Source organism: Meriones unguiculatus, chromosome 10, assembly GCF_030254825.1.
Source record: "Meriones unguiculatus strain TT.TT164.6M chromosome 10, Bangor_MerUng_6.1, whole genome shotgun sequence".
Taxonomy (NCBI): domain Eukaryota; kingdom Metazoa; phylum Chordata; class Mammalia; order Rodentia; family Muridae; genus Meriones; species Meriones unguiculatus.
In genome coordinates this window covers 23,915,029-24,203,386 of record NC_083358.1, presented here as the reverse complement: position 1 = coordinate 24,203,386, position 288,358 = coordinate 23,915,029, and positions in this window count along the sequence as shown.

Below are 288,358 nucleotides of genomic sequence, written 5' to 3'. Positions count from 1 at the left end.
TCAGAGGCTTCCAGGATGGGGAGGAGAACAGTCAGGGAATACAAAGGCAGCAGAGTACTAGGATCATGGATCTGCCAGCCAGAAATTCTATGCCAGGAGGAGCCCACGACGCCCCCACTAATCTCATGTCGAACACTCTCTGGCAGGTGTATCTTCCTTCCTTCCATCCATCCATCCATCTGCCATGGATCACAGGTTCTAAGTTCTCTACATCCTAGGAGAAGATGCCACAGAGCCCTACCCCTTTCCGTGTTGTGTCCAGGTGTGCTGAGCATGGTTTTGAGATTCCTGAGAAGGGCAGAGCACAAACTAGGAGGACACCAACTGCCTGTAGAGCTTGTTAATATGTAGGTGACTCAGGCAGGTGTACCTGGTGCTGGTGTAAGGGATCTGCAGAGAACTTGAGGATTTGCAGTTCTGTTGAGTTCTAAGATGCTGCAGGATCAGGGACTGTCCTTTGGGAACTTCTGTTCTGTACAATGAAGTCTCCAGATTATTGTGCAATTAACTAACGAGCTCCTGTGATGGTCTCTAATCTCAGGCCCTAAGAATGTGGAAACCTCATAGGCAATGAACAGGCCCATGGCCCCAAAAGGACTCCATCTTTACATAAGCATCCCAGCCTGTTTGGGTGGGAACAGAAACATGCAATTCTTTCTTACTTTTAACTCTCTCTATAAAGCCAAGCTTGGCAGAAGAGGGAAGAGGTACCAGGCTATAACCCTTTGGGGAAAGTGCTTTACCCCCATGCATGTGGACTGGAGTACAGATCCCAGCACCTTGGTGCAAACCCAGTTGCAGTGACTGCCTGCAATCCCAGAGCCAGGGAGGCAGAGATCATCAGAAACAAGAAGATCCATGTGGCTTCCTAGCCAGCCTAGCCAAACCATGAGTCACAGGTTCAGAGAGAGACCTGGTTTCAAAAATTAGCTGTGGAGGAATTCACAGAAACACAGGAAGTCTATCTCTGGCCTCAGCTTGCACGAACACAAACATGAACTGATACATCTGTGCATTCATGCACAGCCACATCCCCCGTCCCCACCCCCACACACCCTAACTCTGAAGTAGCAGAATAACACGGTGGGCAGCAGGTGAAGAGGAGGAGGAGATTGTTAAAGTATAGTGCAAGCATTTTGCAAGCTCAATATCCCAGTAAAATTTCACAAAGCCCTGTTAGCCTCTGATTCTTCACTTAAAAATTGGGGAGCAAGCAGCCTACTTAAAGCAGCATTCCCAGAATGTCACATTGAGGTTTGTGGCCAGTGTTATTTTTTAAAGCATGCTGAACATACCTAAGCTGACTCTCTCACTAGCCTCCACGCTTTGCTATGGCTCCGCTATTGCTTACAAGCTGTGGTAAGGGATAGGATGATTTCAAGTTCAGTGAACTAAATAAGTGTCTTCTGCAGAGTTAATAGATTTTTCTATTGAGCAGAAAAAGAGCACCAAGATTTCATCTGTGTACCCCACTGCCCACCTACACCCTAAGCAGTAAGGACACATGTGTGACTGTTTAACTTGGCTATGCCTAGTCACTGGCATTCTCGTTGATGTATCAGCCTGCACTGCCAGAGAAACACCTGTTTCGATGGAACCTTGCTGTGGAAAGTGTCTTGTTACTTTTGCTGATAAGAACTAAAGCAGTGGGTATTTCTTGGGAATTTCAAAACACAACCTTTGGAAAGGGGATATCAGCTCAAGTTGGCAGAACAAATAGATCCCCAAACAGTTCTATCTGGAAGAGATATAAAGAAGGTTTTGTTTAATCGTGGTGATTTTTCTTTCTCTTATTCACATTGATAGTGGACGCTTCAGGACTGAGTCCCCAAGGACTCTGCTCAGGGAAGTGTTAAAGAGAGGAACATTTGCAGCGTGGAGCTTAGAGCACTTTCTGTCCACTAATTGTCTGACATTGTCTGTGAGCAAGTTAAGCCCTCTGTGTGGTCTTGAAATAATCAAATCAATGGCCAGACACTTCCAAAGTCACCTAGCTGAAGCATCTGTAAGGAGCAAGACAGTTCCCACAGTTCCCAGCTGGGCTCCAAGTCATCCCATTATCCCAAGCAAGAGATTAAAGGTACATTGTGGTCTCCAGCTGCTCAGAAAGTCGAACAAGGGGCTGCTATGTCCAGACCACAACGGCAGAGGTCAATAGACGTGTTAAAGCCTGTGACTAGGATCTGTTCCCACATGATCACCAACAGTAGTTGAGCATGCTGAGAAGAGCTGGGAAGGCCCAGAGCACTTTTTCTAATACCAGGGGAAAAAAATGTCATTTTCCAAAATATGTGTGACCAAGATGAGGTGCTTACAATTAAATGAGGTATTTCTCCCCTCAGTGAAACCAAGGAGCAGTGTGGGGGGTGGGGGGTGGGAAGGTGTCCCAAAAAGGTGGTGTTGTTAACATCTGGAAGGAGCAGTCTCTGTACCAGAGAACCACACTCATACCACAGCAGTGTTAGTTCAATGATGCTCTGTTCCTTTCTCCCCTCAAACACACTTATAGCAAGATGATCCAGAACTTGTCTTTTTGTTCCCATAAGCTAGAGGAAAAAATGTTCCCGGTAGCCTCTGACAAGAGCAAAGCCCACAGTGGGAATCTGCTGCAGTGCTCTGTGTATATTCATGGGTTAGAGCTCCTTCACTTCTAGTTAGACCTTCTTGCCGCCTATGATAATCTGAGTAATGGCCCACAAGTTATCTGTGTCCTCACCCCACGGACTTACCAATGTCTCCTTAAATGGAGAAAATGGTTTTGTAGGTGTGATTGCATTAAAGCTTTTGCAGTGGGAATGTTATCACTTCTAGGTGTGTCCTAGAAGTGATATATCTTTATAAGAGGAAGGTAGAAGAGATAGGAATGAAAAGACAAAAGAAGGCAAATGGTGTGATGACCACAGCCAGATACTGTGCCTTGTAGACCAGGGAACAGTCAGAGCTGGAGCAGGCACACAGCCTGTGCTGGATGCTGGAGAAGGAGAAATCATTTCTCCACTGTAGCCTTCATAAAGAACCAGGTTCTTATCCTTAATTTTAGCTGGACAAACCTGGTTTTGGACTTCTACTTTCTAACTGAAAAAGAATAAATGTGCGTTGTTTGCAGTCATGAAATTTGGAGATACTTGTTATAGCAGAGATATAAAGCTGATACAGTTGGATATTACCCAATTGTCCATGTATTTACCTTTATTCTGCTTTTGGAGTTGTTCCCACTGCAGTTCCCTGACATTACTGGTCTCCGTTACTGACTGATCTGGCCCAAAAGTGACAGCCCCTCATATCAACAGAGCCTGACACTGGGCAGAAAAGGGCTGTATTGCCTATATCCAAGTTTCTAAAGCATAGGAGTTGTACACTACATGACCCTGACCAGGACATTCAGTAACCTAAAGCACAGAAGACATGATCTCAGTGAACATTGACTTGGCACCCACGTTTTTAATGGCAGGACTTTTCATATATTCCAAATGAAGACATTAGAAATTTTGCAGAACTCTGGTAAGCACTAAATGGAATGAATTGTATTAGTACCTAGCAATGGGTAACCTCTATGAGATCAAGATTTCCACATTCATAGACTATGACATGTATTGGTTACTATGTGGTGGAGCACAAAACATCCCAATGCCACTGGTCATGTGTATCAGACACAATGTACAGATAAGAAAACTGAGCTCTAGGAAGGTTTGGAAACTTAGGCAAGGTCACATGGCTGATCTTGGTCTTGCAGGTGGTTGAGATGACATTACAAAAAGGAGAGTCCCTCTCCTTTACTGTCTCATGTCACTGCCCTAAGAACTCTACCATACAATGATCAAAGAAATTACAGTTCCCTTGGATCCAGAGATGATGCAATCTGTCCTGCCTGTTGTTGCTCTATCTGGTACTGTCATTCCCCAGTTTTTAACCACAGAGAGCCATGTCCTTTCAATTTAGAACATGTTAACAAGGGCTATAGCTGGGCATAAGATGTGAATCACCTCCAAGTCCAGTGTTCTAAAATGCAATTGCATAACAAGGTATAGTTTTATTTTAGGTTTTCCTTTGTTTTTTTCATTATGTCTTTGGTAGACATTTATTAAATTCTTTCTACTACATGCTGACTTTTGGGTCTGGAGTTATTAAGAAAAAACAAAACAAAACAAAACAAAAACTTAGTTCTTTCTTTTGGCCCCTTACACTTCAGTTTAAAGCACAAAAGACTCAACTAAGCATGGTACCTCACCCATTTAGTCCCAGATCTTTGGAGGCTGAATTAACAGGATCCAGAGCTTAGAACCACTCTCCACTAAAATACAGAGTTGAGATTAGTCTGAGCTACATACGCTCCTGAAAAAATAAGATGAGCAAAAGGCACATGTAACTTGGGGAACACGGAGCACAGGTCAGGACACGTGACCATCTGGTGCTGGAGTGCAGAGAAGAAATGGCTATATATATGGCTTGGAAAAATTGAGCAAAGATTGAGAGACATTGTAATTCAGCTAAATTGCTAAGGCTTGCCAGAGAGGAAAGAAGGCCCTGGTGAGCAGAGGGAGCCTTTTATACACACAAAGGTTGAAAGTACTAATGAAAATATAAATCTTATCTGTGTTGCTAGAATGTAGCTTTCTGTGTGGTGGGGAGAGTGGGATGAAGAGAAGCTTGGTTTTCTAACCCTAAAGGCAAAAGACGGAACTTCTGTCCCTAATGAAGACTGAGATTATCCACCAGGCTTCTACAGTTAAATCTCAAATGGACTGAGCCTCCAGCCTTTCTTGCCTCTCTCCCCTCCAAACTCTTGAACCTGAACTCTAAAGCATGTCACAGCAAAGCTCCCATGTTAATGAGGGAACGTCAAGGCATCTCATTCATATGCAAACGCTCTGACACAGACGCTATATGAAATGAATTTAGATGGAATATGCCAGGGTGCTTTTTCCCCCTGAAATCCTTTCAGAGAGTTATGATGTTGCTACATAAGTTAATGAGAGGAATGGAAGAGCAAACTCTGCTCTCAAAACCTGTCAACAGTATAACTATTTAGATGGGTATTAAAGCCAGACACTGTCATATAATTTGAGGGTATGGTTGAAGACATCTTAAGAATATTTTGTCTCTGACAATTGAATCATATTTCTAATAGACATCTCAAAAAGAGTAGCAGTAGTAGCAGCCATGTAACGTTTATTTAGAAGCTTGTGAAGATCTTTGATTCAAAGTGCTGGCTGAAATGACAGTACCTGGCTCTTGGAATGTCAGACCTGCCAAAAGGTTTGAATTTTATTATAAGACTAAGTGCTCAAGAAATATCATCTCCATACACAATACTCTGAAGAGTGCTATACATATATCCTTTGTTTAATCCACACAGCAGTTTTTTGAGGCAGTATATTGCAATAATCTCACTTTATAGACATGTAATCTGAGACATAGAGAGAGTCCATAACTTCCCCAAGGCTGCATAGATAATGAGTAATAGAAAGGAGTTTTTACACTTACAGACCTGGCTTAATTCTCTCTCACTGTCTCATAGCAAAGAATTCCTATGAAGGGGATCTGGCCAAACCTTTCATGAATACTTTGAATATATATATTTGCTTGTAACCACCAGAGATCATGGGCTTTCATAAAATCTTACAAAGAGGTAGGGTAGCTGAAATCTGGCTTAGACTCTAGATTTGGGGGTATTCATTAGACATGCTGCCACAGATGAAGGTCTAAACTTTGTTTACCATGGTTTGATCATGGTCATGACAAGGGAACTCTCATCTACTTTATAAAACTGTCCCTGAGAGAAGGCTCCTAAATCTAACTTTATTCAAAGGAGTCTCACTTTCTCTCCAGTTGGCCTCAATGGCTCTCTCTCTCTCTCTCTCTCTCTCTCTCTCTCTCTCTCTCTGCCTCTTACTTGCAGATCAGGGTACAGGATCTTAGCTACTGCTCCACTCCATGCTCTACCTGCCTATTGCTACATTTCCCACCATAGATGGCCATGGGCTCTCCCTCTGAAACTGTAATTCCCCAATAAACTCTTTTTTGTCTGTAAATTTCCTTGGCCATTGTGTCTTATCACAGCAATAGAAAAGCAACTAAGACAGTTAAGGAGAGCCCTGAGAGAAAGGAACTAAAGGCAAGCAAGCAATGAGATCGATTGGTACCTCAATACCAGCCACTCCTGTGGAGAGACCCTCCCAGGCACAAGCCCATGGTGTGCTGCCCACAGCCTAGGCAGTATGGCACTTTGTGCTGCCAGCAGCTTTCTGGGACAGGTTGTATTACTTTTCCTTACACATGATAGAAATTTGGCTTTCAGCACATAAGTATCTTGCCTACACATGGCCAGTAAGCAGGGGATCTGGGATTTGAATAAATCTATCCAGATGCAAAGATTCCTCCTTTGACCAAGACTCTGTTCTTCATTTCCATGGTGGGATGTTTTAGATACTTCTTAATCCTGGGCAAGAGCTGATGGATTATGTTGCTATGTGTGGGAAAGTGTATCAAAGTACCTGAATCTCAGCATGTGGAATTTTAATCATTCACTATCTTGTTAGAACCTACTGGTACATACAAACCAAAAAAGACATTAGAATAACAACTCTCCAGGGTCTGCTCTGACAGCAGTGTGTTGGAATGACTGACCTGCGATGAATACAGTGAATAAATGAATGGAAGCCAAGGACCACTTCTCTATGTTAGTAGAGCCAGCTCGTTGAATTTCATCTTCACAGTAAACTAGGAAGTGACCTTTTAATCTCCATTATTCAGAAGAAAAAGTGAAGTCTAGAGAACTCGAAGTGACTGGCTAAAAGATGCTTAGAACATTGTCTAAGCACCAGACGTTACCAGGTCTATTAATATACACAGAGAAATTTCTGCCAGAATATCAACACCCAAGCCCGCTGCTAAGACAGCAAATCCTCAAAATCATGTCAAGAAGAAGCCTCTCTTTACTTAATAAAGCCCAATGAGCCTTTAAAAATAGTGCAGCAGTTGACTGTATTTCTGGAGTACAGGGCAGCTGAACAGAATATTTAAATGCAATGTTCTGAGGAAGGTGCAGGCTTTCACCAAAATGCAATAGGTAAGCTTTAAGGACAGGCTTGCCTCGGAATGTTTGGACACGTTCATTCTGCTTTCTTCTTTGGAATCTTTCAGTGCTCTGCCCTCTCTGTCTGAGATCAGGGACAGAATACGTGGGGTATGCTGTTTGCTCTGTGGAATTTGCATACCATGGTTGGAAGGATTCACCAATTAATGAAGTCAGAAGTGGTCTAAGTCCCCCTCAGCCAGTCTATCTATTAATTCTGACCCAGTGGGAAGTGCCCTTCCTGACTGCGTCTATCTCTAAGGTCCATCAGCATTCATTGGGTGCCAATGAAAGAGAGGAAAACAATTCCCCTCTAGCTTATCTCTTATTCTTGTGGGCAAGTTATATTCCAGGTCTAGATGAGAAATAACAAAGGAACACACATCAGCTTTAAGAGATCCACAGAGGACCCAGCAGACACAACCTGAAATGGACCTTTTGCCTTTCCCATGACTCTCTCCCCTGTGAACCAATTCCAAGCAGATTCATTCCCCAAAACAAAATGAGCCAGGAATCTGATTACAACATAAAGAACAAAGTTATTTTGGAGCACTTCCCATTGTCTTTACTCTGTTAATTGATCTGTCACAGCTTTACTCCCTTTATATGCTCTTTGGACAATAAAAAATGTCACCACTGACTTTTAATTTGTACAGTATGGCATCCCTCTTGGTTCCATTGGTATTAAAGATGGCTTCTAGAGCCAGAGGTGACTATTAGGGTAGCATTTACTCTCTGTCAAATTCATTATACTCTCTCCCCTTTTCTGCTGCTTGCTCCACTTCCCAAAGCCCCTGGCATGTATCTTCACCTGCTCTCATATTCAGTAATAAAATCCGAGACTTAAGAGAACATGGATTTCAAGGTGCAGCACCTGTAATGCCAGCACTCCAGAGGCAGGAGAATCTAAAGTTGAAGGCCAGTCATGGTGAGATCAAGAGGTATGCAGGGGCCATATTCACTTCCCCAAAGAATTCAACCCCCACCTCTCTCCCTGAAAGAAAAAACTGCAGGGCTCAGGGCTCCACCTTCATTAATTAGGATCAAATCTCAATCCCTGATAACCCAAAGAAACGAAAAGGCAGCCAATCATGCTAAGAGGCTGTAAAAGAACTTCCTCTAATCCTCCCAAAGCACTCAAGAAAAGGCTTTCTGCCAAGTCAGGGTCATTTAATGTAGTCTGCTTTGGAAAAGATATTAAAACAGATTAAGTTCATTAAAAAGGAAAGAAAAGAAACCTCGTCAAAAGCAATGACCTCTGCCCAGCAGCCTTGTTAAAACAAGTACCTTTTCTCAGGATCTGAAATGTGTTGGAAATTTCAACAAAACTATGCAGCAAGGCAGGGCACGCCCTCACCAGGGAGCAGATCTGTCTGCCTAGCAAACTGGCAGAAGCCGGAAGCAAACATTGTTGTAGGTCCAGCGCCAAAGAGGGATGGGGGAAGGGGCAATACAGTCTCAGCTCTCAAATATTGCAGTCTGGACAGAGATGACATTTAAACAGAAAATAAAGCTGCCTGACAACACAGCAAGAGGATCCCCCATAGAATGGACTCCCCTGCTGAACCTTCAGCGAGGAGTCAAGTCTGGAAGAGCACACAGAAGGATCCTCTAGGCAGGAGAGCGTTTGGAGCCAACACACATAATTGACAATGAAGGCAGCACACAGCCCAGTGGGAGGGTGGCAAAAGCAGATTGAATCCTGCAAAGCTTAGACACAAACCAAAGAACTGTGAGCTGATCCTAAACTTCAGTGTGTGTGTGTGTGTTGGTTACTTCAGCTCTTTTCCTGTGACAAAACACTTGGCAGAACTGCTTAAAGACACAGGATTTTGTATTTTGGCTCATGGATTCAGGGGATTCAGGCCATGGTTGAGTGGCTCCATAAGTTTGGGCAGATTGTCGCAGACACAACAGCTTATAGTAAAGGGCCTTTGTTGTGGTGGAAGGGAAGCACAGAGAGGAGGAAAACATAGGAAGACGCCAAGGAAAATGTACCCCATGGAACACAGCCAGAGTCACACAACATCCAAGGAAAATGTACCCCTGGAACACAACCCAAGCATCTCACACCCTCTAACTAAGCTCTGCCTCCCTGTTTTTTGTTCTTGTTGTTTGTTTGATTGATTTTTAATCATCTCCATAATTTTCATCACCTCCCAAGAAAGCCATCACACTCTGAATGAATCAAGAGAGAAACCCATTCATTAGGTCAGTGCTCTTAATAAGATTTAATTCTCTCCGGACACACCCACACCTATACCCCTAGAGGTGTGTCTCATTGATCTCTTAGCCCCTGAATAATATCGTTTCTGCTCATATCCTCAGAACTCACAATCCTCAAGTTTCCATTATGTTATTTCTCTTATTTTTCTTTTATATATTATCTCAAGAAATTATTAGCTAGGGGCAATATCTCACCAACAGAACATTTGAAATCATAAATGCAATTAAGGAACAAAGATGGCCATTATTGGTGGAGGATAAGGACACAGAATTATTTCATTGGTCAAGGAAGAACTTCCTTAGGTCAGTAGGGACCTGCTCCTGCCCTCTGTGAAAATAATTATGACAGTAATAAAACAATAGAAATAAAATAATTTAACAACTCTACGGATAAAAGCTAACCCTTTTTATTCACAGCACAATAACAGTACATATAGCAGTCTGTTGAGGACCTGGTTTCCTCTGGTGACTGAAGGGACCTCAACCATGCCCAGCATCTTCTTGACACTCTAGTGAGTACATTAACCATCAATATAAAAGGCCTTTTAAAAAGTTGGCAATAGACACAAAGGCGAAGCTACTTGTTTCCTTTTCCAGGAGTTTCCAAACCTAATGAAATCCTCATGTAGTCCAAAGAATGAATCATGGTTTTCTGTCATGGCCCAACAAAAAAAAAACAAATGTCCCTCTTACAAGTATGGATGCTGAGGACTGGGCGTACAGCTCAGTAACCAAGCAATTGTGTATCATGCAGGACACCCTGGGTTCAATTGTCAGCCCTGAAAAACCAGTAGATGCCAACATCAAAGACAGAAAATACTTAAGGCATGCTACATTGACCATTATATCTCTCAGAACTTCTGATGGCTTCTGGCACAATGTAGCTGACATTTCCAAAGGAAATCCAAAGAGGAAATTTCCTTTGTTGTGTGTTGTGTAAACATGTGAAAGGCCAGGTTGTTTCTAAAAGAATTTCAGGAAAACTATGGATATTTCATGCAGTTCCTAACAGGAGAATAATATAATTCTACACGAGGCATTTAGATGGAAGGAAACCCTGAAACTATGCTTTCTTTGGTTTTGTGAACGGTTAAAAAAAAAATACTTAGACTTAAGCAATCCTTTCAGACTCTAATCAAGAAAACATAAAATTTTGGCAATATCCCCATGTATGTGCCCACTCAGCATGTACTGCTGAGCATCTACTCTAAGTCGGGATGCCAGGCTTTGTTTACATGCTGTTCCAGAAGACAACTAGGGCTGAGGAAATGACTCGGATTGTATGGTTTGCCATACAATCTTGAATACCTGAGTTTGATCTCCAGAACTCTCATAAAACCCCCAAGCAAAGTCACTCATACCTATTTTCCCATTTCTGGAGGAGGAGAGGCAGGAGGATCCTTGGTGACTGCTCAGACCAGGTAGTGTACCCAAATTAGTGAGTATCAGATTTTGTGAGAAGCTGTATCTCAAACAATAAGGAGGGCAACCAAGGCCAACACATGGGACATTCACAGACCCATGCACACTCACATGCACACATACAAAGAAAGAGAAAAAGATCATGGCTCTTACATTGTTGGTAGGAACCTGCTAAGGATCCTATTGATTTAAATCTGAATCTGAGGCTTCTTTGGGTACCCTCAAAGATTATCATAACTGCATAAGATGGCTAAAATTGAGAACACCCTGCGAGAGAGTTACCAGATTCACTGTACATTCTTTTCACTGGGATTATCACCAGGTACTCAGGTATCCGGCAGTGCAAGTACAGCAAACTACTGTTGGGCTTGCAGTAACTGAAGGGTATCTGGGTCCATGGGGGACATTCCAGGAAAGCTAGCTGCTGTAGGTGGGGAACGCCATTTTTTTGAAAGTGGATAGGGCTAAAGCACACAGAAGTGCAATGCCTGAGCCAGCTCTCTCGTTTTTTGCTTCATTCCAACTTCCATCTCTTCCTGCTTGTTTCTGGCATCTCTGGGCTCCTCTCCATTTATTCTGGTCTGTATCCTTTCAGTTCTGAATGGCCCCCTACATGATTCAATTGGTTTGTTCTCTGAATTTTGAGGTGAGGTGGGTATGTATGCCATGCTGCACGTATGTGTGGTCAGAAGGCAACTTTGTGGAGTTGGTTCTTCCCTTCTACCTTTGCATGATTTCAGGCACTGAACTCAGGTAAGCAGGCTGGCTTCTGTGGCAAGAGTGCGGCACTTTAGCTCTACTCTGTAGATGAAAATTTTCATGGTAGAGATTATAAACTGAGACTTGGGAGACTCAGGGCCTGTGGAACCCATCTCTGGTCCCATGTTAACAAAAGATCCTGGAACCCTGTAACACCTTCCCACCTGGGTCATCATCCTACTCCAATTGAAAAAAAAAAAAAATCTCATAGCAACATCTAAATTCGAGTACTTTTAATTTAACCCAGGTTCTCCTTATAAGCCAAACCAGGTAAATTACCATGTAGTGAAATAGTCAAATAATGTTCATCTGTTTACAGCAACTATATATACATGTTTATATATGTATATGTCCCTTATGGGTGGTCTAAACATTTCTAGCATATTTCTGTGAATGGAGCAACACTTTACCAGAATCTCAATCTCAACCCCCCTGGGAACAACATGGAGAATCACCACCATCTTGTACCAGGCAATCAGAAGTAACATGGTGCAGCCAGTATCTGGGACCTCCTTCTGGAGGACACCCTATAATGAATCCTTATTTTCCACCTTTAACTTTCTTTTTAAGAAAATGAAGTAGAATTGAGGGAAGAGTGTCAGAAAGCCTATGCCCTTCACCCCAGTCATAGCAACGACTGCCTACAAATCAGAAAATGGTTGACAGAGGAAAGTCTCCTGGCAAAGATCCCAAGCTAATTGCGTAAGAACCTGCTGAATTAGCATTTCGATCTCTGATCCAAACTCGTTCTGTCCTTCCTCCTGACAATTCTGCTTATGGAGAGGGTGGAGGATGAAAGACAAGAGAATCAGGGGGTATCTTCAAAACTTCTCCAGTGTCAGCTCTGCCAAGGTCCTCCTCCTGGAAGGCTGCCATGATCTACATTCATTTCACATCAGGGAAATGTGGATTTTGAAAAGCTTCAGTGAAGTGTCTGCTAAGGCTGCTTATGTTCATGGTTGGAAACCTGTGCGTGTAACCATCCAGCCTCCTGGGCATTGGGATTTATGACCAGACTCCACAGATGAATATCTCAACAGTCTGTGAACCCCCTGAGAGACACTGAACACTCTATGCCGAGTCACGAACATTCTTCTAGGAGGGAGTCCATGATTTTCATTAGGTTCTGCAGTTAGTTTCTGACTCAAAACCATATTTGGGGCTACCTCTTTGCAGAAAAAATGTGTTCCTTATAAAGCAAGAATGAATTCTAGTCTTTCAAGTCTCAACAAGCTCTGGACACATGAAATTTTAAGTCATTACTCAGACTGCTCACCAGGCTTGCATTTAAAAGAATGATGTTTCCCTAACTTAATGTAATATTGCTATTGGCAAATAGATCACTTTTAGAGTTATCGAACCTGCCAACTTTTATATCCACCAAGGTATAAACGTTCCCCAGATTTTGTCTTTTCATTTTCTCCTCTGGCTTTAATAGATTTCTGTCTAGGATCAAAAGGTTGGATGAGTACCGGCCATGCATAAAGTTTTGTGGGTTAATTAAGATGATCATTAGCTGCTCGGGTTTGTGCTTAGCTTCATGATTTGTAGGTAGCAAGTTTGCATCCATCAGACATGGTTGCTCCTCCAGGACCTTCATGTGCACGGAGAATGTCGAAGCAGATACAAGACCCTCGCAGCAGACACAGCTTTCTGAACACATTTTGCTACCTGCCACCTGAACTCCTTACTCCTTTCACCACTGTGGCAGGAATTTTTATTTGAACATTTATGAGCAACGCTTGCTTCCACTACTTGGGTGAAGTCCTTATATATTCTCTGTTGGTATATTTCTGTATTATAGACTGGAAGTTGAAGCCATGTATCCATTCTATGTCCTCCTTCTGTGCCTTTTATCCATCATTCAAATGCCCATTGAGCACGTAGTGCATTCTATTCAGACTGCTGGATGTGAAATAAAATAAGATGGAGTATATAGCTTGTGTTCTCACAGCCCAGGGGAAGGGAAAGGGGGAACCGACACAATGTAGCAGCAGATTAAGTGGAGGTAAACTGCCTGCATGAGAAAACTGTTGTTGTACGTTGAAGGACCAGAACAACTGAGAAGGGGGGGTGGAGAATGATTGGTGAAAGAAGCTATCCCAGGCAGGAAGAATGGATCCTGTGAGAGAGCAGGAAGGCAGGCATGCATAGGATGCATTCACAGCAGCTGGAGTCAGTTTTCTGAAGCTCTGCAGGGACAACCATTTCTCTTTTACAGATGTGATCAGTCTCATCAAGGTTAGTTGGCTTTTTGCTGTTTCTCTCTGTCAAATGGGGCAGTCATATGCTGAAATCCTAACTGCAAATGCCACAATTATATTTAGGTAACATCATAAGGATAGTACCCTTGTGATGGGGTTAAAGCTTTCCTAAGAACAAAAAGACACAAGCAACAATAGCATGCACCCTAGAAAAAGCAAGGATCTCTACAAACCAGAAAATCTGCTTCACTGGGAAGTCAAATCTAGGAGTCAAGTCTAGGGAACCTTGATTTTTTACTTTCCATCATGCAGTGTAGTGACCACTAAACACATGCTGTTAAAGCCACCCAGACCCTGCTGCTTCATTATATCAGGCATGCTAAGGAAGAGCTGCTACCTCAGGAAGCCTGAGGACAAATGATGCCTGAGATCCCAAAGCCCATAAGCCTGGTCATGCCTGGAACAGAGCCACTTGGAAGTATCTGAAGCAAGAGAAGGAGAAGGAAAGGAGAAAAGGGCTTCACATGTCATATGGCCATGTCAGATAGCCTCCCTGTGTCCTCTTATTTTGGCAGTGAGAACACAAAGGCTTATCAGAGTGAGAGCCTTATCCAATCTTGCATGGTAATTTATTGGTAAGTCTTTGTACTTTGAAAAGTTTTGTGTTTAGCTCTTTGCTAGCCAAATCGAATGGCAATTCATAGCCACTGCCTATCAAAGAGACCTAAGAACTATCTGCTAAGTTGAACACTCTAGAGACCATCACCATCCACAAACAGAAGCAGAGTCTTAAAAATATAAATAACACGGATCTGGGGGAGACATACTGGTTATCACCATTAACTCCAAGCCAAGTAGGCCTCATACAGTGAGCATGAGATTTCAGAAACAGCACTGTTAGGTTGCTTTTCTTTACAAGAGGCACTGTTGAATGCAAATGCATTACCTGATAAATAACAACCATCCTCAAGTGCTTTGTATGTGTCAGATGCTCTGCTGGGCACTTTGAACACAATGTGTCTAATTATGGCAGTAACCCAGCCAAATTCCTGTCACTTAGCCATCAGACAGAACAGTTCAGGGACAACTCCAAACCTGCAAAATCACACAGTGTGAAAATCAGGGTTGAAAATCTTCAAGGGAAAGTTGATGGGGACAAGAACTATTTTCATCAAATTACACACACACACACACACAGAGAGAGAGAGAAAGAGAGAGAGAGAGAGAGAGAGAGAGAGAGAGAGAAACAACAACAAAACAGTTTAAACAAAAACCCAGTATCCAAAACACCTTAAGCAAATCAAAACAGTGAGATCACAATAACTAGTTCGCTGTTTCTGAGTGTCTAAGTTCAGTTTTGTTGTTGTTTTAATAACCTACACAAAGGTGAGCCATGCAACATGGCCAAGGCGCATGACTTTGAAATGCCCAAAGGTCTCAGAGGGACTTCCCGCTCAATGTAAGCCAGAGGTACTTTTGGTTGTCAGTGTGAATTTAGGCTGCACCGATGGAAGCAGACTGCCACAAGAAAGGGTGTTTTCTTTGGAGACGTTGGGACTGCCCCTTGCTGAGTGAATATGGTAGAGCATGTGGGCTTTCTGAGTCTCTGGAGCTGAGAAAACTACCACAAGTTACAATTCTTTCTGCCTTGAAGTGGAAGCAGTGGCAGGGACAATCATCTGAATGTAAAGAAAGTATAAGATCACAGACGGAGTGCTCAGCCTGGCACTGAGTGACGAAATTGCCTCTTGAAACTAGATCCTTGAGTCTGAAGCACTGTGAGAGGTCTACAGGTAATTGAGTCTCAGCAGAGTCAGATCTGAAATGTTTGTGGAGAATGCTTTGGGTAAAGATTCAGTGTAGACCTATCCTTTGCCCTCTGCAGAAACCCAGGGGTTCTCTTGGATGAGCGGAAGCAATGTGTTAAGAATATGGATAGTGTGAACCTTCAGGTGATGAACAGGACAGAACTTTCATCCATGCTCAAAGTACACTTATGACACCAAGATAAGGAGTTTTGCAAATGCTCAGGGTGATTTTATACTAAGTAAAAGCTTCACTGTGGACCTAAGGGAGATTTACAATCACATCTAATCATCCCCAGAGCTTGAAATATCTTCCCCTCCTGCAGTTCTTCCATAGAATTTAGCTTGTTACAATTGCTCAAGCAGATGTAATGAACTCTGCAACCTAGCAAGACCTTGTCTCAGAATTTAAAATAAATAAAGAGCCAGAGATACCATTTGGTAATAAAGAACTTCTCTAGTATGTATATGGGCTTAGAGTTAATCATAACTACCTCAATAGAAAACAAGCAGAGAAATGGAGGGAAGGTGGGAGGAAGAGAAGAAAAAGAAAGGCAGGGATGGAAGAAGGCAGGCTCCTACCGTATCCAGTGTAGTGGCACTGGATCCATATTCAGTGGCACATGCTCCCAGAAGGGTTCTAGGAGTAACCAACCCTGTTCTCAAGGAGGCTGCCTTCTGGACAGGGAACAGGATACACACTTCTGCACTTGTAAGACACTGTAGGTCAAAGCCATAGTGTAAGGATGATTCTGGAATTTTGAGGGAGAAGTAATAGGGATAAAAGAACAGTTACTTGCTTAGTTATTGGATTTTCAACAAAATAAATTATCTCATCTTAGAAAACCTAAAACGAACAACTGAGAGATATGATAGATTTATACCATGTACAGTTTTGTATACGTGGTAAATCCCCTTCAACTCTTGGCATTTCTCTCAGGAGCTTTCCCTTTAAAATCTTGGGGCAGAAATGGGGGGCCATCAAGAGGCATGGAGTAATTTGTCAGTTTTATTTTTTCTTGGTGTCACTGAATATCATAACAGATTGAATTGTTTGTAAAAGATAAAATTTAATTTGGCATCATGACTGGTGGCTCAAACCTGCAATCCCAAGTACTCCGCAGGCTGGAGCAGGAGGATCACAAGTTCAAAGCCAGCTTTGGTTACAAAGTTTGAGCCCAAATAGAGAATTTAAGGGAAACTATCTAAAAATAAAAGTAGCGGCTTATCGACGCAGTTTAGTCACTGAGCACTTGTCTAGCATATGAAAAGGACGTAAGCTCAACTCTGGTATGCTCATGCCCAAATTTGTTTCTCTTATGTTTCGGAAGGCTAGGAAGCCCAAGTCCACATCTGATGTATTAGTTGTCCTGTTACTGTACGACAAAAGCAGCTTAATGAAGGAAGTATTTGTTTTGGCTCACATGGTTTAAAGCTGAAATACACAATGTTGGAGAAGTCTTGACAGGAACTGGAGACGTCTGATCTGATCACATCCATGTTCTGAAAATGTTAGGAAGCAAGTGCCAGTACTTACCTCAGTTTCTGCTCCTCATTCCTTGGAATCATCCAACCCGCATTTAGGATGTATTTTCCAATGTTAATGAACCTAATCTAGATAATCTCTCACAGATAGGCTCAGAGATTTGTTCCATGGTAATTCCAAATCCCACCAGTTGACAATCCAGATGAACTCTCACAGCTTCACCTCGATCGGATGCCAACATGCATTATTGTTAAGCTATATGGATCTTTGGCCCCTTGCTCCCATAGGCTTGTGGACATCCATATTGTAAAATGCACGAAGTACAATACCCAAAGTTCCTATAGTCTTTAATAATTCCAATATTGTTTAAAGTCTAGGTTTCATCTGAGACACAAGGCAGTCTCTTAGTAGTGATCTCAAAAGAAAAGCGGAAAGACCACATTACATACTTAATTCCAATATACAGTGGTACAAAATAAACATTAACCATTTAAAATGGAAGAATGGAAGCACAGCAAGGAATAGTTGCGCTAAAGCAGCCCAAGCATCAACAAAGTCCCAAACCCAAAGCTCTATATTCATCATCCGAGAATCATGATGGAATCATCTGCATTCTAAAGGGCTTAGGTAGACCCACTCTTCCAGCTCCTCTACCTACAGCACACAGAGCCTTTCTTTTAGTCTGGCTCTATTTCATGCCTAAAGCTTTCCTGATTTAATGTTCCATGGTTCTGGCATCTTCAATTCAACTTTATATAATCACTTAGGCTTCACCCTTACAACTTTGAACTGTGTCTTCTCTGCAGAGATTCTAACCCTCCCACACATTATCTGGCTCTCTGGAAATATGATACAAGACTCCACGACCTCCTCAACCTGCACCCATTTTTAACAGTAAATCTTGCTTCCAAGTGATGCCATCAGCTTGGCTTTCAGCCTGACCCTCACAGGTTACAATTCAGTAGCTTCTGGAGAAACACTTTTCTGGACAACTGCCTTTGAGAAACAAAGAACACTTTCAGTGATATTCTGTGTAGTCTTTCTGGTTTCAAATGAATTTGCATTCTCACCTATGGGGTCTTTAATGAGTAAGGTCTTGCTCTCAAGACATTTTTCCTGGTATCCCAATGCACAGTGTCAAGTTTATCTTTAATGGAACTAATCTCTTCAATAATTACAGTTCCTTTCAAACCTGATTTGTCTGAAAGCTTAAGCTTGTTTACATGCTGTTCCTCTCTAAACTGCACGTTTTAAGGATCTTTCTACTTCACCTTTTTGTTCTTCTTCCCTATAGAGCCTGATGAGAGTAGTAAATAGTAATCATACCACAGCCTCAGTGCTCTCCTATCTTAAAATTACTTTCACCAAACAAATCAGTCCATTCATTATTCCTGTATTCAACTTCACTCAAGTTCTCAAGACATGGGAAGGATGCTGAATGCCACGAGATTCCTTACCAGAATATCACATAAATGCTCTCTGGTACAGTTCCCAACAGAGGACTAGTCCAACACCCCCCCCCCCAAAAAAAAAAAAAAAAAACAGTTAATGAGCTGAACCTCCCTCGAATATATTTTTCTCAAAATTCTGCTCATCCAAATTACTTCCAGAATACACCATGAAGCTCTGTCTACAGCATGCTAGGGTTCTTCTGCCCAAAGTTTCAAACTCTTCCATATCCCTCCCATATTCAGTTACAAATAAGAACCATACAGCCAAGTTTATGGTATTAGTAACCCCACTTCTGGTGCCATTATTTGTCTTGATGCTATAACAAAATTGACAAAAGTCAACTTAAGAAAGATAATTTTTATTTTAGCTCACAGTTTGAGGGTATAGTCAATCATAGTTGTGAGGACAAAAGATTGAGGAGTCTAATCACATTTGATTACTAGGCAAGAAGCAGAGAACATGGATGGTTGTGATCAGCTCACTTTCTTCTTTTTATTCAGTCTTCGACCCCAGCCTACGGAATGGTATTACCCACATTTAATGTGGGACCTCTTATATCAATTAAGTTAACCAGTATAATCACTCACAAACACCATCAGAAATTCGTTTCCATGGTTATGCTAAATCTCATCAAGTTGAAAATGAAGACGAACCCTCACAACTGGTAAGGCTAATCTTGTTAACAGGGACTTTCTGCACCATCCCTAGTTAATGCAAGCCATCCTGTGGTAAGAAAAACACATTCATGAGACAGAGTTAACTTGTCCCTTTGAGAGAGTCACTCTGAAGATAATCCATTAACCTTCTAATCCATGAATCGATCAATACCATCCATGAGGGTAAAACTCTCATGACCTAATCACCTCCTAGAGGTCTTACACAGGCCTCTCTCTTAATCCCCCACAATGGGGATTAAACCTCAGCATGAGTTGTGGTGGGGGGCATTTGAACCATAACTGAAGGCATTGAAGAACACCCTACTCAAATATATTTGCTCTAATGAGCACCCAGGAGAGTCGAAGACCTCCAGTTGAAAACTATTCAACATAGCTATGGCATTTTCTGCAGATTTTTACCTGGGATAAATCTCATAACAGATTCTTTGTATGGCTGTTCTTTCTAATTTTACTGCTATTGTTTTTGTTGCAAAAATATGTAACTCCACAAAAAACAAGGCTTAGAAAACAGCATAAGTTGAGTGCCAAGAGCTAGCTATCCATAGTCACATATTCATTGGTCGAAAAAAGAGGGAATGTGCCTGTGAATAGCTATTATCTTTATGTAATGCATTCCCTCATTTTTATACTTTTTAGAATTTCTAATGAACCCAAATAGAATATTTCATTTTCCTAAGTCAGAAGAAATTGTTTATTGGTGTGCGATCAAATAATGGACTATTTATGGCACCGAGGGACATTCTTTACTCACTGCTGTGCCAGTTGCAGAAACTGAAATTATTCTTCACTAATATTTGTGGGCATTTTTTGAATAGCCTGAAGATGCTGAAATCTGAAAATGGACAATTTGTACACAGACTCTTTTTCTCCCTCCTGTACCAATAGGTTTACAAGTATAATTCCTAGGTCAGTAGCATCACACAAGAGCAGAAATACATTTGCTTTTCTCTGCATGCACATGTACAGACACATGCACATTCACAAACCCCTTACTGAGTAAGAGATCCCCCAGGTAGGGAGTTTTAACAGAACCAGACAGACAGCCAGAAAACTCCTTGTCCAAGACTTGTGAGACTTGTGATTAGGCTCTTAGTGTGAAAGGTTAGGTGGGCAATCCTGGCTTCTTCCTTCTATGTCCTCACCCTGTTGATTTATTCTCTGGGTCAGTAGAGAGCATGGATGCAGCCATATTGTCTAAGGATATTCTTCCAGGGGTCTGTGAAGAGGAAAGAGTTGCCTCATCTTAATCAGCCTTCAGCTTTTGCTGTTTTCATTAGTCAAACTGCATCCATCAGCAAGTGGGTCTTCCAGCTGGATTGCATCAGGCACCAGAGCAATAATGAAGAACCTCCCTATTCTCTCTGACTGGAGCTGTCCTGCTTCCTCTCCTTGTTCATGGGAAACTAGGGCCTTCAGGTGCTGCACTCAGTAAACAGTGGTTCCCTTGGCTACCTTCACTGTATCCTATACCCTATGCCTGTGACACCCACAGAAAGTTGAATGACTTAACTACAGTGTAAGCCAGATATCTCACTTCCTGAACTCCTGAGAAGCATGCGAATGCCACAGAGGAGAAGGGCAGGGAATAGCTCCCATTGTAATTCTGAAGTTCTGCTCTCTATTCTTAGCCCTCTGGACTATTCCCTAATGGAAACAGATAAATTTTTTTATGATTTAAATACACATAGCAAGGAATCAATCACCATCTTGTTATTGCAACAGATATGATGGACATGAGTGGATGTCTGTCCTCTGTCTGTCACTGTTTAAAATGAGCCTACTAGGGAGGACAGATTGCAAATTACACCAAATGGCCCTGGATGATATTCTTTTTCAGAGCTGTTTGAGGAATCCCAATCTGCCCTTTCTCAAATCATCACAATCAGCAACCATTTTGCTTCTGGTCTTTGCAGCCACTGCCAATCCATGATTGAGGCAGTGGGAGGTGCTGAGGGAAGTGACAGGCTTCCAGCAGTCCCCAACCTGCCAGTTTGATCTCAACCTGACCTTGAACACGTTCCTTAAAATTTCAGAACCTCGGGCTCCCTATATTTGAAACACAGGGACTCATAAAGGAACTTCAAGGCACCTGCCATTGATAACCATACATGCAATAAATAATTCCAATTCAATTGGCTTTAGGCAAATAAAGATGTCTCCTGAAAGCCCTTCTGAGAAAAATCATCCCTATTTATTCCTGTACTTACTCACCCCACCAGAGGTTGCCATCCAGAGGTTCCATCTGGTTTGAAGTTTCTGGAAGTTAGACATCTTAACTAATTTTCCCGACTCTACAGTCAGTGAGCAGCCTTGGCAGGCCCATTTGGCATTCTGGTGACATTTGGCCTAACTTTGGATCCAGCAGGCTTTGTCCCAGACTCTGTGCATGTCCATCTTGGATATTCTGAAATTATAGATTAGAAACCTAAATGTTGAAACATCACCATTCCTATCTAGAGAATCTTGAAGATTATTCTGCCATTTACAACACCCAGAAGGGCCTGTCCCCACTTGAGCAGCAGGAGTCAGTCTTAAATTACCTGAAGAGCCCAAGTGCTGGGCCTGGACTCCATTTGTTTACAAAACAGGCACTTTCAAAGGCCCTTTACTAGGGACTGGTAATTCCCAGGTCCCCTGCTATAGGCTGATGCATAATGCATAAGGTGCTGGGAAATGTGTATTCATGAGAGCGGCTTGGCTTTTGTCAAAAAGAACTGTGAAATATTATGATGGAACAATTTTCATTTCTGCCACATTGTTTTTATAGTGCATTCATGACTGGGGATTGAGGGCTTTTTGAGTTTTGTCTGCTGCAGATGTTGCGGCGCGGAGAGCTGCTTCAGACATCCGTATTTTCCAACTTTGTTGCTGACAATTACATGAAACGGGGAGAAGGGGCCTCTCCCATGGAGACAAAGGATGTATGTCCTTAAGTGATCTGGCCCTGATTTATTCAGGAAGGTGGGGAAGAGGAGTCGACGCTGGGAAAAGGGAGAAAGGGCAAAAGGGAGTTACGAAGGTAAGAAGAAAAAAGGAAAACCCACTTCTGTTGCCACACTCTAACTGCCACGCCTGGGCTGTGGCTTCCATCTTAGCCTTGTCTGTCACACATTCCTGATGTTCCTGAGGGACTGTTATATTCACATTACTTAGGAGGAAAGAGAAGTCAGAGGCGTGGCAGGGTAAGCTCCCTGTCTGAAATTACACAGCCAGTGAGTACATTTGAACCTACATGTGTAGAGGCTCATATATGCAGTCTACTGTAGAGCCAGGAGAACTGCAGCCAAGTTGAAGTACTGTCTATAGTCATATGAAATAGTCCTAGACATAGGGGCGAGAGACAGCAAAGTTACTATTGGGGTTCAGAAAGTAAAAAAAAAAAAAAGGGTTGGGACAACAGGTGGGCCCTAGTATCCATTTGCAAGCACTCAGGCACAGTTACCACCGCTGTGTGCACATGTAGAAACACATGCAAACCATGTTACACTACATACAGATACAGTATATCTCAGGAGACTCATAGACTTGCCAAAGGTTCAACAGTTTCTACATTTAAAAAAAAGTGTGTGTGTACATGCATGCAGCTGTGCACTGCCCACAGACACGAGACTGCAGAATGCACGTGGAAGCCAGAGTTTGATTTTGGGTATCTTCCTCACTTACTCTCGCTTTGTTTTATCATCAGCACCGTCATCATCATTATTATCATCATTTTGATATTTTTGAGACAGGGTCTCTTGAGTATGTAGCTCTGGCAGGCCTGGAACTCACTATTTAGACCAGGCTGGCCTCTCACAGTGATCCACCTGCCTCTTTTTCCCTAGTACTGGGATTAAAGGTATGTGCTACCATGCCTGGATGTCTCTGTTTACTAATTTTTTGAGACAGTCTCTCACTAAATCTGGAGCTTAGGAACTGGACTAGCTCCAGGCATCAGACTGAAACAGTTCAGTCTCCTAGGCACTGAGATAGACCCAAGCCACCACCCCTGGCTTTTAGTGATGACACTCCAGCTCAGTTCTACCTGCATAGCAAGCAAGCATTTCCCCAGATAAACAGTCTCCCGGGCCTTTGCTCCTACAACTTTGTACCAGCAGTGTAGCTGAAATAAAATACGTTCATATTAAAAAAAAACCTCTCATGGTGGAAGAGGTGGCATTATACACAAACTAGAAGACAAAGGGAGGAATATGAGACAAAGTTCGAGACAGAAAGAGAACAACACAAAATGGGGAGATGGTATCATGGCCTCATATCTGGAGAAAAACAGTGGTGAGGGCATAAGACCAGAGGCCTCATCAGACCACTTGCATGTTCATTGCATTGAACCACCTAGAGGGAAATGCATGTAACAAAATGGAAACTATGAGAGAAACCTATTTATGAGTAGATGGGTCAGCTTACACTGGCAAAAGCCAGAGCTAGAGTCTAAAAGCCCCAACAGTATGGCTAAAAGGAAAGCCTTGAAGGACACAGAGCCGGGGAGGGTAGGGTCCCAGACGCAATGCCTGAAGATGCTGAAGCAGCACACGTGAACTTAAACACTGTGGCTAGTATCATATACCCATCCTCAGGAAAACCCCTAGGAATATAGTATTTGCCTGGCGCACATGCACACATACATGGGGCCCTTAGCTGCATCCCCAGGCATGCTCATGCACACCTGAAATTCCAATGCTTGACAAGCAGAGACAGGAAAATAAGAAGTTCAAGACCATCTTTGACTACCAAGCAAGATGAAGATCAACTTAAGATACATGAGATGATATGGAAAGAAAAGAAAAGAGGAAGAAAGGAGAAAGGCAGACAGGGAAGGAGGGAGATAAGAAGGGAGGAAAGAGAGGGAAGGGAAGGAAGGGAGAAAGGTGGTCATCTACCTTCTTTCCTAGGCTGGAGGCCCTATTCTGAAAATATGTACGTAGAGTGAAAGCCTGGAATATCTGATGGTCACCACTTATGTTACAGTGGAAAGATCTCTACAATGCATCAGCACCAACACACCCTTCGTTTCCTAAAACAAACCCAAGCTCTGTCTCCTCTGAGGCTCTTCACACTGGCTGTAGCCTTTGCCTGAAGCATCTCTTCACTTCACAGTCACATAGCCCACCTCAGTTTACCCTTCAGGCCTCAGTTTATCTGGCAGTTTCGCCCATTATCTGTCTTCAGTGTGCACAGTTTGCCTCTGTGGCAGCTGTGGTGTTTGTGGTCTTGCTGCTGTGCTGTCTGTCTCATGCTATGAAATCAAATCCAGAGCTGCAGGAGTCAGGGTGTCATCTGTTCACCCTTCTGTCCCCAGTACTGAGTATCATGGCCGGAACATAGACAGGGCTCAGCAAATGTTAGAGAATGAATGAATCTGCTCACAGTGTGATACACAAGAACATTAATAGGGCGTGCCTAAAGGGATTTAAATGCATCATGTTGTGCACAGGACACTTCTGCCTGTCTGGATAAGCTACACTGGCTAAGGGCAAGCAATAAAGCATGAGGGAACAGATCAAAGCTCTCAGCAAACCAGTCCAAGAGGCTTCCCTAGCCTGCCAACCCCTGGGCAATAGGGCAGACTCGTACACAGACTTGGAACAAATACGATTTCAAAACTGCACATTCACAGCCATCAGTGCTGTAGCTCCAGTTTCACCACCAGCAGAGAGGACAGCGAAGCCCTGCTGGCAACATTGCCAAGAATATTTATTGAGTTAGAGGAGTATTTTAAACAGGTGATTTGTTCCTGGGCAATATTGTTGCTGCTGTTGTTACATTTAGAGTAGAGGATTGCTAAGGTCTGCAATACACAGTACGTGAGATAAGGTTCACAAGAAATGCCTCGGATCAGAAAATCGAAAGGGTTGAGGTCCCATAGGTTCTCACCTTCTACCTTATTTGAACCAAGGTATCATGTCTGCACTGTGTATGTTAGGACAGCTAGCCCAGGAGCTTTTGGGATTCTTCAGTCTCTACCTCCCATCTCCCTGTATCAGAGCTGGGGACACAGGCATACTCTACACGGGTTCTGGATATCTGAACCTGGGTCCTCACATTGGTAAGGCAAACATTACTCCCTGATGAAAAAGAAAATGTCAGCATCAAGAAGCCTCCTTTGTACTCTCTCTCTCTCTTTCTCTCTTCCTTCTTTCAGTAGGATCTCACTATGTAGCCCAAGGTGACCTCAGGTTCAGAATTCTCCTACATCATCCCAAGTGTATATGTCACCATGCTCAGCTTCCCTTGCTCTCCTGACTATATGCCGTCCATCTTCCTTCTCATCAGTAAGTTCTTGTACTGTACCAACACCACTTTCATTGCTTCCACAGGGCTTTAAGCCTGCAGCTTCCTCTGGCCATCCACAACTGCAAGAGAACACTCAAGAGACCTTGGTTGACCAAGAGTACAGATCTTTACAGACAGGAGCGCTAATAGATCTAAGTGGGCTGCTGGCTCTTCAATGTTGTCTCTCGCAGAATTAACAACATTGGTATGGTTGAGTGTGCACTCCATGAGTTCCTGAGTGTGGGAGATACTATGTAGAATATGTTACCTATGGTAGGAAATCAAATGTTGTCATTTACACAGAGAGATTGGTAAAGTTCTGAGAAGATGAATCTGAAATCAAATTTTCTTCACAGCGCTGGGGTTTTGTTTGTTAGTTCTTTGAGAGCCAAGCACTCTGCCAAGTGTGATAGGAAGGAAGCCTCTGGCTTCCAAATGATTATTTAGGAAAGGATGATCTTTCTGGTTCATTGTTCTACCCCTACAAGAGTGAGTAGCTCCCCTCTTAGTATCAGATATTCTGTGTGAGTCTTGGTGTATCTGGTATAATTGTCCCTCCGGAGTGCAGATCTGTCACCTTGTGTATATACCAGGTGACTTGGCAAGACTGACATTTTCTGGTTTGTACTGCCTATAGCTTGGAAGATTATGCAGCCATGACAATAATTCTAAAGTAATAGCCACCTATGACCAATGACTATTTTTAAAATATTCAACATTTCTAGTCATTGAGGAAATGCAAATAAAATGATTTTAAGAAACCACCTCCAGCCAGTCAGAATGCCTACTATAAAAACAAAAACAATTTCAACAAGCCAGGCAGTTTTGGTGCACACCTTTAATCCCACCAATTGGAAAGCAGAGGCAGATGGATCTCTATGAGTTCTATGACAGCCTGGTCTACAGAGCTAGTTCCAGGACAGCCAGGGCTACACAGAGAGACCCTGTCTCAATATCAAAATGAAGGAGGAGGAAGAGGATATGAAGAAGAAGAATGGTGGGACTGCAAATTAGTAAAACCATTAAGGAAATCAGATTAAAAGCTCCTTATGACAATAGAAATAGAACAATCATATGATCTGGCTATTCCACTCCTGGGAAAATACCCAAAGAATTCCATATCAGATCACAGAAATATTTGCACATTCATGTTTATTTCTGCTTCATTTACCTTAGAAAGGAAATGGAAATAATAGAGAAATCAATAAGAAAAATGTAGCATTTAAAGCCAAATGCTTCATGGGAAAAATGGGTGGACATAAAAAGTGTAATATTAAGCAAGGTGACCCAAACTCAGAAAGAAATTCACGTTTTTCCTCATCTGTGGACCCTAGCCTATAATGTCTACATGTTAATGCATAAACAGGTATACATGTGTTTACACTGCAATTTAGAAAGGAGACCAAGAAGGGTAACACTGTGTGATGGAACATAAGAGAATACATAGCCTTCTGTTTCTTTCTTTTTCTAGTTGTAGTTCTGTAACAGATGCTTTTGGTAGATTAATGTATATAAATATAATAGGTAGTGAAATTCTAAGATCCTAAGTGAAGCTCCATTGCCTCAAAATGACCGTTTGAACAGCATAGACGCTTGTTCAGGTATACAATATTTGGGCTAGGAAAATGCTTGAGTGGCTCCCTTAAAACAGCTGTATGTAAATACTCATGCACACAAGCACACCAGCTCTTTATATCCCCAGCTATAACTTTATAAAGACTCAATGACACGTTTATAGAAGTAGAGGTGAATGGCAACAAGGAAAACATTACTTTCATCTACTTTGGCCCCTTCAGAACATATCAACCAGGAGCATGTTTTCAAATTGAATTCAAATATAATTCCCATTCAATTGTATCATTAAGCTTCAGAATTTCTCAAGTCCTTCCCCTCCCATCAAAGAAGAGGGAGACCCTCAAATACTGTGTGTCCTCTGGTCCCTCTAGTCAAATACTGTGTGTCCTACCTCAGCTCCATGAAGTCTTGGTTTCAATGAAAGAAAGAACAGTGAAGGAGCACTGTCAGCTTATTCTAAAGATCTTGAAGGTTTGTGCCACCGCCAGCAAACAGAGGTAGTGAGACTCCAACCTTCAGAAGCCAGGACATACAGGGCCAGCTGACAAAGCAGCCAAAAAAATATTTCGTTACAATCATTCAGAGTTTGGGTACCCTCAAAAAGCTAGTCTCGGCTAACTCTGGCTGGACTGTATATGTAATCCCAGAAGGAAGTAAACACATACAGAAGCCATCTCTACAAGGCTGAGTGGCATCAGAGAGGCCAGGGCGCACCAGAAATGGGGCTCCCCATGACTGACCTCTCTTTCCTTCTCTGTGCTTCATTGTCCCCATCTGTGACATGGGGTCAGTCACCTTTTCCTTGCTTGTCTGTGTGGAGACCAGTGGACAGAAGAAATAAAAAAGTGACACACTCAGACACTGAAGAAACCAAAGGATTATCCTTGGCCATTTATAAAAACAATAAAAAAAGCCCTATTATTAATTATTCCAGTGGCCTCCCAGTCTTTCACCAAGTCAACGCCCACCTTTTCACAATCTTTTAGTGCCAAATCACTATGGCTTAAATAGCATGGCACCACCTTAGATTTACTTGTGTGGACCTTCAGTGTTTTCTTATATAGTAAACTAAAATAACAGCAAAGGTTACTGTCCTTTTCTTACAGGTATAGTTTGTTCTCCTATGTACTCAAAGAACACACACACATGTTGAACATATGAATAAGCACAATCTTCATGATGTCGCAAATAAACTGATGTAAACATCCCCCAAACAATCACTCCTGGTATATCACAATGAAGGTGTCCCTAGACTTGAAAACTAACCATTTGCTTCTGGTAGAAGCCATTATCTCTCCCCCAAATCTAGGCGGTTAATAAAGGTGTCCAGTATTTATTGTATTCCTTGGGATGACAGATTTCTTCTTTACCTGTAAATGACTTTTAAACACTGCTCAGCCATCCTGAAGTATTTAGTGGTTTTAATAAGGTTTTCATAAAGAGAAGGAAAGGCTGATTTGTCATCCAGGTCCCAACAACCACATTAATACAAGCAGAACGTAAAATGGGCACTGTTGGGGACATTTTTGCAAGAAATGGAAGCACAGGAAGTTCCATGCCACTTTGTGCTGGAGGCACAGTGCATGGCAATTATTAAACCTTAACGATGGAGAAATCTAAAGATCCTCAAACTTTTAATTAAGAGTCCAGTGGTTTCCAGCTGTTCATTGGAGAAATAGGAAAGTGGTATTTGTGTTCCACTACCACTGATGTTATGACCAACTCTGTTCTCTTTCTCTCTTTCCCTCTCTCTCTCTCTCTCTCTCTCTCACACACACACACACACACACACACACACACATACATTTTGAGAAAACGAATGTTCATAAACTAGTGCTTTTTAAATGAGAGTGTCTTGTTTGTTTATTTTTCCCTCTTTGCTCCAGGCTAAGTGTCCCCTCTTTGCTTTGTGATCTTTGGCCAAGTGCCTCATTAACTTGGTTACACGCCCATTTGGCAGGGGAACAGGTGGGCAGCATAGAGGTAATAGTGCTAGAATGAAGGGAACAGCAACAACTGAATCGCTTAAAGACCCCAGATGATTAAACAATTACTATCCTCATAGTTCATATTTTAGAGCAAATAGAATTTACCCTAGACTGCATCTGTCATCTGGGAAACTCATCTGCCAGGAGTATGTGGGCCCCCTTTCTCCATGATGAAATTCCATCCCCCTGGTACCCTTTTGTGAGCAGAGGCTTCTTGTGTCTGGCCAAATGAAAAAAAAAAAAAAAAAAAAAAAAAGGCTTGAGCGTTCTCCCCCTCATTGTGCATCAGGATCTAATTTCCAAACACAACCTCCTTCTGATAGTCTGCTGCACTGTGTGGCTCCTCCCCACACAACAATTCCAGGGCTAGAACAACTTTGTTTCATAGCATGTACTGAAATAGGGAAGGGTGAGGCACCTCACCTGAAATAGCTTTCCAGTTCTCAGAGATAATTTCTCAGACCCCCATTTAGGTGAGCTCAGGGTTTCCACACTATGGTGGAGAGGCAGAGCACATATGACTGAAGCCATGTCTTCAGTTCCCCTCAGCTGAAAGTGTAATCGTTAAATCCCAGTGTCCATCTTGGGAGCTTCTGAGCTTGCGCTTGTGGATGGAATTGGTTCCCAGGATGCTGAGGTGATCCAGAATAATGAGACGTATCTGTGTTTACATGGATGTAAGAACACTAGCACAAACAAGTGCTTTCGCTGAGATACAAGGAGGAAAGCATGGAAGAGGGTGTTGCTCTTGAAAATGTAAGATGCTGAAAGATTAATGGTCCATATAACTTAAAGGTATCCCTCAAATCTAGCAAATACAGATGGTTAGAATTTGAGAAAGTTCTGCTCCTGAGCCAAGACTTGACTCTGGTATGTAGAAGATTGTGTCTCGCGCTGGTCTGTACTCCGAGCAGCTGTTTTGGTCTCCCGCCAGCTTCTCAGAAGATGCACATGGCTGTTAGGTATGGCAAAGTTGAGTCCGTGAAAGAGAACTGGCATGATGTCAGCTTTACGCAGTGAAACCGATGAGCCAGTAGAAAAGACAGTGTGACCAACAACAGCAGTGTGGCCTGGGACTTAGGAGACACACCGCTTTTACGCTGCCCCATATTTACTGAATCGGAGTTTGGATTCTAAGAAGAATCCCATTTCGAAATCACTGCTCCTGAGTGCATTTCATATTCTGTAACTCATGCCAGAGGATGCTACAGATCCTTTTGGCTCCCTTTAAGGCACTAGAGTGGGGGGCTCTATGAGGCAAAGCCATTATTTTTACCCCAACTTCAATAGGCCCTTGGTAATGTTTCAATGAATATTTTTACACCTGATACTCATGCTTCTTGCAGTGTGTATGCACTAGATGGTCCATCTCTGGCATTAGGAACCACGATTTTAACTTAAAGTGTGCTTATTAATGGGTAACATCTAAGGCCATCCTGTTTATGTCTGTTTGGAGACTAATCTCAAGAATAGTACTATTTTATACCTCTCATAAGAGCTCTGGGATAATTTTCTGCTTTTGCCTCTGCCTTGCATTTGCAATCTTTTGTGACAGTACAGATCACTTCCTGTTTCCTATCAGAAGCCCGGGATGTAAAGCCAACATTCATCTCCTTTAACACTTTTGAGTTGCCCTTGAAAGAGTTTCCCTGGCCTATCTGTAACACTGTTGATCTTCCCCTAACGTAACCATGGTGCAGCCTATGGAGTAGTATTCAATGTACCGCTGAAAATGTGAACCAAGATCTAGGCCATTATCACCTTCTCCCAAATATCAGAGATAATAGAGCACAGCATAAGCACTCTTATTTTCTCATCGTGCTTTTCCAAGTACATTACATCAGCCAGTAGCTAGGACTGTCTTTATTGCAGGACATCATAACATAAACAAACACATTCAAGACATTGGGAGGCAGGCTGAGACTGAAAAGAGTGGGCTAAGGAAAATTTCAGGATTATTTTGCATTTTTTCATATATGGGGTATTTAAGAGCCCCAAAAGGGGAAGATCTGTTGTACTCAAAACTTCTACTTTCCAGTTTACAAAATGAGACAATCACTTAACTCTCCTCTATATTGAGTTGTTTTTAAAGTATAAAAATTTAGTTGCGGGACTATATGAATGGCTCAGTGGTTACTCTTCCAGGGCAGCCATGTTCAATTCCCAGAACTCACAAGGAAGCTCACAACCATCTGTAACACCACATTCATGGGATCCAACTATCCCTCTGGCCTCTGAGGGTACCAGGCCTCAAACATACATGTGGTACTCAAACATACATGCAGGCAAGTCATCCTTCAACAGCACGTAGCACAATGGTTAGTGCCTAACACATGTTCCCAATTCCCTTCAGGAATCTTCACTAATTAAGTTTCTATGGGGATCTTTAGAAATCAGATGTGTCAAGATATAAGGGTGGTAACAGGATTATGGGCCCCCATTTTGCCTCATATCTGAAATTAGACTCAACCCTTTTTCAGTCCTTTCCCTCTCTTATCACAGAAAACTTGCTTGACAACCAGCCAATGGAATCAAAAGCCCAGGAGGGACTATGCTTCCTTAAGGGAGGAAAGTTCCCTTTTTCGAGTCATCTGATAGCTGAATCACTTCAAGTAATTCACTTAACCTTCTGGGCTTTGGTTTCCTCATCCTTACAGTGGAGAGAGCAGTGGCTCCCCTCTGAGTTTGGTAGAGGATGGCACTACTCTGTTAAGGCATCTAAAACAGGACATAAGTGGAAGAGTTCACTGTCTCTCTTGTATTAAAAAAATAGTCAGGGAGGATGACATCACTACCTACTCCTTAAGCAAAAACAGCCACTCCTAAGCCACCAGCTAGGTGATCAGTAGAGTTATTCATTAACATAGATATTTTACAACAATGTCATTTTAATGCTCCCCAAGAGCACCTGTTATCTTTCCCACAAATTGGACCCTCGATGGCATAACTCATCAAGAAGCACTTCCCAGGTAGCTTAAGTGAAGGACCGCCATTCCTACCAATAAAGCAGACACTAAACAAAACAAAACCCACGCTGTGACTTTAATAGTTGATCAATTTGCAGATCAAGAGCTTTAATTCTTCTCAGCTTTGGCCTGACTGCAGGAGGTCAGTTTTCACTCTTAGATATAACTGCTTTGGTAAGAAACAAAAGCTCACACTGGTCCTTTTTTACCCATAGGTTTTACATCCATGGATCCAACAAAACATGGATAAAAATAACTGGGAAAGATGTGTATCAGATATATACAGACTTTTCACATGACTCTCCAAATAGCACAGTATAAACACTATGTATATCATATTTATATTACATTACGTATCACAAGTACTTTAGAGGTGGATTAAACTATGTGGGAGTTACATAGGTTATATGTGAATGTTACTCCTTTTTATGTGAAGAGGTTTGAATATCTGAAGGTTATGGTGACTGTGGGAGCCCTGGAAACAAGCCTTCACATATACTGAGGAATGACCACCAATACATAAGCTGTGGAATATGTATATGAAAGTTAGATCATGATACAAGGCTATATGATTTTTCAAGTTAGTATGGGGCTGTTTCAAACAGGAACATGCGAGCAGAGTGGGGTTGGAAAAGAGAATTTTGTTGCTAGATATTTATCTTCACTCTGCTTATTTGATGCACAGTTGGTGCCTAAGTTCAGCACAGAGCTGGGCATGCACAGTTAGTAAGTGTGCATCAAAGAAGCAGAGTGAAGAAAGCAGGGGGCCTGGGTCTAGGCTCACATTCAGCTGCCTGCCTGCCTGCCTTACTGTCCTTTCTGGAATCTCTTCAGCTGTGCCTTTGTTATGGTTTGAATATAGTTTACTGTGTTTCCTTCAAGGATCCTTTGTATTAAAGTAAAACTGCGAAATGGTAGAACCCTTAATAAATGAGACCATATGTACATCTTATAATTGATGAATTTCGGGTCACTTCTCACTATCTTTCTATTCCTGGACAGCTTACACCTGGAGATAGGAAGGGAGGTGGCATGGTGGTGGTTATAGGTTAAATTGTGTTCTCCACATTCATGTATTAAAGCCCTCAATTCCCAATACTTCAGAATGTAGTGGATTTAGAGATAGAATTTTAAATGAGTCGAGTTATTAAATTATAGTAAGGCACTGGGCAGGGCCTTATCTAACCTGGTGGTATCCTTCTAAGAAGAGGCAGTTAGCATGCTGGCATGCATAGGTGGAAAGGCAGCTGTCTGAGGACAGAGAGGAGCTATGTGCAAACCAAGAATAGATAGCTCACAGGACACCAACCCTACCTACACCTTGACCTCAGGAATTCCAATCTCCAAGACTTTGGAAAGTGTCTTTGCATGAGCCACCCAGGCTGTGGTATTTTGTGATGGCATCCACTCACAGGTGACATGACTTTTACCCCTATTTGCAGTTGACATAATGATATATTTGGGCTTTCCAAATGTTTGTTTTTCTTTGGAAAGACACAGGTCATTTTTCTATAGCTTTGGGATGGTGAAAGTAGGGAATGTTCCTTTATAAAATATTACAACTTGCTATTTTGATAATTTCTCTCTCCCTTGTTTAAAATTAACTCATAAAAAATACTTGCTCATTTGATCTAAGTAGTCAACTTGTCCATTTGAGCCAATGGCTGTTAGTAGTTCTAAATCAAGAAGTTTGCCCTTCAGGGCACTGGGGAACTCCATGAAAATGGCACAGACACATAGTCATGCTTGCTATCATTGAGCTCAGCTGCCTCTGAGAGCTTGGGACCTGTGTGACATCTGTGGTGTGGCTAGGACAATTCCCTGTGTCCCTTTGTAACCTGATACCTATCTCATACTGAAAAGCTCCAGCCAGGAGGAAAGATACTAATTGAAGGCATGCAATTTACAGCCCTTTAGGAGGGGAAGTCTTCAGAGAGCCCTCCCACACCACTGTGCCTCTGTCACTCAATCAACACACAAGTATTGGCAGCCAAGTGTAGAGCAGCAGCAAGAGTGGTTAGAGAGAAATACAGAAATCTGGAGAAACAAACACCCCACAGGCAACATCATTACAAATTAACCAAAAGAAACAAGATCTGGGGAAAAAAGGACCATTCTTTCCAGGCACTCCTACCAGGCAGTTTGGCCTGCAATAATACAACCTTTTTCTCCATAATGAGTTTAGGGTTTCCCCTCATTTAGTCCACAATACTACCTGTATTCTGTGCTTACTTGTTGCTAGGGAGCTGATTCTGGTGGACTCTGCCAGACATTAAACATACACGCATATGGACACACACAGGCATACACGCCTACCTAAAGCTAATTTCCCTGCTGTTGCTATAGTCTCAGGGATTTTCTCTAACCTTCCTTCCAATCTTTTCTTCAATTGCCACAGAGTGTATAGTTGAGAACTTGACATTTCCTTTGAATTAAGACTGTGAGTTAAGTGGACATTTCCTCTTAGATGGATGGCTATTCTGGGCCTCCCCACAGCTAATCACACCATAGCCTTCGATCTCACCTGTTCCTTTCATATGCACAGTCTCTGCTTGAAATTTGCCAGCAGGTCCTCAATAAAGAAATAGCCCTGATTGCTCATTAAAAGCAAGAGAGAAAGCAATTAAAATACAAAAGGCAGAGCAAAGCTTAACACTCAGAAGTTGAAAGTTGACCAAGCATTGTTGAAGGCTGGGAACCAACATAAAATGTGTTTAGGGTGGTAAAAATTGAGGACCCCAGTCAGAGAAACCAAGTGTGCAAACAGACTGGGTATCCCTGTCACAGGAAGAGAAGACCAAGCAGGCACTGGAGCCACAGCAAGCCCGATGCCCAGCATTTAGTTTTTCAATTTCATTTCATTTCAATTCAATTACATTCATTCAGTTCACTGAAGTGAGCTAAACGGGAAGCATTATTTTCTTTAAAAAAAAATGTTTTCTTTTTATTTTTTTTTCTCAGCAAAGCTCATATTTTAGACAGGGCCGGCATTCACAAGGATTTAAACTCTGCAGAGAAACAGAGGTCTGGTTGCAAGGACCCCAAACTTGATCTCAAGTTCTACTATTGCTTTCTTGAAATTAAGAACAAGGGATCCTGCACCTCCATTTTGCAGCAGCCAACACACATTATTGATTATTAGAACACAGACACTCTAGATGCCTCTACCTCACTCCCAGAAATCTTGTCATGAACCCCTTGCATGTGGACTCGCTCTCTCCCTCTCTCCCCTTCTGTCCTTCTGCCTCTCTTTGCCTCTCCCCTTTTGGTACTGAAAAAAAGGGTTGGGGAGCTGTGTTGTGTGGCCTTGTCATCCTTCCCCCTTGCAGATGCAAGGCAAAGCAATAGTCCTACCTGTTCCTGACTTCACTCCCTTTAGTACATAGGCTATGTCAGACTAGATTACTTGGTATGAAACTTGCCCCCTCCTGAAAATCTATAGAAGTCAGCAACTCCCTTAGTTCTCAGAATATAGATGGAAGGCTTTCTCCTCCCCATCACTTCTGCCTGTGGCCATGGTGTTGGTATTTTATCTCTCCTGATAGTCTAGGAACTGTAGTGTCTTTCCCCTTTGCATCTCCATCATGCTGTACATGCTCTTCCTTCAAATACAGCTCCATTTGGACCTGAAGGCCTGCTCACCATCTTCAGGTCCTCACATCCCCACAGAGTTCTTCTGGAGGCAATTAAATGTCAGCTACTTTCTGTGAACCCACATCTTAAGTTACAATATCGAAGATTCTTTCCTTTGGCCAAATTCTGGGCAAATCGCTGAATATTCTCCTAGGTCCATCTTTGAAACTCAGTTTGGGGCCAATAAATTTGCACGGTCAGTTTAGCAAGAACCATTCAACCTTGATATCTGATCATCCTTGATGTCTAGTCAGTCAGGTCTAGACATCCTTGATGTCTCTAAGCCTCTACTACCAAGTAAGCAGTTTAGTGAGACAGCAGAGTAACATTAACATATTAAAGAAGGCAGTTGACCAAAAACACTTGAAACTTTTCACCTGGGCTACCTGTGAAAAACAACAGGAGAGAAGGCAGGCACTGCATGAATGACCTATAAATGACCGTGAGTCTCATGGTTCAGCACATTTGAACACATGCTTTTTACTCAGCTTATCCTCTCACTCCTGTTCTCAGAATGATTTCCTTTTTCTTAATAAATTCTGTTTCTATGCCCAATCATGTATCTTTGGTGCAATCCTTTGCCCTGGGACACAAGAACCCCGGAAACTCCAGCAGATGCTCTTGAAACTTGTGTGGGTGCCTGTAACAGCATCTCTTGGGCAGTGATAATCATCTTGGCCTGTCTTCAGCAGGAATTTTGTTAGGGTAATTTAGCTAGAATCCCTCTGTTAGAGCTAATCTTGTTGACAAACGTCAACTTGACATACGTCAGACTGACCTATGGAAAGGTCTTGGGGGGTACATTATCCTGACTGTTAATTGATGTGGAGGGTACTAACCCACTGTGGGCAGTGGCATCCCTATGCAGGTGGTCTGGGCACTATATGGAAAGTACCCGAACTACTTACTTGGAGGGTGCCAGTAAGTAGTCTTTCTCCTTGATCTCTACTTTAGTTCCTGTCTCTAGTTTCCTGCCTTGACTTCCTGCTCTGGCTTTCCTAGATGATGGGCCTGTAAATCCAAACATTTTCTTCCCCAAGATGATTTTGATCAATGTTTTATCATAACAACAAAGCAAACTAAACCCTCCTCTTTCGCCTGGTATTTCTAATTAGTAATTTTCTACTCATTGACCACTCTATCCCTTGAGCATTACTTCCTTGCTGTCTATGCTGTAGTTTTAGTTGCACCCTGTATCTCTCTCCTATGGTAAAGCCTCACTGTGTGGTCCCTATGCCATTCCAATGGTTCTAAACAGTCTACCTTTCTGGGCTATAACAAACAGCAATGGGCGTATTTTCTTTAATATTCCAGTCTTTCTTGCTATTAGAATCAGTAAACATTCCAACCAAATTCATCCTTTTTATACCTTGTGCCAGAACCCAAGATGGAACAAATGTCCCTTCCCCAGCCCCCTGCAAGGCTCTATTGTTTTCACTTGCCAATCGGATCAGAGTTGGACCAAAAGAACACTCATGGTTGATTATAGGTAAAAATAAAAATCCTAGGTAGAATTTCCGAGGAATATTTGTGGTTGACCCTAAGTATTTGTGTAAAAATCTGTCTCCTTTCAAATTGTTCTGCTCCTGGGTAAGTAGCAAAGAACCACTATTACCACAGAACAATGTACTAAGAAATAAAATTCATCCTAGGTGTTAATTAGCTCAATATTTATCTCATCTAATATGCAAATTAAGACACTGTGGTCTCATTAGCGTCATCTGAATTTCCTTTAAGCAAAACTAAATCAATGCAAGAAACAGAGAAAAAGGAGGGGAAAAAACAAACATCAGTATTTCTCTTTGAAGCTAATGAGGATGCGGTTTGGTTCTTCTTTTGTTATAAGGTAGCAAGCTAGGAAAAACATTATAAATATGGAAAGTGTGGCCTGACCTCATCTATCAGAAGCAAGAGCACAACCTTGATGATGTGTACTTATTAGGCTTTCTGCATCGAACTTGTCTGCTGGGTTGGGGTCTATGAAGCAGATGGTTGAGCTTGCAATGGGGAGATTAACAAAAGAAGGAGATGCTGCCTTGGAGAGCCCACTCAAAGAACAGATGTTACCTCCAAGAGAGAAGCAGGAGAATATTATTTTAATGCTATGAATCTTGAAAATAAGAAACTGTATCTCAAACTCAAAAAGAGCAAAGAGACTTAATTCCTAAATTTTGTTCCTTCTACCCACACCCACCTCCATTTTAGGATTACATAATAATGAATCATCAAATACCCACATTGTATTCAAAAAGGGAGGCTACATGTGCTGGGGAACAAAATGATGATACAAAGTTATAACTCTAGAAGTCTCTCAGCATTCTAAGTCTTGGGCGAGCTATTAAGAATTCCACATTAATCAAGCTCAGGTTATTAACCCAAGATACTGAAACTGGAGTTAAATTTTAGTCTGTTAGAGGTCCTGGGGCCCCACAGGCTGGCCATACTTTGCATCTTCTTTGCCCTTCTACCTGATGTTAGGAGCTAACAGGGAACACATGTTGGGTCCCCAAAGTCTTTCATCCTTTTCCTTGCAGCCTGGGAATCAGACTTAACTTGACCATAGCATCTATTATAGCTTATTGGTTAATTAAAGCCTGTAGCCTCATGGCAAAGAGCCTCTTTTATCCACTGAATACCTGTAAGAAGCAGAACTCAATTTAGTGGTAGAACTTAAATCTCTCCACTCATCCTCTCCTGCTCTATGTTTTCCTCTGTTTTCTTCCTCGTGTTAACAATTCTATCCTGAAAGAGATTCACTTCGGTACCCTTTTCTCTTACCTACCCCCTTACCACTCCATCCCCCAAGCCTAAAATAGGCTGCAGACAAGTTAGTAATAAAGCATCAGAGCTATTCAAAGGACCATCAATTTGAAAAGATAGAGGTTGTTCAACCTCAAATCTGCATATTGAAGGTCTCAGGGCAGGAAAGACCTTTAGTAGGAATGGAAAGAAGAGCAGGGCTTATGCCACTGTTTTGTTTGTTTGTTTGTTTGTTTGTTTTTGACAGGATGAAACATTGCAATGGACCTTCACCTCTTGCAACTGGTTCCTATATTTCCTTAAATCACTTCTCTACTAGCTAAAACCTCAAACTGATTTACAGAATCAAGGTGAGTTACAAAGGCCACAAGGTGTTCTAGGTTTCTTAAAGCTAATGCTTCACAGGTAACATCTTCCTTGGAATCTACGTGCCACCCAATGTCAATCTTGCTAAACAATGAAGAAGAAGTGGCAGGATGCATGGGGGCAGGGTGCAGATAAAAAAATGAAAGTTAACTTCAAAGGCATGCCCTGCCATGATAGGATTATAGGCGACTATCCAAATAGACCTCTGGCATATGGATTATTTGGAGCTGCCATTTTAAAACACTACAGCCACACAAGAGGCCCTGAGAAAATTACTCTGTTGTAAGAGACGTTTATATGTGTAAAGGACATCACTGAAGGGTGCTACCCTCTCTACACTGAAGGGAAGAACTAGATCTCTATAGACCACAATTCTATGAGAAGGTGACAATTCACTTTTGGTAATATTCACTTTTATTTTACAGTGCTTTCCTGGCCATCTTGTCTCAGTCAGGGCTTGTCCTTTCCTTCCCCCAGTGCTTCTAGGAAAGGTACTCAAGCCGAAAGTCTGAAATAACTCCTTAGACTAGAATAGATCCTTAACATCTATTGTAGAGATTTACTCATTTCACTTTGTGATTTCCCATGCACATAGAACACAGTCTTATATTTAAAAATCTATTTTTTCTAATATTAATCTACCTTTTGGTCAAGGAAGTCTCTGCACAGACACAAGTAAGGTGAAGGATGAAATGGCCGTTCTTCCTTTACAATATGCCTCAGCTCTCACTTCCAAACTAGCTCAAGAAGACCTTATTTTATCTGCTTCTCTCTCTCTTTTAGCAGGTGATGACATTTGGTTCAGGGTGGTAGGTCACTAGTCCAAGGTCATGCAGCTCAAACTTTGCCCAGGCAGAACAGGCAGATCAAAGGAATATGGCAGGCCACAGGGGGGCAGTCTAATTAATGAGGCATCCTGAAGGCAGTAACAGAAAGGTTGAAAGGGGATGAGACTCCTCTTCTCTGGCATATACCTTGCAGATCCTCCACTTTCTAAGGCCGCAACCCCCAGGTGGTCCTCTGCTCTCCTCCCATTTCCTGATTTTGACAAGTTACTTAAGAGCCATGTTGTGAGCACAGTCTACTCTCCAGGGCAGGAGGAGACCCTGTCTGCATTCCAACACTCATTGCGCCTGAAAACAGAAAACCGCTTCTGCAGGCAGGCAGAAGCTGATTTCCATAGGTCGCAGGTGGTGTCAAGTGTCACAGGCACTGAACAAGAAGAATTCTCTGCTTTGGTGACCAGGGACCAGCTACAGAAGCAGGAAGATGGCTCTCGGAGGCTTTGAGAGGAAGCAGGAGAAAGAGGCCACAACCTTCCTATGACCTTTGGCTCATAAATGACAGACTCCCCAAAGCACTTCTGTCTAGTCGGAGTCTGTTACCTGTGAGCTCAGCCTTTGCTTAAAGCCAAGCTGCTGAGCAGAAGGCAAGGTAAATGGATGTGTCTAGGTCATAGTGGGGGTCTTGTGACACCACTTCCCTCACTGCCGATGAATCCAGAACCAAGTGAGGGACACATGAACCATCAGGAAGTTCTGTGGACAGAAGTTCTGAAACTGGAACCTTTATATCTCATACTAGAACTTCCAGGATGCTTCTTGTTTTCACATTTAAAAAATGTAATTACATAACTCCCCTCCTTTTCCTTCCTCTAGCATTTCCCTTGCCTCTTCCCTCCAATCCCTATCATGTCCCCCCAACTTCTAAAATTGATAACCTCCTATTGGCTTACTTTTGCTGAATCTATAATGTATTATAGACATAAACAATCATAGAAACACAATCTATTTAATTTATTTTTGTTGTTTGTTTATATAAGGTTTCAGGACTGACAGTTGTGTATTGAATAATCAGTTGGGGAGCTCATCCCTGGGAAAGGCCAATTCTCCTCAACAAGCATCATTAGGCGCCTATAGTTCTTTGTCTGGGGAGGAGATCCCTGAGATTTTCACCCCTCTGAGTCAGCATGTCTATTGACATTGCCATTGTTCAGGTCTTGTTTACACAGCCATTTCCAAGAGAGGCAGTTATATACAAGACTTCATGGTATTTTGAGTCTTACAGTTCTTCAGCCCCCTTCTTCTGCAGTGTTCTAAAGGGGGCTTTCTAAATGGTCTTGACACGTTCTCATCCACTGAGCTCTGCAGCATTATATGTTCAATGGGTGGGAAGCCTGAAGCCCCCAAAGGTAAAAGGGGGGGGGTTGTGAGAGTGGGAGAGCCAAGCAAGCAGGGTGGGAGATCTGTGCCACCACCTTAGCTCTCTGCTTGTGTTTTCAACACTAAATAGTCATTGTTATTCCCATTTTAAGGACTGAGAAACTGAGACTAAGCATGCTAAAAAAGGAAAGAGGATTGGAGCATCTGTTGAGTGCCTCCTGTGGTAGGGCATGGGAGACACAAGTAAGAAGACCCTGAAAAATAGAAACTAATAGGAGAGAAAAGCTGGTGGCTTGGGAATTCCACATACAGAAAGAAACTTAGTGGAGATGATGGGTGCTTCCTCCTCCACAGGCAGAAAAAGTAAACATTACATGATCGTTTGCCTGTCAAAATAATACCCTTATTCCTATCATAGGACTAGAGCTATAGCAGCATTCTGGAAAGACGGCAGAGCTGAATTTAAACTGAACTTATGTCCCTACCAAGGTGGGAGAGGTCATTGCCTGCTCACTTGAGTGTGAATGGAAAGGGTTTTTTGCTGTTGTTGGCTAGCCTTGAACTTGTGGTCATCCTGCCTCATCCTCCCAAGTTCTGGGATTACTGGTGTGCACCAACACTCGTGGCCTGAAAATGGGTTTTGAAGCCTAACGTTGCATGGAGTTTCTGTGTCTTTTGCTGTTTGTGCATCTGCTGATTGATGATGTGTTTGGTTTCTTTTTTTTTTCTCGTTCAATAAACTTGTTAACATCAACTTGCCTTCAGAATGATTGCCTTGGGTCTCTTTAAATTATGTAATAGATTTTACAAAATGAAATATACATAAGGAATAGGCAAGATATAAAACAAAATCATAAAACTCAAGCCCACGTGAAGACCACTTGCCTTGAGAAGGAGATTGTCATTAACATGCTGGACTCTGAATGTTGCTCTCTCAGAATTTGCCTCCCAGCCATGTAGTCCATGCAACTAATTTTAATGAAATTCATTAAAAAATTATACTTCATTGGATGCTGTAGATCTTAGTGATTCATTGACTCCTGTCCCCATTTCACAGGCATAGATGTTAAGCCTGGAGGGATTAAAATAAATCACTCTGTCAGCATGTGTTTAGCAGAGGCAGGATGTGGACTTGTCTCATCCTCCTGCCCCCCGGAAGTGATATACTGTACAATTCCAGGAGCCCCCCTTTTGCTGGCAGGATGTAGATTGGTGCCCTTCTCCCAAGGTCGTGTCCTGTAGGACCCACCAAACCCCTGCTTCTTCTACCTCTTTGCACATCACATAGAATGGAGGCATCTTCAAATGTCTGCCAGGACCCAGTCCCCACGTTTTAGGAAACTTGACACGGCTATTTGTTTTATTTCCCATGATTTTATTTGCCACAGTGAGCCTCCACATACAGGTACCGTCCTGCACAAATTATACTTCGAATTACAGGAAAAATATCTTTTTTTTTTTTTGTCCCAGTACCTGGAACAAAATGTAAGCACTAAATGATACAAGAGTAGGAAGATGATGGTGATGAAGTTGAAATGAGATTTCAGCTGTTAACCAGGGATGCTGTGCGACTGTATTCACTTGAATGGGATTTAAATGCAGCAAGAGTAGGGGAAGGGAGGACTGTGCTCACTGAGTACTGGCAACAAGCCAACGCCCAGAAGAATTTTTTTTTTATGCGGCCCTGGAAGCAGTAGACTTGTAATCCCCACTTTACAGCTGGGCACACTGAGAATTTAAGTATCAAAGGACGCAAGCTGGTCACTTCGTTAGTTCAAGCACTTTTCTTCTGGGCCAAGCTCCTTGGTCTTTCAGAATTATGGATTGATTACTTCTGCCTGCTCAGAGGGGAAACTCATCTAACATCTACTGAGTGTGAAACTTACAGGTGAGAGAAGAATCGGAGTGTGAGGACTTCCTACCCGGGCAAACAGCCAGATCTCCAGAGCACGGGAGGGATGTCAGAGGTCATTGCCCATCTTCCACTGCTTTTCTTCCCTAAGTCCTTAAAAGAAGCAGCATCCGATGAAGAGCCTCACAGGGGCCACTCACTTCCAATGCTGCCCTTCTGAGACAGGCGAACTGTGAAGGGGCGCTCAAGTCTGCACACACATTGCCACGTGACGGTCACAGGCCAATTCTTAAAAGTCTGAATAAATCTTTGGTCTTGGCATACTTGAAATGTACTGAAAATCTGTGGTTATAATTAGGGGAGTTCTCACAGGGCCTGCACCCAGTTTCCCCTAATGCTGCTATGAAAGGTTTGGCAACATGAAAACATTAACATCAGTACATCATGGTGAACTACACTACAGGCTGTATTTGGATATCACCACTTTTTCTACTCACAGTTTTTTTTTTTATTCCAGGATGCAATCTAGATTACTAGATGCTAATTTAATTATTTTAAATTCCCGAACTTTGGAAACATCTCATTCGTCCACTAGCTGGGTAAAGAGATTTTGAAAGGACCCCAGGGAATAAACAGATGGTGCGTGAGCACTAACTATGTGCTATCACTGTTGCTCAGCTGTTTTGAGGGGCTGTCACTGCTCCCTAACCCTAACCCACCTGCACAGTTAGCCTGGTAACTGCTAAACCTTCCTTTGAGTCTGCAGAGCCCAGAGTACAAGGTGGCTTCCTCACTTCTCCCCTGAGTCTTTAGCTGTCTGAAGATGCCTGTGTGAAAACTACAAGACTTAAACTTCAGGAAGTAAGGCTCCATTGCCATGTCCTAGAGAGTAAGTATTAAGGGCCTGTGGGTCCCAATTGATGAAGTCCTTGCTGATGAAGACACCTTCCCCACATTCAGTCCACATTCCAGTCTGTTGTTCAGCTGTATCTTTTCTGTCTCCCAAATCATGGATCATTAAAAACAAACAAACAAAAAAAACATGAAAAGCTTTAGGATAAGTTGGGAAGAGGATCAGCAATAGTAGGAGGAAGATAAGAGAAGTAACAGGAAAGGAATACGATCAAAATATATATAATTTTATATAGATATGAAAATGTTATGATAGATACATCATGGTAATACATTAATTAATAATAAATGTACTTATTTTTTAAAAAACCTTCAAGCTCCTATACTCACTCCCTAAAAGTTCAGTTTTGAGGCAGTGGTCTGTTCTATAGTCTCAAGATTGCCAGCTCTTGAACAAACCTGATTTCTTCCTATCAAACCTGTCTCTTGAATATTGACCTTCAGGTAGCAGATAGTCATATTACTAAGCAACACAGACTTACCAAAAATTTGTGAGAATACATATTTTTAATATATGGGAAAGCCTAAAAATGGTGCCAGTGCCACAGGACCTCCTTCACCCATCCTCTATATACATTTCCACTATCATTATATCAAGAGAATCAACATACAAAGTCACAAGATGCATATTATGGTGTTGTACACACTTATACACTCACGTGTTGTGTGTGTGTGTGTTGTATCCCTCTATACAGAAAACACATACAGTAACATATTCCATTCATTACAAAGGATGTGTTTCAAATCAGCCGAGAGATGCTAGACAATTCAGTGAATGATTGAGAGCCCCTGGCTATTCATTTGACATAACCGATTTGATTACTACCTAGTTTCTACCTAATACCATTCACAAAGTTCCAGAATTATTAAAGTGTCAAATATTGAACAATATATTGAATGGCTAGAAGAAAGAGGAATGTACTTATAATATTGAGTAACAGACCTTTTAAACACAAATACTATGAAAGGAAGGAACAAAATATTGGATTGAAAAATTAAATGAAAAAACACACTCCAAATACATAGCAGTCCAAAGACTGATAATGGGAATACCTAAAAAAAAAAAGCCTGATCAATAAGTAAAGGCCTAAACACAACACACACACACACACACACCAAAACCCTGATGATTCTTTTTTTTTAATTATTCCTTTTTTGTTCTTTTTTTAAACTTTTATTAATTACACTTTATTCACTTTGTATCCCCCCATAAACACCTCCCTCCTCCCCTCCTAGTCCTACCTTCCCTCCCCCTTCTTCACGGATGCCCCTCCCCAAGTCCACTGATAGGGGAGGTCCCCCTCTCCTTCCTTCTGATCTTAGTCTATCAGATCTCTTATTGGCAATTCACACAGACAGAAGCATAGTCAGGGACATTGAAGCATATTTATTTTTCACTGGTTATCAGGACACAAAATTCCAAGCAACCGTGAGATACCATCTTCATTTTGGTTGCCATGGGTCAGATAAATATGAATCAACCTGAGGTTTTTGTGAGGGGTGATGAATAGGGATCTCTGCCTAGCTTTGAAGAGCTTAAATGGACTGAACTATCAGAAAGAATAGCAGCAGAAGCAGGTTGATCCAATGATAACTCTTGTTTCACCATCAAAGGCAAATGCCACATCTGCAGACGACAAACTGTTGGAGTGCCTCCCAGGAGGATCACGTGTAAAGGCTCCAGCTGGAGATATGTGTGGTGGTAGAATCTCCAGAAAGATGGAATTTTGTAGGAGGCCTGTCCTTGAAGAGGATATTAGGACACAAATGCCTCTTTGCTTTCATTTGTTTGTTGTAGGTTTTGTTGTAGTTGTTTTGGTTTGATTTGGTTTGGTTTTGCTAAGTATAAGCTCTGATGTTTTAACTCCACCATGTGCTTTTACATGACATAGTGCTTCCGTCATTCAGGAAGCCTATAGGTAATGCCCCTGCCTGATCTGGAATCAGAACCTTCAAAACTGTGCACCAAAATCAACCTTTTCTCCTTAGTAGCTAATTTTGCGAGTGTGGACTAAAGTAACAGAAATTTGGCACAGCTGTTATGTTTCCGGCCTCTAAGTGTGTGCATGTGGTGCCTGAAACATGGAGGCAGAGCTTTGAGGCTCTTGCTGCTCTGCAAAGCAATTTGTTCTGGACTCTAAAGATCCAGGTCAGACTTGGCAGTGTTAGAAACGAAAGTAACTCAGAAGCTGCAGCCTCAAGTTGGAACTGTCTCTAGAGAACCAATGCTGTTTGATTAAGGAGGAATGAATTAAAAACAGAGGAGGAGCATAGGGATGTTTTCCTGGTGGGTGCCATGTCATTGCGTACACATACTGTATCCAGGTGTTGCTTTCCCATCCTCACTCGCCACCATCCCCATACTGAAGGCAAACCTCCAAAATCAGTGAATGAGAGATTCGATTCAGCGAAGGGCACAAGACTTGCAGCTATAAGCATGGTGAAGCTCTTGCTGTTAGCCTTTCACACTGAGTGTCTGACAATTTATAGTCCAGCCTCAGAGCCTTTGCTGAGAAAAACCTTGTCTCTGCGTTTCTTAGGGCCAGCTGCCAGGTTGCATCCTCAACCTGGAAGTACCTCTAAGGATGCTTTCAGGAAGGACTGCTCTCCCTCACTCTACCAAACCCCTTCCATTCATTACAGGGTCTGAACACCCAGAAGCCCTGACATGGAACCCGCAGCAGCCATACTTTGTCTTCCACAGGAGCCAGTGTTGCCATCCTGGAGAAAGGCCGAGCATTTCAGGCTCCATCAAGGAGCATTGCATGACTTATGAGGTTTATTTAGAGCCTAGGAGTGCCTTCCCTGTGGTGTAGAGAAGCTAGGACTCCTCCTGGCTAAAGGCCTGGACAATTATGTGCTGGAAGATTGGCTGGCAAGAAGCTAGGAGGCTCTCTCCAAACTGCAATGCAATTTGTTTGGAATCCAGAAGTCCAGGCCAGGAGTTGGGGATATTGGGCAAGACAGTACTGAAGACCTTAAAGATATTCATAAAGAAGTTCAAATGCCTTCACATCGGTGCCAAGGGGATCACTCCTAAAGGCGGTGCAAGTAGTGAAGTACATGATCCTTAAATGGTGGTAGCCTACATTAGTCAGAAAGCTTGGAGGCTGAATGTTCAAACCCATTTCGCTGCTAAGAACATTCTGTTGCTGCTGATGCTGAATTCCCTAGAGATACTGTATTCCCTTGTCTGTAGTGACAGTGGGTCTCACTGCCTATACTGTACTGCAATTCTTTATCTGGAGACCTGGTTTAAAAACAGAACAAAATAAAACTACTGCTGGTTTAACCCATGGGACAAGACTTCAAAGGATGCAGCTGTCTGCTGGTTGGTCTGTCAACTTGATTGAGTTGGGAAGTACCTGGGAAGTTAGAAAAACACAACTCTGGGGGTAGGAGAGGGCCTTTCCAGGAATGACTAGGTCCACAGGGCTCTTACCTAAGCAGCCTATGATTGCTTGTAGAAATCATAAGATGGTGGCATTGCCAGGAGGTGGTAGTGGTGCCAGGCAGGAAGTGGTGCCTGGCTGGAAGAAGCTGACCGTTACAGTTGTGTATCCATATCTTGCCCTCCCCAGTTTTTGTATTCCATGTTTTCTGTCTGCCAGGAGTTGAAAAGCCTACTCTACTACATGATTCCACAGTCATGATGTGCTACCCAAGCATATGGGGCCAGCAACCAGGCGTGTCCCATCCCAGGGTAATCTCAGCAATACTCCAGAGTCACTCTGGCTGGGCAGTTGTCTTATGCCAAGAGCTCACTCATTCCCTAAGAACCCCAGCCCACCCTCCCACACTGCAGAGGGAGAAACTTTAGTGCCTGTGCGTTTATTTGTACCATTTCCTCAGGTTCTGACACCAGATAAAACTCAGGTTTTATCCTCTGTAGCTTTAAATCTAACCCATGCCATAGGTCTCCTAGATACATAATACTGTGGGGCCTCAGAGGTACAGTTCAAACACAACCACCTGTTTGGCTGAACTGTTTCTACTGCAAATCAGTCAACTTCTGTGCATGATAGTAACCCTTCATCCTTCATCCTTCTTCAAACTCCATCTCCATTGCTCCTTCCCTGGAGTACTCTGAGCTCACTAACATCTCAGATATATGCTATTGGCATCTCTACTGCAATGAACTACCTATATACCTAGGATGCTATATGTCTCACCACCCTGAGATCCCTGTGTCTGGATGCTTCATAGACTCTGGCTCATACTCAGTGGAAGAAAGAAAAAGAAATCACCAATTTGAGATTTCTAATTCGTTGGACAGCTAAAGACACTGGGAGGTTAAAGAGCTGAACCAAAGATCAAGGTCAGAGCTGCTTTGCAGGTGGGATTTAATGAATGATAGAGAAGAGCTTTTAGGGCCCGGACTACAGGTTGTAAAAGTACATAGAGGAATCTCTCTAGAGTGTGAAAGACTAGATATTGTCTCTCTCTTGGGACTGACAGATTGAAAATGAGAAGCCTGCATATAAAAGCTGGCATTCACAAAGCCACAGGGCTACTCATTCTGCTGCAGTATATCTTAATTAACCATGGAAAAAGAGGGTGAGTGACAGAAAACCTGGGCAGAAGCATCCCAGAAACTTTTCAGGGTCTTAGATGATTTCTACTATGTGTCAACACTGAAACAGACAGCTGGTGCATGGATGGGATTGAGCAGTCTATGGTAGAATCCTGCTCATACCAGTTCTATAGCTTCCCATATGGACCACATGGGCATTGCCTCATATCAGAACCTCACCTAAGCCAGGCAACTGCAAAAACCCCACATCTGGTAGATGCCTCACATCCTACTCCTGGAGCTTTTTGGTCAAATCATGATTCCGCATTTACTTCCTCTTTGGCACAGTGAAGTACTTTGTTCATTTCTTTGTTTAAAAAGGTGTGTGTGTGTGTGTGTGTGTGTGTAGGGGCTCACCCTTCCACTATGATTCCCATATGCTTCTAATTGCCACTACTCAACTGCCTCCAACCATAGAGTTTCACCTGCCCTTCTGGGTTCTGAGATTCACAAGAATAAGAGAGAACTGAATGATGGAAAACAAGAAGTAAGAATTTATTTCCCTTAATGAATTTACTTGGATGTCTCTTCCAAGGTCATTTAAAGGAATGAGAGAGAGAGTTCACATGTTTGTGTGAACTCAACGTCTCAGAGCCTTTAACAAGCAAACACACAGGGTGTATGGGCTGACTGTAAATCACCAGCTCTGGAAGGCTTACCATGTACCGTATTCTAGCCCCTCCTAAACTTGGATCCCCTCATTCTGCTAACAGACATTCTAAGTCCAGGTTTCTATGGAACATGGCTTCAAAAACTGTGGTAGGACAGAAAGCACTCCTAACTCTAGGTTAAATCCATGCTTGCCATATATCATAGGTCTATGGATAAAAATGTAAATGTTAATCATATCTGATTTATCATATTTTTTCTTTCTTACCTTTTTCTGAAATTTCTATAAGAAGCATTTTAATATCCACTCCTTCAGTTTATGAGTCAGGTGCTTACAATGTAAAATGAAACTTTGAAAACTCCTCACCAGTCCCTAGCCTTACCTCTTAAAAATATATAACCTTTGATATTTTCCACGTGAGGACTTTCAAAACACTTCATCAAGTATGATTTGTTTTTAAATCATGGTTTTGAGGACTGCCAGCTCTGGTTGTTGCTGGGAAACAGGTGAAAGTGGCCCTATGCATTAATGGCCCAGCACAGCGCTTGGTATATGACAGGCGCCCCATAAATATTGGTTAAAATTAGCCTCTTGCTTTGGGACTGGCAAGCTTAGGAGGGAGCCCTGTGCCAGTTGCTTCCAGAGATGATGACTTCCAGAAGTTGCTGCTCCATGCAGATTCAGAAAATTTATACCTTCTTGGTTCCTTGGAGCCTCTGAAAGCAAACAACTGCACAGAAGATATGTGTATCGCCACTTGAAGGGATCTCAAGGCTCCCAGGGAGTCCCTTTGCCTGCCAGGGACCAAAGTGCATTCCTGATGGTGATACCAAGAGAAATGTCTCTGCTCAAGGGAGCAACATTTGAACGGGAAGAAGTGAGAAGGATAGTGTCTCCACACCCCACAGGCAAGAGCTGTCTCTTCTTTCAAGCAGTTTCCTCCATCCCAGCCAAGCGCAGAAAGCTCCTCATGGATTTCCATCATGGTCAAATTGCTCATTTACAAAAAGTGCTGCTGCAGATGGGTAAGTCCCTACAAAACCATGCCAGGGACTCTTTAGGGCAGATCCTGCTACTTGGCATAACGAAGCCCTGATTACTACAGCATCGAAGGGTGTCGGTCTTGCCAGAGGCCTGCTTTTAATGAACTTTAACATCCAAAGCTGGCCCAGAGAATACAAGTTGGATTTTGCCCATCAATTGGAATTGATTACTTCTCAAAATTTGGGCCTTAGCTTGCAGGAAACATAGACAAAACACAACCAACTTTTGAGGGTTGGTTTGATTTCTTGGAGAAAAAGGAATTCCTTGCAGTCTGAGAGAATAATGGAAGACATTCTAGTGGACATAGTTTTCTTAAAGGAACTTGGGTGGGTACAAAAAGCTTAAGCAGACTCAGAGCTCGGGTAATGCCTGGAGTGTTTTTCATATATTTATTCTTATCCATCCATCTACCTATCAGAGCTTAGCAGTACCCACTGTGAGTTTCCTAGCACCCAGTGGTAGAAATGCTGACTGGCATGTGGTTTGATCCCTGGAACTACAATAAATAAATAAATACCCCATACCGATAGTTGGTCTCAGTTCAAGTATGAGGCCATGGGATGTCAAAGATGAGACAGCTTCTGTCCAATGAAGGGACCAAGCCACTGACAGTGATCAAAGCTCTTTCTGGAAGGATAGAAAAAGAATGTGTAGGGAGGCTTAAGAAGAGGCTGAGTTTTGAAAGATGAAATTTTGTTCTCTTGGGAGGAAAGGGAAGGAAGAAACATTCTTGACCTCCCCATTAACCCTTGAATGCACCCACCACTTTAACAGGATAATTAAATGCCTCCTTTGGTTTTATAGCTTAAAAGAAAATCTCAGAGTTGGCTGTTGATGGGCACCTGGCACTGTTCTTGGCCCACAGTGTCATGCTTCCCACATCATAGCCCAAACCCCTTGGTATCATCAGTTGTCTTTTGCATGCATGATTTTTGCCAACAGAACAGAACACAGTGCTGGAAGCTTATTGTGTCTTGGTCTTTGAAGAGCATGTAACACCATTTCAGGTGCATAGCAAGTACTCATCAAATGCTCTTTGAATGCAGAGGGAGAGGATGAGTGCAGTGACAAAGGCATGGCCTTGGAAGAATATAAGATTGGGATACATAAGAATGGCATCCACCAATCACCCACAGTATAGATAGATAACTCCTGTGGTTCTCACATGCACCATGGAAGGTTGCAGGGAAAAAAGTCGAGTCCCTGGAGAAGAAAGACAGCAGATTGAAGGGGTGCAGACCACAAATCTAAGCTTCTTGCCCCTTAGCTTCCCTGACTCTCCAATGTGCCATCTTGGGAATAATATGACATCATCAATGCTTCCGGGCTCAACAGATCTCATGAAGAGTTGTGGTGTGTAGGGGAGAAGGTTTGGTTAGTGGCCAACTACAGACCTGCAAGCTTTCTTCAGAGGTGCAAACTGAGAGAGAAGGCAGCAGCTACTACAGGGCTTAGAGATCGCAGCAAGACTGGTCTAAGCTAGGGATTGATATGGGCAGCTTTGGCAGTGATTGCTGAGTGGAACCAGCTGCTCCAAGCAAGTGAGAAACAAACTGGACAGGGACTAGGGGCAGCAATGGCAAAGAAAAGAACAAGCAGAGAAAGATGTGGCAAGAGAGTGGGAAAGTGGAAATAAAGAAGATAGGAAGGGAAAGAAACAAAGAATTGGTTAGAAAAGGAAAAACTTGAATGCAAACAGAGTCAAAAGAGATAAGCAAACAAGGAAGACATAGGCCAGGAGATAAGAGAGACAAAGGCAGAAAAAGAAGGTGACCAGAACCATGAAATAGTCTGAGAAAACTGGACAGTGGCCTCAGCCCTTCCTGGGGCTTTGATACCCACAGCCTTTCTATTTCACTTGGGCTGTCAATGTCTTCATCCTCATAGAGTCAACGTTGTTGAAATCCTCAGATACTCTACTCTCCTATAACACTTCAGGCCACACACAAGGTATGCTAAGTTTGCAGGAAGAAGAGGTTGGATGCAGGGTTCTGGACTTCTGATGACAACCTATTTATTACACCTAAGATCCTAGCCTTCCTTCTCCTCTTGATTGCCCATCGAACACTGAGTGACCAAACACTGGCTGTCCATCTTCAGGTTGGCTCATCCAAGTGTCAAGGCAAATTCCTAGACTGACAGAGGGATCTACAGTCTAGACACTGATGTCAAGCCCAGTTCTTTATTTGTATAAGTGGATTTTTCCTCACAGTCAACAGAATGCGGAGTCCTGTGAACAGTTTAATCCTGACTGGAATCAATGTGCCCTCTCTCTGCCTATCCTTGTCCCCAACAACCCTAGCTAATCATGCCAATAGAATAAGCTGATCCTCACACAGCTAATTTGCAGAATGCCCCTCCCTGACTGTCTCTTTCCCAAAGAGTACACAAAATTGTCCTGAGCAAGATGGCTAGTCTTACTTATATTTCATTTTCTGAATTACTGTTGTCCTAAGCTGGGGGAAGCCTGTCATTGCTCTCCCTTCTGTTTAACCTACAGATATCTATACGGTTTTCTCCAGAGCCTGCCAAAAGAGCCCTGTTTCAATTAACTTACAACTCCTTTTTAATGAGCAGGAGCATGAGGTAATAGTCATGTAAAGTTGGAAGGGGCCTTGGAGATCTTCTAATCCAACCAGAACATTCTATAGCCCAGGAGGGACACCAGGCCCAGACAGACAAGGTCAAAGCTATATAAAGTAGTCTACATTTATAGAGACGCTGGGACAAGAACTTGATTCTCCCTGTCCTTACATTTAGGGTGTTTTAGAAATTCCACTATTGTCTCTTTGCTTGCTTTTTAAAATCATTTATTATGCCATGATTGGCCTTACATTGTGCAGCTTTTGGTTTTAGATTCCTGAGAATTACCCCCTGTTGCTAGGGTTAGCAACTCATTTTATTTTAGAGTTAGCAACTCTTTTTCTACTTTCTGGAGTTCAAGGAAAACCAGCACCCACTGCCCACACCTACTCAGAGAACTGGGATGGAAACACTAGGAGTAGATACTCCAGCATGCACTATCTGATCTTTCCCCACAAAAAATTCTATGTACCCAACTATACCAAGCAGCTTTCTTTAAGACTACCACACAAACCCTTCATTATCACAGGGGATATTTCCTAAGACCTCAGCAGATGCCTGAAACCACATGATACCAAAATCTATAGAAAAGGTGTTTTATCCTCCATATGGTAAAGTTTAATGTGTAGATTAGACACGGTAAAAAATTAACAACAATAAATAATAAAATAGATCTAGGCATGGGGGTGCAAATCTGCTTTTCTAGCATTCAGGGGGATCAATTAGGATGATTATGAATACCAGCCACCCCAGGATACATAGAACTGTCTATATTATTTTTAAAAAGTTTATATGAATGTAGTTTCTCTCAAATATCATAGAGGCTATAGTACCCTTCTGGGGATGATCAGAGATGATCACATGATGAGATGCAGGGAGGTGGATGACATTCATTTGTGATATAATACTTGACTACCATTGACCATCTGCCATATGTCAGAAGGAAGATTATCTGCTTGGGTGGTCCTAGATCATGAAACCATGACAATGCCAGTCAGAAAGCATATATGGTATGTATACACGCAACAAAGCTATGACTCATATGCCAGGTGAGCTGATGAACACATCCCAAGTGAGATGGTATACTCAGAATGGTAGCATGTTAAAACTCATAGATTAGCTGGGTGTGGTGGTACATACCTTTAATGCCAGCATCCAGGAGCCAGAGCAGGCTAGTCACTGTGAATTCAAAGCCAGCCTGGTCTACATATTGTGTTTCAGGAAAGTCAGGTCCATATGGTGAGACCTCGTCTCAAAACAACAGCAACAGCACTACCACCTCCACCACACACAGACACACAGACACACACACACACACACCAAAACCACAAACCGACTCACAGTATTATTTCTGGAAACTTCAGAACTTTGTTTGGTGTCTTTAGATAATGATTGTTGGATAGGGATAATAGAAACTATGAAAAGCAAAGCTGTAGGTAATGTGGCAGGGAGAATCCATATGGGAGAGAGTTGTTCCCCTTGCATTCCAGCTTGCTGAGCCTGAGGATTTGAGTCTCCTCCAGGGCTACCACCTTCCCTTCCCTTAGCCTTTAAAACAGGGCTGTCTGCAGCAGGAAGTCAGAACACAGCAGCTAGTGGAAGCAAGAGAGGGAGTGGAAGAGGGAGAAGGACAGGGACAGGGAAAAATAGGGTTAGGGGAAGGAGGGAGAAGGAGAAGAGAGAGACCTAAGGCTGCAGGTTCAACTCATAGTGCAATGCTTAGCTAGCATGCATGAGGTCCTGGGCTCAATCCCTCCATTTCAGGCAGCTAAGCAATCAATCAGAGAGGCCCATGGGTTGCTTCTGTTACACACCTTCCTTATCATTTCTATTTCCAACCTACAAAGTCTCTCTCATACCCAAAGAGTAGCAGCCATCAAAACAGTGCAGAAGTTTCTTTTCAAAGGAGCCCCCCCCCTTTCAATTTCCCCCTCTCTCTTTTCCTGTTTCTTTTGCTCCTGGATCAATCCCTGCCAAGGGCGGTGGAAGTTTGGAGTCTGAGTCCCCGGGTGATCCGAGGTGACAGGCAAAGGCAGGAAGACTTCTATCTGTATTCCACAGAGCCTCTCAGCAGCATTACTGAAAAGGCATTCCGCAACCTTTCGCTGGCTTTCTTTAAAGGCTTCAGCAATTTTGATATTTTGGTTCAGTGTCACTATAGAAAAGCTTTACAATTCTAGTTCGGGAATTAGAAGATATATTTGTAATAAGAATTGCTAACCACTGTCAGCTGGCAGGCCCATGTCCATGCATGAAAATGATGCCATTAGCTTTCACAATCGTGGGCAAAACATAAAGATCATATAAGAGACCAAGGAGAAAAGTGAAGGGGGAAAACATTACCCAGTTTCAGCCTCAGGGGATTTCTGACAGTCAGGGTGCGTGGCTAACATATGTACATTTAGCCCTTTGATGAGGTGGAAAGGGAAATACTACTTGTCTTTGCAAATACTGACACCCCCTTATTGTATCTAACTGTTTTCTCCAATAATGTTGATGAATCTTGCAATCGCATTTTAATGAGGAGGCTGTAAAGTCCCAGAGACAGTCAGAAGAAATGAAAAGCAAAGAAAGACAGGGAACAGCCATTAGTACCAGGTCCCTTCAGGCCAGTGAGGCCCAGCCAGTTCCTGAGAGGAGAGCAGAGCTACCTACATGCATGCCTGGTGGGAACAGAGGGCAGAACAAGGAAGGCAGGGCTCAGATTCCTGGTCTGTCATTTCCAGGCTGTATGAGCTTTGGCTGGTGGGAGGTAGGCTCAGACCCATTATTTCCGATAAGATCAGTTCCCAGATGGTGAAAGGTGGCATAGTAGTATATCTGCCTATTTCAGGGGTTCAGGGTACTCCAGTGAGTGAAGGGAAAGGCATTCCTATGTTTGTAATCTTTAGATTTTATTAGGAAGAAGACACCAAGAATCCTGATAGCCTGGGCTCCAGTGAAGATCTTATAGGCTAACATTGCCAAAGGGCCAAGAACATATAGGGGTGTTTAACTGATGTTTCTTCTACTCCCCCAAAAGAGAATATTCTCATCAGCATTCTTTCTAGATAAGGAAGTGCAAGTATGTGAGCGACTTGAGGATTTATTGAGGACAGAAACTCTGGAACTTTGAGCTTTTCTGTCCGGTGTTGAGCCAGCATTTTTTCCTATTATCAGCCCCTTTAAAATCACAAGCGGTGTCCAGGGCCAGACCTACAGAAAGGCTGGATGGTTCCTCTCACATGGAGTTATGTGTCAGTGGCTGGGCAAAGCTGGGGAACACTTCCTGACTCATTCTAGATTGTGAGGAAAATTGGACGGACACATATGGAGAGACTGGAGCCTGGGCTGCAGTGCTGGAGACCAACACGGAGCACTTAGCAGAAGCAACACTGGGCAGAGTTAAGGGACCAGGACTTAGAACTGAGGCCTCTCATCTGTTGCCTCAGGGATCAAAATGAGCCTTAGTAACCCTGCTCCTTTTCAGTGCTGGCTTTGTAGGTTACAGTGGTCCCTATGGTAGGCTACTGTAATTCTAACCTGTCACAAATTATCTTCTATTTGAAGAAATTCTTGTTAAACACTAAATGAGGAACTTGTTATAAAAAAAAGTCTTATGCATTAATTCTAAAAGATACCATTCAGAAGACATTTGATGTCCTTGATGGTTTGCAAGGTACTTCTCATAAAACACTCCTAAAATGTTATCTTAGAACCTGGATATAGGGGCTAGAGAGACGGCTCTGTGGCTAAGTGCACTGGCTGCTCTTCCAGAAAACTTGGGTTCAATTTCAAGCACCTACAAGACAGCTCCCAACTATCTGTAATTCCAAATCTGGCATTCTCTTCTGGCCCCCTGGGCACCATGCATGAGCAAATATGTAGACATACATTCAGGAAAAAAAAACGCTTATACACGAAATAAAACTCTCAAAAAACAAAACAGCCAATCCGGGAGTACACAGAAGGAAAAGAATGCAGCTGGAAGAGTGACATGGGTAGAACCTCCCACAGCTGCTTTTTGAAAAGACCAAAATTCAAGCCCAAATTTCTCAACATCAAACCCAGCTGGTTCTGCCACCACAAAGGCCGCCAAGTGGGTGATTCAAACTTGACTAAAGTATGGCCGTGTGCCTTGAACACACAGCCATGATCCAGTGAATACAAACACAGCACTTCTCCAAGTATATTCCTCAGGACATGTACATAGTACCCAGGCTTCCGGGAACTTCTTATAAGGCAATTACCAGATGCCATCCCAGACCTTTTGGATGGAAATCCCTAGGGACAGACACTAGACTATGGTTATTAGTCAACAAGCTTCCCAGAGATCCTTACTGGGGATTCGCTATGGTATGATGGATGTCACTGTTCCTGCCTGCAGTTGACAGGAGAGAAGGGCCACAGAACAACAGCAATTTGCCCATTTTATATAGCTAGCTCTGGTTTATGAATTCAGTTTCTGATCTTTATTATTTACAAACTTGTGAGCCAACTAATAGATTTATGCAGGTAATAATGAAATGCTTCCAGAGGGCCGAGAATGGTTCAGGCTCATATCAATACACCAAGCTGAATTCTATCCCCCTCATTTCCCTAGATTCTAATTAGAATAGGAACCAAAAAAGAAAAAAAAGTTGGGACTGGGGTATAGATAAAGTGCTTATGGAAATGTGTAGCATCTGGAACTGTTAATGGACACAATGGCAGGTATTTCTCAAAAACAATGTACTAAGTTCTATTATCTTGTTTAATCAGCCAGGCAGCTATAAAAAAAAAAGCATTATTATTATGCCCACTTCAGAGAACTGAGTACCTTGATCAGGGAGGTTAAGGGTATGGTCCAGGGACTCACAGTGTGTGAAAGATTAGCAAAGTGTCTAGTGTCTCCTTATTGACCCCTAAGCTGGGAAAGTCCTTTGTCCCCATCTAAACTCCTGAAGCAAGCAGATACCAAGCACCAAGCTACTGGACTTAGTTTCTTCTGCAAGTGTATGTAGTTGATTAACAACATCCCATAAAACAGACAATGTTAATACCTATAAGCTAATGTTATAATGATCATTAGAACAGCGATCAACATCACCTGAACACTTTAATGAATTACTGATGACTTTTCATTGCCTTAAAAGGAAAACACATCTCAACAGCCAATCCCAGGAGGACAGACAAGAGACATGTCATGATCAATAAAGCGATCCATTTAAATGGGTTATTGTGCCCGGGAAAGGTTTAGCACCACACCCTGAGAGCTCAGACTTATTGCAGAAGATCCTGTTCGTGCCAGCCAGGCAGGACATGGGTTTTCAGAGTTGAACCAAGATTTAGATTCAGACCCATCGCCAATCTACTCCTTCCCCCCGCCAAGGCCATTTTTGTCCTCTCTTTTAACAGTAAAAGTCCACCCATAAGACAGAAGTCAGCTTTCCATCTTGGTGACAAAATACCTGAAATACTCACCTTGAAAAGAAAAAAAATGGTTGTATGGATAACAGTCTTGGAATTCCAGTTCACCGTCAACTGGCCTCATTGCTCTGGGCCTGCGGTGGCTCTATGTACCATGGCAGACCACATGGGGAAGGAGGATAACTTATTTTATGGAAACCAGGAAGCCAAGGACAGACAACAATGGGGTAGGGTCACACTATCCCCTTCAAAGTTATGTTTCCAGTTTGCCTAACTTCCTTCCACTGGACTCTTCCTCCTAAAGGATCCATCACATCCCAGCAGCGCCGCAGGCTGGCCTCCAAGCCTTAAGTACGTAGGTCACCAGAGACAGTCAAGATCTGAACTGTGGCACTACTTGTTTGAACAGAGAGGATTAAACACTAGGAACAAAGCCAGAAACACATTGATTCAGCTGCAGAAAGCAGGCACTGCTGCCTCCGCTGGGAAAGAGAGAAGAGGCAGGACCCCAAAGCTTCAGACTGAAGAGGCAATACTCGCCTGCCGGGACAGACATCTCAAGAGGGGCGATGGGAACATTTGTGTAAATACTAAAGAAGTGGCCTGGTGTACAGAACTAATGAGGGAGGAGCTGCTCCATCAGGGGAGAGTACAGCACCCAGGACCAGGAGTTGACAGGGAGCCCAGAGGAAGGGTGGCACTGGAGTCTCTTCTCCAAAAGCTTCTCTATGTTAAATGCTATCTGTCTCTCTGAAAATTGGCAAGGGCATCAGTGAGCACTTGAGGTTTGGGTTTTCTCTGCCCCTCTGCCATGTGCCAAGTCTGAAATCACAAACTAACAATACCGCTTTTGCACATCTGGGTACCCGCTCTATGCTGATGCACCTGTTAACCTCCTTCAGTTTTTCTCAAAGCCCTTGATGGTCATTTTTCACTCTAGGGCAGTCACTCGACTTTCCCCTGAGGGGAAAGATGCTAAAACTGCCTAGAATCACCTGACTCTCCTACCTGTGCTTGAAAATTTCTTCAGGAAGCCCTCACCTCAGTTGATATATGGGTCTCCATAGAAGCTGGCACTTGGCACTCACCAGGGAATATCAACTAGGTGTGTGCTCTAGTGCCACTGGGTTAATTACTTGGCCATGACTGGGTCCAAAACACCTGAAAGAATAACTTAAAGGAAGAAGCATCAGTTCAGCTCACAGATTCAGAGGGTTCAGTTTGTGTTTTCCTGACCCCATATATTTATTGCAGTAAAACACCATAGAACATGTAAAGAAGGCAAGCCCAATACCTCATGACAGATGGAAAGTGGAGAGAGGGAGTTCACTGAATGGTCTGGCTTTCTCCTTCTTCCCTTCTATTCTGTCTAGAGTATCCAGCCTGTCAGATAGTATCATCCACATACAAGGTGGATCTTCTCTCTCTCCTACCTAATGTTCTCTGGAAATGCTCTCACCGACACTCTCAGAATTCTAAATCCAACCAAGCAGTTTTGCAAAACTTGGCTAAAAAGATGGATCGATAGTGAATGGTAGATCCAGAGTTCAGATCTCCAGCACCTCTACAAGTGCTAAGTGTGCTTGGCAGCCCTTGTGAAATCCCAGTGCTCAGGAAATAGACACAAAGGATTTCCAAGAGCAAGCGACCAATCTCAACTAGCAAATCTCCTGGGTCCCAGTGAGAGACCCTGCCTAGATACCTAAGAAGGAGAGTGACTAAAAAAGATATGACATCAATATCTAGTGTCCACAAGGTTATATGCACAAGAACACAGACATGCACCTGCACACACACACATACACACACACACACACACACACACACACACACAAACACACACACACTATTTGAATGCACACACTACATTCATATATAAACACTTTAAAAAACCTCTCAAAATTATCCGTCATACCATGCACATAAAGAAGATAAATATGACACAGAATGCCCTCCTTTCCCTAAACACATTCCAGAGAGCACATGAGACAGCTGTCAAAGTGTGTCCTTGTTGCATGCATCACAGCGAAATGCCCTGAAGCATCTTCCACGGTGATTGGTCTTAAGAGATGCTCCAGGGAAATGTCTTGTCTTGTCACATGCATCTGGGAGATTTACTGACGCCACCCCCTCTTGGAGGGTCACTTAGCAGGTTGTCATAACAAAGGCTCTATGAGAAAAACAATGGCCTGCCATGGAAAAAAATAAAAGTTATTTTATTTGGTTCAGGTAAGTGTTCTGCAAACTTATGCCTCATCTTTTCTCTGCCTACAACATTTGTTAATATTCCATAGACATAGTGTTTTGTATTACACACTTGGAGTTCTTTCCCTGGGGAAGGAGAAGCTTGGGTGGGTCAGAGGAAAGGGCACTGTTGTCCTTCTCTTGAGCAGACAGAGGCCATGATCTCTGAGCTCAAAGGTGGGGGACACTGTGGGGTGCTGGAGATCCTGAAGTTCAGAGGGGAGCACCATCACTGAAGAGGGATGATGTCAACATGTAATTGGATGTCCAGGTCTTAATGGAGAGAACAGAGACAAGGAGACAGGGACAGCACAGCTGGGAAAGGCTCACTAATTATCTCAGACAGCAGCTTTTTAACCTGATGCCCTTTGAAATGCTGGCTGCGTGGCATCTTTGAGTCCCAGTCAATCTGTATAACTGATGAAGAATTAATATGCATATTAAAAAGTCATACAAATCAATAAGAAAAAGAAAAACAGCTAATGCAGCCATGGAACAAGAAAGGAGGGATCAAATCTCAAAGGGGGGGGAGAGTCAACAAACACAAGAAAAATAGAGAATATACTCATCTTGACAATAATCATTAGAGTATAAATTAAAATACTTTTTTTTTTATATTTTCATTGAGTTGTCCAAAAATCTCAATTGGTGAAGGTGAGTCTCTACAGTTAAAGACTGGTTCGATTAAGAAACACCAGAAGATAAGGAAGGTTTACTTCTGCATGTACTTTGTGAGTATGCCCAGAGATGTACTAAAGAGAGAACAACAAATGTGATGAAAAGGAGCTCCATTCCATTGCTCTGGAGATGGGGAGAAGAAACCAGAGAAAAGAGAAAGCCGGACAGTGACTGTCCACCCTCTCTGGTTTCTGGATGCCTAGGATGGGAGTTGCCCAGTCTACCATGCTTTCCACCCAAGAATGAACCAGAAACTCTGAAAACCCTTATGTTGTTCTTCCCAAGGATTTTGTCACAGTGAAAAGTAGTTCTGGCTGGAATTCTATTGAATACTGGTAATGCTATAAACTGGTCTGTGTAGGCATTTGGGAGAATATCATGCTCATTAAAGTGTAAAATGTATAAACCACTTCTGCCCCAACAGTTTCACTTGTTCGGTTCTATCGTAGATAACTGAACAGTGAGATATAAGGCTGTTGATTTAGTTTTGAATCACTGTAACGAAATATTTGAGATAAATCAAATTTAAAGGGAAAAAAAAGAACATTTATTTTGGCTTATATTTTTATAGGTTTCAGTTCATTGTGCTTACTTCTGTTGCCCCTGGGTCCACAATCAAGACGATTAGTTCAGAGACGTCATAGCGAAGCAAGATACTCATCCTAATAGCTGGAAACTGAAGAATGATGGGATAGTGTCAGGGTGCAAATACCTCCTTTAAATACAAACCTCTGGTGGCCTGACTTCTTCTAGGTACCTCCTCCTGAAGAAATCTACCACTTGCTATAGCACTGCACATTGGGACCATGTCTCTAGAATCTGGTACTCTTAGAAACATTAGAGAGTCAAAAAAAAAAAAAAAAAAGTCCCGTTGTTTGTGATTGCCCTGGATGAAAACTGACCCAAAGTTCCCATACTATGAAATGCCAAATGACCATCGAAATGCTTGGATTTCAGGCATGCATATACTAACACGCAGAGGATTGCAATAACACATTACCACGTACAAGACCCAAACGTGTTTACCCACAAAATAATGATTCTGTCAGACCACAAGACCAAGATTGGAGGGAAAGCCTTTACTGTCAGAAACTGCCTCAGGACAGAGCAGCTTTGGAGTTAAGGCATCAAGGAATAGCCACACTTTATCTTTGATACTTGAAGTTCTCTTAGCGAGAACATCTTTGTATGTGCTAAGATGATTTATAAAGCAAAGCAGGTTTAAGTGAAGCAGTAAATCAGTATATGGTGGAGCAGAGTCAGACTTGTCTTTCAGCTGACCCAAAGCACAGAGAGTAGAACACCTGTTCAGGGCTCGTAGGGGTCCTATACTTCCTGTGTAGGACAAGCCACGTCTCCATGTGGAAGGAAAGCTCTTTGGCTAAAATATATGCTCTATACCAGACTCTGTGCAGGAAACAGACACTCTACTGTTTTTCTCTAAGATCTCATGGTTCAGAATCACTCCACTTTGCTGATGAAGAAGCATCGCTTTGTTGAGAAACACATAAACCCCTGGTCTGAAATTCAGGTGGGCTTGGAGCCACATACTAAGGTCCAAAAGCTGCTGGTATACATACATATGTGTGTGTGTGTGTGTGTGTGTGTGCATTTTTCAGTAATATTCTCCTGTAACAAAAAAAAACATGTTTGTATGCAGAAAGTACGAAAAAGACAAAACAATAAAGAGAAGGAGGAACAGCACAATATGGAAATATTCAGGAGAAAAGAGGTAGCAAATCTAAAAAAAAAAAAAGTCAAGAAGCATAAGAAAGCACATTCATCTTAACAGCTATCAGTGGAATGCAAATTTAAGCAAGAAAATTGTTGTTTTCCTTTTATTAGATTAGCCAAAAATAAACTTAGCATGGTGAAACAGAAAGCTGGGAGCGCTGTAAATGGCTTTATCCACTTTGGAGAATAACCTGACATTGATAATTAAATTTTAAAACACACATACTCTCTTTCCTGACCATTTCATTTCTCACAATCGGTTATAAATAGTGAAATTTAAGGCTCCCCGCTCAGGTGCCAACATAACGAACACCTGTCTACTATCTACCACCTCAACTAGTTGAGTTTGTATGACTGATGCTTAATTGGAAGTGGGTTTGTTCCCTTTGGGGATGTTTAGCAATGTCTGGAGACATTCTGGGTCACCTAAACTGAAGGCAGAGGGATACTGCTGGCATCTAGCAGGTAGAGGCCAAATGCTGTTACTATTCTGAAGTGCACAGCACAGGATTTTCCCAGTCTGAACGGTAAAACCTCTGAGAGCGAGATTCCTATGACCAAGCCTACAGGCATTACATGAAATCAGACATCTTCAGGAAGGTCCTGGCAAGGTCAGCATAAAGTACCCAACTTACGTTTGGTCTGTGAACTTAGATTTTCCCAGTTCCCACAGCCAGATAATACAAGCAGTGAAAAATTATCGCTCACTGCCCTTTGGACCAAAGTCGCTCATGTTCTCTCCACAGCTTGTTGGGAAAATAAATAGGAGGTTCAGAAGAGCCTAATCCTGTCGAAGATAATGCTGCTACAGCTGAGGTAATGTTTAAAGAACGCGTGAAAATAGTCTCCTTGATTTTTTTCTTTTACCAGGGAAAAGGCTTATGATAGTCCAAACCCATTAGACTAGGATAGTGCAGGGAATATTAATAAGTAAACATAAATAGCCCGTGTTGTATTTGGAGTTTTTTCTTTTTATCTTTTTTTTTTCTTCTGATCAGATAGCATTTGGATTTGAAGATATGTTTGGATAAATAGTCTTTCAGAGCATTTATCAACTCTCCTTTCAGGATGGATTCTTCTCATTTTCAGCCTTTTAAAGTCTATTTCCACTAGTGAAAAGGTGCCAGCGATAATTAAAGCCTAATTCTATCTCTGCATTCATTGCAGGAGAAAAAAACCCCCACAGAATACAGTCTGTAAAGCTTTCAGAAATAATAGTCTCCATATCTTCCCAGAATAACAGTGATTTCAAATAGATAAGGTACATGGGAGAGATATCCAAAACGGAGTGAAATTAATTGCTGTTTTTAAAGATGCTGTTTAAAATGCAGCCATTAATTGACCTATTGTTGGAGACAGTTTCCACACAGTTACTAGCCACTCATTTTGGAAACAAGAAGACAGGTTTCTAGTATTTGAAACCAGAACCAAGTGATAGAGAGCACCACCAGTTGGATGATGCACGACACAGCCAGACGGGGTTTCGTGAGCTACTATTTAAGCTCCATAAAGGCAGCGAGTGTGTTACCAGTGCTTCAGAGAAGTGTTTCCAGGCTGTCCTGAGCCAGACACATCCCACTGGGTAACAGTAGGTACACTGGACTTTCTCAAGAGATTGATGGCTTTTAGGACGCTCGGTGTTGGGGCCAACTGTTCCTCTTCATTGGTCTAACGAGGCTAGAAGTCAGCATGCAGGTTTTCTCCTGTGTCCCCTCCCACTGACCATCCCTGTGACTGGAAGGTTCATGACCTTGGAAGCTCAAAGTCTTAGCATTTATACAAACTTCCCTGAGACTTCAATATCAATTTATGAAATGCTACCCCCACTGCCAACTCTCTTATTTCTGCTGCCCTTGTGTTGAAAGGTTGACATGTTTAGAGGGCATAGACTCTACTCTTTCAAATTGAAACACATAAAGAGCCAATTTGGGGAAATCTGGATTTTCTTTAGCATAGAGTTGGGAATTGAGCTAAAAAGTCCTCCAAATCCCATCCTAATTTACAGTGCTGGTGCTGTGTATCTAGGCCATAAAACAAGAGTTCCTGTTCTTTAACACACAGTATCAGGCAGATCATCATGGGGCATTGCATAAAAACTTCCCCCCAAAGCAAGACAGAATGTTGTCTTTGCATTCAATTGATGTGGTAAAGACCATGACCAAAAGCAACTCAGGGAGGGAAGGGTTTGTTTCACCTAACAGCTGACAGTCCATCATGAAGGGAAGTCAGAGCAGGAACTCGAGGAACCTAGAGACAGAAACTGTAGTACTTCTTGGACTGTAAAATGTCAAGATACTAGTTCTCCTAGCAGGCCTTGAACCTGGTTTACGGCTTTAGAAAGCAAGTATTTGAAACGTATTGTCACAGAGACTTCCTTATAACTGGAGCCCACGATTTAGCTTCAGATAAGGGCTTCACCTGAATAACTGACATCCTCTACACAAAAGTCATCCTTTCCCTCCCTCCACCATGACAATTCTATAGAAACTAAACTTCTGGCATGCAAAGTACCAAAGAGAGATGCCATGCCTTCAGAACTCATGCAACTGCTTTTGGCTCTAGGAAAAGAAATTCACTAGAAGGTCCAAACACATGCTCTTCTTTACTTGGAGAGCTCTAGGGCATAAGATTCACATTAGCTCCTGATAATTACAAATAAGTGTCTTCTTTTCTCATATCTAGCTCCTCCAACTATCCTTTTAAATGGACCATTAGTTGCTAGGGATTGAAAATAATATTCCCCCCTTTTTCATGATCTGTTCCAGAAGAAACCCAATGGCTTCAGCATATTGGTATTCTACCAAGCACCTCAGAGATGGCTGTGAAAATGTGTCCCTTGGTCGATACTCATTAAGGTGATTTTGCATACAGGAACACTTAAAAAACTCAATCAATCTACTATGTAAAAAGAGAGTGACTGATGATGAAGAAACTGAGAAAAATACCCTTGAGGTATTAGAGTAAGGATTGTCAAGTCTTAACTAATGCTCAAAAAAGAATTCTTCACGGCCTCTGACAGCAGCATTTTTAAAACTTAATATCTGCTCTCAATCATTTTCTATACACTTCCAATAAAATTTGTTGGTTGCTTTTTTTAGTGCATATTATAATATGTACCATCTGAAGCCAGGCTGCTAGGTGGTGCTTTGTATGGAGTACATCCCAATTTTGTATTTGAATCTCTTGCTTTCTAAAATTGTGTAGGCCAGGCTGAAGATCTGATTATGAGACAAACAATTGTTTTCTTTTTACAGTGAAAGAAATAGGAGGTTTCATTGTGGATTTTTCTTTTGTCATTTCAGTTCAGGTTCCTAGGAGGTATAGCTTTAAACAAAACGGCCCTGACTTGTTGCACAGCAAGAGGGGGGTCACGTGTTCGAGCTCTTTCCTTTAGTAACTTTCCGAATCAGATTGGAAGAGCCGTGTTGAAAGGCTAAAGCTTGGAAGGGAAGAAGAGAGGCAGAGCTATCTTAGAGAGAACTCACAGAGGTTAGGGAGTCTAACAGGAAGAAGAGTCTAACAGGAAGGCACACTTTAAGCTTGACACAGGAAGTATGCAGCAGGCTATGTGTACACGGAAGTAGCCTGTACAGGCTTCTAAGGAATCATTATATTGGAGGAGAGAGAAAAAACAAAAACAAAAACAGGGGTTTGGGTATGGATTAAAAGAGGATTTTGAATCATCAACAAAATAAATGTCCCAAATACTCTAGCCAGAAAGGTAGGAAAGAGCCCAAGGCCTTTTTTTGTCTGCTCCCTGCACATCTTTGATCTCATCTCCTGTAATATCTGTTCTGTTCTTTATTGGCTCCAGTGAAAATTCGAAATTCTACTGTGATTTTCCTTAAATATGTCTTCTGTTCTTATACATATTTCAAAGTAGTCTTAAAAAATAATATATTTACCTACGATTTTCCCAGATATTCTTGGTGTTACTTACATTGTCACCATCTCTCTTCCTCTGTGAGCCTCCCTCCCCCATTCTCAGCTAACACCTCCTCATTGAGTGTGTGTAAATGTGTGTGTGTGTGTGTGTGAGAGAGAGAGAGAGAGAGAGAGAGAGAGAGAGAGAGAAAGTTTCTGTACAATTTCCTGCAATAATTATCTTTTTGTCTCTCCTCTAATTATTTTCTATTTCAATTTATTTCTGTTCTTATCTCTACTCTATTTGCATTTATCTGTTCCCCTGAGTTGGTTTTGGGTTCTCAGCCTTAAATTGACTGAACAGTTTACTTTTGGTTCCTCCTAATTAATAAGGCATTGACATGCCTTTCTCCTTGAAGAGCAGCTTAGACAGTATCACACATATCACTAGAAAATTCTCTTGCCTTCATCTTATAGTGAAATGATCAATAATGTAGAGACCATTATTTAAGTCCAGTTTTTTTTTTTTTTTGAGTGAAAATTGTTATGGTCATTGTATTTGCTTTTACTTTTGGTTATTTAACATAGTCAATCTTATAAAATATTTACTTTGAAGAATTTGTATGCAGCTGTGCATGGTGGGGCATGTCTTTAATCCCAGCACTCTGAAGCCAGAGCCAAGCCGATTTCTGAGTTCGAGACCAATCTTGTGTACATAGTGAGCCAGCCAGGAATATACAGAAAAACTTTCAAAACAAACAACCAACATCAAAAAAGAATGTATTATGTTTATTCTGTGATTTAGAATAAGATAGACTTTCCTAACTCTTCTATGGAAGAGTAAAGAGCACTTTTCCTTATATAAACTTAGCTTATTATTTTAGTAAAACACATGTCTGCAATCCCAGCACTTGGGAGGCTGAGGCAAGGATTGTGAAATTGAAGGTAATCTGGGCTACATACTTCGATTTTTATATAGAAAGGAATAAGTAAATAATAGATTGATTCATGTACTAATTACCATTAGTCTCTCTTACCTGCTAGAGTTAAGAGGGTTGTTTTACTCCTAAAATAAACACATTTCTGTAAGTTTCCCCTTTTATTTCTAACATGTCTGGAGTTATATATTTTGATGTAGTACTGTTCAGAACATAAATTTTCATGACTGTTTGATCCTCACTGGGGACTGTAAAATGACATCCTTTGTCTCTTTTAATACTGTTTGGCTTGGAATAAAGTCTGAATTAATTTTTCCAGCCCTGTTTCCTCTGTTTTTTTTTTCATTTCCTTGATAGCATTTATAATTCAGCTTCCTCTGTCCTTTAGTTTTCTTTTGTACTAGTATTTAATACCGAGCATTATACAGAAATCTTGAGATTTTTGGTTGTTAGGAAATACTGTCTGGTTTGAAGGCATAACCTAAAAAGCTCGCATTTTCTGGGACAGTGCCAAATCTGCCTTGGTGGCTTCCTCAGGGTGACAGAGCTTGAACTGCAGCTCTTGGCTTTACATCACTCCTGGTAGAGGGCGAAGGCCTCAGTGAAGACTCCAGCTAGCCCTCAAACTGTGAGGACAAAAGTCCTCTGAAAATGCTAGTGAGAAAGATGTCGTAACTGTGTATGATCTTGGTGCCTGGAATATTGTCTATTACTTGGTTTTCTCTGTTTGTTTGTTTGTTTGTTTTTCTTTCTTTCTTTCAAAGGTAGCTTCAGGACTCTGTATAACAATGCGGCGGGGGGAAGGAGTAACAGGATTTATTGTGAAAAACTGAGAAACCTGTATTACAGATTTTAGAAGCATCCTCTGACGTAGTACAGGTTTACACAGGGACTTTGTGTTCAATGTTGACAATCAATACCACATGTGAACAAATCTGTGCCAAGTACAGGCTATGTCCGTTAACCACATGTGCCTCAGGTTCCCCTTCTATAAATACAGGCTGAGTGAAGTAACAAAGCACATGTGAAAAACTCGCCGGGCGGTGGTGGGCACACACCTTTAATCCCAGCACTGTGGAGACAGGTAGGTGGATCTCTGTGAGTGCGAGGACAGCCTGGTTTACAGAGAGAGTTCCAGGACACCCAGGGCTACACTGAGAAACCCTGTCTTGGAATGGAAGGAAGCAGGGAGGGAGAGAGGGAAGGAAGGAAAAGAAAAGCTATGGATAATCTCTTGACACATAGCTCCCAACACAAGAATTTGTGTAGCTACTGGTTGCCTTGACCATTTCGTTTGACCATTTTCTCTCATAATTATACATTTTTATGTGTTTATTTTCTGATCTACATTTTTTCAGTCATCTGTAAACAACTTAACATTTTTACAAGTTTGACACAGGATTAGTTTTTTATATTGAAATTATTTTCTTACTCTCTTTTTTTAAGACTTTCTATTAACTCCCACCCTTCTAAGATGAGCATTTAGCAGGCTGATTTCATCCCCCATCTCTCATCTCATTTTGTTTCAATTAGCACTGTATGATTGAGAATCCTCTCTTGAGAATTATCTAGGCACTAGCACTGCAATTGGATGAATATTTACCATTTTGGTCCCTGTTTGATTGTCTTGAAAGAACTCCTCATAAAGTACTCTCTCCATTCTCAAGTCACTCATTTAAGTCATTTCTTTATCATAGATAGCTCATAGGAGGTTCTGTTTCTTTCCAATAAGCACTTATGGAAAACGTACTCAGCAAGTGTTTCAAGATGTTGTGTTCATGATGTGTGTGTGTGTGTGTGTGTGTGTGTGTGTTTTACCTAAAAAGACTGTTTGTGTTAGTTGCTTCTCTTATCACTGTGACAAAATATCTGACAAAAGCAAGTTATGGAGCGATTCAAGCTGGCTTTCAGGTTGAGGGGATACAGTCTGTCACAGCAGGGAAAGCACGGAAGCAGGAGCCTGAGGTGCCATCTCCAGTCAAGGAGCAAAGAGAGAGAAAAAGTGCAGTTCAATGATAAAACTCAAGGTCTTCCCAGTAGTGCAATTCCTCCAGCAAGGTTCTTCAGCCTGAAGTTTCCACAACCTTCTAAATCAGTGCAACCGGGGGGGACTCTGTGCTCATCCACAAGAACACCTCTGAAGGACAGAGTCCAATTATAAAAGCAGCAAAGAACAGAGATGGGAAAATTCAATAGCAAAGGTTTATTACCTCACATATCTAAAGCCTACAAGCACAAGTCACATGATGTTGACATCTTCCTACCTCCTGAAGAGCACCTGTTTATGGCACCATGGAGCTCACATGTGAAGACAAAAAGAGACAATATGATCTTCCTTTTTACAACAGAACCAGTCCATTAATAACCCACTAATACCTGAGTGGATTAATCAATTTATAAGGGCGAGTCATCATGACTCACTGAGTTCCCCAAAGCCTCACCTCCAAATATCTTTAATATCTGAACGCTGAAATTAACTTTCCCCAACATAAAATGAGGCTAAGGAAGCGGGGTGGGGTTGGGGGGTCGCATATTCAAACCTTAGTACGGGGGCTTTGGGCTAACTGCAGCATTCCTGGGTCGTCTTCTGTCCACTGAACACATTATTCAGGGCTGTTGCATTTCCCACATCCTCCTATTTGTGAATCTTAAAAAAAAAAAAAAAAAAAATTCAGTTATAATACAGTGACGGTTTTAATCTCCTTATTTAGGTCTTCCTAGCTTTGTACAAGACTAAAGACACTCTCGATAGTGTTTTTCTCCAACTATTTCTTCTTCATCTTCAAGAGGACCTAAAATTAAAGCAGGGCATGGTGGTACATGCCTGTAAATGTAGCCCTCGGTGTACTAAAGCAGAAAGCTTACCCAGAATTTCATACCATCCCAGACTATACAGTGAGTTTCCTTCCAGTTTAGGCTGCAAGCGATTCCTTATGTTTAAAAAATAAATCCAAAATGTAAGTAAATCACATCTCTCCTCTATTTGTCATTCCTTTCTCTAATCCTTTCCTTTGCAACCTTATGACAAATATATTCAGTGCATGTTTCTTGGAATAAAGACAGTAAAGGAGAAAAGAGAAAAGAGGGGAGGGGAAGGAAGAGAAGGGAAGACCATTCAGGACATGCTTTCAAGTTGATCCTGTTCAGCTTGTGGGCTCTCCCGATCATCGATCATCTCTGTTTTCACGGTAGGTAGCTGATCTCCTCATCTTTTACGATTGGTGTTAGTTCCTTGAAGTTTTCCTTATATCACAAAGCTCCCTATTTTTCATATCAGTCCTTTTGGTAGTTGTTGTTTGCAAAGTGTTTTTCATAGTATTTTGGATTCTAGAATCTTGCATCTTACAATGTGCTCTATATGTTCTTTGCCCGCATACTTATTTCAACTCCTCAATAGACATTATCCAGTTGCATAACAAAAAATTGCTAGCTTGTAGCAAGGGGCTTTCCATTCAGACACTGGGAACAAAGCAAGCTTATGTTATGTCTTTATCTGTTCTGTTCTCCCCCTCCCACGTATGTCTTTATCTGTTCTGTTCTCCCCCTCCCACGTTCCATTTTCTTTTTTTTTTTGTGGGGGGGGGCATTTGTTTCTTTATTGTTTCTGTTTGGTTGTTTTTGGGTTTTGCATTGTTTTGAAGACAGGGCTTCACTGTGTAGCTCTGGTTATCATGGAACTCATTATGTAGACCAGACTGGCCTCAAACTTAGAAAAATTTGTCTGACTCTGCCTCCCCAAATCTGGGATTAAAGGTGAGTGCCACTATACCTGGCTCTATTTTGGTCTTTGACATTTCAGATCAATGACATAATAGGAGTACCTTTTATTAAGCACTGATGCCAGCAACTTTACTGTACCTTCCAAAGGTGGCCCTTTGCCTCTGGGGACTGACTCCTGAGACATAGGGGCCCAATCATTACTTGAGTTTATCTCCGAGGAGTAAAAATTCAGAGGATACACAGTGAAATACATGATAGCTGTTCCAGTTTCATCTAATTTGCTGGAATAAAACACCCCAACCAAGAGCAAGTTAAGGGACTAAGAGGTTTATTTTCCCTTATAGGTTGCAGTCCATCACTGACAGAAGATCTTAAAGGCAAGAACTTAAAACAGAAACCATGAAGAAATGCTGCTTTGTGGCTCACTAGGCTCATGCTTATCTAGCATTTTTACAGCACCCCTAGGAGTAGTGCCTTCTATAGTAGGCTACCTACCCCCAAGCTAGGCCTACAAGACAATCCAATCAGGACAACCTCTCAGTTGAGAATACTTTCTCAAATGACTCTAGCTGTGTCAAGTTGACAGCTACCATAAGTGAAGCAATGGGCCAACTGCCCTTTGCAAGAACACAAAATGGAAGGAAATGGGGTGGGTTGAAACTAGAACAAGAAGCAATTTAAATAAATAAACATATATATTTTATGGTTGTTACAGAATCTGGTTGGTTGAGCTAGTATAAACAGAGTTGTTTAAAAAAAATCCTGTATGTAAAAGCTTCACTATCGCATAACTTTTTTTGTCCAGATGCTTTTAAATTAGTATTTATTGATCCTAAAATATACTTATTATCACAGAACATGAATTAAAGATTCAAGATCTCTAGGATAAATACTGTGTGCTTGGCCTGCCAAAGAACATGCACAATTTTGAGGAAATAAATGAGTGATTAAATAAAGCTTTAGATTGCTCAAACCACACACATATTTTGAAACATCAAGGGCAGTCTTCTCTTTGGCATCTATTTATCCTATTTATATTGGTTTGCAAGTCAATTCTTAAGTTTGGAATTTAAAAAAAAACCATTCCTCCCAGCATTCAGCATATGGTGATGTTTTTAATGAGAATTTATTTTTCTACTCCTCATTGTAATTTTTGATATTTTGATTCCTCGTGTGTGGTGTCAAAACTGCTGGAATGAACAGAATTATCTCCTTACATGTTTGGAGTTGAGGTTTGCATACTACTGAGGCTTTTAAAAGGTGCTCTTTTCTTATGGAAATCATTAAAGGACACTTGGAGGGGTATCCCCATAATCCCAAAGCTTCACATAATAGCTATCAGCCACCCCAGCATGTTCCTTTTTTCAAGAGTCTTTTCAGTGTGGATTCTCCAAGGCTATGAGTGTGAAGCCATTTGCCAGCCAAAACCCAGTGTGAAGGCTGGATTGTGAAACTTAGGGAGAGGTGTGGAATCTACAGATGGGTAGCTGAAACGTTATTCTTATTATTTGTGTCTTCCCACTTCAAAAAATAATGGCTGCTAGGCAAACTCCTCCACAGTGCCATATCTCAAGCCATGAAGAAGAAATCTGAACCACTGGAGAGCATAGAAGGCAGACAGCTTCTTGGAGCAAAGCAGAAGAGATGATGTTGCCCAGAGCAGGCTAGATCCAACAGAATGCCTGTTGACTGTGGCTTTGTGTGAATGTTAGTATTCACAGTTTACAAATTTAATGATTCCCTACTAGGAAAAACCTACAAGGCTATTCAACTTATAATCTTGGGCCTGCCCCATGGAAAGTTATCACGGGGTGACTCTCCACATGTCCAGAATTGTATAAGAAGAGGGAAAAATTTGCATGGAAAAATTTCTAGCTAAGTGAAAGCCATTTTCTTGGCAAGTAGAAACTGCACATTTTATCATGTCTTTATTAGAAAGAAAAAAAATGGTAGGTTTTTATTAAGGCTCTGCTTTGTAATATTCAAAGGTTACACGAATTACGGGATGCCAACTGTCTAGAAATCTCCATAAAGTTTTCATTTCGGATTAGGTTCAACCATGCTAAACCACCCTTTGATTACCTTCATTAAATCCTAAATTAGATCCCACCCTTCACCCTCAGCTTCCATAAAATCTGTTCTGTTAATGATGGAACTTGCAGGCTTAACCCAATGAGATACAGGTAGATTTCAGTTATGTGGGTAGAGCAGATGAAGCAACTACCACCCACCATGCATAGAAGAATTCTTCCCCAATGTATTCTTGGGTGACTATGTTAACTTTTAAATGTAATTAGACACAGTGTGATGTGTTTTTCCAGTTTAGTTCTTGCTCATTTTATATAAGTTATAATTACATAACCTATAATAATTCATATTCTTCTCTTACCATGATATGTCCAAATTCACAGATTTGCCTATTATATTAACCAGTCATCATTTAGGGCATTACATGGCACCCTTGCAGTTACAAACCATTGGCATCTATTTCCTCTGTTGTGGTAAATCTAAATTGCGGGTGTCATCTAGAAAAAAATCTCAGAAGTGGAATATTCTGCTTTAAAGTTGAGTTATTCAAACTCTGGCACTGGATGGAAACAGATATCTTCCTTTGAGAAAAAGCATGCACCATGCAGAGTTCTGCTTTTCTGTAGATAGCTCTGGTTTTGGTTTTGCTTTGTTCCCAATCCAACTCTTTGTTCTTCTGTTCTAGTAAGTCCCCATTTACACAGACTCAGGACTCATTTCTACAAGAATCTCCTTTGCATAAAGATGCCAGGGGACTGGGTACTACTTTAGGATGGGATGTGGAATAATAAATAGTTTGGGCCCAGTCAAGTAGTCTCCTTTTGTGGACCCTGGTTCCTGACTCAAGGAACCATGCTCCAGTCTTAGACGCTGATTAGGGGTAGTCAAGCCTCCTGACTGGGGAGAACTTGAACATATTTTAGAAAACAAAAAACAAAGCAAAACAAAACAAAAACACTCCAACTACCAACCAGTAGGCTTTCTGTTTCTAAAGCAACATCAACAGATGAACCTTCTCTACCGTATATAACTTATACGATATTTGGCAATTGTGAACAAAATGACTAAAAATGAAGATGTGTGAAGTCATATGATATATCTTTGGTTAAACTCCTTTCAGAATGGTGAAAAGAGAGAGAAGGGGGTGGACAAAGTGGTCTGTTTTTCTCTAGTTCATAAATTTGAGAAGCAAATTTACCACAGACTGTATTTTCACCACCAGTTTGTTATTACTTTTGCATTCTCTATAGATAGCATCTCAGACCGTACACATTTGGGGAAGACATGTCATATTTCTCCACCATGGCTATGCCACTCACCTTTATGATACAACACCCCTAACAATGTAACATCAGGGGTAATAATTACTGCTCTGATCCCCTCTTCAGGTATGAGACCCTGAAATGCAGATGGTTTAAACAGCAGACATTGGATCACAGTGCAAAAGGGATGTCAGGTTGGAATCTGAATGTAAAGTGTGCCCAGTCAGAAACCTACAGTCTGTAAAACCTATGACTCCAGAGCTGGTGATGGTCTTCACTGAGAGATGGAAGAAGAGTTAGGAGATACATTAAAAGGTACAGACTGTGGCCTCGAAATGTAGCTGCATGGTAGATAGCCTGATTGCCTAGCGTGCAGGGAGCCCTGGGTTTACTCCTCAGTATCACCGAAAGAGAGAGAGAGAGAGAGAGAGAGAGAGAGAGAGAGAGAGCAACAGATCCTTTTAGATTTTTCTTTACCTAAATCTTTCCCTCCCACCTCATTGTATTTTAGCTTTATCAATTAACTTTATTTTATTTTATGTTGCTTACCATCTATTATGGCAACCATTCATGTGTTGAAGCCCTAATCTAAAGTGTCTCAGAATATAATTATATTCAGAGATAGGTCCTTTAAAGAGGTGATTAAAACACAATATGGTTATATGGGTGGACCTAGCCCAGTCTGAATATTACTCTTATGAAAAAGGAAAATTTGACACATTATAGAAGGAGAGAAGACAGTCACATATAAGCCAAGAATGGAAGTCCCCCCTCTCTGACACACACACACACACACACACACACACACACACACACACACACAGAGAGAGAGAGAGAGAGAGAGAGAGAGAGAGAGAGAGAGAGAGAAGAACTAAACTCCATTAACACCTTCGTTCTTATTTCCTCCTTCCAGGGTTATAAGAAAACAAGTTTTCTACTTTAAGCCACCCGGTCAGTGCTCTTTTGGTATGGCAGTGCGAGCAAACTAAACCACAGTCAGACTTGTATGATGATGGCATGCTTGGACACCTGTCCCATGCTGAGTCCTGACAAGCTCAGTTGCTTAGGGCAACCCTGTAACAACAGCTCTTGCCATGTCTTTAGAGTAAATGGAATGGATGGAGAAAGCCCACAGCACTGTTATTTGCACTCAAAGTTGAGGAAAGGCTGGCCCCAGGTGGACATTCCACTGAAAGTCCCTACCCTACCTTTCCCTTTGTCTTTGTCAAGTGGAATTTCCCCCCCTAGAACATTGTAATAAAATGAATCCTGGATGCCTTTGGCAGAGACAAGCTCTCCGTTTGGGAGCTACTGAATCAGGGCCTTAACCAAACATGAAATGACAGAACTGTCTCCAGCAGAGGATTAATTGAGCCAACTCAAGGCAAACACAAAGTATTTTGGCATTACTTTTGACAGATGGAAATAAAACAAACATTAGCGACTGGATTGCAGCTAACAATATGCAAAATTAAAGAAGGTACCTTTTTCACTCTGTCTGGAAGCCCACTGGCTTTGCTTATAAAATCTGAGAAAGAAAAAAGACAGAGCTGTTAATCTCGCTATACAACCAGTTAGCACATGCAAACAAGGGGAATTAAAAGTCTTTGTATTCAGGGGAGGGAATAGATATTTGACACATATATTTATTAAGGAGACTGGACTGGAAAATAGCACTGCTGTATTCATCAGAAATGAGGTAGGAAACATTTAAATAACACAAGAGAGTGTTCTCAGGCAGCCCGAGCTGCTTACAAAGGGAAATCTAAGGTTTAAGTATTTTTTATTTGAAGGTTAAATTTTCAATTAATTTTTTTCAGCCTGTTGCCATCCCTTCCAAGCATCACTGTTAATTGCTATATAAGGATGTCTGTTTGAATTCTAGACATAGAAACCCGAAGCTGTCAGCCATCGTACGGGCATTAGAGTATTGGGGCAGGAATCAAAATTACCATGTAAAAGCTGAGCCAAAAAATGTCAGACTCTGAGAAGCCTGTAGACTGGCTAAAACTCTCCCCACCTCCTTTTTTTTTCTGCTTACTTAGTGTCTTGGTTATTTGTGTTGCTATAAAGAAATGTCTAACTTTGGGTATTTTATAAATGATACCTGTTTACTTCTTAGTGTTTTGGAGGTTGGCAGGTACCAGGTCAAGACACAGGCAAGCCAGATATAGGGTACCTGGTAGGGACCATGTTTCTGTTTGTATACCGGACCTTGAGTGCTATGTTTTCATATATCACAAAGGCAAGGGATGAGCCTCTTCAGAATTAGGCACACCTAATTTCCTCATGACTTGACCATTTTCTAAACCGCTCTGCTCTCACCACTAGAATACCGGGTGGTTCAGTTTCAACATATGAATTTCGAGGACACATTCTGACATAGAAATCAGTGCTTAAAAACTTTTATCCCTAGATTCCAGGTCACAGATGAAACGAGCAAATTGGAGCCAAATAGGCAAGCTTGGGGGAATTGTAGCAGACAGTGGATTCACACAGGAAAAGGACCGCTTGTATTCTTTAAGGTACAACAAGGCCCTGGCTGTGGCCCTGCTTAGCTTGGGTTAACTAGCACTGGGAGCTCTCTTACTCTCTTGGTTCCTTCTTTCCCTCTTCCTGTCTGAACTACAGGAAACAAAACTGAGGACACACTTGGGTGATTAAGCATTGGGGTTGGCACTTACCAGGAGGTAAATTATGCCTGGCATTGTGAATTTAGACAGCGTAGCACACTAAGTTCTGATAGAAATGCTCATCTGTGGACGAATGTGGGGTCATTCACGTTAGCATGTCCAGCCTATCAGTCGCTAAACTCCAAAGAAAGGTGACTCTCCCTCTCCTGGCTGACAGCAGCCCCTCCGTTAGGGGCGGGGCTTCCAAAGACCGGCCTTTCTCCACATTGGATTTTGTTTGAAACTGGTTTGCTCTTGAACAGGTTGCCTGCTGTAAATTTGTGAGTTCGATGGCCATGTCAGACTCAGAGGAGCGTTTCACGGTGCGTTCCCCATTCTCTTATCCCATGCATTGGTTCCTCTCTCTCTCTCTTCACGGATGATCTCTGAGCCTTTGGGAAGCAGGCTGACACAGAGGTTTCATCAAGGCTCAGCACTCTACTCAGTAGTTTAGTCTCAACACTTTGAGCAGTTCTAAGTCTATACAATGACTCACCACAGTAAGACGCTTCTCGAGCCAAAGTGGGGAGAAGTACAAATCTACAGATAATAAACACAAATATTTAGAAAGCAGTTGGACCACGTGGCAGTTAAGCCAAACAACAGCACTGTTTTCCTGGGGACTTTTCCAGCCATAGGCATTGAACACGTTAACGGCACCAGGCATGAATTTGCTTCCATTGAGCACACTGATGTTACTCTTCTGATTGTCATAGTTTGGGAGGGTGGTAAGAAAATGGATGCCCAGGATATCACTTAAACACGCTAAAATGCACAGAACGGCTACCTAATAATTATTTAGCCCCAAACATTAACTGAGCTGACAGTGAAAAACCCTATATTGGATATAGGAGATAGATAGTCAAACAACATTAATTTAGTATTTGATGATTTATTGATAGCTTAGTTAACTGATAGATGGTATGTATTCTGACATGGAGAAGACTAAGCATTTGAAAAACAAAAATGATTCTTTGTGTTAAATATGCCAATATGATTCGCAGCATTGGAGCCAAGATGAAATGAAGAACATTGCTGAAGATGAAATGATCCTGTCATCGATGACAGTGTCCTAACCATCAGGCTAGGTGCTCTGAATGCGGACAACATTAATATTGGAGCATATCCAATTTTAAGAGTATAATTAGTGGTGTTGCTATGAACTGGGCCAGTCAAGGTAGAGTGTTGGGTCAAGTGCACTGGTGCAGCCATGGCCTACTGAAGGTTTGGGGGATGCATGAACAGCCCCACCCGCATTGAACAACCTGTGTAAATTCCTGGAGAAGAGTTGTCCTAACATCTATATCAGAGGATGGACTCACCCACAGCCACTTTCCCAGGCATGTGTAATCAGGCATCTGGAGCACACAGGTAAATGAATCTATCCTGCATTTGGACTCATTTCCACAACAGTAACCTGGGGAAATTTGAGTTTTGTGCAAACAGAGATTGCCAGAGGCAATCTCGTACTACACCAATTCCTTAAAAAGACAGTTGCTTATAAATGTGTAGGGAAGAAAATAAGAAGCATTCGGGGTTTAAGTTGATGTCTCTCTCACTTTAGGATGAGAACACAGGGATTCTGGGAAATAAGGTTCAGGAGTAGGGCCTTTGAGAGATAGCAGGCATATCAATGGCCTGTAGTTTTGGCTTGCAGGAAGGAGGGTCAGCACAATCAAATCAAAATTTCAGCATTACAGATCTATGCTGTCCACAAATAAGAATGAAGACACTAAGAGAACACATAGAACTCTTGGCCGGAGAAAGGCTGCACAAACAGGTCTATCTGCTTGCCACATGGTAAAAGAAGAAAGGCTTGATGCTGTCTCATGTGCGACATCTGGGTCAAGGGTCACCAGATATGGGATGTTGTCAGCAAACTAGTTAATAGTGGGTGTCTGTGGCAATTGGCTGGTTTGAGTGATGAGTGTACGGCACCCCTCACTCACCATCCTTTACTCCATATCTAAAATAAGATCTCTTGATGACATCCCATCTACAGGCATTCACTACAAGAAGAGGAGGCCACAGTAAGTGACATGAATGTTCTTGTTCCTAGGAAGGGAAGGTAGGTTTATTTGGGTAAAATCCAGAGGTAAGATTTGGTTTGAACTTTAGTTTCTTGAGTCTGCTTTTATGTAATTCCTCATGATTTTTTTTTGTATGAATTCTGCAAATAAGTCTGGGTGTGAAAAGAGAGGTCAGTGATTGAATGATAGTCTTATGGGACTTGCTGACCCACCTTAAAAAACAGAAAGAGGACACACAACCACTATTGCATTTTAGAACAGTTCTGTTAGGTCAAGATATACTATGCTTGCTAACAGTTACCTGTCTTTCCTCGCAGGCCCAAGCAACCACCAATCTGTATTCCTATCTGTACAGATTTGCTTTTTCTATGCATTTTATATTAATAGAACAACACACTATATAGTCTTCAGAATCTGACTTATTGTACTTAGCATTTATTTTTAAATTAGCCTTTCTATACCATCTCAATACTCTAGTCCTTTATATGGCCCAGTAATACCCATTATATAGCTACATCAGGTTATGTTTTCCCATTCATCTGTTGATATGTGTTTGTATACATTTTTTTGGTATTTCAAATAGTGCTGTTATAGTGATATTGTGGCCTTCTATATGGATGTTTTTATACAGACCTGGCTTTTAAAATCTCTTGGGTAAATACCTAGGAATGGAATTGCTATATCTCTAGGAGAATTTTTGTTTCTTCTGGAAATGCCTTATCTGGTCATCGATACAGCCTCCTTTTCAGTGTTAGGGTAGCCTAACAATGTGAGAGCCTGAAAGCTACCTACTGTGTGCTTATATCACACACTTACAGGAGATTTAAAACCTTTGCAACAGTGCTCACCATTAAACAGAGCAGAGTCTTTATTGTATACGTGGGCAGTGCTTTCAAAGCAGTAATGCTCTAATATCTGTAAAAGCACCTGACAGAGTTGATAACATGAAAAATGGTCATTCTATTCCAGTCATCTGAGACTTAAAATTATGGGCTTTTGAGTTGTGACTGGTAAGAACAGGAAGGAACTGAGGGCTAGTGAAAACAGCCTTTGCCTTTGACATTTCGTCAGATCACATTTCCAAGGTATGGGAACTTCTGTCATGCAATTTGCCTCCACAAGGGTTAGTTGCTTCATCAAAATAAAGGTCATCAGGAAGCTCATCTCCCAAGGCGGGGTAGCTGAATAAGAATGGCCCCTATAGGCTCATATTATTGAAAGTCTTAGTCACCAGGAAGCAGCACTACTTAAGACTGATTATGCTGTGTAGCCTTCTTGGGGTATATGTGGTCTTGTTGTTTGAAGTGTGTCACTGGGAGTGGGCGTTGGGGTTTCAAAAGCCCAAGCCAGGTCCAGTGTCGTTTTTGTCCTGCTGCCTGTGGATCTGAATGTAGAACTCTCATCCATTTTTCCAGTGCCACGTCTGCCTACCTGCTATCACACTACCCACCATTAGGACAATGGATTAAACTTCTGAAACTGTAAGCCAGCCCCAATTAAATGCTTTCCTTTATAAGAGTCGTTGTGATCATAGTGTCTTTCACAGCAATAGAATACTGACTAAGACACAAAGTGTCCATAAGACTAGTTCAGTCCCTTAGGGCTGGTTGGGTAGTTATGGCCTTTTCAATCTAGAAAGAGTGTAAACTTCAAGAAAGACTTTAAAGTACTAAATATGTTTAAATACAGCATGCTTCATCTTAGTCACTTACTTGTCTTATTGTGCTTGGAATACAAAATTTTGATATATTTCTTTTAAATAGAAATAACAAAATAATAATATAATACACTTATATAGTTTCATTAAAAGACACATTCATAGTGGTATTAATAAACCATTAAGAATTATGACTCTGATCTTATGGCTCATTAAAATCACTTGAGCAGGCTGGAGAGATGGCTCCACACATGAAATGCTTGGGTCTCCAGGCACACACACACCTGCGCTTGCAAACAAACACGCACCCAAATATGTGGGAACACCTATGCATACCACATACAAACATAAACACACACAGAGAGATACATACACTCACACAGGCATGTTTTCTGCTCTCTATAAGAGAGCATCCCCTGTTTAGCACCTGTGAGGCACATCTACACACATGAGTCTGCACATGCACTCTTGTACAGTGTGCTTATGTAGTCCTGGTCCAAAAGAATTGTCTCCTTGTGTGTTTGCAGCTCACAAACTGGGATTCGGGCACAGGATTCAGGCACCGTTTAATAAAATCCCCAGTTACTGGCATGATGCCAATCAAAATGCAAAGCTTTGAGGGACGCTGAAACATGACTAATCAACTAACATAGGTTTCATAAATGGTAATTTATTTTCCTCATTTTAACAGATATGAATATTCATTTCGATGCTATGATACAAAATACTGCACTACAAGTACCTGTATCTCTTTAAAAAAATCTGACTCTCTCTAAGCATGAGGAAAAGGTAACACGGGCACACATGCATGTCCATCCATGTAAATGACCTGAAGAGGTTGGCACAGCTATCTTGTGATTGTCTTATTTCTGTCTCTTTCACATGAGTAACAGGGTCATACAGAGAGGAACTTCGGTCTAAATAACAAGACCTACACTTTACTAGATCTTCAGAAAATAATGGTGAGCTTTTGAAACCAAATGCATGGCCTAATGTAAAACTAAAACTTGGTATTTTGTTTTTGACATTTAGCCATATTTAACTAGAAGCATATGGTATACTGCTTGCCTGCTGCTATAAACAGGGCGACATTTAGAGAGAATCACCTTGATAGTTGAGTCCTCTTTTTTTCTGTTCTTCCTCTTAATCCCATTTAGTGAAACCTCAGTCTTCAGAATCATTCTTAATTAAAATATCCTTTTGAAACCACTCTCCCCTTTGTCAGGAAAAGTAAAACCTTTGAGATTGCTCTGGACACCACAGTGGGCACGATTTCATTTGAAGTCAAAGCTCCCACAAGCCTTCATCCTCTCCCTACCTGGTTCTACCGCATAGGAAACCGGGGATGAAATATTGTTTAATCTTCTACAGACATGACAAAGACAAGAAAAGAAGCCTGTCTCTACCATTTGGCTCTGTCCACACCAACATGCACCTCCTACAGCTCTGCAATATTTCCTCCTGACTAATTATTTGCCTCTTTGATAGTGTTCATGTACATACCCAAATGTGCACATGTCCCTGCCCCCTAATCCTGTGTTGGCCCTTGCCATCAGTAATTGGACTAAGCATCAGGTGAACACTAATTAGTGTCAAGGACTAACCTTTAAAATGTCTTCTTGTCCAATATCATTCTGACACAGAATTTGCAGTTAAATGTGTTTCTGCTAATGACAGGACTTTTACTTCCTTAAAAAATAGGAAATGCCCTATTCTATCACATGCACATCGTGAAACTATGATATGCACTAACTTTTATTATAGTCAATTCATTTATGCCCTTAAGTCTAAGAACAGGGTTGGGGTAGCACCCTCTGTTATTTTCCATGTTTCTGCCTGTTTTCCAGGTCTACTCAGAGAGCCATTTGTATGTTCCTCTTTAAAGAGTGAGGGGCCAATGTGTTTACATTTTGAGATTTAGTATTTCTTCGTCATATGTTAGAAAACTCCTTGTGAAACCAAAGACAAAGCTACAACCATACCTTAGGCATCTCAGCCTCAAGCCAGGAACCAGGACTGCTATATATATGGAAGCAAGAGGCCTTTGGAACATTTAGGTTCTTAAATATGCCACTAATATCTACTAACCAGAATATTAATCATGATAAGAATGTCCTTTTCTGAAAGCAAGATTTCAGTCTTCATACTTAACCTACTCACAGAGAGGAGGTTAAAACTATGCACCTTAATCTGGGTCTATTACAATACCCATAATTAAAATAACTTTTATCTGGAGTGCTCAAGGAAGGTGACATCTTTTTCTTCTGACAATTATAAAAACATAACAAAATGACACTGAAAAATTTGAAAAGATACTAATTCCATCTCTTTAAAAGGGATAGACAGGAAGAGTTTTGACCATGTTTGGAGGATGACCATGTTTGGGAGGCAGAGTTACTTGGAAATTTTACATAAAAAGCAGGTGCAGGGGTCCAACTCACACAATCTGGTCATGATGATTTGGAGTTCACATGCAGGGTTGTACCTTTTCACAACAGCCAGGGTTCCTGGGATGATGTGTCAGGATGTAAAGCTTTGGGAGCATCAGTTTCACTCACTTTTTTATACACAATTCAAAGCTCTATCTTCCAACTCTGCTCCAGGCTCCTGATATCTACTGTATACTTAAATATGCCACACCTATGTCTCATAGCCTGGTGGAATTCACGATATAAGCATTTACATTTCAAGTCTTCTCTTAAATGAATTTACTCAGATAGACTCTTATAACACAATTAATAGGCCAAAGGGTAGAAACATATCTATAGCTTCCACCATGTGTTGCCATATTGCTTTCTTCTAGTATTAAGAAATTTATATTTAAATCATCAGATTAAAAGGACCAATATTTCCCACAATGCCACCAACACAGTGTATTTGAATTTAGTTTTACTTTGTTCTCTAATTTAGTCAGTGTAAGATAATATCTCAAGGTAGATTTAATTTGCACTTTTTGCATCTCTGGTGAAGATTAATATTCCAGCATATTTATTTACTGTTTATAAGTTTCCTAGAGTTACAGTTAAACTTTTAGGACTTTGTGTTTAGGGTAAGGGTTATTGTTCCTATCTTTATTATCAAAACCACTAATAACAAAGATCCAGTGATAAAGGAAGGAACAATGTTTATTACATGTATCAATGATGGTACTCTGGGCCAAACTACCATGGTTTTAAAACAAAAACCTTAACTGTAAACCTCAATGTAAGCTAGAAAAGGTAGCGGAAGAAGGGTATTCCAAGCCAGGTTCTCTAGCAGACAGAGACTGAGTCTGAGCTTTGTATCCACGTAGTTACGGGAGCATCTTTCTTCACATTAAGATCTGGAAGGGCTACATGATGCCAGGACCAATAATGGGAAGAGTTTCACAGTTGCTAACTCAACAACAGACTTGGGTCTCCTTTTGAGGTTAAGTCTCTCTTTCTAAACACATGGAGCAGTCGTTGTATAACTGTTTAAAGGGAGGGATTGTGAAGTTGGATAAGTATACTCTCCTGAGCTGAGAATAGACTTCAATAAGGTACTCCAATGAGAACTTTCAGACTCCACTATTAGTTGTCAACTACTTTTCATCCAGGAGGCTGAAAACTTAGACTCAAAGATGGGACCTGAGTGATAGACCAGTGGGCTTTGTGTGGAAGACTCTTTTTATTCATTGTGACCACATCTTCTTTAGAGGATGCTCTTGATTTAGTTTTCACAAGCCATTTCAAGCAGTAGTGGTGTAAAACAGCAATGACAAGCTGAAGGATGAGCGGAGCACTGTGGAATGCTATCTTCTAAAGATGGCATGGCCTCTGCACTCAGGAACTCGATGGCAGCCATGGTTTCACTGTATAAGACTTAGATACGATCAAGTCAACAAAATTAGTCAACAAACCAAGAGGTATGAAATGGATTCAGTAGGTTATGAAGAAGAGGAAAAGGAAGAATAGGAAGAGGAGGAGGAAAAAGGGAGAGTAGAAATGCAATCAAGACATACTGTTGCAAGAATGAAGTGGTAAAAAAAACATATACAGGATATACTATCTTTAAAAACTCAAGCAATAATAAAAATGTAAATGTCTGTTTTTGAAAGCTGAACTGGGCAGCTCCTTGGCTAGTCTAAATGATGATTCTTTTCCACTTACATTCAGCTAGTGAGTTGGCTGTAGGGCTTGGTTTATCTGAAATGTGATGTGGATGGGTAACAGTTTATCTAGATCCTCAAGTTGGTTGTGTTAAGAAATGCCTAAGACATTAGTGAGGTCCACCTTTGGGTGTGTCTGGGTATTTATAAAGTGGATTGACTAGGAAGGGAAGACCCACCCTGCATTTAGGTGACACCATCACCAGGCTAGTGTCCTAGACTGAGTGGAAAATAAATAGCTAAGCACCTATATTCCCCTTGTCCCCTGTTCTGCCTGGATGTGAGAATTCCCAGCCACCTGCCATCTTCCCTGTACCTTTTTCATGGTGAACTGTTTTTCTCTTAAACTGTGGACCTAAACAAACCTCCCCTTCCTTTAGTTGCTTCCTGCCAGGTAGCCACAGCTAGTAAAATAATTACATAAATAAATTACAGATGTCCTTCTCATGGTCTCTCCAAGAAGCTGAGACTTCTCTCTTCATTTGTCATTTCAACGGAGCATCCTCACTTGAGTTCCTCAGTAAGGCAGCTGGAGATTGTGAACCAGATCTGAGCTCAAGGATTTAAACCAGCTTCCTCCTCTCACCACTATGAAAATTGGAGAATGGGTGATTATGGAGAAGTGGTGGCTTCTAGTCTTCTGCATCACAGAGCACTTAGTGACATCCCTAACCCCCGTTCACTAGCTTCCAGTAGCATTCTTCCAGTAGCAAGAGAAAAACACCTCTTGACCCTGACTCCCTTTGGAGGAGCAACCATTCCCTACTGAGAAATTGCTGCTTTGGAAAATTTATACTTTAGTCTTTTCAAGAGGCACATTCTGTTGATTAAAGCAAATCCTAAACACAGTCCAGTTTTGATGCATATGAGTACCAGGAGGTACAGTTCCTGAGGAACAAACATGTTTCTCTAAGGGTCACACGAACACCCTAATATTATAACGTGGATGGGAAACTTGTTTTGTCTTGTTTTGTTTTTATGGTTAGTCATACAGAAAGTCACAGTACCAACAACCAGTCTCATGCCCGTTTGTCAGCAACTCCCACATTCTCTCTTCTATCTGAGCTGCCTACAACAGGTGCCAAAGGGTTACTTTTAGAAAAGAACTACCCTCCATCTCCTATAAAAACATGCTAGAGAAAAGAGAGAGGCTTTGCTCAGGCTTAGTTACGGTTAATGAAGAAAACATTAATCACTTGAAGTGCTATTTGGAGCTCATGAAACTGAAATGAAGCGCAATATGAAATGTTCATTTATTTCTGAGGGATTTACTTTGTTACATTCAATCACTCAATCCTCTTTCCCTTGAAGTTTGAAGGGTGAAGAACACTCAATTTTAAACAGGAAATTCTTCTCTGAATGATACAAATAAGAGCTTCCTTCTCTTGAGGATACAATGGCTGGGGGTCCTTAGTAGAAGCAGAGTAACCATCTTATTTCTTTTATGGGGCAGAGTTCTGTGAAGAGTCATCAACAACTGTGCTTCCCATAAGAACCGTGGCCTATTATGACTTCTTAAGTCTGTACCTTCTTCCAGAGAAGCACCTGTCCTGACTTAAAGATTAGCTCTATGACTTACCCCTTAAACTATATGGCTATTGAGTAGTCATAAGCTTTCCAGAACTTTGGCCCTGTATCTCTAAGTTGTATGAAATTATGATTACCCTGCAGAAATTGTGTTAAGGCAATGAAATGTGTGTGTACTTGGTCCCTAACTGGTCCTTCCTAAGAGAGACAAGAACTGCATTGGGTGTCATAGACCCAACCAAAAGGACTTTTTAAGTCACAGGTAGATTAACTCTTGTCTTTTATCTTTGTCCCTTAGAGACAGCAGTGTAAAGAAAAAGTTACCAGTGGACTGGAGCACATCCTCCCATCACCATGACTTATAGATCCTGTACCACAAGTTTTGAACATCTCCAATATATCTCCAATTCATTGTTTGTAATTCTTGAAACTGTCCCTCTAATAGCCTTCCTGGGGAAAAGCTAAAGGAAAGGCAGGATTTAGCTCTCCTTTGTGTTTCCCACTGTGATCTCAGAGACACACAGTGACTTTTCTCTGTCATCAGTTGCCCTTGGGCATCTGAAAACACAGAAATAAATTTGAGTTCCCACATCTTTCCTCTCCCATTCCCCAAGCAGACAATGAAGACGAGAGAGAGAGAGAGAGAGAGAGAGAGAGAGAGAGAGAAAGAGAGAGAGAGAACAGAGACAACAAGAATAAAATAAAATCTCGAAGTCAGTCTCTCTCTATCACTAGATAGAGTCTCAGCCTCCAAGTGTTCTGTGAACACACTGTGAATTCTTATCCATATGGTATCCCTTACATTTTTATAGGGAAGACTGTTTTCATCTGAAATGTTTAGGACCTTAATGTGCTGGTTAATTGAATGCTTTATTTAGCAGGAAGACATCAGACACTGCATGCACAGAATTCTAGTTTTCAGCATCGGAATGTGGCAAAGGTTTTTCAAACAAAATTTTAATCAAACATAATTTAATATTTATCTGATAGCTGTAGAGGAATAGTAGTTTTTTTCTATTGCCTCCAAGGCATGATAAGAAACAACCGTTTCCCAAGACTTATAAGGACAAATATGTGGTTTGCTGGAGCTTTCTCATTTAGATAGTGAAAATGACACAGACTGCAGTCTTAGTTCAACAGATCTGGGCTAAATCCTGACTGTAGATGTAGGCACTGGCTACACTCAGGCAAAATAATCTCCACAGCCTTGGATGGTTTTTAATCTGTAAATTTGATATAATAGCTTTGCTTTAAGGTGGTAATCAGATAATCATTGTAAAGCCCTTAGCACACGTCTGCCTGCCTGCCTCAGAGTACATACTTAATCAAGTCAACTCTATTTTCTCCATTCTTTCCTTTCAATTCTACTTCAATTCCATAAAAAATAAATATGCAGAGGACCAGACAAGGAAAATTACGGAATCCCCAGCTGTTCTCACGGAGAAGACCTTTATGGAGCAGGTGTTGGAAGGTTATGCATAAAGGAAGGCAGAGAGAGATGTGTGGGAGATGATCTACAGTTGTGAAATGCACGCTCTGGAGAACCACATCATGGCCTCCCTGTATTCAAGGACACAGGCTGAGTACAGAGGCCAATGCAGGATGCTGGCATCACTTAGCAGCATTATGTCATAAGCCTGTCCTTAGGTAACTGCTCCCCAGAGTTTCTTCTTCTTGCAAAGGTACAATATGAGCCTTTAGCATTTGGGTTCAAGTCCTCACACCGTGCCCCCAAGTAGCCTTACTGCAGTCAGTTCTGAAAAGGCATGTGACGCTCTTGCCTGTGCTTAGTCGTGTGATCCCGGACAAACACTGAGGCTTTTTTCTGTCCTCAGTCACCACTGGCCTCAAAAAGCAAAACTGTTTACTAGAGATGTCACCTCAACTACTAACTACTATTAAGCCAGCTAATTGTTTTCAAATGAGAGTAAGGAACCCACTTTATGTCCTGGCCAATTCTTTATCTCATTCTTAGTGTCTGTCTCTCAGTATCATTTAAGTCAACAAGTAGAAGATCTTGGCTTAGATAGGTAGACCCTCCAGGGATAATCCTCCTTTGCCTGGGTCTCAGCTACATAAAGGTTATTTTGGTTTTCTATGACAATTTGATCATACCAGATGGGGCACCTCTCTAGGGAGACTAGGGAATCAAAATGTTGTCCTGAAGTATAAACAGGAAAGACTGGGAGTTTTCTGTGATCCACGGGACACTGGTGAGAAGTAAGCATATGTCAGGCAGAGCAGAGGACAGCCCCTCTGAATCCTCCTGAAGCTGCACAGGGAAGGAAGGTCAGCCAAACAGGGGACTTCTCAAAAGACAAAATGGAAAAGGCTTCCCCTTTGAAGGAGACTCCCACAGAGACCAATGCTTCCCGTCTCATGCAATTGGTCAGGTTGTAGGATGGTGTTGTGTAAGATGATATTGTTACCTTTGTAATGGAAGGGAGGAGGTGGAAGGGCAGAGAAAACTAAACTTTATGATGCTGGGTTTGACAAATCTGCCGGCAGGCAAGAACGAGATGAAACACAAAAGTCTGTCAAAGTACCTCGCTAGCCTGGGTCGGTGTGCAGTCAGTCCCAACACCCAGCAGGAGGCAGCGGCTAGGCTGCAGCTTTGCAACTCAATGTCCTGGGTTCCATTTTGCCTCTCCCACTATCAATAGTGGAATCAGACATTTCTCTTTCATCACACTGAAGTGTGTGTGTGGGGGGTGTGAAACTACTGATCTTGTAAGGTGATGGAGAGATTAAATGGGACAACATAATTTATCTTTTCCTTTTCCTCATAATTTCCTTTTGTTGGTTCGAATGCTTTGACAAATGGAGGACAACACCCTACTAATGCTCCCCAACCATGACTTTTTCTCCATTAAAAAAAAAAGCTCTTGTTTTATTCATGGCCAACTTAAAGTTTGACTAACCAATGACATCTACTAGCTTGCCTTAAAGATAATAGTGCAGTGAGACTAAAGACATTACTGAGTGAGGCTTTGGGGAAAGCATCCTTCAAAGATTGGCTTTCCCACCTAGGAACAGGGACTTGAGCTCAGTCACAGCTGGCACAAGCTTGGTACCAGTGATGTTTGCTGACTGCACAACAGGAACAATAAAAATAGAGGCAATTAACACTCACAAACATTTGCACCATGGCTGACAACATACTAAGCTTTTAGTTATCTATTTAACCCTCAAAATAATCCAACAATACTTTTTCTGCCATTTATAAGTTAGCAACCTAAGGCCAGGCCACATGAATAAATAGATGCACATTCAGTGAATAAGCTGATGAGGGAATGCATGAATTAAAAGGCCAGTTAGGAATTTAAAGAGAATTGGGGGTTTGGGGAGGCAGGTAAGTACATTAGTTTTATATTACTGTTGCAGTAGCCACAATTATGATCATGGCATGCATTTGTCATCATACAGTTCTATAGGTTAGAAATCCAATATGGATCTTACTTGCCTAAATTAAAGTGAAGCAGGGCTGTGCTTCTTTCTAATGGCTCTAAAGGAGAACCTGATTCTTTCCATTTCTTGCTGAGAGTCTGCCCACTTTCCTTGGTTTAAGCACCTTCCTGCATCTTCAAAGCCAGCAACATTAGACCAAGTCTTTTTAATGTACTGTCCTTCTATCTCTGTTTTCTGCTCTTTTAAGGACCTTCTGGTTATTTTTTAGCCCCTTTCAGACATAATAATAATAATAATAATAATAATAATAATAACAGTAATTTTGGAGTCTCTGTCTCTGTGTGGAGGTGAGACACACACACACTGAGAAAGAGAAAACAACCTCAAGTATCAGACTTCCGTTTTTACCTCATCAGACAAACTTTGTTATTGTTCATTTGTGTGTCTACGAGAGTAGCCAGCCATCAGATTCCTCCTGTCTCTATCTCCTATCTCCCCACAGAAACATACCAGGACAGACTTATGAGCATCTCATATGGGGACTGAGGATTTGAACTCAGGTTGCCAGGCTTGTATAGCAAGTGCTTTACCCACCCTGCCATCTCTTCAGCTCTGGTCCACCCAGATAACACAGAATGACCTTTCTCAAGAGCAGTTGATCAACAGCCTTAGTGCCATCTACAACTGTATTTCCCCCTTGCCACACAGAGTCTCTTAATCATGGATTCCAGAGATAGCAGTGTGGACAACTTTGGGGACCAATATTCTCACCGCAACACATTTCTACAAGAGATTTCCTGTCAGTCATAGGAACATTTTTGCAATAGGAGCAGCTGCAGCATGCCCCTGACTCCATGGCAGAATATCAGGTCTATGATTCAGAATCATAGGAACACGAGCCCACTTGGCTCATCTTCCTGGCATGACATAGTGGGTGCAGCTGCAGTCACACTGTGTCATGCTGCCATCCTTCTGACACACATTTGCAGTCAGCAATTTGAAGGAGCAACAGGAATGATGCTGGCTGGTCACATCTAGTCATAAGTTTTTAAGGTTCTGGAGGTTTCCTAATCTCCAGAAGCCACTTGACCAGGAGGGGTCATTTTCAAAAATTCAGAAGAATAAAAGGAATTTATTTTTTGAGCCAAACTTCATGTCCAATTTTTATATTCCATGTCTTTAATCAGACACGAGGAACAAATTGCAAATTAAAATACTGATGTGCCGAGATGGAGTGTGATTAGCACCAGGTGGCCCACCCACTATGTGACAAAGCAAAAAGTGGAATCCAGGATTGTCTAACCAGCAGATGCTGAGCAAGCCTGATGGTTTACCCATCATCTCCCATGGCAGGACCCTCTTCTGTTTACTGTTTCTCACGACAGAACCTCTCCATGCCCTTCCCTGTACCTTGAGTCTCTTCTACCGTTTAAATCCCTCCTGCCTCCATGGAGCAACCTCCTACCACCTCACCTGAGCAGCCCATATGGATTTCCTGTCTTCCTCATTGTCCTCCTCAGCCCTTCCACAGGGACTGGTGTCTCTGCTATGCCCAGAATGAGTCTCTTTCACTTGGCTTAGCTCAAGAAACTTCCAATCATAGTTGTCCTTTTTTTCTTTGCTCACCACTCCCCCTATTGATGCTATAACATCTTTCCCACTGTCGACAATCTCTAAAGCTTTGCTGCTGCCTCAGACACAACCAGATACTTTGAGTTGACCTTACTCCACAAGTCGTCTCCCTTAACCATTTCCCGTTTGTGCAGGAGTCCCCAAAACAAGTCAGTGATGTATCCCTTCCTATGTTTACCATTTTCTAAATTAACATGTTAAGTCCTACTACGTCCCTGGGCTCAATTTTCTGATAAGGAGAGAAACGCCTCCTTCTCATCAGTTACAAAGCAGAAGACAAATTAATTGGTCTTTGAGTTACCCTTGATGTCTCCACCGGTTGATCTACTTCAGGTAATAACAAACAATCCACGTTTTCGATACTGAAAGGCTGTCTCCTCCAGGCTCTGTCCACTACCAACCCAAGGAGCAGATGGAAGCTTTATGCCCAGCTGAGCATTGCTAAACACTGGTGTTTGAAGAGAAACATCCACATCCACATCTCAGAGATAAACGGAAATTACCGTCAGTCCCTGTTGACTTTCCCCCCACTCCTGCCTAACACACTGGAAATGAACATTGCTCCATTCTAAGGTCCTGCAAGGTGGACAGAGGTTGCCATGACCCCATGGAACTTTCTGGAAAACAGGTCTGAGTCCCCATTTGGGGGATGAAAACACTGGTAACAGATAAGACATATGTTCCAGAGCTGCAGGTGGAGTGGCATCAGAAGCTGTGTCTCTGCAGTCTCGGTGTAGCTGAGTAGAAAGGACAAGATGCTGGTGGTGTGGAGAGCCCAATATTTATCTGAAGGACTTTATCTATCATTTTGTACACTTGATTTTGGGACACTTGCCTTAGCATGTCAGGGGTTTTCCTGGGTGCATTTACATGTCACTTGATCTTCCCACAACCCTGTATGAAAAAAAATCCCATCTTTCAGTGAGCAACGCTCATAGTTAAGGTACTAGAATTTCTTGCTTAAGGCTCCTTCATAAAGACAGAGGCAAAACCCAAATTAGAAAGCAACAGTCTCACTCATTTCGATGTGCTCCTCAGAAAATATCTATTTCAGAATGACCTTGTGCCAGGCACTGTGCCCATTAAGAAGCTGGGCCACTGGGAAAAGTGAGCAGCCCCACAGGGCTGGGCTTTAATGGAATGTCCCAGCCAGACAGGACATGCTGAGTCTCTGGGGCTGAGTCCAAGGAGGAATTGGTGCCCTGGAAAAATCACTTTCATTTTGGCATTATCCTCTTTCCTAGGGTGAAGGTAATTACAGGATCACTAAACATGGTTTTACTAGACCTTCTCTTTCTCTGAAGTCTGGGAAGGATGCCCCGGAACCACAGGCTTCCTCCCTGCCCGTCTCCTTCAGACATTGCCTTCGTAATTCCTTCATTCAGACATGGCCTTCCCCTTCCTGTTTTCTATAAAATTTCAGATTGTCCTTTAAGATCACTTCATGTCACCTACCACAATCACTTCTTCAGTCCCAAGGTCATACTAGATGTCTTTCTCCTCAGTGCACCAGAAACTCTTGTCTCCTTTCTGCAAGTGGACCCTCACAAAACCCATTTTCTTTTACAGTAGAACTGGCAAAACATAGGTAGTTTGCTGGGCTTCAGCTCAGTACTGGGAACACAGTTCAATAGTTGAATAATCGTGTGAAGCAAAAGCATTCTACATGGAAGAGCTGCCATGACCATGGCAGGGCTCAGTTTTCTGTCCTCCATTCTTACATCTTCTCCATCTTTTGGTCTGGAATAGACCAAAAATCTCTTTTTATTTTTTGTTTGTTTTCATTAAAATTTAGTTTATCTTTATATAATCCTGCTTTGAGAGAGAGAGAGATGTTTGACCATCACTCCTTAAATCACACAGAAGGGAAGTACTTCATGGGTCATGATATCTGCTTCCTCAAAGGATTCCAATCACCTGCTCAGCATAGCCAAAGAGGGGCACTCAGTCTCTCAGCTGGCACCAGTAGGGACAGAATCTCACTGAGATAAGCATGCCCATGACTTTGGTAGCAGCAATGGTCACTGTGGCCATTTTGCCTGACTTGTCCATGCACCTTCTCTACATCTGCTTCAGTTTCTGGTTTGGCAAAATGACTTCTGGAAGCTACCTGTGATCATTCCATTTTTTTTCAAGACACAGAAACTAAAGTAAAGTGGTGCTCATGTTATGCTGTCAAAGAGCTGTGATATAACATGTAAAATAAGGAGTTTATACTGCAAGGCAAGCCTACCAGAGACCACCACACAGATATTATTAAAGCCAAAAGGACAGCCTTTATTGCCAGTGGATGACTGCTCAGGAAACTTGTCCAAATCATACATCCCCAAGCTTTACAGCCCTTTTTTTATGCACTAAAACTGCATCCTGGTTGTCACATTTCAGTTAGCAAGAAGCAGAACTACAGAAGCCAAAAAGCAAGGTTAGTGCATTTAGGGACTTTTCTGGAACCATTGACTGGGTCTTTGATGGATTAGGTTTTTGTTCCAGTTTGTCAGGTGTTGAGGACTATGTTCTGAGTTTTAAGGTCATAATGACGTCTCTAACATGGCATCAGTTGTGCTAAGGTCTAGAGGCCTGCTATACTGATAAGTCCAAATACTTGGATCATCTTCACGGCTACTTGCAATGAATTAAGACATATATAAATGTGGTGCTGTCTTGTTTTTATGGTACACAGCTAATCTCCAGTCATGAGTATATTTTTACATATTAGTGGAATGACTGGTGGTCAAGGGCTCCTAGATAATTCCCCCCCAAAAAAAGAACCAATCTGTAGGCATAGGGGGAGAAGTCTGAGTTGATTATTAATGGCCAAGAATTTAATCAGTCCTCAAGGCAAACACAGTCACAAATATCCAGGATGAGCTGGATTCCTCAGTAACACACTGGAACTCATAGCTTCAAGCTCAGCAGGCACCTGACTTGACCAATAGATTCATTGTGGATTCCTGATGGCTGCAGCTACTTGCCTCCCATCTGCTTCAGCCAGCCTACATGACCTCAGCCCCTTGGCTGGACAGATCTGGGGAACTTTCCCTTGCCTGAATGGCACCCTGCCTTAGCTTCCAACACAGATTTCTGACACCCCTCTGTCACCACCATCTCTGCCTAAGATCCCATTAGTCTCTGAAATATGGTCATGATCCAGAATGAGCCATGGCAAGACACAATTAATTAATTAATCAGTTATACTCTATCAGCAAGTGCAGCCTAGGAATGTTAAATAAACAAATTAAAGGCCATGTTTCACTAAAGCTCAGCCCAATGAAATAATAATGAGGCAAAGTTAACTGCTCTGAACAGAAGGGGGATGTTGTAATGGGTTATACTAGGGCAGTCGTATCCTAGCAAAATGCCAAGAGGCTACAGCCACAGAGGAGGCTGCTATTCCTCAGACTCTCTGTCTCTACACCTCTCCTCAGCAGTGACAGGAACCCAGCAAGTCTCAGCAGAAAGAGCCTGTTTCTGCAGCCAGGTAAAACAGTGCCCAAATCTTAGTAGATGTTTATCAGAAAGCATCTAGTCCATCTCTTTTACTTACCGGAAAGTCCTCAACCACCTTGAGCCTATTAAAAGAGGGAGGAGGAGCTCATCACCTTTGTCAACATCCATAGGCCTTTTTTTCAGACAGTCCAATGGGGCTCAGCCATTATCCACTCAGACTGATTCATGGCAGGCAGCTCTAATCTAGATAGGTCATTGTGCTAAGAAGGTATCATCCCTGGACCAGCCATTTCATAGTGATGGGTTCAATATTCTTGATTTTCACCTGCTACGGTTTTAAAAGTAGTTTGTTCCCACCAACACTTGTGCTAAACTTTGGTCTTCAATAGGCAGTATAAGGTGAGGTGGAGCCTAGTAGAAGTTGTTTGGTTGTGGAAGTTGGTCCTTGTAAATGGGCTCATATTTTTCTCTTCTTATGAGCTCTAGTTCTTGAATAGCTGAATAATTAACCTAAGAGTAAGTTGCTATAAAGCGAGGCTGTCCCACCCCTTTGTACATGGCCCGCTTGCCTTTGAGCTTCCCACCATGAGTTTAAAAATCAGAAGAAAAAAAAAAGTCTCAATAGTTGATGCTGCTTGATCATGTACTTCTCAGACTAGAACATGAGTGAACATAGGCTTCTTTACAAATTATCTGGGCCTAGGTAATTTATAATGATAAATAGTATAGTAATTTATAGTTTTGGTTCTATAATCACAATGTGAAATAGACTGAGATGTCACTTTTGAGTGGGGTAGTGTATAAGTCTCTCAGAGGTCCCACTGGGACAGAGCCACTATGCCCAAAGCTTGCTTGCTCATGAAGTTGCCTTCCTCTCCTTGCTTAGCTCATTTCCTATTTCTCAGTGGGGCAGCTCTGATCACATCCTAAATCAGTCCCTTGCATTCAAAACCATACCATGAAAGAATCCAGCCAAAGGAACGGCTCTTAGACAAAGTCTACAAGTTATAGCTGTATGCTCTGACTTTTCCCCTTTTAGCTGCAGTTTCGTCACAGATCATAGTCAATACTGGACTACTCTTCTCCCAGGACTCTATACCCATCTGATCCACTGGTAGCACAACTTAGAAATTGCCTTTGTGACTAACAACACATTTGAAAAGTATTCACAGCAAATCTCTGTGCTGTGCAGGACTGACTGGGGACTGGGGATCCAGCTAGAATCAGCACAGACAGATGTTGCTGTGACTGACACAAGGTGCAAATATCCAACTCAACATGACATTTAAGCAAGGGAAGCCATGTTGCAGCGCAGAACTAGAGGGGAGCTGGAACGTTCATTGCTCTTTGTAGTCCCCTAGGTCAGGGACATCCATGGTGAATTCCTTCACTTCTTCAACTTCAAAGTGAAGATAGGGAAAACACTAGTAAAAAATGATCCAGGAGCCCTGGATCCCCTCAGTCCCTCATCCTTTGAGAAAAACTGATCACTCATTCAATAATTAGTCTCTGGCCAGATCTAGAGAGTTGTTGAAAAAGTATGGTCTCTATTTTCTTCTTCTAGGACCTTCCATTTATATCCTGTTACCACCACCACCACCCCTTCCCAGGTAGGTCTCCTAACCACTTACCTGGCAGAGTGGCATCTCAATTTTCTCCCCATCATGCCATCATGTGGGAACCTGATAGGATTTATCTGAGAATTACGCTCAGAGCCCAAAGCCTGCAGTTTAGCAGAAACAGGCAAAGACTGCTTCTGAAAGTCAAGGGGTTGAGAGAACATTCTATAACTTGGTAGAAAAGAAGCTGTATGATAACTATTTCACAAAGCCTTTTCATGCTTCCCTCTACCCAGAAGACTCTGAGGAGTAAAAAGGAGAACCTTAGTCATGCTTAGATCAAAGAAATGGTAATTATCTCAGGGAAATGCTTACAACAAGGACCTTTCTAATGATAATGGTTTTCCTTGCCAGTAACAGGTGAAGAATTTAGGTGACAAATGATGATGGCTAGTTTATTATATCTTATCAGGGATGCCCCTGGGCAAGAATATCAATGTGCCCACCTGCCCAGCATACCCAAGGACCATGAAACACACATACATGAGCACATGCATGTACACATGTGCACACACATACACAGAATGACGGGTATTCTGGTTTGTATTATTCTACAGACATTTCATATTTTCCCAGTACCTTAGATTCTCAGCACTTTCCACATAGCCATGTAATGATTGAACAGTGGTGTTGAACGACTTTCAGGGTCCCCTGAGCTTCTGCCACTTTCGTGGACATCCTCACAGCCAGGCAGAGGTTCTTCTCAGTTCTTCACAAAGGACTACTGGTAAAGATATTATTTTCTCTCATGTTAAGTGCTCTATGGGCATTCATTCACAGGTCGGCAAACAAAGGACTTCAGCTGCTTCAAGAAGGTTTTATAGGAAAAGCCAGCTATTCATGTATGCATAGTCTATGGCTGATTTAAAGCTGTAATAGCAGAGTATAGTAATTGAAACCGAGGCCATATAACCCACACAGCCTAAAGTACTTTTTTGTCTAGCTTTCTCTAGAAAAAGAAATCTGCTATCACATGAATTAACTCATCCCTTTACAAAAAATCTTGTGGCGTGGGAATCATTGTGTTCATTTTACAAAAAAGAAAAAAACAAAAAAACATAAACTGGAGCACCAGAAGGGTTTGGTATTGACCCAAGCTCATACAGTTTTTGAGGATCAGAGTTGGGACCAAAACTTAGGCCGTAGGAAGCAAGTATTACACTCTGGGTGTTGACCTGTGACTTCTTTTGAAAGTGGATCAGAAATGACCCACAGAGGACTGACTTCCCTGTGGTTTGGAAGCCCTGACCCTCAAGAAGAACAGGATTAGGGGGCCATTGATTAGGAAGATTATTTTACTCAATGCCCCAGAGAAGCAAGATGGATGAGGGTCTGTAAATGTTGTTTGGAATCCGGAGCTGTGTTCCATCCCTGTGACTGCAGGTGTTTTGCATCTGTTAGATTAATAAAGTGCCTTAGCATCATGCAGATCAATTTGTTAGCTGATGTTGTGAGAAAAACAAAACCCTGTTTTTCCTTTTTACAATAGTTTTATAGTTTTTTTATGATATTTTTAATGAGATAGTGTTTCACATATGCCAGGATGCCCTTGCTATGGAGCCGAAGAAGACCCTGATTCTCCTACTTCACTTCCCTTGTTCAATATTAGAGGGATGGGCCACCACAACTCATTTATATGGGGCTGGGGATTGAAGCCAAGGTTGTATGCATGCTAGGCCAGCACTCTTCTGAATGAGCTGTATACCTAGCCCATATTCTCATTGTTTTTAAGTCTCTGCCTCATATTGGCTGGAAAATGAAAGGGACAAATGTATCCTAGACTTGTAACACAATATCACATTAGCAGCTGAGAAGTTGACCTTTCTTTGGGAGAAGTCTCCCAAGAGCATCCGCAACTTACTTCCTCTGTCTTTTTAGATTTGCTCTGGATACCCCCATGGACACCCCTATTGGCACCCTCACATGTTTCTTCCATCCCCTCACAGAACACAATACTTGCACCTAGATCTTCTCCAGCTACCTTCAAAGCCGGAAGAACTTCGTCATCACACGGAAGTCTCAGTTACCCCTAGGCGGTTTGAGTCACCATGTCAGAGGTGCAGCTCAGGGTCCCCCAGGACAAGCACAGCATGAGAACCAAGGGTGTGGTGGGCAAGGTGCCTGCTACATGGGCCTGAGGGCCTGGGCTTAGAGCCCACATGATGCCACACTCTACTGTGCCTGCAATTTGGGCAGATGGGAGGAGGGGAAGGGAGACCCTCTAGAGCTGGGGCAGCTAGTCTGGTGTACGCAGTTGCACTGACAGACGTCGTCCGTGCTTTGTCTGGTTCCTGTTACAAACCAGGTGCTTGGGAGGCTAAGGGTATCTGCAAATGCTGATTTACCCAGAGGCCAACCTGGTATCTGTGGTATCCTCCAGTCAAAGGAATATGAAGTTTCCAGGGCCAGGCAAGCTTCAGATGAGAAATGTCCTCCAGAAAATAATCACAAGTGAACAGGATGATCACACAGGCATTAATTACCAAAATGAAAACCTAGAATTAAATGGACTGGAATTGAAACCTGGTGATGGAATTTCAACAAAGTTTTTTTTTAAATAACGGATTAGGTAAAGCTTGAAGCTGCAGCATGAACCTTGCAGTTAGATCAGGGTTAAAATTCAGGTTTGACAGCTCCTAAATATCTTTGGCAAATCTCCTAATGTCCTCAGTCCCAATGTCAGGTTAGAGAAAAGGAAGATGATGACACTTTGTCTCATACACCCAGATCCCAGAGTGGATAGATAACTTCCGTGTACCTGGTACACGGCTTGAGCTACATGAACATTTACTTGGAATAAGTTAATAACTTTTGCTGAGAAGTTTGCAGATTGATAGGAGAGGAAATTGGCACATACAAATTGTAACCAAAGGAGGGAAAACAAAAACTTGTAGACAGTTGGGAATGTCAGCCGAAAACATACAGGGAGGAAGGGAAGAAGGGAGGGAGTGGCAGAAGAGCTCAGGAAACAGGAAGTAATTGGTTTTTGAGAGGAACGATATCTTGGTGATGGAGGGTAAATATGGTCAGACTGCAGTTATTTAAAAATTGGGAAAATGAATGTGATGAATGTGTAATATGTATGGGCCGAAATGGCACAGTGAAACCCATTTTTGTATTAATATATTTGAAAAAAAATTTAGATTTATTTTTATTTTCTGTGTATATGCACCATCAGTGTCCCTGGTCCCCAAGGAGACCAGAAGAAGATATCAGATGCCCCTGAAACTGGAGTCACAGAGGATGTGAGCTGCCATCTGGATCACAAAAGGGTCTTCTACAAAAGCCGTGCTGTGAACCACTCAGCCATCTCTCCAACTCCTACAATAATATATTTTTAAGACTGGAGAGACACGGAAAGCCTGGTAGAAGAATAATAAATGTGCAGGGTCGGATACATGACAGACCAACCAACTGTACTAACCCTGACTTTTCAGCGATAAATGAGAAAACTGATGGAGTAAGCAAGATGGGTATATTTTTCTCCCACAAGGATACTCAAAGCATCCTAGCAATGGGGGAAGGGGATGCTGAAGGTGATTTTTATGTACAAGTTTGGGTAGAAGTGAACAGAACGACAATGAGCCTCTACTCTGCAGTGAGGAAGCCTACATTGGCAGTGAACTTACGTCTCTTATGAGGAAACTTGAGGTAGGATGATGGGGCTGGGAAAGTAGTCAGGCCCAAGGGCAAGCCTTAGCCAAGAAGACAGCCCAAACAAATGGGAGCTTTAACGACACCAGGCCAGAAAACGCTCAGCAAGGAGACACAACCAGAGCCAGACAACTGGTGTGATACAGAAGGCATTCTATTTTTATACAGGATGAACTATTCCCATCTACCTATGGAAAGAGAAAATTTAAGGGGTTGGAGAATGTTTTTCTTTTTTTTTTTTCTTTAGTTTAGGCTTGCTCAACATTTCCTGGGATGACTTGCTTCAACCTCTGTAACAGGAAACCTTCCTGTCCTTTTGCATGAGGTGGCACTCTTCACCCAGGGAGGCTGCTGAAACCAGCAGGATTCTCAAGGTCAGGGTCCCAAGCTGAACCAAGAAGACCATCAGAACAGTGGAGCTCCACTTCATGGTTTAGCTGCAAGTCACGGAGGTCCAAATCTTTGGAAAAGACTGAGCCACACTTTCATAGTGGTGGTGGGACTTCAGAAAGGCCAAGACACTAACACACTGAGAATCTTCAGAAAAGAGTATGTAGCGCTACACAAGTCCATGTTGCCATGCCTACCATGCTTTTCTCCCTAATCGGAGATTTTTCTCCGAAAGCGTCTTGTAGTGGCTGCCAATGCAATCAAAGCAGTTGTCTCATTACAAAGGAAGATGGGATCCTTGTGAATCCTGGGCAGGTGTTCACACCTACATGCTAGTGACGAAATGGGCCTCCAGGTGTCCTCTTAGACCTTTCTGTTCGTAGCCACCTAGATACTTCTGGAGAACCAATGCTGACAATACCATCCTATGGTAGGTATACGTATATGGTAGGTATACGTAGGCTTCCTTAACCTCTTTAAGCCTTGTGATATTCATTCCTCCGTTAACGATAATGAGATCGTAATTGATGACATCCTGTAGAAAGGGAAATCAAGGCAGGTCAGGGAAGAGTGAGAATACTACCCACCATCTCTTAGCTGTGATTTAAGTTATACCTTCCCATAAAGGGCTGAAAACAGCCTTGTGACAGAAAATACTGAGGGAGAGCATCTCGTGCTTTCTCTGCGATGAAGAGCAGGTGGGAGACTTGCTGGTTGTAGTCATTTGTTACAACAGCAATGGAGACTGATAACACTTGGATTATGAAATCTTGAGCACATCAGTAGACTCTTGCACCCACAGCATTGACAGGCAGTTCATCCTTTGACCTGGGTGTGAAGCCACAGAAAACTGGGGGGTGGGATCTATGACTTCAGTCACATTAAGTGGTCCATGACAACAGCTCTTCCAGATACTTATAAGCAGAGAACAGTTAGGGGAAGAGAGGCTTTATTATCCCACAATGAAGGGTCTCCCTTCATCTGTCCTTGTGTTCCTTTCCTGCTTCTGCCTGGGTAGAAATGAAAACCACCTGGTCCTGAGAAACATTTAAAAGGGATACCTTTGACCCTTCCTTGCTTTACCAAATCCCTTTTTCTAGTCACCTTGCTGATTTGGATATTGTATTTCTTAGATTCTTTGTTTTTTTTTTTTTTTTTTTTTTTTTTTTTTTTTTTTTTTTTTTTTGAGACAGGGTTTCTCTGTGTGGCTCTGGCTGTCCTGGACACACTTTGTACACTAGGATGGCCTCTAACTCACAGAGATCGACCTGCCTCTGCCTTTCAAGTGCTGGGATTACAGTGTGTGCCACCAAACCTGGCTTGGGTATTCTATTTCTTTGTTTGAGCTTCCATACAAAGAGCAACAGACTGAGGAATGGTCCCCCCCAACACGCAAACACACAAAAAGTGTCTAGAAAGTCAAGTAAAGTTGGCAGCAGAGTTGGTTTCTCTAATGGCTGTTGTGGGAGTCGGGGGTAAGGGGAATTTTGCTCCAGACCTTTCTCCTTCACTTGTAGTATCATTGTAGTGTCTGGGCTGCCATAACAAGATGTCAAACATTAGGTGACTTAGGAACAATAGAAATTACCTTTTCACATTTCTAGAGATTAGAAAATTAAGGTGCTCACTACTGCATAGTCTAGCAAATACCTATTTCTTTAGTTTATAACTCATGTCTTCTTCTTCTTCTTCTTCTTCTTCTTCTTCTTCTTCTTCTTCTTCTTCTTCTTCTTCTTCTTTTTACAAGGCAGAAGGACAGACTAGAGATTGGAAGATGGATAGACACTTCAAGTGTAAGCCATGTTTGGACAAGGCACTGTTTTATTCTTTACATGTAAATCCATGAATTCCATTTTAAATGTCTTCCAAAGTTCCATATGTTAAAGACTGCCAACAGCCTATGGACTCTTGGCAGATGGTAGAACGTTCAGGAGGTAGGTTCTAACAGAAGGAAGTTGGGTGACAGGGATATGATTTTAAAAATCGTATTAGAACTCGGGACCCTTCCTCTCTTCCCTTTCTGACCACTGTGAGGGTAACAGCTGTTTGACAGCACACATTTCCTGGATGAGGTTCTATCTCATCACATACCCAACTCAGTGGAACCAAACTACCTGTAATTAAAATTTCTGAAACTGTGGCACAAAATAAGCCTTTCTTCCTTTTAGGTTGATCATCTCAGGTACTATGTGCATTATTTCCATGGCAGAAAGCTGACCAGCAGGTCTGAGAATAAGAGCAGTGTCTTTTAGAATATGAGTGATGTGGTGTGTTGACGCATGTGAAAATGTCTAGCAAACTTCTGGACACTGGGTAACTAGCTTGTTCAGTAAATGTTCATTTTTTGAAACATTCAGTGCCCCCAGAATTTTCAGCCTGCCATTGTAGCATTGTACATGGGAAGCATGCCAACTATTAGGTGCTCTCATAACCTAGATGTCATTCCAAAATTGGTAGATCCCTTAAATTTTTCGTTTAACTGAAGAGACATTTAGAGATTCCCAACTCAAACTCCCTGCATTTTTTATTGCCACTATGATAACTTATCAAAAGTCCATGACCATAAAATAACACAGTTGCATTAGCTTGCAGTCCTAGAAGGTACAAATGCAATGTGGATCTTCCTGTCCAGTGCAGAAGCCTGTTTATTTCAGCTGCACAGCCTGAACTGTCTTCTTCCACCCATGTGTGGGTGCTCTCACAAGCTCCTGTCTTCTGTTTAACTTCCCAAGGTATTAGATCCCAGGTTTGGGGAGGGTGAGGTAGACAGAAGCAACAGTCCTGAGCATCAAGTCTCCAAGGTGAGAAACAAGTGGCTCCATCTCTGTGCCGTGTCCATTTCACATCCAGTGCTGCTCTGTAGAACAGGGCTGCATGTGAGGGCAGCTCCCATGGGAACCTCTATGGCCCCATCACACAGCTTTTGATACAGGGCTCACCAAAGTACATAGCTCCTCATTCTCTATCATATCCAGGATGAACCCGCAGCCCTGCTGGGAGTGAAAATCTACAGTAGGGTGACTTTGCACAGCAGCGGTGCTTTTGGGAGACGCACATCTGTGTATGGAACAGGGATTTCTTTTTTTTTCTTTTAATTTTTTATTAATTCCACTTTATTCGCTTTGTATCCCCCTGTAGCGCCCTCCTCCTCCCCTCCCAATCCCTCTCTTCCTCTGCCTTCTCCACGCATGCCCCTCCCCAAGTCCACTGATAGGGGAGGTCTTCTTTTCCTTCCTTCTGCTCCTAGTCTATTAGGTCTCATCAGGAGGGCTACATTGTCTTCTTCTGTGGCCTGGTAAGGCTGCTCCCCCCTCAGAGGAAGGTGATCAAAGAGCAGGCCAATCAGTTCAGAGCATGACTTTCTTAATCAGCGTTGATCAACATAGAAACCCATACTGTGTCCAGCGAAGCTTTGATCTAGTACATAGTTCAAAAGTGTCACCTGGAGGAAGCTATGTACATGAACTTGGATTCACACAGTAAAGGTAGTTTTCCTATAATCATACCTTTTCACATGTTCTCCTCCTGCCTAGAATGTCTGTCTTTTCCTTCTCATTGTCTGTCTTTTACTCTTACCATCTTTGTTTTGGGATGATTTCAGTAAACCTTTAGGGATATTATATGGCCCTACCTTTGTGCCCCTTGGAATAATGCACATCTTTTTCCTAGTTATTCTCTCTGTTATCCCTGGCCACCTGAGTGCACATATCACACTTTCTCCTGTCCCAATGTCCCCAGCACACTATCCAGGGTCAGAGGCAGAGTAGACACTCAAGAAAAGTTTGACTAATAAATCATCGGATCAATGTGCTGGAACCAGGGAAATGGTGATATCGAGAAGACTCGCTGCAAGTGTTGTATACTTTCTCTTTTATGGAGCGAAATGAGGTAAGTCAAATAGATACTTCACCAAAGAAGATCTGCAGAGGTCAATAAGCACATGGCAAGTTTCTCAACCTCACTAATCGTTAAAGACATGCAAATCAGATTATGATGAGATACTTCATAACTCTGATGATACCTCTCACAAGAAGAGAAAAGTCATCCCAAGGGTTAAAGTTAGAATTACCACTGACCCATTACTACTTCTGGGCATATGTCTTAAGAATTGAAAGCCGGGTATTTGCAAATCTGTGTTCAAAGCAGCAATCTAAATGTCCATTGGCAAAAAAACAGGATGAACAAAGTGGGGTCTATGCAGACAAGAGGGTATAAATCAGCCTTTAAACAGTAATTTTTTAATCTATGCTACAACATGAATTAACTTGGAAGTAAAATAAGCCATGTATAAAAGCACAAATGTTATATGACCTGTTTGCATGTAAGAACAGAGGCAGGAAACAGACCATAGTTACTAGAGCCTTCGAGAGTTAACATTTAGTAGGTGCAGGTTTTCAGCTGTGAAGAAGAAAAGGGTTAGAAGTGGACAGTGGCAATAGTTGCATAGCAGGATGGCTATATTAAGACCTCTGAATGTTAAAAATCTCTCTTTAAGGGGTCAAAATGTTCATTTTTATGTCTGTATATTGTATTCTAATTTACAGAGCAATGAGATACTTTTCTGAGACGATAAATACACTGTGGCCTTCACTGTGGTGACACTTTTGCACAAGTGGATGGTACCCTGGGTTGTCGGCATGATTAGCTACCTGGACACACATGGAAACTGAGGCACTGTACTCACTACAATGTACCAAAGCTAATCATCCGTTAATCTCTGGAACAAACTCTGATCTTCTGGCTTCAAGGTTAAAAGAGTCCATGTTGACATCAGTGAGGATTACAACACTATGCTGCTTCATTCCCAAGGAAGGATTTGGAGCAATATGTACTTATCACCCTCAAAAGAAAGGACTCTAGTGAGGAAATTTATCTCTCTCTGCCCACTCTCTGCCAGGAACCTTCCATTTGATTACACCAAAGATGTTTTTTCCCCCAATTCACACTTAGCAAGACAAATAAGAAATTCCTTTTCCTAAATATTAAATGTTGATGAAGCAGGGAAACCATTCATTCAGAGCAACATGCATTAGCAAGCAGAGGCAGAGAATGCCCTTAGGGAACTCCCTTTGGAGGCAGCCTTCCAATCGGAACTTCCCTTCAACTCAGGGGCCAATGGGAAGTTAGGTGGATGGTCTCAGTGGACATCTTTGGTGGGGGAATGAGGTGACTTTTCTGAAGCAGAGGCCCAGGAGGCTCTGCTCTTGTGGCTGTGACTGCAGCCAGCTCTGAGCCAGCTGGGAGGCCTGGGATTTGCCAGCAGCTGGCTGTGCAGCCGTGCATGGTGGGCAACAAGTTACCAGCCTTGCTGGCATGCACAGTCATGATGAGTGGAGAAAACAAATCCCTGTTGCCACCAGCTCCTTAGAAGAGGAAGAAGCCATCCTGCCCCCCCCCCCGACAACAAAGCCTAGAAGGATGAGAAATCAGTCCTATAAAAATGAAACCTGTAATGTCAGTAGAGAAGTGGTATACAGAGCCATCTGTGTGAAGAACACTACCCTGAGCACCGAACATTTCAGCTCATCCTCTTGTTTTGCTAAATCTTCAAGGATATCAGATGACCCCACCTTTGTGCAGCATTTGGAGCAATCTATATCTTCTTCATAGAAGTTGTCTTTATCTGCTTCACACACACACACACCACCTGAGTGTACTTCCCTTAACCCGATGTCTCCAGCATTCTATACAGATTGTGATACATTCTGACTTATAGTCAGGTTAGAGTGAGAACAGGGCACTGTAGACATCTGCTTAGAGAATGTTAGACTTGAGGCTTACACAAGTGAAGGAGCACATGCAAGGGCACAACATCAGAAAGGAATAGAAGAGGAAGGAGAAATCAGGTCCTCTGAAAGCCTAAGAGCTCCCCTCTTATTCTAGAAGCCAGACTGGGCATCTGATTGAATGTCAGCTGTGGCATTTACTAACATATGATTGGGGGGGGGGGGATTTTATGTTGGTTTTGCATCCTTCTTGTTCTACAAATGGACAAAGTACATCAGCATTTCAGAGCGGTTGCTAGGATGCAAGGTGGTAGTGATCCTGGAGGTGGAAGGAGGAGATATTTATATAAAGGATCCAGACTGTAGTTCTAGCTGGGCTGATACAAGGACTCTTCTAAAAGCAAATGTTTCCTATTCATAGGCTCAGTGTGCATCTGACTCTGAATTTTTGTTTATGTCTTATGACTTTTCGAAGGGAAATGTGAACAGACATTTGGTAATCCCCCAGATAAGGTGCTGATGACAGATCAAAGAAATAATTCCAACCAAATAAAACTTGAGCTACTAAGTCTATTGTGGTTACTCACAGGAGCAAGTATCCTTACTTACTCAAAGGCAGTTGTGTCATCAAAAAACCCACCCCCAGATGGATGTCAACTCAAGAAAGGGGCATCACTCAAGTCCCCTGCAGGTTTTGGGCATCTTCATGACAGGATCTCTACTCTCTCAGCAATCTTTTATGCTTATGTAACTCTAAGAAGGAAAGAAGGACCCTTGCGAATCTTCTAAGATTCACAAACTTCTAGAGTCTCCTGAAACCCCCCCTCATTCTTCCCGATAAGAGGGAATGTTTCAATTCACAGGATGTGGCTGCACAACAGCCTGTGTGTTGTTAAAACTCTTGGATTGTATAATCTCAATGGCACACATTCCCTTTTATCTACAAGGAGCAGACATGAAGTCAGATTTCAAGTCTTCCACCAGGAGGTGTGACATCCAAAGAGACTCAAGGACTCTGTGTATCAGGTGGACTCGGAGATAAAGGCACAGCACCACTGGGAAATCTGGCACAGAGCAGGTGTGTGGCACAAATGGTATGAAAATAGAAATAAATGAAAGGTTGGCATAAGGCTGTGTTTTTATGGAGACAGGTGGCCGGGCTGTTCAATCTCCATTTACCAAACCTTTTAAGGGAAGGTTCTGGAACAGAGGCCAGAGCCTAATTGGGATTTCATTGGATGCATCCAGTCTCTTTTGGCTGGCTCCCTCTGCTGACACAGTCACAGAAGCCAAGTTCGCAGGTCATATAAGTTTAAGCAAAGACAGGCCAATGGCTGTCTTTTTTTTTTTTAATTATTCAACCATAATTGACCAAGAATGGTCATCTCTGTTCTTGAAAGTAAGTATTGCATAGATTCTCCACACTTGCCAGTTCACCTGGGAAACTCCAAATTTAGCTGTAGCTGTAGTCCCTTATCAGTTGATTGGTGGTGGTGGTGGTGGGGTAATGGGGGAGAGTTCTGGCAGAAGCCAGAGTTCTGGAGTGCCCCTTGGTTGGTATTGGATAAGGGATACTTACTAGGAGAGCTGGTGCTTCTAGGTTGGGTATGAAAGCATCCTTTCTTCAGTCGCTTGGTCTCTGGCAGTTTGAGGATGTGAGGCAGGCTTCTTGACATCAGAAAGTTTAGTCCAGAAAGGGTGGTGAGCAGTAAAAAACTTCTTAGCAGTGGAACAGAGAACTAGTTGCATGGAAGGATAGGGGTTCACCCAGTGAGGCAGGCATACAGAATTGGGAGCAAAAGAAAATGTCCAATACTGTGAGAAAAAAAAAGGTGCAAAGAGGGACCATATTATTGGGTAGAAAGGCATAGATGTTCTAGTAGACATTATGAGTTGAGGTAGGTGAGGCCACGTTAGTAAGGACCTTGTTTTCTGTCTCAGGTTTGATATTGTTGCTTTGATTGTCCCTTGTTCATGAAACAGGTTCTTTTTTTTTCTTTTTTTTATTATTTTATTTTTCTTATTAGTTACATTTTGTTAATTCTGTATCCCAGCTGTATCCCACTCCCTCATTCCCTCCCCAATCCCACCCTCCCTCCCTCATCTCCTCCCTGCCCCTTTCCAAGTCCACTGATAGGGGAGGACCTCCTCCCCTTTCATATGACTCCATTTAGTCAGGTATTTTCAGGACTGGCTGCAAAGTCCTCCTCTGTGGCCTAACAGTACTGCTCCTCCCTTGTGGGGTGTGGAGGTCAAAGAGCCAGTCATTGAGTTCCATGAAACAGGTTCTTGCTATGGCAAAAAGGCCTGCCTCAAACTGGCAACCTGTGCAGCGACTTCTTGAGTGCTCTGAAAGCAGGCATATGCCATCCCATGTGAGGTCTTGAGTTTTGTTCTAAATTAATAACTGCCTAAGTATATTGGACCCAATCATTACATGACTGGCCTTTGCCTGACTGAGAAGTCCTTTGGTTTAGAGGCAGAGCAAGAATTCCAGAGAAAGCAGTGGAGGGACTGACATTGTTATGGTATTCAAATCCCCAGTCTTATCCATTCAAATGTACTTATGTACTGTTAATGTTATCCACATGTAGGCAAATGTTCCCTGATAAAATGTTGTAAAATTGTGCCACCCTACAACCCCTGTCACACAGCTTCACACTATTTCTACCTACCCACAGTAGCTCTATCTCTTTCTCTTTCTTTTAAAAACACTGCTGTGTATCCATCAGCCCCCTTGACTTTTCTTTAATACCTTTAAGTGTGTTCATGGACCTCTGTCCTGTTGGTCAAAGTATGGTCCCCACTCCACCTGCATCCTTAGTTTGACATCTCCAAGTGATTTACATTGCTCATCTTCTTGCATTCAAATTCTGCACTGCAACCCGATGCCATGTGGCATCTCTGTTGAATGGTCCACTGACTTACCTAGTCAGTAGTAAAATTCTGTGCCAGCTGCCCATCCCATCCCTCTAAATTGAAATAACTAATTTATACTAAAAGTATTGGTGCCAAGTAATTGTGGTAATGATATTCGCTTTTTTTTAAACCCCAATGCTAGTAAAGTTAGGTATGCCCTGGTTACTCGCATGCCTCACTGGGTACCTGTGCCCATTGATGCCCCTCGCGCTATGACTCTCTTCAGACAGAAAAGGGATCTTGGAACTACAGCCACCATTGTTACTACCATCTCATTGACGGCTGTTGGAGCTACCACCAGGGCATTCTCCATGAGTCATACTGGGCAGACTGCTCAGACCCTGAATAATCATTGAGCCAATGTAGCTCATGCCTTAGTTGTACATAAAGGAATTAATGCTCAACTAAAAGGAAGCTTGATGGTGGTCAATCAGAGGATTGACCTCTTGCAGGAGCAAATTGATACCCTATGGCAAATTGCTCAACCTGGCTGTCAATGAAAGTATGCTGGACTTTGTGTCACTAGCATACAACATGAGAATTTTTCCTGCGCTGCAAATCTGTCTAAACAATTGTCGAGCTATATTTTAGGTAATTGGACTGGAGAATTCGATACTACGATGGAGCAGCTGAGAGTGGCCATTGTCACAGTAAATTCTACCGGAGTGGACGCAGGACTAGCCACAGGATTATCAACATGGATTGCTGCAGCCATGAATCATCTGAAGGAATGGGCGGGCATGGGAGTGTTAGCAGGCCTTCTGGTGTTGGTCTCCTTGGTTTGCCTGTGGTATATATGCAAGATTAGAGTCTCACAACAGTGTGATGAAGCCATGATCATTCAGGCCTTTACAGCCATTGAAGCAAGGCATTCTCCCCAAGCATGGTTGGATACCATAAAAAGCTAAAATGATACGCTCAGGATGCGAGGCTAAGCACTGCACTCAGGGTCAGCCGCTTTGGACCCAGAGAAGAGCATGTCTGATTGCATGCGGGTTGATGCCCCAGGTCCCGCCTCTGAGAAAAAGGTATTGGACGGGTCCGATGCTCTTTGGGTGGATGACACCTAAATGAACATCGGTACAAAGTCCCAATTTATTTCTAATATCAGAGATCAGACCTCTACTCTTGCCTGATGCGTCTAAAACAAAAAGGGGGAACTGTAGAGAGCTGCGGAATGCTATGCCTTAAAGATGGAGCTGGTTTCCGCCTTCCACCTTCCCGATGGTGAGTGCTCTCTGTCAGGAACAACTCCACATTTGGCTAAGGCCGAGGATCTGGCTTGCTTCCATGTATGTGGACCTATCTGCATTGCCCCCGTGGCACGCCTGGGTTGGCTACCCAGAGGCTATTTAAGCTGTGGGCTGGCTTTCCCCGGGGTCCGAGGATTGTTCAATGTTCCTGAATAAACTGCATTGAAAAAAAAAAAAAAAAAATAATTAAATTAAAAACAAAAAAAAAAAAAAAAAAGTATTGGTGAACAGCTTTATAAGTACAGTTAATCTGATTACCTAGAAGATAATAACTTTATGGCTCCTTGCTTTATTTACAGGACCTACTGCCCAAGATATATGCTTTGTTTTGTTTATGAGTTGGGGTCTCACTATGCATCCCTGGTGGTCCTGGAATTCACTATTCAGATCAGGCTAGCCTTCAGCTCATAGATGTCTGCCTGCTTTGGCTGTTGAGTGTGCAAAAGATTTTTAATAAGTGACTGTCTATCAATGCTGTATATCCCCTCTGTGGGCAGAAGAGCGAGAGCACACATAGAAACCTGAGAAGAATCAAAGCCCTTGAGTATGAAGGATAACAGTGATGCTCAGGATAATTCCAGGCTGAGATACAGAAAAGAAGCTTCTAAGCATTTAGGTCAGTTGTTCTGAACCTGTGCATCTTGGAAGCCAAGAGAGAGAGGAGGATAGGTGTCTGTCAGCTCAGCCACATGTCAGCAAACATACTCTATGATTGACCTAGCCATAATGATGGCAATGCTAGGGCAATATTTATTTCTCTGTTTTATGGGTCTTGGGTGAGGGGTTGTCAAAAAGGGGTACCACATAGTTTATTCTATAGAGTGAGCAAATAACTGTAGCACTTGGATAGAAGACTCAGCCAAAGCTGTGAACTGACTTTTAAAGAGAAAAGGACCACAGACATAGTGACAGCTGGAGATCTTGCCAATGTTTCAGTCAGATCCAGAAAGAGGAAATAACTATGGTAAGGGTCCCTGACAGAAGGTGACTGAGATCTGAGGATTTGAAAGACAGCCACCAGAGAGCGCAAGTCCCCAGCAGTTACAGATCCTGAGGGCAGCTGAAAGAGTAAAAATAAGTTACAGATGAGCAGAAGCCTGGGAAACTCCAGCCACAAAGAGAATAAAGAACAAAAGCAACCAACTTTTTCAGAATAAGAAGATCCTCTCAAGGGTGTGGGAGAACCACAGAGATGGATGTCTATCTGGGGGCTCCTCGTCCTATTTGTTATAGGCTCCAGTGTCTCTGGACCCTCTCTCCCCTCTAACTGGTCCTGGCTGGGTATCTTCCCCTGGATATGCTCTTTCCTTGAAATCTTCTGGTGGATGTGTGGGACAATTCCCCCTCATTTTCCTTTAACAAGGAGCAGCCCTTCTTAAAAGGGTTCAGCCATATTTTTCAGGTTGGTCTAAGTTCCACTAACTACGTCCCCTTGTCCCTTTTAATTCTACCCTTAGTTTCACCAATTCTATAACTGAGTTTTCAACTTGGCTTTTAAAAGAGGCCTTCAGGTTCCACTTTTTCTAAACTAACCCTTTGATTTTCTCTCCTAAGCCACCCCTCACACTAAACCATCTTCTCACCACACAAAGCCCTTACCCTCTTATCATCTTTAATAAGACTTCCTCTGCTTCTGAGGCCAATGAGATGGCTCAACAGGTACAAGAACATACTACAAAGACTAGGTTTCCTTCTGGGGCCTGACAGAGTGGAAGGAGGAAACCGACTTTCACAAGTTGTCCTCTTATGTTGGCACACATGTACACAAACATGCACACACAATAAATAAATGTAATTTTATATTAAAAAACTACCTTCTACTAAGTTTACTTGGAACAACAGATCCTGATATTAAATTTTGAGGGATACAAATTCACAAGTTTATTGTGTGACCATGATTCATAAACTATACAAGATCCTCATTCTCCTGGCTGAATCCAAAGGCCTTGGATATCTTCACTAAAAATAAGACTGTTCCATGTGCATTCTACAGCTTGGGTTTTTAGGAGACAAAACTAGAGGCTTTGAACGAGTGTTTTAGAGCCTGAGAAAAGAGTACTGGAGAATGAAATATGGTCCCTTTCATTTCAGTATGTTCCAAAACATCCCTCTAACGAGCTATGATTCCAACAGGTAAATGAAGATTTAGCGGAAATAAGAAGGAAGTGAAGAAAACAGATATGTGACTGAATGGAGAGGCATTTGGCAGCAGTTATGCAGTTTCAAGTTCAGGGTCAGACATCATGCTTATTTCATCTTTGATCACTAAGACATTAGTTTGCTACTGGATGCAACCATTACGGGGGAAAAGCAAAATTCAGTTCACCTGCATTTGTCACCAGAGTATTGTCTGCTACATAAAAGCAGGAGAAATAAAAACGCTACTTATTGAATTTTAATTTTGAGACTATGGAACCAGTTTCTGGGCCTTGCAAATGCAGTGATCCAAAGCGGTATGAGTGCTTAGTGCTTGACATACAGGCTATTTTTATGATACTAAAACACACATTGGCTGCCCAGGCACAGCCACATGCTGGCCACGCCCCTTTCCACATTCATAATCACAAACAGAAGATCATTCATCTATCTTATTTGTGAACCTTTGAGTTATATATTTAAACAGAACAATCTGTAAAGCTGCTAAAGTCTCAGATAAGATATTTTCCCTCATTTACATCATATCAGGAGAGGAAAAGAAAACTTCATAGTTGGCCTTGGGAAAATGCTTCTCCAACATAAGTCTCTATTCGAAATGGTATCCAGGGAGATTTCTTAGTACATCCCTGTTATTAAAACCAGATAGTCTATCAAGTGAGTTTGCTGTAGTACAACAAAGAAAAAGACTGCCCTTTTTTTTTAACCTTACCCTCCTGGAGCAGCACACACTAGTACAAAACAGAACTGCTGGTGGGGGTGAAAAGATAATAAAGAGGCAGGCGTATGCGTGGAAAGTGTTTCTCTTTAGTTTTGTCTTGGGGGGGTCTCAAAAGAAAGAACCCAGAATCAAGGCAGTCTTAACTCAGTCTGCATTCTAATCTTTGAGTCATCTCTGGCTTTCCTTGTGGAACAGTGAACCCATTGTTTTTGCCACCCATACAGTAGGAGTGAGAATAGTTACTGCTCTTGCACAAAGCAGGTTAGGCAGAAAGAGCAAAAGGAAGAAGACTCTCCAGAAACTGGCCAATGCTCATGATCTTGCAGAAAAGGTTCAACGGCTGAAGGCAAGCTGGCTTTTAAAACTTCATTTTTGATTGTCTGTTATTTGAACCCCTGTTCCCTCTGTGTCCTTGGAAAGATAATCTCCCTTCATGTTGCAGAGATGGAATCTCAGGATACATGGTGAAATATCCACATTTCCCCCTTTCGCAGGAGTCACAAATGAAGTATGTCACTGAGGTCTGCCAGTGAGTGTACGGCAGACACTCACTCACACATGTATGAGCAGGAGGTGATGGCATGAAGACTGCACTGGCAGCGGGTAGTAACAGTGGTAGCGCCAAGACTGAGCTCCTGGTGGCCATGGCAGCAGAGGGATCCTAGCACACAGAGTCTAATGGCAGCCAGGGGTCCACTTCGACTTCCTGTGCCCTGACTGTACTGCCACTCTGTTTCCCACCACTTCCTCTTCCTGCCTCTGCCTTAGTTTGTATTTTCTTCCTTCCACCTTTCCTTCCCTTCTTTTTCCTACCTGTGAAGTATTTTCAATGGACCAAGTTGACAATAATATAGTAAGTCCAAGGCACACAACCACACAGCTTCATAAGATATATTTGTATCTTCTTTTTTAGTTCCTTAAGATTTTTTTTTGAAAAATATATTATTGGTAATTTTGAACCCTCTATATCTCTTTCTTAACTCGTTTTCTTTTATATTTTTCAGACCAATGTTCTGTCTTAAATATTCTATTTATTTAAATATAGGTCTAGTTGTTTTAAATATCTGAATAACTTTACATGTGTATGTGTCTATACAAACCAACATACACTTTACAGATTACATGGGTAACTTCTGCTTTAGATAATGTAATGAAAAGCTGGAATGTGCCATTACAAATGTCAGGACAAATCATAGCCCTCTCCTCAGAAGGAAAGACAGATAATTTGTTCTGAGACAAATCTGAGTGACTATGGCCTGGGACCATGGCTTTGTGTAGCCCTGAATAGTATGGTCCAGCATGTAAACAGTTACACACACTGTTACAGTCACAGACAAAGGAGACTCATAAGTCAAGGTGAAGCCTTTTGGTAGAAACATCATGTAGGTGAAGTATAGCCAAGCCAGGAAATCTCTGCTGTGAGTTTCAGATACTACCTAAAGCCATTCTTAGCTAAGCTAATGAACTCCAAGAATCTTAACCTGAGAGGGAAAAGGACACTGGGCCAGACAAAGAGCATAGGTGCTAAATGATTGCTAAGGAAACTAAAGACAGATCGAGCTAATTTTGACTCTGGATCTACAACATTCTGACCTCCTCACAATCACAGAGTTCTCATCGGCCAGTCAACTTTGCAGAATCTTCAACATAGATGTAGCTTTCTTTAGGAAGTTCAGTTCACACAAAGCAGTTACCACACACACACACACACACACACACACACACAGAAATCTCCCCACACCCCATCAACAATCTCGTTTCTAAAAGAAGGAAAGTCATAGAAATTAAAAATAAAATGAAATCAGCAAACAAGAGTGGTCACCATGCTGATATAGAGGCATACGGTATCCTTGAAAGTTCCTGCCCGCAAAGTAAAGGAAGAAAAAGATAGTGAGAAAGCGAATTAGGAGAGGAGACAGAGGAAGGAAAGAGAAGGGTGAGAGCTAGGAGAGGGAAAAGAGGAGACTGAGTAAAAGGAGTGGGGAAGGGGGAATGGGAGTGAAGAGAGTGGAAGATGAGGAGGAGGCAAGGGAAAAGAGGAGGGTGAGGAAGAAAATGGGGACAAAGGAAGGTGAGGAAGAGTGGGAAAGAAGGCAGGAAGGAGGAAATAAGAACTGGTGGCTTTGATCAGACAGAAAATGGATAACTCCACATGAAGTAGAGAGCCCTGAGGTTCTGCACCTTCAGTGAGGGACTGGGGCACAAACTAATCACTTCTGGCAAAGGTAGTGGGGAAGCATTTGCTTTAGGCTGCAGGACCGGGGAAAGAATCACTAAAAAGTCTCCCCCCACTCCTCTGATCGTGTCTCCCTGGGGAAGTATGACTACTTTCCCTATAGAATGTGACGATAGGGTCTGAATGTGCTCTACCTCACAGGTGTATGAAATCCAGGGCTGAGAGATGGTGTCTGAGTTTATCACCTGCCCTGGGGTGGGGGTGGGAGTACCTTGAAGAAGAGAGTGCAAAATTTTTTGAGGAAAGAAGAGGTATTCCCAGTGAGGCCTCTTAGTTGTAAAATTAGGAAGTGCAAACCAAGAGAAAACAGCAAAAATTCAATGGTATCTTGAATGCGAAAGAAAAACTGGGGAAGAAAGTCTGGGTGGAGGGGAGTTGCAGAAATAGTCAATCTTCTCCACATTAAGGCCCCTCGACATTAAAATGATCAAAATAGAATAAATATGTACACATATAAAAGAGACAATATTGAAAGAAATGGAAAATAGGAAATTGAAAACACTTTGGAAAGTAACAAAAGACCAAGCAAACACACAGGCAGGTGTTTAATTGAACTAAATAGAAATTCTAGGATTTGAAATTTACAATTATTGAAATTTAAAACTCAAGGAATCGTATATAACCGTTAAATGAACACACCTGAAGGTAATAAGAACACAGTATGAACATAAAGACAATTTATGGTCCTATTTTCTACATTTTAATTATCATATAAATTATATCATACCACACATATCCTCAGCAACTTGCTTCTCTGCTGTTAAGTGATATTTGGGGAGATTTATTGCACAGCACATATCAATTTTCTGCCATGTACCTTCCTCTTGGTATTTGGGTAGGTATCAACTTTGCCACCATAAATGATGCTGTGGTCTCCTTTCTTGCACCTATATCCTTATTCTAGGCCCATAAATCTGGAAGTAAGACTACAACCTTAAAATATAAGATCCGTGTTCCCAAATCGATCTCAAACATGACTGCACCAAGTTGCATAAGAATTAACAGTACAGCAGGTTTCACACAGAGAGCTCCACTTCATCCTTGCCAATGTTTGCTCTTGATGCTAGTAACTGAAATGTTATCTGCTGGGCATCTTCCCCTGCACTTGAGGATTGTTCTTGAATCCTCTTTTATGAACACTAAGGTAGAGATGTCCTTTGCTCACTTGTACCCAGTTCTTTTATGCTTTTGTTAGGAGTGAGGTTTGCATTGCTCACCTCCCACCCACCCCCCAATCCCTGCACAGCTAGCCAAAAGTTGTGAGACTAGTCTTCACTAGTAGGTAGTCTTCACTAATAGGTAGAAAAGAAATCTTCAATGACTCATTCATCCCTTGTGTCACATGTTTCTTTAGGGAATTATAGGATTTAAAGATCAGTGGTCCTATGGTCTCACCATTGTCTCTCTAATATTATTCTATTCTAAAACATGAATGCCCATTTTCACTAGTAAAAAGAGCACTAGTAGTCCATGGTATGATCAGCAATAGAGATATACAAAATCAGATACTCCTAATCGGCCCAGCGGTGGAAGAGAGGAGACAGTATGGGAGCCTACTGTAGAGGGTCCTCTGAAAGGGTTCACCCAACAGGGGCTCAAAGCTGATGCTGAGACTCAGGGCCAAACTTTGGGCAGAGCACAGGGAGTCTTATGAAGGAAGAGAGGGGTGGGACTAGAAGGACATGGAGGGGACAGGTGTCCCACAAGGAGAACAACAAAACTAAAAGGTCTGAGTCCAGGTGGTCCTGCAGAGAGACTGATGCACTAACAGAGGATCATGCATGGAGAGGACCTAGACCTCATGCTCAGATGTGGACAATTGACAGCTCAGTCTCCTGTGGATCTCTGAGTGAGGGTAGTTGATGACGAGGCCCTGCCAGACCAAAGAGGGAAAGGATCTAGGCAGTCCTGATGAGAATCAAGAAGTTATGAGCAGATGGCAATGGTGGAGAACTTCACCATTTTTCAGTGGCCTAGGGGAAGGGGATGAGGGGAAGAAGAAGGGAGGCTGGGACTGGGGGAGTTGAGTGAGGGGAATTCAATCAGATATATAATGAATAAACTTTAAAAAAATAAAAATTAAAAAAATAAATGCCAGCTGACATTTATTAATAATAAGCTATTTATAATTATAAATAATAATAATTATTTATTAATAATAAGCTAGCGGGCTGTATGCACAATACTTGCAAACATCCTGGCAAACTGATGGACATAATGAAATTGACTTTGTCGCTTCTAATGTCCTTGGACAAAGTAGACCAAAAAAAAAAAAGAGTTCAGAGATTTGAATTTACATCCAAGCATTGAGAACCCTTACTGTCACATACCTGAGAATCCAGGAAAAGCCACAAGAGGAAGAGCTGCAGAGAAGGCACACTGTGTGAGATGAGGGCCGTGAGATGAGGGCCATAGGATGATGGAGCAGAGATTGGATGAGGGTCTGCCGGGTGTTGGTAAAGACCAGAGAGCCAAAATCAGAGCACCCCGACCCTCCCCTTTATTGCTTTGTGTTTTGTTGCTTTATTTTCTGATACTGTCTTAGGGTTTTTATTGCTGTGTTGAAAACATCATGACCAAAATGTAAGTTGGGGAAGAAAGGGTTTATTCTGCTTAAGCTTCCACATCAGTGTTTATCATTGAAGGAAGCCAGAACAAGAATTCAAACAGGGAAGAAACTGGAGGAGAAGCTGATGCAGAGGCCATAGAGGGTGCTGCTTACTGGCTTATTCCCCTGGCTTGATTAGCCAGCTTTCTTTTAGAACCCAGGACCACCAGCCCAGGGATGGCTCCACCCACAATGGGCTAAACCCTCCCATAGCTCACTAACAAAGAAGATGCCCTACAGCTGGATCTTAGGGAGACATTTTCTTTTTTTTTTTTTAAAGATTTATTTATTTTATGTATATGAGTGTTCTATCTGCATTTACACCTGCCAGAAGGGGGAATCAGTTCACATTATAGATGGTTGTGAGCCACCATGTGGTTGCTGGGAATTGAACTCATGACCTTTGGAAGAGCAGACAGTGCTCTTAACCACTGAGACATTTTCTTGATTGTCTTTCCTTTCAGATAACTCTCGTTTGTGTGTCAAGTTGATGTAAGACTAGCCAGCGCAGAGTCTCAAATGAAATTAATTACATAAAATCTTTGGATTTTTGTGTTTGTTTGTTTGTCTGTTTTTCTGATGAAGATGTGGGGTCAGGGAATAAGGGAGAATGAAGTGTTAGGTAGTAAAATTTTTAGCTGAATTAGAAACAGTAATCTTAGCTCCAGGTTGGCAATCTGTTCCATGGAAGTCCCTTTTCTTTTAGGAGAAAACGAATAACACCTTTTGTTGGACTATCATTGTTACAAAGTAAGGTAAACTCTGAGAAGAGCATGCTTAGTGTAAAGGAATGGAAATTAGCAATAAAATAAAACAATCATAGACAGCAGGCCCACAGACATCAACTATTGCTGTCATTTGAGAATGGTTCAGATAAATAATGTAATTCATAGGGATGTGAAACATCCTAAAACATCAGTTAGCAAACCTATAACCACAGGGAACAGCAGGAGAGTGCCGACAGCCCTCCCATGTGTCACCACACCCATGTTCTTGCATTCTGTGGTACACAGACACTAGGCTGGATCAGCTAGAGCCTCTCCAACAAGCTCTGAGGTACACTTCACTCCTAGGGTGAATTCCTGGGTGTCCCTGGTCACTCTGAAGACTCTTGGCTGGTCTGTCTCTGGGGATCTCTCCCCTACATCATCCTCATAACAAGGCTGTGCTTACACTCCATTGTATATTTCTGTTTACAGGCCTGGAATACATTAAAAAGAAGTGGTGTGTGTGTGTGTGTGTGTGTGTGTGTGTGTGTGTGTGTGTGATGACTTCATTTCCCAACATAAAGGCCAGAGTGGAGACAGGACCCAGGACCCAGGTGGCAGGAGATGTGCTCATAAACAGAATGTGGGAGGTCCTATAATAGGGCAAGCTTCATCTCCTGCTACCCAGCTCTCAACTCTAAATCCTTGAAAAGACCAGCAGTGGCTGATTTCTCAAAGTGTAGCAATGTTTTGTCAGTCCTCCTAGCCCAGCCCAACCCAGCCCAGCCCTGCCTGTACTCAAGTGTAGCTGCAAAAGTCTGCAGCCACTGGCCTCCCTGTGTGAAGAAAGCCAGATGTGCTGCTGTGACCTCCAGGAAGTCTCTGCAGATGAGTGTGTGTTTACAGATTTAGAAAGAAAATAGTGATTGCTAGCCAGCCTAGGACCAAATCAACAGCCTTTTTTCCTGGTCCAAGGTCAGTGCTCAATAAATCTTGGTTTTATTGTATCAGTAATGAGCTAGAAGAAGAAGGGTGGGTCATTTCTGTCTAACCTCAGATGGATGAGAACTAACTTTGCCCCATGGGATTTAGATGAAAAAGGCTGTTGATCACATGGCCATGGATAAATCTCTACTCTCCCTACATCTCAGTTTCCGTCAGTGTTGTATGAGTGAACTAGGCCCCTTTCTGCATTCATGCCAAGGATTCCACACAATCACTGTTTTCTTACAATCTAGGTTTGAACCTTGCCTATATACAGACATCCCACATATGCATTTTCAAAGCTAGAGTTAGAGTTTCTACTTCACACTAGAGTGACAAGGGACATCAAATGAAGGTGAAAAGAAACTGGGCACACACGAACTCTGAACCATGTTTTCTTTCTGAGGAAAATGTTGGATCTAATACCATAATAACTTATGGTTGGGCACCCAATATGGCTCCAATACCTTAAATGTACTTGCAGCGCACTGCACTACCACATGGGCTTTATTTCATCATCATCATCATCATCATCATCATTATTATTTACAGTTTATTCACTACAACTTATTTCAGTTGTAGCTCCTCCCCCATCTCCCGGTCCCACCCTCCTTCCCTCCCTCTTCCTCCCTTATCCCTTTTCCCTACTCCACTCATAGGGGATGTCATCCTCCCTTACTGTCTGACCCGAGCCTATCAGATCCCATCAGGACTGTCTGGATCCACTTCCTCTGTGGGCTGACTAGGTCACCCCACCAGGGAGAAGCAGGCAACCAACTTCATGTCAGAGACTATTTCCTCTCCCCTTAGTAGGGAGCCCACATGGAGCCTGAGCTGTCTATATGCTACATCTGAGTAGGAGGTCTAGGTCCTCTCTGTGTATGGTCTTTGGTTGATGCATCAGTCTCTGCAGTTCCTCCTGGGCCCTGCTTTTCATTTGGCTTTGTTGGTCTCCTTGTGTGGTTCCTGTCTCCTCCAAGTCCTCAGAGTAAAGGGCTGGAAAAAGACTACATGGGCTTTTCGAAGGCTTGTTCTAAGTTCTAAGGCCTTCTACAGACTTCCTCAGAGAAGAAAGCTGGGCTGGGCTGTGTAGACCTTACATCAGGACTAGAGAAGCAGTGCTCTCCAGGAAAACACAACCAGAGTCATACTTGTCATTTAAAATGTTCTCACTACTTGCATTTCCCCCCAAACTAAAATAAATAAATAAAGCAAATAAAATTAATATCAATATACACTATTAACCCAATTATCCAAAATATTAAGACTTCAACATGTAGTAAAAATCAGAAACATAACCAAGACGCCCCTTCCATTATCTTTTCCCTCATAAGTTATAGATGCTGGAGCAGAGGGATTTTATAATTACAGACAATCTCAATTCTGGTGATAAACTTACACTGGGAATACTTGATTTATATTTAGATCTCATTTATCTCTCCAACCAATTGATTCAGTGAATTAGAACTCAAGAAACTAGACCCATTCATGATGTACAGTCTATTTTGGTCACCAGATCTCACCCCAACACCTTTGTGCTAAGCTTCCTGCCAGGAGTACCCCACTGCTCATTCTGCCTACTCAGAACTCACATATCTCACCACTAAGCACTTCGTTCTTCTTCTGTTGGGTCTTTGCCCACAGGTGTTAATTCCCCATCTCTCCTGTGTATTATTTACTCAGCCCTCAGAACACCTCAGCTCCTGTTTGCCTCCTTGATGAAACCAGCACCTGTTCAGCGCTTCTGTCTCTCAAAGGACCTACATTTCATATCCTTACTAGGATATCATCTGCACTCACGCCAGAGCAGAAACCCTACTTGAACCTGGGACTAAGGTTCACCCTTTTTGTTTTTCCAAGGAAATTGCTTCCTAGCTGAGTGCCTTGCCCAAAAGAACACAATTATTGATAGCTCATCTTTATAGCATGATGGGGTAGTGGGGGAGGGAACACTTCAATGACAGTTTGGATAATTACCTTTCTGGCAGTTTCAACTCTTGCCCTTCACAGAGAGCTTTTCTCCACCACCACCTGAAGTCCCTCTCCAATGGGCTCTTTTCTCTCACCATGGTTTCTCATTATCTTAGTTTTTGCTTACACATTGTTTTCGAATGCATGGCCTCCTTACTCATTAACTCCTATTATCAATACATATATGTGTATAAACTTATACATATGATTTCCTGAACTAGATCCCACCTCCTAAGATTTCTGTACACTTCCAAAATAATGGCACCAGCTGGGGACCAGGAAGTCACCACCCAGGAGCTTATGGGGGTTATTTCCTATCCTAAACCTCTATAGATAAGTGCAACTTTCTGTCTCTTCCACTCAAATTGAACCCTTGTATTTTTCTTTCTGTGCACTGTGCTCCATCCCCTGTAAGCACCTTGCGCATTAGTGATGAATGAATGAAGTAGCCCATTAATATGCGCTTGCCACAGAGGTAAAAGACTTATCCTAAGTCAGCCCTCTCTGATAGAAATAGAGTGTGAATCATGTCTTTAATTTTAAATCTTCTACTAGATTCATCTTTTAAAAAAGAAAAAAAAAAGAACAGGTGAAATCCATGTTATTTTATTTCATTGAACCCAATGTATTCAAAATAAAATCATTTCAACATTAGTCTAAAAATACAATGTTTTTTTTAACCTTAATTTTATCATCCTCTGCTCTTGAAATCCAGTGTCTTCTCTAATTATGCCATATTTCAGTTATATGGTGACTATTTATCAGAAATACCTGGCCTATATTTAGGCCTCATAAACTGACAGTTGAAGAACTAAGATTCATGACTTCAAGCTGTACCAAACGTAGTTATAAAGTTTTCCAATGAATCAAGTAACGATTTTTAAAATTAAGTTAAATTCAAATGAAATCAAGTTGAAGATTCAGTATCCCACTCTGGTCTCCCCAGTCACATTCCTGTGGACCTGTATGTCAAGCATGGGCAGTGGCACTTAAGATGACACTGCCAAGCTGAATTGGAGCTGGAGAGAACTGTGGATTAATTTTAGTGATTCATCTCCATTCTCAGGGTCTAAATTAGTTACTTTTGCATCACTGTGACCAAAATACTTGACAGAAGAGATGGCCCCATTTCAGTGGCATACATCCATTATGGCAGGAAAACAGGGCCACACCATAGTTGCCAGGAAGCACAGAGAAGAGGAAGGGGCCTTAGATTAAAAACCTCTGAAGACCCACCCCTAGTAATCGACTCACTTTGTCCAGCTAGACTCTACCTCCTTGGGTTTCCATATCCTTCCAAAGAAGTGACACCAGCTTTGAACCAATCAGTCAGTACCCAGGAAACTATCTATGCAGGGTACTTCCCAGCCCAAAATAGGAGGATCAAAGCCTAAGTTTCAACATTGAATGGTCCAAGGGCCTTTCTCATTTGCTGCCTGCCCTTCCTTCATCAACCTGCCTCTCTGCCTCTTACTAACTTCATTGCAGCCATCATCTTAGCCTCCTCGTGATTACTCACACTCTTTAAACTCTTCCACCCTAGAACCTTTGTTTCCACTCAGCCCTCATATCTCTCTGAGTGGTTATTAACCTTATATCTTTCTGGTCTTGGTTCAAATACTATCTCTCCAACACATCCTCTCCCAGAAACTCTACTTTGAAGAATTTATCTTTGTTAGTTTTAAGTGTGTGTGTGTGTGTTTGTGTGTGTGTGTGCGTGTGTTTGCACGTGTACACAGTAGTATAGGTGTCCAAGGAGGCCAGAGGCATTGCATCCCCTAGAGCTAGCATTACAGCTGGTTGTGAGCTATCCAGTGTGGGGTGCTGGGAAGCAAATGCAGGTACTCCAGAGGATCAGTAAGCTCTCTTAACTGCTGAGCCAGCTCTGTTGCCCTCAGCAAGTCTATTTTGATTCAATGGTCCCCCCAAAGGTGCTGACACATCAAATTCTCCTTCTCTGCTCTGTCATGCTCACTAGCCTGGCCACACAGAGGGCTTTTTATTTTCTAAGATGTTTCCTATCTCACTTATTCCTCCTATAAAATGTAAACCCTATGAGAAAAAATACTTGATGGCTGTACACCATTGCAGAAAAATTCCTTGGTGCTTGATTTGTTGACTAGATGAATAAATGAGTAACTGAGGGTACATTGACATAATGTGGTGGTTATATTATTACCTCCAGGGGCTAAGAAGATGAGCCAAAAGGAACACAAATAGAAAACAGTCAAAGGAGGGACTGGAGAGATGGCTTGGTTATTAAAAGCATTGTCTATTTTCCCAAAGGACCAGGGTTCAATTCCCAGCACCCATACAGCACCTCACAATTGTCTGTAACTCTAGTTCCAAGGGTTCTGAAACCTTCACACCAATTCACATAGAATAAAAATTTAAATAAAAGAAAGTAGTCAAATGAACTAGAGAGCCAAAGGGTTTTCATCAAACCCTATTCCGTTTTTATCATGCATGCTGCCTTCACAGGCTTGCGGTTCAACATAGACATTAAGAGAGGGGATTAGAATACTATAGAGCAGTCAAAAGACAAATATTTCAAACATCAGATCATCCAGGCAGCCAATGATTGTGAGGTACTCCCACTGTGTGGCCAGATTCACAGCTGGATTTTGCCTGTGTAAAACACACTGTGTGTCAGGTTTGCTTTGAGGACAACTGGCCTCCGTTCCCAGCCATGTCTACCAGAAGCCCCAACCTGCAAATGGTGGCGACACATTCATACTTGTTAGTCTGTGTGTACACTTTTGTTTTTACAGCAGCAATCATGACATTTTAAAGTGAAATAATGAAATTAGCAAAATGGCTGAGACAGTAAATCCTGACAACCTTAGTTCCATCCCTAGCACTCACATGAGAGAATAAGCAAACGGAGATTCCCCAGCCTGCCCTCTGCACTCCGCACACAGGCTGTGGCACACATACACACAGAGAACTGGATGTAAAAACGATGAAATAATAGCTGCTAATTATTGCTCACATCCTCTTTGTATGTGTACATGTTCTCTTATGTGTATGTGAACACGAGCGTACAGATACATATGTATATACTGACAAGAACATGCAGAGGCAAAAGGTTGACTTTGGGCATCAATCGTTCTTCATCTTATTGTTTTCTTGCAGAGCCCTCTCACTGAGTCCAGAACTCATCAAGTTGCATAGACTAGTGGGCCATCCAGTCCCAGGGGTCCTCCTGTCTCCACCTCTCTAGTACTGGGATTGTTAATCCCTACACCAAGCTTTTGATGTGGGTGGGAATCAGGTCCTTGTGCTCACACTGTAAGCACTTTATTGCTTACAATAAATTGCTCCAACCCTTCATGCAAACTTTACAAATGCTCATCATTAGATGTATGACTAGCCATGTGAATTAAATATTATTATGCCCATTTGACGAATGAGGAAACTAAGACTTGGCTGTGGTCATACCATTGTTACGTGACAGAGTCAGAATTTATCTGTCTGCAATCTCCTCAGAAGTAAACTGTTTCTAATGCCTGCCATAGTTATTTGAAACGCCTTGTCAGAATATCTTCCAGGGCAGGGGGAGATAGAATTAATTCAACAAGCCAAGTTAAAACCCATTCATTTCCCAAATAAATTCACAAGTTCATTTGCAGATATGTAGAATCTTGTAGCAATTACGTTGCCTCGGATTTGCTTAATGGAATGACAACCCAGCAAAGCAGCAGTGGCGCTCAGAGGGCCTTTTATTAACATTTTTTCTCTCTATAAATCCACTCGCGAGTCAAGTTAATGATAACAAATCATTAGTGGGAAAGCACCTTCCTGAAGCTGTACATTTTGGTCTTGACCTTGGGATCCATAAAGTCTGGCATTAAACACATTGCCTTAGCTTCCCCTCACATCAGGTGTGACAATCTGGAAGAGACTAATTCAGCCCAGGCACTATGTTGACAATCATTTGTTTTTAAGTGGCGCACATATTTCATATTCTCAATGTGCAATCGACCTGCTTAAGTATTGTCATTAATATTCACAATGTGGCGGTGACAGAGACGCATACTGAGAGGGCTATCTGCATTTCAAGTTTTCCGAGGAGGAGGAACTAGATGTTGTTCAGTGAAGGCTGCGTGGGTAACACAGAACAAGAACCCCCTCCAACAAGCTGAACTGGAAGTAGAAAGGGAACTGCAACACCAGACTCCTAACTCAAAGGAAGGCAGCGGAGCTGGGCCTCAACCATGCAGAGATGAGAAAACTAAAAGAGCTTAAGAATACAGGCTGCTACATCCCAGCCTCCTTGCTGCCTCACAAATAATCCCAGGCCTTTGTCTTCCTCCTTTTCCCTCCCTACTGCTTCTGTTGCTCCATCTGCTCACACACAGAAGACCACCAGAGCTCTGGAGTTTACTTACTTCCTTTAAAATAACCTTCTGACAACTGTGAAGTCCAAATTATCTGGGAACAAACCAAACTGCAATAGTTTTGCTCATGGAAACTAACATGGTCCCAGGAGCCGGCTTTGCAGGGAACAGCTGTGAGGAAAGGTTAGGAAGGGGGGCACAACGGCTCATGAATGAATGGATGGACAGCTAAGAAGGTATCACCTATTGATGTCATTGCCCTTGAGCTACCCTTCACCCTCATGGCAATCATCCTTAGAAAAGTCACTGTTTCTCATTTCAGCTGGTATCTCAGTTCAGGTTGGATATGAATTCCACAGTGGCTCAGGTGTTGAAGACTTTTTCTCAGCCACTAACAATGCTTCAGGGTTTGTTTGTTTGTTTGTTTGTTTTTAAGTTTCATTTTACTTTTTTTTTTAATTCATTCTCTTTATTATGACTCAATTTTCTGGTTGTTACCAATTTCCTTCTGTAAGATCTTATGTTGTGTTTTTTTGTTTCGTTTTGTTTTGTTTTGTTTTTCAATTTTTATTTGGAGCTTAGGTTTGAGTCCTCAGTAAAGGAAAGGCCTGGGAGCAGAGCCTTAAGAGTACCTTACTCTGGGTGCTGGAGAGATGGCTCAGTGGTTAAGAGCACTGTCTGCTCTTCCAAAGATGATGAGTTCAATTCCCAGCAACCACATAGGTGGCTCACAACCATCTATAATGTGAACTGATTCCCTCTTCTGGCAGGTGTAAATGCAGATAAACACTCCTATACATAAAATAAATAAATCTTTAAAAAAAGAAAAGAGTACCTTACTGCTGGCCCCTCTCAGCCTCTCTCCTGCCACCTGACCGCATGAGATGAAATGCAACTTTGTCTCACACTTCCACTGCTGTAATGCAACTCCTGTGCTCACGAAAACAAGCAACTAAGAACCGAACCGTCTGAAACCACGAGCAAAACTGAATGCTTCTTTCCTTAAGTTGTTTATGTTGGTTATTTTGATATCAGCAAAAAACCCTAACAGATAATAGATGATAGGTAGGTAGATAGATAGATAGATAGATAGATAGATAGATAGATAGATAATATATAGATACAGATAAATGAATACATCTATGTATGACCTCAAAAATCTGAACTCACTAAACTGAAGACTGACATGATGCCACAAGTGAAGAATTCCACAACACTGAGCTTTTAATTACAAACCAAATTATTTAAAATATTATATGAAATTACCTTCAAACTATGTATATGAGGTTTAAATAAAATACGAATGAATTTCATGGCTAGACATGGGTTCCCTCCACAAGGCACATATGCAAATATCATAACATGTGTGCAATATTTCTAAATGCTAGGAAAGGAAATTCCTCTCCATTCTAAACTACTTCCCGTCTGTAGCATTTCAGAAAAGGAATGCTCATCCAAACCGTGCTCATTTGGTCAATAAGCATTGACTAAGTAATTGCTCACCAAGTAACAAGGGCCTGCTCTAAAGGAATAAGCACAATGAATGCAAGGACTAACAAGCAGTTATTAGGACTAGTGAAGCAGCCAGGTGTGGTAGATCACAACTGTAATCCCAGATTTTGGTGGCTGAGCTTTTGGAGATAGGAGTCAAGGCTACATAGAGAAACCTGTGTGTGTGTGTGTGTGTGTGTGTGTGTGTGTGTGTGTGTGTGTTCTGTGATAGTTACTATAATGGCAAATCATGAGCGGTTGAAGAGTGGATGCATAATTCACCCCTCACAGAGTTGGATAGGTCAGGATAGGAGAACAGTTATCATAAAAGTCAAGACTGAATTGAGGTTTCAAAGGTAAATTAAGAATTAAGCAAGCTATAAAAGAGCAGAGCAAGTAAAAATTTTAGGTCCAGGACCAGAGGCATACAAACACTGTGTTATCACAGAGCAAGAATTAGAGAGCAATACAGGAATTGGAGCTGAAAAGATGAGCAGGAGGTCAGAAAACAACTATCCATACCTAAGTGAAGAACTCAGAGGCTCTTCAGCTGTTCTAAACACCAGCACAACAAAGGCAAATGTAGTATCAGCGGCTGACTCCACAGTGTCCCTTTGGAGACCCACACCATGCTTCAACTTATTAAAGCTTCTGAGAAGTCCTGTAACCAATGTGTAAAAACACCTGGTTAAGTGTGCTTAACCAACGGTTTCCCCTTTGTACTAGACGGTGGAGCTCATTCCAGCCTACCTTGTGAAACCTCATTAATTCGCTTTGAGAAATTCCACTGTGCAGCAATGAGGAGCCTGTGAGAGCTTCAAAGAGTGGAATGAAATGACTCAATTTGTACGCTAGAAACGGCTGTAGAGAACGGAAGAGAGGCGTGTAAGCCAAGATGCTAGGAGACTGGTTAGGGGCCGTCGTAATTATTTGAAGAAAGCATGATGAGGGGCTGAACTGAGGCCATGGCGGTGTGGATGTCGATGCTGGGAAAGTCATGGTTGCCTAAGATCCTAATACAGATGGCTGGCCTGTGTCAGGCTCCATTGAGGGAGATAACAAATGAGCATGAGAGTGAACTCTATTGTGAGGGCTCAGAATGGAAGCACTAGCAGGGGGCAGGGCAATTACTAACCCATGGCTGGAACTCTCTGACTTCTAAAGGATCTGTCCTTTTAGTGAGGACAATGGCCACTCTGCCCTGGAACAGCAAGCCTGCCCTCTGGGAAGGCGTCCGGAGTCAGGATCGCTGGCGAGGTTTGCAAATCAATCCGCTTCCTCAGAGATGCTGTCTTGTTGAAGCAGAAGGCTGCAGAGGGCACCTGGATGCCAAAATGGAGTATGCGCAGTCTTCCTCACATGCTTGAAGTAAGTGCTTACTGTACGCTAAATTGTTTGGTACTTAAATGTCCTTCTTGCAGTCTGTGGGACATCAATTGCCATCAAGCAAGTCATCCCACAGCTAGGGTCCTGAAACAGAACTCTTCACAGTCTGGTGGGGTAACGGAGCTCACAGGGGACATGTTCTGTTCTCCTCACGGTGTGAGTCTGTCATCTTTCTCTCACTAACAAATTTCCTCAGTGAATTAATGTCACAGTTTGGAGGTCCAAGACGGGGACAGCAGTGCATCATGGAGGGAGAACATAATGGAGCAAAAGACTCTTGTCAGGCCGAGGAGGCTAAGCAAGAATGCTGGGCTTCCAGGATTTCCTGCAAAGGCATATCCCAGGGACCTGAAGGCATCCTACCTGGTCCTAGCTCTTAAAGGTCCCCACTCCCCTAATGCTTACTCTCTTCTCAAAGTGTGATTGGAGAAAGTACTTACTATTTCCTCATCCACGAAATAGGTGATAAAAGCTGCCTGGCAGAACTATTAAAAGGATTTAAAACACAAAGAAGATTCTGCACATAGGAGATAAATTTAAAACTACCAACATAACAAAGCAAATATACCCACATCTTTCTGTTCCTTACCTCTCTTAATTGGTAAGTAAAGATATCAGTCTCTATCATTTTAGTTGGAATGTGCACAGAATAGTGTTTTTAGCATTATACTTCCCATTTTCCATCACTGAGACTTCCTGCCTAGGCTTTGTCTTTAGCCTTTTTAATTGCTGAGATATTCCATTACATGCCTGCAAGTCATTTACATGAGCCTACTCCCATTTTGCGTTGAAGTTATTTCTTATTTTCAGCTCTTTAAATTACACTGATGCCTACATCTGAATTGCTCCCTTCTAAAAGCCATTCTTTTTTGTAGCAATTCTTCGAACTGTTATTTGGTGGTAAAGGTATGTAAAAATATTTATGACTCTTGGGTGCACTGATAACAGTCTCCCAAAATGTGTGTACCAGTTCCATCACAATGCCACCCACACTGGGTTTTGATAACTTCTTTTGTTTTGTTTTGTTTTGATTTTCCTTGGATAGGAATGAAATATATGCTCTGTCTTCTGTCTATGTCTTAAATTGCCTGCATTATATTGTGCAGCTAACAATTTACGGAGAGCTCACTCCATGTGTATACTATTATAAATATTTTCCAGAGGTGTTCAGAGTTACAAAACAATGCTTTATTTTTCCATTTCTATTTTTAATGACAAAAAAGCAGATACTCGGAGACTTTGAATAGTGAAAGATCTGGGCCAAATTTGGGATATCATTAAAAAAAAATAGTTGTTTACTCTAAGAAGTTAATAATTTTATTCATTCAGGGAAAACATTATAAAAGCCAATAATTTCTAGGCCAGTGAGTTTGGTCATCAGTAAGAAAGAATAAAGCATACAATTGGGCAGAGTGGAATAACATCCACACATCCATATATACACACACACACCAAACATATATTGATACTCTTTGCAGTGCTATTTTAATTATTTTTAATTATATTATTAATTTTATTTTATGTGTATAACTGTTTACTGACACATGTATGTGTTTACCATGTTAACTCTGTCTGATGCTAACAGAGGTCAAACAAAGTGTCAGGTCCCCAGCAACTGATTGAGAACCACCATGTGGGTACTGGGAACCAAACCTGATTCTCTGGGAAAGAAGCAAGTGCCCTTAACCACAGATCTCCTCAGCCCCAGTGTTATTTTAATTCTTCGTAGTATTTCTGAGAACAGACATTAAATATAAGTCACTGTTTCCATGTTGGGTGGATAAAATGTGCTCTTTATCCAAGAGGGTGAGAAGAAAAAAAAAATGTACTATGTACTAAGAACTCACTTTCTAGAGCTCACCCTCAAGGTAATTCCCCATAACAGGGATCAAAGGGCCATGAGCTCACACCCCAATATAGACAATGCTTTGAACTCATGGAGTAAGAGAGCCTTGGGTTGTCCCAGAAACAACAGAAAGGCTCCAGCCTTACAGAGCTGAGGAAGAAGGAAAAATCTTGGGTATTACCTTTGTAAGAAGGTTCTAGCATTTCCATCCCAGAAAAATCCTCCCCCTCCTCCCCCACACATACAAAATGAATCCAATTTTGTGTACTACAGTCAGCAGCCACCCTTAGCCAAACTCTCGAGGCTATTCAACATTAAACACTATAGAGTGGGTCTCTAAGGAGTTTAACTGATGCAGAACTAACTGGAGAAGAAGATAAACTGAGATACAATTAAGTGCTAATTGGGTGGGCCTGAAGCTCAGTCAGCTCTCTCAAAGGAACCAGATGAGAAAAACACCCCTGGAGCATTTATTTTCAAGGACCACTCATCCTTGGAAATCCCCATCTATTTGGTCTAGTGAGAGGTCAGACTCTCAGGAACCATCAGGTAACTCTCATCTTCACTAAGACTACCATGAGGATCTCTTAAGTTAGGGGTTCACAAACTACCATCAGGCCCACCATAATCACCCAGGACCTTCACAAACCATCTATATGTTTGGTCCACACACAGAAATGTTTCCTTACCCAACTCTACCATGCTACTATCAAACAATCCCCTGTTATTGCTCCTATACCTGCCTCCGTGGACCACAGCTCTGAAGGTCAAGTGAGCTTCTGAGGAGCACCACATATACCCAGCAGGCTGGAGGAGGCACAACTGCAAGAGCTTTCGCTCCTTCTCCCAGAGGCAATGACAGTTTCCCCAGGGAATACTGAGTGAAATGGATGTTTAAGCTCTTGTGTGTGCCAGGTGCTCAGGAAGCTCTGGAGATAGGAAGAGGATTCCTGGAAATCACGGGCTTAAGACGGACTTGAGTATGTATTAGGGTTCAATTAAAAGGGAGTACACAGGGCATTCTGGGACATTTAAGAAGTTTGAGCTGAAGAAAAGATCTAGGGTTAGAACTGAAAAAAAAATACGTTTAAGGCCCAAAAAAATGAAGGGGAAATGACTAACGTAGGAAAAATAAAATAAAAGAGGACATATAAGGTCCTAACCAATGATGATGAGGAAGAAAGAGAATGAGAAGGAGAAGAAGGAGGAAGAAAAGCAGGTGGAGGAGGAGGACAAAAATGTGATAGTGGTGGTGGTGGTGATGCCAACAACAACAAAGAATGATGAAGATGATGTGATTTGGTTATGGTAGGGATGCTGATAACGATGATGATATCAATTCTCAAAAACACATAACGTTATAAAGAGCAAACGAGGCCACTAGAAAGCAGCCTGTAGTGTCCTGGCATGCCCTGTGGAGCCCTGCTGTGGATGCTGCAGGTAGAAGTTTTTCCTGTGTACATACAGTACCTGCACTGCAGGCTGCCAAGCTTTGAAGAAATCCATCTGCCTGTGCTGTGCAAGGCAACCTTTCCAAAACGATTCATTTTATTTTTAATTATGTGTGTGTGTGTGTGTGCCGGGGGTGTGTGTGCACAAGTGAGGGAAGATGCCCCGTTAAGTCTAGAAGAGGATGTCATAGCTACAGTTACAGGCAGTTGTGAGCTACTGACATAGACGCTGGGAATGAAACTCACTCCTCTGCATGTTAGAAACGGATCTGGGGTCCAAGAAAATGGCCACATAATCTAAAGTAATTCATCATTTGTGCAAGGATGTGTAACCATGTAAACGAAGCAGGCAGGTGACTCAGCATGGTCCTATGCGTCACTCTGAGCACCGTTGGCTAACTCAAATGCCACAGAGGAAGAGGATATAGGCAGTCCTGGTGAGATTTGATAGGCTAGACTCAATTGGTAGGGGCAGAAATCTACCCCTTCCTGAGGGCTAAGGGGAGGGGATGGAAAAGAGGAAGGGAGAGTAGGACTGGGAGAAGATAAGGGAGAGGCTACAATCAAGATATAAAATGAATCAACTAAAATAAGTAAATAAAATCAATGAAGAATAAAAATGACTTAGCAACGTACAACTTTTGAAAACAGGATACAGCCTGTTTCCTGAGTATATATTTTGATATCAAGAGCTGCTGGTCCAAGAGAAATTTGAACTTCTTCCAAATGGATTCCTTATAGTTGTTTAAGTAAAGTTTTATCTTATTTAGCACTTTGATAGAAAAGACATCGACTTCTATTTATATTTCCCATATATAAAAGCATCGCACATTAACAACAACAACAAAACCATCTCTCAAGCCCCAAGTCCTTTCCCTTCATGGTTTCAGTTCAACATGTCAAGGTGGTTTACCATTCCTGCATGTGCTTTATTCTTCAGGTTTAAATGATGGACAAGTCATACAGTGAAGTCTGGATGCCTTGTCTCCCATGTCGGCTCACCTTCTCCTGCCTTGTACTTGATCTACTTGAGCACGACCCTGTCACTTACTTGGCATTTTCTACTGACCAACTGAACTTTCTCATTTAGCTTCTTCTCCATCAGTTTGAGACCCAGAGAGAACAGGATGTAGATATTCTGTGCTTTCCTCAATGGAGCTAGAAGTAGGAAGGACTTGCTTAGAGGAAATAACTGTATATTGACTGTTCAGAAAGCCAGCTTTAGCATCTGACCTCATAACTTACATCTATTATATTCCAAGCTCCACGAGACAAGGGATTCCCATTGGTTTTGAAACAATGATGGTACAAGCAGCTAAAACAATTCTGGTCATAGAGTTGATAATCAATAAATTTAATGTATCTGCTCCCCTCCACTTTCAACCAAAGTGATCTATCCCTGGGATCTACCAGCACTATTTGCAAAATACATTGTCAGGAACACATTCGGTCAAGTTTGAGAGCAAGAAATAGTGTTTATATTCTAGCTCTCTAACCTGGCAACTGGGAATTACGCCTGTTAATATAACCACAAAGCTCTCACTTCCAACATCCGACATTGTCCCAGAATAAAGCCAATCCAATTATCAGAAATAAGATTTGTGTTCCTCAGTAATGATATTGATCAGAGACAATTAAGGGGTCCAGCCTGTCCTGAATACCTTTTCATTCTGTATTCCATCTTTACCATTCTTAGCTTGGAGAGAGATATGTGGAGGAGGAAAGTTGGGAAATAGGAAGCCTTCAAAAATATTGGCATCTAAGCTAGTGCTCATTCTGGTTTCTTCTCTGAAAAAGAAGGAAGAGACAGGGAGGGAGGAAGAGAGGGGGAGAAATAGGGAGGGGGAGGGGGAGAGAGAGAGAGATTTTGAATGGTCTCTTGCAACTGAAAAGACAAAGAAATTTGAGGTTAATATATACCTAACACTAAGGACCTAGGGATGTCAGGTTTAAAAAAAAAAAACACAAAAAAAAATTCTTTGGTTTCTATAGGGATGATTGCCCACACCTTGTTATATTTTCTACAGCTTGGAAAGGAAAAGAATGTCCTAGGCAATCCTGCCTTGATTGCCTAAATGGTATGGAGGGTGGGCTATGCGTCCTCCTCTCCAGTGTGGTGCGCAGTTACCCATCAGTGTATAAACTGCGTCCTAGCACCCAGGATGGGGACAAAATAAGCAGCTTGGCACAGGGAGAGGAGCACAGCTGTCCCCTAGCCAAGGAAGGAGCCCAGCTGACCTGCTGATCCCCAGGCATTGCTCCAACATAATTCAGTTTCAGGAAGAGGCTGAATCCCTGTCTCAAGACCTAGCAAGGTGAGTATTCAGTACTCACCAAAGAATACCCCGGTAGAACTGAAATAGAATTTTCCTTAAACAGAACATCTAAGGAGAGAGAGAGAGAGAAGCCAGACCTTCAACATGACAACCCAATGCTAGCAGCACAATTCCAAGGTCTCTTCCTGCGGAACACATTATTAAAAGCCCTACTGAGGTGTGAGGCAAAGTGGGACACAGTGGTGTTGCAAATTAGCCATGTATTTCATGTTCTGAAAAGGGCATGTGAACTTCCCCAGCCTGGAGTGCCCTAGAGAGCACTGAATGAGAAATGTACAGGTTCTCCTAGTAAGGAGTGTGTGACCATTCCCAAGGACAGAAGCTAGGCCCTCCCTAAAGGGGAAAACCATTTCCTGGAGCATATTTCCCATTAACACCAGATCTGAGATTTGATGATATGCTCTGGCTGAACTGAGAATTCCACAGCACTGAGGGATTGCCTTGAAGGAGGTGAGTAATTGGAAAAGGCAAAGCATGCCTTGCACAGGCTTGCACCGAGGACCCAGGATGAGTGCCTTGGTGGAGCCTTGGGAAAAGACTATTTCCTGATGATGGAAGCTGAGGCAGTGAGGAAGGCTTGACAGGTGTAGACACAGAAAGATACAGAGGAGAAGGATACAAGATAGAAGAGGGAAAGGAGGGCAAGAAAAGCAAAGAGAAGCATTACTTTCAGGTTAAATGTTTCTTCTTGAGCCCAGATCGTATGGAGAATTTAATTTTAGGTAGAGATAAAGAGGAACTAAAGAAAATATCTCTTTTTTCCAGACTCAGTCATTTATTTAATATGCAACTTCCACTGTATACCTGGCTTTGCATTGATCTTCAGGATGCTCAAGATTTGAATGCAAAAGGCCTATCATAAAATAGATACCAATCCCCAAGTCCTCAGGATGGTGTCTATTGCTTCTGGCCTATAAATTTATCCCTCCATGTGTTGTAACTCCTTTCTGTTCTACAGAAGTCAGAAACCTAAAACCCCTCCGTGATGCTTAATCTTGATTGTCAACTTGACAGAACTTAGAATCACTATGAAACAAATTCTGGGCATGACTATGAGGACTTATCTAGATTAGATTAATTGAGGTGAAAACAACAACCTGAGCATTGCCATTCCTTGGGCTGGAGTCCAAGACTGCACAGAAAGGAGAAAGTGAGCTGAGCACAAGGCTACTTGTCCAGTCCTCTGCTTCCTGACAGTGGATGTATGTGGCCAGTCATCACCAGCTCCTGACACCATAACTGTATTTCTATATGGAGTATACCTATTGGACCTAAAGCAAGACAAACCCTTCTTTCTCAACTTGCTTTGTTTGGTCAAGTATTTTGTTGCAGCAATAAGACAAACAGCTAATATACCATTTTTCTAAGATTCCATTTCAACTGAAGGTTCAGATGTGATGTTATTTTTCCCACGTTTTTTGTGTGTGGAATTAGACCTGTATCAAGCCAGAGAAGAGGCAAGATGCAAAGAATCATCTTCTTTGCTGGTATGGGTCAAGACAGAAGGGGGTATGAAGGCTTCCTTCCTGAATCCATAGGCCACTTTCCAAGTCTGCACTTTCCCAGCAGTGGCCAGAGCAGTGGCATTGTTAGGGCCTTGGTTCTAGAGTACAGAAGGTGCTCTGTCCTTATTTACTGGAAACGACTCATCCAGTGAAGCTGGTATACATTTAATCACTCATCCTTTAACAGGAAATAAAAGCCATAAGATTGTTTACCACTCTCCATGTCTAAATATTCCGCAATGGCTCTGTCCCTATGCATGGCCACATTACATTTTTAAGGAATGAATATATGTTATATAAAAGTTTCCTCTGAGTTGAAATATTCCACTCTAGGAAAAGACTTCTTAACACTCAAGATGTAAACAACTCACAAGTGGCAGGAAATCTTTGAAATTTACCAGACTCACAAGGGCCCTCCTCTCTAAGGTTACATGGGCAGTAAGGACTGCTGACCTAGGGAGCTGCCTGCATGAAGTTCTGTGGAGAGGTACAGAATTACAGCTTTCACTGATCAGGTTCAAGGCCGGGTAGGCATTTCAGTGCTGCAACTGCCCATATGTAACCCTTCACTTATGCTTCTATAAGTCACCCCAATAAATTGTCTCATCAAATTGGACTGCTGTGGAATCATTTCCCTGGTCTATCATCAGTTCCCTAACTGAGGTGCACAGACATTTGCTTACATCTCCCCAGGAAAAGTCTCAAAAAAAGAATTGCTAGGGGACAACAACCACAGGAGCATAGAGCATAACAAAATAGCAAAATAATTAGATGAGATTTGAGGTTTTATTACCTTTGCCTTTTATATCACTTACTTAATTATACGCTTCTAAATGCAATTTTTAGTAATGTGTATGTTTAATAACCAGCTGGCAAAAATTCTTGAAAGGTTGACAGTCAGCTCCTGTGAACTCACGTGAGCCAACTCCAGCAGCATATCATAGACTGGCACGTACTCCGTCGGTCACTGGTCCCGAGGGCCTTAGAGCTCAGTGTCTTCTGTGTCTCTGCTTGGAAGCCTTCCTGGCAACAGCAACCTGAATTGGCCACAGCAATAGCATACTAAAGAAGCCGGGAGTTAATGCCTGAAAAGGTTCTCGGCAATCCAGCATTGAGAGGCAATAAATGAATGCGCACACACACACACACACATACCACACCACACAATGGGACAACTTTGATCCACGTTCCCTCAGCTTTCAGACAACCCTAGAGATTGCATCTAGTTGCTGGTAACAATGACCTCACCGTTAATGCACCCTGCACAGCTGCACATCCTTCTCTGTTCCACATCCTCCCTGTTCATCATGTCTTCCACAGGCAGTCTCCAAGTAAATTCCTCTTGTCTCAGAGTCTGCATTAGGGAATATCCACACTAAGTCAGTGTGACATTCACATTGATAGTGAAGCAAAGCATCTGGAGTTAGGCATAGTGAAAGTGCACACTTCAACATGTTTTAGTATTTCATGTTTAAATATCAATGGGGCCTGGCAATTACTGAGTGCCTGCTGTGAGTTTCAGGTGGGGTGCTGGATAATGTACATTGTTGTTAGGTCGGCATCCCAACAAGACACACACAGGTGGAGCAATGCTCCTGGCACATTCACTAATAACAATCACATCATGTGGGCATTTCAGATGCTATTAGAAGTCTCTTGGCCCAGTTCCTTTATTGGTCAATTAAAGACATGGGAGCGTGAGAAGAGGAAGAGATGCATCAAAGGTCATGTGGGAAACCAGCACCAGCTATGTCACTAGATGCTAGTGTCTTGATGGACAGTAGAGGGTGCTGTCCATTCCAGTCATTGCAATGGCCCAGAGCCCTTTTCCTTGGTAGCATGTGAACAAGCTGGTGGTTGTCTGTGAAAGATTCCCAGGCCCTTCCCAGGACTATGAAGTTGACTCAGGTAAGGGATTTTCTAAGTGAGAGTCACTGAGCACTGGTAGAAATTCTGAAGTTTCAACTACAAGTCATAATAAGACTTGATGGAATAAGATCCCGAGGGATATCTGAATTCATTATAGCCACTCATGCAGTGGCATTGTGTGGTCTCTATAGGAGTGGGGGCTCAATCAAGAAGGGACTACCACCCTCTAAACATTGGCTCTCAAGGAAATCAGATGTCTGGCACCATGATTACACCTCAGTCTGGACACCAGAATAACTCTCCTAACTGTCATCAAAATCTGGGGGACAAGAAAGGGTCATTGGCATTATCACAGCTCTTGGGTGGAAATGTGCTATATACCATGCTGCCAAGAGTTCTCATGAGAGTCTTGTAAAAACCAAGATCATTGAATCCATGTCTATCAGGCTTCTTGAGGATCAAAGCTATTAATTGATATGCCCAAGTTCATGTCTTTTTAGGAGACCTGGGCTTTGATTCCTGATTTTGGAAGGTGAACTTGAAGGATTCTCACTGGCCCATTAAAGAATAGCAGAATGACACTCACTATTAGGCAGGGATGTCAAGTTCATGATGTGTTCAAGATCATGGACTGATCCAGGACTTTAATGTAAGGTACAAGGTCAAGGGCAAAAAGCCTTAAAGGCCAAATGAATTGGTTTTGTTTTGTCATTGGGGAACAATAGAGTTGTATGATTATATGAAATGAACCCCATTTCAAAGTGAGACCAAATCCTATACCCATCAAAAGTAAGAAGAAAGGGTCCAAGGCAAGCAAGGAGAATTTTCCCAACAACTCCAAGATCTTGGAAGTCAAAGCCATTCTATAGGTCAGCACCAGAGACTCGTGTGTTGTGCCCTGTTTAAAACTATTTAATGTATGCTTCTTCTTTTTCTTTCACTTTTTTTCTACCCCCAGTTCCATTTAACACCCCAACACCAGGTAGGACAGAACAGGAAAGTTAGTGTGGAGAGGAGGTACATTTTTCTCAGCTACTTCCTGCTGGGTTATATTGTCGTGGTTCCTTGTGGAAAGTCCAATCTTTGTTTCAGGATATCTCCAACTTCTCATCAATAAAAATCAGAAGCAGCGGCAGAGAGGGAAGCACCAGCAGCCTTCTTCTTTCTCTGAGTCCCCTACACTCTCTCTTGTCTCTGGCCTTTATCCCTCTCCAGAGGGAATTAACTAGCTGCAGCTGGCAAAGAGCCCCTCTCAGAGCCCACATGAGGCAAATAGCTTGCTGCTGTGGACAATCTGAATCAGTCCCATATCCTATACCTGTGATCAAAACAAAAACGTGTTTACATCCAAAACACTCATATGATACTCAAGTTTTATGACTACAGATTAGACATCAAACAATATATGGGAGAGAAAACTGGAGAATGGAAGCCAGTGGGCAGAGCCACTTAGAATGGAGACTACATATCTTTAGACAAACATACTTCTCTTTCATCTGAATAAAATGGCCCTTTCTGATACAGTACTTGCTTTAGTGAACTGCATGACCAGGAAAAGGGGAAGACGCTTCAGTCTCTGTTGCTTCCTTGATCAGGCTTTGAAGGATGAACGGATTAGAGTGGGAAGTGATAGTGGATGGAGGCATGTTAGACTGCTATCATGTGCTGTTTCTTGGATTTCTAGACAGACAAGCCTGGGAAATCTAGCAGGGCTTGGTATGAAAGTAGAGAAGAATGACAGAGGGGGAAAAGAGGGGCGAGTTCAGAAACACACCCGTGGATCGATGGATTGTTACTGGTTTTGATGATCAGCACTCTGTGGTGAGCTTAACAGATGAACAAAACGAACTATGGCAGGGTGGTAGGTTCTTTGGAGGCACACTGGAAGCACACTCCTGAGGACCCCTGAGGACAGGGGCTGGGCAGTGATGGCCTAAGTACTTGGGTATAGTAAGAGCAGGGTGGAAAGCACATGCTACAATCCAATTAAGAAATAAAGTAACCATAGCCTGAAAACCAGTGCTGATACTCTTTCTGTGGAAGTCTGCATGCCCCCGTTCTCATGAAACCGTGGTAATTATTTCACAAAAGCCAGTAGGACAACACCATAGAAAATCCTCTGCTAGATAAAGATTTCAGGTGAAGAGAGAATTGAAACCTATTTTTTTCTAAGTATGTTGCCTGTAGAAAAATGCCTGTCCATCCAAAACTCAATTTCTGTCTTTTTAATTCAAGTGCAAATGGATTGAAGGCTCAGATAACAACATAAAATTGGTTAATCAACTTTCATCCCATATTTATATTGCAACAGGGAGATTTTACAGTTTTCTGCAGCTCAGCCTGCTATTCTGTGAAAGCCAGCCAGCATTTTATGTCCCCTTAAAATTGCAAACCAGAGTCCCCTCTACTGTCAGTGACCCAGTGCTCCCCTGCTAAGCAGTTCTGGCCTGTCTGGACAGGGCCAGTCGGTTCTGTTTTCATTCTGTGTGCGTAAGGCCCTGCAGGAATAGGTTTTATGTTTTACTGGAGGAAGGAAAAAATCATTTTTTGTGCCCATCATCACATCACCACAGAGGCATGCCAGGGAAGTCATAGAATGAGTAAAATTACTGAAAATATTTTAAACTTAATTTTCTGTGTCAGGCAGACCCACACCATGCTCATCACAGGCCTGGTTAAATCTCTCTCTTGGCTTCCTATTGTTCACAGGCTCGGGTTAAAAGCTTACAGCCTGACACACAAGGGCCTCTGGAATGTGCCCCTTCATCGATTTTCCTAGAAACAATTTTTTTTGGAACCTGGGAGGTGCCTGTCATTGCATTGCAACTGAGAATACAACTGTAAAAGGGATATCATTCCTGCTTTCATGGGGTTGAATGAGGAACACAACCCCTCACCCCCACACATACAGCGCCTCCAAGTAATGAGATGGGTAATGAGTGTATAAAATTATATTTAACTATGCAATGACAAAACAAAAGACCCAGAGAACAAGTGGGAGGAGAAGGGATGGAGAAGGGAAAGATGATCCTTTTTCTAAAACTGATGTTGCCAGGCAGCGGGAACAGCATCTGTGAAGGCTTGGAGGAAAGATGAAGCTGAAGGGTTTGAAAACAAAAAGGAAAACAATGGTGTGACAGCAGATTGAGACTGGAAAGCCACTGGCAGGACCCAAGGTCTGGACAGACAGCTGAGGCCAGTCAGGAGGTTCCTTTGTGGATCATGAACGCACAGCGTTAGGTTGATCTGTGGAAAAGGAACTGGAGAAGGTAATAGGAGAACAATGTCAGGCCTCTTTGGCTGAAGTTAGATACATACTGGGAATGGCAGAGTATGTGAATGAGCTGAGAAGCAGTTTGCATCTCCAGCACCCTTTTCTTCCTAACTATGTTCCCCAGCCTCCCATTCCCAGTCATAATTATTTTATAATTTTCACTGACTCAAGTCATCTATCGTTTCTTCCTGGTGAACTCTCTCTTTATCCATTAAAGGGGCGGGGGTAGGGGGAAGGTAGGGAGGAGGCTCACTTGATAAAGTGCCACACACATAAGTGTGAGGAACTGAGTTTCATCCCCAGTGTAATCTATAGGAGAACCAGGCAGGATGGTGAGTACTTGTAATCCCAGCTCTGAAAAAGTGAGACAGACAGACCCCTAGCCTTTCCTGACTTTCCAGTCTAGTCAAATTGGTGAGAGCCAAGCCCCAGTGACTGGTCTTGGGAGCCATTGTCCATGGCTCCCAAGGAACAACACCAGAGACTGACTTCTGGCTTCTTTTTTCTATAGAAGTGTACTCATAACAACACAATTCTATGCACACCTGCGCACACATGCATGCACACACGCCCTGGTGAATATTAATACAAAGACAAAGACATAAACAGATGCAAAGTTTATTGTGTCATTTGCACTTTAGTTTTTAAAAACTGCAAGCACACAAGTACAATTAATATTTAAAACCTAAGTTTTCCCCCATGTGAGTTTAAGATTAATGATATTTGCTTATTATTGGATGATCTGCCTTCAGTAAGTGGCATGAGTAAGGACTACCTCTCGATCTTAATGTATTTATTTTCATAAGCCAAACAGCTATAAACAACATCAAAGGCAATTCTCCAGAATGGTAACAGGTTATTAACTTCTTAAGCCATTCCCTAACGGCTTGTAAATCTCTAAAATACAGAGACTTCTAAAAGGGACATGGAATTCCCTCCAGCCTTGGAAAACCAGTCATTTATTAGGGATCTGAGCGCTTGCAGGGGAGCCAGGCCTGTGTCTTCTCCTGAAGATTCTCTGGGATTGCAGAATGAATTTCTTCCTTCCCCAAGCTCCTTCCATTTTCACTACATTTTCCCACTCCTGTTCCAGGGTAGATATAAACTTAGTCCTCATTACATCATTGATACTTGTGAACAAGAACTAGAATGCCAGATACCCATAACAAGCCCAAAGTCTGTGCCTCCAGCTCCAGATCCCATTGTCTATAACCGAGTCTTAGACACAGCTGGTTCCTCAACATCTTTCAGCCTAAGAACAATATAAGATGTACGATAACCCAACATTCTCCTGGGCAGCATTGTTCTGCCTCCCAGCCATAACCTGTGAAGATGAAAAGGGGCAAAAGAAGAACAGGAGATAGACTGAAGGTGGTTGGTGGAGCGGGGGACAATGCCAGAGGTTTGGCTTCTCCTATGTACAAGTACTCAGTCAGTCAGTCACACAGACAGACAGAGAGGGGCATGGACAAAGACACAGTCACAGACAGACAGAGGGGGGCATGGACAAAGACACAGTCACAGACAGATAGAGAGGGGCATGGACAAAGACACAGTCACAGACAGACAGAGAGGGGCATGGACAAAGACACAGTCACAGACAGACAGAGAGGGGCATGGACAAAGACACAGTCACAGACACACACACACACACACACACACACAGCCTACTTGGTTGACTTTCACCAGAACTTACCAATTTGGTTGGAGTAGATGGCCAAGGAGTCCCAGGGATCGGACTATCTGGACTCCCCAATGGCAGGATCACAAGCATGCACCACCATATCCCAACACTTCACTCAGGGGGCTCTGGAATCACCTGGCTATTGTTGTATTTTGGGTTTTTTTTCCCCCACATCCTACAAATAAATCCTCCTGCCTTTGTGTTTTGTGCATGACTCTTCTTTAACTTTTCAAGTTGTTTGTTGTTTTGTTTGAGTTTTTTTTTGGAATTAAAAAATAATTAGATTTTTTTTCCCCTTCCCCTTCTTCTTTCCAATCTTTCCCAGGAACACCCCACCTTATTCTCTCTCAAAATTCACGGCCTCCACATTTAAAATTGTTGTAACATATGTATGTGTGTATATGTATACATATAGTCCTAAATATATAAATATAACCTTCTCTGTCTGGCAGGTGGTTTTACTTTTTCACACTACCAAAAAAAAAAAATTACAACAGGTGAAGATAATTACAGAAAGCCACAACAGATCAAAATGTAGAGAACAATTGATCATGTGGTGCCCAGTCCAACTGACGCAATACAAAAACTGTACCTAGAGCTCAGGATGTAGCAGAAGAGAAGGCAGAAAGACTGTAAGAACCCGAGGAGGAGAACACTTGCTGTGTATGTCTCTTGCTTTAGACACTTCTCTTCCTTGCTAAAACTTGTTGGGGAGAAAGTTCATTGTCAAAAATAAAAGAAGGGGTTCTGTGTTTTGCAGAGTACGAAGGATGGGGGTTGCTTCTTTTCTGCTTCATTTTTATTTCCTTTTCTGCAAATGCTCTGAGTTCCATCTTTCTAAAAGAGTCTGGTCCTCTTGCCCCCTTTCTCAGTCTGAACACTTCTCTTCCAAAGACGCTTGGCCTTCAAGCCCTGCTTCAGTGTCCTTCCAAAACGGTCTAGGTTAGCTCTTAAGCATGGAAAAATCTAAAATCAAAAGACATATTGTTTTATCAGGTATCTTCGGGACAGGCTGTAAAATCAGATGAAAGGGGAGGGGGTCCTCCCCTATCAGTAGACTAGGAAAGGGGCAGGGAGGAGATGAGGGAGGAAGGGTGGAATTGGGAGGGAATGAGGGAGTAGAATACAGCTGGGATACAGAGTTAATAAAATGTAACTAATAATAAAAATAAAAAATTAGAAAAAATAAAACAAAGATTCACTGAAAAAAAAAAAGACATTGTTAATCCTGAGATTCTCAAGAGAAAAACCAATTGCACAATTCTGAGCTATATATGAAGCAAAATCTAATTAAATACTGACCAGGGTGGATTTTGGTCAGGGTCACTCTCTGGAATACATATAATCTTGAGACTGGCAAACCAAAGAAGAGAGAGAAGTGTGACCTGGGAAGAGCAGTTTAGCTCGTAATTTCCTGTCTGGACTTTCCTTTGACCTCTATGGCTAACCCTCTCCGGAGGCTTTGTCAGGGTGACTGTCCTGGTCCAGACTTTCTGCACCATCTGGGGAACGTGGGACTGAACGTGGTATAGATTCCTGGGCACATGGAAGGGTTGAATACAGGAAATACAGGGACGTGCCATTTCTATCAGCTTCCGGGGCAATTCTGAGATCACCCAATGAGATCCCCTGCTCTAGAGAAAATCGAAGAAGTGGAATTGCTCATGTGGGTTAAAGCAGATATCTGCCTAGTCTCTGGCCTTACAGTCCCTCAGTCTCCTCAGCCACTAGATGCAGACAATGAATCGGTTTTCGAGGACTCTTCCTTGTGTGCATGAACTTAAGTGAGTTAGCAGATTTGTAAGCATTTTGCCCAAGGCCTGGCACAAAACACACATTCACTGATAGAAGCTGCCCTTGAAGAGGAATGTAGCTCCAACCTAAAGCTCCAGGCAGGAACCAGCAGGGTTTCAAGAGCCAATTTCATCCATAATCCACAGAGACAAAAATGAAAGAAAGGGAAGAAAGGCCCCACATTGGGTAGTGATGACCAATCATTTCTAAATAGTGGCATCAGTCTGACTGCGAGGACCCACAGGACTCCCAGGCAGACTGGGAATCATTTTCTTTCCCTGTTTCACATTTTTTTCAAATTGCTTAAAATGTTCCAAATTTGAAGTCCCTACTCAGCAAGGGCACCAGCTGATGGGCAAACGTGTGAGACCAGGGAACCCTCAACACCATGCTGAAGTCAGAGCATGAATGAGGCAGGTGGTCCTTCACTTTTCGCGCTTAGCACATCTCTACAGGTCCTGGTGGAAGAAGCAGGTGATGAAGACAAAACTCTGACTCCTCTCTCAAGCTGCATCTGAGTCCTAGCTCCTGGCTGGGCAGCTCATTCTTAGCAGCCTAGAAAGGTGATGTTTGTGTTGTGATGAAATACTTAAAAAAAAAAAAAAAGCTTAAGGGAGGGGGGTGGACCCACATACGGTTTCAGAGAACATCAGTCAGTCATAGAGGGGAAGGTAAAGTGGGGCAATTCAGTTCATAGTGCATGAGTATCTCATGACAGACCAGGAAGCAGGGTGACAGATCTAGGGCCACACAGTAACTCTGAGTCCTGCTACCAGCTAGACCCTTGTTCTAAAGATTTGACATCCTGTCCTAAATTCCAAGACCAGGTGGACTGGCATAGGATTTCAAAGTATTAGTCTGTGGAAGGCATTTCAGATTCAAATTTTAATAAGAACCATTCAATAACAGATACTGACAAAGTACTTACATGTATAATTTTTGATGTTGTCGTTTTGTTTTTTGAGACATGATCTCTACATAGCCCTGGCTGTCCTGAAACTTACTCTGTAGACCAGACTGGACCTCTCTTGAAGTCACAGAGATCTGCCTGCCTCTGCCTCCCAACTGTTGGGATTAAAGATGTGTGCCACCATGCCTGGCTATGCATAATTTAAACTCTCTATCTCTCTGTTTGTCTGCCTGTCTCTCTAGCATGTGTGTGTGCCCATGCATACTGATGATTCAACAGAGGGCTTTGAACATGCTAGGCATGTGTTCTAATATTGAGTCGTATCTGCAGCCAGATTTAAAGAAAAAGTATTGTGACACTGTTGTCTTTTGAGGGTGAAGGAAAGAAATGTAGTTTCTTAGTCTTTGTTGTGTAAATCTATATGTTAAAACTTCAGGACAATATAGCTACCAAAGGAATTAATTAAATGTATAAGGTATAAACATAAAGGTTAAAAATAAGTAAGTAGAATTTGAGAATGCAAACAGGAAAAGAAAATGAGAGAGAAACAAAGCAATCAGGTAAATGCAAAATGCAAGATAAAATGGGGGAGATGAGTCAATATATGTCACTATTTATGAACACACTATCACTTAAAAAGACAGATGTTCTCGTCTTAGATTGGGGGATATAAGTCATGTGATATTTGTTAAGGTCACACAGAAATTCTGAAAGTAAAAAGAGAAAAAGAAAGCATCATAATAAAATGCAATCAGTTCTCTATACTGATTCCAGTTATGTTTTATAAATTCACCATAATACTAAATTGAAACATTGGTTATGGAAAAATATACGGGTAGGTTTCTTAAGCCTGGAATCTACAATGGTTTCATTAGTCATTAATACATAGCATTGTTTTGTGTGTGTCTGTTTAAAATGTATATTGTTGATTTGTTAATCTTGTACTCACAGCTAGGGGCATTATAACCCAAGAAACAGACTTATCTAACATGTGAGTTTTCTCCATAAGGCACATTTCAGCTTTCTTGATATATAAAATGTTACACAGCACTTTGGCACTGTGCTTGAAGATCATTTTAAATTATAAAATCACCAACAAAAAGCATTAAGATTTTTAACATATTTAAATACAAAGATTCCAGACGGGCTGGTGAGATGGCTCAGTGGGTAAGTCATCTTTAGAACCTGCAATATGGTGGAAGGAGGAAACTAACCACACAATTGTCCTCTGACCTCCATATGTGTCCCATGACTTACACACATGCACACACACACACACACACACACACACACGTGCACACACACACACACACACACATGCACATTTATATAAACAATTATTATAAAGTTGGAAAAAAATAAAAGATTCTAGAAGAGACATTTGTTTATACTATGAGAACTGAAGCGAACAGGCACAGATCATCTTGTTTGACATCAGCTTGGAAAATACTCATCACTTGACTCAAAATTTTCCTTGTTCAGCACATATCTGAAACTGACCACAGTGATACCAGGCGTATTGATTCTAGAGTTACAAATAAATTTTAGTGAGTAGACATTGTCCAAATCCATGAATAACAAGGATCAACTATACATGTGAAAGAAAAATGTAGCTTCTATGTTAGAAAATCAATGAACAGCCAATAAATGAAACTGGGACAATTGACCATCACTATAAGAAGAAAACTAGAACAGAATAAAATTATATCCCAACTTTGTAACATATTCAAAATTAAACCCAGATGGTTTCCAATTAAAAGAAAAAAGTGTGTATGACTATATGTGTGTGCATATATGTTTCTTGAAAAGCTAATTAAAAACTAGAAATATAAAGATTCCAGAAATTGGAAGAAGTAGAAGAAAGGGGAGAATTTGTCTTGCTGGGCCTGAGAGTGATTATAAGCTTGGTTAATTAAGTAGGAATGGTATTCATACAGGAAGAGACAAATAGATTAATGTCACAAAACAAAATACAGAAAAGCGCCCCCCCACACACACACACAGAGAAAGGTTAAGCCGTGACCAAGATGCTACCTACCACTGAATTCTCAGCAAAAGAAAGTCTTTTGGTAAATGGCTAGTGAAGTCTGGATACTCGTGGGGATAGACATGCAACCAACCCCTCTGTGTCCTCAAACCAGAGCAATGGGATGTCTGATAGCAGCCGGATGCAGAAGTGCACTGTGGAATGTCCGTGTAGCAGTTTAACACGGCATCATGAAAACAGACTACACATATCACTTGAACTCGTCTCAACAGGCTGAACACTTGGGAAAATAATGTTGACATGGAAGACTAGTATGTGGTTTGAGAACATCCCTGGAATTCCCATGTGTTGCGTGCTGGTTTTCCCCTGTAGTGTATGAAATAGACCATTACAAGACAACACCTAAGGAGGTGACTGGGTCATTAGAAGCACTGCCTCAGGACCATGCTTAGTTCCTTAAGGGGTGTAATTACAAAAACAAACAAAAAGAACAAGGCCAGCTTTTGTTCACTGTCTTGTTTTCTGTCTTACCTAGTAATCTTCCACCTTACATGCCATTGTGTTGTGATGTCAACTTACCATAAGCAGCGCAGGGGACCCTCATCAGAGACCAAAACACACAAGCCTACCAACTTACACTCTGGCCTCCAAAACTATGAACTAACAACCTCCTTAATTTCTAAGCCACAAAGTCTCAAATATTTTAGTATAGCCATAGGAAGGTGGATTAATGCAGTGTATCACTATAGAATTCTGTTTTTATATAGCTTGAAAAATACAAACAAAACTAAACAATAGAACTTAAGGATATTTAAATAGTAAATATTAATTTTTTTACTCACTTTCAGGCTGTTTGGATACTTAGTAAAAGTATATTTAGAAGCAACAATATGACTGCCATCATAGTTACAATAATGATGAATTTGAGCAAAGCAACCAAGTTGTAATTGATAGCAGGCAAATACAGAGTTTCTCTCACCCTGAGGCTTTATTTCTTGGCATAGAAGCAGTTGCATCATAGAGACTTTATAATAATTAAGTATATGCTTTTCTTTTTTTTTTTTAGTTTAAAAACATTTTAACCTATTTGTATTGTTGAATGAACTGTAAAAAATTAAAGTCCAAATCTCTTTTAAGAAATTATTGGGAGCTGTATTTATGGCCCCGTGAGAAGAGAATTCCTTAAACAAAATATTCAGTGCACAACTATACCATGACAAGACTTATAAATATCCACAAGAGAAAAGGTTCTAAAGCTAATAAAAGATAGCCAAAGATTGAATGAAAACACTTTAATGATATAAGCAAACATGGATCCATACACAGAATGTATAATTTCTACATATAAAAATGTAAGCATATATCAATCTTCTCTATTGATCAGAAAAATATAAAATTCAGTTGCATCGTTATATGCTGTCTGTTGTACAAAAAATTGCATTGTGTGACAAAACCAGTGCTGGAAGGCAGGCTCTGTCATTTTATTAGTGGGAGTCAATGTATGTGCAAACACTTTAGAGAGCAATTTGGGACCATTTACTGAAACTGAAAATACACATTTCTGACATTCAGGTAGTCTACCTTTAGAGGACCCAACTGAGAGAATGCTTACGTATATGTGTTAAAAACTCAGAGGAAGAATGTTTTCTATAACAACCCAAATATCCACCGAAAAGAGAATGAATAAATATACCATAGTGTCTTTGAGCAATAGCACATAATCATTAGCTGAAATTAAAAAAACAAAAACAAAAACAAAAAACTTCATTTCACTTGATCCATAAGGATAAGTGTTGGAAATCTACTGTGTGTTGGCGGGGGGAGGTAAGTTGAGGAACACATATATATTAACTCTGTATGTATATATGCTTGTGTATGCACATGAAAATGTATATGCACATGTGTTTTTAAAATGTTACTATGCATCTAAAAACTGACAGCATAATAGTATAGCCAAGACCCATCTCAACTTTGAAATAGTTGTTTTTTTTTTCCTAGTTTGGAAGAGAGGAAAGAAAGGAGGGAAAAGTGATCCAGTGGGTTTCAAAGATGGATGCATTTCAGCAGCATGGATTCTTAGTTGCTTTATAGAATATCGAATAAAAATGCAGTAGAATAATTCCTTTGTTTAAGTCTTCCTGGTATGTGTACATATGTTTAGCTCCTTTTCTGGATATCTTATATATTTCGGAATTCCTATAAAAGCATAATAAAATGTAAAGGGGGGAGTATGTCATGTCTCACAAAGTGATGCCACAATGTAACAGAACATCTCATACACAACAGAACTTCTGGGATCTTAATCCTTTCGAGTCCCTTGGCTCCACAGAGAACAGGTCTGAGCGAAGGGAACACAGAAGTGCAAGGCTCTCAGGTGGGTCAGCCAGTGGCTGGGCTTCATCTCCAGCGTCCTACCTAGAGGCAAATTTCAGTGTTACACACATATTACACCATGTGGTAATCGCTGTTTATGTGTCTGTCTCCCCCACCAGTCTGGGAGCTCTGAGGTGTGACAGAATCTTGTGACATGCAGGAGGTGACATCACACAGGGGTAAAATTGAAAAATGTCATGCACAGAAGCCCAATGACTTAGGATGTGCCTGTCCTAAGTGAGCTGAGGACTTGGCTTAAGTTATTCTGAATCTCCTGCTTCAGGAGAGCTTGGGGTGCCGTGGGATGAGCTGTTTGTAGTAAATTTCTTCCTATGAGACTGGTGGGCTAGGTTCTTCGAGAAGGATGGAGCACAGGGCAGCCTGTGATCTTGGCCTCTGCTCTCTAACTATATATCATAGTAAATGGTGTGAACACTCAAACAGTGACAAAGCACACATTTACTGATGCTTCTGCACAGGGACCCAGTGGGACCATAGCAGCATTGAAACAGTTGTTGCATCAAATTGAGGAAATTATACCTTTCTACCTATCTTCCCCGCTTTCTGCAATATGGTTTTATTGTTCTAATAAAAACTTATAATGAATATAAAAACTATTTCATCTATTGAGTTGATGGAACAGAATAGTGTCTTAAGGTTTCAGCAGATTTAATCCCCTATCCTTGAAATTTTTCATTGCAAATGACCAATGAATATAGTTGAAATATACATTATATATAGTATATATAAAAACATACAGCATATATTATATATTAGGCTATCTATAAATTTATCTTTTAATGAAATAAATAATGCAGACAACAGTTCCCTATAAAAGACAAATTAAAGGCCAGTTCTGTAAGAGTCTTCAGGGACTAGAAAAATAGCTTAGTGGTTAAGAATACTCACTGCAAATGCTGAAATTAATGCTGTCAATCTTTTTAAAGAAAAAAAATATTGGTTTGTAGTTAAAAAAAAAAAAAAACACTCACTGGTTTTTCAGAGGACAGAGATTCAATTCCCAGCACCCACAGTAAACGGCTCACAATTTTCTTAAGTCCAATTCCCAGGATTCAGTGCCTTTGTTCGGCCTCTGAAGGTACCTGCGTATACACATGGTGCACAAAAATTCAAACACACACACACACACACACACACACACATACACACCACATATACACACACCCCACACGCATATTTTTAAAAGAAAAGTCATCAAGAAGGATTACGAAATAGAATTCAGGGTTTCAGGTAGAGAGACCCCAGTCAAGACCAGGAATCTGCGTGTTGACCAAGCTTTCCAGGAGATTCTAAGCTTTGCTCAGATGGAAAGAGTAGTCAAGCGAAACCAAATGTTAGTTCAGTGTCTACTTAGTAAAAGCAGTGGTCACATAATACCAGCACACAGAACCTGAAAGTCAGAGAACTCAGTCAAGGTAAAGGTATGTGACACGGGGAGTGGTGGTCACCAGCGGGGGTGGGGGAGGCTTGTCTTCAGACTTTCCTGATATAAAGGGATTTACAAACGAAGTGAAGGGGTTTGGCTGACGGGGAATGGGCCCAACCATCAACTGATGAAGGCACAGAGGATAAGCCTACTCCATGTCACCTCTCCAAACCCAGGAAAGCCCCACTATGTCTTCCACTGGTATATATTATGCATCCCACTCTCTACCCTGAAGCATTCCTGTACAAGGCAGCATGGATCTCTGGAAAGGCACTGTGTCCCTTGTTTTCTTAGACCCACGGATTAAGATCTATCCAAACTCACTTATTTTCCAGCATTGGACAAGCTGAACTTCTCTCCAGGAGAATGAGAAACCACTGAACTTCTGGGAGCAAACAAAAGTTCACAAGAGAGGCAGCATTCTGAGTTACCGCAGCGATAATACAGACAACATTACAAGAGAGCAAGAGAATAAGAGACAAAAGATCTTCTAATTTAGATTCCTCAACAAGTTCTTTAGTAATTAGGATGGTTATATGCAAAAGGATCAAAAAGCATTGTTTCTAAAAGAAAATAGATTATTAAAATATACTACTGTGTAAAAGACAGAGTCAGAAGGCCACAAATTGTCCAATGCTGAAAACTCCACTGGGCAAATCGACCCACTTGAAAACTCCTTAATCCTCTCTGCCTCAAGGTGTAAGAAATTTGAAAAAGCAAGGTCCTCAGCGCAGGCTAATTGACCCAAATCCCATTCCGACTATTACACTCTCCTGCTTGGGAATACTGTGTTCTAACTGCCACTCAGGCTCCCCAAAGGTGACACTCAGATGCCTCCTAGGACAGCTTGGCAAAGGCTGTCCAAAAATCAATCAAACTGTCTCTTTGCTATTCCTCAAAGGTAAGATACATTCCTCATTTCTATGAATTTGGCCCCTGATTTACAGAGCTCTCCCTTAAACAGCCTCTCATTTGCCGTTCTCTTATAATGGTTGTAACATTTGTTGAACACTTTCATATGCCAGGTGTTGTTTAAGGAATGGTAAACTGTGTCAATAAGTATGTAAATACATAAGTAAGTATAAGTAAGTATGTCAGCATGTAAGTGCTGGGAGTATGGCATTGACATACAAAACCCAAACCAACCTCCACTTACTAGAGGAGTGACATGTCAGGACATTTGTCTAAGTACTACTGACAAGTTATTGAATGAAACAAATAATATCTTTCATAAGTGTGTGTGTGTGTGTGTGTGTGTGAGAGAGAGAGAGAGAGAGAGAGAGAGAGAGAGAGAGAAATCTTGCCTTTCTTCAAATTCAAAGTTTGAAATCTAAGTCCTTAAAAGTGGATTTGGGCTAGCTGTGGAGGTGCACTCCTTTAACTCAGCACTTGAGAGAAAGGTGTCTCTCTGAACTTGAGACCAGTCTGGTCTACAGAGCAAGTTCCAGGACAGCCAATGCTGCATAAAGAAGCCCTGACTCAATTACCTAAAATATAGCTCGACAATTGTTTAGACAGATTTGCAGCACAGGAAAAATTCTCATGTTATATGCTAGTGACTCAAAGTCCAGCATATTTTCATTGACAGCCAAGTTGAGCGATTTGCCATAGGGTATCAATTTGCTCCTGCACGAGGTCAATCCTTTGATTGAACACCATCAAGCTTCCTTTTAGTTGAGCATTAATTCCTTTATGTACAACTAAGGCATGAGCTACATTGGCTAAATGATTGTTCAGGGTCTGAGCAGTCTGCCCAGTATGACTCATGGCTAATGCCCCGGTGGTAGCTCCAACAGCCGCCAATGAGATGGTAGTAACAATGGTGGCTGTAGTTCCAAGATCCCTTTTCTGTCTGAAGAGAGTCATAGCGTGAGGGGCATCAATGGGCACAGGCACCCAGTGAGGCATGCGAGTAACCAGGGCATACCTAAAATTACTAGCATTCCAGCATTGGGCAAAAAAGCAAGTATCATTACCACAATTACTTGGCTCTATCTGGCTAATAATGAATAAAAATGGGGGTATAGACAAACAGGTGTGGGCTTATAGGAAATATTATGGGAAGCCTTAACCCCCTCGTTGGAACATCCTGCGTCAGTTCTAGAACTAGCAGCGGTGGTGTCCGAGGTCTGAGTAGGTTCAGGAGACCATTAGACTGGAGAATTCGATACTATGATGGAGCAGCTGAGAGTGGCCATTGTCACAGTAAATTCTACCAGAGTGGACGCAGGACTAGCCACAGGATTATTATCATGGATTGCTGCAGCCATGAATCATCTGAAGGAATGGGCGGGCATGGGAGCGTTAGCAGGCCTTCTGATGTCGGTCTCCTTGGTTTGCCTGTGGTATATATGCAAGATTAGAGTCTCACAACAGTGTGATGCAGCCATGATCATTCAGGCCTTTACAGCCATTGAAGCAGGACATTCTCCCCAAGCATGGTTGGATACCATAAAAGGCTAAAATGTTACGCTCAGGATGCGAGACTAAGCACTGCACTCAGGGTCAGCCGCTTTGGACCCAGAGAAGAGCATGTCTGGTTGCATGCGGGTTGATGCCCCAGGTCCCGCCTCTGAGAAAAAGGTATCAGACGGGTCTGATGCTCTTTGGGTGGATGACACCTAAATGAATATCGGTACAAAGTCCCAATTTATTTCTAATATCAGAGATCAGACCTCTACTCTTGCCTGATGCGTCTAAAACAAAAAGGGGGAACTGTAGAGAGCTGCGGAATGCTATGCCTTAAAGATGGAGCTGGTTTCTGCCTTCCACCTTCCCGATGGTGAGTGCTCTCTGTCACGAACAATTCCACATTTGGCTAAGGTTGAGGATCTGGCTTGCTTCCATGTATGTGGACCTATCTGCATTGCCCACGTGGCACGCCTGGGTTGGCTACCCAGAGGCTATTTAAGCTGTGGGCTGGCTTTCCCCAGGGTCCAAGGATTGTTCAAGGTTCCTGAATAAACTGCATTGAAAAAAAAAACAAACAAATTGAAAAACTCAAAATATGGCTATATTTAGAGACTGAGATTTTGAGATGTGTGCTAGTGAGGGTTCTAGAACACCTTAGCCAACAGCAACCTGGGGAGGAAAGGCTTTATTTCCTCTAAGATTCAGGTTATGGTCTATTTTTTTTTACTTTTATTTTATTTTATTAATTACAGTTTATTCACTTTGTATTCCAGCTGTAGCCCCCTCCCCCATTCCTTCCCAATCCCACCCTCCCTCTTCTTCTCCTATGCCCCTCCCCCAGTCCAATAATGGTCCTCCTCCCCTTCCATCGGGCCATAGTCTATCAGGTCTCATCAGGACTGACTTCTTGGTCTTCCTCTGCAGCCTGGCAAGGCTGCTCCCCCCTCAGGAGGAGATGATCCAAGAGCCAGCCCATGAGTTCATGTCAAAGATGGTCCCTGGTTCTATTATTAGGGAACCCTCTTGGATACTGAGCTGTCTTGGGCTACTTCTGTGCAGGGGTTCTAAGTTATCTCCATGCATAGTCCTTGTTTGGAGCATCCGTCTCAGAAAAGAACCCTGTGCCCAGACTTTTTGGTTCTGTTGCTCTCCTTGTGGAGCTCCTGCTCCCTCCAGGTCTTTCTATCTGCCCCTTCTTTCATAAGATTCCCTGCACTCTGCCCAGAGTTTGGCTATGAGTCTCAGCATATGTTTTGATACCCTGCTGGGTAGAGTCTTTCAGAGGCCCTCTATGATAGGCTCCTGTCCTGTTCTCTGTTTTCTCCATCTTCCAATGTCTGTCTCATTTGCCTTTCTGAATGAAGATTGAGCATCTTACGACCAGGGTCCTCCTTCTTGCTTAGCTTCCTTAGGTGTACAGATTCTACTGCGATTATACTCTATTTTATGTCTAATATTGAGGGAAGTCACGGAAGGGACTCAAGTAGGAACCTGGAGGAAGGAACTGGAACAGAGCCATGGAGGAATGCTGCTTACTGCTTTGCTCAGTTCGCTTCCTTATATACCCCAGCACCACCTTTCCATGGAAGCTACTGCGCAAAGTAAGATGGAGCCTTCCACAACACTCATCAATCAAGAAAATTCCGTATGGACTTGTCTATAGGCAATCTGATGGAGGCATTTTCTTAGTTGAGGTTCCTCTTCCCAGACGACTCTAGTTTAGGTCAAATTGAAAGAAAGAAAAATAACACAACGGGATGTAGTTAGGCTTAAATGAGAGTTTACGGGAGGGGTCGGTCTTACTGGAATAGAGTTAGAGACCTTATACAGATGGAAAAGGGAAAAACCTTTCTGTGTCTATACACAGAGGAGAGGTTATAAAAGGATGGTGAGTCAGTAGTCATTTCTACAGTAGGAAGGGGACCATAACCAGTGACCAAACCTTGCCTGTTCTTGACCTTGAACCCTCCCACCTCCAATTAACTGTGCTAAATAAATTTCTATTTGTTCAAGTGTTATTTTGCTATGGAAGCTGAAGTGAACTATAGACAACATATTGAAGAATTCAAGATAAGGGTCCTAGATTGCTAGAAATTGTAAAACTTGAGTCTGGAGAGATGGCTCAACAGTTAAGTGCATTTGCTCTTGCGGAGAACAAGTGTCAGGTGCCCATTTCCCGAACGGTTGTTCACAACTCTCTGTTACTTTCACTCAAGGGGATTCGGTGACCTCTATGGGCATAGGCTCACATGCGATGCACAGACAGGTAAGCAGGCCAACACTCACATCTATAAAAGGAAAATAAACAAGGCTTTTAAAAATTATTTTTAAAATGCTAAGACTTTGAAGTGAGGGCATACTTGGTGGATATGAGGATCACCTGAGAACAGCCAACATGGCTGGCTGGAACAGAACGAGCAGAAGTTTGACATTGGACCAAGTGTTGGTAGACGAGGCGAGGGCATGATAAGACTTCAGTTTTCATGATGGGGCAGAAGAATAACATGACATGCATGGCACACCACAACATAGGGTAGTATGGAAAGCTCACACAGTGTGTCATTTGAAAGGCTGTTCCACAATGAGATAGTGGTTTGGACCAGGGTGAGAATACGAGAGAAAAGTGAGAAATGGTCACTTTTCAGGGTATGTTTTGAAGGTATAACCCACAGAATCAGGCTGTGGAGTTCATCTGGGGTATGAAAGAATAAAGAGCCAAGCCTGGCTGTGGTGTTTCTGTCTTCACTCACCCAGTGATGGAATTGTAAATTACAAGCAGGAGAGACGCTTTTGCAAGAGCAAGAGCGCAAGCTGGTTAGAGAGTCTGGTTGTATGGGCACTGAATTCATAGGGTTGTGAGATGCCCAAGTGAATGCACCTAGGAGACTGCAATGTCCGAGACTAAACCCTAGGAAGCACATCTGAGAGAGGCAATCGGAAAAATGTCTCGGCACCACTGAGCGAGGTCCTCGGTGGACCAGAACCTGAGTAAACTCAGAAAACAAACAAAAAACAATCAGCTGAGAAGTCTCATCCAGGCAGCTGGGAGAAGAAGGATGTCTCTTGGGAGCATGGAAAGAACAGGGGAAGAAAGGACTGATGAGGTTCTAAGTGACTTAAGGTCTGAATGAGGAGCTGATCTTTGGACTCTGGAATCTGGGTCATTAGTACCAGCAGCGGCATAATGAAGGCAATAGCCTGGGTTGGATACAACAGAGGTAAAAAGAGGACAGAAAAGCACACAGGGACAACTTGATTAAAAGTTTGTTTTGAAGAAGGTGTCAAAATTGGTGGTAGATGGTTTCAATAGAGAGGTGCTCTAGGGGAAGCTAATAAACCTGATGGAGATAAGCAAGGCCATCATGCTGGTAAAAGGATGATGACTGCTGAATATTTTGAACACCTTGACAGAGAAGGAGGTGTAGGATCAGGGTTCACATCAGATCTGCCAAATAAAACCAGCATTCTTAATGACTCCTATTAGTTTAGTTCACACCCTCCTTCAACTCCAGCTCAAGATCAAGCTCACCTCTTCTTTCACACTTCTAGAAGTGATATCTGCTTTCTGCCTGTGACCTCTCATACCATGTAATCCTGATGTTTTATTCCAGTTCTTTGTTGCCTATCACCTGCCATATTGCAAATGCCTTGAAGGCATAGAGCATGCATTATAACCCCATTCATCCTTCCCATCTAATAAGATAGGGCCTAGCACAGGATAGGCCCTCTAACAATATTTACAGCAGGCCAGCAGGTGGGGAGGGAGTAGGATGGAAGGGGAGAGAGCTGTGTGTCTGAAAGAAATCTAAAACCTCTAGCAGTTCATAATCCACAGCTTGGGACTGAAAGAGGAAGGAGGGAGGGAAAGAGTGAGAGAGAAGGAAGGGAAAGAGGAGAGGGAAGAAGAGAGAAAAGGAGTGAAGCAGGGAGGAGGGAGGAAGAAAGGGGAAAAGAGGGAGTTCCTTCTTACCAAAGTTCCCTCATAGGACTGACACCTCATACATTATGGTCTTTGTCCTCCCTGACTAGTGGACTGCATTTAATTTAGCACATCCTCCAAGGGGCTATTACCCCTTTACTCTTGTCTCTGCTCTTTCCTGATCCTGTTCTGAACTCACCACATCTTCTTAATAATAAATCAAACATGCAGACACTCTGCAAAAGGGGAAGGCCTTCCAAGCGTACACCTGTTAGGTCAAGAAACACCTGGAGAGGGATTTTACCATCTGCTAAACAGCAGCTGGGAAGAAACTGCAGTAGGGCCTGTGCATTTCAATTCAGGAGCCTAGGTGGGTGGGTCCCTCACTCTGTGCCAGATCCTGTGCTAAGCAGAAAGAATGACAGGAGGACTGCTTTTTACTGTCACCAGGCTCGCTTCTTATTGGATGGGTGGCAGACAGTAGCAGAGCAAGAGTCAGAGTTCTGTGATCATATGTGAACATACATCAATCAGTTGAATTCTTTGAAAATTCTGCTCTGCAGACTCAGGTACTGATTAGGTCCTCAAGAAGCTTGACTTCTTTTATGGTGGATTGATTGGCAGGCACAGAAGTATATAAGAACTGGGTTGTAAGTGTAGCTCTGTTGGCAGCATCGCCTAGCAACCAGGAAGCCCTGGGTTTAGTCTCCATCACCACATAAACCATGGACAGTGGCACGTGTCTAGATGCCAAGCACTGATGAGGTGGAAGCTGGAAGATCCGAAGTCCAAGGGCATCTTTCCATACATAGTAAATCTGGATCAATCAACCTGGGCTACAAGGACACTTGAGAGTGTGCCCTGCATTGCAGATATCACCAGGTCATTGCTGCATCTGAAACCCTCCCACGGTTCCCTGACACCTTGAGGAAAATGTCTTAAGCTTCTTTGGAAGGCCTCAGCCCCTCACCATGCTCTCTTTCAGCCTGATTCTATATCCTTACCCCATTTGGGAAATGTTTTTTGTTTGGTTGGCTGGTTTTGCTTTTTGTTTTGTTTTATTTTCTCACAGGCAGGTGAAGACTAAGCTGATGTTAATGCCTCTCCTTGTAGAGGGAAGCTGTCTTAACTTTTCTGAGTCAGTATCCTTATGCGTAAGTCTCATTCTCCTGGGTGGGGCAGATACTAACCAGTACCAGTCTTATAACTATTAACCAAATACTATGTAGGAAGAAGCCTCACCAAACATGCAACAGAACAAGGAAAGGTCAATAAAACTCACCAGGGAACCTTTCAAAGCATGCCAGAAGTTGGGTCTATTGCAGAAACGCCTGAAACCATCCATCCAGGAGGTGGGTAGAGATTGGGCATTTTGTAAAAGCTTCCTAGTGATTCTAACTTGCAACAAGGGACTAGAACTAATAAAAGAAAATGCAAAATGTTAAAAAATATTTGTTTAATATGAATCTGAAATTTGTGTGTGTGCATGTGTATGCACACACATGTAAGTATATAGATATTTATATAGGTGTTAAATTTATAATATATGTGTAAATATATTATGAAATACATACACGTATATGGATAATGTAGGTAGGAAGGAAGGGGAGAACATTTGAAAACTATTGTGCCACTTTCTCTGGCCTCTCATTAAAAATGAAGACCCCACTGTCCTTCAGTTTATTTTAATAATCTAGCTGTTTTTAAGATTTTGTCATTTTCTTCAGTTTCCAGAACTTTGGGTATGATTGAGGTTAACTATTTGAGTATAAGTATGGTTGAGGATAACTATGTGTTTACTTTTTATTTATTTACTAAATAAGACAACGACTTACCCTGTAATATAGGCAGTCATCCTCCTGCTTCAACATCCTAAGTACTAGGGTTATAGGCATATTTATCATGCCCTATGGGATCTCTTTGAATTTTTCTTTGAGGTCACAAGGCACCTAGTTTTTCTACATTTTGTGTGTTAACTTTGGCAGGTTTTCCATTATTATCTGAGTGGTGCTTCAGACTCACCTTCTTTCTCTTCTCATTCTTGGACTTCAACCACACAAATATTTGACCTTTATAATTCCAGAGGACTCTCCACCCTGCCTCTGCTTTTGGTCTCATTCCCCTCTGTAGTTGTTTTTTTTTTTAATTTTTTTTTTATTTTTAAATAATTTTATACATTCACTTGTATCCCAGCTGTAGTTTTTATCATATAACCATCCCCTTCTTTTTTTTAAGTTTATTATTTTTTTTCTCCCAATACCTCCCTTCTACTACTGAGCCCATAATAAGCTTCTAGTTCAGTTATTTATTCTTTAGTTCTAAAATTTCTACTTCATTCTTTATTATATCTTCCACTACTTTTCAGTGGCTTTTTCCCCCACTTGCTTCAGGTACTTTTGAAATTGTTTGTTGAACGATTTTTATGGTCTCTGTTTTAGAACCTTTACAGGGTAATTGTGCTCTCTGTCGTCTCTATGCTCCTGTCAGTTACCTTTTCTTCCCTTTCAGCTTATGGTACTTTCATTATTGGTACATTAAGTGATTTTTCTATTAAAGCCTGGACACATGTCATGATTATGTAGTGATGCTATGGCTCTTTTGTCAACCTGCTTTATTTTTAAAGTAAATATTAATTTGTTTCCAAACTTGAGTTTCTGTACTTTTTTCACATTGTAATGTCTTTAATTGAAATGTTCATTAAGAATTAAAGTCATAAATTTTTCTTAATGAATTATGTAAGACAAAATATAGTCAAAGTAACAATGGTCTTTATAATGGAAACTTGAGGGTCCAGATATCATTCTAATTCTCATTATATCTCTATAAAAACTTTTTTGTCTTAAGTACTTTTATTAAAGAATAACCTACACACAGTAAAATTTACCCTTTTTAGTATGCATCTTTGTAAGTTTTGACAAATTCCCACCACCATCATGATAAAAACACAGAATAGCTTCAGTTCCTAGATCAAAAAAAATACAAACACTTTAAAGAGTCTTAAAAACCTTCAGGGTGTAGCCTACTTATGATGCAGCCTTTGTCCCAAGAACCTAGAGTTCAAGTGGAAAATAAAAGAAGGTGGTCTAGTCAGCCTTCAGCTTCTCCCGATACAGATTCTCCAGGGTTACTTTCAGGCTCTACTTTAAGGAACACAAAATGATATTTTATGACACCCAGCTACTAAAGACAATGCATGTTCAGAAACAAAGTCACTCCAGGCTCCTTCTGCCACTCCACTCCAGTATTCTAGTTAAGATATATATTAACTAGAATACTGTTATATTATATATATATATATATATATATAAATTTTTAAATTTATTACAATTTATTCACTTTGTATCCCAGCTGTAGCCCCCTCCCTCATCCCCTCCCAATTCCACCCTCCCTCCCCCTTCTCCTCCTATGCCTCTCTACCAGTCCACTGATAGAGGTGGATCTCTTCCCCTTCCATCTGACCCTACACTGTCAGGTCTCATCAAGACTGCTTCATTGTCTTCCTCTGTGGCCAGGAAATGCTGCTCCCCGCTCAGGGGGAGGTGATCAAAGAGCCAGCCACTGAGTTCACATCAGAGACAGCCTCCTGTTCCCCTTACTAGGGACCCACTCGGAGACTGAGCTGCCATGGGCCATATCTGGGCAAGGGTTCTAGGTTATCTCCATGCATGGTCCTTGTTTGGAGTATCAGCCTCAGAAAAGACCCCTGTGCCCAGATTTTTTTGGTTCTGTTGCTCTTCTTGTGGAGCTCCAGTCCCCTCCAGGTTTTTCTATCTCCCCCTTCTTTCATAAGTTTCCCTGTACTCTGCCCAAAGTTTGCTTATGAGTCTCAACATCTGCTTTGATACTCGGCTGGATATTTTGGACAGACCATTTTTCTAAAGAAATCTCAAGACATCTGGGGTTTTCAATAAACCTTCGCTTTTCCAAGATGAAGAAGTTATAGCTCCCCAGTCACTGACCAGCCCAAGGGGGCTTTCATTTGGCACCCTTCCTCTATTTTCCTATTAACAATTCATGTTACACCAAAAACAAGTGTTCTGAATACTTTCTCTTAACAAGAATGTAATACTGCTCCTCTTTTATACACTGAGCTTGACCATAAAGATGAGTAATTAACACAAGCATGGGAATCTAGCACATTTACCTTTACATTTGACTTTGAGTATTTATTGTATGAATGGGGTAATTAAACTTGCTAAACTTCTCTTTCTCATCTGTAATAATGAGTTAGAGGTCTTGCAAAATGCCAGGCACGTGGTACAAGATGCCTTTGATAGAGGCTCCTTCCCTGGCTGAACAAGCAGAGTTCTGACCCAGAAGCAAAGGCACCCACAGCTTTCAGGCCATCAGAGACAGAGGGGATTGTTTTCTTTGTTAAGTTATAACTTGAAGCAGACAGAACCATCCCTGTAAAGTAATTTATTTGTTGCCTCCAGGCCCATATTGGGAAGAGCTCCCTGTCTGTTTTGCAAACATTAACATATGTCAGGAGCTTACACAAAGCCACAGACATAAAACTGCTCTTCACTCTTTAGGAGGAAGAAGAACAAGGGAAAATGGTGTGCAGTGCTAGGAAGAAGTCAGGTAGTAAAGACCGGAATCAAGCAGGGTGGGCTATGGCTTCTGGGTTCAATGAACCATGAGCCCTAGTTGAAAGGTGGAGACAGAGGCTTCCATGGGGGAGTCTGGAGTTTTCCTTAAGAAAATGTTAGCAAGCTCTTTTCAAGGCCCATCTATTATGTGCTACCTTCTTTATAGCCACTCTGTTTATTTTTCTCCACATGAAGTTGGCATTGCCCATTTTGCAAACTATAGGCCTAATACCTATACATAATAAATAATTTGCCCAACTTCATGCAGATAGTATAGGAGAGAAGTGAGATTCAATCACAGGCCCATCTGATTCTAGAAACCATACTCTTTTCCCTGGACCATTTTTCTCTATCAAACAAGTGTTCTTCTTCAACTTGATTATTTATTTATGTATGTACTTATTTATTTAGTTAGTTATCCAGCTATGGAGATTGAATCCAGCGACTGTGTGTATTGCTTAGATATTGCATGGAACACAATGTCTCTGTCACTGGCTTTTTCTCTCATTTTTAACTTTCTGTCAGCAAGCTGAGAAGCTGAGACTCATAGAGATTAAGCAAGCTCCTAGGAGCAAAGCACTGTAAGCAATAGTGACATGACATGGTCTTGTCTAGGGCTCACATACATCTAGGTCTTCAAGTTAGACCTTAGTGAAACTTATGGCTGTCTTTCTGTCCATCACATTGGTCTATCAGCACTAACATCACCACTCCCAGTAACTGATCCTCATGCATCTGGCCTGGCGTTTATCCAGCTGCTTTCTTTCTGCTCGGATCTAGAAGTCAGTATTGTCTTCTGTCTTTCTCTTGGGATCTCACGGCCCATCCTCACTTAGCTAGTTTTCTTCATTCACAACTAAACCTTCTCATTAAGCTTATAGGCACTGTGTGTATTGCTTAGACTATGAGTGTAAATTCCATGCAATTCTTGTTCTCAACGAGCTTGAATTCTATCCTGGGGTGACACAGACACAAGAGGATGATCATAGAGCAAAAGGCTCTGATCAGTTCTCCACATGGCTTCTGCTACAACAATGAACCCTTACTTCCTATGCAGAAAGTGGGGCGTTTGCATTTTCAAAAAGTTTGCTTACTGTGCTGAGGACAATGGATTAGATGGGACACTGAAGGTGCCTATCTGTCAGGCATGGTAGGTGAATTCGTGGATGAAGCAAATGCAGAAATGCAGCAAAGGGAAAATAAAAGCAATGGAGGTAGAAAGCATTAGGAAGGTCTTGTGAAGGGCAGAAAGCCGCTGGTGATTGATTGGTAGGGTGGAAGCGGAGGAGGGTATGGAAGAGACTGGTGGTGGTGACGGGCTTGATTGCAGCACTCAGGTTTAGACCCGGGGCAAAGGAGGTGAGCGGAATTAGATGCAGAGCACAGAGCCCTCTGCAAATGCAAACCTTGAACCAACTAATAGGCGTTTGCTGAAAAGGGCGAGAAATAATTACCAACAAGCTGCGGTTCAATACATCCTGGGCTCACCGCTCTGATTGTCCCGACCTCTGAGATGTGAGGCGCTGTCATTGACTCAAGGAGTAGAGGTTACTGTGGGATGAAGATTCACACACCTGACTGCTTCCGGCTTTTATGAGAAAGAGGGAAAAAAGCAGGACATACTTAACTCAGAATCAAAATTGCACTAAACTTCTCTCATGACTGTGAACGCCATGCATCGCAAAACAGAAGAGCACCCAAAGAGGTGGGAGGAAAGCAAAATTCTGGATGGGCACAGGCTCCCGGAAGTACTCACACCATCCAGTTCTCAGTTTTCCTGCTAGTCGCTGCCCTGGGTCATGTACGTATTAAAGGGATTTTGAAGGCTGTTAGACTGTCCCTTTGTGCAAAAGATGTTGCAGCTTCTTGGAGAAACAGCTCAACTGGTGAGTTTGGATTCCTAGGACCCACACATAAAGGACAGTACGCCTCTGTAATGTGCATACTGCGAGAGGGGGCCAGGCTGACACAGTAGATTCCTGGAGCTTCCCAGCCTGCCAGCCTAGCTGGCTAGATGACCTCCAGGTGACAAATCAAGTATCAAAATCTAAGGAGGAGAGCCACTGAGGAAGACAGCCAACACGTCTGGCCTCGCAGGCACGTACACACGAATACTATGGGACTGCAGTGGACCTCAGATGACTAAAGAAAAAAGAAACCACAGATAAGGAGGTAGCCATGAATATGTAGAATACAATCCTGGACCAGCTGGCATTAAGAAAACATCTAGTGAAATAACAGCATGGATCAGCTCAAGCCAGGAATTAGTCACTACCACTTTTCTATAAAACTGACCCCAGGGCCTAGGAAGAAGTTCCTTACTAAGCCGGGCATTTGATTTACGTAGACCAAGTAAATAGATAGGCTTAAGTGAAAGTTTGGCATATTTATTTCATGAAGTAAATTGACCCTTTTCAAGTGATGATTGCATTGATTTCACAAGATGCTAGCTACTGAATAATCCTTGGTATGACAGGAAAAGGAGGCCAGGCACTTGGATGATGGTGACCAGGGTTTGCTGAGTAACCCTCTTTAGAATGGGTATTTCAAATGGGATGTTTACACACAGGCAAACAGAAAGGGGTCTAGGAACGGTCTCTGTTCACCAGTCAGTGGTGTCAGCTCTACAGCACTCTGATATGACATCATCTTTAAAAGTGAGGATCTGGCTTATTCTAAATTCTAAATGCTAAATTATGTTACAATGGAGTTCTACAGTCTTGTGACCGTGCTTCACCATCCCTAAAGGATCGTACCTGCCAGACAACCCAAGTGTCTTGAGAGTTAATTTCAGATCATCTGCTTGATATTATTTCAGTCAGTATTTGTTCAAAGGCTAGACACACACACACAGTAGGAGATGGGTTGGGCAAAGGGTCGTTGCTAGGAGATTAAGTGTCAAAACCCAGCACTGTACATCAGTGACCAGGAGTTACACTTGAATATTCACTTACTGATGGACTCTCCACATTTTGAAACACAAAAATCATTTAGACTTTAAGGGGTAAAGTGGACGAAGAAGCGGTAGTCAGGAAAAAGGAAATAAAAAGCTGGAGCTTGCATCCCTTTCACTACCAAGGCAGATTCCCTGTGAAACAGGCAGAGTGCCTGGAAGTGGTGGGGGAGTGGTCCCTCTAAAAATCACACAGGCTCAGGCTAACTAACAAAGCCAGGAGAGTAGACCCAGATATCCCCAAGTACAAGAGGGGAGCTTCAGGCTTTGAGTTGCAGACTTTGGGGTGATAGTTATCAGGGGTTCTGTTTAAGTATTTTAGGGCTTCGGGAAATATGCACTTCCAATTTAGTTTTCCAAAGGGTAGATAACTTTCTTCCCTTTCCTTCCTATTAATAACTTCTAAGAGATACTGAGGCTGCTGGTAAAACATTATTCCTGAGTACATCTGCAAAAGTATTTCTGGATAAATTAACAATCGAATCAGTATATAGAATAAAGAAGATGAAACCACAAATTTCAGAGGCCCCACATAAACCACTGAGAATTCAGGGGGCTCTATCTAAACCACCGACAGGTCTATACAGAACCTAAACATGGAAGAAGGACAAATTTGGCCTCTTTTCCTTAAGTTGGGAAATCCATCCTCTCCTCCCTCCAGATGCCAGCCCTCTCGGGTCTTAGACCTTCAGATTTAGTTTGGGGATTACACTTTTGGCTCTCCTCATCCTCAAACTTGTAAGTTTGGGAGTTTTGTTTGTTTGTTTGTTTGTTTTTTCCATGAGGTCTTCTGTGCCCCAAGTTTTCAGACTATGGGATTTCTTGCTCTCATTCACTGTGTAAACTATCCACAATAGATTAGTTTCTACAGATTTCTCTCTATTTAGAACACTTGCTTAATTATCTTCTATCTGACTATCCATCCATCCCCCAGCCAGATGGTTCTATTTCTCTAGAGAAGCCTAACATCCTACTATTTGTCAGCTACTAAGAACAGTAAAACCACCTCACAAGCCATAGATAGTGGCAGTACAGGCCTATAATTCCAGAGACGGAGGCAAAAGGCCACAAGTTCAAGGTCTGCCTTTGCTACAGGGGAAGTTTCAGGCCTGCTTGAATAACTCGGAAAAACTTTGACTCATACGTTAAACAATACTTATACATACATACATACACATATACAAACAATCTGGAGATCCACCTCAATGGTAGGATATAAACTGTATCCAATCATCAGTAATGAAGAAGAAGAAGAAGAAGAAGAAGAAGAACAAGAACAAGAAGAAGAAGAAGAAGAACAAGAACAAGAAGAAGAAGAACAAGAAGAAGAAGAACAAGAAGAAGAAATGATTCACAGAATTGTTATATTAGCTAACACAGTAGATAAAAATTTCAAACATATAGTGAGTATCTAGTTTCACTACTTAATTTTTACTTAGACGTTTAAAAAAAACATAGTTATTGCAATTTTAAAAACAATTAGTATGCAATGTCCTTGAGCTGGAAATAAAGGCTTTGCCCAGACTAGTAACAACAAGTACACCAAAATAAAGTCCAGCTTTTTCTGCCTGAGTAAAAAGATCAGCTATCAATAGTCATTAGTGTTTTAAAATTAAATCACTTATAAAACAATCAGTAGAAGGGTGATAATTTTTCATGCTCAGGAAAGATGACCCGATTGGGACTTCAAAATTAACAGCAAGAAATAGTGTTGTCAATATGACACCAACACAGTCCATAATTAATCAGATCCCAGCCCCTCTGTCTGCTGGGAAATCTCTAGAGGAGTCTGGTCCCAGTGCCTTGAAAGATAAAGGTTGACCTTGCTTTGCTTGCCTAATAATAATTTATAGATGTGTAAACATTTACCACAACAATTACAGGTCAGCCTAATGAAATTCTAGGAACCCAAGTCATGGAAGCCCTGAGTGTGCATTGTGAATCCAGATTCAAGCCACAGGCTGGGATCTGCAAATAAATGATGCCAAGGAAAACCCCCAAGAGCAGGCTTTCTACGGGCTCATGGGGCAGGGGTGGGGATGTTCTGAAGCCATGAAAAGAGCTGGACACACACAGGCCAGGTCTCAGATGCCAGCTAGCTCTTTGGTGTCCTTTACTTGAAATTCACTTAACCTTCCTGGAACTGTTTCCTCATCTGTCAAGTGGGTAGGTAATAATTTAGGACTTCTTTGCATGAAAGATATGAGTGTGAAAATATCCTCATTGGTTTATTGGATAAGTAATTATTTATTATAATCTACATTCCAGAAATCTAATGTTTGAAATAATAATACCCGGCCTCTGAAAGGAAATGGTGGCTATTTTCTTGTATTTGATTTATCATTACCCTTAATAAGCAGTAGTCTTCTAACCAGAAACCTACTGTGTAGAATTTTATAGGGAGCAGGTTTATTGCAGAGAACCGCAGAGAAGTATGATGATGGAAGAGGCAGGAAGTTATCAGGATCTCTCCAAGATCCTGAGGAGACAGGTTTGTGGGCTTCAGCAAAGAGAAGGTAAATTAGGGAACCTGTTTTCTGAGTTCACACTAATGGAAGTGTTTTAAGGGGGAAGAGACTGAAGGTAAACTGAGGGTTTCCCTCACAGTAGCCCTTTGCTGGGACATATTTACACGGAGTCATTTATTCCCTGAGGAGTTCTATTGACTTTGTTATCCTCGTTGGATAAGCAAGGTAATTGAGATTTCAGAAGGTTAGATCCAAAGAATATAGAGAAGTAGCAAAGACTGCTAAATATACACAGATGTGCTGAAGGAAATTTGCAAGCATGCATGACTCGCACTTTCTAATGGCAAAATCTAAAGGGTCTGTCACTCACAATTCCCTGTGCATATGAAGACTTGGAGCTTAGAGCAGCTAAGAACATTCCCATTAAAAAAAAAAATGAAACAACACCACAAACAAAAATAAGACAAGCTAGAGACTGGAGGTGTCGCTCAGCTTGGATAATGCTTGCCCAGCATACAAAAAGTCTTAAGCTCAGTTTTTAGCATCCAGTAACCTGAATGTGGTGGTACTTGCTTATAATCCCTAGCACTAGGGGGCTAAAGGTAGGAGGATCAGAAGTTCAAGGTCCGGTCCTCTTCAGCTACATGACAAGTTTGTGGCCAGGAACAGGAGGTCTTTTCTAAAGAGAAAGGAGAGGAGGGAAGAGGAGGAGTAGAAAGCAGGGCACAGCTAGCACCACTCAAGTTTCTTGGAGAATCCAATGTATGGGATGGGCTTTAAACTCCAAAGCACCCTCTTTCTGTTCCCCCATAGAGCAACTGAAATCATGAGTGAGGATGTTCTGGAAAATGTCATTTCTCCATCACGTCACAGGCCACAATTGTCATCTGCTTTTACCAAAACATGATCCTAGTTTTTAATGCAAATACAAGGCAAGTACCCTGAATGCCATGCCGGAGGAACACTCTGTCTCTGATTAATCCGTAATGTGGCTCTTCAGTGCGTGTTCTATTCTCCTTAAGTATAAACCCCATTTGTGAAGAAAGATTTGTTCCAGTTGATTGCTTGCTTGGCTACAAATCTCATTGCTGATTTTTTTTTCTCCTCTCTTGTTACTTAAAAGAACCAAGCTCAGACCTCTGATTGTTAAGCATAGTTTGAGGTGGAGAATCTTACATTCTGATCAGTGGATACATTCTGAGCAAACCCATATAGGTTTTAACATAAAACCTACCCAGATTTGGGCCATGCTTCAAAAGATGTCTTACCAGGAAAGGCCAATAGCAAACCATCAAGTTCCTGGATGGAGTTCCATCATGGCCACTAGCTTCAAGTCACATACCCTTTCTGTCCTCCATCACTTATATATTGTCAGAATTGTGAGAACTCAAATGAAACATTTATGCACTTAAAACAATGTCCAACCAATGTCTACTAAACTCCCCCCCAAAGGATAGTTAAAATTAACATTTTCTTTGGAAATGGGACAAGGCACTTGTTAAGTTTTGATAGACAGTTGGTGCCTGTCTCTGTGTCCATCTAACCTAGCACATCCCAAGCAAAAGCTGAGAACTTTTAGTTTCAGGAACCCAATTGGAATTTCCCAGCTTCCTCTCTCTCTGATTCCCATATGAAGACACAACAGCATGGTATTGAGAAGGTGGTATAGATCCAGAACCTGAGCCATTCAGTTTGGACACTGTTGATCCACTGAGTTGTTGCTTTCTGAATCCCTATAACCTTCCACTCCTCCTGCTCACCATCCTCTCTAACTCACCTACATGGCACTGGGAAAGATAGGGTGCTGATATCAGGGAGAGCCTCGTGAGTGTAACATGGCTCCAGCCAAGGCACAATATGTCTCAAAGAAACTTGGAGAGGGGGATGATGAGTTCTGGCAAGTCCCCTGATTGTTATCCAAGGTGAGGAAAGAACAAAAGCCAGTAGACAGCAGCCACATCAAACGTACCTGTGCAAACAAGGACATGGAGGGACATACCATTTACATGAAGTTCAAAACCAGGGTAAGCATGATTTTACTGTGGCTGCCAAGGGGAAACAAGGACTGTGGGAAAGGCTTGGAGAAACTTCTTGGAGATGAAAATGTTCCATAACTTGTTGGGGTTTTTGGATACATGATACAGGCATTAGAAGCTATTCAATTGCATTCCATTTAGCAAGTTTTAAAACTCAGTTAGTAAAATGCAGAGTTGACAAGGGTGGAATGGAGCTTACGGTGGGTGGCAGAACGCAAACTGGAAGCTGGGATAAGGTGGGGCAGGGTACAATCAAGGCTACATCCCAGGAGGTTCCTGGTTGAAAAAGCCAGATCTTGTGTGCATTCATCATCTGTTCCTTGCACAGGTATAGTCTATGTTTTGGGCTCTCTAGGATTTATGCTTCTCCATCAGTACTCCCACCTTTCACTCCATGTTCTAATTTCATTCACATCACTTTGACACCCCATCTCCCAGCAAGTGTAAACCCACAGCCTCCACAGAAAGGATCCAGCTCAGATTTCTTGCCAACACTCTAATTCCTTGTCTAGTCACTGGCAGCTCACATCCATGAGAGGGATTCCACTGAAACTGATGCTGGGGAAAAGACAAATGAAGTTGCCAACAGCTCCTACAATCCCCAAACCTAGAAAGCTGTGGCTTTAACTTGGCTTTTATGAGTTTTCTGGTCACACTGTGATAATGTGCTGTTGATGTCAGCCCCAGTCCTCTGTCTTATTTTGAGTAAACAAAAGATTCTATAGAGACCCAAGTTCAAGTCAGTGCCAGACCAGACTTTCTGGTATGTGTATCTTTCTCTCTTTCTCTCTCCTTCCCTTCTTCCCTGTACATGATTATCTGTGTGTTTGTGTCTATGTGTGTTTGTGTCTGTGTGTCTGGGTATCTGGGTGTCTGTGTGTATGGGTTTACAGGTCTATGTACATGTTTTTGACTACACAGTTAGAAGCCAGGAGCTGACATTAAGTGTCTTCCTCAATTGTTCTTGTCCTAGTTTGCTTTTCTCTTGCTGTGATAAACATCGTGCTTAAAAATCACTTGGGGAGTTTTAGTTAAGGTTTCTATTGCCATGAAGAGACACGATGACCATAAAAACTTTTATAAAGGAACACATTTAACTGAGGGTGGCTTACAGGATCAGAGGTTTAGTTCATTGCTGTCATAGCAGGGAAAGTGATAGTATGCAGGAGACATAGTACTGGAGAAGTAGCTGAGAGTTTACATCTGTACTGGCAGGAAGTAGGAAGACAGAGGGACACTGGGCCTGGCTTGAGCTTCTAAAACCTCAAACCTACCACCCAATGGCACACTTCTTCCAACAAGGACACACCTCCTCCAACAAGGCCACACCTCCTAATAATGCTACTGTGTATGGGGCTATGGGGGCCATTTTCATTCGTACCACCACCTGGGGGTATGGGTTTATTTGGCTTACAAGTCACAACCCATCATCAAGGAAAGCCAAGGCAAGAGCTCAAAGCAGGAACCTGGAGACAGGAACCTAGGGGCAGGAACTAAAACAGAGACCATAACGGGGTACTGCTTATTGGCCTGTTTTTCATGGCTCAATCAATTTGCTTCTTAATGCAACCTAGGACCAACTGCCTAAGGGTGGCACCACTCACAGTGGGCTGGGTCCTTCTACATCAACCATTGCTTAAGAAAATGCCCCCATTGGCTGATGGAAGCATCTTTTCAGTTGGGTTTTTCTCTTTCCAGATAACCCCAGTTTGTGTCAAATTGACAAAAAATAACGTGCATAGCTCTTGCCTTAGTTTCTGAGACTGTATCTCTAATGGGAGCTGGAGCTACTCATGATTTTGATAGACTGACTGGCCAATGAGCCCCAGGGATCCACCTATCTCTGCCTCTCTAGCACTGAGATTACAGGCATGCCTAGCTTTGTTACATAAATTCTGGACATCACACAAGGATTCTTAGGTTTGTGTCACAAACACTTTTCAAACTACACTTCCACGAACTTGACTGGCTGTTGAAAAAACCACAGCAACTGGAAGCTCAGCGTTTTTTATTAGAGTTGAACATTTTGTGGGATTGTTATAAACATGTAAGCAAAGAGGCAGGCTTTGTTGTATGCAGTTGTATTAAGGGGACAGGTTTAGCTAATTTCAGTAGGAGCAGTCTCTGTGAAGAAGCAGTCTTCAGGCCCTAAGTCCCCAGGGGGAGAAAGCAATGGTGGACCTATTCTGTACACATTGTCAACACTCAAACTTAGTCTTTTGAGCAGGGCTTTGCCACATCCCTGAGCCTAAGGTTTTGGGGCCTTTGACATTGCTATTCCCATGTCAAACTATTTACATTCATTCAGAACGTCACTTATCCAGGCTTCCTCTGATCTCCACACTAAGTTGTCTTCCCCAAGCCATACCCCAAATACTCTACTCATTTTCTTTGGAATTTAGTGTATTTTGTTAACTCTGAATAGTAACAGTAGCCATTCTTGGAATTACCAAAATATATTAAATCCCATTTGACCTGCATACTTTTATACTTACTCAACTCTTTGCCTGGGATTCATTTTTTTCTTCTTTGAGCAGTTTTCTAATTCTTGAGACTGGGCTGTCCCTACAATTACAAGTGTAATTTATCATCCTGACCCTATTCCCACCTCATAAAACAGGCACCACTGAACACCCACACACCCATCCCTCTCACTAGTCAACAGCTGCTTAACATCAAGAAACATAGATCCTTCATTCTATGTAGGTACTCAACAAATGTTTGCTATGGATAACCCGTATGCAACACCCAACTTCAAGTTAATTGAATAGTGTTTTGCACAGGTACTCCCTTTTAGGTATGGGATTTCCCACTGAGGAGGCCCTTCTGATTGGGCTGAAAAGAGTTGACCTCTTCTCCTTACTCTTTCTTTGTGAACAAGACCTAGTAGAGATAATGAATCTAGCTCTTCTGTAATCCTTGCTTGAAGCAAGGAACTTAACCCAACAACTCATCAGTGAATTGAGGAAGTTGATAATGTCTCCATGTTTTAAGGAGCTTTATACCCTACTAAGTTTCTTTAGTTGAGATTTCTTTTTCTACTTTCATCTTCCTCTTCCTTTTAATTTTCAACTTCCTCCCAAACAGGAGACATCAAAGGGAGCAGTAAATACAAAGCATAGAGCTTTTTCTTTTTCTTTTTCTTTTTTTTTTTTTCTTTTTTTAACCATGGAGACTCTCTGTCCTTGCAGGGTGGCATTCAAGCAACAGAGGAGACTAACCTGGAGGGCCAGTGGCCCCACCTCCAGAGCCCAGACAGCTCTGCCAAGGATCCCAGAAAGGCCTGTAGGCAGGGTTGCCATGGTTACAGAGCTGTCACAAGTCCAGGGTCTTGCTGGGTAAGCACAAATGGATGGCATGCTGGATCCCTCTTTTCATTTGAAAATTACCACTAATTTGCAATTAGTTGGAGGAAAATTAGAGATAGAGGGAAGGGAATTGCTCCTTTCAGCAAACAACCGCAACCGTGGAAAATTGACTTTTCTCCTGAGTCATGATGGAGAGGAAAGAACAGTTGCTAACTAAAGAGAACACAGGCTTCAGGCTTTGGAAGCATTGAGTCCTGGTCTTGTCTGGTGTCCTGGCTGTGTGACCTTGGGAAGGTCCCTAGAGCTCCCTAACTTTACTTTTCTCTAGCTGTGAAACACATATAAAATCACTTACCTGCATGGTTGCTGGGGAAGTTTAAGAATATAAATAATTTTATAATTTTTATTTTTTATAGTAATCACAGGTTATTTACCTTGTATCTCAGCTGTAGGCCCTTCCCTCATTCCCTCCCAATCCCACAAAAAGTAGCATCTTTAAGCACCAAGTTAATGGTAACTATTACCATCATGAATTGAGGCTTGCATTCATTCTCTGCCTGCCCTCTGTCCTTTAACTTCTCTTTCACTTCACTAATTCATTCATTCCCATTAATATTTCTTTCTCTCCTCTCTGTTTAAACATCTTCTAGGAACTACAGCTTGTCACATCACAGGCTTATGAGCAGCAATCGATGAGAACTAACTGGATCTGCCTACATCCTCATAGGATCCTCCAACTCACCATCTTCTAGAGGAGTATTCCAACATCAACACCTTCTCTGAAACCTGTCAACTGGGGTCAAGATTTTCTCTCTCCTCATTTTGAGAAGCTGAGGCTCCCAAAGCTAAAATACAAAGCAGTGTAAAAAAAAAAAAGGGGGACTGTGGGGACAGCAGAACCATAGCTCAGCTGCAACCAGAAGTCTCTGAGCTCTGAAATCTTTTACTTCAGAGGTTCTGCTCCCAGGTTCCTCCTGTTGGGTGCTCCCCCGGGGACTGCTCATAGAGAGCACACTGGAAGAGCCAGCACTGACCAAGAAAACCGTTCATTCTGCCAGGAGACTTCTCTACTCTTTAGAGTTCACCCATCCTTCCTCCCTCAAGGACGCACTTCCAGGGTATGTGGGAATGAGTCCCACGTGCGCTGTCTCTTTCTTGTTCCCATTTCACCCCATATCAAGAGGGTGGGCAAGAATCAATGCAGAAGGCAGAGTTTTCTTTCCTCATAGGCTCTTCATCATCCAAGTCCTGCCTCCAATTCCCCGTCTGACCCCAAACAAGTTACTGCTTGGAACTTCAGTTTATATATTTGAAAGAGAGAGAGTAATTATGACTTAATCTTTCAATGATAAATCCCTGCTGTTTACATCTGAGTTGCAAGGCCAAGAGTAAACACTGCTTTTTGTAGGCAGCAGGACACAAACTGTGAAGTGCAGGGGGAACTTGTCAATGGTGAGAGCAGAAAAGTAAAGCCCTTAGGCTTATACAAGACAGACAAAAAGCCAAAATGAAACGAGGGCCACATGTCACACAAACGTATTGGCAGCACAACAGAGCTGGCTCACCTTCCATTTAGAAGGGATGGTGTTGACTGATGAAGAATTATCCACCCACATTGTAAGCCATGGACAATTGTGAGCTCCATTTCCCAGCATCTTGGCCAGGATACCTCCTGGCTCACCCCCAGATTCTCAACAGACTTTCACCCAGAGAACAGAACACTTGGAAAAGAGGTGGTTAATTAGGATGCAAAACTGACTGGTTAATTAAGTCCCTCACTAATACTAGACTGGTCTCTTAACCTAATGTTGCAATCCTTTTCGGTGACTTGAAGAGGGCAGGGGAAGAAAAAGGCAGAGGGGTCAAGATGAACATGTTCAAACAACTGTTCTGCCATAAGGTCACTGGAGAATTGATCTCATCGCTCTGAATTCCATTTGCCTCTTTGTCCAAAATTATTTACGGGATGTGTCTAGAGTTGCCACAGGCAGTCTTCTACCTCCAACATCCTTGATGATGGATACTGACCACTGTCAGTGCCACTGACCTGGACGACACTATATCTTAACAAAAACAGACCACATTTCTCAAACATTAGTTCTACAAAACACAGGGACTTACCATGAATTATTTCATTTCATGCTTAAGATAATAGACAGAGTATGACTACAGTCACTGAATTGACAGGCAGGGTAATTGAAACTCAGGATTAAATAATTTACCAAAGGTTATAGCCCTCCTACAAAGCCAAAATGTGAATCTAGTCCTCACCAAGAGCCACCATTTCTAACCCAATTCTAAACTATATTCTCTATTCTGGACTACTGAATGCATCTGAGAACTCCTAAGTTGCTTTGGAGCTACATTCTACAGTAATCATTTAATAGCATCAGATTATAGGCATGACAAGTCTTTTAGTTTAGATTTGGTTTTCTTTCTAATACGTATCATGGAGCATAGGGCATGTGAAGGAGTAGTTTATATCTGTCACGCTAAAGTGTGACCAATCTTTGATTAATACTGGTCTTCAGTTAGTGCTGACTCTGATTAATAATTCAATGACCACTGGAACACTCTCATCACTGCCTCTCTCCCTCTAAGCAGCAGCTGATGGCCTTTCTGCCTACATGTGGCCTTCCAAAGTCAAACAGTCATTGATCACGAGTGCTGTACCTAAAACTAGGGCTCCTTGTGCAGGCCTGTATTCTCATCTGCTTGGGAGGCTAAAAAGATGCTATATCCAATGCCTACCTGTGCTGCAGTGCGATTTCAAGGCCGGCTCTTGGAGCTCAGTAAGGTTCAGTCCCAAAAGTTAAAATATGAAAGGAAAATGCTTTTTTAATGTGAAAAAAAGGAGCTTGAAGATACAGCTTAGTGGTGAGCACTTGCTGTCACACACAAAAATATAAAACATAGTAAATCATGTCTCCTTACTCATGGCTCATGAGCAAATATTTTTGACTGTCACACATCAGCTTAGTAGTCCAACAAAGTCTCAAGCTTTGTTGAACAGGATGAGTCAAGATCAAGACAGGCCTTCAACTGTCTACTTGTTTGCCTTTTAATTTGACAAAAACACACCCCTTAATTGCTTGTGGCAACCATGATCTTGTAACCAGGCTGAGCTGCAGCATCTGCTAGTAGAATCAAGGAGATACCTTGGTGTCCCCATTGCTTTACTGACTCGGAATCTCAGAGATGAACGCTCATGCCTTCATGCTCATGCTGTTTGTCTTCATTGAATGAACCTTAAAGAACAATTATAGCTGCTGTTTCTCATGGTAATACTTTATGATGTCACTCTGCTCCATGGACATGTTTCATAATCTTTCCATAGCTTAGTCTACCTCTCAGTAAAATGCACCGAATAATAATAATATCTAGTCACTGTTTTAGAACAAATATCTTGAGATATAACCCATGTATTATATAATTTATACATTTACGCCATAAGTTCAAATACTTTTAGGGTATTCACAGTATATTGTACATTGCGTACCCATCATTATAATCAATTTTGTAATATTTTTATTACCTCTCTGTTCTAGTTTCACTTCTATTGCCATGATAAAACATTCTGACAAAAAGAAATTTATGGGAAAAAGCACTTTATTCTGATTCCAGTTTACAGTCCATCACAAGGGGTAAGTCAAGGCAAGAACTTTAAACAGCAAGTCAGATCATTTTCACAGTAGAGATCAGAAAAAAAAGAATGAATGCATGCTCACTTGCTTGTTTGCTTGCTTGTGCTCGACTTGATTTCTCCACTCTTACACAGTTCAGCAATTCTTCCTAGGGAATAACGCCTTCCACAGTGCACTTGGTTTGCCTACATAAATTAACTTAATTAAGACAACACCCACAGGCAGCTAGGCCTACATGAGCAGTCCAATGTAGACAATCACTCATTGAGACTCTCTTCCAATGTGATTCTAGGTTGTGAGCTTACCATCACAACCCCAAATCTATACAATATTAGCTACATTTCCTCAAACACTCTTCCACTCTTCCCAGCCTAGGTAACTATCAATTCATATTCTGTCTCTACATATTTGCTTAATCTGAACATTTACTGTAGGCCCAGTATATAATTTATGGGTTTGGGGGAATGGTTTCTTTTGCTATGCATAGTGTTTTCAAATATCACTGTTATGTCATGTAACTTCTGTTTTTGTATATCTGTGTGTGTGTGTGTGTGTGTGTGTGTGCGCACGCGCACACACATTCTGGTCTGTGAATGCCATGGCAAACATGTGGATGTCCAAAGACAGCTTAGGTGTCAGTCTTTGCCATCCACCTTGTTTGGTACATGATCATTTTGTTGGTTTTTCTACTGCATATGCCAGGTTAGCTGGACTACAGGCTTCTGTGGATACTGAGATTACAGGCATTCATGTTATGTGTCCAGATTTTATATGGAGACTCAAGTCCTTGGCCTTGTGTGGCACAAACTTTCATAAACTGAGGCATGTCTTCAGCATCCTACTCCTTTATATTTCTGAGTAATAGTCCATTGACTGGCTATACCATACTCGGTCCATTCATGAGTTGGTGGACATGAACATTGTGTACACTATGTTATGATGACTAAAGCTTCTGTAATAATTTATGTACATTTTATATGATTACAGATGCATTTACCCTTGATAAATTCCTAGAAATAGAATGTCTGAAACATGGGGTATCTCTACTACCTACTCAGTAAAGGGACTACAACAATATTTTCTAAAAATGTCTCTAACATCTTAATACAATGTTTTGAGATTTTTATACCTTTCTTTCAATGAGTTTTATAGTTTTAGCTGCCACATTAGATATTTCAGTTAGTTTCTATAGGTTGTGTGAAATAGGATGTCCAACTTCTTTTACATGTAGATATTTTCTTCTCCACACTAAATGGTCTTTATAGCATTTTCAGAAGCCCTTAAGATAATTGAAAGATTCCTTCATAAGCATTCTTTCTACCATTCATTAGATAGATTTCTACTATTCCTTAACAATGTTTTATAGTTTTCAGAGAACAAAATTTTCACTTGTTTTGTTAAATTATTTCTTCAGCGTTGTATTCATTTTGATCCTTTTTAAAATGGAATGTGTGGCTTAAAATCTGGTGTTGTATAGAAGGGATGAGAGTGAACATCTCTGCTCTTAAAGGAAAAGTGTTCAGTCTTCATAATTATTATATTAATCCATATTTTTAGGGCAGATTTCCTGTATCAGATTGGAGAAATGACTCTCCTTTTATTAAGTTTTTTGTCATAAAGAGCTGTTGAATTTGAAAAATTTTTGATAATGTGCTCTCCAACCTTTGTTTTATTAATGCAATATATCACACTAATTGATCTTCAAATTCTAATGCAACCGTACATTCCTAAAATAATCCCCACTTGGTCACTGTATAATTTTTGTACATTATTGAATTTGGTTTGTTAAATTCTGTTAAGGGCTTTTGCACCATATCGTGAGATATTAGTCTGTTCTTTTTTGGCAATATCTTTGTCTGGATTAGATGTAAGAGTAATTCTGATCTCTCAGGGAAAGTTGAAAATTATAATACATTTAATTGATGAAAGAGTTGCAAATATTTGCTATTAGTTGCTATTTATTCTTTAAACATCTAGTAGCATTCATCCATGAAAACATCAGAACATGGACAATTGTTTAAAAAATTATTACTAATTTAATCTCATTTGTTAAAGTTTTTTATGACCTGGTTTGTTTCCTTGAGTCAGTTTAAGTAGTTTATAGCTTTGTAGTAGTTTTGATATTTTTCCTAAGCTTTTTGTACTATTGACCTGAAGTTATTAATACTATAGCTTTATACACTATTTATTTCATTTATCATTTTAGTCATTTGAATCTATCTAGTAGATAGTTGTTAAAATTATAGGTCCTGCAGATGAGATAACATTTAGAGTTGTTTTGTTTCCTTACTTTTTTCTGTTCTCTACCTTTAATTGACTTCCAATTCTTAAAAATACCTTCCTTCTGTCTGCTTTTATAGTTTTAATTCGCTTTGTTAAATTTATTTTTCTTGTTTTTTATTTTTATAATATTTTAAATGGAATTTGTTGTTTGTTTTTTTTTTAATGCAGTTTATTCAGGAACCTTGAACAATCATCTGACCCTGGGGAAAGCCAGCCCACAGCTTAAATAGCCTCTGGGTAGCCAACCTCAGCATGCCACGTGGGCAATGCAGATAGGTCCACATACATGGAAGCAAGCCAGATCCTCGGCCTTAGCCAAATGTGGAGTTGTTCGTGACAGAGAGCACTCACCATCGAGAAGGTGGAAGGCGGAAACCAGCTCCATCTTTAAGGCGCGGCATTACGCAGCTCTCTACAGTTCCCCCTTTTTGGAATTTGTTTTTAAGTCTCATGTTGCATAGAAGTAAGGAGAATGGACATATCTACCACCCCTCTCTCTCTGTTTGTGTGTGTGTGTGTGTGTGTGTGTGTGTGTGTGTGTGCTTATACATATGCGCAAATAATACCAAGTAATAAAACATAGGTCATGAATTTTAAAAGAGCAAGGAGAGTCATATGGGAGAATTTGAAGAGAGAAAAGGGAAGGAGGAAATAGTCTAATCATACTACAATCTCAAAATATGTGTACATTAATCATCTGGCCCAGAATCACTTAATAGCCTGAATGAAAAAAAAATAAAGTGCCTTTCTACTCTTCCTTCTTCCATAAGACTTTCTGCACTCTGCCCAGAGTTTGGCTGTGAGTCCCAGCATCTGCTTCAATCCCCTGTTGGGTGGAGCCTTTCAGATGACCCTCTATAGTAGGCTTCCATCCTGTTTCTTCTCTTCCACTGCTTCTGGTGTCTATCCTGTTTGCCATTCTGAATGAGATTTAAGCATCCTCCCTAGGTTCCTCCTTGTTAATTTAGCTTCTTTAGGCCTGTAGATTTTAATATGACTATCCTATATTATACAGTTAATATCCACTTATAAGTGAGTGTATACCATACCTGTCTTTCTGTTTCTGGGTTACCTCACTCAGGATGCTCTTTCCTAATTCCATCCATTTAAATGCAAATTTCATGATTTCCTTGTTTTTGAAAGCTGTGTAATATTCCATTGTGTAAATGTAGCAAAATTTCTTTGTCCAAGGATCCCCAAGTAAGGAAAGCAGGGACTGCCTTTGTTGTGAACTTTGTTACCTACTCTTTGATCACTTGCCCCTGTCAATGTGGTCTTGCAGGTCCAGGCAGTCTTGATGAGACTTGATAAGCTATGGACAGATGGCAGAGGAGGAGAACTCTCCCTTTCAGTGGACGAGGGGAAGGGAATAGGAGGGAGAGAAGGGATAAGACTGAGAGGAGTTGAGATAGGAGGCTTCAATCAGGATATAAAATAATAACTTGTAAAATATAAAAATAAAAAAAATAATAAATTGTGATAAATTACTATGAAAAAAAGAGAAAGCACTCAGTCTTTATTATTAGGTAGCTTAGTTCATTTCCAGCTTAGTTTACTGTTTTGGGTTTATCTTAACTGTCTTCAGGTGAAATGTTAGATCTTTTACTTGTCTACATATACTTGCAACTATAAATTTCGATGTAAGCATAGATTAATTATCACTTGTAAGTCTTTGAATGTTACATCTTCTCTTCCACTTACTACAAATATATTATGATTTATTTATGATTTGTTTTTGAACACGTTAGTTCGTAACGGATCAGACCTCATATATTTATTCTACCTTCATATAATATAAAATTTTATTTTTGGGGTGTGTGTGTGTGTGTGTGTGTGTGTGTGTGTGTACACATGGGCACAGGTGCCTGTGGAGGATAGAAGAGAGCATCAAATTCCTTGGAGCTGGAGTTAAAGACAATTGTGAACTATCTAACATGGATGCTGGAAACTAAACCCAAGTCTTCTGTGAGAGCAGCAGGTGCTTTGAGGAATTTTCTCAACCCCACTCCACTCCCATATATTAAATTCCTATATTTGTGAATTCCACAGATTACTTTCTCTTCTTAATTTTTTATTTCATTTCGTGATTAGCAAAGAACATATTTTGTACAATTTTAATCCGTCCTCCATTATCAAAACTTGTTTGTAACCCACAATATAGTTCATGCTAGAGATTCATCTGAATTTGAAAGGAGTGTATGTCTGATGTTTCTGGGTAGAGAGTATGAGTCCAATTTACAAATATTGTTTAAATATTTCCCATTTTCTGAAATAGAGTGGTTTGGAATGTACCTCGCTTCATTTCTTTAAGATGGGAAGCAGTGTCCTTTTTCTCATTCTTGATTTTAGTAATTTGGGTCATTTATTTCTTTTCTTGATGGGGTTTTGACAGCTACATTAATTTTTAATTGATTGTTCCTTTCCTCCATCCTGCCAGCATTTACTTAACATGTTTTGAAACTCAGTTGTTGATACATCTGTGTGTGTGTGTGTGTGTACCGGCACACTTGTGCATGCACACGTGTATTCATGTATGCTCGCGTGTGTGTGAACTTATATATGTGACTTCCTGAAATACTGACCTTTCCACCATTATCAAATGTTCCTCTTGAGCTTCCATAACTTTTGTTAATTTATTTATTCACTTTACATCTCTATCATAGCCCCCTCTCTCCTCTCCTCCCAGTCCAGTCCTCCCTCCCTCTTCCCTTATGCCCCCTTCCATAACATTTTTGAGGGCTTAAGTCTAATTTATCAGAAATTAGTATAGCCACTCCACTTTCTGAAATTATGAGTTAAATGAATTCATTCATATAAATCACATAGGAAGGCGTGTGTTTAGTAAATATTATCTAACATTGTAAACAGTGGTATATCAGTCATGCTTGATATCAGCTAAGCCTCACCACATCCAACCCTGAGGCACATATACTTCTCTATATTTAATTGATGAAAAATGGAGGACCAAAAAGTCCAAGTAGATTAGCCAAGACGTTATGGTCTGAAGCCCAGAAGATGATTGCAAATGACTATGATTACAAATCCCATTATCTTTTCTTCATATTATGCCTCAGACAACATGACAAAGAACTCACCTATGGAATATTAACTCTAAAGCCCTAAAGAAGACATATTGTAGTGCCCAAGAACATGGTCTGAGAACAGGCATGGCTATCCAGACCTGTATTTTCCAGTGTTTAGAAGGCTAAAGTAGAAAGGTCAAAAGTTCAAGGTCATCTTTGGCTACACAGAAACTGTCTAAAGGTATAAGAACACTAACTTGGAGGCCATTAGAATTTGGAGTGTTCTGGATCCAGCACTCACTGACTGGAGGACCTGCAATAATTGTTTTATCCTCAGCATGGCTTAATTTCCTTGCCTGTTACATGGTGATATTGATGGTTTTGCCCCCAAAAGTCATTATGAGGTCTAACATCTGCAAGTGCCAGTAAACTTTTTGGCACTTGCAGATGGTCAGACAAAAGGTGACTGTAGCTAATGCAATAATGATGATAGCTATAATGATAGCTAGGTAAAGAGAGATATGCATTAACATGTCTCCTAGAACAAGTTAAGAACTCCCTTAAGGTGCAGAAGAGAAATAGGTGCATTCACTGGAGGAAAGAACATGTAGGGACACGTAGGGACATGCTAGATCATCTGAAGCATCCTGACAGGTCTATAAAACTCTGAGTAATATAGAAAGAATTCATATAAGCAAGGAAATGACCGGGCTAAAGAATAGCAGAATTAAAGTACCAGCACAGGTAAGTGCTTTACAGGAAGGGAATGGGACATGTGCATGACATCCCCTTCAGCCTGACCCCTCTCTGAAAGTGCTCTCCTAAATTTCCATAAAACAGGAAGCACTTCAATAAAGCAAGAACAGATGGCCAAGATACTGCTACCCGACTACACAAGGACCCACCCTCCCTTTACCACTGCTTGTCACCTGTCCTGCTTGCCCTTTTCTCTGATGAGCTTATTCAGAGACCATCTGCTGAGTGTTAAAAGCTCCATGGGGTGCAGAGAAATGATTTGGGATAGAGAAACATCTCAGAAAACTAGTTTCCCTTTGGTGTCACGATCTGAGTATATGGATTTGCTCCACACGCAACTGTTATGGAGTCGCTTGAGTCTCAGCCAGTGGCAAAGGTACATATGATGGTGCTGAGATGAGGGGAAGGAGGGGGGAGGCATGAGAATGCACTAGAACCTCGGAATGCTACTCTGGAGAGAAGCCAACCCTGGGTGCCATCCCTTTTTTTTTGCTTTATCAGTTCTGCCATTTTGAGCATCCTTTTCAAAGGCACCCTGCTGCTGTCAACACTTTCGGTTGAGAAGCATGGACCACCAAGCAATTCAATGTGACTGGTGAACAAACCAGGTGTGGCAAAGGTAAATCTCTGGAGTCTCCTTCTGATCAGAGCACAGGTCTGTCTCAGAACAATGGAAAAATCAAAGGGAAGAAGGCAAGGTCAGTGTGGTAGGGACAGGAGGCAGGTTGCTCTTCCCAGCAACCTGCATTAGTTGATTTTAACATTAATTTTCCTCCTGCTGCTTGTCAGAATTCTCTAATATATTGTTTCCTTGTAGTCCCCGCTGTGGCAAATCTATTAAGTTTATTTAACTCTGTATCATGGGAGCTTTCTGTAGTTGTAACACATTTCCAAGACAATCACTATATATAAAGGAAATGTTTGTTGTGGCTCACAAGTTTGGAGGTCTCTGTTGGCTATTCATTGACTCCATAGATTTGGGGCCTGTGGTGAATTGAGCTTGCATAAAAGAGCAAAACTGCTCACTATGTAGCCTGGAGACAAGAGAGACTAGAAACTCACTATTTCCTTGTAGGCTTTTCCAATGGCCTAAAGTTCTCCCACTAAACTCCACCCCTGAGTGTTCAAACTTTTTCACTGGCTCTCCCTGGGGAGCAAGCTACTCTCACACCACATTAGGGCAAAATATAGAGGACATTTCAGGGGACACTTAAGATCTAGTCTGCAGCACGTAGTTAAGTATTTTATAGATGGAAGCGAGGCACAGTAGTTTACAAGTTCCTGTTCTTGCCTTCTGTAGCACACTGGAGGGTCATACCTTGCAACATCTGTCTCTTAGGCAGCCACAGGGCTGAGTTCTATCCCACTGAGCTAGATGAAAGATACGCCTCCTGCTCCTTACTTCTTTCCCAACCAGAAGCCCTCCGTGCTTCATTCCCACTTGTCTGCTGGCTAAATGCAGAAGATAATGTGCAGGTCTCAGAAGGTTAGAGCACTAGAGAGAACCCTAAATCCCCAAATGCCATCATGAAACTTGCTTGGAGGGCCCTTGGCAGACTCCCAGGAGACATAGTCCTCCACATAATTCTGGGTGACACACTGCTTATTTTTTTTCCTGTGGTGGGCCTCAGTTTCCCTTTCTGTGCAAAGTGACAAGATGACACCCAATATTATACTTCGTGCCTGCCATCCCGAGATGTTGTATCTCATTAAGAAGGGAAGGAGCAGAAAGGCACTGAGGACTCTTCTTCTTTTCTTCAGGTCTTGCTGGCACTCCTGGAGGTTGACTGATGCCACTGTTTAGAAATCAATAGAAAGGTTCAAGACACAGGCAGGACCAGCACCTGGAACCCTTGTCAGGCTCGCCAAGGTTACCATGGTTGAGTGCATTTTCACATCCGTCCAAAAAGCATGGACATTTAACCCTTTCTCCAGGCAAGATACTCAGCTGACAGGGAACCTCCCCATCCGAGGTCCCCTGTCTCCTGTGGTCCTCTGTGACTTACCACCCTGGAGGAATAACACTAGGAGATGTTTGTCTTTCTTTCTTTGGGCTTAAACACTCCTTCTGGACAGTGACGTTTTATTTTTTACTGAGGCTCGCAGCTGGTATTACTGTGCTCCACTCCCTAGAGACCTGTAGAAGCAACAGAAAAAAAAAAAAATCTACAGCTGCCTGCTAGGGCCATGGAGACCATTTTCGCTGCCAGGGTCCTAAACAAGGGACATGCCCGGCTTCCTAAAACCCTCCTGATTATTTGTTGGTGATGTTATTTCTCTCTCCATTCTTGCTTCCTTGTCTCCTTCCCATGAATATCTGTCTTTACCACTCACTTCTCCAGAGGCATTTGTCTGCTGGGAAAATAGCAGCTGACAGCAAAGGTCACCGCGACCAGGTCTGACTCGCCGCATACAAATGTGCCTTTTAGCGGTGGGCCCTGCAAAGACAGCCCAGGTCTTATTATTGATAAATCCTTGAAAAGACTCTAATGTATCTTCATTTCAGGGAAAACAACTGCCTTCAAGGTTGTACCAAGAAAATAAAGAAGGCGGCCCGGTGACGGATTCGAGAAGTTGGCGTTTTCCCGAAGATTAAAAGATAATAACACTTCTATTAGGATCACTCGGCCACGCTGTATTGATCTCATCAGGGAAGCCAATGCAGGTCTCATATGAGCAGAGCGCATCCTGGAATTAATCACGGGGGTTTTATTATGGTTCATAGGGCATTTCATTCAAGCCACATCGTTTGCAATATTTATGATCCTGCTCCCTGGCCATCGTTAAGAGCAAGTGTGGCTGGTGGAGCTGGGCCTGCTGGGATAGCAGACAGAGTCATTCTTCAAAGGTAAATATTATCCAAACTGGGCACACAAAACTCATCGTGTTTTGATTTACATTTTAATTCGAGGAACAAGCCCCATACTGGAATGGGAGGATTGGGGCAATGGGAATCCCTCAATCATACCCAGGCCCTCTGTTCAGCTAGAGGTGACCCTTCCAAGAAACTCCTTCCTCAGTTTCCAGGTCTGTAGGACAGAATCTACCCCTGAAAGGCAGCAGCAGGAGGAAATAAAACATGTACTATACAAAAGCCTGGCTAGAATGCTCTCTCAGAAATAACCATTGCTCTTCTCATTGGACACCTTCTCTGACCAACCTAAGCAAAACACCCAAAAGAAATGGGCTTGATTGACCTCTCAAGCTAAATATCAACATTAGTGGTGTTTATGACCCGTGGAAACCTGGGCTTTATCACTCCTGCTGGATTCCCTTGTGCCGACACTGTTAGACTACCCAGGCTATACCATGTAAACCAACCCCATAGACCGCCTTTGTAGTATATATAACCATTCTCCTGGTTCAGACCAAGAACACAAACATCAAATGTTGACATTTTTAAATGTATTTAGGATGAGTTTGTTCCCTAATAGACAAGCTAACATAAGAAGTGCCCCATGCTCACTTGAAAAGGGGTCCCTGCAGTTTTACATGTGAAGTGTGGATGACTTGCAGAACTGTTTCTCTATAACAAGACTGAGTTAAAGTTAGACAATTATTGTTTGTAGAGCCATTTGGATTTGTCCCTTACATGTTAGTGGCCAGGCCACTGAGACCCCAATCATGGTCTGCTATGTATCTTATTTCTCCTGGGCTTTGGTTTGGTAAAATGGGTCAGATCCACACATGAAAAGCTGAAGGTGGTCCTAGAAGTTAAGATATGACTGCTTGGGATCTCTCAAGGTCCTAGATAGGTTTTATTCAGAAAGGTAGGGCTGTAATTTCTCTATTGTTTCATACTGATACTGTGTGTATCTTAAGAGAAAAGAAGGGAAAGGAACGGTAGAGTGGAGAGACAGCCAGGGAGAGAGAAGAGAATGAGAGGACAGTCCCCACAACCTTGGGACCATAGCCAGTCGGAAAACAAGCTACCCAGCCTTGGGATAAGTTCCTACCTGTTAGACTGCCGCCATCATCTATCACTGCCATGGACATCATGGTGTTGTCTGAGATGGGATGGGAGAGAATGGTAAAAATAAACATCCTTCACCAGTTCAACCATTCTCTCAGATAAGAACTCTGATTCCTGTTCCTTGGTCTAGTGTGCTAGTCATCCCAGACTCCCCTACCAAAATGCTCCAGATTGAGTGTCCTAAATAATAGGCATCCAGTTTCACACAGCCCTAGATCCATGACAAAAGTATCCTTGGGTTTGCTTTCTAATGAGGCTTCTCTCCTAACTGGTATCTATATGTCTTCCTGGCTTTTCTTCTCTGTCATTCACGGGGTGGGGAAGGAGGAAACCAGTGCTTTCTGGTAAATTCTCAGAAGGGCACTATTGTATTAGAACCCCACTTTTATGACCCCATTTAAGCTTAACTAATTGCAAAGAGGCAATTTCCAAAACACAGCCACACCAGGGATTTGGGTCTTTGTGGTTTGCATAGGAAATGTCTTCTTAAAGGCTCCAGTTTGTGGCACTATTTTGGGAGGTGGTAAGAATTTTAGGAGATGGTGCCTTTCATGGAGTAAGTAGGTGGCAGAGGTTGCATTTTTGAGGGATGTATCTTGATCTAGGCTCTTACTGGTTCCCCTTGTCTCCTGGGTACCATGAACTTAAAAGCTTCCTACGTTCTTTCTGCTGCCATGATGTTTAGCCTTCCTTCAAGCTGAAAGCAAACAAATGTGGATCCATGAACAGAAATCTGTAAATGCATTGGCCCAAGTAGGTCTTTGCTCATTTAAGCTGTTACTAATTGGAAATTGGCAAAGTTGCACACATACAGGCTCTTACCATATAATTACTTTGTGGGGGAGAACAACAAAGCATTGTATAAAAACTGGAAATAGAAGTCTTCTTATGGAACACTGTCCATACCAATTGGATTATGGAACACTGTCCATGCTAATTGCGTTCTTATCAATTTTGGATGACTAGGAAACCAGTCCAGGAGATACTAGAAGGGAGGAAAACAACAAAAAACTGTGACAGAAAAAAACCTAGGAAATTCATTACTGCTTGAGTGGAACTTAAGTTCTGGTGTTTTTCCTCAAACTCCTGTCTATGTTAACAATTTCAGTGGAAAATCACTTCAGTATTACTGAAAAATAAAATACATAGTGTGTGAAATTCAGCCATGCCATAAATACAAAGTCAGTTACAAAAATATCAAAACCAACTTCATTTTTAATAAGTAACCAAAAATAACACAAACACTATCAACATGAGAATAAAATAACTTAGGAATATCCAGAATACTACTCAGGATAGTCAGTAGGAGAATAATCAGTATGCTCAAACATTCAGGCTAAATTCATAGCAACTACATTCAGTCAACAGGTCTTTGGGCATTTGCAGAGTGAATATGTCAAATTCTGTACTTGCATATGCAGTTTTGTAAATAGCAAAAGTTGTGCAGGCCAGGTGGGAGCTAGAGTAAGCGCTCTTGGGAGGGAGTCAGACCAGGGAGGGCCACGCCTCTCTCTTCTAGTGTTCTCCAGCGCTCACTTTCACAGCGGCGCCGCTGTGGGTAGATGGACATGAGCGGCGAAGCTTGAGAATGATAGGCTCAACGGTAGACCTACTGTCCTTCGCCTTCGATCTAACAACATGGTAGCGGGGTGTGGACACGCATCCTTCAGTACGCATGCCGCCCCAGCAGTTCTCTCCGCTCTGTGGCACCACAGGTCTCATCAACCCTGCTCTGCTCTGAGGAAAGTTGGTGGATGGTGAGCTGCAGTCCCCTGAGCCCACTCTTGGGCTGAGGGTAAACCTCAAAGTGGGCGCTACAGTGTCAGAAACACATAGGCACTTCATATTGGGCAGCTTAGCGGCATAACGCTTGCAGCGGTCGGCAGGGGAGGTTGGGCCTGCAAATCTTCGTTGTCTTTTGCTACCACTAGCAGGCTGGCCAGCTACTGAGGTTGGGCCAGCTGCTGCTGCTGAAGTAGATGGGTTCCTCATAAACGCAGGGGTGGCCGGAGAGTTCGGGCAAGCTGTAGTAGGCCCCCAAACTGACTGGGGAGCTAAAGTGTTGGAGACATGGTCAGAGGCAGGGGAAGAATGTAGGATGAGAGCTTTAGAAGGTGGGGTGGTATCCATGAACTCAAAGTCACTGGCAGCATAAGGAGGGGTTATTGTTACCACGGGAGGAGGGGCTGGTACCAGCCCAGGCTGAATCCAAACAGTAGGAAACACTTCCTGCTTCTGGCCATCGACAGTTCTAGGAGTATAGAGATTGTTCCTGAAAGGAGTGTGGCAGGGGACCCTGAATGCAGCCACCCTCTGCTGCACACAGCCATAGCTAGGAGCAAATGGAAAGGAGCTACCACTGCTGACTGTGGATGAGCTCAGAACAGATGCTTCAGAAGGGGGCGTGGTATCCATGTCCATCACTGCAGGCCCCGATGGCTCCCAGCTCATGTCCTCACAGGCAGGGGATGCTGTGGTAGGACAGACAGTGGGAGGGTTCCCGAGGGAAGGGGCTAGAGAAGTAGCAGGAAAGGAGAGAGGAGGCTGGCTAGCTATGCACATTGGGGCTGAGGACTCCCTATTACAGGAGGGGGAGTTGAAAGACAAATGTTCAGGGCCAGGCCTGGGGAGGTGAAAAGTGGCAGAAGCCAAAGTTTGGGGCAAATTGGTACCATCTTTCTTTGCATATGGTGGAGACTGCACACAGGGCCTGGTCCTACAGGGAGGAAGAGAGTCAGGAGGGATAGCTGGAGGACAAACAGGAATTGTGGGTATACTTGGTGTGAAGGAAGGCACAGGAGGAACAGATGGGATCTGAGGCCCAGCAGTCTGGCATAACAAGGGAGTGGAGGCAGGAGGAACTGGGCTGGAAACCTCTTCAGTAGACATGGACAGAGAGCCTGCAGGCCCTGAAGCAGGAAGTGGGGGTCTTGGCAGGATAGGCTGAGGGACAGTATGAACTGGTATCACCTGGGTTTTAGGCTGCAAGGCATCCACTTTATCATCTGAGATATGAATGGCTTGACCCTTCATGTTCTTTATGGTGTCAGATTCTTTCTCTGTGCCAATACGTGGAATCTTGGGAGGTGGAGGCAGGTCACCTTGTTCCCACAGAAGCTGTAGTAGCGCTGGGAGCGGCAGTGGCCCTGTGGGTGGCAACACAAGCTCCAGTGTGGCTGCTTTTCTCTTGTGGGTTGTTTTTAGTGCAGATGCAGGAGTAGCAGGGCTCCCTGGTACAGTGGCCTGCGGACTTCCCCCTAGCTTATCCTTCGGTGCTTCTTGGGAATCTGCAGAACCTGGCTGACCAGTGAGCTCTAGTTCTTTCTCTGGAAAAGTCTCCCTTAGTGCGGAGCCGCTAGCTGAGACAGGCTCAGGGTACCCCAGTGCAAACTTACATGCCTGCCCAAGAGTAGCATGATCGCTGTCAGGGCTCTGAGAGCTGGGGCAACTAAAGCCATGGGAGGCCATCCTAGGATACCCCAGGGCAGTCACCACTGGGTACTGTGGTAAGTCCTGGGAATGTTGATTTCCCATTTGAGGCCCATAAATCTGCCTCACAGAAATCATTTCTGCCTTAGTATCGAAGATTCTAGATGCTGCTCTTTGCACATCATTGCTAGATGCCCTTCTTTTCTTTTTGTCTTGGCCTTTAGTCTCCTCCAGTAGACAACAAATACCCTTCTCCCCCTTCTCTTTATTGTCCTCCCCCAGTCCCCTCTGCTCTTCTTTATTCTCCTCCTTTTCCTCTTCCCCCACCTCTTTACTTCGCTCCTCTTCTTTCTCCTTTTCCTCATATTCTGCCTCCTCTTCCTCTCCCTCCTCCTTTTCCTCTTCTTCCTCCTCTTCCTCCTCCTCTTGTTCCTCCTCTTTCTCCTCCTCCTTTTCCCCATTCATTATCTCTTCTGCTTTCCCCCCTTGTTTAAATTTTTCTTTGGCCCTCACTTCTGTTGTCTCTATGCAAGACAGGTGGCCCAAAGTCAGTGGGTCTTTAGCCTCAAGCACTTTCAGTGACTCGACAGTCAAGAGAGTGGGATTTCGTCTTGAATGAGGCATCCTCATGTTCTTTGAAGGTTTGAAAATCCCGAAATCGTACCGTCTCCTGGGGGTGCCGTAGAGGTCAGTGGACCAGAGTAAATGGCGGGTGTCCTCTCTGCGCACCACTGAATTCACTCTTCCTGGAGAAAGCTGCTGACGTTGGAAGGGCAGGGGCTGCGTCCAGGCCATGGAAGGTGGAGGGTGATGGCCCAGAGCAGGCTCTAGGATGGGCAGCCGAGCTGGGCAGAAAACCCTCTCTTTTAGAGTAGTTACTGTGAGACCAACAGATCCACACACCACCAAAATAAAAAGTGAGCGAGTGCCCGCTACTCTGAATCCAAGCAATCTCTGGCCCTTGTGACGTCAGACCAGAACCTGTGACCAATGAGCGGGTGCGTTCGGTGGGTTCGTGAAGGGAGGCAACGGATCTAGTCAAGAGAGGCTTCACGCCTCTAAGGATGAATCCGGACTGACTTCCTAACTACTGCACTTCCTGCTGCTCTTCCACATGTTTCACACAAGACGCTACGGAGTTTGGGTTTTGTGGGGCTTTGATATGTCAGTAGAGCTCTAGAGTCTTGAATGGAAAAGGGCTGAAAAGCCAGATGGGCAAGTGGGTCAGAGCCTGCCAGAATCCCTGGGGCCTCTACCATGTCTCTGCGCAGCCATCGTCTCAGAGGCCACCTTGGTGACTCTGGGTGTCTGCAGTTTCTCTAGTCTAGAGAGGTCATGGGGCCCTGAGCTGCCTGGATGCTGCCATCCAGCATCGCTCTGGCACGCAGCTTCTCTTCCCTTCTTTTTCCTTGCTTGGTAAAGCCACACTGAAGACCACACAGTTGTAGTCCGGAAAGGTTTGCCCCCACCCCTTGGCTTGATTTTTCTGATGAGTATTTGGGATTTCAAACTCCATCCAACCTATGTCATTTACTCCACTTTGTACCCCTATCATTCCTCTGTTACTCACCCCTATGTCTGTCTCTTCTGTTAAGAACATAGTTTCATTGAAAGCACACCAATTAGAACATTTTGAACACTCAGATTCCTCCCGAATCTGAGGGAGGAATCAGGTCCTTCTGAAAGATTTTAGTTCAGAAAAGGTCTACAGCACACATCCTTGTCCATGAGAAAATTCTCTTATCATGACAGACGCTGCCTCAAGCTGTGGTCAGACACAGCCCAGCCCACATCTGGCTTCATCCGACTCTCTGGCTGGTTTCACTATCCCAGTTTGGTGAATTATTTCAGAATCACTGCCATGGGATGACAGAAGAGGAGCCTTGGGACAGTTAGCTTCCATTTTGAGTTTAAAAATACGTACCCAGTTGAAAGCTATGGCCCTTAAAGGTATAGCTGAGACATCTGCCAGATGAGTGTGTGTGTTAAATAGCTGGAAGGAAGAGATGAGACATTCTCAATTCCCTCCAAAGTTCTCTCCTGTTCCTTGGCAATCCATCCCTGACTTCCAATTGTCAATGACTACTGTTTCCATTTCTTTCACTTATTTCTTTGCTGGTTCTTACACATCTTAAAAATGGAATCACACAACTTTGTGTTTGGTTTCTTTTTTTTTTTCTCAATTTGTGGGTATCATATGTGTTACTCCATTAGCAATTGAGTGTGTGTGTGTGTGTGTGTGTGCATATGTGTGTGTGCATTCATAAATATGTGCTGGTGGTGTGTAAGTAGGTAGGTAGGTAGAACCAGAGAACAATGTCAGGTGTCGTTCCTTAGAAAAGCAATCTACCTTTTGGGGTGAATGTCTCTTAGGCAATCTCAGATTTGTCAAATAGCCTAGCAGAGATCCTCCTGTCTGCATCTTCAGCACTAAATGTGGATTCTGGTAATCAAATTCAGGTCCTCAGGACAAGTACTCCATTGACTGAACTGTCTCCCCAGCCCTTGACTGCTTATCCTTTATGCTGCTGAGTCAGATAGGCCATTTTTTGAGAGAAGCTTGGTCTGCCTCCGTTGGAAGACTGGGCTCTTTGAAGTTTGTTGGCTCTTAGGGACATTCTAAAATACCATTGCTCGTGCCTGGGCACCTAGCAGCAGGACAGTATAAGCAACTCCTACCCGCTGCTCTCACACTGTCTGGCCTGAATAGGGAGCAGTAGACACATGGTTCGGGAGCAGGGCTGGGTGTCCTCAGGATCCTGGTGCTCCCACCAGATGTTTTGCCAGCAAATCGCCTCTATCAACCTAAAACAGAAGCAGCCTCCTCCCAACCCACACCCTGTGACACAGACAACTATTCGGTATTCTCCCAGCAGGGAACGGACCCTGTTCCTTCTTTACTTACTTTCTACCAGTGATGAGGACTTCATGGCCCCCAGCCCAGTGTGCAGCTTATCCTGGCTATGTTTTGAACCCCTCCAAATGGTCATCTTTACATATCTCTTTAGGGACCTGTTTTCTTGTCCTGAGTATGACCCTTCTTCTACCAGGCTGGATGGGTTGCCTAGGAAAAGTGAACCCTGATGAAGCAGCCTGACAGACCCAAGTGTGGATATGGCCAGGCCAGGTCCTGATGCAGCCTGAGTTGGGGTGATGCTCACCTGTCCTCTGAGCCATAGGACCAGCTCTAAGGAACTTCCCTCAGGCTCCCATTGTGTCCACTTTGTTTCCCACCATAGCAGCCTGACTCAGCCCTGACACAATGACGTTGCCCCTTTGCTCTATTGACAGTAAACTTCAAAGAGTCATCATTAAACTCCAAATTAAGAAGAGAGAAGGGCAGCACATGGTTCCCATAACCACCATGTGGGTGCTTTAACACATGTCAAATAAGTCTACCATAAACAAAATGCATCCAGTTTTCGACTCCCTCATCCTCTTGGGTGGGACAATTCTGGCAGTCATCTGTGTATCCATTATTACTATCCTGAATGAGCCCCGGGCATCTTTAAGAGAGCACTGGACCCCAGGCCTAATTTGTCCCTTATCTTCTGCACCACAATTTCCAGTAGTTTCTGTGGAATGAACTAAATGATGTTCAACATTTAGTGTTTAAGTCCATCCGAACAGATATTTATTTTCCAAAAGAAGACAGTCATTAAAATGGAAGCCATCCTGGAGAGCAGACAAGGGGAGACATTGGAAATGCTTTGTCCTAAAGCACAGTGCTGTCTCGTGCCAGAGCAGTGGCCTTCCAGTCATTTCCCTTCCCTTCATCCTTCTTTCCTGTATCATCTGGTTTATTTGCTTTTTGGGTTTTAGTGTGTGTGTGTGTGTGTGTGTGTGTGTGTGTGTGTGTGTGTGTGTTGCTCAGCCAGTATTGATGCTGTGGGTACTGGATCTGGTTCTAATTGCTTGCCACCCCTGTCTGAAGCACTTAGATTCCTCTTTTCTGAGCCTTTTGCCTATAAAGTATTTTCTTTGAAGACATGTATTCATAAAATCACCCATAAATTCCCTGAGAAAACAAAAGCATCCTCATTACTCCGGCTTTTCTTGCTACAGGAAGGTCTAAATTCCCTGTTCCTCTCCCTACACCACAAACATTCAGACTCCAAATTCAAACTGTCCTATCTGACTTATCATCCTTCATGTCCATGGCCCCATCATCTTACCTTCTTTCTTTTCTCTTGACTTACCCGAAAGTACTTACCCGAAAGACTCTAGTAGGTTGTCATGCCTCCCTGGGATCCACCTTTAAGTGGTCTCTTGACCAGAAATGTTCATTCATTTTCTTTAATCCCATTTTTTTTTAAAGAAAGGAGCTATGTAGGCTGGCCTTGAAATCATCATGTAGCCAGGATGGCCTTTAATTTCTGATATTCATATTTCTACCTCTAGAATGCTTGGATTACATGTAGGTAGCACCACATCCAGTTGTATTGGGTATTGAGATCAAACCCAGGGCTTCAGGCAAACACTTCAGCAACCCAACTACAGCACAGCCCCCAAATAACAGCATATCACTGCATCATCTAAGCATTCCTCCCCATAGTATAAGCAGCAGCTTGTGTGCCTCTTGTTCATGAGTATACATACTATGAAAGTGTTCACCATACCTGGACTTAGTCCAGCTCCTCACTAAATGTTTTGTGATGAAGAAGTTGAAATGGATGTCGTCAGAACTTTCTTTAATGTTAGTTCAGGCCATTAGAGCCCCCCCCCCTCCCCAGGAAACACTTTGGTGGGACTCCCCCAATCATCCTGTTAGACTTACTTTTTTTGGTGATATGGTTGTTTTGCCTGTATATACGTCTTTGCACCATGTGCGTGCAGTACCCATTTAAAATCAGAGGAGAGCATTAGATCCCCTGGAACTGGAGTTACAGACCAGGTGATGGCTAGCTAGGTGGATGCTGGGAATTGAACCCTAATCCTCTGGAAGACTAGCAATGCTTTTAATTATCAAGCTCCCAGGACAGAAAATGAGCCTCCAACTCTTGTTCTTAGAACTCAACTCACCGATTTGACAAGTCACACTGCACTAGCTACGTGTACATCTAGAACAGGCCTGCCCCGCTTCCTGGAAGCACAGCAACTGAAAATCAATGTGTAGCCTTCTGTGAAGGGCGCCTTACAGTGTCTTTGATGGCTTGTGCATCTCCGTGCCTCTGAGACTCCATCTCCGGGAGTCTCTGATGTTGCATTTTTCCTCTGCAATTTCAGACCCCCAAATTAACACCCAATACCAAGTCACAGTCTCACCAAGTCAGAGACTTACCCTTGTCTCACTCTGCTCTGAATGCCCAGGGATGAATGTTTTCTAAATGGATATTCACTTTCTTCTTTCTAAAGATTTTCATGGTTACAAACGTCCTCGTCTTACAGGGAATGCAAAGGAAGTGGCCAGCTTGAAATGGGTTCCATGAGTCAAGAGCCAAGCATTGAAAGCATTTCTTGTCTACACCAATGAATATGCTGAAATTAGAAATATGGAAAGCCAGTGTGCAACTGCAGAGGCTGCTAGCCACATAGGAGAACTCTCTGGTCCTCAAGGAACCACTTAAGACAGTTGTCTTTAGCAGCAAGGTATTGAAGAACACTTGGAGAAGCAAAGGATGGCATGCTCATAGGGAAAGCTAAGAGGTTAGACAGGTAGGGCAGAGGGATCCCCTGGAGTCATACGCAAGCTGGAGGGATGCGCAACATCAAAAAAAAAAGCCAGAATGAACACAGCTTTCAGCAGACAGGTGAATCTCACTGTGGTCTTCTGTAGATACAAAAGTCAGAAAGCACAAGTTTCAGGTCAACTACACATCTGTGCTTCTGGGAATAAACTGGTGGGTGGGTAGCAAAAGGATGGCAAGTGAAGTGGGCCACAGAGAGATTTAAAACATATTCAAATATCGAGCCTCAACCTATGTGCACTTTTATAAACTACTTTTATTGAATAAGTCATCTTTACCATAAAATGGATTTGCATCCTCCACTGCCCTCAGTGCCCTGGTGTTGTGGCCTGATAAATGTAGCCCTGCTGCTGTTGTGCTGTGCGCCTCATAAATCCACAGGTGGCAGGAGCAGGGGCTTCTGGATCCCAGAAAACACATCCAAGGAGTCTTTGTGGAAGCCCTGGCTACTCTCAGAGACTCCATCCCCACCCAGAAGGAGCATTTCATGCAAGCCCCAGATAGATGCAGTATCTGGGCCTAAAAAAGAGCCTATGTCACATGTTCAGATTTTTGCTGAGAAACACTCTAGGAAACGGCCTCAGTAGAGTTTTGTAGATTTCAAAAGAGCATAGAATGACAACACTAGAATGCTGACTCTGCCTCTTACATCATAGCATGGTGACCAGAAGAACATCAGGGGCTAGTGGTGTGGGATGCTAAGCCCAGAAGCTAATTGTCCAAGGTTCACAATGCAACTGTCATTGGTTTCTGTTGTAAAGCAAAATATTGACTCAGATATCCTCATTTGCCTTAACTGAAAAATACCCTTAGTTTAGTGATAGCTCCCAAGCCTTCCTCATTAAGCTGCAACCCTGTCTTTTAAACTTAATACATATACATATTGAATATATGAGTAATTATAGCTCCATGCAACTGACTATATACAAATAAATATTATGTTTTTGGATGTTTATATACATGCATGTGTCTGTCTGTCTGTAAGAATGCTCACATGTATACGATGAAGAAGAAATAAATGTCACAATATTACGCATAGATACACGAATATGGTTCTGACCACTGGTTATTTGCTTTTTATGAATTTATCCAAAGAAAACCAAGAACTACATTGTCATTTCTGGGGGTGGGGGATTTTTTTAAATTAAATTATCAAGGTTAAAGACAAATTGCAGCAGAAAAAAATGCAAATGATTGATTAACATATGAAAATTGTTTCATCTTTTGGATAATTAAAGGAAAATTAATAAAAAGGAGCCAGTAATGAAATCCTATCACACTGTCTTTTAAGTTGGCATAGACTAATAAAAAAGTAATATCCAAAACTGGAAAGGCTGTGGTAAGACAGTTACTCTCATCCATTAAGGAGGCAAAAATGAATGATCCTCCCTGAAGTTAACCACCTTTAAAATGTTTATTTGATGCCTTCAGTAAGCAGGAGCTTTGATTGGATGTATCATTACAAGAAGTCTAAGGATCACCCAAGACAAGAATATGATCCTGCAGCAGCCCAAGGAAGAAACGCTCTGGGGTGAAAAGAGCCTTCAGCCACAGAAGGAGAACTCGGGAGATGGGTCAGTCAGTAAAGTACTAAAAGCCAGCAAGCATAGAGGCCTGAGTTTGATCTGCAGCACTCCTGTGAAAACACTGGGCACGGCAGCAGAAACTTGTGATCCCCACACTGGGAAAGTAAAGACACGTGGATTCCCCAGGGAGACCCAGTACCCAGTGAAGAAACACTGCCTCAAAAACCCAGGTAAGCAGTTCCTGAGGAGTAAGCCCTGAGGTTGACTCCTGATTTAAACACACACACACACACACACACACACACACACACACACACAAAGCACAAAGAGGTGACTTGATCAGTCCAGGAGGAGACTTTCCCAGAGTAACTGCCACCTGTAAGTTTGATCAGTTGCCTGACGGAAGTCTCAAAAGACCTGATTTCTAAGCCTCTAATCATAAGTGAGATCAGAGTGAAAAAGAAACTCTACACAGAAATGCTTTAGACTCAAGCAATTTCAGTCCATTAGTTATTACTAAGGAAAAAAATTACTAACTAAAAAGAGTACATGGTGTACTGTACAGTCCATAGAGATACTGGGGCCTGAGTAGAAAAATTGGGCTGGTACTCTCTGAGTGTTACTTAAGAGCTCTTAGCTCAAAGAAGCGCGTTCCCACCTGGAGTCCCAGTACTTTGAACATGGGCTTCTGGTGGCCCGGTTTTACTCTCTCTCTTGAGCTGCCAATCAGAGGTCTCTGAAGGGTTCCTGGGCACCAAAGATGGGAGTCACTAGATAACTTAAATGACATTGGACTTAGCATTTTTCTTTAAATAATTTAAAAAAAAAAAAAAAAAAACACCTTCTCTGAAACAGATACAAACATTTTGACATAGCTCTACAAGCTCCTTGCTATGTGCTCCTAAGGATTATAGGTTTCTTTTCATATTTCCTTGATAGCAAATTTTATCAACAAAGTTCTTGATGGTGGCTCTATGCTGTGGTCCCCAGATAAGTGCATTTCAGTAGTTTACCCAATATGTTTTCAGGAATCTCGTTGCTGAAGGCCCTTCACCTGCATTCCCAGTGCTTATACCCCCAACTTTCCAGAACATTCAAGAAGAATTTTTGAAAGAAAAAGCTGAAGCATGAAAAAACCCTCAACTACACAAAAAGGAATCACTCAGATACCTCAGTTTGCTGAAATTTATTCCCCCATTTGTATCTTCTAAAACTATGGCATGTGTACATTTCAGCTTATTCATTCAGCAGATGTTGATAGTACTCTCTTAGTTGAGTTCTGGGTCCTGAGATGAGGCAGCAAAGCAAGAACACTACATTGGGGACTGAAGCAGTCACTCAATGCACTTAAGTTCTTCCAGAGGACCCAGGTTCTGTTTCTAGCAGCCAGGTGGCAGCTCACAGCCATCAGTTACTCCAGTTTCAATAATCTAACACCCTCTTGTGACATCTGCAGGAATCAAGCCCATGCATCGTGCACACACAGACCACAGACATGCAGGCAATGCCCTTAAATCTTCGGGGGTAAAAAGAGAAAAGTGCCTATCCTGTAGAGATGCTTCCTGTTGACAAGGCTCACAGGGTTGCTTTCTCCCTTTCCCCCTTCACCTGTCACCAAGTGACAGGAGCCGAAACTTCACTTGCTGCATTTGCCACACAAGGTCCTGAGAGTGACTGTAGTCAGATACCATATAAAGGCACCAAGAGTGTCCTGAGAGCAACAAGCCTAGCTTCTGTGGGGCTTTGCAACAGGACTCGGATTGGTTTGGGGTCAGCTCATGAGCCTAGCGTTGAACACTTTTCCCCTGAGGGAAAGGACAGAATGACTATTCTAGCCCTTTTTTATTATTATTAATTTTAATTTGTTTTTATTCACTTAAACCCCTTAGCCCCCTCTTTCCCTCTGCCTGGTCCCTCCCTCTCCTTGTTTCCCATATCCTCCATCCCCCACTCCTCAGAAAAGGGGAGTCCTACCTACACATCCACCCACTCCAGCATATCAAGTTGTATCACCACTGAAAACATCCTCTTCCCCTGCAAGGTATCCCTCACCAGAGAAAATTGATCAAAAATCAGGAAACAGAGTCCATGTCAGGCTCAGCCCCCATTCTATGTAGTAGAGAACCTATATGAGGACCAAGCTGCCCTTTGGCTACACTTGTGTAAGAGGCCTAGGTCCAGACCATTCAATGGTCTTTGGTTGGTGCTTCCACCAACCAAGTCCACAGGTTCCCCTGTGCCCTCGTTAATTGGCTTTGTTGGTCTTCTTCTGGAGCTCCTGCCCGCTATGAGTCTTTCTATTTTTCCCCCTATTCTATGATGCTGTGACAAGCACCATGAACCAAAAGCAAATTGGGGGAGAAGGGTTTTTTTGGCTCATGCTTCCAGGTCATAGTCCATCATTGAAGTTAAAGGAGGAGCTCAAGCAAGAACTGAAGCAGAAACCATGGAGGAACAATACTGCTTACTGGCTTATTCTCCAGCTTGCTCAGCTGCCTTTCTTACATAAGGCCCCTCTTACCCATTGTGGAATAGCTAATTCAACTTAATGAGTATGTGAAATATGTTGTGTGTTCCTTTTTACCAGGAAGATTATTCCAACAGTGTTCCCTTAGTGTTGTTTCTTTGTTTGTTTTTGCTTTTGTTCTGGTTTTGGTTTGGTTTGGTGTTTTTGTTTGTTTGTTTGTTTGTTTGTTTGTTTGTTGTTGCTTGCTTGCTTGGTTTTTCAAGACAGCCTTGGGCCTTGGCTCTCCTGGACTCACTTTATAGACCATACTGGCCTCGAACTCACAAAGATCAGCCTTCCTTTGCCTCCTTGAGTTCAGGGATTAAAGACATGCACCCCCATGCCCAGCTTTCCTTAATATTTTTAAGGTATAAAACGATCATTTCCTATAGTTCCTATAGTCAACATGACATACAATAGAGCTGTTGAACTTGTCCATTTTCTCTACACCATTTTGTTTCCTTTGACTAACACCTCCAAGGTCTCCTGTCCCTCCGTCTGTGGGAACTTCCAGACAATTCTGTGCTTCTGCAAGATCAACATTTGAAAATTCCACATATGAGTGAGAGCGTGGGATGTTGGTCTTTCTGTACCTGGCACATTTCACTAAGCAAATTTCTTTATTCCATTCAGTCATTCACTTCCTTTCTTTATCCAGGAACCCTCTGATAGACACCAGCTGATTTTAGATCTTGGCTGCTATGAATATTGCTGAAGTGAATGTTAGAGTACGGATAATCTCTTCAATGTGTCACACTTGCATCCTTTGGATGTAGATCCAGAAGTAGGATTATGGGTCACATGGAGTTTCTATTCTTAATGTTTTGAAGAACCCCCATACTGTTTTTTTTAAATAATGACTGTCCTAATTTACATTCACACCCACATTTTGTGAAAGATTCCCCTCCCTTTAAAAATATTTAATTAAAATCCTCCTAAAGTCTCACTTCGAATATAGTTCTTCTCACTTAGACTTTTTCCTTTTGATGGCATCCATTCCCAGCTGATATTCTGGTTTTCATTTACCTGATAATTGGGGATGTCAAATCTTTTAAATATACATATCACCCATTTTTTAGTGTCTTGTTTGAAGGAATGTTTGAACCCTTTGTCCATTTTTAAACCTTTTGAAGTTGGATTGTAAGGGTTCCTTATGTATTTGAAGAAATTATGAGATGCAGATTTGAAAAAACTTTCTTCATCATCATGGATTGCCTCTTCACTCTGTTGGCCACTTCCATTTGCTGTGCAGAAGACTTTAAATTGGTGTGTTCCCACTTGGCTGTGATCCTAGTGGTCTGTGATTCGGATGTCATATCCGAGAAATCATTGGCGTAATGAATGTCAAAGGTTTTGCTTTGTTTTATTCTAAAGGCTTATGATTTAGGGTCTCTCTCTCTCTCTTTCTCTCTCTTTCTCTCTGTCTCTCTCTCTCTCTCTCTGTATGTGCATGCGTGAGTGCAAGTGTATGTATTGCATACATGTAAGAGTATGTGGGTGTATGTTCAGGCCAGTACACACAAAGGCCAGAGGAGGACCGTCAGGTTCCTTCCCCTATTGCTTTCCACATGATTGCCTTGGAATACAGTCTCTCACTGAACTGGAACAGGAGATCATGAGCTCACCATTTCAGTTAGGCTAACTAGTCAATGAGTTCACAGGATCTCACCCTCTTGACATGGGGTGGGGGTGGCAAGAGGCATCTTTGTGGGTGCTTCAGATTCAAACTCAGCTCCACAAGCTTGTGCTTTAAGTGTTTTTGCCCTCGAGTCATCTCCCTAGCCCCTGGTTTTATGTTTTATGCTTAAGTTGTTATCTATTTTGTTTTGACTTTTGTGTGTGATTTAAAAGAATCCAGTTTCATTCTTTTGCCTACAGATGTCAAGTTTTTCACTTAAAAGCTTTATTCTTTCTCCATGGTGTACTGTTGGCACCCTTTATGGAAATTAACTGACCATGTATTTGAGAGTTAATTGTATCAATTCTGTTTTAAAAGTCAATTTTGATGTCAGTATCATCCTGTTTTACACATCATAGCTTTGTGCTCTGTTTTAAAATAGGAATTATCAGGAATTTGTTTTGTTTTCCTTATTTAAATTCTTTCAGCTATTTCAGGTCTTTTATGGATTTTTCCTATTCCTGTCACAAAGAAATCTTAGGGAACTCACAGAGATTGCCTTGAACCTGCAGATTGTTCCCAATAGTATATGGGTATTTTAACAACTGTCTCCAGGCAATAGAGAATATTGGGATTTTTATTGTTTTGTTTATCTGTATCTAAATTTTATCAAATAGAGGTGCTATTATTCAAATATTTCTAGATATTCTAGCTAAAGAATTTAGGTAAGATAAAAATAAGGGTTATCCAAATCATAAAGGAACTAAGAAGATCTCATTTGTAGGTGACAAAATTTTGTGTGCTTAAAACCTTAAAGGTTCTATTAAAAGAATCTGTTACATTTAACAAACAAATTTAGTAAATTACATGATATAAAATCAACTTTAAAAATCAGTTGTTTCTAAATGCCAATAATTAACTGTCCAGAGAGGAAATTGAGAAAACAACCCCATTTATCACAGCAACAAAAAGAATCACTTAAGAACAAGTCCAGATAAAGAGGTTAAGCATAGATTTCGAAGCCCAGACTTTATTTCATAGATAATAGGGAATCAAAGATGGCTCTGAGAAGTTTATGATGCTATTTGAGACATGGATATGTGAGTGAACCTGTGATAGAGGTAGATGAGGGCCAGAAGGTTCTTTAAATGTGAGTTTCAAAAAGCTGAGCATGAATTGAGAAAAGAGGCCTGGGAGGCTGAGACGGGAGGGTCCCAAGTTCAAGGTCTGTCTAGACGGCAGTAGGATCAAAGCTATCTTGAACAACTTACTGAGACTCTGTCTCTAAGTAAAAACATGAAGAGTGCTAGGGATATAAAGTCATTGTCAGGGATATATGAGGTCCTGAGTTCAGTTTCCAGTGTAATTAAAACATGTTAAGGAAGAAAATAGAAAGATGAAGATAGAAAAAAAAAAAGAGTTCAAACATTGCCAAGGTAGAAGGAACAGAAAGAGAAAAGCAACTGGCAGGCAGTAAGAGAATATCACAAATGTTTCATATCTAAGGATCTAGAAAGGACAGCCAAGGATTAAAGGAACTCGGGGAAATTGGGATTTCCTTAACCAAAAGCCCCTCACAGCTTCCAAACGGTTACACCCAGTGATGGGCCTGATTTCTTCAGTCTTGGGTGAATTATCAATATACTACCTACCATGAAAGAATTCAATAATAAAACTGAGGCATGCACCACAGACCCAGCCAACAAAAATTAACTTCTTGATCTAGCATAACAGAATATGAACTGGTCTTTAGTGCTAGCGCCTGCTGTCCCTCTCGTCACCAGCCACTTCCACAGGCGTTGGAAGGAGTCCCTATTCTAGTGATTTAAGTGATGTCAGTCTGTGCTCCTTCAACAGCTAGACTAACCCTTGAATGTCATTTCCTGAAGAAGCCACAGCTCCCTGGGGTTTGTAAAACAATTTCCATATAGCAAGCGGTTTTTGTTTTGTTTGTTTTTTTGTTTTGTTTTTTTGTTTTTTGTTTTTTTAATTTCAGGTACACTGTACTAGTGAATTTGAGGCACATCCAGACGTTCAAGTTGGGATGCTCAGAGGGCTTGTGAGAACTAGTTTTTCAAAGACCGGGCCCATCAAGGAGATGTGGAGACCACCCACATGAAGGTCATTCTTGATATCCTAACACAAGACTGATAACAGAACTAAGGCAAAGGAAAAAGAGACAAAGGCGTTAAAGGGGAAACTTACTTTCAAGTGAGTGAATGAGGAAGAAAGGAGCAGGAAGGCTTAGATGTGGCATGGTAGACAGCTTGAAGAGTTCACACAGACCACAGAAGAGGGAGATGGAAAAACATTAGATTTCTTCCACTGATATGAGTACAGTGGGTCTTCAAATTTGCATCTCTGTAACAATTTTCAGGGGAGGTTTTCATAGAGAGAATGTTTTAAAAGAAGGAAAGGGGTTCAGTATTGAAAGACCAAGGATAGAGGCCACTTTAAGAAGCTTGGAATGGGTGAGGCCGTAGGCAGCATGGAATTTGATCTAGCTAGTGGTGTTCTTAACCATGCTCATTCTTAAAGATATTGCCATTTGTCTAGAGCAGTCATACTTGAGCATACATGTAATTATGACAGGAGCAAGAGTCATGTAAGTTACCACTTATTAACTATTGGTTAAGTACCTCTCACTAATCAAATATCCCCCTCATATCAGATTGTCACCATTTTCTGACTTCTCACACAGGGAAACTGAGGCATAGAAATAATAACTCACAGAATCTCAAGCGGCTAGAAATAGCAGAACCAATTCAAACTCAAGTGACCTTGACCTAGAAGCTGTGAAAATGGTCATACTAGAGTGGTCATGAGTGGAGGGGGTCATCAAGCCACAGCTCTGTGTACTACTATTACGCTAATGCACCTGGAGCTGGGAATGCTCTTACTATTTGTACACGATTGTAATAGTATTTCATGACACAAAACAAAATTTTTATTGAACAAAAGAAGCGAGATGAGAAGAAGAGGCAGTAGCTGTGAAGGCAGTGGGAGGAGGAAAGATTTGCGTTGGTTTTCAAAACAAGACCTTGAACCAGCAGGCAAGGAAAGCTCTGGTATAATGGAGACCCTCATGCCCCCACGCACAGAAGGCAGACACAGAGGAAGAACACAGAGGATTTCAGCTGTTCAGCTGTTCGTAACAAGATGTCTTACTGAAGCTGCGTTCTTTCAATAAAGAACCTTCTCCACTATAAGGCACAAAGTGTTAGCCATGTGTTTGAGGACTTCATGGAAGAGCTAAGAACAAGATGTTTTCCGTGCACCCAGACTCCAAGGAACATCGAAAGTGCACTGTTGGCATGGGAACCAAGAAGCTTGAGAAACCCAATTTTCAAAAATTCATTTTACAACTCCATTTGCATTTTGTGTGGGTGTGGATGTTAAGGGTAACAGGCCAATAGGAGGACAAAAACATACCGTATTACTTTAATGAGCTTCCTGATACTTTCTTCACTAGATAATCAACACTTGTATTCTTGTACACTAAATGTATTTACACTTTATATATCTTCCTTTGCAATGCTACCTATAAATGGACCTCAGTGACAGCTTTGCCCCTTGAGGACTCCATTCTGTGTGTCCAGTGACATCAACAGAGCAAGGGAGCCTTCGATGCCACATGTAAGCATACACCCTCCTCAGGCAGCCTGACTTTTTATTTTTTTTCTGGGACCAACAGCGCTTTACTTAAAGTGATGAATCACTCTCATTAAATTAGGGTTGGCCAACTTCATGTGACTTTATTTTGACCAGTGCCTGTTGAGTGTGGATTTTATTGATTACCAATTTCAGCTAAAACAAGCCTCAAGCATTGGAATCCTGGCTTACCTCACCAGCATTATAGGAGCCAGCTTCAAGACAGCACTGTTAGTGTGTGCCTCACTGTTAGTGTGTGCCTCAATAACTCAGGACATACCGGAGGGATCATTCTCATCTTTTGACACACTATAGTCTACAATGTCATCAGAACTAAGCAACTTTAAATCCCCTATATGCATCACATCAGTTTTGACCATTGGAAATGCTGAGATAACATGATCCCTTAGACTCCCTTTCATGGGAATTCATAGTATGTTGGGAAATAGAGATCAAGTGGGCACAGCTTGACTTCTCTGTCTGATTAACAAATTGTGGAATTCTGTGGCCTTTTGTTGCCATTTAGCCCTTTCAGAAAGCCTGACAGAACCCAATGCCTAGTCGTTTCTATTACTTTGTGCCTGCTTCCTACATGAAACTAAGATGCACCCAAGAGTGGTACACAGCTTCTCTGATACCTATTTCTGCACTGTTTATCATAATGCTTGACATGTGGATGATGCTCAAAGAGCAAGCATTTTATAAGAAATGGATATGGAGTGGGTACCCATGAGCTGCAAATGACAGGGGGAATACAGAGGAAGCTGTGATTTTCTAGGTTTTATTTTGGTGAGGGTTGCATTATTTTCCCCCAGTTCATATGTTAAGTCTGAGAAGTAGAAAATCTGTTTTTTTTTTCTTTTAATATTTATAGAACGGAAGGAAAGAATTTATTCAAACCAACCAAAGTCAAAGTTAGGACCCAAGGTTCTTAGTATTCTCTGCAATGTAACTCCCTTGTAAATCCATTCTATGCCATGGTAGTTGGTGACATTCCGGCAATTTGTATACTTTAAGTTTACAAATATTATCCAGGAAGCACCCATAAAATACCTACTGATTTATGGGCCATTTGATTAAAATAAAATGTTTCCTGAGAGTGGTCAGGTTTTGACTGGTTAATTTGGATAACATAAGCCAGATGTTTTTGGAGAACCATCATCTATTCTACATTATAGCATCCTTTTAGAACATCACTGGGATGAGCTTTCATCAGCATCATCAAGGCAGGTTCTTACTATAGGCAGATATATCTACCTTTAAATGATCTAAACTCACCCCTGGCTTTTTTTGTGCCAGGTTAGAAGACTTTGTACAAAGAGGAGCGTTACAGACAACAAACAATGTATTTTGCATGTAAAATGTTCAAGTATCTTCATATAAAGTATAAGAAGGAAATGCAAGGGCTGGAGAGATGGCTCAGCCATTAAAGGGTAGGCTCACATCCATAAATACGAGAAGTAAAAGCAAGGAAAGAGCAGTGTCCAGGAGTATAAAATGTGCAGGTGTGATAAAGAACCAACAGCAGATTCTGATGACCCTGTAGGAAGCTCTGCAGTTTGAATGACCCTTTAACACCAGCCTGAGTTGAGACATTTCTTATTAGTCCTTGGGTAGACCATGTCAAGGAGAGGTATGACCTTGACAACCTCACTTTCAGCCATCCTGAAAGAAGCTGACAGTCCTCAGCATGTCTCTGCCAATGATGCTCCCCGCAACTGAAAAGACAGATCCACACTGAAGGGAAACTTCAACAGTATATTCTAGCATCTTCCACAACAAAGTAAAGATTGATGCCTCCTGGGATAAGTAAATAGTGTAACCCTCACAGCAAAGTCATCCAAAGAAGACATGTGCTTTCTGAGTACTATGGATTCAGGAAAGGGGCTTTGCTTTTCAAGAACCCCTTCTTAAGCCTTGTCTGGATGAATCAACTCTGACAGTGGGGTCTTAGCTCACAGTTCTCTGTATAGTTATCTGCTGAGAGTAAAATCAGATTCTGAACCCTCATCTGCTTTCAGGGGACCACAGCTCATCATTGGTTTTTCATTCAACCATGAACGGAAGCATTCATCCTACTTGCATACCACTGTAAGTAGAGGAAGCAAAAGCACTAATTGCTACACCCACTTGCCTTTGATTTCCATCCTCTCCATTCATTCAACTTTTCTACTGTGCCAGATTTTGCCAGATAGCAAGATCAATGGCCTCCAAACAGAACTTACTTCATCAAGAGAATGAGAAGCTTCCGGATGTCCAGTCAAGCTACACTCAAGCCATCACTTCCCTGGCAGCCAGTCACCTTAGATAACAATACACCTCCATGGTGGATGTGCCTGAAACAAAGGTTGCAAGAGACCCAAAGGGGCTTGCAGTGGCAGGTGTATGAGTTTGAGAATAACTTCTAAATATAATAACACTAAAGTATCAGTTAGCAACTAGAAGAAATGCAAATCTGTTTGCTGATGTCATCTTTTTGTTCACTCAGTTATCCATTTGTCCATTCTGTCCACAGCCACTGGCAAGCACCTGGTTTGGGGCAATCTTCTGTTTGTTGCTGGTGACAACAACAACCAGGAGGCTTGGATCAAAATCCATATGTGGTTTTACCTCTGTGTCCTCACTTTCTCTTATGAAAATGGAAATTTTGCCATATTCCCAACCACTTCCTCATATACAGAGGTGCCGTGGAGGGAACCCTTGTTTTTTCACTACCATCTCTCTGCTCTGCCCTTACAAAAGGATGAATTGATTACACCAAGTCTAAATCCACGTGTGACATTTCCCTTGCAAGCAGAGATACTGTCTAGAAGGTTTTCCCTCTCCCCTTTGGCCTCCAGATTCTCAAGTCCTACATCCCCCTTTTCTTCCCAGATTCTCTATCAAAGCCCTACCAGGGCAGGTTCCCTTTCAGTCTTTTCAGCTCGATTGTGCACCCTCATTTTTCTCTTCGCCCTCTGCTTACTCAGGTGGTTAATGTAGGCGGGCCAGCAGCTCTGCTTCACGAAGTTGAATGGCTGAAGGGGTTTGGACTCCACTCTGCAAATCATGCTGCTTAGCTTATAATTTTTCTACCATTTGCATACCTTGAGACTGAAATGTAAGATAACAAGAAAAAGATACCAGTACAGCCCAGCTACAAGCCACATACTTCAACACAATTATTACAGTCCTGGTTTTATGGTTTGGGCATTTTATGGCATTATTAAAGCAGATAAAGGGACCCTCATGCAGCAACATGTTCTTTGTGTATATATTCTCTAATGATCAGAACCTTGAATGACAAAAATAAAGAGTGGAGAGAGTGGATTTTTTATGCCTCCTCTTTTGAAGAAAATATAGTTTCTGCCACCCTGGAATTTATGGTCTGGTTGTAAAATGTAAAGGTATGATAAAAAAAGAAATATCTGCAGAAAAAAAAAATCTACCTAACCTAGCATGGAAGAGGCCAACAAGGATGGGTTTCTGGAAGTGATGCATAAAGAAAAGAATTTGAGTGATAATCAAGTTAAATAAAGGTCACTAAACAGTAGGGTATGAGCTAGTGGTCAGGGGGAATTGTGACATGGTGAGGGGAAAGGGTACAGGTAGTCAGGACTGCTGTGTTGCTTGCATAGTCAAGGTAAGTTCATGAGACACATGCACAATGTGGGGGAAAGTGCACACACTAGTCTCTGGTTTTTGGTTTTTTTTTCTATCTCTCTAGATTTATGAGAATGTACCGGAGCATCAAGCTCCCGATGTTGTATGCATCTGTGGTTTTAATCAGCTACTGTATCTTCAAAAACAGATCTGACATGGGCTTCCTGCAAATGCTTTTAAAAGGGGGAGGATGGCAGTCTAGATGGGTCCATGCATTCCTTGTTCTGTAATGGTTCTGAGCTTTTGGGGGAGATAGAGAATCTAAGGGAAGCTCATCAGAACTGGCTGCATTGTCTTCCTCTGTGGCCTGGTAAGGATGCAGCGCCCTCCCCCCTCCAGAGGGAGGTGATCAAAAAGCCAGCCATTGAATTCATGTCAGAGACAGCCTCTGTTCCAATTACTAGGTAACTCATTTGGAGACTAGCTGCCTTGGGCTACATCTGTGCAGGGATTCTAGGTTATCTCCGTACATGGTCCTTGGTTGGAGTATCAGTCTGAAAAAAGACCCTGTCCCCAGATATTTTGGTTCTGTTGATCTCCTTGTAGAGCTCCTGTCCTGTCCAGGTCTTTCTATCTCCCCCTTCTTCCACAAGATTCCCTGCACTCTGCCCAAACTTTGCCTATGAGTCTCAGCATCTGCTTTTATACCCTGCTCGGTAGTCTTTCAAAGGCCCTCTGTGGGTAGGTTCTTGTATTGTTCCTTCCAATATCTATCCCATTTGCCTTTCTGAATGAGGATTGAGCATCTTGCCCAGGGTCCTCCTTCTTGATTAGCTTCTTTAGATATACAGATTTTAGCATGCTATATATATCCTATATTATATGTCTAATATCCACTTATAAGTGAGTATATAACATGTGTATCTTTTTGCTTCTGGGATACCTCACTCAGGATGATCTTTCTAGTTCCCACCATTTGCCTGCAAATTTCATGGTTTCCTTGTTTTTAATTGCTGAGTAGTATTCCATTGTGTAAATGTACCAAACTTTTTGTATTCATTCTTCAATTGAGGGGCATCTGGGTTGTTCCCAGTTTCTGGCTATTACAAATACAGCTGCTACAAACATGGTTGAGCAAATGTCCTTCTATACTTGAGCATATTTTGAATATATGCCTAGGAGTGGTATAGCTGGATTTTGAGGTAGCACTATTCCTAATTGTCTGAGAAAGCACAAGATTGATTTCCAAAGTGGTTGTACAAGTTTACAGTCCTACCAGCAGTGGAGAAGGGTTCCCCTTTTCCCACATCCTCTCCAGCATGTGTTGTCACTTGAGTTTTTGATCTTAGCCATTCTGATGCATATAAGGTGAAATCTCAGGGTTGTTTTGATTTGCATTTCCCTGATGACTAAAGAGGTTAAGCATTTCTTTAAGTGTTTCTCTGCCATTCAATATTCCTCTATTGAAAATTCTCTGTTTAATTCTGTACCCCATTTTTAAATTGGATTACTTGATTTGTTGCTTTTTAACTTCTTGAGTTCTTTATATATTTTGGATATTAGCCCTCTGTCAAATATAGGGTTGGTGAAGATCCTTTCCCAATATGTAGGCTGTCCTTTTGTTCTGACAATAGCGTCCTTCGCTTTATAGAAGTTTTTCAGTTACATGAGGTCCCATTTATTGATGTCTAATCCAAATCTTTAAGGGGACAGAAAGACAGGTCAGGCATCTGGCAGTTTTTTTGTTTGTTTGTTTGTTTGTTTGTTTGTTTGGATGGATGGTTGGTTGGGTTTTTGTTTTGGTTTGGTTTGAGTTTTGGGTTTTGTTTGTTTGTTTGTTTGTTTGTTTGAGAAAATGTTTCTTTGTTTAGCCTTGGCTGTCCTGGGCTCTCATAGTAGACCAGGCTAGCCTCAAACTCACAAAGATCTGCCTGCCTCTGCCACCCCAGAGTGATGGGATTAGAGGCATGTGCCAGCATGCTCACTGTTAGAAACATTTTTAGCGGTTCAGGAAACACTCATCAGTCTTGAATAAAGAGCAGAGTGGTGCATCAGACAACCCAGAGTACATAACATTCAATCATTTATGGTTTTGTATATCCATAGTGTATTTGTTTCCAAGAGATGCTATAACAAAATACTATATGGTATCTAAACAACAGAAATTTAGTTTCACACACTTATAGAAACCAAAACACTGTGATAAAAAAAAAACAGAGGAATGATTTGCTCTGAGAACACCCTGTTGGCTTGTAGATGGGCATCCATCCTCTGTCTTCACACAGTGTATGGGTTATGTCCTAGCCTCTTCTTCCAATGGGAGCACCAGTCATAGCTCATTAGTGGGCACTCATCTTTACCATGCTTTGCTCTAGTGTCTGTTTTAAGTACAGTCACATCCTAAGACACTGTGGATCAGGACTTAAAAAAATACAGATTCCAAGGGATCCAATTTGTCTACCATCTTCTTGTCATTTTCACTTAGCTCTTCCTCGTCCACATATTACCAAATAATATCAAACCATTATCAAATTCTTAATGCCAATCTCAAAATTTTATTTGATTACTCTGATTGTTAAATCCTTAGCCATATTACATTTACCGGTTCTGTCTCTGTGGACTTAGCAAGAAGTTTGCTTCATAATTTGGAACAAACCATGCTACTGTATCCTTGAACACAAGTTGCCTTTCCCCAGATAATTCTGGCTTTTACTGGCTTGCTGCTAACAGATCCTGTGTTATCCTTTGCTTTGTACACATAAGCATATCTTTTGTCCAAATAAAATTCATTTTCACTTCAGGCATAAATATCTTCAAGAAAATCTGTATGTGCCTTCTGGTTTGGAAAATTCTGCCAGGGAAAGTGACCTGGGGACAAAGAAGCTTTCCACATGTAATTTTTATTTTAAAGTCCAGATGCCTTAGGCCTCCATGAACAACTACATGGCAAAAAAGCTCTCTCTGGCTGTTTCTGGAACCTGCTGTGCTGGTTTATCTCTGTATGGTTTGCCCATTCTCTTTCAGAAATGTCCTTATCTGTCAAATGGACACTATTGTGTGACCAGTGTCTTCTTCTAAACTCTCTCTAAAGCCTCCACAATGGCACCTTGTCTCTTTGGATCCTTTCCTTCCATAGTGGACCAGATGTCTCAATTTCTATTTATGTAGCAAAAATACAACTTTTGCAGAGGTTCTTTGATAGGTAGAGGGATGATGGATTTATCAAGAGTTCTGTTGTGGCCATGACTGGTATTCTTTCAATAGATGAAATTTCAGTGTGGATATCTCTTATGTATACAAATCAGATAAAAGTGGATTTTGAAGCCATTCTCCTTCTGTATCTGTGATAGGCATAATGAGTCCTCAAAGATGCCTATATCCCATTCCTTGGAGTTTAGAAATACATTCAGTTATGTAGCAAAGTAGAGTTTTTAAGACTGCCAGGCTAGGGCTAGGGAGTTCAATGATTGCTTGCTCTGCAGATGTGAAGACTTGAGTTTGTATCCCTTAACATCAACATAAAAAGATAAGCACAGTGGCATGCATCTATAACCAATCACTGAGGAGTTGGAGACAGGCAAGTCCTGGGGCTCACTGGCCAATCAGTCTGGTCAACATACTGAGTTCCAGATTCAATAAGAGACTCTGTCTCAGAAAGTAAGGTAAAGAGCAATCAGGAAAACACTGGACATTGACCTTTGGCACACACACACACAAAGATTGCAAGTAAATTAATAATGCTAGTAAACCAAACAGATATATTATCCTGGATTATTTAGACAGACCCAGGGTCATCAGAAAAGCCATTAAAAGTAGAAGCAGGAGGCGTAAGGCAGAGGTCTCTGGGAGCAATGCTCTCAGATGTTATCATTGTCATGAGAGAAGAACAAAAGGCCAGAGAGATGCAACATTGCTGGCTCTGAAGATAGAGCTGAGGCCAAAGCTAGAGACTGTGTGCAGCCTCTAAAAGCTAGGAGAGTAAATGGACTCTCTGCTGAAGCTTCTGAAGGGAGCACAGCCCTGTTTGTAGCTTGATTTTATCTCAGTAAAAAATGCCATACACTGAGCATATAAAATGTAAAGTAATAAATTTGTGTTGTTTTAAGCTACCTAATTTCAACTACTTTGTTCTAGCAGCGTGTGTGTGTGTGTGTGTGTGTGTGTGTGTGTGTGTGTGTGTATGTACATGGTTCTAAAAATAAACCATTTGCCCACTGTCTTCATGCTGTGGTGTTTTCATCTGCTCCAGGGAAGGCTACCACACTCACCAACATTTGCAACTTTTCATACTTCGTGATTCTAAGCTTTGGGAAACCAATAAGAATGTATAGGGCAGTTTTCACTTTTCTGCTGATTTTAAAATAATTTGTACTAAATCTGTTCATATGTAAATAATGAATCCTTGTAACTCTCATCCTCTACCCTCTCCTATCTCCCCTGTCACTCCCTATTCCTCCCTACAACTTTCTTTACTACTTTCATATCTTTTTGTTTGTTTGTTTGTTTGTTGTAACGTATGTGACAATGAGTTTGGAGCTGTCCACTAAAGCCTGATGGACTCACCTGTGTATTCAAAAATGAACAAAATGCCTTTCCCTCCCTCAGAATCCAGCAGTAGACAAAGTTGGGGATTCCCCCATCCATGATCAAATAACGACAGGCCCAGTATAAGCAACCTTGGGCTCTGAGAGATAATGCTTGCAAACAGCTGTGAGAGCCATTAACTTCAATGTACTTGGAACACCTTATTGAGGGAAATCTCTCTGTGTATGCTATAATAAATGCAATGTGATTTTACAGGGAAATGTACCTCAGTTTGTTCACAGTCTACAGAATAGATGAGAGCTGTACAGAGCAAATGGGTGTGTTCATAAGAGGATGATGTTGGATCACAGGTAGATGCCAAGATTTCATCCTCTTGAAAAAGCAGCTTACCTCATGGAATTATAGAGCTGGCTATGGCTCTACAAAACCCTAACAAAGCAGCATGGTCCTTTTTTAAAAATCCACTTAAGAAAATTACCTGCAGGAAGAATGGTGGCATTAAGCATCATTTAGATGGCAAGTGATTCTTGCTGAGAAACATCACGGAAATTCATAATGGCAGCCCTCTGCTGGAGGTGAACTTCAAGAATGCTGATCATGAAAAATCTGGTTTGCAAGATGATGGTGAAAACACAATAAACAAACACCCGAACACAGATCTTGAATGGGAGAGACTAGGGGAATAATGCCAGTGAGTCAGGGCTCATTGCAGACTCTGAGGAATACAGTAGGCACTGGGAAGCTGTGGTGGTTTGAATAAGAATGGCCTGTGTAAGCTCATATATTTGAATGCTTAGTCACCAGGGAGTAAAACTATTCCAAAGATTAGGAGGTGTGGCCTTGTTAGAGGAAATGTGTCACTGGGGTGGGATTTGAAGTTTCAAAAGTCCATGCCCCATCCAGGTTCTCTCTCTGCTTGTCAATCAGGATGTAGCTCTCAGCTACGTCTCTAGCTCCACGCCAGCCTACTGCCATGATTCCTGCCATGATGATGATGGACTAAGTTTCTGAAACTGTAAGCCAGCCTCAATTAAAGGTTTCCTTTTATAAGAATTGCCCTGGTCACGGTGTTTCTTCTCAGCAATAGAACAGTGAGGAGGCAAAGAGACTTTGAGCAAAACAAAACAGAGTAAGTATATGGTATCTAAAATGGGTGTGCCTGTGGGTGAGGCAAAGACAATAGAGGAGAGCGTTGGGCAATTATGAGCTCTGTTGGTAGAGCCAGGTCAATTTTCTTAACAATGCCAGCTTATGGACTCTGAGAGATCAGGTATCTAAATGAACACTGATAATTTTGTGCACTTCGTTCACTAATGGCCACTAAAGTTAAGAGGATGATGCATCGATCTTGCTTTTCAAAACACTAAAGAAAAAATATAACCCTGGGAGTAGATGCTAAAATTTTATACCAGCCATCCAAATGATACTCTCAAATGCAAAGAGTGAGTTCATGAACACTGAGGAATTTTCCATTTAACTCTCTATTAACATCCTGAAAGATAAATGGTATTTTACTAAGTAAAAAACCAAAAAGCTGCATCTAAAACAAAAAGGGGGAACTGTAGAGAGCTGCGGAATGCTATGCCTTAAAGATGGAGCTGGATTCCGCCTTCCACCTTCCCAATGGTGAGTGCTCTCTGTCACGAACAATTCCACATTTGGCTAAGGCTGAGGATCTGGCTTGCTTCCATGTATGTGGACCTATCTGCATTGCCCACGTGGCACGCCTGGGTTGGCTACCCAGAGGCTATTTAAGCTGTGGGCTGGCTTTCCCCAGGGTCCGAGGATTGTTCAAGGTTCCTGAATAAACTGCATTGAAAAAAAAAAAAAAAACCAAAAAGCAAAACAAAGCAACAACAACAACAAAACCCATCTATTGCATTTGTTCTTGAAGCCTATCATCAAAGAGTAGTTCTTGGTTTATAAATTGAAGAGGACAAGAAATAAACCTGTAAGCAGTATCTACAGGGCTCTTTGTATTGTGTACACATGTGTGCATAAGCAAGTAAGCTCTGTGTGTGTGTGTGTGTGTCTATGTGTTTGTGTGTCTCTGTGTGTGTGCACGCATGCACAGGCAGGAAGACAACCTTGGGTATCATTCCTTAGGCATTGTTTAGCTTTTTCTGTGAGGCAGGGTCTCTCACTGGCCCTGAACACACCTAGTAGGCTAGAATGGATGACCAGTGAGCCAGAGAGGTCCACCTGTCTGCAGTTCTCAACACTAGGATAACAAATACTAGCCACCATATCCAGCTTTTGTGAGCTCTGAGAAGCAAACTCGGAGCTTCGTGCTTATATGGTGACCCGTTTGTGGGCAGAGCTATCTCCCCTGTCTCAACTCTTTGTATTTTGCATGGTATTTTCTCCTGCATTATGTCATTGGACTAAAGAAGGACTCTGGGCTTTTCTTTATCATCAAGACTCGGAGACCAGACGTCAACTCCAGGTGGCCTCACTAGATACTTTTTGTTCTTCCTACACAATTGCAATGCTTCCTGTGTCCAAACAAATGGTACAATATGTGAGAAGAAAATTTCATGATGCCACATGCTACACTATCTAAATGGAAACACCCAGAAAACCCAGAGCAGAACGCTTATCTCCTACATAGCCAAAGACTTGTCAGCTTCACAGACCTGAGACCAGCTACAGAAATTCTGAAAAGGGCTCACCACTGAAAATCAACCTGGATCATCCAGAAACATCTCTGGCATGAGAAATATAACCTCCATTCCTGGGATTGTAAAATGTCACTGACTCTTTCAGACCTGGTTCAATCCCATTTATTTTGCAACTAAAAGAAGTACAAGATTGTGTCTCAAGAGACCAAAATAGAGGGAACCTAAATGACAGAGAAAGTTGCCCATTGTCCTCCACATGCATGAGCACACACCTGAATCTGAACCCACACAAAAACACATAAACACACACACACCAGAAAATGTTATGAGATTCAAGGAGAGGATCTGCAAAGCAATTAGCTTTGTGCTTACCATCATGCTAGTGTCTGTTTGTTGCACCTTCACTCTCCTTCCATGCTCTGAGACATGTAATCACCTAAGAAGCAGCTTCTGACTCTAAAAATCATAAATCCAGCATCTGACTGCAGCCCATTTTTTTCACAGCCCCTTTAATCATGTGGCATCTTTGATTTGACTTTATCATGATGTCTATCCCTTTGAGCTGTTCTCCTAGCACATCAGTTCCCAGAATAATCCTCTTTTCATTCCACCATTGCAAATCCATCACTTTAATCAGCCTCTAGGTTTTTGCTCTACAGCTACTCTTTCACACTGCTTAGCCAGCCCCAAACCATGTGCCAATGTCCCTGCCCCACTAGGTCCTACCTCATGGTAATCAAAGTGACCCAGCCATTCCTTGTCCCAGCTGTGACACTGACATCTTGTTAACCCAAGCATACCTCCTCCATTGCTCTGGGTAGCTCTGCTACACTGACCATAAGACCCCAGCTCCACAGCTTCCCTCAGCCTCATAGCAGAGGGCCCTGAAGCCCATGCAAAATGATGAGCAAATGTTTGAGTGTAAACACTAGGTATTCAGATTCATTACTGATACACCTAGAAGCCTCCAGATCTCTTCCTGGTTGCTTCAGAGGAAGATACATCAACTTCATACTCTCCTCTGGACCCATGTATCCCTTTAGGGTGCTTATTAATCAGTTGTCACATTTGTGTTCTATATTGTCATGCTTCCTCTTACCAAAGATCTATGTATGTTCAGAGTCCTCCATACCTCAAACAACAAACAAAAACTAAAAATGAATGCGTTTTTACTCTCTCTTTTGACCAGTTCCTTCAAATACTGATTTCCTTCCTCTCCTTCGATTACCTTCAATTGCCCTTTGCCTTCTTTCTTCTCTTGAAATTAATCAAAGTTCAGTGAGTACAACATGGAGTTATACTTGACTCCCTTTATTTAATTCACCCAACCAGTTATTCAAATCCACATCTATCCTGGCTGCATTGGGTTCATACTCTTACATTGTATGCTCTCCATCCTCTCCACTAACATGGTCTAACTTTGCAAGCTCATCCTAAGACAATGTAATCTGTACCCCTACTCTATGACAAAAAATAAGAAGGAAAATGGGAATGTCCTTGCTCTTTCCTGGTGTTCTAAAATGGTTCCACTGCATCACAAGGACAAGGAGTAATCCTTTTGGTATGGCTGTAGTGAGCACAGCTGCAGTAACAACAGCCACCAAAGGGCTGTGTGTTCAGGATCTAGTCCCTGAGATGCTGCTGACTCAAGGTAACGAAACCTTTAAGGGATGGGGCTAGTGTGAAGTGTGCCCTTAAGAGGTACTAGGGAATCCCAACTCCCCTCTCCTTCTCTTTGCTTCCTGGGCATGAGGTGAGTAAGTTTGCTCTGACACTCTTCTGCTACATTCCCAAAACAGCACCCACCAAACATGCATTGGTACTTGCTAAAGTCTACATCAACCTTTTCTATTTATTTATTTTTATTACACCTTTGAAAATTATTTTTTATATTTTTCTTATGATGTATTTTGATGAGATTCTTTCTCTTCCTCTAAGTCCTCTCATATCCTTCCCACCTCACTACCTACTCAACTTCATGTTCTTTTGAGCAAAACAACAACAAACAAGAAAAAAACAAAACAAAGCAAAAAATGACCCAAAACAAACAAACTAACAAAAACAAACCCAAAAGCATGGTGTCCATTTTATGTTGGTCAACTACATTTGGGGTGGAACCCACACTTGACATTGCTAATGAAGCTAAGAACCTGAGACTAGGTAGGTTATGGCCTCTGGGGGAAAACCTATATCTATTATATTGTTAGAGTAACACAGTAATAAAATGACCAAAATGACTCCTGCTGCTCTACCCATAGATTAGTGCATGGCTCAACCCTTATCGAAGAAGTTTCTTCTTTCTGTAGATGATGATTAACTCCACAACTGGCCCATTTGAAGACAGTAAGAGACTTTGGAACACTCAGCCATAAATGGGATGTCTTTGACAACCCTTTTCCTTTAAGGAAAAGGGAGTAAACACATTGTACCAGCCAGAGGGGTCGATGACTCCCAGGAAATGTTTTATTTTTACAAGTTCGTTGTCTCAGTTATTTATTAGGGTTATGAAAAGCTGACTGACACCATAACTAACTGAAGTACATTGACTTTGAGACTAACTGAACATAAGCTCCCTTCAACCATAAGCATATTCCTCTTTACATAGTGCTTTCGGTAGAAGATCAGTTTCCTGACATCTCAGCAAACATGGCTTAAGTTAGAGGGTCTTTTTTTGGTGGTTTTATATATTTGCATTGGAAATGCTTTTTCAGGAGTGGCGTTTTGTTGTTTTGTTTTGTTTTGTTTTGTTTCTCTGTTTGTTTTTGAGCTGGGTCTTCTTTCCATAAAGAGCACCACATGCCAGAAGGTGTCATGAAAGAAACGTTTGCTTGGATGGAATATTATCAAGTGTGATAATTGCAATTCCATGACTAAATATTCTCCCCCCCTTCACTCTCATAGTGCCCAAAAGTCATCCAACCATTAGTCCTGAGCTTCTACCGTCCTCACTCAGAACTCCAGGTAGTTACTACCCTTTCTCCGGGACAGGACACTGATTCCACAAAGAAAGGTTTCCCTAGTGAGACGGTTAATAGTCACTGTCAACCTGACTGATTTAGAACTAAAGGGCCCAGCAGCATTACTCAGCAGGTAAAGATGCTTGTCTCCCTCTAATGGAGCCCTGGTTACCTCAACTTGATTCCTGGAACCCACATAAAGATAGATGAAGAAAGTTGTCTTCTGACCTCCACCTCCTGTTTTCTAAGTCACTCCAGAGAGTCAAGTCTGGCTCTATAGACCAGGCTGTCATCAGACTCGCAAACATCCACCTGATTAGCCCTGACCATAGAATGCCGAGCTTAAAGGCTTCTGCCTCTTTTTAAAGAACTGATTTTTACTTATCATCAATTTTATCCATGTGTATGAGTGCTTTGCCTACATGCATGTCTTTATATCACATGCATGTCTGAAGGCCATGGAGGCAAGAAGTAGAGCCTGGATACCCTAGAACTGGAGTTAGAAATATTGTTACCCACTATGTGGTTGCTGAGGGACTGAAGCCAGGTCCTCTGCAACAGTAGCAAATGCTCTTCATCACTGAGCTACCTCTCCAGCCTTACAGTTTTTTAAGTGTGTGTGTTTATGTCTTTGTGTGTGTGTGTGTGTGTGTGTGTGTGTGTGCAAGCACACACGCACCTAAGTGCTCAGAGGCCAGAACAGGGAATCATATCCCTTTGAGCTGGAATTACAGGCTTTTGTGAGCTGCCCAATATAGATCCTCTGCAAGAGCAATAATGTGCTGTAAACTGCTGAGCCCATCAGCAGCCCCGAGTAGAATCTATGTAATCCACATTGGACTACTGTCCCCAGCTTCACACTCCTACCTCAACTCCCATTATGATTCCTCATCTGTATTATGTCTTCCTGATCCTTCTTTGTCTTTCCACTGAAAAACCGTACAGGCCTCTCTGAACCAAGTATAATTGTATAGCTCTTCTCTGTTTAACTTCCTTCAACTCCTTCACCTGCAGCAAAGAACTTGTACCTTTCTCCTAGGCAGTCATCAAAGCCAGGCCATTCATTAATTCACCTACTCAACAAATCTTTACCGAGTATCTAGTCCATGCCAGCTGTGTCCTAGGGACTGGCAATAAATCAGACATTGATCTCTGCCTCGTGGAGCTTGCTGAGGGAAAAGGAAACCAATAATAACCTTAGTAAGGAGGCAAGCTATATTATTATTAGAGGGTGGTATGTGTCCCAGGTGTGGTAATGTAATACACTATGCTGGAGGCTGAGGTAGGAAGATCGTGAGTTCAAGATACATACATATAGCTACATATTAAGATTTACTGAAGAAGAGGAAGGGGAAGAGGGGGCTCAAAAAGAGGAGCAGAAGCAAGTGCTGTGGGAAAAGTGAAAAATGGCAGAGAAAGGTGATCCTGATTTCTGGAGACGGAGATTAGAAGGGTCTCAAGTCTCATCCAGGTGGTCAGAGTGGGCCTGACTCAGAAAATTATGTTGGAGCAGAGATTTGGAGGAGGTGAGTTTAAATCTCAGGAATACATCTGTAGGACAGTCATTCCAGGCAATGGGAAAAGATGGCGTAAAAAACCTGAGGTGAGAGTACAGATAGTATCATAGGGGACTAGCACAGAGACCAAGGAAACCAAAACACAGTGAACATGAGCGAAAGGAGTGGTAAATGCCAGCCACCAAGGGAAGGACCAGGTCGTGGCCCTGTCATTGTCCCGTCTTTATCAGCATTAGTCACAACTACAGTTTCCCCAGTGTGTTGGGTTCCCTTGTATCTTAAAGCTTTTAGCTACGTCCCCATGTCATTCTTGTCCTATCATCAAGTTCTGCCACCCACAGAGCTCTACCCACCACACCCCTGTGCTTCTGTATATTTTGACAATAGAACAATTATAGCTATTAATACCCTCAATGCAAAAACCTAACTCCTCGACCATATCATCCTGGAAAGAGCTCTTTGGGGGGATAAATTCCATCATTCTATTCTTCCCTTTTTCTCTAGGAATCACCACATGGCTAGCTACAGAATAGATGGATATTAAGAAATTCTGAAGGAGGAGAAGTTGAAAAATCCTATCTATCTATCTACCTACCTACCTACCTACCTACCTATCATCTATACTCTGTCTCTCATCTATCTATTATCTACCTGTATGAATACGTGTATGCATGTGCACGCGCACATGTTCTTATGTGTTCAGGTATGCAGGCACATATGTGCATGTGGGGGCCCGATAAGAACGGAACCTCTGTTTTCACTCACATACCAGTTGCATGCCCTGAGTTCCAGCAGGGGCAATGTGCGGGTGAGGTTTACCTGATGTCACATGTGATTTGTTCACAGAGTGAAGCAAGGGGAGTTTGACTCCTTGTAGAGATGAGCCCCTCGGTGATGTATGAGGAGGGCCCTGCAATTGATCCATTCATTTTCTGTGAGCAGATGCTGCAGCCAATGGCAGGCTGAACTAAGGCTGTCCTGGGAACCTCAAACATCCCTCCCCCACATTATCCCCACCCCCACAAATTGTCAAAAAGGCGCCATGATAGATAGAGCTTCTGTGTGCCACTAGGTGAGTGTTTAAATCTTTTATAAGACAGTCAATGGCCTTTATAAACCTTCAGACGAGAATTACACTGTGTCTGAGATGGAGCTGAAAGTCAATGGGAAATTGATTCTGTCTAGCTGGTGCTGTTTTGAGCAGGAGGCTTGCTGGGTGCCTTCAGGATCAAATGTACCATCTCCAGTGTGCCCTCAGGGCCTGGCTTTTCTCATATGAAAAGTATTGAGATGCCGAGGCCCTTTTCTGGGCTGAGGCACATCACCCCAGAAGCAGGTGTACACTCGAAACACAGGAAGGCCTTGAAGGGCAGTGCCTGATACCAGAATGGTTATAAAGTAAGTTTACCTTCCCCGGAATTGATGCCAACATAACCTGATGTCATTGCCTGCACCCCAGGGAAAGACGTCAGAAGATGATAAATGGCCATTGATCTGGCAGCTACCGTGGGGGGCAAGGCACACCTACAATTACTCTCCCTTGTTAATGACCCCATTAGCCAGTGGATCAAACACAGTTAGTAGGTGTGATGATGCTGCAGTTATTTCCTTGTCAATACACATTGGCCTGATCTATACTGTCTGCCAATGGATTCTCAAATAAATAGTAAAGACTCCTATTTGGAATTATGGGAGTCTGTTATCATAGGTCTGGGTAGGTATGAATCAGTGAGGACTGGGTGGACTTTGGTAGATAAATTGCTATCCGAGTTTCACAGGCAAGGCCCTGGATCTCAGGGACTTTCACGAAAAGACAACGGCTGAGGCTATGACTATTGCAAGCCTACCTGCACTGACCACTCTCCAAGGGCCTGAGCCCACGGGTAAGAAAGACCTAGGAGACTCCAAGGTCAGGTTTGCAGTCCATACTGGAGATGGCTCTCATGAGGTCAAACACTCCATCTTTTCTCCCATCTGCAGTTTCCCTCACTAAGAAGGACCTTTTTTCACATGCTCAAGGTCAAAGTGTCCTTTGCATTTCTCCAAACTCTCCCTTCTTTTGCAGAGATCGAGAGACGGCCTAAGATTTTGACACAGTGGAGAGGGAGGAGAATGGAAATATTGAAATGGAGCTGGTGCTTCCAGTTCAGAGCCATTTTGAATGGGCTCTTTATTTGTAGTTGGCCCCGTCACCACCATCATCCCTACCACCACGCCCACACAGATACTCCACAGGTCCATAGAAAGCCAGCATTCCACACTCTGCTAGGGACTGTGGGAGGCAAGCAGAAGGTTCAGAATTATTTGCACTACAGGAAGAGGAAGCCATGGCATCAGCTTCCGATGAAAGACAGAATGGAGCAATATCCCAACATCCCTGCCCCCTCCCCTTGGTTATCACTGTTGGTGCTAGGTAGTCAGGTGTCTTTGAACTTCAATAAAGGAGCTCTATTTGAAAACCCTTCAGGGTGCCAGAGAAACAGTTCTTTTCCACATCATCAGTCTACCCCAGGCAAGCTCCAAAAAGAAGAGCAAATATCACTGGCCGCCACAGAGGGGTGGGCGAGGGAGCAGCACGGTGGTGGGATTGTTAAAGATGAGGTCAGGCAGGAAGGGATGGCAAAAGGGAGCTCCCCCATTGTCAAACAGAGACACAAATAAAGACTTGCTGGCAGCTAGAAATTCAGCTCTTAAACCCTGCAAAACGAGAAACCCTGGCATGGTCAGAAAGGGCATATTGCCTGACAGGGCACAACAGCATAGAGCTGGATTTCAGCCAAACGCCACTTGGCAGTTTGCAGAAGAGTAGAGTATGAGAGGCAAAGAGCTCGGCCTCAGCTTTTCCTGCCTGGAAGATGTGCGTAGGAGCAAGGTTTCCACGGGACCAATAAACTGAGCATACATACATCTAGTCACTCATCAGACAAATAATGGATTCCAACTACATACTGGCACTAGGCTAGACATCAGAGAATTAGACAGGAATGGAACAAGCTTGCTCACTGCCTTTGTAGGCTTCAAACTTAGCAATGGAAAGAACGGATTAAAGCAAATGTAGGAAAGACAAAAGTGGTCTGGTATAACCATGAGTCCAAGGAAGGAGAAGCAAGTTCAGGTGGCAGTTGGGGTGTGAGGCATTGGAGATGTAAATGGCATAGTAAGGACAGTGGCCACGTTCCGGGATTTAAGCAAATCAAGAAGTACATTGAGAGGAATAACAGCCAGGTTTTCAATGTTTAAAGACGGCATTTCTATACAGAGAAAGGGAGATTGGGTGGAGGTTCTAGGTCAGAACTGAAGGTGCTAATGTGAATTCGTGTGTCTAAACTGTAAACTTTAAAAATGAACCTAAACCAATGGTCATCAGCCAGGATTTATTCTTTCCCTCAGGGGAAACCTGGTACAGTTTGAAAATATTTGAGTTTATAACAACTGGAAATAGGTGGAAACTGCTACTAGAATGCAGAGGTTATAGACAAAACGTGGTGATAAACATCCTGCAGTGCAAAGGAAAAGCCCACAGCAAAGAATTATTCACCTTGAAGTGTCACTAGCTGAGGTGAAGCATCCAGATCAGATAGGGGCATATGTGTTTGTATAGGTGTATGGATGACAGATGCTATGTGAATGGGTACATGATAGATGACGCCATGACTGATAGATGAGAGATAATAGATAGATGATAGATAGATAGATAGATAGATAGATAGATAGATAGATAGAGTCAATTTATTTTCCTGTTGCTGAAATAAAATGCCTTGACAAAAGCATCATATGGGGAAAGGGTTTATTTCAGAACACAGTTTCATGGCACTGTACCTCATAGGAAGTAACATCACAGCCATAATGAGGGACATAGCGATGAAGGCATACAATGCTAGTTCTCATCTTCATCTGTTGAAGTCCAGAACTGGAGGTGGGAGGTGTCCTGCCTTGATCAATATAGTCCCACACAGGCAAGCTCAGAAGCCTGGATCTAAATTTGGCCTGGTTAATAATTAACAGTAGGCTTCACAAACTAGCTGGGGGCAGGAGAGCACACAACGGAACAATGAGGAGAGTGGTTTCAAACTTAAGAACCTGGACGATTGAGTTATGAGAGTTGATATGGGTCTCAAAACTTTCGTGAAGTTTCAAATGGAAAGAATGTAAGAACACGTGTTAACGTAACTCCATCGTGTGCATGGAAAAGCTGTGTGCATGCGGCAAAGTGCTTCACTTCCCATTCAGCATGCTCACACACAGGACAAACATGAAGGAAATACACAGATATTTCAAAGCTGTTTTAGACTCGTTGAACTGTGGGAATTTTTGTCGTTGAACTTCATTTGAGTAACTCCACTTTTCATGTAGCTCTGATTGGCATGGAACTCACATGTAGCACAACCATGAGCTCACAGAGATGTCTGCCTCTACTTTCGCCTTCCAAGCACTGGGATTAAGGGTGTGCACAACCACACAGCCTCCCCCCCCCCTTTTTTTTGTAAGAAAAAAAACAACTGTTCACATGGCCATAACTTTCTTCTATTAACATTATTTTATTTATGTATTTATTTATTTTATGTGTATGCATGTGTGTGTGAGCATGTGTGTATACGAATACATACATGTGATGGCCAGAGCATAGCTTGTGGGGGTCCATTTCATGATGTGAATAATCAGGGGTAGGCAGGAAGCTTTCCTCACCAAGCCATCTCATTGGTCCCCTAAACATGTTCTAGCTAACTAATTTATCATCACAAAATAGCACCGTGTCAAAGTAATTTGAAAAAGAAATAATACTGTTGAATTGAAAGGCCATTATGCCTCCAGTGAAAACTGGCACCCAATCAGCCAATCAGGAAGCTCCTTACCAACTGTTGGGTGGGCTCCCCCAGCTGGGATGGCAGAACTGACCATAAGCAATCTGGGCTGAGCTGTGTTCCTACTGGGTGGGCAGACCCTTCCTCATCTGCATGATCCAGCTCACACTGTTCTGCAGAATGCGAGCAAGACTCATGTGAGACCTGAAACGCAGCTGCGCTTTGTAACCTGTGCAGCGCTTGTGATGTGTGCACACAGAGAAGTTCTCAATTTGACTGTAATAACACATAATTTGGTCGTGGGCATTAATCCTTTACCACCTTTAATTCACTCAGTTCTCGTGAAATTGTATCATTATCAGGAGGGCATAGCCATAGACAGGAAAGTAAAGGCGCTCTGATCTAAACTCACTCCAAAACTGACGGACGCTTCCGGCTGAATAGATAACACATCATCTCCCCATCGCCATGGTGTCTGCCCACCTTGCCTCCTGAAACGTCTGTTCTCCTAGCAGTAAAAAGCCTTTCCGGCAGATTGGCCAAAGCACCCTTAACTAGACATGGGTACTTTACACCGTCTCCAGCTCTGAGGAAGCTCAGCCCCCTTGCAGCGCTTTGCTCCCAACAGGAAGGCAGCCGCTGAGCAGTTCTCCTGTCCTTCCTTAGCTTCTTCTAAGGCTCCCATGATGCCCTGCAGCAATGCTCCTCCACTTCAAGGCTACCCTGGTCAGTCATTACAAACCACAGTTAGCCAAAAGAAAACATAGAGGTAAACGAGGGAATATCCCAGTGAGAGCGCCCCTGAGCCTGGCACATCCTCTTTAATGACTCCTGGGCTGTGGGAATAAGGCAAATGACCACAACAGAGACAACTGGCAATCAAGGTGAATGGATCTGGCCGCCAAGGCTAGCCACCCTATCTGTTGTTCCCAGGGGGTCTTCGAGGAAGAGGTTTCCGTATTTATTTAAAGAGAGAGAGAGAGAGATTTGGCCTTCTTTATTAAAATAAAAACAAGTTCAACACCTTCAGAGACTATGCATAAAGTAAAAAGGTCACTGGGTTCTACTCGGTAAGATCTTTAATTTCGCACGTAAATGAGATCTTCACTGTGACTCCTGCAATTATGGAAAGAGCAGGGAAATCAGAGCGTGAAGAAGATGGATGGGTCTGAAGTGAAGAGCTCTGCTCAGTAGTCAGGCCGCCTCCGCAAGTGTCGGCGTCCGCGTTCTGTGGGCTCTTTCTTTTGAAACTGGGGGAAGAAATAAACCACATTCTAGTGCAGAGTCTAATGCTGCTATGTGCTCTAGCTGGAACTCGGCTAAACCCTAAACCCTTAGCTGTTTTAGCTGTTAGACCCCAAAATTCCTCATGGTTAAATTGTTCCCACACCAGCTCTGTGGCCATTAGAGCAAACGCTTCCTGGAGGCAAGGTGGTCTCTTGCCCAGGTGTCCATGATCTTGGAGGTTACCATTAGGAGAATTTTAAGCAAGGAAATGATTTCCAGGACCTGGAGAGATGGCTCAGCAAGTAAGAGCGCCTGGTCCTCTACAAGAACAACCATCAGAAACTCCAGTTCCAGAGGCTCTAACGCCCTCTTCTGGCCTGTGCGGGCACTGCATGCATGTAGCAGACATACTTATGCAGGCGCTCATAGACATAAAATAAAAACAGATAAATCTCTTTTTAAAAAAATCACTTTGGTAGGATTCTAAGACTTATACAAATACCATTTTTATTTGCATTTTCAATAAATGTCTATGTGGCCAAGTCCCAGGCAGGTCCTGCGCACATGCTCGCTAAACAAAAGCTGACTAGTACTGTGATAATTAATCAGTTGGCATTGACTGACGCTCTTAATGAAATGAAGCATGAACTGTTTGAGAAAGCAATTGAAAGCCATCGTACATGACATGAATCATCTCTCAAAGGCACATTTATTAAATCAGAATTCATAACTTTGATATTTTGTCTAACAGGTTTGGTTCACTTTCGAGACTCAATTGGTGGATTTAAAAAAAAAAAAAGAAAGAAAGAAAAGACAGATGTTTCCAGAGCTAGATTGAAGAGGGTGTGGAACCTGCCAGACACCAATTAAACAGACCAGGCAGAAAATGCAGTTACACAAAGTTCAGGTTTATTTTTGATGGTCTTGAGATAGAATTCAAAGCCCCCTTTGTATGTGCCTGGGTTCTGAAACAGGAAGAGACAAGGAAGTTTTGGGCATCTGCCTGAGATCGGTCAAGTGGAGTGGTCAAGCGTCTACTCAGTGATGGATTTGGGAGTTTGGAAAATGTCTTCCTTTGGAGAAACTTCAGTCAAACCAAGGTCAGATTGATGCAAAACCCCATTTATACTTGCTCAGGGTCCCAGGGAGCTGGGGAATCAGACCTCTCCCTTAGTTCTGAGCTCTTCAAAGACACCTGTTCCTTTTGGTTGGAGCAAATATATCTCACATCAATGTCACATCCAACTACTATTGTCCCAGGCACCTCTTTGGGTGATCAAATAAAAGTGGATTGAGAAGCCTGTGAAGATGTTTGGCTCTTTTGACTGTTGGCAGCAGTAAATTGGTGGATCAAGGTGACATTGTCCCCCACCGCTCACAATTGCAGTATTTCTTTGAGCCCTCATATTCATGAAAGCAGACCTGGAATCCTTGCAGACGTCCCTCTTGTGTGGAAAGTAAAAGGGCCTTTCCCTTTCAACTGCTTTGACACAATGCAGCCGTTCCACAGCCTTTAAACCCAATCTTTTCCTGACCCAAACATGGTCCAGCTGTTGGCTTAGCTTGTCCTTTGCAGAGAACAACACCTCCCCAAATGATGTCTTTCCTCCATTAGAATCTAACCCAGTTTCTGGACCTGTGCAATGGGTTCATCACAACAGTGAATTCAGGCATGGAGACGTCCAGAGAAAAGTAATCATCCTATCAGGTGATAAAACTTCCTTCCTTTATCTATGCTAATGAAACAAAGAAAATCAAACTCCAAAGCCAAATAAAAGTCCAAAAGATTACACATCATAAGCAAAAATTGCCAATGAATGTAATAGATACATGCTTCAAACCTTTTTCTTTTCAAGCAAACTGTCAAGCTAGTTCTTCGACAGACGTGTGCAGCATTTACCGTTACCCGACCCTATACAACTGTGGAGTGAGGTGGAGGAGGGGTTGCTCATGTAACAGCTCCATTTCTCAAGTTCCTAGCAACAAGTGTGTCTCACGACCACTCAATTCCTTGGCCCACCCAGCTGCTTCTAATTCAGTAGTCTGGGTGAGCATGGCTCAACAATCTGCATTTCTGAGAAAGTCTTAGGGAACACTGATGATAGATAGTATTGTTAGTCTGGGTTTCGAGAACCGCTTCCTGATACACAGAGAGCCCCATTGGCAACACCACACTATTTTTACAAGGCAGTATGGGTGATATGAAGCTCATATATCTTATAGCATGATGTTAGTGCCACTAACCAGTTTCCTCCCATTGTTTAGTTTGCTTTTATGTGCAATAACATCCTAGCCTCTTGGTTTATAAATATCTATAGTATGACAGAGGCTGTATTAGCCAGGGTTCTCCATATATGCATACATATGTTTATGCATATGTATATGAAAGAGGCTTATTAGATCCTGCCTTACAGGCTGTGGTCCAGCTAGTCTCACAATGGCTGTCTACCAACAGAAGGACCAATAATCCAGTAGATTTTCAGTCCACAAGCCTGGATGTCTCAATTGCTCTTCAATACACTACAGAATTCTGAAGAAGTGGGTTCGAATGCCAGTGATGTAATGGACTTAACAAGGGCAAGCAGGCAAAGAGAGAAACAACCTTCTTCTTCCGTGTCCTTTATGTAGGCCGACCACAGAAGGTGTGGTCCCGATTAAAGGTGGATCTCCCCATCCCCAAGATCCTAATTAGAAGTGGATCTTCCTACTTCAAATGATTTAATCAAGAAACAAATTCCTCGAAGATGTACCCAGCCATTTGTGTTCTGGTGAAATCTTCCTCAAACCCTTCCCAGGCCCCAAGTTCCAAACTAGGATCAGAGAGGCTGGGATACTTGCCTGGATATTCAAAACTGAGCTGGAACTGAAACCCAGGTCTGAGGACACCTTGTCCAAGCCATTCATTCCCCTTAACACTTCTCTAGGGAAAGTGATATATCCTGCTGATTCTAGCAGAGTGGTTCCCTGTTTCCAGGATGGTCCCTCCCTGAACCAGTGGTCCTCGGCCTTGGTTGGCTTCATTTTAGCATCCTCTGGGGAGCTAGCAAGGATAACAATGTCAGGCCCTGCTTCGGAGATTTTGACCAATTGCTTGGGGTAGGGCAGGTACATATAATATTTTTAAAGCTCCCCAGGTGATTCTAAGCTGCAACTGAGCTTGAATGGCTCCCTGGACCATGGGAGTCTCAAAGACAGAGTGTTCCTTATTCCTTAAGCAGGAGAACACTATAATATCCTTGACAAAAAAAAAAGTACTGAATAGAAGTCTATGGCAGTGCTTTAAAAACAAACAAAAATGAGAACAGTAGTGGCTACTGAGTACTTGTTAGAAACAGAAGCCCTCAGTCTTCATAAAGATCTCTATTTGGGAGCCCCAAAGTCTGCCTTTTAGCCAGCCCACAAGGACTCCAGACCCTTCTGATGGATGCTGTTACTGAAGATTACTGGAACTGAGGGATGAAACCGTGTGTGGGAAAGCTGAGACAGAGAGGTGAAACTAAGAGCATAGTCTCTGAGGGAATAATGTTACAGTGCTCTGGAAGATGGTGGTGGCAGCAATCGTGGTAGGAGCAGGTGTTTGTGGGTAATGGACAAGAAGAGCTAGCTGTGGTAGAATAGAAGCTAGGTGAAGGCTAGAGTCAGAAACGAGGCTGGAGATTTTGCCAGGCCCTGAACTGGGAACTGGAGTTACTGGTGCAGGGAAAAAGGCAAGAGGTGGAGGTGAGGCTGGAGGAGGTCCTGAAGCTTCCTGAAGGGTGGACTGAGGGACCAGAGGTCATGATTTAAGTGAACATGTAGGAGGGGACAACATCAGTTCATTGGGGATCAAAGGCCACCACCAAGGATATAGCACTCAGGTAGGTAGGATTCGGACAGCTGACTTTAGGGGTTGAACGACATACCTATTCCAATACCCTCTTGATGTTGGCTGTATGACAACGCAGCTAGCAGCCCTTGAGCAAGAGACGAGTCCTTTGAACTTCACCACCATCGTCTCCAATGTGAGTCTAATGCTCCACAGCAAGGGTGTGATAAAGACCAGAAAGCTAAAGCAATGACTCCAGCTAGCCCAGTGCTTGCAAGGAGTACTGTATTAGCATGACGACTGCATTGAGGGTTTCATGTGATGAATTATAGTCCCAAAGCCACTGCTGTCATGGGGCAGCAAAGGGATGCAACCCCTCAGGAAGTAAAAAGGAACACAGAGCCCATCCAATGAGGAAAGCGCACAATGATTCATTCTGCATTTGGTGGTTGGGTTCCAAAGCTAGCCCACCAAATCTGCTTTAATTTGGCATCTGATTGAATTCAGCCCCACAGCCCTGATGTGAGGAAGCCATCAAGCTCCCCCTACCTGCAGTTTGTCTAGTTTTCCCACCCAAGGACTAGAATGGTTGGCAGGAATACAACTGGTAAAGGCTTGTCCTTTGAAATACTATTAGGAAAAAAAAAAAATCTCTACCTAAAGCAATTAACTTAAAAGCATATGGAAGGCACAAAAAGCTCTCTGCCTTCATTTCGGGACTGAACAGGGGCAGCCTGGCTTTGAAAATGAGCACACACCACAGGTGGCCGCATTTAGTTCTTGTTCCACCGTTCACTGATCACATAAGTATGTTCTGTGCACGGGGCATAAGAAGAGCCCACACATTGTTGCTGTTCCTTAGTTAGTAAGTGTCACTGTGTGTCATGCCCTGTGCTAAGAACCAGGGAACAAAAACGAACAATAGGAGAGAGTGTGCCTCATTCAGCCTCTGTTGGATTTCCATACTAGACTGCTGGAGACATCTCTCACACTATTGGGAGGCTGTCATTCCCATCTCATAGATAGGAAGACGAAGTCTCGGATGGGATGAACAACAATTACAGCAACTGCTTTGGTGATTAAATGGCAGAGGGGGGAGCCGAACTCAAGGTAGTCTTTACATCATGTATAACAAGGATGAGGACCAAGTCATTCTTCCTCTTCCTAGCCCTTGGTGTTCCCATCTGTGAAACAAATGACCTTTCCAAAGAATTTCTCGAGTCTGTACTGTCCTCATCTACCTTTTTTAATTTGGCAAACCCCTGGTGTTTGGGGTAAATACACAGGTCTCTAGCCCTACTGGACGTTAACGCTGAATATTCATTCAGTTTCAGTTCAGCAATTGAAACTGTTTTGAGAGAGGAGAAGGGAATTCCCCAAGGCCACACAGCAGAAAATGCAGACAAAAGAAGGTCTTAAAGAGAGGGTCTTGCAGTTTTTCAAAATCTTCAGTTTTTCAAGCAGGCAGACATGCATGTGATCAAACACTGTGAGTAATGTCAGTCGACAGAGTTAATTTTTGAGCGTGTGTGCTCATGCGTGTGTGTGTGTGTGTGTGTGTGTGTGTGTGTGTGTGTGTGCATGCGCACGCGAGCACATGTATGTCTGTGCAGGTTCACTAGCCTACGCGTGCACCTATGGAGTCACCTATGGAGTTTACTGTTTTGGGTGCATTGGCTGGCCAGTGAATCCCCCAGATCTATCTGTCTCTTCACCTCCAATTCTGTGGTTCCAGACATGTGCACTGCACCCAGCTTTTACATGGGTCCCAGGGATCCCAACGTGGGTCTTCGTACTTACACAGCCACATGCTACCACCGAGCCAAGTCTCCAGGCACTGTCACATCTCGTTTTTACCACTAAGAAAACCTGCACTGGAAGAAGAGAACACATCAGCTTCTCCGTCCAGCAAAGGATGCTTCTTGCTTTGTTTGTGGGGGTGGAGGGAGCGGAAGGGAAACCTCTAGACAGACTTATCCAGTTAACAGGAAGCCCACCCGTCCAGGTCAGACAAGGGGATTTGCAGACTCATCAAAGTCCTGTCGGTAAAGCCCAGATCTTTCCTTCTCCTGTCATAGACAGAGGACCCAAAAGAGGAGAATGACATGAAATGCTGCCCCAGAATCACACGTTCTTAGAGCTCGGTTGTAAGTAAGTCTATATTCATCATGCTGTGTGGGAGAGGAAACTGCACCTGTAGAAACTCTGAAAACCAACGTTTGTCCAAGGAACTGATCTACAGGAGCCATATGTCAGGCAGCTCCATCCTTTCCCCATCTGAGTTCATCTGAGAGCCAGAATGGGAGCCAAGAATACAAACCTTAATACTATCCCTCCTGCTCTTCTCCTAAAGGCTCACAGGACCTCATCTGGCTTTGGGTTGGTGTTTTCCCATTTGTTAAGGTTTCCGCTTTTAGATAAAATTCTGCATGTACATGCGTGTGGAGGCCACTAACAGACACCAAGTGCCTACTCTGTAATTCTCTGCCTTATTGTTAAAGAGAGTGTCTCTCCCTGGAGCACCCATTCAGCTGACTGGCTGGTCAGAAAGCCCCAGAGATCCCCCTGTCTCTGCCTTCCTAGCACCTGGATTACAGGCATATGCCTGTGTCCAGCTGCCTGGCTTTGCTTGTTTGTTTGTTTGTTTGTTTGTTTGTTTCACATGGATTCTGGGGAATAGAACCGGGGTCTTCAGCCTTGCACAGCAAGCCCTTTACTGACTGAAGATTCTCCCATAGAAAGCGCAATTGTAACCAACATGCCTGGCTGCCCAGGAAACCTTGGCCATGTCAATCCTTTGAGGCAGAAAGAAATGGCAGCTGGCATGAAGTGAAACCACTTCCTGAGTGCCATGCCCTCACCCACATGCCAACATCCCAGATGCCCTACAAAAAATGTGCCGTATCACTCCCAACTTAGGCTTGCTCTGTATACTGAGGGGACTATGGTGGTTCTTTTAAAATTGAACTCACAGAACTACCTTCCTTCCTGCACTTACAATACAAGAGAAAATGAGTACCAAAGTCCCCCGGACTTGCAGTTTCCAAATCAAATATGTATCAGATCTTTGAATTGAGTCATGTGAAAAGTCTTTTTAAAAGTTGACTATAGACTCTGCCTCATGACTTGGACCTTGTCTTGGTGAAAACTATGTGTTAAATATACACTTAATAAGGTTAATTGCCATAGGAAAGTTTTTTTTGTTTTGTTTTGTTTTGTTTGTTTTTGTTTGTTTGTTTGTTTTAAACTACATTAACCTGACCTGGCTAGCTTTTCATATGTGGTAATTCTCCAAGATCCAAGAACATGGAGTTGGAGTGGCAGAGACACTGTCACATGCAAATCTGATATCTATATGGGAGGAAAGGTAGGCTTCTCCCATGGCAAAAGACCATTATTTACTTGGTCAGATTCCTAGGGATGTCAACTCTGCTGGAAGGCTAGAGCTTTCTTCTGTCTAGCTAGAATCAGGTCTCTAGGTCAAAAAACTAGCAGCAGAGATGTTTCTGGAAAATGGATGAACTTGTCTGTGGCCATGGCACCCTGAACACACCAATCATCATCTAATCTCAGAAGACAAGCAGGGTTGGGCCTAGTTAGTACTTGAGTGGGAAAATAGACAAACTCATTAAGTATACTCTGCATCTATGTATTAAATATTTAACAATTCTACATCTTTTTTTTCTTCAGCAAAACAGCCCCCAGCTTATACCAATGGATGTCTGTGGTCGGTTCTGCTCTCCCAGATCTGGTGCTCTGTCCAACTCTTGGCTCACGGTGCATGATCAGTAAATTTTTATTGGCTGATTCAGCACATCAAACAAGTGAGGGAGAGGGAGTGTAGCATCTGTTTTGTAGGTGTCCTTTGTTGGATGTTTTCCCCATTATGGTCAAAGGTGTTCATCCTCAATGCTGTGACAATCAGCAGGTATTTGTGGAGAGGGGGGATTCAGAGTTAGAGTGTGTGTAAACAGCAAAATCATCTGGGATCTCTGGGAGGCATCGAGTCTGGTTCCCCACTGCATCTTCTCTACAACGAGACTTCGGTTTTATTACTCCTTAAAGGATCTGCAGGCGATTCTCAACAGTGGCCAGGATCAGGGGTCCTATAGCCATGGTTCCCAGTGTCCTCCCTAGGAGAATAGCCTCAGTGTCATCTGGATGTATGCTAGAAATGAAAGTATGTAGGCTCTCTGTGGTTTTACTGGAGACAGACAAAACATGAGAGTTGTGAGGACTCTACAAAGCCCTGCAGGTGAGCCTGTGAGCAAGACAGTAATGAGAGCCAGATGCTGGTCCTTGTGAGACTCTAGCCCAGCGTGGGAAGATGAGGCAGGATTCCTTCTTTCCACCCAGAGCCTGAGATACAGAATGGAGACTGAAGGAGCTGCAGCAGCCCCAGGGTATATGTCACTGCTCTCCTGTTCTAAAAATTGCTACATCTGTACATGCAACTGCTAATAAAAATGTCTGCACTGTGAGGTTGAGAGCTTTATTAATCACTGCTTCAGTCCTCCAGGTTTCCTGTTTCCAGATGGAGTGCATGCTTACCAGGGCAGGCTGACACTCTAGTTCAAGAGTTTTCCTGCATCCTGGCTATAGGCCAATGGGATGTCCCATGAAACTCCATCATCATCCAGCAGGCTTTTCTTGGTCATTCTTTTATCCACAGATCCTGCCAGTTTTACTTGGTCTCTCTATCCAGTCTCTCCCTATCTCTCAGACCTACACAGACTCTATGAATTTCCTGAAATCCAGACCCTTGAAGGGAAAAAATCTTACCTTTTCAGCCTCAGGGATACCTTGGGGACAGCATAGAAAAGGGTAATCCTTTTAGAAATGTCAAACTGAAAAGCAGAGACAACTAAAGGAGAAGACCATAGCATCGTAACTTATGGGCAAGAGGCAAGGGCTCAGAGCTTCAGGGTCAGGCAAACCTGTAGTAAAAGAAATGGGACACCCTCATATACATCCCATATATGAGCTTCAGGTTGTACATCTACACAGCTTCTACACAACGAAAGGGAGGACCATGGCCATTAGAAAACACACAGGCATCTATCAGAGTATTAAACATTGTGTAGTGGCTTTCCACAGCCCTTGATGAAGTAAAGAAGAGATAAAGGGGGAAAAAAAGGAGGGAAATGTGAGGAAAGAAAGGAAAGAAAAGAAAAAGGAGAGAGACTACACATGCATGCACACAAACTCACACACACTTCATTATCAATAAGGTTAAACACAACTCTTTGTCTGTCTCTTGAGATCTCCTTTTGCATCCTATGTGGTACTCTGAAAACCCCACAGCAGACCTAGCGTGGCTGAGCAGACTTATGAGCTGCTGACATTTGTGGAGGTCCTAGTCAAATAATAGAGGCTTTTGACTGGAAAAGGGGGGGGAGAGAGAGAAAGGGAGAGAAAGAGAAAGAGAGAGGAAAAGTGATAAAACAAGGACATAATAATGTTAGAATGGCAGCTTACCTTTACATTGGATGCTCATGCACCGTGAGCAATCTCGAAGCTTCCTGAGGACATTCTTCCTCAAAACTGCTAAGTGAGTAGGTTTCTAGTGTTGCTGGACTGTCTAACAGAACTGTCTGGAGACTGTGCCCACCTGTCCCCTCCTCACTCTCTCACTAAATGCAAGCCCATATCTTATGAGGAGATGATGGGAGTAACACCCACCCTGCTGTGATTGGCAGAAGTTGAGGGCAAAGTCATGGGGGCTATAATGAAAAGACAAATAAGAATGATGGAGAGTCTGTGTCATAGGGAATTCCCATTTGCCTTCAAAGCTGCAACTTCCGGGACAACCTGGCACTTCATTGGCATTTAGAAAAGAAACTAGATTGAAGGGACATACACATCTAGGAAGAATGGTACAGGCCCTAATTTTTATACCTAGGAATTCCCACCTCCCCAACAGTCTGCCCAAATTCGAAAGTATTGCTAACTCCAGGGGTTGGCAGGACAGGATCTATGCTCATACTACACTTACCTTATTTGAGCAGGAATCCTTCCTCCAACCCCCCCACACACACACCTGACTTCCACCCTATCCCTACCCATGCACCCGCCTGCATCCCTGTCCTGGGGATGTGTTTTTCTCTGGTCTTGAGTCATCAAGACACCAGAGACTGAAATTCCAGCATCAGGTGGGTATCACCCTGCAGGGAATCCAAGAACGGAGCCAAATCATTTTCTGGAAATAGCAGATTCTGCAGGAGGCTGAGATGAATGATAGCAGATTCTGGCTGTCAATCTTGCCACCCTCAGTTTCTTCTGCAAAGCACAAGTAATGATGACTGCCTGACCAGGTGCTGTACAGAATCAGTTTGTGTTCAGAAAGCTCAGTGAATGGAAACTCAATATCCCTTGGTCTTTATGCCTTGGTCTCTAACCAGGCAGACATTTGCACAACCACCATCTCTGTCTGCTTCTACACCCACCTCCGTCAGTGTGTTTCCTCTTCTTGCTCAATTTTCAACCTGAGACACTAGCTTTACTCATGACACCAACTCCCCAACTAAAGCTATCCCTTAGGTCCTTCTCTGAAAAGAGCCTTCAAGGTAGAAGGAAGTGTCTTCAAGGTAGTGTCAACTGCGTGGTTCAACCTTCCATCCACAGGCTGTCAATAGCTAGCCCCATTCTGAAAGCCACAGTTCTGCAGGAAGCCCTCTCCAATAATGACAGTTTTTTCCAGGTTCCAGTAGCCTTTGCAAGCTCCCCTTGCTTATCAAGACTCTGTACATCAATAGTCCCATTGTTCTGCTGCTCCCAAGTGCCCACCAGCCCTTGTTTTTCCCTTAGCCACCCCATCCCCTAACTCTCCTCCATTCCGGATTAGAGACACCATATTTCCCTCTGGGCAGGAGGCTTCTTTGAGTTTGTAGAGGTTCATCATCATGTAAAGCACATCCAGCAAGATCCCTACAGACTGGCCTTCTGAGAGATCTCTTACACACTGGCTAGCCTAGTGTTCTCTGCTTCATGTTGCCAGAGCTCTGTGCACACATGATCTTCCCTTCAGTCCAGAGGGGTGCAGGCTCCCTCTGCTCTCTCCATTGCTCTACTACTCAATGCCAGCCCTGTGTGCTCTGAATAGCCCTAAGAGACCAATCAGCATTTCCTGCACCCTGGAAACCCCTGCTTCAATATAAGTTTTCAACAGCAAAGACTTTTCACACTTACGTTTCCTAAGCCTGTGACTCACAGGAAGCCCTGACCCAGGCATGTACCCAGAAACATTCTCTAGCCATTCCCCTCACCCCTGACTACTGACAGCTTCAGAGAACCACGGAACATTAAAGCTGGAAAGAAGGAGAAGATGGCTTGTTCCCATCTTTTCATCCTGCTGATGGGAAAGTATAGAAACAGACGATGTAAAGGGTCCCCAGAGGACACATGTATTTGGAAAGAGAGAGAGAAAAAGAGAGAGCTACCAGTTCATAAATGTCTTCGATATGGCAATGTCTCCTGTGCCATGCGCCATGATCCAAAGAACATGCAGTAAAGATACCCAGGCACTGCAGTTGGCAGTCACAGAACAGGACTCTGGACCAAAGAGCCAAAGAATGAAGGAAGCAGCATCTTCAGGTCTGTTGCTGAAGTTTGGAGAATGATATTAAAGACAGTCAAGTAAGAACTAAACTTATAGGTATCAAGATGTACTTCAATGCAATCTTTACACACCTCAAAATTAATACTCTCAAATCCACGGGGAATCAAATAGCAAAATGCTAAATGCAGATAGCATTCCTTCCTCTACTGGCCTATCTCTGCTTCACCTTCTTCCCACTAAAATCAGCACTAGATCCAAACCCAATAAAGCTTTATCTACAAAGTGAAATGGACAGTTTGATAATGTGAACTTTTAAAATACTATGTCCACTGTTATTTAACATGGGCACTGAGTCTTTTTAGTGTCCAAAGGTGAGTGACTAGCTCTCCTTGTCCAGGCACACTAACTAGTGAGTCATGTAAAGTTACACAAACATAAAGCCAACTCAGCTATTCTGGTGAACAGAATTTTAAAAGTCTGATTTTGAAGATCAAACAATATACTTCAAACCATTTTGTACTTCCGTGACAATGTTGGCTCCTAGAGCTGTGATTACCTGGGTGTGTGTGTGTGGTGGGAGGGGGGTGTTTCACTGGAAAACAATTGGGTGATGTTCTCCTGGTAAGTCACTTAAATGGTTTCATTCAATGTTTGAGAAGAGGAAGCTAAAGTACAAGCTGTGGTGTGAACTGTCCCATCTTCCTGAGTAAGTAAATCAGGAGAGTTCAGAGAAGCCCCTGGCTGCCTGCCTGGTTAGGTCAAGACATGTAAATCCCTTTCTTAGTGTTATTGAAAATTAACCAAACTATGTGTCCAAAGTACGCCTCATCTGACTTGTTAGTCCACTTCTCCCCAGACCAAACACACTAGACTTTTGAAATAACAGTTTAGAAAACAAAATTGTTATTTTGTGTTTTTTATTTTATTTTTTTCACTGGGCTTAGGAGATACCAAAAGCATAATAACTGCTGCCACTCTGCATTTTGAAGGATCAGACAGCTCTCCCTGAGTTTCTGACTCCATCTGATTATGCCCCAAAGGTTGCCACCAAAGGTGGAAAGTTGGGACTATATTTAGGATCTTTGGTGCCACCTACACCAAATGTGTCATGTCCCAGGTTCTCTCTACAACCTCTTCTATGTGTAGTGACCAACTTTTTTCCTCTGATCTCTGGCCAGCATGGTATGAACTTCACAATGGCTCACAGATCATGTTTACAAAGGACTTCCTCAGCGTGCCTTCAGCAAGTCTATTGCGTCTGTATTTATGTATTCTTGCATTTGTTCATCCATTACATTAATATCTGGTGAGGTTCTGAGGACCCAGTGGCAGGGGGACCTCAGAGGTGCTCCATTGAGTCCAGCATCTCCTGTTCCCTGAGACCTGTTTTCTTCCTGTCTTGTGATAAGCAGTTAGTTATACATTGTACAAATCTGTCCCCCCTTGTTCTCTTGGCTTAGTTCTAGCACCTCAAGGCCAAGTTCTAGTCTCCTTAAATCCCCTGGCACAGCAGGACCATACATAGAACAGTGCTCTGAAAGAATATGAGTAAGAGGCCCAAGTTGGTGCTGATCTTGGGTCATTGTCCCAAGGATTTTCCTGGTTACCATATCCATGGAACATCCTGTGGCCATTCCCTTATTTCCCAAAGTCTCACTTGGGGTGCCTACAGGGAGCAGTGTTGCTTTGCCATCAAACACAGTCAGCATAAGTGAGGTTGGGCAGAAATTTTCTCCATAGCTCCAATCAGTGTTCATTCTTGAGGCAGCTGTCCAGCTGGCTACTGAAGGAGTTTTGGAGGCAGCATGCCTAATGTATTGCTTTTGATTGGAAAGTGAGAAAAGAGCTCTCAGTGACCTACTCTCCTTAATTACATGAAGTAAACACCTCCTCAAGTATAGCCACAGAAGACTGATTGAGGCTTTGCTTCCTGGCCTCCTAGCTGGCCTGCTGACCAGCAGAGGGCAAGTGGAAAGCCAACACCTGCTGAATTGCATAAGCAAAGGGGCTACAAGCACATCTGCTAGAGGCGGTGGGATTCTGCAGCAGCCGTTCCTAATTTATACTCTTGTTCCCAGATTCAGCATATGGATCTATGAAATCTGTAGGTATGTTTTTTTTTTTAATCTATTTTATTGGGTTCTTATACCTCGACCTCCCTTTAAACCCTTATTTCACCCTAATCCCTTCCAATTCCCCAACACTAGGTAGGAGAGAAAAAAGGTTAGAGGGGAAAGAAGAGTAGACTTCTATAGGCTACTTCTTGGTCATTAGAGGTGTTGGGTTTCTTGGGGCAAGTCCAATATTCATCATCGGACTATCCAACAGTCCAGCAAACCAACAAACCAGCAGTCCAGCAACAAATGCAGCAACAACAAATGCAACAACAAATGCAGCAGCAGAAAGAACCAACAGCCGGGGGAGCAGCAGCTGCCACAGACCCTCTCAGGGCTCTCCCATTTAAACTCTCTCCAGAGTGCCCCAGAATTAAACTATCTGCAGCTGGCAAAGATCATGCCCCTGCTAGTGCACACAGCAAATCATAATCACGTGCTGAGAAGCAGCCTCTTATACCACACCAGGGATTAAAACAAAAACATACTCACATAATATAACTAGGTTTTTAGGGAAACCAAAACACTCACTACAATACTGTGTTCATATCAATACCCGAAGGTGCTACCTAAACCTCAGAATGAATTATGGATTTGCTTATGAGCGACCATACTATGTAGAATAGGACTTCAAACCTGAAAAGCAATTTATGTCACTAACAAAGATCCAGGAAATGGAGACCAGAGCCCAGATCTCTCTATAGCCTGCCTCTTGTCTTTCCAGGCTTTCCTGACTCTTTCCTAGACTTGTAACAGGGTCAGCCAACTCTAAAACAGCCCTGAAAATGGGGCAGGAAGAGACTGTTAATACAATAACTAGACCCAGAGAAGGCTGTGGTAAAGGTACTTCCTGACAACAGCTGCATCCAGTTCACAGGGGAAAAATACCCAAGTACCTTCCCCTTTTCTGTCTGAGCTCCTGTTCACCACATTGTCCACAACCAAGAAGAAGCTAAAGTGAGGAGTGGGTTGATAGTCCTAAGACCAAAAAGGGAAAGGACGTCCATGCTCATTTATGTCAAAAGGCTTTGTGTTCAAACAAGGTGCACAGAGTCCCACTGGCTGCTGAGTGCTTGCCAGTTGATCACACTCTTGTCCAAGTCCTCTGGTCACTGGAATTCATATAGTTTCTTCTACTGAACATTCCACAACCATCTTTCCCACTTGGAAATGGACAGTTAAGAGTTTCCCCAGGAAACTTCTAGTCCTATGTTCCCCTGGTACACTTCCAATGGTGTATAGCAGGAGCATGATTCATCATGGTAATTGACATGGTTACCCACTGACCCAGTCTAGAGACCTCCTTTTTGCTTTTTGGTTCAGAGGCATGAAGAACCTGCAATATCCAGAAGATATTTTATCTTCAGTTATACTTTGGATCTTGAATTTCCTCCGAAGGCCCATATGTTAAAGGCTCATTCCTCAGGGTGACATTATATGAAGATTGTGCAAGTTCCTCCAAGGTAGGGCATTATGGGAAAACCTTAAATCATAAAAGTCCTTGAAAGGCATTGGGGAACTCTCCTTTCCATTCTCTTTGGTCCCTGGCCATAATGTGTATAGTTTTACTGTACTATGGGCTATAGTTGCAATGTACTGCTTAGTTACAGGCCTAAAGCAAATAGGCCCTCAGGCCCTTATCTTAAACTAGAACCTCCAAAAGTAAGCCACAATAAACATTGTTTGTTGTTGTTGTTCTATAATTTGCTTGACTCTGGTGTTTTGATAGTAATGAAAATCTAACTAATACAGCTTCCCATTCGCAAGGTGTAGTAGAAGTGTTGATTTCTTTAAAAACGTAGTTATATTATATAAATATGTTTTTGTTTTAATCCCAACTGTGGGATATGGGACTGCTGTAGTTTGTCCACAGCCAATACTTGCCTTATGTGGGGAATGGTTTTGGCCAGCTGGTACCAGCCTCAGAAAGGGGCAGATCCTGATAATGGAATTCGGAGAACTCTGAGAGGGTATAGAGCCCAAAGAGGAAAGGGGTGGGTTTCTGGAGACACAGACAGAGGAGAAAGAAGGCTGCTTGTTCATCCTGCTGGGTTTGCTATTTGCTGGTGCTGGACTGCTAGATATCTTGATGACTAAGTTTGACATTGCCCCAAAAGAACCCAACGACCTTAACCAGCCAACACTAAGTCTAAAGAGATCTACATTCCCTTTCCCTTCTAACCTTCATTCTCTCCTACCTAGGGTTGGGTGGTTGGAAGGGAGGTAGAGGCTCCCAAATAAAATAGAGCTTAAAAACAGTACCTACAACAAGGTCCATATTTCTGTTTCCTGCTGGAATGATGTCTGGGCACCAGGGCCTCTCAGTTTAGGATATGTACAGTAGCTGTTTAAACAGGTCTGACAGTGCTGTTTATAGAAATTGTATATTTGTCACTACAAACTTATGGGACAAACATCATTAATCTATCCCACAGCAGAGCAAAGAGAAGTTCAGAGGAAGAAATTAATCTCTCCCCTGATGCCAATGTTGGAGAACACTAACGTTCAAGCTCCCTCACTTAAGGCAGGCTACTTCTCACAGGGACACACTGGCTGTGATTACCTCGTGAGTGCTTCCTGGTTATGCCAAGATAGTCCTTTGGATCCTTGTGGAGACAAGATGTATATCTCTGTAGGCCCCAAACATGGAAAAGCTGGTGGAAATCAAATGTTTTCCTCATATTTTGCAGACAATCTTATATAGTAGGTTTCTTCATTTTGATTGTCCAAGTTCAACATTTTACCTGGAAGAGCTTTCATAGCCACTACAGCTGACCAATTTCCAGGGCTCTGCTGGGAGGCCAAGAGATAATCAGAAATGTAGACACTAATAAGGGCACCTCTGTAAAACCCCAAAGCTCCTTCTGGTGCCCTTTCAAATTAAAAGGGTTCCCTCTACTAATATATTAATTAAAATGAAAAATTAATAACTGACCTCTATTATTTATTGGCTGTTTTTGGAAAATGAAATATTGATATCCAAAGAGGAATCAATGTCAATGAAACCTCCCTTTCTGGAGCTTGCTTGATTCCTGTCACTTAATAAAGAGATAAGCTTACCTGCTGCATCAGTTCAAAGACATCAGCTGTAAATGTTGATTTTGAACCAATAAGAAGATTATAAGTACAGTCATAAAATACCCTTCCAGGAAGTAAATTATTCAAAGCCTTTCGTGGGCAGACATGGTCTCTCATGCCTCAGTGATTCTGCTGTACGCATAACACATTTCATTTATTAAAGCTAGAGAAGCCCTCTGTTGATAAAGCCCCCTAAATAAATGATAACTTTCATCTCCTTCTTCCAAATTATTTCCATAGCGAGCTGTGGAATTTGAAATGTTTATGCTAGAGGTGACATGTCAAAAATCACAGCCTCTGTGAACCACACATGCATCTTCATTGGGAGACTCAACTCCATGTGACAGTCAATTCCCCCAAGCCAAAGGGACCTGGCAACACAGTTTAGCTCTGAGGGCTCATCTTGAATGTCTCAGCTGCAGGACACTGCAAGAGCTGGAAGTCCAATGGGGCTTGACCATTCACTCTCAGCATGAGTAAGTATGACTCAGCTTGACTCAACACGATCTACACAAGTCATTAGGCTTCTCCAAAACTGACTGTTTTGGGATGGTTCTCTTGCATGGAGCTGGAAATAAGACAGGCACTCAGCAGGCAGATTGACCCACAATGGGTAATTACTTCTGACTAGATCATCAACTAAGGTACAGACTCATGGGATCCTCTCCATAACCTCCTAGAATGTCACAAAGTACCCAGGGCATTCTTCCTGCCTTATCCAGGACATACCTCTGCATTTTGTTCACATAAAAAACCAAGGAAATGCTACTGCTTTTGAAAACCTACTGCCAATGCCTTCTACTCCTTGAAGTGTTGTGTAGTTTCCTCACTTGATTCTTTTCCTTTTCATCTTCCCTTAAATATTTATAGCGTGCTCCTCAAGACAGTGGGTCAGGTGTGGTTCTGGGCTTCTTGCAGATACAAACTTATGAAATCTTCATTGTGATCCCACAATAAAGTCCTATTGCTCTATTCTGTTTGCCAGAAGATGGACTTGAACTCCAGGAAGCTAAATGTCCTTTTCATAGCCACATACTGAACAAGCGGTGGGGCTAAGATCTGTACACTAAGGGTTACTTCTATTTTTTACTTTTATTTTTTATTTCAAAGCTCACATACGCTTGCCTTTTCATTCCATGACCACTCTGTAGCTCTGAGCCCATGGATCAGTGCTTCCTATCTGGTTTTCACTTATCCTGTTGGGCATGCCTGGTATTCTGCGGAAAATAGGCTTTGGATGTGGTAGCTCCACTCACTAGGGTACTCCCTGGACCAGCATTCATCATTCATAGCATCCCAACTCACACACATTTTTCCATGCACTATTCTGTTTCTCCTTTTTTTATAGTGGGATCACAGTATATGTATCACATCATATGTATTAGCCACTAACTGTCATCCTAAAGGTTTCTGATTATATCATGTCATCCCATAGGTTTCTGGCTATAATGTATGGACTCCAAGTCCATACTCACCTCACATCTCACTGAGCATTATACAGCCATACAACTGAAAACGCAGATTACAGTGACTTATCAGTAAATCCAGAGTTGTTGGACAATTATTTTGTTTCTCAGATCACATGCTAATTAGTTTTAGAGCAGCTACAAGGGACATCAGAAGGTGCATAGGCTTTGGGGAGATAGATGGCATTTAAATCCTGTCTGTAATATCTGTAGCACCTAATGGATGTTTCTGTGTGTATCACTGAGTCAAACAATGTTCCCTGAGCCTCTACTTTTATATCTGTAAGATGGAAGCCGAAAAGAAAAGCTAGATATCAAAACTGTCAGGTCACTACAGTTGCAAAGAGAAAAAACACCACTAAAAACACGGTAATAAATGTTCCAGAGACAAGAACCATTGTTTGCCTCGTCTTGAGTGACGGTTGCTTAGATATGTCTCACAAATACCCTTGGAAGGAATTCTTTCCACCACCAACAAAAAGGATCTACCAGAAGGACAAAGGGCGCCTCGAACTGAACCTTATACCTCCCTTTCTGCCTCCTGATGGGGACTCTTATTCTTGCATAACAGTAGGGAATAAAATAGATGTTCATTGCTATGCCCAAACTAGGTGAATAATTGTTCAAAAATAATTTTATGTGCTCCAAGATTTACAGTTCACACATACATACGCACGCAAGCGCTCGCACACACACACACACACACACACACACACGGAGTCATGTGTACATGAAGTTTGTAAATCCCCTTGCAAAGTCTTCAGAATGATCTCTTTCTTGGAATTACCTAACATCCGGAACCCATACTCCATCTGATGATTTTGTTCTTGCAGTTATTTTTTTTTTCCTGTCAAGAGCTGACAATCAGACATGCAAAACAAGTGCCGTGTATGAATTTTGCAAAAGTATCACTTTGGGAAAACAGAAACCAAAACAAATTGAGAAATCATATAAATAATTACTTTGAGCTTCAACTCTAACATGAAAAGGGAAGGCATACAAGCAGAAATGCTAATGAACAGGACTGTTTAATTACAGGGGCCCAAATTAATAAGTTGAAATCACTCCAGATTTCCAGTAAGCAGCCAACCTTCCCATGTGATCTCAGAGGTGTAAACTCAGCTCCCAAAAGTGTTTTGGTGTTTTTGGCCAGTGTCCATCTGGAATGGCAACAGCAAAGGTTCCTCATGATGGAAAAGGTGGAAAAGTTGGTCCACCCAGTCCTCTCCTCTCTGCTTAGCTGTGTTTAACCCTCATCATCATGGGCAGGCACAGGCTTTTCCTGGAATTTTCTAATTAGAAAATCCTGTCTCACCAGCTACATGAGTTCAAGCACATATGCTAAGGGAAAAATTAAACCCAACACAACCCTTGACTGGGACTCATTAAGCACCCACTATGTGGTGCCTCTCTCCCTACAACACACTAATCTCTACTTTCTAATTCCAGCGTGATGCATTTGCAAAATTCACATGTGTCACCTGTTTTGTGTGTCTGATTGTCAGCTGTTGACAAGGTGGTTTTGCTGTGAGGGAAAAGATGTATCAAATTCAGCCAGGTAGATGGTATTATATAGACAAAAGCAATCATCCCACTGTGAAAGCCACGATGCCCATAGTTCTTCAGATACTTTAAATTTTCAAAAGCCATGGTACTAAAAAAAAAAAGGCTCTCAATTCAAAGCTCTGCATAGCTGATACCCATGTCACCTTTATAGAACATATTCCACCTTTGTTGCTTACAACTAAAGCCTTCATCAGCTCTTTGGATTGTTCAGGGAAGCTAGCCATGTACCTACTAAAGGCCAGTTTGGGGCTGTGTTCTGGGAAAACAATAATCAGGAAATGAACCAGATCCCATTTTTAGGAAATTTTTAAAAATGGCATAGACAAAATCATCACACATCATTTCCATCCTTGTTCATTAATGTTTCCTTATTTAACCTTTTGTCATAGTGACCAACTATAGGAGAGGACAGCTTAAGAGTCAGACCTTTCCTACAGCTCCAGAAGCTTCTGTCATGGTTGGTTGGCAGTGGGAGTGCGGGCAGAGGAGGCTTCCATATCATGTCAGACAAGAAGCGGGAAAGGGTCAAGGATAGGATATTCTTAAAGATATGCCCAGTGACTTACTTTCTCCAGCTAAGCCCTACTGAGGAGAATCCAGTAGCCAGGAGACTCTTCCCTGAAGAAGTAGCAATTAGTGTCTGATCAGAAAAGCAAGTGTGAAAACGTAATATACAACTAGAAAACAGTAATATGAGCATGGAGGATTTTGTTTCATTTGTTCCAAGTTTTCTCTCTATCCATACTTTATCTGTTCTATGTCCACCTGGTTTATGCTCCCAACGCTGCCGTAGGAGACTGTTGGAGGCACAGAGTTTCTTGTACTCACAGATAAGCACTAAGGAACCAGGATTGTTGAACCCATTGCGCTGTTCCTTTAAAGAAATTCACAACCTGTTATCCTTCCAGTAAGCTGGGAGCAGACACAGTTAATAGCCTAGCGACCTTTGCTATCTATGTTGCCAAGACCACACAAGAGCCTCGCCTAGACCCTACTCATGAGCTTGTCGATCTATTGAACCTATCTTTATGGAAGGTGTTACATTTAGTCAATATATAGAACCCATCTTCAAGAAAATGTCACTTGTGCTTTACAAAGAGTTTTGATGTAGCATGTCTTAATCTATATTGAGCACACAGGATTGAGTTAATTATCACCAGGAAAGTTTTCAGCAAATTGTGCTGTGCTTCAATATGCCAAAAATAAAGTACTCAGGGTCAGACTCCCGAAGTTTGAACCAACACTGGCTACTTGGTCGTGTTGAAATGAACTTCCTTTTTGCTCCCCACAGATCATTACTCTGCCAGCTGTGGTGGTGGCAGAGACCCTTGAAATTTGTAACTGTGTGATAAAGTTCATGGACAGTTGCAGTTCTCAACTTAACTGACATTAAGAGCTGAACCACTGTCTTCTTGAAATCACCTCCTCGTTGGCTTTCTGGTACAAGCCTAACTGACTCACCTTTAGCCTCTCTGGATTTCTTAATAGTGGTCAGTGTTTGACGCAGATGTTTCCAGGCTTTGAGCCGAAAGAGGCAAACATTTCATGTGGCAAGGAGACTTTATTCAGATATACTACAGTTATAATACATATCAGAATACACTGTCAAGAGTAGCAGCAGGCCAGTGGTTCTTTAATATGACTGGCAAGTTTAAGTTATCTAACCATTTTTCTACTGCTCATATTCCTTCTCATGATTTTTCTACTGTTCATATTCCCTCTTATGATGCATATGATTTTTAACTATGCCTAGGCATATGGCAAACAATGATTTTTCTCTTGAATACAGTAAGAGGAGACAAGTTATCTTACTAAGCATACACCCCAAACCAGTCTAGGCTAGATTTACCTGTACGTATGTATATCCTAAAATAAATTTGAATAGAAACTCTCAAGGAAAGGGGAGTTATTGATGTTTATTTGAAGCAGAGAAATGTATGCCATTATTTTTAGTGGTACCCACACATAGCTCTATCCATGTGGAGGTCCTGGGTTGCTGTTAATTATTAGGATATGGGTGGACATGAATAGCACATGGAGTTGATAGTCTGAGGTTGGTGAAAGCATTATTACAAGAGTGTGTGAATACAGTCCAAGACAAATGGAGTCCAAGGTAATAAGATATTCCTATGCTTGCTTGTCTCCAATGTTCCTTGACAGTTCTCTTTATTCCATCATACTCCTCAAAGTCCTTCAAGATTTGCTTGCAAACACTCTCTACCTTCCTTTATATTCTTTCCTGGACAATCTTCCCCATATGGCATACTGCTTACATCCTACTATGCTGATTCCCAAAATGTGTCTCTAGAGCTAAGCTTCTTTTGGACTCCAGGCTTATACTCACAGATTGACAGAGAGTTGCTCTCAGATCTCTCAGACATATCCGACTCAGCATCAAACTGAGTTTATCAATGACTCCAATTTCATCTCAGCACCATCCATCCAGTTTACTACCAGAATGCCAGGCAACATTTGTGCCTCAAGCCCTGCTCTCTTCTATGGTCAACTGAATGACCTCAAACATATTCAGGTATTAGTAAAAGAAACCTATGAATGCTATGTTACTGGAAAAAGGGATATTAAAGATGTGATAAAATTAACGATCTTGAAAGAAGCGTATCTTTGATCATCCCAATGGTTCAGAGACGTAACCAGAGGTTCTTTATGGGAAAAAGGCAGAAGATTTTATGACAGATGAAAGAAAGCCATGTGAAGACAGAAGCAGAGACTGAAGTGGATCAGCCACAAACAAGGAATGCCAGCAGCCATTAGAAGCCGAAAGAGATGAGGAATGAATTCTCTCCTGGAACAATCAGAAGGAACCGACTTTGTGGCTCTGAATTCTAGCTCATCTCTGAAATCAAGCCACCAGAATTGAAGGAAAATTCATGTCTCCTGTTTCAAGCCATATGTTTACACATTTAGAATAACAACAGGAAAGTAACAAAATATACAATAACTCATATGCTAACCCTATTTAGTTTGTTATGAATATAACTTAAATAACGGTTCTTTCCATCACCATCTTTCAAAAGGATAGTTACCAAGAGTCCCAGCTTCCTATGACTCCTGGGATAAAGGATAGAGTCCTTAGCATGGCTCATGAGAACTTGCTTGTCCTCAAATCTGCTTCTTTCCTCAGGACTGTCTTGTGCTATGGACACAGACTTCCTTTCGGTTTCCAGAAGAAACTAATCCCTTATCCACCAAAGGACCGTGACACAGCCTCCATATTTGAATGCTTATGAATGTCAGATCATGGTTTAGGTATCCCTTCCATCCTCACCCCAGAATTTCTGAACTCTCAGACTATGTTCATATGGTGCATACACTGATTACAATTTTACGTTGATTTTATGGTTTTTCTGCTCCTATGTGGCTCCCCAGATCGCCAGGTAGTCCCCAAGGAAAAGCAAGACAGTGAAGCAGCAACTGTATTTCACAGCCATGCTCTCCCCAACATCCAACAAGGTGCAGAGCAAGTGTTCAGTGCACACTGTCTAGATAATGTCCAAAGCCCAGAAGTGTCTCTGAATGTTTGTGTGTGTGAACTTGGATGGATCTATCTCCCTTCTACAATGCAGAGCAGGTCAGGAGGGGATAACATAGAAAGAACTTGGGTGGACTCAGCAATAGCCAAGTCTAGTATCAGGACATCACCTTCTTCTGTGTGTAAGTGGGGTGAGGGGTTGCACGTGTACATATGTATGTGCAGGGCAGAGGGCAACCTCAGGAATCGTTCTTCAGGAACCATCTATGTTTAAGATGGGACATCTCACACCCTACCCTAAGATGGCTGAGTAGTGAGCCCCAGGGATCCTCCTCTCTGCACTCCACCCTACCCCCATTACCTCCAGCCTAAGCCCGAGGATTACTGTGCCTGGCTTTTGTATATGAGCTCTGAAGACTGACCAAGGTCCTTGTGCTTACAAGGTAGGCATCCAACTGTGTAAGCTATCTGCTTGGCAGCCCCTATATGCCATCTTCTTACAGAGGGTTGTGCAAGCTTCCCTTCCCCTTAGGATTCAGAAGCAATGCTGCAGGATTTTGGCTTTCCTTTCCCTCTTAGCCTACTCCCTCTCTACCTCAGGGCCTGTAGAGTTTGTTTGGCTACTTTCTAAGATTAAAGCAATTTAAATATTGTCTAAAGATTGGTTTTGTTTTTTAAAAATCACAGTCTCTAAATAACTCCTCTGTGTCCTAAAGTTCGTCTGAGGCAACTTATAGGTTGGGGGGTGGCTTTGAGTTTTTTAAAAAAAAAAAAAATCATTTACTTATCCCTTTGGTATCTTGTGATTCTGTATAGGATTTAAAAAATGTTTTATGACTGAAAATGAGAGCAAATTTATAAGCCATTAGTATTATACTCCTTTAGAGTCATACTTTGTATTCTTCAAAATATTTGTAGATTTTCTTAGGTCCTCATATAAATTTTCTGAAGATTATTAATTCCAAAAGACTCAAGGTGCCTAAATAACTGACAAAAATCTCACATCTAATATAGGACAGAGTTTGTACTCAGTTCCATGACATTGGGCTGATGAGAGTCAGGGTAAGGTGGTTTGAGCCAATTTTATCTATTCATTAAGAAAGCAGATGAATTCAGTGAACATTTAGGCTTCTGATGCCTGGAGAGAAAATAGCACAGCACTTCAACACTTATTTCCTCTAGGTGGCAAGATTGTGAGTAAATTTATCGTCTTCTTTATGCTTCTCTGTAACATCCGCAATGGGTATGGATTAATTTTATAATTAGAAAACATTAAAAATAAGCGAGTATGATTATAAAGTAACTCAAGGGAATAATGGGAAAACAGAAAGATCTCTGACTCATCCTGGGTGTAGGGTGTGGAGGTGGGGTGACTGATCACTGGGCTCTGGCTCTGAGCCTGCTGTGACAATTACCATTTTATAATCTTCAAGCACCACCTCAAGGAGCCTCACCTCAGTGTAAAGTGGAGAAAATAAACTTACTTATATCAGTGAAAGCTCTCAGTGATAAGCAGTCAGAACAGGTTTAGAGAAGACAAAGCTATGGGGTCATATAAATTTGGAACAAAGGGCTTTCACTGTGGGTATGGCTGCACCCATCTGTGGATCTGTCTTTCTCCTTTAGCTGTTACCACTCTCCTCCTGTGCCTGTAAAAGTGGGGACCAGCTTGTTTGTTCTGATCTCTCTGCAAATTAGCAAATCCAGCAAGAATGTGACTTATCTCAAGGATTATTCTGCCTGACTATACGCAAGACCTCATGCCCCACCAAGAGCCCATCATTGTCACAAGAGAAAATAGAAAGGTCCCAGTCAATCCCAGGTACCCACTCCTAAGCCTTACAAGCCTTGTTTCCTCAGGACCCAGCTCTGAGGTGGCATGTGCCCTCCCAGATAAGGTCCTGACCAATCCAGACAAGGTAGTTGCTTTCATTAGCCAGAGGGTCCAATTTAGTTAGCTTGTGAAATGCATTAAAGGATAAATTTTAGTAGACAACATGTGAGTAGTCACAGGGGGAAAAAAAAAAGACTTCCAAAAACCAAGTTGACTACACAAATAATGTAATCTTTTTTCAGGGGGAAAAAAACACCCATAAGCAATGGGGTCCAGAGGAGGTATGGTAGTATAGACCTATAATCCCAGAACTCTGGACACAAAGGCATTAAGATCATGCTCCAGATGACCCATGGCCATGTTGCAAGACCTTGACTCTTCTTATCCTGAAAAGAAAAAAAAATGAAGGAATTAGCTTATGAAGAAACTCATCATAGCCAAGGTTTAGAGAAATTGGTTTCTTTAAGTAGACAAAACCCTTCATGTCCTCCATGTCCATCTCTGTGAGCTTTCTTCCCCCTCTTATCTCTTCTGAAAATTGGACATAAGAAGTACAGATGCTCCTCCCTCGGTAAAACTTCAAACTCCAAATAAATTAGATATTGAATAAGGAATTGAAATCCTGGCAAGAACACACAGAGAGAGAGAGAAAGAGACAGAGACAGACACACGCAAATGAGCCTTGAGCTGTTGGAAGATGATAAATTGTCAGCTTTTCTTTAATAAGATTGTGTCTCATCACCGTCTCCTATAACGGAGTTGATAGATTTTGTTTTTAACCTACAGAGCCTAAAATCAATTCCCAACAAGAGCTAGAAGCTCTTAACCATATAGTCCCAAATATATCAATTAATCTATCAATCAAGTTGGTCAGTAGAACAGCATGTTTGTATTAAGGCCAGGCTTTACTGGGCATCAGCAGCAGGGAAGAGAATTAAAATATGCACATGTCACCTAAGGAAAGCCATACTTCAGAAAATACCAGTTTTAACTTCAGAGGTGACAGAAGGCCTATTTCCATTGAATTATACAGTTTTTGCTGTCTCAGAAGAATTGTGTAATCAATGGATAGGATTTTGGATCAGAACCAGTTACAAGTCTTTGACCTAGGCCTTTGCAATGCTTAAATATCCACAGTTCCTATTCATCAGCTTGATTTATGGGGCCTATCTGGACTCCTGAGAGATTTTGTAGGTGGCATATATGAGAACAATGACTCAGACTGAGGCTCAGATTCCACATTCATTTTATACTTTGTAAATTTTCTTTAGTTATTTTGACCTAATACCTTTAACCATCAAAATAGAGACACAATCACAAATTTCATTCAACTAAAAACACTTTGAACTAGAATAACAACATGCCTTAAAAATATACCCAATGATACAATAGTGGCACAATGTTATGAGAGTAACCAACCTCCTCTTAATTGAAGTTAAGGCTCATTCTCTAAGATGGCACCCATTCTGGCATTTTTAATAAGGTCAAGAGCCTGAGACTAGATAGATCATGGGCCGTAGGAGAAAACCTACTACAATTATTCCACGAAATGAGCATAGCAATAAAACAACCCCTAAATTCATGTCTAGACCCATAGATTGGTGCATCACTGAACCCTCATCACAGAAGCTCTTTCTGCAGTAGATGGTGATTATCACACAGACCCACAACTGGAAACATGCAGAAAGCAAAAAACACAGCTCTAAATGGCATGTCTTCTTGAAAACTCTCCCTTCAATGCTGTGAGATCCCTGTGGGAAAGTAGGTAGAAAAATCATAAGAGCCAGAGGTGGTTGATAATGTCAAGAAAATGGCATTTTCCATAGTGGGGCCGAAGCACAGACAAACTCACAGAGACTCTGATAGTCTATACAAGCCTTGCACAAATTCAAACCAGACAAAAATCCCAGCACAGAGAAAGAGACGTGGACCCAAAGTCTTTGCTATTGATAGCTTCTGGAAGAAGGAAAAATCAATTTTCTTCAAAAGAACGTCTGGGTATATCAAGCAGAGCACAGGGCAAGCCAGATGTTCAGAAACTGTTGGCCAGCACAAAACGGATGACATGTTTTGTTTTGGTTTTGGTTTTGGTTTTCTTTGTGGGAAGTTTTGTGTGCTGTGTGTGTGTGTGTGTGTGTGTGTGTGTGTGTGTGTGCTTTTTGCTGTTTTGTTTTTGTTTTTGTTTTTGAGAAAAAAAATATGATGTGTGGATGGAGAGGGGAGAAAATCTGGTAGGGAGGGGAAAGAATATGACCAAAATATTCATATTAAAAGAAATTTAATATAACCAACACTATGTACTTTGTTGCATCCTTGAGAATTAAATGAGAACATGTATGTGGAGTGCCTAATACAAGGTAGCTCAGAGTTAATGGTGATTTGTGAAGGATGCAATCATATTTGGGGATAGTAGTACAGCTTCAACTACTAGGCTTTTCCAGCATTGCATTTTTATATGCTTTTATTTATTTTATTTGGCCTGTAAATTCTCTCTTGTTTTTACTTAGCATGCAAATTACTGGGTTTCATTATCATCCTTTCATACATCTTTGTTTTTGTTGCTCCTCTTTCCCTACTCGCTGTATCTCTGCAGATTTGTACCTGTCTTTTCCCTAGTAGCCCCTACCCTGTTTCATGTCAGATGTATTCTCTTACCCTCATCTCTCCCTCTCCCTTCTTAGGACTTTAATTTCTCCTTTCATCATTGCCTTTCTGTTTCATAACCTATACCCACACCCACATCTATAGTCAATATGAAAATTAAAATCTAAGATTCACATATTTACATGAGGTATTTGTCCTTCTGGGTCTACATTACTTCACTTAATAATTTTCATATCTATCCATTTTTTTCCAAAAAAAATAATTTTACTTTTTCTTTATGGCTGAATAAAATTACATTGTGCCTATGGACTACATTTTCTTTGCCCATTCATCTATTAATAGATATCTAAGATGGCTCCATTTTCTTGCTATTAAGAACAGCACATCAGTACACATGGATGTGAACCTATGTGGTTTAATTTTTTAATTCTGGTATGAACAAAAGATACGTTAAGGCATGACTTTGCTCCTCTGGATTTTTATGTGTATTGCGCACCCCACCCCCCATCAAATGGATTTTCTCATCCTACAGTAATCCTATTAAATCCTACAGACTTCCACTTCCATGACATAAATATTCGTCTGGCTTCAGCCCAAACAGAAACTAATTGTCTCCTTGTTTGTCTGCATGTGAGTTTGTTATACCAGATAACACATTCCAAGCCCTGTTTTATTGTCCCTTGGCATTTTTCTAAACAAGCAGCAATGGCTGAGCTAGCCACAGAAACAGAGTTTCTTGAAGCAAAGAAGTAAGAGTGTGAGAAGCGAGTGGCTCTGCTTAAAAGCATGGTTCTTAATTTCAATAAAGGAATGGCTGAAGGAATGTGATAAATAGAAGAATGCGTAAAATTGGGAGCCAGAAAAGGCAGCATCTTAATTAATCCTGCTTCTGCCTCCCACAAGTTACATGACTCTGGGGATGTTCCTAAACCAGAGCAAACTCAACTTTTGTTATTTCTCTCCCAAGAATGAATTTGTTGTGGTTTATGGGCATTGTTTCCTAAGATGTCCCATAAAATGGCATTAACAAGCCTGTGGGTGCCATCACCTCTTTAGGGGTGAGAAAATCAAGGGAATGATTTGGAGGGGAGCAAAAAGGAGCCAACATTCATATTCTACCCAGGTCCCATTCTATGGGATTGGGTTGCCCACATCCAGCCTGAGTCTTCATCCCTTAGTTAATCCTTTCTGGAAACGACCACAGAGACACACCTAGAGACATTACTCAATGTAATCTATATACAAGATTTACCCATTATACTATGTCATGAAATCTTATTGCTCATTTGTCTCTTCTCCCAACTGCCTGAACAACCACACTTCTTGTTTGTCAACAGTAGAAATAACCACTGTTTGTCAAATGCCTAATATGGTTAAGAGATGGTGCTAAACCTGTGTGTGACTTATTTAAGTCTCACTAAAGCCCTGTCCAGCAGATTCTACCATTACCCACATCAATGGCTGAAGAACTACGGGCTGAGAAATGTTGTATGGCTTCTTAGGATCTTGGGGGTTCAAAACACTGGTATATTAGTCAAGGTTCTTTAAGAACAGAACTAATAGAATAAAAATGCAAACACACACACACACACACACACACACACACACACACACACAGTCTGTCTCCTAAGGGAAAGGAGACAAGGATCTAGTAGTTCTTCAGTCTATGAGGCTGAATGCCTCAGCCGTCCCAGTCTCATTCTGGAGTTCCAGGGATGTCCTAGAGAGTAGCCTGTCCTCAGCCCATGTTGGAATCCTGAAGAAGTAGGTTATTACACAATGAAGAAATATCTCAGGGTAGATGAATTTGCCAGTGAGAGTGAGGACTAGCAAACAGAAATCACAAGCTTCCTTCTTCTGTGTCTAGATTTAAGGTGAATTTTCTGACCTCGTATGCGTAGGTTTCCAGGTTTAGAGTAGGTCTCTGACTTCAAATAAACAAGCCAAGAAAGTTCCACACAGATTTCCCCCAGTTCGATAAGTGTTAGTTACTTCAAAATGTAGTCAAGCTGACAACCAAGATTAGCCATCACACCCGGTTTTTCATGCCTTGACTGATTAACACAACCACAGCTCTTAACAAAGCTTGCCAGAGTCATCCCTTTTCTTCCTAGGCTCTCAGACACATCCTCCACATTTTCAGTAAAACTTTCCTCACCCTCTAGTCCAACATGCTGTTTATATATTCAGGTGGGTCTTTGACAAAAAGAACTATGGGGTTATGTGCAATTTTGAGACCTTGAATGTGACCTGAATAATAGTGTCCTTTCTCTGACCATGGGAACAAGATAAAAATGCTTCCACATGTACTCCACAAGCCTGGATAGTCTTGGATGAGGCATCTGTTCCTCTGGAGCTGTTGGAAAACATAAGTGAGATTCTGTAGACCGTGTTTTAAGTACAGTATCTGACTTCAGGCTCACCGACCTCTAAGATCTCCCATTCATATCCCCTTTTCTTTAAGACTCAACCTTCAAAAAGCTGTTTTCCTATTTAGGGAATTAATGTGCTCCTTCTTGAAGCAGTCTGGGTACCAACAAAGAGAACCAGTGTGCCTAAAAATGAAGGGATTTAAAGAACATCTTCTTCTTGAAGATGCTGTGTCAGGGAGTGTAGGCAAAGTTGGCTAATAGGATAGAACCACAGTCTAGGGCTTGGTAACAGCAGAACTCATCTTTAAGACCAATGTTTCTGAATCAAAGAAGTTACCAGAAACTAGGAGGAAACAGAAGAGGCTGTTTTCTTCAAAGGAGCCATGGTCTTCAGTTAAGAATATTCCACCCAAGAGGCATCCTAAGGAAGAGGTGATTAGGAGATATTAGGAGATACACATGCTGACCTCATTCTGATGATAGTGATTATTTCAGAAACGTTGAGTCAACCAAGCCCATTCTGACATAGTACCTGTGTGATGGTGACCCTTCACAATATTATGAAGTGTGCTGATTAAGAGCATTACTTCAACTATGGATCCAAAGATTATGAGTTTTTGTTCTCCCTGTTTTTCCAGCATTGATGAAATGGGTAATTTAAATGCATCATCTGACCCCTGTCTAAAATCTTCCTATAGTCCCCTATTGGCTAGAGCGGTTTGAAAGCAAAGAACCCAATGGTGGCAGCTCTGAAGTTACACAGAGCAGGTCAGAGAAGGATGAAGAGCAGACCATCCCAGTACACCTGCCTTACAAAGTCTATAAAGGCTCAAATCACATCTACTGGCCCCTCTTTACAACAGGAAACTATACATGTGGGTGTGCTGATAGGAAATTTCCAAGAGTAACCATCCTCTCCTCCTTCTGGGAACCTCCCACCCCCATCACTGTGCCTGAGATGGAGAAGGTGCAAAGCTACTCTGAGCACAGAAGAAACTTTGAGTATCTTGAGTATCAGCCAGCAGCTTGCTTCTCTCAGCTGAGTTCTTTTTTTTTAAGGGGATCTCTGTCTTTTTTTATTTTATTATTATTATTATTACACTTTATTCATTTTGTATCCCCCCATAAGCCTCTCCCTCCTCCCCTCCCGATCCCACCCTTCCTCCCCTTTCTGCATGCATGCCCCTCCCCAAGTCCATTGACAGAGACTCATACTCCAACCAAGGACTATTCATAGAGATAACCTAGAACCCCTGCACAGATGTAGCCCATGGCAGTTCAGTGTCCAAGTGGGTTACATAGTAATGGGAAGAGGGACTGCCTCTGACATAATCTGATTGGCCTGCTCTTTGATCACCTCCCCCTGAGGGGGGAGCAGCCTTACCAGGCCACAGAAGATGACAATGCAGCCACTTCTGATGAGAACTGATAGTCTAAGATCAGAAAGAAGGAGGAAGACCTCCCCTATCACTGAGCTGAGTTCTTTATCATTGTTGCCAGAGACCTTGCCTGTGGCTGAACTGCTACAGAGCCATTTCAGGTGAGGAAGGACAGCTGAGCAAAAGAGCAGTCACAGGTAGATGAGATGCCTAGTCATAACAACTCTCTCTACATGTGTCTTTATGTATCTCCCCCAGTGACACTAGAAAAACACACATAGATACCGAAGTTCATTGTGACAGCTTAAAGACAGAGCAAGAAACAGTTAAAAATTATCTAGAGCAGTGGTTCTCAACCTTCCTAATCCTGTGACCCTTTAATAAAGTTCCTCATGTTGCGATAACCCCCAGACATAAATTTGTTTTTATCACTGCTTCATAACTGTAGTTGTGGCTTAAGAAGGTATGACCACCATAGATTCATGTGTTTGAAAGTTTGGCCAGAGGGAGTGACACTGTTAAGAAGTGTGGCCTTCACAGAGGAAGACAATGCAGCCATTCCTGATGAGACCTGATAGACTAAGATCAGAGGGAAGGAGAGGAAGACCTCCCTTATCAGTGAACTGGGGGAGGGACACAGGTGGTGAAGAGGAAGGGAAGATGGGATTGGGAGGGGAGAAGGGAGGGAGCTACAGGGGGAATACAAAATTTGTAATTAATAAAAATTAAAAAATACTGAAAAAAAAAAGAAGTGTGGCCTTATTGGAGGAGGTGTGGCCTTGTTAGAGGAAGTGTGCTGCTATGGAGGTGGAGCTTTGAGCTCTTAAATGTTCAGGCTAGGCCCAGTGTGAAACACAAATCCTGTCTCCTCCTGGCTGCCTCTGGATCAAGATGTAGAACTGTCAGCTCCTCCAGCACCATTTTGCCTGTCCCCTGCCATGTTTCCTGCCAGGATGATGACAAACTAAACCTCTGAAACTGTAAGCCAGCCCCAGTTAAGTGTTTTCCGTTGTAGGAGCTGCCTTGGTCATGGTGTCTCTTCAAAGCCAATGGAAACCCTAACTAAAACAGTGACCTTGCTGCTTTTTTTAATCATGATGTAAATATCTGTGTTTTCCAATGGTCTTAGATGACACCTGTGAAAGGCTGTTCAACACCCCACCCTCTGAAGGAGTCACAACCCACAGGCTGAGAAACACTGATCTGGAGCAACCTGATGATTCTGGAAGACTTTTGTCAGAGGGAATGTGTTTCCTGCCACACGGCCTCTGTGAGGACATGTGGCCCCAGGGTTCAAATCTTCGGATTTGTCAAGGCAAATTCTTCTGAGGCCTGAAACAGGAAACCATGTGAGCCCAGAGAATTTGACACTTTGTGGCTTGCCAGTGTTTTGCAAATCACATCTGCCAATAAGTCTCCAAGGAAGCCATTCCCCAACCATCCCCATCTGCCCTTAAAACGCCCACCAGAAAGAATGGTATTTACAAAGCCCTGCCTGAAGAACATGCTGCTCAATGCTCCTTTGGCTCGGCAGTTTTTCAGATTCCCTTCCCCAGAGCCTTAGAATTCCGGAAGGTGTCTGAGCTCCCTTCTAGACCAATTCCCTTGCCAATGCCACAATTGAGAGAATGCCAGTTCTGTTTTGTACACAAGAAATGCTGGACTTTGGTATTTTAAAATAATCATCTTCTCACTCAAGTACTGATACCTGGAAAAAAAAAGGTATCATTTTAGCCAATATATTTCTTTTCTGCGATCAAGCCAGCTGGCAGGGAATCTCAAGTCTGCATGGGATTGCTTTGCTCTGATGCTCTTGGTAATTTTAACAGGAAAAATATTTTAATGGACTCCCTACAGTCCACATCACGCCCTCCCCCATAAGAAACAAGTTACTGAACACATCAACATTCCCAGAGGTATTCCTTTTGGTAAGTGTAGAATGGTGGCATTTCCTCTTCGATATCAGGGGAAATGATGATTCCCTGCTTGACTGCATATGTCACATGTCCACTACACACTGGGAAATTGCTATTTGTTTTCCTCCTGGCTGTGGCCTCTGAAAGCTCCAGGGCTATTTCCAGGGTTACTCAGCCCACTACAGAGCCCATGTTCTTACTGACCCTAGACCTCATGCCAACTCCCTCAAGAACTTAGTCTATCAGTTTTTATTGCATTTATTTGTGTTAATGTAAAAATATGTATGCTTATCTCCTTTGTAAGAAATGAGGGCCTGGTGGTGCATGCCTGTAATCCCTGCACCCAGGGAAGCAGAGGCAGATGGATATCTCTGTGAGTTTAAGGCCAGCCTGGTCTACAGAGCAATTCCAGGACAGCCAAGGCTACACAGAGAAATCCTGTTTCACAAAACAAAAAAAAAAAAAAAAAAAAGAAGAAATGAGGGATAGACTATGAGTAAATACATATGTGTATACATGTGTGTTTATGTGCACAGCAATGCACATGACTCTTATAGGAAAAGGTACTCCCTCTCATTTCCTTAACCATTTGCCACACTTATAAATACGTTCTAATTATCATCTGATAGATATGCTGATTTTCTCATTGCCTGCTTATGAGCCTGTTTACTCTCCATGAACTGTCTAGAGAAAGGCAATAAGGCCCTAATGAGTATAGAAAATTTCAAGATTCTCCCAATCCTGTCTAAGCAGCTCCCCTCTGTTCTCCCCTGCTTCCCTGCATGCTAAAATTCTTTCCAGTCTTTAAGTCCACAGAGCTTACTCCTGTCCTCAGATCTTTGGGTCACAGGGATCCTGTGGTGGTTTGAGAGAGAATGCCCCCAATAGGCTCATATATTTCAAACTTTGGTCGCAGTAGATGGAACCATTTGGGAAGGATTAGGGGTATAGCCTGGTTGGGGGGAGTTATGCCATTGTGGCTGGTTTTGAGGTTTTAAAAGACTCATACTATTGCCAGTGTTCCTCATGTCCTCCTACTTTGTGGATTGATGTTTAAGCTCTCAACTACTGCTCCAACATCAATCCTGCCTGCCTGCTGTCAAGCTCCCTGCCTTGGACTTTAAGATGGCCATGGACTTTAAGCCCCTAAAACTGTAAGCCCCAAATAAATGCTTCCTTTCATAAGTTGTCTTGGTCGTGGTGTTTTATCACAGCAATAGAAAAGTACCTAAGAAAGCTCTTGAGATTCTAATACCTTTCCCTTAGTTCCTCTATGAAAAGGACAAGACCTGAATCTTGTCTCCATCCTCACTCACATCTGCTTGGGCTCCTGATGCCTGTAGTTACACCCAACCCATCTCTGTCGTTTGTTTATTTCTCCCACCAGACTCCAAGCTGCCTATGAGAGGAGCCACATCATAGACTCTGGAGTTCAAGCAAGGGGAGAGCTTGCCAAAGGAATGAGGGCCTTGGCTTGTGTTGTGAGAAACAGGAAGCTAGACCTAAGAGGCATCACCTCATTTGTCACTGTAAGTGCAAGCTTTAGAAATGGTATGGCCATGTCACCCCCCACTTTCCTAGTGCAGTATCACGCTCACCTGCCGGAGAACTCCACCTCTGATCTTAACATCTACAGGGAGTCTGGGATGTGTGTCAAAGCCATTAGCCCAGTCTTGGGCATGGATGATTTTAGATTCTGAGTTGAAAAATTCTTGTTGGTTTTGGTAAGAAAAGAAGACACCATCCTGGGCCCGTGAAAGCTATGTTTATTTCTCTGAATTGTCTGTCTTGATTGATAAGGCAGAGGGAGCCTCCAACATGGCACAGTGCCCCAGGAGAACTGCTGCTTTCTGTTTGCACACACAGCACACACACAAAAACACACCCACATTCCAAGACGAGGGAATTTGGAGTCAGAAAGACTCATGCTCTAATATTCCTTCAGTCCCTTGCTGTGTGTGTGTGTGTGTATGTGTGTGTGCTTAATATAGATCTTCTTCTATATTAAGAGAGAATGCCATGTGTGACTTGATTCCCCTACAAGCCAACACAGAAATCATGATAATAGATCTGGTTTTATATGTTACTCATTAATGTGTTTCCTATTCTCTGCTTACAAACCTTCTTTGCTCCCTGCCAGCTCTCCAGAGAAAAACATCCAGATTCCTGTGGCTGGATGGAATCGAAAGATCATTCCAGTCCTGCCCCAGCTCAGTTCTGTCCTCCTCTGCTACCTGTAACCCCACTATGTTCTCCGTGCCTCAGTTTCTTTAATATCAGTCTCTTCCATGCTTCAGTTTCCTTAGCTTTCCAATGGAGCTTACATCAGTGTATATGTGAGAGGGGTTACTATGAGAAGTAAATAAGAACAGAGATGCAGAGTACTTAGTACAAAGCCTAGCTATGAAAGCTTGTTTATTGTCCATGGGCATGTCTCCAGAGGATGGAAACATACAGCCTTTTGATGTCTTTCCCATTGATCCAGGGAAAATGTGGCCTACAGTTATGATGTGACTCATGTCTCATGGCCATAAGGAAGCTCCTGGGAAGGAGCATGTTGCCTCTGGTTTGAGTGGATTCCTTTGATTCCCAGCTATGGACTAAAGCCATGGCCATTGCCTGCCAATGGGCCTCTTGGCGCCTGGTACCTCTGAAGCCTTACTCTCAGGTAGTGTTTTCTTTCCAACTCTGTTGTGGGAAACATGCTCCCACCTAACTTCTATGCACCTGCCTAAGGCTCCAGTGGCATTCCTCTCCCTAGGGTGCTGATTTCCAGAATCTAGACACAGTGCCTTCCCCCTCCACTTACCCATGGGTTACTTTCTCTTTCCATAGTTTCAGTTATCAGAATCAATAATTATCAGAATGAAAATACCAAATGAAAATCTCCATGAAAAAAGGTTGATGAATTTTACATTGCATGCCATTCTAATTAGGATAATGGAGGCTAGGTTCGGAGCTCAGTGGTTGGGCACTTGCCTAGCTTAGAGTTTGATCCCCAGCACCACAAAAGAAGAGAAAGGAGGGAGAGAGAGAAAATGAAGGGGTGTTCAGTAAGATGATGAAGTCATAATCCATCCTGCATAAGTTTTCCTTCTGTCCAGTCCTACCCACTTAATAGTTATATCTTATATTGGTTCTCCTTCCAAAAGTGCTAATGCTCAGGTAACTCTTATCTTAACAATAGCATGAAAGCTTAAGAGTAGAGATGCTTGGTAATTCAGATATGCTTCTTTTAATTGTGAAAAGGCAAAATGTCTTGGGTTAATTATAGACAAAACTGCACACAGCCACACAGAACATGTCGTGTGTGTGGGTATGAAACAATATAGCATATGCAGGGTTTGCTATTGTCCAACCTATGAACTTCTAGTTCCTCTCTTGCCTTCTTCAGTAGCCCCTAAAGTCTGCTTCACTCTAGTAGGTGCCTCTACACTTAGGTTGCCTTGGTAGACTCTACTCAATTACAACAGTAACTACAATGGAGGGCTTGCACACCTTAAAAACAACAACCTTCACCCTGCAAGTGCTCAGCAGAGAATGAAATTTCCCACAGCCAGATATTGGAAGACTGACGTCTTTCTCCCTGAGCTCTGTTCACCCCAATGGACCATATTTAATTCAAGATGCTAGAGCTAACACCATTGCCAGATATATTTCCATGATGATTAAACATTAAACACACCATTATTTCAAAGTATTTGAAATAACTCAGAATTAATGAAGGACTAATTGCTTTACTCTGTGTATTCAAATGGTGATGTTATTTTTAAAAAATGCATTCTTATGTCAACTGTTGCATCAATTAATTGCAAATTTTCCAACAGTTAGTCGTAGTGTGATTAAAGCATATGAAAATAATCTTTTAATTAGCTTTCATTTTGAAACAAATAGACAATTAGACCAAAGATGTAGCTGTGAAAATTCCATTGGTCTGCTTTGTTTTGGGGGGGGAAGACACTTGTTTAAATAATGGCCATATCATTGGGAATTAGTTCCTTGGCATGTCTATTGGCTATGGCAGTTACTTCATCTTTTCTCTTTCATGGTTCTTCTATTTTCTACAAGCACATACCCCTACTGTTTTGCCCAGAAGCCTAAAATACATAACCAAATGAATAGCAGCCTTTCTCAAGAATGTCTTTTTGAGTGGAGCTATTCAAAGTACCAGCCAATTTTTATTAAAACTATCACAGTACACAATTCTGGTGTTTAAAAATAGGGAAAGCTCTGGGGAGACTGAATGCTTAATTCTTCCACACACACTTCTACCCTATGAAGAAAGACTGAGAGCAGGGAGAGAGGAAGAGCTTGGGAGGTTTGCTCAGGTGCCTAGGCCACATTAGAGAGGGCCCCAACCTATGCACCTGCTTAAATTTTGTAGCCTGTAGGTGCCACACTTGTCTTGCACCAAAGTGATCTTACTATACAGGTCAGCGCATAGGGTACATACTCTATATTTAGCTCTATTTCATACCCATGAGAAAAGGATAGAGGACTTATTTAATCTAAACCTTCTTATACAGCAAGCAAGGAGACTGGGGACGCAGGATGGGGAAGGGATAAGCCCCTTCTTCTCTGGTGAACTCAGGAACTCAGTCAGAAGCCTCAGTAAGTAGCACATGTGAGAGGTCAGTAGGCTGCAGCTTTGGAGAGTGAGCTTTCATCAGGACAAGGTTACCAAACACAAGGGAGTCAAAACTGAAAGACCCTATGTGATCTGAGTTCTCTTTGTCCAAAATAACCTCTCTGAGTCCATGGATGAGTTCCCTAAATATGAAAAACTTCGTAGTTCACTGTGAATCCCAGAAATTGTGTTGTAAAATGTGAACACAGTTACTGATGTGGGACAAGTCATAATGACCTTTGGTAGCACTTAATATGCTTGGCAATACAAATGCCCTGTCTTCATTCTGTCATTTTATCTGAACAGACACTGTGTGTTAGACAGTGCAAACTCCATTTTCTAGGTAAGGAAATAGACTAGGGGAAAGGAAATGGCATGCTTAGGTTCATGCATATACTAGTTCCATCATTGAGACATTCAAACTCTAAACTGTTATATTGAAGGAAAACGAGAAAATGGTGCTCCAACTTGGAAACATAGTCAAGAGTTTACAGAATTCTTAGGCTTAGCCCTATACACTTTAAATTCATCATCCAATGTCCCCCACTCCTCAGCCACCTCCCCAAATTCCTTGGTGCCTGGTAGCAACACCAGAAACAAGAATAATTCTATAATCTCATCATGATGGTAACCACATACAAGATTTGAAAAAAAAAATCAATTTCCATTAGAACTGTTTGTTCAGTTGCATATAGATGTTTGCAGGCCTGAGCAATACAGCTGTGGCATGGAACAGAACCATAGAGTGTGGGGGCTCTGGGAGACCCAGTCACTCTGTAATCAAATCACCCCATTGCCCCTACCACAGAGGATACAGCCCTGTTAAGCATGCATCTCATCAGAGAATGTTTTTATTATAGCAAACCGGAATATTCTCTCCAATAACTTAGAGTCACAAGGACACACAGCACCCCTCACATGAGCCTTTCTTCAAAGTAGAAGTCCCCAGTCCCAAACAACGTCAGTCTACCTCAAAGAGCTGCAGTTTTTTCTTCTATAAACTAATATCATTAAACCTCACATATGTCCCTTTGTTATTTTAAATCCCTATAAAGATACGGAAGAATGCTGTTTTCTCATCATCACTGTGGATATTCTGGAGAGTCCTGAAGCAATTGAGAAAAAAAAAATGATTAAGGAGGGCCCTGAAGGCTTCTCTGAAAGAAAGAGATTTCAGGTAATGTCAGGTCCAGTTCCCTAAGGGAAAGAAAGGAATAAACAAATTTACTGAACGGAGTCCCCGTGGGGGTATCCAGACCTAACTTTCCTGCGGCTTTGTTGAAATATCGTTTAGATTCTTCTAAATCATCACCAGAATGTGTTATCACAAATCACTCTGTGACTTGGCAAAATTCAGTGAAATGCGATCTCAAATCATAAACGTTGAAAGTGAGGCATTTGCAATGGCACATTCATTTACACCATCCCATCTCATTCCTTCAACCACCCACACATTCAAAGCTCCCAGCAGGGAGTATTGGGCACAGAAGAAGGACAGCACTGAGTTATGATGAATCCTTGTCATTCTTCCCTGGAAAAGTGAGAGTGAGCCTGTGCTGCGGACAGTGATTTACAAAGGAATAAGGGCTTATCTTTGGAGCCATGTGAAATACGCAGAGCCCTTCAGAGAGGTTGGAACAGAGAAAGAATACATGAAAGAGCCAAGGGCTCTTCCTTCTTTTTTGCACCAGGAATTGGTGACCTGATCTAGATTGAGACAGACAGTCTCTGCTTCATCCTCTTCCCACCCTAGTTCCTCATTCTAGCTGCTAACATTAAAAACTCTAACCTTCTTAAACTTGCAAGCAGCAAAATCCAGGCCAGTGTAACAGAAATATCTTTAAAAAAAAAAAAAATACAGCAGGAATCAGTAAAGGGTTGGTCCTGGAATAAAGAGAAGAGTAGGTACCAATGACCTAACTCTCCAACCTGACAACTATCTAGGTCAGTTGAGTTTTTGACCTTTCACCTTCACTAACACTGACCTTACTGAGATTTTACTCAGTTTAAGGCCAGGGCCTGTCTTCCCTCACCCCTGGACATTATTCTTTATGCATTCTTGTTATCTCACGTTTGACACGTATTTTGTAGAGCCCCTTGAGCTTGACCCCATTGGCTATGTCTTCCCCTTTTTCATCTCTGTTTCAATACTTGTCCATCCACTTCATCTCATCTTCAGCATAACTGGATAATTTAAGTGAAGTGGTTTGAATTTTATCATAAAAGCAGCTGAAATCCTGGAAAGAATGAATGAGATGTGCAGACCGGAAGAGTAGCTGGAGTGTTTATACTGTGAATATCTAGGGTGATGGTTAACTGAAGTGGGGAACATAGATTGTTTGAAGTCTGCAGCAAGTAATCTAGAGTTTTGTTCCTTGCATGGTAAGTTCTAATGCATATTAGTCAAGTAAGTGGAAAACTTTCTAAAACACCTAGAAATAACAGGTCTAGATATAAAAATGTCAGAGTTGTGAGCACATGAGGGCCAGAAGGCAGGAAACAAAGAAGGGTCTCAAATATAAAATGTGGACAGTGTGGCATGCCACTGGAATCATTGAAAACAGGGGGATGCGTCGGAAATGGCGGCACAGAGCTACTAGGTGACTGCTCCTAGCTTAAACACAAAAGGTACCTTACAGACTCATTTGCTGAAGGATTAGCCTCCAGCTGGTGGCACTTGGAGAGTGGTGTGGGGGATGGAGAGGGATTTAGGTGGGGTGGCCTAGCTGGAGGAAGCAGGTCACTGACAGCATGTTCTTGGGGGGTGGGGAGGGGGAGATAATGTCTTATTCTGGCCTTTTTCCTATCATGTTCTGCTTTCTGGCACCATGGGGTGAGAAACTTTGCCCTTCTGCTGTAATGTTCTGCCTCATCACACATGAACTCAGAAACATCAGAGCCAGCCAACCATGAACTGAAATCTTTGAAATCAAAATCCGAAGTAAATCTTTCTTCCCTTAGTTTCCCACATACACAGGTATATTGTCACAGTGGCAAAAAAAAATAAAATAAAAATAAAAAATAAAAATCTGACTAAAAAGGTAACTTCAAAAAGGAATTCAGGAGGCAACTAGTTGCATAGGGGAAGGGGACTAGAATAGAGATGGGATATAAGGAAGTTTAGACTGTAGGAGCAGATTTTGAGAAAGCAAGAGGTAGAATGGTAACTGAAGGTACATATGCCACCATGAGGTCAAGGGTGGGGTGCGTTTTCCCTAGTTTTTAAAGATGGTAGTCATTGTTTAAGTCATAGCTACACGTTGGTTAGACTTTTTGTGTGGGAAATGGTGTATGGTTGTGTGCTGAGTGAGTGGTATGTGAGAGCATCTCACTGAACCAGGAATGAACCACTCTCACTAGACTAGCTTCGGGGAGCTCTAAGATCTACCCCTCTCTGCCATGCCCAAATTTGAACACAGGTGCTGGGGATCCAAACCCAAGTCTCATGACAGCATACCCACTGAGCCATTTCCCAGCCCCATGTCATTAGGGTTATTGCTTCAAAAAGCAGTGATATTCATTTATTCATTAACTCATTCATTTAGCAAGAATATTGGAATGTGACAGACAGATAGATAGGGTCAACAAGTGGGTAAAAGCCCCCTTGATGGATGCAAACAAACAAACAAACAAACAAAACCTTTCTCTCTCTCTCTTTCTCTCTCTCTCTCTCAGATCTCAAGCTTGAAGGGGTGTTAAAAGTGCTCAACCTCTGAACTGAGTTTCAGTGCATAGAAAGCATCTATCTACTGAAAATGTTTTCAGAGGTTGGATTCATGTAGAAAGACACCTTGAGTCTTTTGAAAGCTACAGTCTCCATCTCCAGTTATAGCCACTGCTTCCATCCCCTGCCTTTTCCTCATTCTCTTTGAGAAAGACAATGTTGGTCCCGATAATACAGCTTATTCTCAGCTGTTCTGTCCTTCTTGCTAGCGCTGACTGCATCCTGGGAGTAGTGACTTAAAAGCAGATGCAGAAAGCCAGGTACTGATAGTAGTGAGATGCCCCCATGTCTGCCCAGTGATCCAACGAGGGCATTGCTGCCCAGACCTATCAACAAAATAGAGCTACGTGGAGGGGCTTCTGCCTGCTTGGCATCTGACCTCCTCAGAGTTGACAAGCCATCTGATTTTGTTTTGAGAGCACCATCTTCTCATGTGTGAGACTCTCCAACTCTCTGGCTGCTGGTTTCTTTAACTTAGAAAGGTGTGTTGTTAATTATTTTTCACTCTCATGTCTTCAAGTTCCTGTTGGGAATGACTGTTTGATACTGAAGGATGTTTGATATTTTCTCAGTATGGAAGAAGTGTTGTAAAAAAACTATTCCTATGTACTACTATATTTCTATAAGGAGAGTGCAAATCCTTTGAGGAAAGAGACACTATACTGCTTATATCTGTAAATAATGCTCCATCTTGAACTGCATAACAGCATTCTAGTCAAAGTTAATGATGGACAGTGATCGGATCACTGAAAAAAGTGATCCGACAGTATTACATCACTCAGGTAGCATCTAAGCTTCTGTAACTCCATCCTATAATGCTTACACAACTCCAAAAATTGCCTGGTGATACCCTTTTAAGAACCTCTGCCCATCACTGTACCCATAACAAGCTAAGAAGATTCCAGAACAATAATTCCTAAGTTAAGTAGAAAGAGAGTCATTGAGGAATGGAGCCAGAACAGAATGAGATGACTTGGACCAGAATCAAAAACCATGATGAGAAGAGGGAACTGGGGGATGCTTGCTGGCTCCTTCTGCTTTTAAACCACTCCTTCCTTCACGAAGTCCACAAGAGAACACCCACCTCCCGTCTGCAGTCTTCTCCGCTGCAGCAGCTGTGTGTGTACTGTTTTTGCCTGCAGTGGATAAACAACTTGACAGGACCTAGAATCCCCTTGGAGACAAATGTTTGAGCCTGTCTGTAAGGGGGTTTCTAATTGAGGTGATGGAAGTAGAAAGACTCACCTTAGATGAAGGCAGTCCCATTCTACAGGCTGGGGTCCCTCACTAAACAAAAACAGGAGAAAGTGAGATGAGCACCAGCATTCATCTCTCTCTGCTTCTTGACAGTGGTGTTGAATGATTATTAATATTTAATATTGATTCGTATAATTATCCAGGCAGCAGTAATTTCTTAACCCACTATATATATAAATAAAAGGCACAGACACCTGTTAGATTTTCTGATAAGCCTTCATGCACTGAGCCTCGGCTGATATTAACCCTCTAATGTATCTTGTCTACTTCCCAGCCCAAAACCCCATAGATACCGATACGTGTACATATTTTCCATTTAGGCTGCTTCTCTCCATCATACCAATCCTCAGAGCCATCTCTTTCTGGTCATGTGCTTCTAGTTCATGTTAACCCGTGGTGGTCTGCTCCTTTGTCCCCCTCCTGGTCTCTCTCTGAAGGCCAAAGCATCTGAACCTTAGCTCTGCTTACTTCTCTCTGCCCAGACCAGGCTGTAAGTAACTTTCTTTGGCCAATCAGGGATAATTTGGGAGGCAACATTTAGACCACATCATATTGGATACATGAGAATTTGCTTGTAAGGATCTTGGGGGCAACCAGTGAACATTTGGATACACAGTAGCTCCCAGATCAGGCCCAAAAGCCGTGGAAGCAATGTGATCAGCCACATCAAGATCCTAGCACTGTGACCTTCCTGTTATGATGAACTGGACCATTAAACTCCAAGCTAAAATAAACCTCCCTTCCTTCCTACCTTTCTTCCTTCATTCCTTAAGTTGCTTTTGCCAGGTATTTTATCAACGCAATGAGAAAAGTAACTAGTGCCCTGCCCTTTCAGTTGCTTCCACCCTTCCCCAGAGCTCACCTTTCTTTGGACCTGGTTGGCTTTGTGTTTGCTTACTTGTTTGCTCAGTGTCTCCCTGGTGTAAGGTCAGCATCTGAGCCTGTCCTAGTTGGCACTCATTCTTTGCCTTTTCTCACTCCGGAATGCTCAGCTCCTTATATACTCTAAGATAGGCTCTAACCAGATCCCGTAGCTGAAAGCTGCCTCACTTGTTCCTGCCAATGGGACAGAAAAGCAGAGGGGAAATAAAGGCCGTGGCTAGGATTATAGCAGCAATTCACCTATAAAGCAACAATTACAAAGATTCATAGGCATCAGAGACTGGTGCAGAACGCTATGTCTGTTTATGAGCCAGTATATCAGCCACAGCCCCTTGTTTTGTTAATGTTGCCTGCGAACTAATGGCACTAACTTAGAAATACAATCTTATTGCAAGCAGAACCAAGTTGCTAGAACTTTTTTTTTTATCCAGACTTTATTTGTCTTGGGAAAACATTCATTCAACAGTATTTGCTAAGAGCCTCTCACTGTGATGAGTTCTAACCTTAGGACAGTAACACAGAACAAAATCAATCCCTTTTAGCATGCACACTCTGGATGAGGAGGGACTCTCATTCCTAACTGAAAACTATGCAAGTATCTCCCAAGCTGTAACCCCAATAACTGCACAAGGGCATAATGTGGGAAACTGATCCAGTCTGAAGATCAGACAAAAACATGAGGAGGCAAATCAGGCCTGGAGTCTGAGAATGAATTGACATGGAATAGCCAAAGGGCAGGTACAAATGAGGTAGGGCGTGCAAAGGCTCTGTGGTAGCAGAGACCCTCAGGAGTCTGGATGACTGGAAAGAAATCCGTAGCTGGAACTAAGAATGCATGTGGATGAGGGTGAGTCAAACTGAGTACATGCCATGGTAAGATTGAAGACTGAGGAACAGGTATGCATTGTTAGATACCGACTTTACATTGTTTTCAATTTTAAACTTTTATCACTTTACAGCCTGATCCCAGCCCCTCCCTCCTCTCCTCCCAGTCCTGCCTTCATATTTCCCTACCCCCATTCTATCTTTTCCTTCTTCTCAGAAAAAGGGAGGCCCCTAAGGGGTACCAGCCCACCCTGGCACCTCAGGTCACAACAGGAATAAGTGTATCTTCTTCCACTGAGACCTGACAAGGCAGCCCCAGCTAGGGGGAAGGGATCCATAGGCAGGCAACAGGGTAAGAGACAGCCCCTACTCCTGTTGTCAGGGGACTCACATGATGATCAAGCTGCACATATGCTACATATGTGTAAGGAGGGGGCCTAGGTCCGGCCCATGCATGCTCTTTGGTTGGTGGTTCTGTGAGCCTCTGTGAGTCCCCACGGGCCCATGCATGCTCTTTGGTTGGTGGTTCTGTGAGCCTCTGTGAGTCCCCACGGGCCCATGTTAGTTTACTCTATAGGTCTTCTTGTGGTGTTCTTGATCCCAATCCTTCATCTCACTCTTCCACAAAACTTTCCAAGCTTGGCCTACTGCTTGGCTGTGGGTCTCTGCATCCATTTCTATCAACAGCTGGATGAAATCTCTCAGAAAGAAGTTATGGTAGGCTCCTGAATAGTACTCAGCTATTGGAAACAATGACATTATGCAATTTGTAGGCAAATGGATAGAACTAGAAAAGAGTACCTGAATGAGGAAACCCAGATCCAGGAAGATACACGTTATGTTTTCACTTATAAGCAGACATTACCCATAATGTACAGAAAACCATGCATAGACCCAAACAAGCCAAAGAGGCCCAAGGGAAGATGCCTGAGTCTCACACAGAAGAGGAATGAAATAGTTATCTGAAGTAGATGGAGGGAGGGGTTTGTGTGAAAGAGTGGGTAGAGAGGGTAATGAGGACAGGAATCAGGACTGGTGATGGAGATAAGAGGGGGAGGACCTGTAGAGATAGAATGGAAATTGGTGGGAGAGCATCTCTGAGACAGAGGAGGCCCCTGAGAACCCAAACAGCTAAGGACATGGAGCCAGAACTCACCACCTCCTGTAGCCAGGTAAGACTTCCAATTTTTTTAATTTTAATTTAAATTTTTATATTAATTACAGTTTATTCACTTTGTATACCAGCTGTAGCTCCCTCTCATATTCCCTCCCAATCCCACCCTCCCTCATTCATCTCCTCCCATGCCCCTCCCCAAGTCCACTGATAGGGAAGGTCCTCATCCCCTTCCATCTGACCCTAGCTATCAGGTTTCATCAGGACTGGCTGCATTGTCTTCCTCTGTGGCCTTGTAAGGCTGCTCCCCCATCCAGGGGAGGAGATCAAAAAGCCAGCCACTGAGTTCATGTCAGAGACAGTCCCTATTCCCTTTACTAGGAAACCCACTTGGAGACTGAGCTGCCATGGGCTACATCTGAGCAGAGGTTCTAGGTTATCTCCATGCATGGTTGGAGTATCAGTCTCAGAAAAGACCCAGATTTTTTGGTTCTGTTGCTCTCCTTGTGGAGCTTCTGTTCCAGATCTTTCTATCTCCCCCTTCTTTTATAAGATTACCTGCACTCTGCCCAAAGTTTGGCTATGAGCCTCAGTGTCTGCTTTGACACCCTGCTGGGTAAAGTCTTTCAGAGGCCCTCTGTAGTAGGCTGTCCTGTTTGCCTTTTTGAGTGAGGAATGATTGTCTTAACCAGGGTCCTCCTTCTTGCTTAGCTTTTCTTTAAGTGTACAGATTTTAGGGTGATTATCCTATATTATATGTCTAATATCCACTTATAAGTGAATATATACCATGTGTGTCTTTCTACTTCTGGGATACCTGACTCAGGATGATCTTTTCTAGATCCCATCATTTGCCTGCAAATTTCGTAATTTCCTTGTTTTTAATTGCTGAGTAGTATTCCATTGTATAAATGTACCACAATTTCTGTATCCATTCTTTAGTTGAGGGGCATCTGGGTCATTTCCAGATTCTGGCTATAACAAATAAAGCTGCTACGAACATAGTTGAACAAATGTCCTTGTTGTGTACTTGAGCATGTTTTGGATAATGCTTAGGAGTGGTATAGCTGGATCTTAAGGTAGCACTATTCCTAATTGTCTGAGAAAGCGCCAGATTGATTTCCAGAGTGGTTATACAAGTTTACATTCCCACTAGCAATGGAGGAGGGTCCCCCTTTTCTCCACATCCTCTTCAGCATGTGTTGTCACTTGAGTTTTTGATCTTAGCCATTCTGATGGATGTAAGGTGAAATCTCAGGGTCATTTTGATTTGCATTTTTCAGATGACTAAGGATGTTGAGCATTTCTTTAAGTCTTTCTCTGCCATTCGATATTCTTCTATAAAGAATTCCCTGTTTAGCTCTCTACCCCATTTTTAAAATTGGATTACTTGATTTGTTGCTTTTTAAATTCTTGAATTCATTATATATTCTGGATATTAGCCCTATGTCAGATATAGGGTTGGTGAAGATCCTTTCCAGTCTTTAGGCTGTTGTTTTGTTCTGATTTCAGTGTCCTTTGCTTTACAGAAGCTTTTCAGTTTTATGAGGTCTGAGGTCCCATTTATTAATTGTTGATCTTAGAGCCTATGCTGTAAGGGCTGAGAAAGAAATTAGGAAAACTACACCCTTCACAATAGTCACAAATAACATAAAGTACCTTGGTGTGACTCTAACCAAGCAAGTGAAAGACCTGTTTGAATAAAACTTCAAGTCTCTGAAGAAAAAAATTGAAGAAGATATCAGAAGATGGAATGATCTTCCATGCTCATGGATGAGTAGGATTAACATAGTGAAAATGGCCATCCTGCCAAAAGCAATCTAGATTCAATGCAGTTCCCATCAAAATATCAACACAATTCTTTATAGACCTTGAAAGAAAAATTATCAACTTCATATGGAGAAACAAAACCTCAGAATTGCCAAAATGATACTGTACAACAAGAGATCGTCAGGAGGTACCTCCATACCTGATTTCAAGCTGTAGTACAGAGCAATAGTAATAAAAACTGCATGGTATTGGCATAGAAATAGAATGGTGGATCAATGGAATTGAATAGAAGACCCAGAAATAAACCCACACACCTACCAATACTTGATTTTTAACAAAGAAGCCAAAACCATACAATGGAAAAAAAGACAGCATCTTCAACAAATGGTGCTGGTCTAACTGGATGTCTACATGTAGAAAAATGCAAATAGATCCATATTTATCACCCTGCACAAAACTAAAGTCCTCGTGTATCAAAGAGCTCAACATAAAACCATACACACTAAATCTGATAGAAAAAAAAAGTGTGGAGGAGCCTTGAACTCATTGGCACAGGAGACAACTTCCTCCACAGAGCTTTACAATTTTAAATCTGGGTTCCGTGTGGTGATTTGGCTATCCAAGTTGCCAAGAAGAGAGGCAGATAGACTGAATTAGTTTTTTTTTTCCCCCTTATGGCCCCAAGGTAATGAACTTGGACTGAAATAGATGTTGTGTGATTTTTCCAAGAAGGATATAAACAAATGTTTCTTCACCTCAGATGATCTGCCAATGACAAACAAACAATTATGCTTCAATGGTTTTATTGAGTTCACTTATGAGAGCATGAATGAGGGGCTACTTGTAGGTAGAAATGTGAGTGGCATAGGTAGCTGCACCATAGATAAGTCCCCCTCCACGGTGAAAACTCATGAGAACTGCATCACTAGAGCTCTCTAACCAGTCTGAAAGCAGTTCCACCAAATAGCTCCTCCAGAAAATTATTTACTAATTGATAAACTTAGGAAAGGCCTTGTGACCTTTCTAAGTTTGAGCCCTCCCCCTCCTTCCCAATGGAATGTTTCAACACAGAGGGGATGCCTGTAGTGGATAGGAAACACCTGAAGACTTCTAAAAGGTAAGTTGGCAATGTGTTGTATAAGATGCATGACAGAGACCACAGTATCAGGTTTGGCCTTAATATCCATCTGGTATTCACCTGTGCAAGATCCCTTGAAGCCAAGAAAAGCAGCTCCATAAACCCAGATTTGATCAAAACACAGGCCCATGGTAGGATGCTTATTTGAACATGAAAAGGTGTAGCTTTGCTGTCTTTTCTAGAATTTTCCATTGTCAAATAGACACCGTGTTTTACATCTTCAGGCATATTTTTCTTTTCTGTAGCTCTATTCTGGAAACCGTTTGATGCCAAATTATTCTAACATTAGTCTGTAGAGGAAGAACGTTTGGATATTCTGTGACATGGAATTTCAGAAATACATTTTTTCTTCTACCTCATCAAAACAAAAAGCAGTATCAGAACATATAAACCAGTTCCAACTTTGCAATGAACTTGATATGTAACCTCAGGCATTTTCCTTTCCTTCTCTGTGCTTTCATATCTATTTTGGGGTTGCTGAACAAAGAAATCTGTAAAGCGATGTCCCAGTACTGAAATCTTTACACGTGTAACTTCATCTATACACAGGAAGAACACCCCACAGTTGCAGGTAATTTAACTTCTGCTTAACTCAAATCCAGATATGTATTTTAATTCAGAAACTTCTTTCAAGCAAAATGCAATAAACTTTCCTAACAATCTTGAAGAAAATTCGCTCTAATGAAAAATTTTCTAAGCAACAGCAATGCTTTTGGCAGAGGGAAGCATCAAGATGTGTTCCAAATCTACGGACCCCAGTGTGCAGCCACTGGAACGTGGCTGTTTGTTCCCAACAAAATTAGCTATGTTAACCTGCAGGTTCAGACTCCGTGGATGGTTTCTCTGAGTGGTGCTAATTTATATCTCAGGCTTCCCTAGTGCCACACACCTGATTGCTTTGTCAGCCACATCCCGGAAAGGAACATCTGCTCAGAGTGTCTCTACACTACTTCCAGGAATAAACTAGAACTTTATGCATAGGACTGTGTGTTAAATGCACCCCCACCTTCCGTGCCTGCTTCCAGTGTCTTGATCCACTGCACGGACACTGACAAGAGCAAAGCACTTCATCTATACCTGACTCCAGTTATCTCTGTCTGCCATCACATGTTCTGCTCCAGTTTCAAGAATTCAGCCTTATGTCCCCCCCATTGGTCTCAGACCTCTCCATATGCAGGATGAATTCTAAGACCCCAGGCATAGTGCTCTAGATTCTTCAGGAATTATCTCCAGGACACTTTTCCAGCCTTACCTATGCAGACTTAGTCCACAAGCCCTCCCTCTGAGACATATTGGTTGTCTCTCCCTCACAGTATCGCATCTTCCTCCACACTGGCTTATTTTTACTGAGATTATTCCCTTTAGGAATTTTCTCTCTTTTTCTGCATAATGTACACCTACTCACTTGTTCAACAAATGTTTGAGCACCTACCATAAGGCATTATATCCTCAAGTCTCTCTGAAACAAGTGGTAAAGGCACATAAGTGAACCAAAAGGATACAGCAAGAATCAGGCACTGGTACAGACCCAAAAAAAGATTAAAATATTTTCTAGAAAAAAAATTGTCATCCCTGATTTGAACCTTAAGAGAAGAAAAGACCGAGCCATGAAAGATTCAGATGGAGAAAACAATCTGAGGAAAAGATATGAGACAGGGAGAATGAATGCGGAGATGAAAAGTAAAGTAGCTATGGCTACAAGACATAATGCATGCTGGAAAGTGTGGATGGAGGATACAGAAATCAGCAAGGGCAAAATTTTAGAAAGGAACCATGTGTCCCATATACAACTTTGCATTCCTATAGGGACAAGGAGGTGCTAGGGGAGACTTCCATAGGAGAGTGGCATGGGCAAACTTGCCTCTTAGCTTTCTACCCTGAGCGGCAGGAGAAGAAACAAAGTTGGCCAACGAAGTGCTAATCGTGTATCTTTATCTTTCATATGTTTTGTTTTGAGACAGGGTCTCTCTATGTAGTCCTGGCTGTCCTGGAACTCACTGCATAGACCAAACTGGCCTTGAACTCACAGAGATCTGCTTGCTTTTGCCTTCTGAATGCTGGGATTAAAGGTGTGCCCTATTACATACAGATGGTCATGCATATTTAGAATGTTACTTGAGGGAAGGAAGAAAGGAAAGAGGGAGGAGAAAATGAGAGAAGGAAGTAATTTCTTTTTCTGTAATTCCCTGAATTCATGTCCAAATAGTAAGAACAGATTCGTCTCACTAGCCCAGGTCTCACCAAGAAAACTGTGGTGTGAGTAGGAATGCAGTGGAATAGTCTTAGTAATAACATGGGAGGCTATTGTCTACTGCTGCAAATCCGGATACAGAGACATTAGCGGATCCTTTTGCTAATGGGAGCAGTTCCATAGGAGACATTCTCTTCAGTTGTCCTTGCAGTCTCACCAAGGAAGGATGGTGAATTGCAGTCACTGGCTTGGGTAATGTCGCCTGCATTCAGAAAGCATATAGGCCCCCAAGCCTAACCATGGGCGTTAGTCTTGTCCAAGGGAAACTGCATTAGAATGAGAAAAATGAAAAAAAGAAAAAAGTATGTATTCCTCTTTACTCCTGCTTCCTTTGTCCTGAGGTTACAACCTGATAAAATAGCTGCTGCTGTGCAGTATCACCACAGCCTCACATGTTTGGACATTTTATTGCCAGCACGTGGTGCTGCTTGGGAAGGTTGAGGAACCTTTAGGACATGGAGCCTCACTATAGGAAACAGGTCACTGAGGACAGACCTGAAGGCTCTGTAGCCTGTAGCCCTGACCCACTTGGTTAAACCTGATTCTAAGTGAGAGGCCTTCTGCCCTGCTGACATACATGACTTCTGCTGCATGATGAACTGTATTGCCCTGGAACCATAAGCAAGAGTAGACTATTTCTCCCTTAGGTTGATTTTGTGGGAATATTTTATTACAAGAAAGTAGCTGAGACAACATCCTTCTGATTGAACTAATGAAATGATGAAAGATGGTTGATTATATTTTGTTGTTATTGTATTTTTATCTCCCTACGTGGCCCTGTAGTTATTCCAAGGTACTACAAAGGAGGGAGGGGGTGTCATTTTAAGGCCTTGAAAAAAATCAAAAGTTTAAGGTCTACTACCGCAGAATATTTTGAGGTACTATGCAAAACATGCTGGACCAGAGCAAGCAGATTGCATTGGGAGAGTATCATTCCATCATTCCATCACTTGAGTTTATTGGAAATTGCTACAATACACTGGGAAAAGTCCTGGGCCTTATGTGTGCTGAGAGAAAATGTGCTGGGATCCATCGGTAAGGTCTGTGTTGCATGACAGAAGAGGAAGTTGCAGTCCCTTATAGTAGTATGCCGGAAAATATTTAACATTTTAGAAAATATCTAAAAAAGGAGAGCCCTGATTTGAGGCACTGGCCAATTTTCATGGTGAAAATGTCCTCACTATGGCCAATTTCAAGGCACTAATGCGGCATGTCTAAAAGAAGAGATTGAAAGAAGTGGATAAAATCAGCTTCGAAGCCTGTATGCCATTTAGTGTGTGCTGCAATCATAGTCACTGGGAGCCATGTCAAGTGTGTGGTTTAGTGTTTTATTCATAGGCTGTCCACCTTCTCCCTCTTATTTATGTGTCCTTGAGATATTCTTTGGGCTGGAAAAGATCATACATCTTTGTTTCTTACATTAAGTATGATATATTGTTCAGTTCTCATTTACAAAACCCTAGCACCAACACAGCCTCTTTGCCTGCAAGAACAGTGGTGTTGAAACATGAATGTTGAAACATGAACATCAAAACATGAACAATGACATTGAGCCTGTGGCTGGAAGAAGAGAGCTATTCTAGACACAAAGCTAGTGAAGTCAATTCCATTAAAAAGAACTAGCGACGAGGCTGATAGACGCCTAATTACCATTTGCCTTTTTACTGTGGATGCCACAGAGACAAAATGCTTGTTAAACAACTGGAGCTTGTTATCCAGTGACCAAAATTGATTTGCCATGCTCTTCTTTGGCTGAGCAAGACAGCTTTCTGAAGCACACCAAATTCTAATATTCACTAAGCGAGTGAGCCATCCTTTAAGCCTGAGGCATAAACCTAAGAAGGGCTTACTCTACCAACAGCTGGTCTGGTCACCTGCATCCATGTACACATAACTTGTGCCTTAAGTCTTTGATGTTGTATAAGCCTTACTAATTATATTTGGGACTCTGTAGAGAAAACTAGAAGTTTACATGCTAGGGCTTGGGAACCTGAGTGTTGGAATGGAACTGGACAAGTTTGGAATCAAGAGCATGGCATTCTGGAGCCCAAAAAGTGGTTTATGAAGGCTCCAAGGAATATTTATACCACGTTCCAGCATACAGATGCACAGTCGGCTCACTGTACAATTCCAGGAAGCACCATTTTACGTGAACAGACACTCCTGTATCCATGCGGCCTGGCAATGGGGCAGGATAGAATGCAAATGCCCTGCAACAAAAAGAAAAATTGTTAGTATAGCATAGGGAGTATAGGGAGGCTATTATAGCCAACCCCATTGCTACAGAAAGAAATATCTAAAATTGCCTTGACCTAGACTTAGCATTGTAGAGATAGGGAAACTGAGACCTAAAAAGGAAAATCCTTTCTGGGAAGTGAGAGGAAGGTTGTTGCCTGGGGACAAGCAGCCCTTGCAACTTAAGCCTAGCAGTGCTTGTGCACTTGAATAAGTGGGCACAAGGGTGCAAAGCCAGAAACTGAATCAGAAATAAGCCTGGAGTCAGGAAATAGTTCAGAGGAGAGAATAGTTGATGAGCAGAATAAAGGTAAGTCAAGAAGACGCCAGCTCTTCTATAACTGTGAGGCTGCATGTTTGGAGGGATTACCAGCACATATTAACCCTTCACATCTCCACAAGAACCATGAGTAGTGAGAAGTATAGTCCACATTCTCAGTGTCAAAGAGCTGAAGTTGAGCCATGCTGTGTAACTTGCCCCATTCTCCATAACCAGGGTAACTTGAGTCTAGTCATCCCTGGGTCAGAAGATGATGTTCTTGCTACTTACTCAAAGTCCTTGAACCAAGGAGCATCAGCACCATCTTGGAGCTGCTTAGAGGATGTAGATTCCCAGGCTCCACCAAAGGCTGCTGAGTCAGGACTACCCCTTAGAACCATCACCAGGTTCACCAGGTGAACATGAACAGTTCAGTTTTAATGTCACTGTTCTAGAAGACTCCTTACCAAGCATTCTCCATTATTATGTTTCCTCTAGCATTAAATCCTCACTGACTTATCTCCTAGTAGGATTTGGCTATGTTATCCCGCCATTCCTAGCTGATATTAATCCTGAGTTAAGAAAGAAAGAAAGAAAGAAAGAAAGAAAGAAAGAAAGAAAGAAAGAAAGAAAGAAAGAAAGAAAGAAAGAAAGAAAATGTCAGGATGTTAAAGCTGTTACTTCCTCTTCTTTTCTTTTTCTTTTTTCAAATGAAAGGGAAGACAACCTAACCATGTGTGACTTCTCTCACAATGGTGACACTGCCAAGATGAAGCTTGTTTTGAGGTGAAACAACTGCTCTGGGCTGGCAACTGTCCCAGGGCTTCATCTGGCTTGATGTGACTTTTCATCACCTCAGCTGTGAGGAGGAAGAAATTTAGTAGATCTTGCTGATGCGGATGCTGAGAAACATGGGAACAAGGCTGAGACCATCTGATTTCACCTCTCTTAGCCTCAAGATGCCAGAGCAAGCCCAGTTCCATCACAGGAAACTATACAAAAGATACCAAAATGGAATAGTCACCACATCGGCCATTCAGATGAATCTTTTCTCATGGATCCTGGGATTCACCCATCCTGGCCAGCGTGCAGTGAACAAAAGGGGGAAAAGAGAAAATGTGCATCTTTGACTGGTATGCTCATAATGATATTCTCTCTTCCTGCTTTTCCTTTCCCTCCATCCTTCTGATTTCCATCTTTGCTCACATCTCACACCTGTAAATATAAGAGACCAGTTGTCATTCAGTAATGAAAAGTTTTGGTGCATGCTCTGACACCCCTGCCCTTCAGGTTCCTGCCATGATGTACCAAAAATGGCTAACTACAAACATCCACAGCTCTGGCCATTACATGAAGAGCCACGTGAAAGTGGCTAAGAGATAACATCCCTACTATCAGCCCTGAAAACTAAACAGGATTTGATATATAAAATCCTCAGCTCTCATGTCTGATTGCATGCAGGTTGATGCCCCAGGTTCCGCCTCTGAGAAAAAGGTATCAGACGGGTCTGATGCTCTTTGGGTGGATGACACCTAAATGAACATCAGTACAAAGTCCCAATTTATTTCTAATATCAGAGATCAGACCTCTACTCTTGCCTGATGCGTCTAAAACAAAAAGGGGGAACTGTAGAGAGCTTCGGAATGCTGTGCCTTAAAGATGGAGCTGGTTTCCGCCTTCCACCTTCCCGATGGTGAGTGTTCTCTGTCACGAACAATTCCACATTTGGCTAAGGCTGAGGATCTGGCTTGCTTCCATGTATGTGGACCTATCTGCATTGCCCACGTGGCACGCTGGGGCTGGCTACCCAGAGGCTATTTAAGCTGTGGTCTGGCTTTCCCCAGGGTCAGATGATTGTTCAAGGTTCCTGAATAAACTGCATTGAAAAAAAAAATCCTCAGCTCTCTCGCCCTTTGTGAAAAGTATCTTGAAATCTCTTCCTTTTTGCCGATATAACAGATTTGTCAACAGGGGTTAGGTCCAGATTGTACATCACAGTGACTTACCTGATATAAAAACACCTGGAATCACTTCCCAGTAGCCACTTGCCTGTGAATCCTCATGTCAGGACCTGCTTCTGGAAACTGTGCTGTGGCACTCTTTCAGACATGGAGGGACACAGAAAAAAAATCAAGTTCTGTGGAAGTAGAGGGTAGAGGCAAAGAAATAAGTAAGTCAAAGGGTGAAGATGGCAGGATAAAAGGCTAGGGGACCAGCCCCTCTGCTCCAAAGACTGCTCAGCACTGCACGGCTATCTAAGCCCATCCCTACACACAAGAATATCTTACAGAAATCATTCTTCCTGACCTCCCCTATCAGTGGACTTGGGGAGGGGCATGTGTGGAGAAGGGGGATGGAGGGAGGGATTGGGAGGAGAGGAGGGAGGGAGCTACAAGAGGGGATACAAAGTGAATAAAGTATAATTTATAAAAGAAAAAAATTAAAGTAAAAAAGTTTTAAAAAATTATCTAGTAACAAATCACCTGGAAGCTTAAGTCAACAAATGCTTATTTTATAACAGTGTTTGGTCTCAGAAGTCTTGGGATTCTGAGAGGGTATCTTAGTTTCTTTTCCATTGTTGTGACAAATACCATGACCATGACAACTTATTTAAAAAAAAAAAAAAACATTTACTATAAAAAAATAAAGAAATCATTCTTCCTTGAAGAAGACAGACAGGTTTCCATCTTTACATCCCAGAAAGCCTAATCGGATCAGCAAGATAAATCAAGGAAAAGGTGGAAGGAAGGGAAGATGATATCAGAAATGACCAGCTCCTCCAGAACTTCTCCCTATACCTGGTACTTTGTTAAACATTCAGCAGAAGTTGACTCATGCACTCCTCACAATCCATGAGGGATGCTACAGTCATGATCATTAGCCATTCACTACTGAAAGAAATGGGTTGCAAAGAGGTCAAGAGTAAATATTTGTATCTGTTGAGCATTAGATATAGGTTCAAATGCAGATAGCTGATCACCTAAATGCCAAAACAAGGTGGTCCATAAGGCATTTGAGTTGGCCCTGTTTTGAGAAAACAGGTTTTCATCTTTCCAGAACATATCAAATTGAAAAAAAAAAAATTCTGTAGTCACCAAAAGTTTGTGCCTTTGGACCTTTTTGCTTAAGAGGATTGAGCATTGCTCAGAAGTTTTAGTGGATGAGGCCTGAGCAATGCTGAGAGAAGGTGCCAGTACTCTGGGAAGAGACATAAAGGAACAGAATATAGTTTAGTATAGTCTCTACCCGCTGTGAGCACACTGCATTATTCCCATTTCACTTCCAAAAGAAATCAAAGATCAGTGAAATTAAATGCTAGCTCCCCTGAGTCTTTCTGACCTTCAAAACTCACATTCCTGGACTGGTGCCGGTGAGATTCATATCATCCAAGGTGCTACAGCAGGTGGCCAAAGCAGGTGCACCGAGATCTTCAGACAGTGATGGTCTGTGAGCAGCAGTCCCATCAGCTATGGAAGGATGCAAGGGACAAAGCCCAAAATGCCAGGCTAACAAGCAAAGCAAGTAGATATTGGTGCCTTATTGCTTCTCAGTACTATGATAAACAAATACCATGACCCAAAGCGTGTTGGGGAAGAAAGAGTTTATTTCATCTTCTAGGTCCATCATTGAGGAAAGTCAAGGCAGGAACCATAGAGGAAAGCTAGCCTATTGCCTCAAGCTTGCCCAGCTAGCTTTCTAGTACAGCCAAGGCTCACTTGTCTAGGAGACCTCCACTCACAATGGGCTGAGCTTTCCGACATTAATCAGAGACCCAACTATGCCCCACAGGCCAATGTGGTAGAAGCAATTCTCTCCGGGTATGTCAAGCTGACAACCAAGATGTGTCACCACACAGAGGTCTTGCTGCTGAGTTCCAGGGTTCCAAAGGACCCTGAGTCCCAGGATCTTCTCAGATACCATTGTGTCCCTTTGGGTCTGTTCACCTCGGCACAAGGCATTCTTTTCTAATGTTACATTAGGAAACTTCACACAGACCCACCACAAATTCTAAGTCTACCCAGGCATGAGTTCCTTTTGTTCTCTATACAGCCCGTATTTATATTAAAAAAAAAAAAATTTACAGTGGAAACAGATGCCTGGAAGTGGCGTGTTCCCATCACCTTCCCACAAAATCCCATGACCTCAGCAGCTAGGCACTATTCATCTAGTGTTCAGAAAGGTGAACTTTTTAGGATAAAGGTCCTAATTTTTCTTTTCCTATAGATTCTAAAGGTCTGTGTGAGTTTTCCTTTTCTTAAACATATTTTTTTTCAATCCCCAGAGATCCAGGAAGTCAAAATGGAGCCTGAACCTGACAAAGTCTCTGATTAAAAGGTACCCCCAGAGGAGGAGCCGAAAAGCAGCTTTTTAAGAAAATAAAAATAGAAAAAGCAGTACCGGTGGCACGGGCTTTTTCGCCACTAAGAATAGCAGCAGCCAGCGCCCTGCACTGTGGAGGGAGCATTTTCTGTTTCAATTGACGTTAATTTCATCCCAGCATATTTCAGGCCTCTCATCACAAGATGATTCATTGCTGCATGTAAGCGAGTACAATCAGCTCAAATATTTGTAGTCTTCATGCAATTGCTGTAAGAAAACAGGGGGACTGCGTGCCTCACATCGCTCCCCCCCTTCCCAGGCAGGCCCAACTCAGGACTGAGGTGTTGAGTTAAAGTGACACTCGCAGCTGCCTCTTCTGCTCTGCTAGCTAAGGCTCGCACAGAGCGTCCATCCCCGAAAGACCACCAGCAGCTGCCAAGAGGGTGATACCCCTGAGAGTCTTTGAGGAAAGAACTGTTGGAAGACCTCGCCCTTCCACACTTTTCTAACCTCTGTCAAAAACAAAACAAAAATAAACAAACAAACAAACAAAAACAAACACACAGAACAACTCTCACCTCAGCATTCAAGAACTGCATGGAAGAAGGTGTCCTGAGCATCCCAGAAATGGTGCTAGGGAAATACAGATTGTGCAAGACTGCACTGTCACCTAAGCAGGAGAAGGAACCACTGTCCTGTTGTCCTGTGGTCTGGCTTCCATGCAGCTGCTCTTATTTCATGGGACTTGTTCTAAAATAGCTTCCTCTGTCATTGTCAAGTACATTCATTTCACAGAATGTTTGAGATATAGAACAGCGGGTCTACGATCCCAGCCCTTAACACCACTGAGACCAGCCTCATGGGTGTCCAACCAGCAGTCCCAAAGACCTGACAGTGGAAGTGTTGTGTTCAGTGTTGTACTGTCATCTCAAATATCTTCATTCCTTCCTGGATTGTTATTTCATATCATGCCCTGGTTGTTCTAATTACCATTAATAATTTAATATCACCTTTGCCTATGAAAAATCATGTGTTTACTCAGAAAATGTTTATTAGGCACCTACTACATACAAGGCCAGGGTCCTGTAAAAGTTTCACTGGTGGCTGAGGAGATGGCTCGATAAGGGTATTTGCTACACAAATGTGAGAGCACTTACATAAAATGTTTGCCATGGCCACATGTACATGTAATTCCAATAGGGGGTAGGACATAAGGGTCAGTGGAGCCTGTTGGCCAGCAGCCTGAGTTCTAGGGTCAGTGAGACACTTTGCTCAGAGGAATAAGTAGAGTGTGATAGAACCAGACACTTGACATGCTCTTTGCTCTGTGTGTGTGTGTGTGTGTGTGTATGCACATAAGCACAAGGCATGAAAACACACACATACCATACACATATACACCACACACTCATAAATTCACAGGCCCCGCACTGCACAGTGCACATCACACACACACACACACACACACACACACACACACACACCTCATTGAAAAGAGCCTTGGGTACTTTATTCCATCCACACAAATGAATGCACTGGGATTGTTGATCTAGAAAGATTAAACTCCTTGCCCACAGAGAAAAGATTGCCTAAAACTCATTTGACTCTAAAAATGACAACCACATAGTAGGTCAGGCCAAGGGGAAAAGGGTAGACAAAGTCCTTTGATATCTGTGGAAGTGTGTTCTGTATACCCACACATGCAAAATGCTCTGATAGAGACAGAAGAGCAGAGTTTGAAATGCAGACTGCTGTTATTTACACAGACAGACAGTTGGCTAAAAGAACACACCTATAATTAAAAACATTCTTACAACCTAGCATCAGGAAATAGGTGGAACCCCAGAGCTATGGACCAAGCTCTTCCAGAGAAGGCAATAACTGCAGCTCTGACCTTGCCCTTTCCTGAGTTTCCTGTAATTTTTTACAGCCAAGGAATGGCAGGAAACTTCTTCCCCTCAAAAACCAAAAAAAAAAAAAAAAAAAAAAGCTATTTCTGAAACCAATGAAGAGCTATTTCCTCCAAGCAGCAGGTAGAAAATGTAAAAGAAAGAGAGGAATTATCTCAATTACATGGGAGACAGTGGAAAGGCACAGGACAAAACTCCATTGGCTCTAAACATTATTTCTCCTCAAGAAAGAGAAACAGGATAACCTTCCCTTCCCTAGACCAAAGGCATCTGATATGGACGTTCCACATTTACATCAATATACCCCACAGGATATTTGAAAGTTCTGATTTCATCTTTAATTTCCCTCCCCCAACAAGGTAGGTGTCTGATGATACCACTGAAATAAGAGAATTTTCAGCTCTCAAGCCAAGAGTTGTAACCCCAGAAGTATTTACCTGCCTTCCATGGGTTCTGGAAAAGGGGAGTGGTTAAATCTCTAAACAGCCCCTAGGCATTTAACCCCACTCACCCTTCTGTTAAGCACATCCAAAGATAAGGCCTCAAGATACAATGACTAAGAACAAACAATGTTGTTTACCACAGACTAAACTAACTTTTCCTCTCACACCGGCTTCCTTTTGGCTAGACCTACAGCTGCTACTACCCTGAATTTTTCTTTAGAAACTCTGATCATGACTCAATGAAGTATTCAATTTTTTTATAGCTTTGCAGAGACTAGCTAACTACTGAAAAAATTTCCCACAAACTGGGTTTGCCTACTACTGACCTTGCCCTTCCAATACACCCTCCTTATTAAGACCAAAGTTACATGCTAAAAGATAAATCTGGCCACATGCATACCAGACGGCTCACACCCCCAAAAGCCAGCTGAGTTAAGAGCAGATGTGACGTCCAATCTCATGCTCCCTATCCAACATCCCACCTCAAGGACAAGCTGAGATGTCATTCTGATTTTCTACATTTGGGCTTTCTCTAAAGTTACTGTTAACTTGACGGGTAGATGCAACGCAAATGCAAGGAATTATTGCCTGTGAAGTTCGCATTCATCACTGAAGGGTGTCCCTGGCCCCACTCTTCAGGGTGACGAGTCTGAGCTGTGCTTTGTACAATTCATTAAAAGACCTACATAGAGCAGGACTCCGAGCTGATAGTTAGCAATTCCAAAACACATTCTGTTTCTCCTGTCCTTCCTTCCTTGGATGACTCCTCTGTACCCCATCTGTTGCCTGGGATCCCCATCCAATGCACCAGCCACAAGCACCCTGGTTATCACACAAGCTCTGCTTTCAAAGAGACTTACATTTAGACTTTGCCTCATTTCCTTGCCTAATGCCCCTCAAAATCTCTTTGTTTTCAGGGAACCCTGACATGCCTCCATTTACTGCTAGATGTTCTTAAGAACTCAGCTTTAAAACTTTAAAAGCTTAAGGTCTTAACTCTTTCTTAATTGAAAATATGTTTTTCATCTAAGATACTCTGATCAAGTTTTTTTCTCCCCTAACCCCTCCTAGAGCCTTCCCACATCCCCATCCACCCTAATCCAAATCCCTTCTTTCTCTCTCTCATTAGAAAACAAATAGTCATCTAAAAACAAACAAACAAACAAACATCAACAAACAAACTAGAATAAGACAAAACAAACAGAGAGGGGAAAATAATGAGCCAAAAGAGAAAACACACACACACAAATCCCAAAAGCAAAAAATCATAGTATATAAGCAAAATATCTGTAAGATAGAAAAATACTCAGACAAGGTATTTGAGAAAGAAAGGAAAAAAAAAAAAAAACTAAAAATAACATTGAGTTCATTTTGTGTTGGCCATGAGGCCTATCCTTAAGTGTGGATATAACTGGATTAGGGATGGGAGCTCATGTCCACTTCTTCTCTCTGACTGAGATCCACCTAGCTTAGATCTGTTCTGGCCCTGTGCATCCTACCAGTCTCTTTGAGTTCATATGTGTGTCAGTCCTGTTGTATCTACTGTTATGCCCAGATCGCAAAGACCCCAAAGACCATCAGGACCTGGACTATAAGCAGGAACAAAGAGTCTTTATTTTGGGCTTAAGCTTGGACTCTCCATGGTCCAATGCAGTGGATTAGGAAGGGGAGCCAAGTTTTTACTGTGGTTTGAGCAGGGAACAGGACTTTCCAACTTTGGAAGTTATATGATTGGTTCACATTTAACAGAAGCAAGCTTGTCATAAACTGATTGGTTGATGCTGATCTAGGCGTAGGGGGAGACTTCACCGAATATCCAAGTAGCAAGTTGAGCCCAGGTAACAAAGAGTGTTAGCCAAAAGTGCCCAGGTAACAATATCATTTTGACTAGCTAAACAAAGCGTTTCTGGCTAATGTTTAATTTGATGGGTCAAGTGCTTGGGGACTTTTCAAGGCAGCTACTAGATCATCATTTCTGATTTTCAGGGAAGTT